This window comes from Ranitomeya variabilis, chromosome 5 (assembly GCF_051348905.1).
Source record: "Ranitomeya variabilis isolate aRanVar5 chromosome 5, aRanVar5.hap1, whole genome shotgun sequence".
NCBI classification, from domain to species: domain Eukaryota; kingdom Metazoa; phylum Chordata; class Amphibia; order Anura; family Dendrobatidae; genus Ranitomeya; species Ranitomeya variabilis.
Genome location: NC_135236.1, coordinates 85,759,220 through 86,001,095, shown reverse-complemented (window position 1 = coordinate 86,001,095; position 241,876 = coordinate 85,759,220). Strand labels below are relative to the sequence as shown.

The 241,876-nt window shown below is 44.1% G+C and overlaps 3 protein-coding genes across 5 annotated transcripts; 1 reads left to right on the top strand and 2 right to left on the bottom strand.

Moving 5' to 3' along the window:
* Positions 1–24,343: 24,343 nt before the first annotated feature.
* LOXL2 (lysyl oxidase like 2) lies at positions 24,344–91,000 on the top strand. 2 transcript variants are annotated; one of them, XM_077262821.1, is made up of 15 exons: positions 24,344–24,448; positions 59,270–59,344; positions 60,119–60,490; positions 63,127–63,302; positions 69,800–70,011; positions 70,998–71,220; positions 76,294–76,477; positions 76,566–76,717; positions 77,354–77,521; positions 78,095–78,260; positions 78,335–78,578; positions 82,785–82,900; positions 83,408–83,544; positions 89,574–89,685; positions 89,784–91,000. In XM_077262821.1, exons 3-15 carry the CDS (start codon positions 60,154–60,156, stop codon positions 89,861–89,863), a joined length of 2,307 nt encoding a protein of 768 aa, XP_077118936.1. In that variant the 5' UTR covers positions 24,344–24,448; positions 59,270–59,344; positions 60,119–60,153; the 3' UTR covers positions 89,864–91,000. The 2 variants fall into 2 exon arrangements, with proteins under 2 accessions (XP_077118936.1, XP_077118938.1); XM_077262823.1 differs by lacking the exons at positions 24,344–24,448; positions 59,270–59,344 and adding an exon at positions 59,698–59,818 and having other exon boundaries at positions 89,784–90,710.
* LOC143774867 (uncharacterized) lies at positions 90,962–184,060 on the bottom strand. Its single transcript, XM_077262638.1, has 9 exons — positions 183,141–184,060; positions 132,235–132,410; positions 128,529–128,673; positions 116,448–116,585; positions 112,064–113,348; positions 103,679–103,851; positions 97,227–97,297; positions 94,313–94,408; positions 90,962–91,668 (listed from the first exon to the last, which is right to left on the bottom strand). The coding sequence occupies exons 1-9, from the start codon at positions 184,058–184,060 to the stop codon at positions 91,544–91,546; spliced, it is 3,129 nt and encodes a 1,042-aa protein (XP_077118753.1). The 3' UTR covers positions 90,962–91,543.
* A 17,532-nt stretch (positions 184,061–201,592) lies between these two features.
* Positions 201,593–222,250, bottom strand: GOLGA7 (golgin A7). 2 transcript variants are annotated; one of them, XM_077262818.1, is made up of 6 exons: positions 221,947–222,250; positions 218,326–218,451; positions 212,812–212,964; positions 207,485–207,586; positions 203,775–203,824; positions 201,593–202,579 (listed from the first exon to the last, which is right to left on the bottom strand). In XM_077262818.1, the coding sequence occupies exons 2-5, from the start codon at positions 218,431–218,433 to the stop codon at positions 203,780–203,782; spliced, it is 408 nt and encodes a 135-aa protein (XP_077118933.1). In that variant the 5' UTR covers positions 218,434–218,451; positions 221,947–222,250; the 3' UTR covers positions 201,593–202,579; positions 203,775–203,779. The 2 variants fall into 2 exon arrangements, with proteins under 2 accessions (XP_077118933.1, XP_077118934.1); XM_077262819.1 differs by lacking the exon at positions 221,947–222,250 and adding an exon at positions 221,788–221,877.
* Positions 222,251–241,876: the final 19,626 nt, after the last annotated feature.

The following is a 241,876-nucleotide window of genomic DNA, read 5'->3' as shown; positions in this document are numbered from 1 at the left end:
GCGTCAGTGAGATCTTTACCACCAGCCCTTATGTAATTTTAGTAGAGGCAAACGGCATGGCGGGAGGCCAGAGGTTATACACCAGGGAAGGGGGTGCAATGGGACCGAATAACAGTGAATTCAGTGAGTAAGATGTCTCCCAATACTTCTGCCCATATAGTGAATGTCTGATATCTTCCACAAGATTTTTCGTGATTGTACACTGTCATGTTGCATTATGACGGCTGGACTGTCATGTGAATCCCTCCTTGTGTCTGATAGACTTCACATGTCCAAAGCCAGATGTCTATTATGTGCCCCTTTCTTTCTCCTTTAGCCCCCATCTTCCTAATGTCTGTCATTTGTCCTTGTCCCCTTGATGTCATGGCATCCCACTTGGCTTTTGTCTCAGCCACACCCTGTGTTTTCAGCTACAATGACGAGAGAGGATGAACGATGATAGAAAGGATTTCATTAATCCTAATTTTCCTGACCCCATCCGGCCTCATGGGCTAGATTACCTGTGTAAAAGCATGTGCCGGTGCTGGTGGCTGATCTTCACAAAGGCTCTGTTTGTGTTTATTTATGTGTCACAACAAGGACCACAAAAGCTTCTTGAGACCATTAGGCAGGAGGCATGAAGGCCATACAATACTAGGTGTCTTGATCTTTGACCCTTCATGTGAACTTCTGAGACACATTGACACCAGAAATCTCTCCTCTTCATGGATACTTGAGTATGTCATTCATTCACACACTGGGTCACAAAGACCAGAGAAAAGTTCATAATGCCACCTTGTCCCACCCAGTCTGCTTACTACTCATGGCTATAAGAAGCTCTTCTGATCCTTGGTAACCTTACACCTAGGTTATACATCCATGTTATGACTACATTATAGCTCTACCGTCATCTCTGAGCATGACCTTGTGCTCTAAGTGTCAAAGGCTCACACATCTTCCTTGTCTCGCTGCCGTTATGCTTGAGTTCACCTGTACTTAACCACTCCATGACGAGGAGGCTTAGGCCTTCAGGATGAAGCTTCTTGGAATGGAGTGTTCTGAGAGTCTAAAGTGGTTGTACTCTCTCATATCTCCACGAGACGGTTGGTTCATGTCAAGAAGCCTCGGAATGGTCCAAAGACTGGGACAAGAACTACTGCTACATGGGCAAAAATTGCCAAATGGATTATATCCACAATAAGGAGTCCTTTGTACCAATCCACAATAAGGGGAACGTATCGAGGCTTTTGTGCCAGTTGAAAAAGTTTCAAATCTTGTTTTGCTCAAAAATGTGCAAGATTTTTGCAATTTTATGCCGCTCTTGCCATTTTTGTAAAGTTGACGTGGTTACCTATACAGATGAGGCTTAAAGGGAACCTGTCACCCCTTTTTTTCAATATGAGCTAAAAATAGCGTTCAACAGGGCCTGAGCTGTGCTTTACAATAGTGCCTTTATTATCCCCTGATTCCCTACCTTTGCTGCCAAAATACCTTAGTAAACTCGCCGTTTTCGGCTGTCAATCACCCTGGTCCGGTCCGATGGGCGGGGCCTAATCGCTGTCTCTCCCCCGCTCTTCGACGTGCCAGACGTAACTCTATCTGTGAATAGCACAGATCGCGCTCATTTTTTGCGGTTGCGCAGTATGTATTGCCCAACTGTTGGCAATGTATACAATACATAATTGCGCATGCGCGGGTTTTCACTGTAACCTGTGTGCCCCAGAAAAGTTTACCGGCGTCCAGGACAACACAATTTGCATATCCATACTTCCGGGGCATAGAGGTTACAGTGAAAACCCGCGCATGCGCAATGATGTATTGTATACATTGCCAACAGTTGGGCAATACATACTGCGCACGCGCTAGAGGCTAATGCTGCAGGCACGAGATGACACTTTAATGCGCAGGCGCGAAATACAACGCCAATGCTGGGAAGAAATTTCTTAGTGAAAAGCCGGAGGTGGGGAGAATCGGAGATTAGCCCACGCCCATTGGACCGGACCGGGGTGATTGACAGCCAAAAACGGCGGGTTTACTAAGGTATTTTGGCAGCAAAGGCAGGGAATCGGGATAATAAAGGCACTGTTGTAAAGCACAGCTCAGGCCCTATTGAATGCTATTTTTAGCTCATGTTGAAAAAACGGGGTGACAGGTTCCCTTTAAGCATGGTTTTATTAACAACCTGATAGTGAATTGTTAGATGTACAGATACGGCAAGTTTATCATGCAACACTTTGATAAATTTGGTGAAATGCAGCTACAAGAAAAAAATGTTTAAAATTCACTAATGGTAATTTTCCCCCAATGTCTTTCACAATTGTCCTCATTTACAGTATATAAAAGTCAAAGGCCCTAATTCATCATTTGCAGTTGTTGGGTTTTTTTTTTTTTTGGTCTTGGAAGTTTGGCTTCGAACACACTTAGCCCAAAGTTTGGTTTGGGTGCAAGAACTGCACCTGATCCTGAACCCCATAGAAATCAATGGGGACCTGAACTTTGGCACTGGAAAATCTCTCAAAAATGTTTTTTTTTTTTTGTTTTGTTTTTGAGCTGTTTTGTGACTCCATAGCACAAAAAGTTACACGTTTAGCAAAATGGCACAAAAACTTGGACTGGCGCCCATAAAATCATTTGTGCGAACGGCATCAACTGGAAACCCCAAACTCCTGCCCACAACGGCAAATGTAAGTAAAAACAAGTAAACACCTAAAATAGGCTTAAAAAAGGTGCAAATTAAAAGAATTGAGCAAGTTGCCAATTTTTGGCCTTGTCTAAGCTTGCATAACCCTTTTCATTTTTTGCACTCCTGTACAGCCACTTTTCCAGCTCATTTCTTTCTAGAGTAGTAGTCCCAAATATTAGAGTGAAAGAGATAACTGGGGCCCCTGTAGACCGGCATTTGGGACAGCTAGCAGCCCATGCACCCCTGGACTAGTCCTTTAGTGTTTCTCATCTATCGTGATATAATGGGGAACCTTTTTCCTTGGGGAGAGTGTCATGCGTAAGGAGACCCATAGGCCAAGCATTGCTCGTTTTTTAATTTAAATATGCAAATATCCTTTATAGAGAAGAGAGCATGAACTCTCGTGCCCCTAGCAGTCCTAAAAGTCAGTATCCATCCTTTAAGGAGCCTTGCCGCATAAGGATATAAAGTAGAACAAGATACTCTGTTTGCAGACATGTTCCTGGGTCTTTACCCCTCAGCAGTGTAAAGCAAACACCCCAATACATATCTGCAAATATCTGTTTTGCCTTTTTAAATTTGCAGACACGTTTTGGAGTGTTTGGTTTTCACTGATGAGGGTAAAACAAAAGAAACGTGTCTGTAAATGGAGTGTCTCGTTTGGCTTTTTATCATAAGGCTATGTGCCCGCGACTCGGAAGTGGCAGCGCTTTGGACGCAGTGCATGTTCGCTGTGTCCAAAGGGCTGCCGTCTATTGGGCACAGGTAAATCCGAATGTGTTCACTGAACCTGTCGGATTCACCAAGTCCAATACAGACTATTGCTGAAATTTCTCAGCAGTTTCTCCGCAAGAGAAATTGACTTGCTGTGGTCTGGAGAGATGCTTCTCAGGTCCATCTCCGCAGGTGTCTCTGGACGCATAGTGGACATGGAATTTCTTGATAACCCATCCAACATGCTGTAACAGCTGGACGCTGCACAAGTATGTAGCATCCAACTCGCAGCGTTTACTGATCGTAGGCACATACCCTTAGGGTACTGTCACACAGTGGCACTTTTGTCGCTACGACGGTACGATCCGTGACGTTCCAGCGATATCCATACGATCTCGCAGTGTCTGACACGCAGCAGCGATCAGGGACCCTGCTGAGAATCGTACGTCGTAGCAGATCGTTTGGAACTTTCTTTCGTCGCTGGATCTCCCGCTGTCATCGCTGGATCGTTGTGTGTGACAGCGATCCAGCGATGCGTTCGCTTGTAACCAGGGTAAACATCGGGTTACTAAGCGCAGGGCCGCGCTTAGTAACCCGATGTTTACCGTGGTTACCAGCGTAAAAGTAAAAAAAAACAAACAGTACATACTTACATTCCGGTGTCTGTCCCCCGGCGTTCTGCTTCTCTGCAATGTGAGCGCCGGCCAGCCGGAAAGCGAGCACAGCGGTGACGTCTGACGTCACCACTGTGCTTTCCGGCTGGCGCAGACACAGTGGAGAGAAGCAGAACGCCGGGGGACAGACTCCGGAATGTAAGTATGTACTGTTTGTTTTTTTTTACTTTTAGGGAGGGTTATGTGGGGGCTCATGTACACTGCTCAAAAAAATAAAGGGAACAGAATATAACTCAAAGTAAACCAAACTTCTGTGAAATCAAACTGTCCACTTAGGAAGCAACACTGATTGACAATCAATTTCACATGCTGTTGTGCAAATGGAATAGACAACAGATGGAAATTATTGGCAATTATCAAGACACCCTCAATAAAGGAGTGGTTCTGCAGGTGGGGACCACATCTCAGTACCAATGCTTTCTGGCTGATGTTTTGGTCACTTTTGAATGTTGGTTGTGCTTTCACACTCGTGGTAACATGAGAGGACTCTACAACCCACACAAGTGGCTCAGGTAGTGCAGCTCATCCAGGATGGCACATCAATGCGAACTGTGGCAAGAAGGTTTGCTGTGTCTGTCAGCGTAGTGTCCAGAGGCTGGAGGCGCTACCAGGAGACAGGCCAGTACACTAGGAGACGTGGAGGGGGCCGTAGGAGGGCAACAACCCATAAGTAGGACTGATACCTCAGCCTTTGTGCAAGGAGTAGCACTGCCAGAGCCCTGCAAAATGACCTCCAGCAGGCCACAAATGTGCATGTGTCTTCACAGACGGTTAGAAACAGTCTCCATGAGGATGGTCTGAGGGCCCGACATCCACAGATGGGAGTTGTGCTCACAGCCCAACAACATGCAGGACGCTTGTAATTTGCCGCAAAACACTAGGATTGGCAAATTTGCCACTGGCGCCCTGTGCTCTTCACAGATGAAAGCAGGTTCTCACTGAGCACATGTGACAGACGTGACAGAGTCTGGAGACGCCGTGGAGAGCGATCTGCTGCCTGCAACATCCTTCAGCATGACCGGTTTGGCAGTGGGTCATTAATGGTGTGGGGAGGCATTTCTTTGGAGGGCCGCACAGCCCTCCATGTGCTCGCCAGAGGTAGCCTGACTGCCATTAGGTACCGAGATTAGTGATGAGCGAATATACTCGTTACTCGAGATTTCTCGATCATGCTCGGGTGTCCTCCGAGTATTTTTTAGTGCTCGGAGTTTTCGTTTTTCTTGCCGCAGCTGAATGATTTACATCTGATAGCCAGCATAAGTACATGTGGGGGTTGCCTGGTTGCTAGGGAATCCCCACATGTACTTAAGCTGGCTAACAGATGTAAATAATTCAGCTGCGGCAAGAAAAATGAAAACTCCGAGCACTAAAAAATACTCGGAGGACCCCCGAGCATGATCGAGAAATCTCGAGTAACGAGTATATTCGCTCATCACTAACCGAGATGAGATCCTCAGACCCCTTGTGAGACCATATGCTGGTGCGGTTGGCCCTGGGTTCTGCCTAATGCAGGACTATGCCAGACCTCATGTGGCTGGAGTGTGTCAGCAGTTCCTGCAAGATGAAGGCATTGAAGCTATGGACTGGCCAGCCCGTTCCCCAGACTTGAATCCGATTGAACACATCTGGGACATCATGTCTCGCACCATCCACCATCACGTTGTACCACAGACTGTCCAGGAGTTGGCAGATGCTTTAGTCCAGGTCTGGGAGGAGATCCCTCAGGAGACCATCTGCCACCTCATCAGCATCATGCCCGGGCGTTGTAGGGAGGTCATACAGGCACGTTGGAGGCCACACACACTAGTGAGCATCATTTCCCTGTCATGAGGCATTTCCACTGAAGTTGGATCAACCTGTAATTTGACTTTCCACTTTGATTTTGAGCATCATTCCAAATCCAGACCTCCGTGGGATATTAGTTGTGATTTACACTGATCATTTTTATGTTTTATTCTTCTCAATGCATTCCACTATATAATGAATAAAGATTTGCAACTGGAATATTTCATTCAGTGATATCTAGGATGTGGGATTTTAGTGTTCCCTTTATTTTTTTGAGCAGTGTATATTGGGTCAATATGTGGGGTCTCATTGTATATAGGGAGGGCTATGTGAAGGCTCATACTGTATATAGGGGGCTGTGTGGGGGTTTATTCTGTATATGGGGGTTTATTCTGTATATGGGGGTGTCGGCATTCTTAATTCTGCTCAATATCTAGTAATACAATTAATATAAAATAATTTATGTTGAGCAGAATTAATTTCAGCCTATTGATTTGACACTCCACAACAGTCATGGTCTCTCATGTAACCACTCAAGAAAATTTAATTGCCCACCCCTGCCTTAGAATAAAGTTTGCTGAATTTTAACAAACTTGTGAGTGCAGCAATTTATCTCCTAATCCATGTTCTGGATACATTAACATTATGGAGTCACTACAATCTTCTGCCGTGATGATGAAATCAGTAGAAAACATTTCAGACCGTGACCATCTCTCCAGGGGTAGAGCAGCCAAGTCCTTCCAGACATCCAGTACTTGGAGGGGACGGTGTTGGGGAAGCTCCCAGTTTGCATTCCAAACGGGATCCAACATTCGGAGAAAAACATTCGTTGTGATAATACGAAAGGGAAATGTACAAAACACTGAGAAACAAGAACACAAGTGACGTGTGTGACCTTTGTCGGGCTGCTGTGTTTTTCTGCACAATTCTCTAAACTAGGATAATATCTGAGGAAAGTGTCTTGGGGTTTTTTTGGGTCTGGTGGGATGATTTTGACTTCATTCACCTACAGTTATCAGATTCATAAACCCATTTAATTATACATACACAACATCCAACTAAAGGGCTGGAATTTCTCTGGGGTATCAGACGTCGAAAATGGAGAGGGGTTCATTAGTCTATATGATTGTCCTGTCTACAATGATGCGTTATTTGGGCGCACTTACAAGTGTAGATGATGAGATTTTTTGTCTGGGGTAGCGCATTCCAGAGCAGTGGTGCAGCATGAGAGAAGTCCCGGAAGGGAATGTGCTGTCTGGATTATGGGGGACATTTATTGCTATCACACAATGTCTTATATTAACCAATTTTCTACACTGGCTCCTGTTTTACACTCCAACAGATCCTAGGATCAGCCACCAACAATGTGATATCCAGTCTCCTGAGTGTAAGACAGTCCTGAGGATGGATTCTGTCTGGTCCTATCAGAACTTTCACTGAAAGTTCCAGGAGGGATGAATTTAAGGTCCAGGAGGGATGAAGCGGCAGTGATTGAAGCTTTTTGGGGGAGTTTTTCATTTCCTGATGCTCTTCATGAAGTGGTTTTAAGGAGTTATTGAAGCTTTTTGGAGGAGTTTTTTTCTTTTTTTGCAGCCTTCTGATAAGACTGTGCCAGGAGACCCATCAATGAAGTGACATGCACTCTATTTTTTTTCATCCACCAGGCGTTTTTCGTATATTGGAAAATAAAGATGCTAAAAAAATCTTCAAATTATGAACAACAAAGCGGATTAACATTGGAATGAATAGAAAATGTTTTTCAAGCTTTTTTTTATGAGATTTTGGAGGCTTTTTTTTTTTATAGAGTGGATCTGCTCAAACTAGAAAAAAAAACTGCACATAGCCACAGGCTTCCTTTTATTACGTGGAACCTTGTTTCTGGATCACAATTATATTTTTTTTTTGGGGGGGGGGGGGAAATAAAATAGCGATATCGGTCACATTGTGAGATGCCACCATGCTTGTCATTACCTGGAGACCATCATTACCAGATTTGTTGACGCTCAGATCACCACCTAGAGGTGATTCAGAGGTACTGCAGCCAAATATGCAGTCTTGGCTATACTGTTCAATTATGTCACATATTTAAAGGAAATCTTTCACCAGGTCTTTGATACCTCATTTGAGAGCAGCATAATGTAGGGGCCAAGACTCTGATTCCAGTATTGTATCTCTTAGTTTACTGGCTGCAGCAGTTGAGATACAGTCAGATTCTTAGATGTAGCAGAGCTCAGAAAGCTGCCCCCACCCACACCACATTTTATACTGACATTAAAGCTGCTTATCAGTGCTTGTTGCATGGCTGGACCAGGGCTCATGTGGGCACTAGTCTGGGCAGTCATAATCTCCTGCTGATAAAACAGTCATATTGAAACCACAGCACACAGCCGAAGGGCTTTTTCACAGTCCTGATATTTCCGGTACTGTTAAAACCAGTACAAGAGATATATACGTGTGTGCATGTGATTCATATGTGTGGCACCCGTGTGCCACATCAGTATCACATGTATCGATACCTGGGAATCAGCGGTACTGTTTGCGCTGTTCCCCAGCGCCGGGTGCTGAAGACAACTTACATCATTGCCCCCTGCTCGTGTTGCGATCAGCGCACGCAGAGGACAATGTTGGAGAGTTGTATTCAACTGATAACAGTGAGAGCAGGAGCTGCTGATGGGAGTATTCATCAGCAAGTGCAGGCGCTGTAAATAAATAGAAGAAAATGGCATGGGTTGTCCTGTATTTCTCATAACCAGCCAGGCAAAACTGAAAGCTGTGGGCTATAACCCTAAGCTGTCAACTTTAGCAAGGCCGGTTTTCAAGAATACATGGGTCTCCCACACAATTTTTTTAAATTATTTAAATAATTAAAAAAAAAACTACATGGGATCCCCCCATTTTTCACAACCAGTCAAGCTAAAACAGAAAAGAGGGCTGATATTCTCCCAACCTAAAAATGGCAGCCCACAGCCACCACAGAAAAGGCACAACTATTAGATGTGCCAATTCTGGCTCTTCCCACTTGCCCTGTGGCCAAGCAAGGGGGGTTCATATTTATGAGGTTGATGTCACCTTTGTATCGCCCGGTTACATCAAGCCCACAGCTTAGTAATGGAAAGGCGTCTATAAGATATCTATCCATCTACTGTATCCTCACCCATCCTTTGTAGATTGTGAGCCCTCGCGGGCGGGGTCCTCTCTCCTCATGTACCAGTTTTGACTTGTATTGTTTAAGATTATTGTACTTGTTTTTATTATGTATACCCCTCCTCACATGTAAAGCACCATGGAATAAATGGCGCTATAATAATAAATAATAATCCATTACTAATCTTATAGTTATATTGTAAATAAACACACAACCAGTAAAAAAATCCTTTATTTGAAATCAAAACAAAACACTTTTACATTTAAAAATAACAAACACAGTAATACTCACCTAACACCCATTCCATTGAAGCCCTCGTCTCCTGTAATAAAATAAAAACAACCATATCCCTCACCTATCCGTCGACCTGTCCCACGCTCCGTAGAAACACACTGACATTTGCGCAGACCCAGTCACTTGAATGGGTCTATGTGTGTCTGATGTATGTGAAAACTGTCACCACATATACTGGAGACACTGACGTGTGAAACCTGCTGACAGATTACCTTTAAAACTATATAAAATAGCGCCTATACCAAAAGTAGTAGGAAGTGTGGCCAATGTTAGAGCGATGTCAAACATATGGGTTTCCGACTGTAGAAAAACTACAGCTCTCAGCATCCCCTGCCAATGTCCGCTAAACGCTCGATCACCAGTAAGACCTTCAATAACCCATAATCGATACAAAAAGTGAAATCGGAGCTGAAATGTTCCTGAGAACACTTAATGGGTCTACCAGCAACCTGAATAATCGACAGTACATTCCGTTTTCCATGTTTTTATTGCAAATTAGCAGTTCCCAAAAAGAAAACTAATCTGCATATATTTTTTTTTTCCTAAGGACCATTGCCCTACACCAGATCTCCACAAGAAGAGCCAACACCCCCTGAAAGGATGATGTTCCTAAAGTGTCCACCTGATGGCGACAGCAGCTACAGGCAGGAGAGCTGCAGCAGTTCTCATAGAATGTGAGGATATTTCTCATTCCGTGTTCTTTGAACCGTTTCCAGATGTTCATCATTGCTGCTCCATAAATTATACACATCATAGGAAGAAATGGGCATTTTCCATACAGTGACTACATTCCTGTACAGTCATGCACTGATATGGATGAACGGCTATGTCACTGCCTGTAAACTTTGCCTTTCTGGTTCAGCTGTGTGTCATCAGTGGCCGCCGTGACTATCGCCAGGAAAGTGGCTGCTTCTGTGCCAGATTCTTCCTGCGAAGGCCAAACACGAGACATGTTCCTTTCTGCTGCGCATCTGTGGAAACTATTTAGGAAACTGAGAATAATCCCACAAGAAAGCCATTAGCCGAAAGTACATCACCACATGAAGTGGGGGTCCCCTATGACATGCTTTTTCCTATAGGGCCCCACCTGTCCTGTACATTTAGGAACTATATAGTCGCATCATTGCTTAGATAAAAAGGAATCCCCCAATCTTCGAAAAAAAAAGGGCCCGATGCTCCTGGGCTAGGAGAGGGTGAATAAGCAATAATCTCGGAGGCGGCCTCAATCCATAGTGTGAAGTTGTTTTTCAGACTTCTTTGCCCCTTTTTTAGAAGCACGCATCCCTTATAAGAATCCCTCACCTGATCTGTGTAAACCTACTTCTGGGTCAAATATGTCTACGAATTGTCCCGATTCTCCTGCTCTGTAACTTGACATACCCTCTTTCGCCTCTTCATCAGCATTTTGACAGCACCGTAGGTGCAAAAACTTTCTTTTTCCCATTTTTGAGGTTTCATTACACCTGCCATTGTCCAACAACAAACCTGCCTCTTTGTTATCTGTCAGAATCAGAGAGACAAAAACCTGCACTACATCAAATAATCCATCTCGGCTTCTCTGCTTCAAGAGACTGATTACACTTGTCAGCAGGCAGTAGACAGTAATTTTTACAGAAAAGAAACACCTATGATTCAAAATGTTTAACGAAACCCAGTTGTAAAAAAAAATGACTTTTAGCTGCAAATGCATGCATTTATACAAAAAAACTTTTAAGACAATTTCCGTGCTTGCAAAAATTTAGTTCCTCTGGAGAGAATAGTCACACTTCTCATCCAGTAGTAAAGGACATGTAGCCTCTTTCCAACCCATGCGTATACATGTAATACAGTGACCACCGGTGACATTATACACAGAAGCACTGTATATAGTGTCAGTGTACAGATAATACAGGAATCACAAGTGATATTATACACAGGAGCTCTGTATATAGTGGCAGTGTACAGGTAATACAGTGACTCACCATAGACATTATACACAGGAGCTCTGTATATAATTTATAGTGTACAGGTAATACAGGGAGAACTGGTGACATTATACACAGAAGCACTCTATATAGTGTCAGTGTACAGATAATACAGAGATCACCAGTGACATTATACACAGGAGCGCTGTATATAGTGTTAGTGTACAGGTAATACAGTAATCACCAGTGACATTATACACAGGAGCGCTGTATATAGTGGCAGTGTACAGGTAATAGTGACTCACCATAGACATTATACACAGGAGCTCCGTATATAATGTATAGTGTACAGGTAATACAGTGACCACAAAAGATATTATACACAGGAGCTCTGTATATAGTGTATTGTGTACATATAATACAAAGATCAGGGAACACCAGTGACATTATACAGAGGAGCTAGCTATGTATATAATATATAGTATACAGTGTCAGTGTACAGGTAATACAAGGATGACCAGTGACAATATACACAGAAGCTCTGTATATAGTGTACAGGTAATACAGTGATCACCAGTGACATTATACACAGGAGCTCTGTATATAGTGTATAGTGTACAGGTAATAACTACAACCAGTGAAATTATACACAGGAACCATGTATATACTGTCAGTGTACAGGTAATACAGAGATCAGTGATATACACAGGAGCTCTGTATATAGTGTCAGTGTACAGGTAATACAGGGATCTCCAGTGATATTCTACATAGGAGCTCTGTATATAATGTCAGTATACAGATAATACAGGGAACACCAGTGACATTATACACAGGAGCTCTGTATATAGTGTCAGGGTACAGGTAATAAAATGATCGCCAGTGACATACTGTATACAGGGGCTCTGTATATCGTGTAAGCGTTCAGGTAATACAGGGATCACCAGTGACATTATACACCGGAGCTATGTATATAGTGTACAGTGTACAGGGATTACCAGTGACATTATACACAGGAGCTCTGTATATAGTGCATAGTGTACAGGTAATACATTGATCACTGGTGACATTATACACAGGAGCTCTGTATATAATGTACAAGTAATACAGTGATCACCAGTGACATTATACACAGGAGCTCTGTATATAGTGTCAGTGTACAGGTAATACAGTGATGATCAGTGACATTATACACAGGAACTCTACAGCTAACATAGGGATCACCAGTGACATCATAATGTAAACCCTTAGGAGAAAGTAGCAAATTATTCTATATAAATCCCTTTGAGTATGCCCACACAGACTGAAGCACTGCAGATTTTCTGTACCAACAAAATCTGCACCAAATCGGAAAGGTTTAGTTGCAAAAATGTTGCAGATATGCTGAAGATTACTCTCTGTGCATTGCAGTTCTGCAGAATAAGGCCGGCGTCACACTGGCATATGTGTGTATGCGATATGCTAATGACACTCGGCTCCTGCTCGCAGCAGAGCAGGAGCCGAGTGTCATTCGTCTGTGCTCCGATTCTCTCGCACAGGGAGGATCGGAGCACAGCTGCGGAGGAGGCGGAGAAATGAATTTCTCCATCCTCCATTGCTGGGGTCCGCTTATAACGCACAGCACTCGGATGATATCCGAGTGGTGTGTGCTGTCTCACTCGCACCCATAGGCTTATATGGGTGCGAGTGAGCTGAGAGTTTTCCTCGGTCCGAGACAATCGCAGCATGCTGCGATTGTCTCGGACCGAGGAAAACGGACGACAAAAAGTCAGCTGGTGGGAGCTGCCCCATAGCTGAACATTGGTCCGAGTGCAATGCGATTTTTTATCGCATTGCACTCGGCCGTTTAAAACGCCAGTGTGACGCCGGCCTAACTTGACATGCGGCAGATTTATAATCCACACCGCATGTCTATTTACACTGTGTGGATAAGTACCAATACTATGCCTGCATAGGGGGTAAATGCTCCTTATGTAAGCATCTGAATCACTAATGTGGTTTCATGAAAGTTGTAGTATATTAGAAACTCTATTCTCGTCATTTTTCTCGTCTGTCACTTAGAGAACTTTTGTATTATTAAAGCCTCTGATAAATGACATAATCCAGGCGGTCAGACAGTCAGGAGACCCAATGGAGATGCTTGTGATGATGGCCTCTTTCTGACAGCAGCCCGGGTCTAGTAGTGCAGGGCGCAGGGATGTGATCAGTCATATATCTGGAGGGTGAAGCCCTGGACATGTGTGCTCACCTCCAGCTGCAGGGCTGAGTCACAGAGCAAGCAAAGTAGAACACACAGCAACCTCTCCCTGGAGGAATGTGTCCCTGTCACCCAGTCCTGCCGTGTCCAGGAGCTCAGGGGAGCTGTGGAGAGATGAGGGGAGGCAGCTGTTAGAGAACATGTCCCAAATCTGTTTATCTTCATCAATCCTGAGAGATCCATCACTTCCGGCTTTTCTTTGCCAAATTTCCAGAAACTCTCATCTATTCCCTGACATTCCTAATCTCTTTCCATGGTGAGCAGTGTATACAGACGTCAGTATAGTGGAGAGGCCCAGTCATCGGATCCCTCGTCTACCTCTGCAATGTTATACAATCTTATACAACATATGGATGATATAATGTTATCATCACAGACAGGCTAACTGCCTGGACTTCAGCTGCAGATTCCCTCCAGCTTCCATATGGATTGGACCACCAAAATACCAGAGGATGCCTCTGTAGGCCCCGGATCCATTACCGTATTGGGCTCCAATGTCAAGCTGAAGACAATCCCATTTGAAGGTGAATTTGGAGCCTGAACGCTTGTCACTGTGCAGATTTCAGCTTTCAGCAGCATCACTGAGACATTATTGGAGAATTAACTGTTTGGGACATAAACCAAGAAAAATCTGCATCAGCATTGAGAGTAGCTCTGTCTGAAATTAGCTTCCTTTTTTGTCTAATGCTCTATTTATTTGCTGGCCTTTTAATTACCATTTATTGAGGTCCAATTTCGGGCCTGGAGTATACATTATAGTGCACATAACCCTCATTTTAGGGTATAAATGATTCAATAAGGTGAGATAGGTATTGCCCGTTAGTCGGTCGATAAATTGATTGCTTACATGGGCAATGACCGGGAATGAGCGTTCTTATGAATGCTTATTGGTCAGTGTTAGGCTAGGGTCACATGAACGTATTTTCTGTCATCCGAGAAATTTGGTCTGATTGAAGAATGGTAGGGCTTTATTATGGTATCCTTGATGCCTACTTCAATCGCCCACGTTCATACCAGTCATGAGGAAGGATATCAGTCCAAACTTAGTTGCCTCTGCAGGCCCTACATAGCCTCAGTAGGTTCTCCTCGTAAGCTATGTCCACCATTTTCTGGAGATGGTTCCACTTCTAAGGCTGTGTTCCCACATTGAGATTTTTGGTGAATTTTTGATGTGGATTTTCTGCACCCATTAAGTAAAATAGGTTACTTGTGTTTTTATTACTATATGCAGTGTAAAACTCATCATGGGAAAGTAACCTAATGCTCTGAGGCCTGACTGAGGATCCCGCGGCACCAGATCAGAGGCTTTCCTGATATGACCTACAAGGGTGTGTACCTACATGGCTGACGCAGCGCCGTCCTTGGCAATCTGCCCTGCAAATGACTATGGGAATGTTAGCCGTAAATTCAAGCAACCAAACTGTTTTCCAAAATCGACCAGTTTCTACTTTGAAGCCCATTCCAACGACATGGACATCTGTTAGTGACGTTGATGGATTCTGTGACAATTGTCTTCAGTGCATGGTGATGCTAAACACACGTGTGTACAATTACTGGCATGTAGACGTGTGTGGCCATCATCTCCGGAGGGAAGATCTGCATCTCCATTAGAGATCCGCCACATGTCATTACCGATACAGTCACACTGTGGTCAGTGGTCTGGAGACAGTCCAGAGGCCTCATCCCTGATGTGTAAGCGTCACCCTCAGCTGCTTCCACCCCAACTATACAGTCACAGTCACCCCATGTAGACGAACCAACTCCATGATCTCGGCGTGGGAGCTTCATCCTTCTACAGGGCAACATTCTTAGAGTATCTTACAGGTGAAACCTTTGAAGAATCTCTAGTGCCTAACTGCTTGTACGTATCAAGACTTCACTGGGGAAAAATGTAGTTTGCAACCCAAGCCCTTCATCTAAATACTCTAGCCAAATCAGTATAGCTTGTAGCCACTGTTCTTCATTTGCCCACTTGGATAGGGAATAACCTACTGATCATTGGGTATCTAACCATTAGGAACTGCAGCAACATTGAGAATTGGGCTCCAGAAACCTCTGCAGAGCCTCATCTCAAATTGAGCGGAGGTGCGCATGCTTGGTCATCCATTGACTATGTGACTGCTGGAGAAAGCCGAGCACACAGCCATCTGTTTCAGGCATACACATCTCTGCTCTCTAGTGCCACCTTTTGGAATTAGCCTCATGACTCGGGATGTAAAGCCAAACCAGAATCTTCATTTTCTTTTAAGCTGTTTTGGGCAAAAACCTGAAAAAGCTGTATGCAGGCGGAGGTTCTGGTTTGGCCGGCGTCTTTCCTTTACTTGACACTGGCTAATAATTGGCCGAATGAGTGTCCATAAGAAAGCAGTCACCATACTAATCAGCTGACAAATGAGAGAAACGTTCATCGCTTATTGGACAATTTATGCCTCCCTTATTGGATAATTTAAGCCCCCAAATAATTGTCCTAGGCAGCACATCTCCCCAAGATAACGGGATGTGCTGCCCAAAATATGCAAACAGTATGGGAAGCAACCTATCTTATTATCCATTGTTCAACCCCTCTTAAAGTTTGCATGAGCCCATCTAAAAGGGAGTTTCAAAAGTCACTTAGAACCGCTGACCTCACTAAGTGGCTGCAGCGCTGTCAAAGTGACATCAACGCTGCACACCACGTATACTATGGGAAACAATGGAGCTTACAGGGAAAGATTTCACCTTCTCGGATTGCTTCTGTCGTGAGAGATTGCTCTCCATAAATCTTCTCATTAGCCAGTTATACCCTTTGTGAAGGGGTCTCAAGTTAATATAATCTTGTAAAACCCCTGGACGTCTCATACGTTGATTTTTTTTACATCCTGGTGCTGACAATCGCAATTTTAGATAATTCCACCCGTGGCCCTCTGGTCTTATTCCTTCCCTATCACGCGGATTGCAGACATGGAATACTGTACGTCTTACAGTAAATTACACGGTACTAGAAAGCACAGATGAGTGCCAGATACACTTATAAGACCGCAGAAATGGTGAGCGATAATTTATGTGGGGTCTATTAACGCCATACTGCGGACGCTTACATATACCGGAGTGGCAGAGCTGATTTTGTCATTGGGCACAACACATGGGAATATTACATTATACACAGGACTATATCAGCCTGTGACAAATCTAGCTCTGCTACATCCATACACATAGCAGCTAGTGCTCTAATACTGGATCTTCTCACTCCGGATTGTCCTTGGTATAATGTGAGATCACTTCTGTTCAGATTTTTTTTTTCAGCATCGCATTGAAATCTTGCAATTGTTTAAAGCAGGCAAATTCCCATCTCGAGTGGCTCACGTACGCAGCACATGTGGATTTTATAAGAGGCCAATTCCATGTAGGATGGATCAGTGCAGTATGAAGAGATGGCCGGAAAACACTGGCGCTTTTCCACTGCAGATGTTATTACTCCTGGCGCATCCACTTTGGATTAACCTGGTGTTAAGCGGCAAGAAATGAGAATTTCTCATCTACAATGATGACTATGGTTATGGATATATGGACAAACCTCCAGGAGATGTTGTCCATGTCATGATGGGGATGAGCTGCAATACCAGGCACAGCCAGGAGTGGCGCTGTTTCTAGGATAATAAGTAAACTCTTTGTTGTAAGTGTACAACTCTGCAGAATATGTCGGTGCTATATAAAATCCAACTCTCCCATGGATGAGAAGAGATATCTCCCAGATGCCAATATTATTACTCACCTTCCCCCAGTCCTGCACTTCTGATCACTCCCTGGCGCCCCACAGAAAATTGTCCTGATGTTTGCTGTCCTGGTGCAGGACGTTCTGTGCAGCAAAGCCAGGGAGCAATGTGGAATGTAAGCACAAAGAGCCTGGTCTGAAGTCTGTATAGATCGGGGGCTCTGTTTTGGGGTCTGGTCTAGTATATGTAAAGATGTGCAGTTTGTATATATTGGGGTTTCAGTTTGGAGTTTCTACAGAGGGGTATCTAGTCTGGGCACTTTATACAAGGGGACATATTCAGGGGGATCTGGTGTGGGGTCTTTATACAGACAGAGACATAACTTACATGGATTGTCCAGGAATTTATCAATGATGGCCTATCCTTAGGATGCAGTTCCCTGTGTTAACAGCAGTCCGAAATGCTCATTTGTGGGGCTGCACAGCACAGTTCCGTCAACAGAATAGTGTCTTCTGCCGAGTACTGTATATCCTCTGCGCACTGATAGTACCCAGCTGCGGACATTATACAGTTGAGGGAGCTGTGCATTATCATGTCACCACAGACCACCCACAAAGTATGATGCCCCCACACTGTTTTCCCATACAGTATGATACATCCAAAGTCCTCCACACAGTATGATGTCCCCACACAGTATGATGGCACCACAGTATTCCCCGACACAGTATGATACACCCAAAGTTCACACAGTATGATGTCCCCACACAGTATGATGGCACCACAGTGTTCCCCGACACAGTATGATACACCCAAAGTTCTCCACACAGTATGATGTCCCCACACAGTATGATGCACCAGTGTTCCCCCACACAGTATGATACTCCCAAAGTCCTCCATACGGTATGATGTCCCCAAATACTATGATGGCACCACAGTGTTCCCCGACCTAGTATGATACACCCAAAGTCCTCCACACAGTATGATGTCCCCACACAGTATGATGGCCCACAATGTTCTCTCACACAGTATAATACTCCCAAAGTCCTCCACACAGTATGATGTCCCCAAATACTATGATGGCCCACAGTGTTCCCCCACACAGTATGATACACCCAAAGTCCTCCACACAGTATGATGTCCCTACACAGAATGATGGCCCACAGTGTTCCCTCACAGTATGATACACCCAAAGTCCTCCACACAGTATGATGTCCCCAAATACTATGATGGCCCACTGTGTTCCCCCACACAGTATGACACACCCACAGTCCTCCACACATTATGATGTCCCCAAATACTATGATGGCCCACAGTGTTCTCCCACACAGTATGATACTCCCAAACTCCTCCACACAGTATGATGGCCCCACAGTGTTCCCCAGCACAGTATGATACTCCCAAAGTCCTCCACACAGTATTATGGCCCCACAGTGTTTCCCCACACAGTATGATACTCCCAAAGTCCTCCACACAGTATGATAGCCCCAGTGTTCCCACACACAGTATAATACCCCCGCACACAACATGATGCCCCCCTTTGTTTCTTCACATAGTACGATGCCCCCAAAGCACTCAACACAGTATGATGCCCCTACAGACCTCCACATAGTTTGATACCCCCACATAGTACGATGGCCCATGTCACATGAGGTGAAGGTCTTTGCAAGTCTCCAGGCTCAATGCTGGAGTAGGTTTCTGATGGCTCACTCCTCCACCATTATGCTCAACTGTATCTGTGTCCCGGGAAAACAGATACCGTTGAAGCCAGGACATACCCCTGACCTCCAAGACAACAGAACTTCTCCCGAAATTCGTGTCAGTTCCCTGGATATGGGATGATTGGGAGGTATGTATTTAGTGTACTTGGATAATTCTAACGGGAAGGACTCGTATCTTGTGAAAGCTTTGAGAATAATTAGGAACTTTCCCCTCTGGAGGATGATTGCTGCACGTTGATTCTCCCTAAGAATCTCTCAGTGATAAAGTGGGTTTCCAGGGAGATCAAAAATGTTCCAGTAGTAAAGGAGTGAAAAATCATCATGGACAAAGCAGCCAATAAAGCCCCTGACACCCCCCCTCCACTGGACAAAGAGCTGGGGTCACGAGGCGGTGACCCTTAGGGCCCCTTCACACTGTGCAATCAAAGTCTGAACGAGCGTTCGATTTGTGACGTTTATCCGTCCTCGTTCCGAGGTTGCAAAGTGTGACATGGCGTTACGATCTGCGACGCAGCCCAGCATCGTACGATGTGAAAGAAAGAGCAGAACTTTCTTTCGTCGTAAATGTCTCGCTGTGGCGGTCGAAATCGTAGTATGTGACGGCGGACATACGAGCTCGTAATGCGACTACGTGGGTTGGGCTTCCGCATACCTGTCTCCTGATTGGGCGTGACGTTTTAGCACGCCCATGCTGGTAATACGTCACGCTCGGAGTCGTAGGACTATGGCGGTGTGAAGGGTAGCGTACGATTGCGACGCGTGACGTTCACATCGCAACTACGTCAGAAAAAGCGTTAACATCGTAGAGTGTGACCGCTGGCTACGAGCTCGTACTGCGATGTCGAATATGACGCAAATGCGTCGTAATCGTAGCAGAATCGACCAGTGTGAAGGGGCCCTTATACTTTGGCTTGGTATGTTAAGGCCCCGTCTCACATAGCGAGATCGCTAGCGAGATCGCTGCTGAGTCACAAGTTTTGTGACGCAACAGCGACCTCCATAGCGATCTCGCTATGTGTGACACGTACCAGCGATCAGGCCCCTGCTGCGAGATCGCTGGTCGTGTCGGAATGGCCTGGACCTTTTTTTGGTCGTTGAGGCCCCGCTGACATCGCTGAATCGGTGTGTGTGACACCGATCCAGCGATGTCTTCACTGGTAACCAGGGTAAACATCGGGTTACTAAGCGCAGGGCCGCGCTTAGTAACCCGATGTTTACCCTGGTTACCAGCGTAAATGTAAAAAAAAAAAACAGTACATACTCGCCTTCTGATGTCCGTCAGGTCCCTCGCCGTCTGCTTCCTGCTCTCACTGACTCCCGGCCGTACAGTGAGAAGTGAGAGCACAGCAGTGACGTCACCGCTGCGCTCTGCTCTCAGTGTACGGCCGGATCTCAGTCAGAGCAGGAAGCAGACGGCAAGGGACCTGGACACCGAAAGGCGAGTATGTAGTGTTTGTTTTTTTTGGTAACCAGGGTAAACATCGGGTTACTAAGCGCGGCCCTGCGCTTAGTAACCCGATGTTTACCCTGGTTACCCGGGTGCTGCAGGGGGACTTCGGCATCGTTGAAGACAGTTTCAACGATGCCGAAGTCGTTCCCCTGATCGTTGGTCGCTGGGGAGAGCGGTCTGTGTGACAGCTCCCCAGCGACCACACAGCGACTTACCAACGATCACGGCCAGGTCATATCGCTGGTCGTGATCGTTGGTAAATCGCTATGTGAGACGGGGCCTTTAGGGAAGGTCTGTAATCCATACTATACTACACATGCTTTACATGTGAGAAGGGGTATACATAATAAAAACTAGTACAGTAATCTTAATAATGCAAGTCACAACTTAGTAAAGGAAGAGAGAGGACCCTGCCCGCGAGGGCTCACAATCTACAAGGATACAGTAGGCGAGGGTAGAGCTGGTCATGCAGCAGTTTGGTCGATCGGTGGTTACTGCAGGCTGTAGGCTTGTCGGAAGAGGTAGGTCTTCAGGTTCTTTTTGAAGGTTTCGATGGTAGGCGAGAGTCTGATGTGTTGAGGTAGAGAGTTCCAGAGTAGGGGGGATTCACGCTAGAAATCTTGTATGGGATTGTGGGAAGAGGAGATAAGAGGGGAGTCGAGAAGGAGATCTTGTGAGGATCGGAGGTTGCGTGTAGGAAAGTACCGGGAGACAAGGTCACAGATGTATGGAGGAGACAGGTTGTGGATGGCTTTGTATGTCATGGTTAGGGTTTTGAACAGGAGTCTCTGGGTAATGGGGAGCCAGTGAAGGGATTGACAGAGGGGAGAGGCTGGGGAATAGCGGGGGGACAGGTGGATTAGTCGGGCAGCAGAGTTTAGGATAGATTGTAGGGGTGCAAGAGTGTTAGAGGGGAGGCCACAGAGCAGGAGGTTGCAGTAGTCGAGGCGGGAGATGATGAGGGCATGGACTAGGGTTTTTGCAGATTGTTGGTTGAAGAATGTGCAGATTTGGGAAATATTTTTGAGTTGAAGACGGCAGGAAGTGGAAAGAGCTTGGATATGTGGTTTGACGGAGAGATCAGTGTCAAGGATCACCCCAAAGCAGCGAGATTGTGGGACTAGGGAGAGTGGGCAGCCATTGACATTGATGGATAGGTCGGGTGGAGGGGTAGAGTGAGATGTGGGAAAGATGATGAATTCTGTTTTGTCCGTGTTCAGTTTTAGAAAGCGAGCAGAAAAGAAAGATTAAATAGCAGACAGACATTGTGTGATATGTGGCCCCCAGACTGTAGGCTGTGCACCTGCTATGCTGCAGTTCACACTTACCTATAATTTGTGTACTAGATTAAAGTGATTTTCTAGTCTGTGGGCCATGCCTTCCTGCAAGACAAAGCTAGGGATCTGACCCCTGCAGGCCATAACATCAGAGCCTGCTATTAATTACTCCTCCTAGTTCTCCGACAACTCTCGCAGCTACTTCATGCATAGACAAGAACTTGTCCTTTCCATGTATGTTCTAATGGTAATTTAAAGGGCCACTGTCACCCCCTCCAGCCGTTATAAACTAAAAGAGCCACCTTGTGCAGCAGTAATGCTGCAGTCTAACAAGGTGGCTCTTTTAGTTTTTGATTAAGTTATTACCTCAATAAAGCGTTTTAAAAATTGGCCACAAAGACCAGATATTGTACCTGGAGGCGGTCCGCATCGTCCTCTATCAATCTTCCAACTGCCGTCACTCTTCTCTTCAGGGGCGATGGTTGCCGCCCCCTTCGCGTTGTTGCTTCTTAAATCTGGCGCCTGCGCTGTGCGTGCCTGCCTGGGGCAGGCGCAAATAACAATGCCGGAAGGCGGGGGAGCAGGGGGAGCGTCAGAGATGGGACAGCGTCCGAGATGGGGTAGCGCCTGAACAGCGCAGTGCGCATGCCCAGGAATGCCAGCCCCGCACTGGGCATAATGAATAACATTCCCCCACCTTCCGGCATTGTTATTTGCGCCTGCCCCAGGCAGGCACGCACAGCGCAGGCGCCGGATTTAAGAAGCAACAATGCGAAGGGGGCGGCAACCATCGCCCCTGAAGAGAAGAGTGACGGCAGTTGGAAGATTGATAGAGGACGATGCGGACCGCCTCCAGGTACAATATCTGGTATTTGTGGCCAATTTTTAAAACGCTTTATTGAGGTAATAACTTAATCAAAAACTAAAAGAGCCACCTTGTTAGACTGCAGCATTACTGCTGCACAAGGTGGCTCTTTTAGTTTATAACGGCTGGAGGGGGTGACAGTGGCCCTTTAAGGAAAAAGTGTGAGTGAGATGGGGGAAAGATGATGAATTCTGTTTTGTCCATATTAAGTTTTAGAAATATAGCGGAGAAGAAGAATGAAATAGTGGTCAGACATTGAGGGATTCTGGTTAGTAGGGAGGTGATATCTGGTCCAGAGAGGTAGATCTGTGTGTCATCAGAGGTGATATATATCATTTAAAGATTTATAATAAATGAGACCCATACAGAAGGTGAATCACAATAGTCTAAAAGTACAAATGGTTGTGTTGCCCATAGCAACCAATCACAGCTCAGATTTAATTTCCTAAACTGCTCTTATATCGGATCTGTCTGCCTTATTAGTGTAGACAGAGGTAGAGAAATCATATTTGCCAGACACCTGACAGAGATGCCAAGTCTCCTTAGAGGAGAAGTCCATGGGTTAGAGCCGGGGTGGGGAATGTTTTTTTCTGCCAACGGCCATTTGGATATTTATACCGTCCTTCGGGGGCCGTCACACGCTAACTCCGCCCACAAAGTACGCCGGACGCTGGCACTGGTGGTGGATGTAATCTGTCATTGCACATGAACAGTAGTGAACACTGTGTGCGTATTCTCACAGAGCAAGAAGAAAGTAAAGGGCCGGCAGCCGGCAAAACACAGCTGCAGCAATCACTGCGGTCCTGATAAAAGGTCATCAAGGGCGGTAAACAGCCAGAGGGCCTGAGGTTGTCCACCCCTGTGTTAGGGTCTTGGAAAAATAGATAAATGATGGATAGATAATAGATGATAGATAGATAGATAGATAGATAGATAGATAGATAGATAGATAGATAGATAGATAGATAGATAGATAGATATAAATATAGATCGATAGATAGATAGATAGATAATAGATGGATTTATATTAGATAGATAGATAGATAGATAGATAGATAGATAGATAGATAGATAGATAGACTAGATGTAATACTAAGAATAGGTGCACATGAACGTATTTTTTGGCATCCGAGAAAATCGGATCAACTATGCAAATGGCACTCTGATTATAGTGTGATCTGATATTCTCAGAAGATGCAGAGAAAAAAGCCTCCATCTTCTCCATCGTATCAGTGCGCAGAAATCGGACTGCACTCAGAAGTCATCCGAGTAGGTTCTGATGTTTCCCACGCACACAGTGACTTACATGGCGGCGTGAGCTCTGAATATCAGATCAATCTGGGGAATGCTGCAACTGTTTCCTAGGACAGTCATTGTGCGAGAAAAAAATTGCATATGTGCACAACCCCATAGAATAACATTGGTCCGGGTGCGATCTGATGTTTTGCCGGACCGCACTTGGACAGTAATTCCGCTCGTGTGCACCCGGCCTATGAGAGTCTGCGGTAGCAGAGCTGCGGTTGCTGTGTGGTGGAGCACAGTAGGATATTATTGGGGCAATCACTGATATTAGATCAGCATTAGCGCTGTAGCAGAGCGGAGGATGTCGTCTCAGTGTTACATGACACATCCAGCTCTGCTACATCTGGGTCCCTCAGGCACAGCGCAGCTTCAGGTTTCACACCAGACATTATTTTGTGTTTGTCCTCAGTTGGAACATTTCTTTGTCCACTTACATTAATAGCAGGACCCATGATTAACCCCTCAGAGGCCAGTGTGTGGGCTCCTGCACAGCTACTAAACTCAGATTACAGCTCCCAGCCATGAGCTCACTGGTTAGGATGGGAGTCTGCTGGGGGCTGGGACAGGAGGGGAGAGGGAGGGAGGCTTCTGCCAGTTCAAAAAGTGTGCTGGAAAGTTAGAGACTTCAGAGGAAACCTCCATAACACAACCAGGGACCCTCATCATCCCAGCACTGAGCAGAAGCAGGATCTGTGGGGGCTGCAGCTGACTTGTGAGTGCGCACTCAGCCTATGGGATGGAGGGAGAGAGTAGTGGCCCTACCAGAGCCCAGGACAGCCTGCCTCACTGCAAGGTCTATTACAGGAGAGGCTCTGCAGGGTTACATTGTTATCTATGGGGAGAGATGCTCTGCAGGGTTACATTGTTATCTATGGGGGAGGGAGGCTCTGCAGGGTTACATTGTTATCTATGGGGGAGAGAGGCTCTGCAGATGTTACATTGTTATCTATAGGGGAGAGAGAGGCTCTGCAGATGTTACATTGTTATCTATGGGGGACAGATGCTCTGCAGATGTTACATTGTTATCTATGGGGAGAGAGGCTCTGCAGATGTTACATTGTTATCTATGGGGGAGAGAGACTGCAGATGTTACATTGTTATCTATGGGGGACAGATGCTCTGCAGATGTTACATTGTTATCTATGGGGAGAGAGGCTCTGCAGATGTTACATTGTTATCTATGGGGGAGAGAGGCTCTGCAGATGTTACATTGTTATCTATGGGGGAGAGAGGCTCTGCAGATGTTACATTGTTATCTATAGGGGAGAGAGAGGCTCTGCAGATGTTACATTGTTATCTATGGGGGAGAGAGGCTCTGCAGATGTTACATTGTTATCTATGGGGGAGAGATACTCTGCAGGGTTACATTGTTATCTATGGGGGAGAGATGCTCTGCAGCTGTTACATTGTTATCTATGGGGGAGAGATGCTCTGCAGATGTTATATGGCATTGTGACATACATTGTTATATATGGGGGAGAGATGCTCTGCAGATGTTACATTGTTATCTATGGGGGAGAGATGCTCTGCATGTGTTACATTGTTATATATGGGGGAGAGATGCTCTGCAGATGTTACATTGTTATCTATGGGGGAGAGAGCCTCTGCAGATGTTACATTGTTATCTATAGGGGAGAGAGGCTCTGCAGATGTTACATTGTTATCTATGGGGAGAGATACTCTGCAGGGTTACATTGTTATCTATGGGGGAGAGATGCTCTGCAGCTGTTACATTGTTATCTATGGGGGAGAGATGCTCTGCAGATGTTATATGGCATTGTGACATACATTGTTATCTATGGGGGAGAGATGCTCTGCAGATGTTACATGGCATTGTGACATACATTGTTATATATGGGGGAGAGATGCTCTGCAGATCTTACATTGTTATCTATGGGGGAGAGAGGCTCTGCATATGTTACATTGTTATCTATGGGGGAGAGATGCTCTGCAGATGTTACATTGTTATCTATGGGGGAGAGATGCTCTGCAGATGTTACATTGTTATCTATGGGGGAGAGATGCTCTGCAAATGTTACATTGTTATCTATGGGGGAGAGATGCTCTGCAGATGTTATATGGCATTGTGAAATACATTGTTATATATGGGGGAGAGATGCTCTGCAGATGTTTTATGGACATGGTGAGATACACTGTTATACATGGGTGGAGAGATGCTCTGCAGATGTTGTATAGACGTTTGAAATACACTGTTATATATGGAGTAGAGATGCTCTGCAGATTTATATGGACATGTGAGATACACTGTTATTATATGAGTGAAGAGATGCTCTGCAGATATCACATTGACAGTGATAAACACTGTTATACATTATATGGGTGGAGAGATGCTCTGCAGATGTTATATGGACGTGTGAGATACATTGTTATTATATGGGTGGAGAGATGCTCTGCAGGTGTCATGGAGGCATGTACTCGGGGTCAGAGTGACATCCAGCTATGACAGATAAGTGATGCTCCTTGCACTATGTGTACGTGACTTGTCGGAAATGATGCTCTGCAGAAGTGATATAGTTTGTGATGAGTAAAGTCACTTGCACAAGGGCGATGATCTGCAGCTGTGGTGAATGACATGTAGACGTCGCTTTAGTAGGGTAATGCTCTGCAGCAGGTATATAGTTTATGGCGAGTAATGCTCTGCAGCAGGTATATCGTTTATGGTGAGTAATGCTCTGCAGCAGGTATATAGTTTATGGCGAGTACTGCTCTGCAGCAGGTATATAGTTTATGGCGAGTAATGCTCTGCAGCAGGTATATAGTTTATGGTGAGTAATGCTCTGCAGCAGGTATATAGCTTATGGCGAGTAATGCTCTGCAGCAGGTATATAGTTTATGGCGAGTAATGCTCTGCAGCAGGTATATAGTTTATGGCGAGTAATGCTCTGCAGCAGGTATATAGTTTATGGCGAGTAATGCTCTGCAGCAGGTATATAGTTTATGGTGAGTAATGCTCTGCAGCGGGTATATAGTTTATGATGAGTTATGCTCTGCAGCAGGTATATAGTTTATGGTGAGTAATGCTCTGCAGCAGGTATATAGTTTATGGTGAGTAATGCTCTGCAGCAGGTATACAGTTTATGGCGAGTAATGCTCTGCAGCAGGTATATAGTTTATGGTGAGTAATGCTCTGCAGCAGGTATATATAGTTTATGGCGAGTAATGCTCTGCAGCAGGTATATATAGTTTATGGCGAGTAATGCTCTGCAGCAGGTATACAGTTTATGGCGAGTAATGCTCTGCAGCAGGTATATAGATTATGGTGAGTAATGCTCTGCAGCAGGTATATATAGTTTATGGCGAGTATTGCTCTGCAGCAGGTATATAGATTATGGTGAGTAATGCTCTGCAGCAGGTATATATAGTTTATGGCGAGTAATGCTCTGCAGCAGGTATATAGTTTATGGCGAGTAATGCTCTGCAGCAGGTATATATAGTTTATGGCGAGTAATGCTCTGCAGCAGGTATACAGTTTATGGCGAGTAATGCTCTGCAGCAGGTATATAGATTATGGTGAGTAATGCTCTGCAGCAGGTATATATAGTTTATGGCAAGTAATGCTCTGCAGCAGGTATATAGTTTATGGCGAGTAATGCTCTGCAGCAGGTATATATAGTTTATGGCGAGTAATGCTCTGCAGCAGGTATATAGTTTATGGCGAGTAATGCTCTGCAGCAGGTATATAGTTTATGGTGAGTAATGCTCTGCAGCAGGTATATAGTTTATGGCGAGTAATGCTCTGCAGCAGGTATATAGTTTATGGTGAGTAATGCTCTGCAGCAGGTATATATAGTTTATGGTGAGTAATGCTCTGCAGCAGGTATATATAGTTTATGGCAAGTACTGCTCTGCAGCAGGTATATAGTTTATGGCGAGTAATGCTCTGCAGCAGGTATATAGTTTATGGCGAGTAATGCTCTGCAGCAGGTATATAGTTTATGGCGAGTAATGCTCTGCAGCAGGTATATAGATTATGGCGAGTAATGCTCTGCAGCAGGTATATAGTTTATGGCGAGTAATGCTCTGCAGCAGGTATATAGTTTATGCCGAGTAATGCTCTGCAGCAGGTATATAGTTTATGGTGAGTAATGCTCTGCAGCAGGTATATAGTTTATTTTGAGTAATGCTCTGCAGAGGGCGCATTGTTTGTGGGAAGCCAGCAGTATTGGTCACTTGTATAAGGTGATGCACAGGAGAACATGCGGCTTCTTATAAATGTGTATGAGGTGTTACTGGAGTAATGCTCTGCAGTGACCATGATTTGATGCTCTGCAGGGGTTACCCAGGTCATTGTCAGTGACGTCTGTGTGTCACTTGAACTGAGCAATAAGCTGCAGCGATTGCAGATCTTCTAGGCTGTGAAGTGTATATATGTATATCACATGTATGGAGTGACGCTCTGCAGCCGTTATACATGATATCATAAATGCAGTGTATGTGCCACTTCTTGTTTGGAGCGATGCTCTGCAGAAGTGATGCAGCTTATGGTGAGCATTGCCAACTTTAAGTGCTGTTTACCTAATGATCTTCCCACAACATTGATAGAGATGCTCTGCAGATGTTGCTCTGTCTTTTGATGAGTGATGCTCTGCAGAGGGCTCCCACAGATTTTCCTCTGAGGATGACGCTGATCATAACAATCCTCATAAGAAATGTTCTTCATAATCAAAGATTTCAATTCTTCAGATTCCCCTGAGGTCAGTCAGGGTCTCGGACTCGGTGTAAGGATAGTACATATCCTGCCTGTGTCACTCAAGGTACATGGCACCTTATGGTATATGGCACCTTATGGTATATGGCACCTTAAGGTATAGAGTACCTTATAGCATATGGCACCTTATGGTCTATAGCACCTTATAGCATATGGCACCTTATGGTATATGGCACCTTATGGTATATGGCACCTTATAGTATATAGCACCTTATGGTATATGGCACCTTATGGTATATGGCACCTTATGGTATATGGTACCTTATGGTATATAGCACCTTATAGTATATGGCACCTTATAGCATATGGCACCTTATAGCATATGGCACCTTATAGTATATGGTACCTTATGGTATATAGTACCTTATAGTATATGGCACCTTATAGCATATGGCACCTTATGGTATATGGCACCTTATGGTATATAGTACCTTATAGTATATGGCACCTTATAGTATATGGCACCTTATAGTATATGGTACCTTATGGTATATAGTACCTTATAGTATATGGCACCTTATGGTATATAGCACCTTATAGTATATGGCACCTTATAGCATATGGCACCTTATAGTATATGGCACCTTATAGTATATGGTACCTTATGGTATATAGTACCTTATAGTATATGGCACCTTATAGCATATGGTACCTTATTGTATATGGCACCTTATGGTCTATAGCACCTTATAGCATATGGCACCTTATGGTATATGGCACCTTATGGTATATGGCACCTTATAGCATATGGCACATTATGGTATATGGCACCTTATGGTATATGGCACCTTATAGTATATAGCACCTTATGGTATATGGCACCTTATGGTATATGGCACCTTATAGTATATAGCACCTTATGGTATATGGCACCTTATGGTATATGGCACCTTATAGTATATAGCACCTTATGGTATATAGCACCTTATGGTATATGGCACCTTATAATATATAGCACCTTATGGTATATGGCACCTTATGGTATATGGCACCTTATAGTATATAGCACCTTATGGTATATAGCACCTTATAGTATATGGCACCTTATGGTATATAGCACCTTATAGTATATGGCACCTTATAGTATATGGCACCTTATAGTCTATGGTACCTTATGGTATATAGTACCTTATAGTATATGGCACCTTATAGCATATGGCACCTTATTGTATATGGCACCTTATGGTCTATAGCACCTTATAGCATATGGCACCTTATGGTATATGGCACCTTATGGTATATGGCACCTTATAGTATATAGCACCTTATGGTATATGGCACCTTATGGTATATGGCACCTTATAGTATATAGCACCTTATGGTATATATCACCTTATAGTATATGGCACCGTATGGTATATAGCACCTTATAGTATATGGCACCTTATGGTATATAGCACCTTATAGTATATGGCACCTTATGGTATATGGCACCTTATAGTACATGGCACCTTAAGGTATATAGTACCTTATAGCATATGGCACCTTATGGTATATGGTACCTTATGGTATATGGTACCTTATGGTATATGGCACCTTATAGTATATGGCACCTTATGGTATATAGCACCTTATGGTATATAGTACCTTATAGTACATGGCACCTTAAGGTATAGAGTACCTTATAGCATATGGCACCTTATGGTATATGGCACCTTATGGTATATAGTACCTTATAGCATATGGCACCTTATAGTATATGGCACCTTATGATATATAGCACCTTATAGTATATGGCACCTTATGGTATATAGCACCTTATGGTATATAGTACCTTATAGTACATGGCACCTTAAGGTATATAGCACCGTATAGTATATGGCACCTTAAGGTATAGAGTACCTTATAGCATATGGTACCTTATGGTATATAGCACCTTATGGTATATAGCACCTTATAGTATATGGCACCTTAAGGTATAGAGTACCTTATAGCATATGGTACCTTATGGTATATAGCACCTTATGGTATATGGCACCTTATAGTATATGGCACCTTAAGGTATAGAGTACCTTATAGCATATGGTACCTTATGGTATATAGCACCTTATGGTATATAGCACCTTATAGTATATGGCACCTTAAGGTATAGAGTACCTTATAGCATATGGTACCTTATGGTATATAGCACCTTATGGTATATAGCACCTTATAGTATATGGCACCTTAAGGTATAGAGTACCTTATAGCATATGGCACCTTATGGTATATGGCACCTTATAGTATATGGCACCTTATGATATATGGCACCTTATAGCATATGGTACCTTATGGTCTATAGCACCTTATAGCATATGGCACCTTATGGTATATAGCACCTTATGGTATATGGCACCTTATGGTATATGGCACCTTATAGTATATAGCACCTTCTGGTATATGACACCTTATGGTATATAGCACCTTATAGTATATGGCACCTTATGGTATATGGCACCTTATGGTATATAGCACCTTATGGTATATAGTACCTTATAGTACATGGCACCTTAAGGTATAGAGTACCTTATAGCATATGGCACCTTATGGTATATGGCACCTTATGGTATATAGTACCTTATAGCATATGGCACCTTATAGTATATGGCACCTTATGGTATATAGCACCTTATAGTATATGGCACCTTATGGTATATAGCACCTTATGGTATATAGTACCTTATAGTACATGGCACCTTAAGGTATATAGCACCTTATAGTATATGGCACCTTATGGTATAGAGTACCTTATAGCATATGGCACCTTATGGTATATGGCACCTTATGGTATATGGCACCTTAAGGTATAGAGTACCTTATAGCATATGGCACCTTATGGTATATGGCACCTTATGGTATATGGCACCTTATAGCATATGGTACCTTATGGTATATAGTACCTTATAGTATATGGCACCTTATGATATATAGCACCTTATAGTATATGGTACCTTATGGTATATAGTACCTTATAGTATATGGCACCTTATTTATATGGCACCTTATAGCATATGGCACCTTATAGCATATGGCACCTTATAGTATATGGCACCTTATTGTATATGGCACCTTATAGCATATGGAACTTTATAGTATATAGCACCTTATAGTATATGGCACCTTATGGCATATGATACCTTATAGTATATGGCACCTTATTGTATATGATACCTTATAGTATATGGCACCTTATAGCATATGGAACCTATCATATATAGCACCTTATAGTATATGGCACCCTATGGTATATGGCACCTTATAGTATATGGTACCTTTTAGCATATGGCGCCTTATTGTATATGGTATCTTATAGCATTTGGTACTTTATAGCACATGGACCCTGTTAGTATATGGCATCTTATGGTATATGGCACCTTATAGCATATGGCACCTTATAGCATATGAAACCTTATAGTATACTAGATGGTGGCCCGATTCTAATGCATTGGGTATTCTAAAATATGTATGTATGTATGTACGTCGCGCTTAGCACAGCCACTTAGTATATAACACAACCACATAGTATATAGCACAGCCACATAGTATATAGCACAGCCACATAGTATATAGCAGCCACATAGTATATAGCAGCCACATAGTATATAGCACAGCCCACATAACACAGACAGCCACGTAGTATATAGCACAGCCACGCAGTATATAGCAGCCACGTAGTATATAGCAGCCACGTAGTATATAACACAGCCCATGTAATATATAGCACAGCCCACGTAATATATAGCACAGCCCACGCAGTATATAACAGAGGCCGCGTAGTAAATAACGCAGGCCACGCAGTATATAACACTGCCCACGTAGTATATAGCAGCCAGGCAGTATATAACACAGCCCACATAGTATATAGCACAGCCCACGTAGTATATAACGCAGCACATGTAGTATATAACATATAACACAAGCCACGCAGTATATGACACAGCCCACGCAGTATCTAACACAGCCCACGCAGTATCTAACACAGCCCACGTAGTATATAACACAGCCCACGCAGTATATAACACAGCCCACGCAGTATATAACACAGCCCACTCAGTATATAGCAGTGTGGGCACCATATCCCTGTTAAAAAAAAAATTAAAATAAAAAATAGTTATATACTCACCCTCCGTCGTCCACTGAAGTTGTCCCGATGCGCGCGATGCTGGCGGCAGCATCGCGCGCATCGGTGGATGGCAGAAGGTGAGAATTGCACAATTTTTTATTTTTTTTATTATTTTTAACATTATATCTTTTTACTATTGATGCTGCATAGGCAGCATCAGTAGTAAAAAGTTGGTCCGGGATGGGGCGACACACTGGCACTGACTGGAGGAGAGTAGGGAGTGTCCAATTCGCGGCCGGACTAAGTCTGTCGCTGATTGGTCGCGGCCTCCTGGTCGTGACCAATCAGCGACATGGGATTTCTGTTACAGACAGACAAACAGACAGACGGAAGTACCCCTGAGACGATTATATAGATAGCACCTTACAGTATATGGCACCTTATTGTATATGGTACCTTTTCGCATATGGCACATAATTGTATATGGTACTTTATAGCACATGAACCCTGTTAGTATATGGCACCTTATGGTATATGGTATTTTATAGTATATGACACCTTATGTTATATGGCAACTTATAGTATATGGTACCATATGGTATATAGTACCTTATAGCATATGGCACCTTATGGTATATGGCTCCTTATAGTATATGGTATTTTATAGTATATGACACCTTATGTTATATGGCAACTTATAGTATATGGTACCTTTTAGCATATGGCGCCTTATTGTATATGGTACCTTATAGCATATGGTACTTTATAGCACATGGACCCTGTTAGTATATGGCACCTTATGGTATATGGCATCTTATAGCATATGGCACCTTATGTTATATGGCAACTTATAGTATATGTTACCTTATAGCATATGGCACCTTTTGGTATATGGCACATTTTAGTGTACCGTACCTTTTGGTATATGACACCTCATTATACTGATCCATGGATAGCACTAAGTTGTTCAGCAGCATCACTGCACTCCTGGTTTACTTGTTCCCATTCATATGTCCCCCCACCCCAGCTACACACTGTGCTGCTGACTCTGCTGCTTTACCAATTAGGGGTCCTTCCTGCCTGTGATGGATATTCCTGCTGTCTGCTCCCCTCTGCATTAACCCCGGCAGTGCAGATTAATTAAATCTGACTGAGTCCTATGAAGATATTTTGTTAAATGAATAAAATGCTGCCTTTGTCTGTACATGGTGATTCAAGTATAAAGTCCAAAGTACTGGTCATATAAGATGGTGGTGGCCCACCAGAGGATTCTCCTGTTCTCCTGTGGGCCAGTCCAAGCCTGCTCTAGGCCATACCTATCCTGTATTAGTCAGTGCTCGAGAATGGTCTTTTTAGGGCAGACTTGTTGGAAGATGTTTTCTATACCATGGTTAGTGATATTTGAGAAACTCTGAAAGCTTCACAGAAATATTTTGTTTGTAATGTGACTGATTGCTTCATTGGAAACTACTCAGAAGATGTTCTTGGTTCTGTTCTTGAGGGTAAAGACTCATGATCTCATCTATGATTTCCTGGATAAAATCAGGGATATAAGGATTATGGAAATTAACATTTTAGCGTCGTTTGACGTCACTTCATTGTATACGTCAATTGAACATGACAAGGGTCTACAGGCTGCCAGGGTGGCGTTATCGGGCTCGAACATGGCCCCGGATTGTGCACAGCTGGTCCTCACACTGCTTGAGTTCATCCTCAGGAGAAATTATTTCCTCTTTGGGGATGATTACTACTTGCAATTAAGTTGTATCGCCATAGGGTCCAATGTGGCCCCCACATACACTAACATCTATATGGAGTCCCCCAAGGCTGTGTTCTAGGACCCCTACTCTTCTCAATCTATACACTTGGCCTGGGACAACTCATAAAGTCCCATGGATTCCAGTACCACCTATATGCTGATGACACTCAGATCTTCCTTTCTGGCCCAGACATCACCTCTCTTCTGTCCAGAATCCCTGAGTGTCTATCAGCCATATCTTCCTTCTTCTCCTCTCGCTTCCTCAAACTCAATGTGGACAAATCTGAACTCATCATCTTTCCTCCATCTCATAGATCTTCCTTAACTGACTTATCTATCGCAATTAACGACATCTGTTGTGAATTCTGTTCTCGAACTCCCTCCTGTGGTCATGAATGGTACTTCGGCGAGTTCTGTCCATGGACTCCCTCTGGTGGCTGTGAGTGGAGCTGCTGGTTCTGAGGTTCCCTCCTCAGCTGACCTCGTTTATTCCTAGGCTGGCTTCTCTATTTAACTCCACTTAGATCGTTACTTCATGCCAGCTGTCAATGTCCTAGTACTGGTTCAGATCTCTCTTGGATCTTTCTGATGACCTGTCTACTCCAGCAGAAGCTAAGTCCCTGCTAGTTTATTTGTTCATTATTTTCTAGTCCAGCTTGCTATCATTATATTGCCTTGCTAGCTGGAAGCTCTGGGATGCAGAGTGGCACCTCCGCACCGTGAGTCGGTGCGGGGGTCTTTTTGCACACTCTGCGTGGTTTTTTGTAGTTTTTGTGCTGACCGCAAAGATACCTTTTCTATCCTCAGTCTGTTTAGTGAAGTCTGGCCTCCTTTGCTGAAACCTGTTTCATTCCTGTGTTTGTGACTTTCATCTTAACTCACAGTCAATATTTGTGGGGGGCTGCCTTTTCCTTTGGGGAATTTCTCTGAGGCAAGGTCAGGCTTTATTTTCTATCTTTAGGGGTAGTTAGCTCTTAGGCTGTGAAGAGGCGTCTAGGCAGAGTTAGGTACGCTCCATGGCTATTTCTAGTGTGTGTGATAGGATTAGGGGTTGCGGTCAGCGGAGCTCCCACTTCCCAGAGCTTGTCCTGTGTTATAGTTTAACCATCAGGTCATTCCGGGTGCTCCTAACCACCAGGTCCCTAACAGACATCATGCTCTCCCCCATACCGGAAGTCCGCTGCCTCCGAGTAACCCTTGACTCTGCCCTATCCTTCAAACTGCACAATCAAGCTCTTTCCACCTCCTGTTGCCTCCAGCTCAAAAATATCTCCAGAATCCGTCCTTTCCTCAACCGTCAATCTACTAAAATGCTTGTGCATGCCCTCATCATCTCCCGCCTTGACTACTACAACATCCTTTTCGGTGGCCTCCCTGCTAACACCCTTGCACCTCTCCAGTCCATTCTTAACTCTGCTGCCCGACTAATTCATCTCTCTCCTCGCTACTCCTCCGCTTCCCCCTCTGCAAATCTCTTCACTGGCTCCCATTTCCCCAGCATATCCAGTTCAAATTACTAATACTGACCTAAAAAGCCATCCATAACCTGTCTCCTCCATATATCTCGGAACTAATCTCCCGATATCTTCCCTCATGTAATCTCCGGTCCTCCGGAGACCTCCTTCTCTCCTCCACACTTATTCGCTCCTCACCCAACCGCCTCCAAGATTTCTCCCGAATATCCCCCATCCTCTGGAATTCTTTGCCCCAACACGTCCGACTATCAACCACATTCGGATCCTTCAGACGGAACCTGAAAACCCACCTCTTCAGGAAAGCCTACAGCCTGCACTGACCCTGCTGCCTCCTCACCACTACCGGAGCTACCGCCTCACCAACACCGGAGCTCCTGCAACCCTCAACCTATTGTCTCCTTCCCCACAATCCTGTAGAATGTAAGCCCGGAAGAGCAGTTTCCTTGCCCTTCTGTATCAGTCTGTCATTGTTAGTTTGCTGTAAGTGATATCTGTAATTTGTATGTAACCCCTTCTCATGTACAGCACCATGGAATCAATGGTGCTATATAAATAAATAATAATAATATGGCGGTATTGCAGGACTTGTATCTGTATAGTTCCAACTTCTGCCACCATGTCCGAGCCTGGTGGCGCTACATAGACGACTTTTTTGTTACATGGGAAGGGGGATCAGATGATCTTCTTAAGTTTCAGACGGAACTTAATTGTGTATATCCTGAGTTGCAATTTACTTTAACCTACTCTATGGACCAATTTCAATTTTTAGATACCATGGTGTATAAAAATGGGGACATCTTGGGTACTGATCTGTTTGTGAAAGAAACTGATAGGAATAGTTTGCTCCATTTTGATAGCAATCGTCCACGTGAGATGATTAATTCCCTTCCATGGAGTCAAATGATCCGTGTACAAAGGATTGTGTCTTGTGAGGAGAAACTTAATTTGAGGCTATAGGAAACATGCAATTATCTCAAAAGGTTATTCTAGTGATAAAGTGGTGCAATATAAAAGCAGGGCAATGGAATTGACACGGGCAGAAATACAAAAGAAAAAAGTAAAGCTATTAACTAATGGATTCTGTTTGTTTCTACCTATGGTCCAGCTAGTAGACGGATTGGAGGTATCCTTAGAAAACATTGGACGCAGCTACATAAGGGTCTACCATCCATTCCTGAATTTGCTATACATCCATACTCTCATATAGATGTGGCTGTAACTTGAAGAATAGATTGGTTAAAGGGAATCTCACCTCATTTTTCGTGTATAAGCTTCAGCCATCGCCATCTGAGGCTTATCTACAGCATACAACATTAGGTTCTTTAATCAGCCAAACTGTTTTCAGCCGTGCTAACATACTTGCACAAGGGTTTTCAAGGGTATTCTAACCATCCATTAGCCTTCTTACACAGTTAGCAAACACAAAGTACCATAAGAACACTGGAGTGATGGTTGTTGGAAATGGGCCTCTATACACCTATGAAGATATTGCATTACAAACCAGACGTTTGCAGCTAGAATAGTCATTTACCACATTAACAATGTATAGTGTGTATTTCTGAATCATGTAATGTTAACTTCATTCGAAAAAAAACTGTGCTTTTCTTTCTAAAATAAGGAAATTTCGAAGTGACCCTAAACTTTTGAACGGTAGTGTATGTCCTGATTTCCTTTTTTCTTCATATATGTATACTTTAATTCCCCCCGTGCTCTTTGATGTATATTTAGCATTCAGTTGGTTTCTTCTTTTTAATTTCACAATTTTATTTTATCTATAGTGACCTTCCTGGGGGGACGACTGGAGGATATGGGGACTGAGATTCCTGAAGATTGATTTATCTATCCTTTTTACATGTGGCAGTGGAACTACATGTACCAGTGGGACTAGATGTTGTTAGAAGAAATTATTTGTATCGTCACTCCCCATACCCTCTGCTCCTCCCCTTATTATTGTTTAATTATTTTTATTAAAGATACCGATTTTTTTATTTTTGCATTTTGTCATCGGTGCAGTTTTGTAATATTGTACAGCAGGATGGTCTTGGAGCGTTGATCGATCATCTATGCATCTCGTTTAATAGAGGGTTAATAGTTTCTAACCGCGCTATACTTAAGGTGCCATGGATATGGCTGTGTATACTTTTCGGCTGTTTTCGGGATAACCTGTCGGGCGCGCGAGCACATTCTGCTCGGCATCTGTGGACTGATGGGGCGCGTGCGCTTGCCTCCGGTGCCCAATCTCGTGACATATGTCATGTGGCCGTGCCCGGGTGACGTTGAGCGGTGGCGCAGCGTCTGACGCTGCGGTATGCTCCGCTTATTTGTGTGAATAGGGACTGATTTCATTGGTCGGGGTCAGTACTGCCCTAGATGTATATGGGTCACATGGATGGATTGGTCTGTGGTCGCCGTGACCACGGTTAGCTTAACACCAATTGGATCAACAGCGTTGATGTACAAGTAATGTATAATACCAACTTTGTTTAATATATAGATTTTCCCTTGATTAGGTATGGGGATTATGCACTAAGGGTCTATCTTTATAAATCGCACACTATACAGTGCAGACCAAATGTTTGGACACACCTTCTCATTTAAAGATTTTTCTGTATTTTCATGAGTATGAAAATTGTACATTCACACTGAAGGCATCAAAACTATGAATTAACACATGTGGAATTATCTACTTAACAAAAAAGTGTGAAACAACTGAAAATATGTCTTATATTCTAGGTTCTTCAAAGTAGCCACCTTTTGCTTTGATGACTGCTTTGCACACTCTTGGCATTCTCTTGATGAGCTTCAAGAGGTAGTCACCGGAAATGATTTTCACTTCACAGGTGTGCCCTGTCAGGTTTAATAAGTGGGATTTCTTGCCTTATAAATGGGGTTGGGACCATCAGTTGTGTTGTGCAGAAGGCTGGTGGACACACAGCTGATAGTCCTACTGAATAGACTGTTAGAATTTGTATTATGGCAAGAAAAAAGCAGCTACGTAAAGAAAAACGAGTGGCCATCATTACTTTAAGAAATGAAGGTCAGTCAGTCCAAAAAATTGGGAAAACTTTGAAAGTGTCCCCAAGTGCAGTGGTAAGTCAACCACTCCCTCCAACTACATATCCTTTCTTCCCTTTGCATCAAAGACTTTGCCCTCTCCTGGATCTCATCATACCTTACTATTACTAACCACATATTTAGCATCTCCCACACTACTTCCTCATCCACCCTCTCTCTCAGGCTCTGTCCTGGCACCCATACTCTTCTCCATTTATACCTTTGGCCTGGCACAACTCATAAAGTCCCATGGCTTCTGTTACCATCTATACGCTGATGACACACAGATCTACCTCTCTGGCCAGATATCATCTCTCTAGTGTCCAGAATTCCACAGTGTCTATCAGCCATATCCTCCTTCCTCTACTCTAGCTTCCTAAATCTTAATGTGGACAAAAGTGAACCCTTCATCTTTCCTCCATCCCACCCAACTCCCTTACCCAGTCTATTACTATAAATTACATCACTCTTTCCCCTGCACTGGAAGTCCGTGGCCTCAGAGTAACCCGGGATTCTGCCCTGTCCTTCAAACCACACATCCAAACTCTTATCACCCTCATCCGCTTACAACTCAAAAATATTTCCAAAATCCATCCTTTCTTCAATCTTGAATCTAATGTTAGAGGCTGCCCTCATCATCTCCCGCCTCAACTACTGCAATATCCTCCTCTGTGGCCTCCCTGATAACAGTCTTGGACTTTCCAGTCCGTCCTTAACTCTGTTGCCCGATTATTCCACCTCTCTCCTCACGACTCCTCTGCTTCTCCCCATTGCAAATCCCTTCATTGGCTCCCAATTCCTCAACATATCCAGTTGAAACTACTAACACCGACCTACAAAACTGTCCATAATCTGTCTCCTCCATATTTCTTTGAACTAATCTTCCAATATCTTCCCATACGTACTCTCCGATCCTTCCAAGATCTTTTTCTCTCCTCCGCTCTCGCATATTCCTCATCCAATCAACTCCAAGACTTCTCCCGAGTATCCCCCATCAATTGGAATTCTGTGCCCCAACATATCCGATTATCTGCCACATTTGGAGCTTTCAGATGAAACTTGAAAACCCACCTCTTCAAGAAAGCCTACAGCCTGCAATGACCACGCTGCCATCTCACCACCACCGGAACTGCCGCAACCGCCCGACCTACTGACTCCTTCCCCATTACCCTGTAGATAGCAAGCCCATAAGGGCAGGGTCTTCTCCCCTCTGTACAAGTCTGCCATTGTTAGTTTTTTCATTGTAGATTATATTTGTTTTTAGTATGTAAACTATCCTCATGTAAAGCTCCATGGAATCAATAGTGGTCTAAAAATAAATAATAATAATAGTAATGTCCATATATGATCTCCACTATGCTTGTTGGTAATGGATGGATATTATCATCTTCTATCCATGTGATTGGCCATCCAAAGTTACTAATTCATACGAAGTTGAAGATGAGCATCTTGAAGACATCTGTGGATCTCCTTCCCTAGAGAAGACTCAGACCATAATACAGGCTCTGACAATCAAATATGGCTGACAAACCGCAATGCCAATCTACATTTCAAGAATTATTTGTCACAGAAATAGACATTTATCAACATATACGAAGCATGTCATTTTTTAGTTGATCAGTTTCCTAATCTTGAAGATTAAAGTGGTCTAAGCTTTCAGTACAGAGCTCCAAATCACCAGTGAAGGCACAGTAGGAAGAGATAATATCCTGGCTGCCTATAGCCACCACTAGGGGGAGCTGAGGAGCCTACTGCATACTGTACTAGCATTGAGCTTATGCTATAAACAGTATGCAGTATGCTCCCCCTAGTGGTGATAGCAGGTAATTACCATGTTGTTGTTTTTTTGTTTTTTTTTAATCTATGTCAATATTTGGAATTTGGAGCTTTGTTGAAAAAGAGGAGCTTCATCTACTATTAGGATATATTAAGAAATAAATCTGCATTACAAATTATATTTAAACATGGTATAAAGAGATGAACATACAAATTGAGAGTACTGGCCGTCTAAATGTCCATTGTAGGTTCCCTTACATGCAGTAGGGGCCTTTGTCGTCTGTGTTCAGTGCCGGACATGTTATTGTCTATGTCAGCGTGCTACTTGGGTTTGTTCCAGGTAAAGCACATGCTTCGAGGACACATAGGGAGGGATTGCTGCTCCCAGACACACTCCTCATCTGTTCTTAGAAGGAGAAATCATGCCGGAAATTTGCTCAATTTAATTAACTTTATACAATATGTACTGTACAGACTTGTTTGCCAACATTCTCATAAAAAAAAATGTACATCTCCAATTTCTTAATTTCTCTGGAGTAGAGCATAAAAGGATTCCTCAACTGAAAACATTATTTCTTTTTTGAAATATCCTCTTTTATTTTATGAAATTGTAATTTATGAAGGTATTGTTTAGTCTGGTGATTATAACCCATCTATTTCAAAGACATCTTCTGGTCATTATAGTCCATCTGGTTGATAGACCGCTATGGTCGGTTCAGTCCATCCAGTTGGGTGATGTCAATGGTTGGTATATGCTATATTAAAGCAATAGACAAAACTGAGCTGAGTGACAGCTGTGGTCTGTCCAGTCCATGGTTCAGTGACAGCTGTGGTCTGTCCAGTCCATGGTTCAGTGACAGCTGTGGTCTGTCCAGTCCATGGTTCAGTGACAGCTGTGGTCTATCCAGTCCATGGTTCAGTGACAGCTGTGGTCTGTCCAGTCCATGGGTCAGTGACAGCTATGGTCTATCCAGTCCATGGTTCAGTGACAGCTGTGGTCTGTCCAGTCCATGTTTCAGTGACAGCTTTGGTCTGTCCAGTCCATGTTTCAGTGACAGCTGTGGTCTGTCCAGTCCATGGTTCGGTGACAGCTGTGGTCTGTCCAGTCCATGGTTCAGTGACAGCTGTCGTCTGTCCAGTCCATGGTTCAGTGACAGCTGTGGTCTGTCCAGTCCATGATTCAGTGACAGCTGTGGTCTGTCCAGTCCATGTTTCAGTGACAGCTGTGGTCTGTCCAGTCCATATTTCATTGACAGCTGTGGTCTGTCCAGTCTCTGGTTCAGTGACAAGGTGTTTTCTGGATATGCAATGCTTCCATTGTACCTGTGTGGAGTTTGCGCCTTGCCTACTGATGCTCAGTGCATTCCTTAATAGGTCATTTAAAGGGTAACATCATCAACTAAAGCAAAGTATACAATAATCCTTTAGTCGATTGTCATGTCTGTCCTCCAATTCTTCCGGCATCCAGGACTACTGTGTAGTTCTACAAGACTGCGATACCTGTCACCATTAGTAGAGTGGTTTCCTATCACTTTTCCTTTTGTCTATGCTCCATTCCTCACCTTCTCCTTCATCTGTCATCTAAGCTTCACTTTCCTCCAGGTCTCTCCTCCCAGCAGCGCTCTCATTACTAAATGACTTTTCAGGATGATGTTGAATAACCTTCCGGGCTTCAGATCTCCTCCACTATAGATGCTCTTTGTCTTTGCTGTTCCCTATATTGACATTAGCTGCAGTAGTCAGTTTGCGGGGTCTGACTTGCTGTCTCAAGGTTAATGAATTTCACAAATCATGGATATGCAAATTGCCTCTGCTGAAAAAAAGAGGACTTAACTCTATAGCGCCACCTATTGGAAGTAGCGATCCTACAAGTCGCAATCAACCCTCTAACGAGTTGTGCAATATGACTTAGGATAAAAGCCAAATCAGTATCTCAATTCGCAGACACGGTGTTTCGGGCTGTTGGCCCTCGTCAGTGCGAAGCATGAGAACTGATTTGGCTAGGTGAGAGGCTCTGGAGTGGGGTCTAAGGGGTAACGTTTCTCCTTATGGACAGTGAGGAGAAACGTTACCCCTTAGACCCCACTCCAGAGCCTCTCACCTAGCCAAATCAGTTCTCATGCTTCGCACTGACGAGGGCCAACAGCCCGAAACACCGTGTCTGCAAATTGAGATACTGATTTGGCTTTTATCCTAAGTCATATTGCACGACTCGTTAAAGGGTTGATTGTGACTTGTAGGATCGCTACTTCCAATAGGTGGCGCTATAGAGTTAAGTCCTCTTTCTTTCAGCAGAGGCAATTTGCATATTTAAATTCCCAGAGGAGCATTGCACGGCGAATAAGCCTCCTTACCTTGACAAGCCAGCTGGTATGTCACTCTCCATAAGGAGAAACGTTACCCCTTAGACCACAAATCATGGATAAATTGTGTCACTGCAAAAGGTAGAATCACACTGTACTGCGAATGGAGATAATGCAACCCTCCTGCAGGCTGGACTTCTCCCTAAAGTCGATATTTCATAAAAATTAATTATTGCGATTTTCCAAATCAGTAAAACATGCTGCACTTTTGAAACAATTTTAGAAAATTACAGCAACACAACTCATTACCATTCCTTTGAGCCATGGGCGGGCATATCATTGGTACAAACAGGTAAAAAGTCAGCTCACTGTTCCATTGAATACTGGTAGTCATGCGATAGTAAGTTTGGTGCAAATCCAAATCAATCAAATCCATTATCATCAAATGGAAAGAACATGGAACCTCAACAAGCCTGCCAAGAGAGGACCGCCCAGCAACATTCTCAGCCCAGGCAAGGAGGCCAATAATCAGAGAGGCAGCAGAGAGACCAACGGTAACCCTGAAGGAGCTGCAGAGTTCCAAAGCAGAGACTGGAGTATCTGTCCATACGACCACAATAAGCTGTACACTCCATAGAGGTAGCCTTTATAGAATAGTGAGCAGAAAAAGCATTTACTTGCACACAAAAATTGTAAGGCTCGTTTTGAGTTTGCCAAAAGACGTTTGAGACTCCCCAAATGTTGTGGAGGAAGGTGCTGTGGTCAGATGAGACCAAAATGTAACTTTTAGGGCACCAAGGTAAACGCTATACCAAACCAACACAGCTCATTACCCCAAAAATACCATTCCCACAGTGAAACATGGTGGTGGCAGCATTATGCTGTGGGGATGTTTTTCGGAAGCAGGGACAGAGAAAATAGTTAGAGTCGAGGGGAAGGTGCAGAATAGAGGGATTTTCTTGAGCAAAATATGTTTCAATTCACCTTTCAACAAGACAATGACCAAAGCATACTGCTAAAACAACACTCGAATGGTTTAAGGGGAAACGTGTAAATGTTTTGGAGTGGCCTAGTCAAAGCCCAGACCTTAAACCAATTGAAAATCTGTGGTCAAGGATTGCTGTTCACCAGAGGAAACAATCTAACTTGAAGGAGCTAGAACAGTTTTACCTTGAGGAAGGGACAAAAATCCCAGTGGCAAGATGTGGAAAGCTCATAGAGACTTATCCAACAGGACTTGCAGCTGTAATTGCCAGAAAATGAGGCTCTACAAAGTACTGACTTTAGGGGGAGTGAATAGTTATGCACACTGAAGTTTTCAGTTATTTTGTGCTATTTGTTTGCTTCACAATAAAAAAACATTAACATACAGTACAGACCAAAAGTTTGGACACACCTCATTTAAAGATTTTTCTGTATTTTCATTACTATGAAAATTGTACATTCACACTGAAGACATCAAAACTATGAATTAACACGTGGAATTATATACTTAACAAAAAAGTGTGAAACAACTGAGACAATGAGACTGCTGCACAAGGTGGCTCTTTTTCAAACGCCTGGGGGGGGGTGACAGGTTCCCTTTAACCTGCGATTTCTGAGGCTGGTGACTTGGATAAACTTATCCTTAGAAGCAGAAGTGACTCTTGGTCTTCCTTCCCTGGGGCGGTGCTCATGTGTGCCAGTTTCTTTGTAGCGCTTGATGGATTTTGCAACTGCACTAGGGGACACTTTCAAAGTTTGCCCAATTTTTCGGACTGACTGACCTTCAATTCTTAAAGTACTGATGGCCACTCGTTTTTCTTTACTTAGCTGCTTTTTTCTTGCCATAATACAAATTCTAACAGTCTTTTCAGTAGGACTATCAGCTGTGTATCCACCAGACTTCTGCCCAACACAACTGATGGTCCCAACCTCATTTATAAGGCAAGAAATCCCACTTATTAAACCTGACAGGGCACACCTGTGAAGTGAAAACCATTCCCAGTGACTACCTCTTGAAGCTCATCAAGAGAATGCCAAGAGTGTGCAAAGCAGTCATCAAAGCAAAAGGTGGCTACTTTGAAGAACCTAGAAAGTTGTTTCATACTTTTTTGTTAAGTATATAATTCCACATGTGTTAATTCACAGTTTTGATGCCTTCAGTGTGAATGAACAATTTTCATAGTCATGAAAATACAGAAAAATCTTTAAATGAGAAGGTGTGTCCAAACTTTTGGTCTGTACTCTATATATTTAGACTTATAGCTATTGTGTGGCCATTAAGGATATAAAAACAACAGTGTGAAACTTGATTTCAGATTAATTAAATATTTATTAATGATACATGACATATAAAAGACAAATAACAAATGGATCTCTCAACAGGGAAAAGATTACGGGAGCCGGGAGGTAACGGTATAATGCAGAGAATTCATGACTAAAAAGCAGCAAGATGAAAAAAATGTATAAAATTGCCCACTGTATATGTAGAAAAATACTGATTCAATACATAATATATAATGAAAATTCAATATTGAAATATAATATCATTATGTATGGGGTATAGATCCAGAGTGGACACTGCCATCAAATGATAAGCAGGAACTATTACAGAACAGTGATAACAACATTCAGTATATTTAGTGTCAGAGTCCACAGTGGAAAAACACATTTCACAGATAAGGGCATTAGAAAGAAAACCAAATGTTCACAGTTGTAGGCAAGTTCTTTACATGAACTGATGCAAACCCTCAAAAAAAAACAAAAAACCTGAAGTTGTGAGGTGGCAAAATGTGAAAAATAGAGAGGAGAGATAGAGGGGGTGAATACTTTCACAAGCCACTGTATATGCCATTGGTTTGAATGGACTGTGTAATACTTCATTTTTCCTGTGGAGGTGCTGCAGGGAAATGAAACCAGGTTTCTAGGAAAGTTACAGCTAATTGCAGGGAGTCCCAACAGGGAGACACTGTGATCAACTTATGGTCCAACAAGTATGAATTACCCAAAGTGGAGAACCGTTTTAAGGTTGTCTGTCCTCCTTTGGAGCCGGTTGAACTAGCAGCATTTGTAGCAACTATCCTGCATCTGCACCTTCAATATGGCCTGAGGCTATCATTGAAGATTAGGTTCATGTAAAGTGTTTTCTTGTCCTATTTCTGGCCCCAGGGGCGTTGTTCCTGCCAATCATGTACATATTTCAGTGAAAAATGAACCATATGTTTGCAGGTTTCTATATACTATGATAGTAAAATGAGCATTCCCTAAACAAGACATATTCTAGACCAGAATCCAGCTACGCATCTTCAGGTTTTTACCTTTAGGATTTGCTATAGACAAATCTGATGTGCATTTTTTTAACCCTTGGCAGAGTTTAGAGGCTGTCATTCAAATTTTTGCCATTGCACATTTAGTCTCTCTAATCTGGATCTTTTTTGCGTAGAATTTGCGCAAAAAAATAAGCATGCAACAGATTTTAAAATAGGTAATTATTCCACATTTATTATTTCAGATAATGTCTGAGGAGAGGAGGATGGGGCAGGTAAAATTTCAGAACAGTTCTTTTGTTTTCAGAGGCAAAAGTCGCTGCCAGAAGCATCTGACAGAAGCTTTATCCTCTCCCCGTCCGAGCTGAGCGCTGATGTTTATGAGGAAGTCGGGAGAGATCGCTGTCTGCTGTACAAACCTATCTCATGTGTACGAAAAAAATTTAATGGGTTCGATGATGGGCTGGAGTCCAACACTCTTGACTCATCAAGAAGCATCGGGCAAGTGGCGTACACCTCTGTGTGCACCTTGCCACGTGTATGAGATATTTTGTATGTATACAGGAGGCTATGTGGGGCTCACACTGTATAAATGGAAGCTATGTGGGGCTCACATTTTATATCAGAGACTATGTGGGGGCACATACTGTAAATAGGAAGCTATGTGAGGGCTTATACTGTGTATAAGAGACTATGTGGGAGCTTATACTGTATGTAAGAGGCTATGTGGGGCACATACTGTATATCAGAGGCTATGTGGGGCACAAGCTGTATATAAGAGGCTTTGTGGGAGTTCGCGCTGTATATGGGAGGCTATGTGGGGCTCTTGCTGTATATACTGAGGCTATGTGCGGTACATGCTGTATATAAGTGGCTGTGTGGGGCACATGCTGTATATTAGAAGCTATGTGGGGCACAAGCTGTATATAAGAGGCTATGTGGGAGCTCATGCTATAGATGGGAGGCTACGTGGGGCTCAAGCTGTATATATGGAGTCTATGTGGGGCACATGATATATATTAGAGGCTATGTGGGGCACATGCTGTATGTAAGAACATGTCTAAAAACTCTCCAAAAAAGAGGCGGTTTCCGATAGAAAACCCGTCATTTTTAACTGCCTCAAAGAACTCTTGTGTGAACATACCCTAATACTATGTGAACATGGAGCATTTTGAGGAGTTTTTCAGAGCGGAAACTGAGATGAAACTCTTCAAACCCTCATCAGAAATGGAAAACTCCTCAAGCTCTTGGAGATTCTGTTCAATTTCAGCTTAAAAAAAATCATCAAAAAGACTCAGCGTGCATATGTTACGGTGCCCAGGGTGGTAGCTGTAGGCGAGTATCATGTGTCTGACACCCCGGCACGTTACAGAGTCACAGACAATTGTGGGCCCTGGCTGGGTGTTAATGTTGTGAGGGCCTTGTGTCCGTGCAGACCGCTGGAAGCCGTTGGTATTGGCTGGCCAGGTCCACAAATCCCACACATCAATAAAGGAGACTTCTCTTCAAACATGGGAACTTTACTGAACGATAACGGTTATGTACAATGGATAGCGAGTACACAGTCTTAAGCATATTTCCTTCACAGCAAGAATTGTTTTTACTGACATTGTTTCCTTCCACTGTAGTCTACTCCAGGGCCAGTATAGCACACTGTTTCACCCTACTACGCCACAGCCTAACTTGTCGCCACAGTCCTGATCAGTGAGTTTCTCTACACCTGCTCCACGTTCTATGACTATGGACGCCCTGGATCTACCACTCGGGACCCTCAGTAGTCCCACAGTCTCAGTCCGTTTTAGGTTCGTACCTTTGGCATTCATCAAGCTAAGGGTTTCTTGCGACACATCGTCCTGTCTAAGGACCCCTTTAAGGTAGAAGGCCACTCTTTCGCTTCAGTAAATTCCCGTCTCCTTCTATCTGAGGATCACCCTTTGGGAGCACTGCACATGGGTTGTTCTCCAACTTCTCACTGACCTGCTTTCTCTGGCACTAGCCCCACTGTGGGCTAGTCCCAAACATTAACTGTATCATAACTCTCCCTGTCTCTGCCAGCTACCTGTTGCTGGGCAGACTACAGCTTCATACTAACAAAGTAAGACCTCTCTACACCCTAAGCCTATTACACCTATAATGCTTATCCTATACTATCATATCCTATACTGTACATTGCTTACATTACTTAATACATTACATAGGCAGACATCTTACAATTCATATGACATACTATGTACAAAAGACGCAGGACATTATTCAGATGACACATCACATTATACATAGCACTGATGGGGAGCAGGGCAATATGTCCTCCTCCTCACACGTACACCCTAAGAAGACTGGCGGGGGCCCATCCTTTGGCTACGTGCTTAAGTACCTTTCCATGTCAGCTATTCCAGGCGGTGCTAAACATTGCTGGAAACATGAGGCAGGTGCTAGTGCGGAGGAGACACTTTAGGTAACGTCCCTGAGGCGAAATCCATTTAAAAAAAAAAAAATGAAAACCACAACAGAGAGCTCACGTGACACCGCCCCGAGGGTATGGATTGTACACGCTGGATGCAGTTGGGGCCTTCAGGGAACTTTCTATAAAAATATGATCTATTATCTCACAAATATCATACGTGGTGTAAACTGTGAGAACCAGGTGTAACCCCGATGATCGCTGTAACTCCAGATTGTAGACTCGTCTCCATCATTATTACCTGGTCTAGTGAGGAGAAGTAGTCAGTCCTCCGCCGCTGCAGTGGTCAGCTGCATAGAAATATATGGAGCTTTCACACTCGGATCTGGAGACCCCCGGCCAGTCTGTGCACTGTGGTCCGATTTATATGGCCGTCTGACTGCGCCCTGAAGAAACCTTCCACCCCCCCATAGGCTACAGTGAAGGCTGACGGCGTATACATTTATATGGCTCATGGCTTGGATACCTGTGATGAATATCTGGAGCGTTCGTGTGATGTCCGTTCTTTTTTGACCCTTCTCTATGAAATAACTGATGTTGCTGCCTCCCCTTAATGGAAATATTAACATCTACTAGCCATGGAAGCTAATGGAACTCTTTCTTTGGCCTCCGACCATTTAATGTATACCTCAGGAGCTTCCTTTGCTGCATGCTGCAAACATGCACAGCTAGGAAGGCCCTAGCACTTGAAAGGATTAACTACTTTTAGGGCCTGTTTTTGGTTGTTAAACGCATGGATTTGGGGCTAAAAATGATTTCCGCAATTAGGTTTCTTTAAAAATGTTGCACCATTTACCTTCTATAGCCTCTGTGTTGCCCTGTCTATTTCTGGCTGAAGAATGAGCAAATTGAGAATCAGTCAGTGAGCTCATTCAGATTGAATAACGGGAGAGTTTGTAGCTTTTATAGTTTTTTTTAACCTTCTCTCAGATGATTTAAGACTGCAGGCTACCTCAAAGTTGATGTGCAGCGTAAAAAAGAACCTTTCAAAGCAAAACGGTGCAAAATTTGTAATGGAACCCAATTGCAAAAATGATTTTTAGCCTTAAATACATGTATTTAAATAATAATAATTGTCCCCAAAAGTGGACAACCCCTTTAATGATATCATAATACCCTCCAACATCCATTCCACAAATATTTTCATGCTTTTTCATTAGTCACTTTTTAGTTTCGTTAATGTCTCCATAACTGTGACTTCTGCAGTGCCGCCACTGATCCAATAAAGACAGCAGTACCGCCACTGATCCAATAAAGACAGCAGTGCCGCCACTGATCCAATGAAGACAGCAGTGTCGCCAATGATCCAATAAAGACAGCAGTGTCGACACTGATCCAATAAAGACAGCAGTGCCGCCACTGATCCAATAAAGACAGCAGTGCCGCCACTGATCCAATAAAGACAGCAGTACCGCCACTGATCCAATAAAGACAGCAGTACTGCCACTGATCCAGTAAAGACAGCAGTGCCGCCACTGATCCAATAAAGACAGCAGTGTCGACACTGATCCAATAAAGACAGCAGGGTCGCCACTGATCCAATAAAGACAGCAGTGCCGCCACTGATCCAATAAAGACAGCAGTGTCACCACTGATCCAGTAAAGACAGCAGTACCGCCACTGATCCAATAAAGACAGCAGTGCCGTCACTGATCCAATAAAGACAGCAGTGTCACCACTGATCCAGTAAAGACAGCAGTACCGCCACTGATCCAATAAAGACAGCAGTGCCGCCACTGATCCAATAGACAGCAGTGCCGTCACTGATCCAATAAAGACAGCAATTACGCCACTGATCCAATAAAGACAGCAGTGCCGCCACTGATTCAATAAAGACAGCAGTGCCGCCACTGATCCAATAAAGACAGCAGTGCCGCCACTGATCCAATAAAGACAGTAGTGTTGCCACTGATCCAATAAAGACAGCAGTGCCGCCACTGATCGAATTACCATGCCCCAGCTGAAGAGTTCCCCAAACTATCAGCAATGCCAACTATCTTAACTAGCAGTCATAGTTTCCCCACAGTGCCCCTATAAATGCCAGCTGGTATCCTATTAAGTGCCTGATATAGTGGCATAGTGCCATAACATTGACATCACCAGTTTCCATAAGACAGAAGGACAAGCATTTATTATCTTCTTTCACGGCAGTTCTGTTCTGTTCATTACTGACAGGAGATATTTAGCGCCATTAGGATTTATTCAAGTAAAGGGTGTTATTAAATCTTGTGGTTTGGTCTGGTTAGTTCTAAAGATGATATATTTCTTGGAGTTCCCCTTTAATCTTCACCTTTCATCATCTTCCTCCCTGGACCCATCTCCGCTCCACAAAAATAACTGGGAGATGACATCACTGGAATATGAGGTTTTGTGTGAGAAGAAGGCCTCCGGGCCCGGTCAGACCCTTCTCTGGTAACTGGAGATGCATTTGTGGAACAGTAAACTTGCCGGGGAAGCAGAAATTTTTATACATAAAGTAGGGGGTAATAACGTACCAATACTGAGGAGCAGGGTATGCAGTGTATATGGGCGAGACCGGCACTGACTGTTGGTATCACAGCATGTCCTGCCAGTGATTATATTCCCTGTTGTGCCACTCGCTGTTCATAGATATGTCATTACTTATTGTGTCAGAGCAAATGGCAATGGCCATACTTCAGCAGTACGTCCGCCATGTTGGACCGGTGATAGATATGGGCTAGTGTTGTGTATATGTGGTTAGGTAGTAGCGTGTACATACCATACATAGGGCCAGTATTATCTGAGGGTTTGTGGGCACTTAGGTGTCCCGGGTGCACATGGATCCCTTATTCCTCTTTTTATTAGAACGGGATAAAACCGCTTACTCAGGACAAGCAGACACAGGCTCGGTGGGTTTACACAGGGGTTTGTCATCGTGATTGGGCCTGGGGCCGACATACAGGAATCTGTGATCAGAGCCTAACAAAGTCTTCACTCCCATATGGCCGGTCCCTACAGCGCTGCACGCTGCCTGTGACTGCTCACAACGAGGCAGACGCCTGACACTGAGCAGACGTGCAGTCCACAGATATTGTTATACGCTTTTCATTCTTTTCTAACCACATTGACTTCATTTATATATGCCTTGATGAATAATTCAAGTTTACCTGTTTCTTTCTTTATATGTGCTATTTTAAATGAACATTTTCTCACACGGACCAATAAAAAATGAAACATGCGCTAGTCTTTTCGAAACCAGACTCAACTATACATTCCAATGGGGCGCAAAAAAAAAAAGGATGGAATATGGACACCATCCATTTCGAACTGATCCATTGCAGTTATTAGTGTATCCGGCCTTGTGTAATTTTGCTGTATAAATACAGATACCATATGTCAAAAACGGACATAAGGATGTCTCGCAAGTGACGGTACGGGTCCACCTTTTGTGGATGAAAAGTGGGAGATTTCTCAACTTAGCCTGATCCATAGATATGATCGTGCTACATTTATATTAAAATCAGACTTCTCCATTTTTTTAGGGTGTCCACAAACATATCGACAGCCCCATAGATTATGATGGGTTTGTTTTCGACTCATGATCAACAAATACAGTGCATAAAACATGAGCATCTGAATAAGGACTTACTGGAAGGCAAGGCCTAGGAAATAACATGGGCATCACCAGAACAATTTGGCTTTAGTTAGAATGAAGAAAAGCTTATGGTTGGAGAAATACCAAAGAGAAAGGATATTTCTGACATTCCAGCGCCTTACTGACAAGAACACTTGTCTCCTTATCAGATGGCTGTCATTTTAGATTGTCAGACATTTCTCCTTCAAGTCTACATCAAAAGAACCTAGGGACCAAAACCTTGATGTAGTAGTCTGCTGTACAGAAGAGACTTTATTCATCCTCCTCACATCTGAAGATCTCCTCCACTGGAGACCACCCAACTAACCGTCCACTGTCCCCGTCTGATCTCCCCATGTATGATGATTGCTGGATCTTACCAAGACATTGTGGTCTAGAAAAACAGTGATGTCAGTCTTTCCATGGATAGTGGTGCAACAGGGAGAGTAGAGAACAAACATGCATCTTACCAAATAAATCATCCTAGAACTAATGAGAATACCATACACATCTGTACAATAGACTTCACTCATGTGATAAAGACATTTCCAGAGGAAGTGATCTATAGTTTTAGGCTAAGCCTCACTTAGAAGGTCAGGGGTATCTTCTAAAAGCTGAGCTCCAGTTACATACAAGTATGTAGCACATTTGTCATGTAACAGACCTGACATTGTCAAACAACTACAAAGATGAATAGAGAAGAAACATTGCAAATCATATGGGGTGTGAGGTTCAACAGTGTCTTGTGAATACGGATTGTAATGTTGGAAGGTATCATGTTCTGGTGGACACCACATGGCCTTCATCATATGGTTATGCATTATTTCCATTGGTCCTCCTTGTTATACTGTTATATTGCCAGAGTTCTAGCCATACTTCCTCTTACCTAGATCAAAGGATTATTTGATGCCATAGCCAAGTGTTTTAGTACCTGTTCCGGATAGCTTTACAGTTCATTTATGGTGCATGTCTGTAATACGATGTCTGGACTGGCCATGGGTCTCCTAACCCGAGCACAACAGCCTCGGCCCAAGAATGATGGTCGTGTGAAACCAGCCTAAGACAAAGTGACTTGTTGGCACCTCCATCGTTCATCCCCAAGGGTATTACCCCTCTCGTGGCGCCACCCATGCCATGGGTTCCAGGAGCCTGACCTTCAATAACCAGCTGGTCACAAGCGCATTTTGTTTTTATTTTAAAGGGGATTTGTCAGTAGGATCTACATTCCCAAGCCGTCAATATGGGCATGCAGGACATACAAAGTTGAATCAAATGATACCTTGATATCTGTGATCCCATAAATGGTTCCTGAGTAATCCACATTTTTCTTATATGCAAATAAGCTGAAAAGATCACCATGGCAGATTAATGTAAGTAAATAGTTGATTTCTTGGGAACCATTCATCAGATCGCTAATATCAAGGTATCATTTGATTCCGCTTTCTATGACCTGCATGTCCATATAGATGGATGCTCTTGCCTTCATGAAGTAAACCCATAAACGACACTACTAATGATGGGCAACCAACACTTTGGGAGCTGCAATCATATTGGTTGTCATCCAGTTGCAGTCCATCAGTGGTGACCGGTTTCCAAGGCATGAAACCCAGCGCTTACAGGCTCTTTGCTATACAGATTGTTAGCACTGCTCTGAAACTGGCCAGATCTTTGGATCCTATCAGCTTTAGTTCCTCCTCTTATGCCACCGCATGGGAGAGCACCAGTAGCCCAAGGTTGCTGCTTGTCTGAACTGTCAATCAATCAGGACCCCCGCTGCTCTACAAAACTTAGGAAGTGGGGAGGCTAGGAAGCTGTGCGCTCCTGAAGATTGATGATGATGAGAATAGCCCTTTAATAGAAATTCTAGGTTGACCAAAGGCCTGTTTATTGTTAATTGTAGGTTCCAATTACCATTCACTGGGTATGAATGACAGTCTGTTTTCTGAGAAGATGACTGCTCATATGTCTGGGGTCTCAGCCATGTTTGTTTTTCTGTCTACATTTAGATCTTATATATGTGAATGACATTCACAGACACAGCGTAAGCAGCCACGGATGGTTACATAGCCTTATTTGTATATGGTCAGGATAAGATTTCCGTGTATCATTAGATCTCCAGTTTTTTTAGACGTTTCCTTTTTACGTGACGACAAATTACATGGCAGTGTGGTTTTACAGCGAGCATGTGGGGGTGCTGCAAGGTGCTCTGTAAATATTTCCAAATGACAATAAAATCTAAGTACAGTATGTGCATAGTCAGTGCACGTCTCACAAGGCATGGAAAATGTGTAACATCCCGGCCCGTGTCCCCTTGTAAGAACGCTTTACTGTATGTGCAAGATACATAACTGGTGACGTGGAGGGCGAGCACCGGCTGTGGGTGTACGATCAGGATGGGTATAATGGGCAATTGCCCAAATAACACGCCCCGTAATCCTTATATTCTGATGACTCAGTGGTTAGTACTGTTACCTCACAGATATTCCAGGTACGCATCCAGCTCCACGGAAACATCTGTATGGACTTTGTATGGGTTTACATGAGTTTTCTCTACGTACTGTAGTTTCCCCAAAAATTTAGATTGTGAGCCCCAATGTGGGTGTTGATATTCTCTGTGCAGCGCCCTGGAATATGTTGGAGCAATAAATAAAATAAATGATTGAAGAAACTTCCTAAACAAGGGGTCAGACAATAGTAAACTGTAGGGCTGCGTAGAATTTAATGGGGGTCCAACCTTGGATTCAGTTTATATGGAATGTAAGAAAAATCCATTTCTATGAAATCTGAGGTATTTGAAGGCACAGTAGGGCCCCACAGACTTCTGAGCAGAAGCTGCCCACTGTCTTATCAGAAGATATACCGTAGTAAAAAGCCTCCACCAGTGGAGCCACAGAGAAGAAAATGGCAAAACCACCGGCGAAGCCGCTTCAGGAAAAAGTTGCTAGTGAAAATTCCAATGGCTGGAAAACCCCAGCATTTTTAGTGTTTTTTTTGCTGCTAAGCCTTATTGATCTCAATAGGGAAAAACTGAATGGAGAAAATCTTCTATGGGCGCTCTTGTAGGCCATTTTCCCATGTGCGGAAATGCTGTGTTTTTTTTTCTGCCTACTTCTCGCAGGTGCTTGCACCATAACATACGATGCTGTTTATTACATTTTGTTGTTTTGTTGTTGATGTGGAGAAAAACACAGATAAATGCCAGAAAAATTCTGTAATAAAATGTGTGTTTCTGATGTGTTTTCTGTCTATTTTACATACTTTTAAACGCTGCTCAGCTGCTACAAGAATTCACATACTACGTTTCTAAAAAAAAATTCAAAAAAGAAAAAAAAAATAGCATTTGCTATCGAAAAACATTTTTCCCCGAGTAAAAAAATGCTACGTGTGAACAAGTTCTAGTACAGTTCTGTATTTTAATGCAATGAGCTCCTCACAAAGGATTTAGGGTAAAGGTATGTGCACACATTGCATTTTTGTTGCTCTTTTTCTGCATAATTTTGTCACAAAACCTTGTACCAGCAAAATCTCATGCACACGTGGTTGCAAATTTGCAGCATGTCATTTTTTTCAGCGTTTTTACAGCATTTTTTCACCATAAAAAACAATGAGGAAGTGCAAATATGCAGCAAAAAAAGCAGCAAAAGCGCAGCAAACCCTGATTTTTGTAAGCAGCTTCTTTACTGCCAAGAGAGCAGGTTTTGCCTGCAAAAATAAAGCTGCAAAATTCCGACTTGTGAACATTCCGTAGTCTAAAAGTGATTTGAAACAAATATAGAGAAATAATTGAATTTAAAAATTTGAATTCACTTTTATTACCGGTATTTATATTATTATTTTATTTTTTTTTATTTACTGAAATATTATAGGCCATGTGAGTGGCAGCCAGCTATAGCATTACATAGTATAACAAGAAGGCTTATTGTTCTGCAGTAGAGGAAGTCAGAGGTGCGGAACAAGTGCCCTCCTGTCCCCCTCACCCATAAAACTTCAGCTGTCTAACATTTTATTTCTGACAAGGTGTGGAAAAAGTTACTTTATGCAATAAGGATTCCTGCAGAAGAAGCTGCTTATCTGAGCTCAGGTTTTATGTGTTGAGCAATGTTCCTGTAGTGATGGGCCTTGTGATGGCTGCTGGCTCTACCAGCTCAGCAAGTATCACGCACATCAGGGGTATCCCCCTGTTCCTTCTTCCAGTGATGTAATTTTCGGCATGACTTCATTATGGAAAAATTCAGACTCAGGAACCCCCCCTCCTACTCAGAGTAGTCTAGGAGAGTCAGACAGGGAGGGGGCAGCTTCTGTAAGGCTGCAGGGGGAAGGGGGTACAGGAAGACTTTGTTTTACAAGGGGATATGAACTTCCACCTACTCATAATAATCATGCTATCGAGGACATTCTGTACATTACCACGCTCATAGCACGGGGCCAGTCCCCATAGACGTCAGATGAAATTCAATGTTTCCTATGAAGCCAGATCACACTGGTCTTCTTTACACAACTCCTTTTATATTCTCTATATTCAGGTTTTTGGTGTCAGTCAAATGGGTCATAGTTCAGCTTTTTTTCTCCAAGTCAAGATACCCTCATCCTGTATTTATTATATCCCGGGTAAGGAAAAGTGGCCTGTGGCTTATCTTCAACCCCAACCCCTTGGCTACACCCTTCCTCCCTTCCTTTATTGCCTCTGTATATATAGTAGTCGGCTACTTTTTCCTTTAGGTTGTGGAGATACTAGAAGCATCACCAGTAGTGATGAGCGAGTGTACTCGTTGCTCGGGTTTTCCAGAGCACGCTCGGGTGGTCTCCGAGTATTTGTAACTGTTCGGAGATTAAGTTTTCATCGCCTCAGCAGCATGATTTGCGGCTACTAGACAGCTTGAACACATGGGAATTCCCTAGCAGCCAGGCAACCCCCACATGTACTCAGGCTGGGTAGTAGCTGTAAATCATTCAGCTGCGAGATGAAAACTAAATCTCCGAACACTAACAAATACTCGGAGATCACCCGAGCAACGAGTACACTCGCTCATCAGTAATCAACAGCTCTAAATTCTAAATGAAAATGGTTCTGGTGTCAGTAACAACCAACAGCTCTTGTTTTTTTTCACAATGGTGAGTATACTGTGGTTGCTATGGGCAACTAGGCCACGTTTCCTCTGAGACAGGTTTGAGGCCTAGTGTCTGACTGTCATAGACCTGGAGTCTCTCATCATACTCAGCATTTTTCTATCAGTTGCAACTTGCATATATAAGAACAATCTAAGCATATTTCACATTTACAGATGGGTGAACATTCCAATGGAATATTAGAGATAACACCACCCTGTTCATATACTCACCCCATACATCGCAAATGTAAAGGACAGGAAAGAGGGCCACTTAGCAGCACGTTTTCTACACCCTTAACCCTGCTCAGTCCCTTTTGTGCTGCCACGGTAGTGCCCCTATTGAGGGTTCTTAAGTGTTCCCACAGAGTATGATACCCCTTTTATGATCTCCGTGCAGTATGACACTCACACAATGCTCCTTAGCACTTTATGGTACCCAATCATGCCTCCAACACACATTGATGCTCCCTAATTGTCTCCAAGAGCACAGTATGATGCCCCCCATACACAGAATGATGACCCCCCCAAAGTCTTCCCTCCAACACAATGATGCTCCCACACACAATATGATGCCTCCTTCCCTACTAGTATGGAAACCCTCTACTCCAACAGCAATGTAGGAAAAGAAATAAACATCAATTTGCCTCATTCCCCCTATGAGCAGTGTGCTTTGGGTGCTATCTATGTCCTAGCGCAGGAAGCCCAATGTAGTGACGTCTTGTAGGGAGCTGCACAGCCTCCATATGCTGCCATACAGGCTCTGTAATTTATTGTATGTACAGAGATAGTTCCGTATGATCACGTAACCCCTAGCATGCTGTTGTATGAAATTGTAGGCATATGGAGGTACTGTAATGCCTCATGCACCTTTTTGGCAGCCTTATTATGGCTAAACAAAATAGAGATTTAACACAGCCATTTACATGAGACCTTTCTAATCTCATAGTGACAGTCATCTACTCAGGACACCCAGAGTGGAAAGCTGCTCATGGAATACCGTACTTTTCTGCCTCTGGCATACTCAGCTAGGCCATATATTACATGGTTGGCCTTCTTTTTAATTGACAAGTTGTAAGTAAAACCTTAACGACCTGTGCAGTCCAAGTCACTTGTGGGGCTTATAGATCAGGCTTAGGAGCTGAGCCCGCTCGATACCGGGCAGACGTTGGATGTGTCATCTGTCTGTAATAGCAACTGGAGTTACCTAAGTTCTTAAATGTGTGAAATAACAAACCAAGCAGATACTCGCCCTCCTGGGATCCATCACTGGATCCCTTCCGCTGCTCGGGTCTCTGCCTTTTAGCTTCAGCCATAACGTCACATTGCCATCTTGCATCACCGCTTCAGCAAATCACTGAAATCAGTGAAACGATCTGCTTGGATTTCGGTGTTTTGCGAACTGTCGATGTGGCATCACCGCTTCAGCCGAAACACCAAGATCCAAGCAGCTGCGGATAGTTGGTGCTGCAGCCGGAAGATGATGACTACCTGCTCTGTTTGTAATTTTAGGTATTTTAAGAGTGTTTGGGGTGCACTTTCTTTAAAGTGGGAAATCTCGTGAACCATTTAAAGCTGTGATCAATCACTGACTGCAGCACTGAAATGGCTTGTAGTTTGATGCAGGAGCTGGGACCCAGCTGTCAGACACAGCCGGACTTCCCATAGAGAAGGCAGAGATGGTTTATTACCATCTCTGCCTTCCCAATCTGTGTATACACAATGTTGAATGAGCGCTGTGTATACAGTATAGTAAGCGTTAACAATGCTTCCTTCTCTGGACTCAGTAATTATGTCACTGTCATTCTTAATTGCTATTACTAGCCTCACCCCTGTAAAAAAAAAAGGGATTCTGTTTATAAAAGTATATTTTATGGAGAGGGGAACGAAATTTAAAATGCATTTTAGTAGTCCTTTGTAGTCATAAAAATAAATAAAAAAAATGTGGGAAACAGATACATATTTCTTTTTTTTCCCCTTATATAGCCCGCTATTGGCAGCTTGTACTGAGCAGTGTGAGACCTCGTCAGCAGGCGGGATACTGAGGCGCTGTTAATCAGGGTAAGTGGGTGAAGATTGAATTTTAACTTTCAAAATAGATTTTACAGCTATTAGGTCATGGACTATGCAAGTAAGTACATCAGCCTCATCAGGTATAAGAGATCATTTTATGCCTCTTTGTATTGTAAAATCTGCTGACAAGTTAACTTTAATAGCATGTTGATCACAAAGGCAAGCACTTAAAAGGAAACTCTTCTATTAATCATTTTTCCATATTCTACTGTACCATGGTAAAAAGTACCTTTGTATTCGTCAATGAGCTGGAATCTCACAGCTTCATGCCAAGGGATAACAGAAGCCAAATTCTCTTAGTTAAAGATGTGCGTTGTCTGACACTTAACCAATCAGCTCAGAAAAGGTTGATACAATGAAGTTTCTGAAAAGCCCCTATATCCTGGGAATTTAGGAAATTATCTTCTTACTCATCACAAGAATGTGCACCAGGATGCCTTAAAGCGGAATTGCCCTTTAAAGGTAGACAAAAAGTGTTGGTTCTTTTTAATAAACTACCGCCATCTAGCGACAAACCTATAATAAGATATAGCACTATGATGTGAATATCTATAGAATAATTAACAATTGCATCTTTTGTTACATAGAGGAGCTCTACATATACTGTATAATTTGACTATAATAATATATTTCTCTACTTGTGTAATATATTTTGAAGCCCCTAAGTGCTGATATCAGGGGGCAGTTATATAGAGATGGTTGTGTGCACTTCATGGGTCTCATCTATGCTCTATATTATAGATGTCTTTTCATTCATTACAGGTTTGGTGTCAATACCGCCACTTTTCCTATAGACTATGTTGGTGGCCCCCGTATTCCTATGCTTCCTTGCTCTGACTGTACCCACATTGGGGCAGTATGAACACTGGCAGTACTATCCTGAATATTACCAACAACAGGCGCCTGAGCCACAACCCACCAAGCCACCTAAGGAACCACCAAAAATCCACGTGCGGCTGGCAGGAGAGAAACGCAAGCACAACGAGGGGAGAGTGGAAGTATTTTATAATGGAGAATGGGGCACTGTCTGCGATGACGATTTCTCTTTGTACGCCGCTCACATAGTCTGTCGAGACCTGGGCTACATGGAGGCCGTTTCATGGGCACCAAGTTCCAAGTATGGCAAAGGAGAAGGTAAGCACATTGTAGGAATTTTCCATTATACCTTTTAGAAATATTTCTTCATCTGCCAATCTGGTGCAGTGAGGGTAGTATGCTCTTATATAACTATGATAAGTCCTGTAACTAAATTATTACTGGCCAGTATTCATAAGAAACAACCACTTGGCAAACAATTGCTGTGTCTAAAATGTTACTTGAGACGTAACTTAAAGATCCCTGGCACCAACATACATAGTGTGTATCGTCCAACCATCCTGGATCCAGAGAGACAGTCCCAAATTAGGGGATCTGTCCCGCGAGGTTGAGGGTATGTCCTGACTTCAAATATATCGGTTGAATACAGTGGTGCAACAGGGGCCATCAGATCCCTACTGCATTGTTTGGTCTGGGTGGACAGAAGGACCTTCAAGTCACTGGATATTGTCAGGACACAAGAGTGGCAGCAGAGACCAGAGAAGCATAGAAGCTGCAGGACATACAGGAAAGTGGAATACTTGTGTGGGGGCATCATACTGTGTGGTGTAAACACGGGGGGCAGCATCAAAATTTCTATGAGGGCACATATAAAGTTTTAGGCAACACTGGGGTATTGATTTAAAAATTGCTGCATCACACTATATGTCCCTCTTTCTTATCTTTCAAAATTAGAAGGTATTAATGTGCCATTTTAGTAAAAGCATTTATTATGGTGTTTGGCCCCCTCAGACAGTGAGGGCTGGGTGCGATTTGTTCCTCTGTAGGGAGATGAACATATTGCCCGCGTTTTCCCCTTGAAGAACAAGTGTGTTATTGTAATGTGTAATGTGAATTGTGCTATATGTTAATGCCGTTAATGATGTGTGTTTTTCGACAGTAGGGAAAGTGAGAATTAATGGTTGGGACTAGCCCAGAGTGTGAGGGACTGAGATGAAGGGATAGAGATAGTTTCCTGTCAGAACGTCAGTAAGAGCCTAATGAGAGTAGAAAGCAGACATAAGGTCTAATGTGAGGAGTGCCTCATGACGTGGGTGTCCCTAATGTGAGAGGAGACCGATCTAAAAGATAGTGAGATCCTAGCAGAAAGTAAAAGAGAAGTTTCTGAAGGAACAGTGATCGACTGGAAATGGATTCTGGGTCAGCAGTACAGCCCAGAGTTTATAACTCATAAAGGTAATGGGCCTAGACGGGACAGAGTACGTAAGATGAAGAAAGTGCCCTGGGCGGGAGTTCCAGAGCGTCAGGGACAGAGAAGTTAAGTACCGGACATATTGGCAATATAGTTCCCTAGAGGGGAAAGAAGACATTGAACTGCGGGTAGAGAATAGGACTATTGCTAACTGGACTATAGTACTGAGCTGGGCTGGGGTGAAGTAGAAAGGAACATTGAAGATATAGGACAAGTGAGTAAAGAGGAAGGGATCCAAATTGTGTGTGAAAAAATGCTCCGTATTGTTAAGGAAACATTTATCAAGTTATGTATCCGCTATCTACTGCATGTAATACCCCCCAGTTATCACTGAGTAAAAAGTTTAATTTGACTGGTGGTCTCGCTCATTGAACTGTCAAACATCTGGACCTGGCCAACCAAAGTCATCGGAAACATGTGGACTGCAAGGGCATAGCGCCCCCATAGCACAGATCCACACACCCAGCCAGGATGCCCACCTTCATGTAACGTGCCAGGGCATAAGAGATAAGTACCTGTAATAATTATAGGGGATAACTCAGGAGACTCTTTGCGTGGAACAAGACAACTACAGGACACAGTTTTATAAGTGGTAAAAGTCTATATTATCCCACGGTGATTCAAACAGGTGCAGAGAGAAACTCAAGTCCACAACACTTGGAGTAAATATTAAATGCAGCTCAGCAGTCTATAGGAAACTTCAGAGGAAAATGCAATCACGCAGAAAGTCTATGAAGCACAATTATTCTTGAGGATACTTGACACGAATAAGTCCTTGCTTGGTCCAAAACACAGATAGATAAGCTTATAAGGCAGTTCAAATAATATCTTAGCTCAACCAGGGAGGCCTGGGTAATAGTCTCAGGTTCTTGCAGAGCAGAAACAGCTTACATGTCCAGCAAGTGCAGATGGAAGTAAACATGAGCAGCAGATGAAGGAGGATTACTGGAACTGGTGTATGCAGCAGGAACTCAGAGCAGAGTAGCAGGATCACCACACAGGTTCACAGGAGCAGGTATATAGCCAGGGAGTCACCAGAGGTCAGGAGCTGGATGCAAGGCAGAATACTCTAGCACAGACTGAAGGCTGGGATGGAGTTTTATAGCAGGAAGACACAGTGCACATGAGACCAAAGACGCCATCTTGGAAAAGGGCACTAATGCACAAAAGGTAATAAAAAATGTTCAGAGTCCTGACAGTACCTCAACAATGGCTACCTCCCTGTGCCATGTTACAACCCTACACCCCATACATCTACATGCCTGACTCTGATACTGCAAAAAGGACTAAACACTGGATCACCCATTGATCTATCGTCATCATCATTTCTAATAATTTCAATCGTTCTATCAGGGCTACATATTCTATGCAGTGCATGATAAATGTGGTACTAGGATATTTCCATAGAAGTCAATGGAAATGATATGTGACTATTGAAATGCTAGACCATGATGTGATGTGACCACGCTTACTGTCTCCACAGGACATATCTGGATGGACAACGTGCACTGCAGAGGAAGGGAGAGAAGCATTGCTGAGTGCAGCCACAATGGCTGGGGAGTGACGGACTGTAAGCACAGCGAGGACGTGGGAGTACAATGCAGCGACCGTAGGATTCCTGGATTCAAATATGACAATGCTTTGGTGGAGAGACTGGAGGTGAGGGATCAATTGCAATTTTTAACAATAGGAGTTAGAATCTTCACATCATCCTTATTGTTCGGCCTTATTCACATGTCACTGATTTTATTTCCTGCTCTCCAAAAACAGACCAGTTTTCATCAGTGTCTCTGATCTATCTTACACCCATTTCTTTATCAGTGTGTCCATTTTTTACCACATGTGGTTTTTTTCTGCATGTCCAAAAATAAAACCGATGGAGGTTTCCCAAATGTTTCCTAGCAACTTGTCAGTGAAAAAACATTTTGGCGGAATCATTCATTTGAGTTTGGTCCACAAGTGGGAACTGACATGTATGGGAAATCAATCACTGACAAAGAACAGTATACATATGATGGAAGCAGACCCGACAGTGGAGACGGCGGCCCAACATAGAGGCTTCTCTGCCTTTTCTACATTGGTCTTGTTACCTTGCATTAGACTTCCTGCTCTATAACTATCAATAGATAAAGAACAAGGAAAGTTGGCCTAATGCCGCCCATACACAATAGACAGATCTGCCATCTGAGCGATCGTTTAGGAGACAGCCGTTCCCCCCGTACAGATGTCCGCTCGACAGGTCAGCTAATCTCCTCACCGAACAAAAGGAAAGGATCATGTGATTGTATTCCAACGACCAGTCCTCTGACATAGTCTATCGGGGGTCAATCAGTAGGTCCCCATCTACATTAAATGCTTATCTGATTTCCGTCTAAGTCGTCAGATCGCGCACTTAAGAGTCCTCAAGTGCGCGATGGTAGCATGAGAACCATCAGCAGATGCATGCCCTCTCCTCTATGCATGCTCTTGATTTAGGCTGGTGTCCTTTGAGGATTTGTTGGACTCAAGGGACTGGTCGCACTGATGAGAAGACCCATGTGGACAGAGATGACTCTGACATTAATCACATACTCATGTAATATTTTCCATTAATCACCATCATGGTGTCCATCACACACCCAGTGTGTATCTCATACATTCCTTGGAAAATAATGCACATCGTTATTATACCTCCTTCCTATAAAAGGCAATTGATATACCAGCCCTACTATACATTATATTAACTCCTCATATACCAGGCCTTGCCGTCGATGGGTATCCGGGTTCAGCTATGGCCTACAGGGTGGGAGCGGACCCCCGCTGCACTGCGTGGGCTAGTGTTTGCCAACAACTATCACGCCTAGCGTTCAGTTCACAGCTCCTAGCTTACTGTATGCACAGCACTGTACTGTGCTTCATACACATCCTGCTGAGACAGTCTCATGCTCGGCCATTGTGATCCAGAAAGTATTCGAAAATTGCTTATTTATCAATTTACCAATATAATGGGGTGAAGAAAATGCTCACTGTAAGATCTGTCTGTATCCATTGACCCTACAGAGACATGAACGAGATCTAAAGGAAAAATGTTACTTAGAAAATTTCTATTCTAGCCATAAAGGAGCTCCAGGGTGATTCTTCAGCTTCACCCATACAAAAAGGAGAAAAAGAAGCCACTACATAATCCGCACACCACCAATATTATGTGTAAACAAGGAACAAACTTTATTGGTAACAATTTCTAAAAACAGTTAAAACCAGTACAAAAAAAAGAGAGAGAGAAAAAGAGAAAAAGCTTCACCCATGGGCGGCTGACATTGCCCAACTTATGTCCCCAATCAGTTTTGGCATGATGTGAGGGATTTGCTTTAGGTGCGCCCCTGCCAATGTCCCCTGGGCGCTGCTTACTCTCTGCCCAGGCTGAGCTGCCGCCTGTCTGGACCCGGTATTGCTGCCCACAGTGTTTGGTCTGGGTGTCGTGCGAAGAGTCTGGGTCACAAGTTCAGTTTCTCTTCTGCATGAAGAAGCTGTGTTTGCGGAGAGTGTGGTCACAGCTCAGCGAGGGTATATATAGCAGGCAATCTGCACACTGTGTGTACACAGCTCAACACTGGAGGAGTGTGCTGCGGTAGGTTTAGGCTCAGTTTTTCTACAAATCTCCAGTCATTTTTCCATCAGACATGGTGTCAGAGCAGATAAGTCCTGTTTGCCCGACTCTGGGTTGCTTTCCGTGTGAACCCATCTGTTGATGTTTCTGTGCATTTCTACAGAAAGTTCATCTTGTCTCCTTAGGACAGGTTCAGTGTTATGTCTCACCTGGTCAGGTGGATTCTCGAAGGCTTCGGTTTCGGATGAGATGTTGAGCAGCACAGACAGATGACACTGGTGCTGTGGGATGGACAGGCTGGATCAATGGAGGCAGTAATGGCTGGCTGGCAACTGGAGGAGTTAAGTAGCAGTCCACAGGGTGGCTGGAAATTCATTGAAGGGAGACTGATGAAGCAGAGTCGCAATAACTATACAGCTGTGAAGTCTTGTACATATAGCAGAGCCAAGAGCAGAGCTGATTAAAACTACTGATGTAGCAGAGCCCAGCAGCATAGCAGAGTTGTCTACTTTCCAACAGTGTACTAAGTAGCGGCGAGAAAGCTAACTACCTGAATACTCAGGCAGTGTGTTGCTGCCTGAGCCAGTCTATAAAGCCTGTGAAATGTGATGTAAGAGAGTCATGTTAGGTTATCATGGTATCTCAACGACATCTCCAGAAGATGGAGGGTCCGCCACTGGAACCAGAGATATTTAGACAGTTGTAAAACTCTGGTCAATCATGTCTGTAGGTTGCAGACGGGTACAGGAGTTGCCCGGTATTGCATATATTACCCTGCTTAGTAAAACAGACAAGGCTCCTGCATGCAGTGGAATTGGAGACATATATTTTAGAGGTGTAGGATGAAACTCATAGACCCCAGCATGGGTATCTGTATCATTGAGACAGCAAAGATAGCAGTTATCGGGCCCTGGCAAATAATCTATACTGACCACATTACCTTTGCCAGGCTTTATTTACCTACACATAGCTATCACTAATACATACAGTATATATACTGTACAGTGGGTACGGAAAGTATTCAGTATCACATGGTCATAAGTATTCAGACCCTTTGCTTAGACACTCACATTTTAGTCACATGCTGTCCATTTCCTTGTGATCCTCCTTGAGATGGTTCTACTCCTTCATTGGAGTCTAGCTGTGTTTAATTAAACTGATAGGACTTGATTTAGAATGGCACACACCTGTCTATATAAGATCTCACAGCCCACAGAGCATGTCAGACCAAATGAGAATCGTGAGGTCAAAGGAACTAGCCAAGGAGCTCAGATACAGAATTGTGGCAAGGCACAGATCTGGCCAAGGTTACAAAAGAATTTCTGCAGTACTCAAGGTTCCTAAGAGCACAGTGGCCTCCATAATCCTTAAATAGAAGAAGTGTGGGACCACCAGAAGTCTTCCTAGACCGGGCCGTCCAACCAAACTGAGAAATCGTGGGAGAAGAGCCTTGGTGAAAGAGGTAAAGAAGAACCCCAAGATCACTGTGGCTGAGCTCCAGAGATGCAGTAGGGAGACGGGAGAAAGTTCCACAAAGTCAACTATCACTGCAGCCCTCCACCAGTCAGGCCTTTATGGCAGAGTGGCCCGACAGAAGCCTCTCCTCAGTGCAAGACATATGAAAGCCCACAAAGAGTTTGCTAAAAACACATGTAGGACTCCCAGACTATGAGAAATTAGATTATGTGGTCTGAGGAGACGAAAATAGACCTTTTTGGTGATAATTCTAAGTGGTATGTGTGGAGAAAACCAGAAACTGCTCATCACCTGCCCAATACAATCCCAACAGTGAAACATGGTGGTGGCAGCGTCATGCTGTGGAGGTGTTTTTCAGCTGCAGGAACAGGACGACTGGTTGCCATTGAGGGAAACATGAATGCTGCCAAATACAGATATATCCTGGATGAAAACCTCTTCCAGAGTGCTCTGGACCTCAGACTAGGCCGAAGGTTCACCTTCCAACAAGGCAATGACCCTACGCACACAGCTAAAATAGCAAAGGAGTGGCTTCAGAACAACTCTTTGACCATTCTTGACTGGCCCAGCCAGAGCCCTGACCTAAACCCAATTGAGCATCTCTTGTGAGACCAGAAAATGGCTGTCCACCAACGTTCACCATCCAACCTGATGGAACTGGAGAGGATCTGCAAGGAAGAATGGCAGAGGATCCACAAATCCAGGTGTGAAAAACTTGTTGCATCTTTCCCAAGAAGACTCATGACTGTACTAGCTCAAAAGGTGCTTCTACTCAACACTGAGCAAAGGGTCTGAATACTTATGACCATGTGATATTTCAGTTTTTCTTTTTTAATAAAGTTGCAAACATTTCTACATTTCTGGGTTTTTTTTCAGTCAAGATGGGGTGCAGAGTGTACATTAATGAGAAAAAATTAACTTTTTTGACTTTACCAAATAACTGCAATGAAACAAAGAGGGAAAAATTTTAAGGGGTCTGAATACTTTCCGTACCCACTAGGGTTGAGCAAAACGGATCGTTCATTTTCAAAAGTCGCCGACTTTTGGGCAAGTCGGGTTTCGTGAAACCCGACCCGACCCCAGCGTGGGATCGGCCACATGGTCGGCGATCTTGGCGCCAAAGTCGCGTTTTGTATGACGCCTTCCCCGCCATTTTTTCAGCCAATGAAGGAGTGTGGGCAGCGTGATGACATAGGTTTCTGCGGCATCATAGAGCCATTTTACCGTTTGGGATGCAGTGATTTCCGCACTCAAACACAACATATGCTTTGCACGGAGGAGAGAGAGAGAGAGAGAATGAATTAAGTAAATGTAAAAAATATTTCCCATTGACTTGCATTGGGTTTCGTGTTCCGATCCGAAACCCGACTTTTGACTAGAATCGTCCGATTTCACGCGATCCGACTTTCGAGAAGGTCGGGTTTCACGAAACCCGACTCGATCCTAAAAGAGCAAAAGTCGCTCAACCCTAGTACCCACTATATATAGGCATTTAGACATTTCTTGATTTATGTCCAGTTATAAATAGTTCTTTTCATAATGGAAAGAGACGTCTATAAAATACAATATGTGTGTGTGTCTAAACGGGCCCTGTGGGGTTAAAACTACATCTGGCAGACACCCCCTATAGGAGCGGGCCTCCCCCTTCATTCTGCTGTGGTCACGTAGAGCAGAGCGCTGACTGTGACTCACTCTGGGGGTGTAGATGGCTATAACAGAGCACTGTTATCCCGGACACTTGGCTAGACTGCTGAGCTAACACTCCTTACAATGGCAATCCCAAAGTGGTTCATCTCATATTTATCTTACTATTAGTGAATACTAATCTAATAACTCATAAACCTAGAAATACATTTATGAAAGACTACACCGTACAGGCCACATTCAGTACCCCATCATACAGAATACTCTATCTAATGATCCCAGACTCAGGGGTATGTTATATATCTGCTCATTAAGGACACTGTATTTTGTATCAGTTTATTGTGGGGTCCTCCTATTTCTGGAGGACCGGGCATCTGTATCTTGCACAGACACCCTATTGATTAGGGTATCATGCTTAAAGGGTTATTCCCCTCTTCATAAATGGGTATATTGTTAGATAGTGCTTGCGAATACAAACAATTTTGTAATTTACTGCTTATTAAAATTTTCATCCGTGGTTGAGCTATTAACAGTTTTCTTTGGTTTACAGCTTATTGCCTTGGAAACCGACCACTGCTGCTAGACAATAGAACATGCGTAGTGCTTACAAGATCTCCAATAGTGAGCTTGTAAGCACTTCTTTGAAGCTTGCCAGGATTCCTAGAGCGACCTGTTATCTCCCAATCATCATTGTGCTTACAATCTAGACAATCTAGACAGCAGTGTTGGTCGGTCTCCTAGGAAACGAGCTGTTAATAAAAGTGGTAACATCTCAAGAACGACTGCAAAATTTTAATAAGCAGTAAATTGCAAAATCGTTTTTTTTACAAGCCTTACCTGACAATATGCATCTATGAAGATGGGGATAAACCTTTCATTAACCCTGTGGAGGCCCTGCAGAGAATATGATCACTTGCTGCCAGATTACAGGTGATTGCTGGGATCACACAGTGACGGGGTCATCTTATTTCCACAGAACCATTCCGAAAATTAAAAAAATAATAATTTTGTTGGGAAAATTGTGCAATTACTAAAAATGCATTTGCATTTTTTATATTCTGGTTCAGTTCCAGATCATGTGGAGAAATTTCACTTTATTTGAAGCGCTTTGTGCATCATATTTTCTTAGTAATTTCTCACTAATTAGTATTTTTCTGGTGTAAGGCGAGTCATTTATAAGCCCCAAGTAGGTTTATTAAAAAAAGGGACATACTCCAAAATGTAAGGACCTAATGAACAAAAGTTTGCATAGTGATTTTATATGTTATGTGCCTTAGATATCTGAAAATTTCTGAAATTTTTGTAAATTTTTGATGCGGCTGTTCCAGTTTTGGAGTGTCCATGCGTTTACATTGATACTCCCCCAATACACGTACTGCCTAGTTTGCATAAGGCTAATGAGAATCTAATTCCCAGGTCAGTTTCTTATTACGTATTTCTTTCATACTAGGAGCTACATATCCAGGTTGAAGATGTGCGTATCCGCGCAATCCTGGCCACATATCGAAAACGTATCCCTGTGACAGAGGGCTATGTAGAAGTCAAGGTAGATGGCACCTGGAAGCAGGTGTGTGATACCATGTGGACCCAGAAGAACAGCAGAGTGATATGTGGCATGTTCGGCTTCCCCGGAGAGAGAAAGTATAACCAGAAGGTGTACAAGTAAGTGGGCTATCCTCACAAAAAGTGTTATTTAGGAACGTAAATGTGAGGACGATTCTAGTCTATATGGGACGGAAAAACTGCAGAACTCTGCAGGGGGTTAGAGTAACTGAATGAGATTTCCATACGGAAATTGACCTTCTGATTCTCAAAGGCGAACTTTCTCCTTCCATTGTAGGGGAGTTCAATCCGCATTGAATCATGCCCCAAATACGCATGCTATTTTTGTTGTATTTCCCGGTGGATTTGCCTTATGTTCCTCATGGATAAACCCTTGGGTGTAACATATCCTGATCAGTGGAGGACACAGACAGAAGAGGCCCCTGTGCAAGAACAATATATGGGCCCTTTACAGTCCATTAGCTTACCATAATGCATAATTCCACCTGCTTTGGACCTGGATGTTGCCCCCTTACTAGAGATGAGCGAACCCGAACTGTTAAGTTCGGGATCACACTGGACACCTTGTGTCCGGTGCTGACCTCTGAACATGGACTTCTCCCAGGAGTCCATTTTAGTGTTTGGAGTTCCAGGAGAGCAGAGCGAGAGAGAGAGATCTCTAGCCGCTACTACAATCATTTTACAGCACCAAAGTTTTGGTCCCCATTGACCTTTATGAGGTCCAGGTTCAAGTTCAGGTAGAGCTCTAGTACCTAAACCGAACTTTGGACAAAAGTTTGGTCTAATCTGATGAAGCTGATGATCCACACGTCCGGCCATCCCTACCCCTTACCTCCTGTGTCCCTGTTCGGTAGCTCTGGTTAGACCAATGAATATGATATGTCCGTCTTGATACTGACCAAGAAAAGCCTACAAACACCCATTAGAAGGTAATAGATCTTCTTAACGCCATCTGTTGTTCACAACTGGATCTGCAGCATCCATCTCTGAAAACATGGTCGAGATTAGCGGTGTTCTGCCTCCTGTTTATTCTGAGCCTAATGTATTGGTTGTCCTTTCACTAACTAAACTACATCTTTCTCCAGAATGTTTGCGACTCGCAAGAAACACAGTTATTGGCAGTTCTCAGCTAACTGCACCGGAAATGAGGCGCACATCTCCACCTGCAGTGTGGGGGGATTCCTGACCGCTGATACCACCTCTAACCAGACGTGCTTGAATGGCGCTCCTGCTGTCGTTAGCTGTACCCCTGGAAGAGCCTTCGCCCCGAGTCCAATCAACGGCTTCCGCAAAGCATTTCGTCAAGAGGTACAACTGGGTTACGTCACAAATGATTGAAATAGATTGTGTCCATGGATTATAACCAAAACCTAAAAATGTTGTTATCTGTCCTGAAACTCTTAGTCTAGCTTCCTACAGAGTATTTGGTGACTTTTAGATGTTACAGATTTTCTGACACATTTCTGTACCTTTTGGCTAAATTTGATTACTTGTTGTTTTTTAGTTGCGTTCTTAATTCCTTTTTTTATGTGTGTTTTTATCACGTTTTTGAAACTACGTTTTTTTTTGTCTCTTTTTGGTGTGTCATGCTTTAAATAAAGCTGCTCTGTGTGTGACACTTCCTGGTATTTGGCTTTGACAAAACTTTATTTACACATTGCATAGACCAGTGATGGCGAACCTTTTAGCGACCGAGTGCCCAAACTGCAATCCAAAACTCACTTATTTATCGCAAAGTGCTAACACGGCAATTCAACCTGACTACTGAGGTTTTAGTTTAGAAAAACAACTTCTACATTAGCGTGCTATACAGTCTATAGCAAAGAGCTTGTAAGCGCTGCACTTTAAGCCTAAGATACTAGCCACCGATTGCAGTGAAGGTCTGTTCTTGAGAATGAAGGGGATTTTTATTCAAAAGTAAAATTGTCCCGCACAGTATGATGACCCTACTGTACCCCCTCCTCCATCAATTCCCCCAACAAAGAAAGGTGGCCCCATCACAGTATGATTCTCCAACTATACTCCCCACATAGCCCTCCATATAGTATAATGGGCACAAAAAGCCCTCCATACAGTATAATAGCTCCACATAGTCCTTCATACAGTGCACTGGGCCCCACATACAGTGGGGAAAACAAGTACTTAGCCACCAATTGTGCAAGTTCTCCCACTTAAAAAGATGAGAGAGGCCTTCAATCGACATCATAGGTAGACCACAACTATGAGATTCAAAATGAGAAACTAAATCCAGAAAATCACCTTGTCTGATTTGGCAAGATTTCTTTTGCAAATTATGGTGGAAAATAAGTATTTGGTCATTATCAAAAGTTCATGTCAATATTTTGTTATATATCTTTTGTTGGCAATGACAGATCAAACGTTTTCTGTAAGTCTTCACAAGGCTGGCACACACTGTTGGTGGTATGTTGGACCATTTCTCCATGCAGATCTCCTCTAGAGCAGTGATGTTTTGGGCCTGTCGCTGGGTAACACGGACTTTCAACTCAATCCTAAGGTTTTCTATGGGGTTGAGATCTGGAGACTGGCTAGGCCACTCCAGGACCTTCATGTGCTTCTTATGAAGCCACTCCTTCATTGTCCTGGCGGTGTACTTGGGATCATTCTCATGCTGAAAGACCCATCCACATTTCATCTTCAATGCCCTTGCTGATGGAAGGAGGTTTGCATTCAAAATCTCACGATACATGGCCCCATTCATTCTTTCATGTACACGGATAAGTCATCCTGGTCTCTTTGCAGAGAAGCAAAAGAAATGATGTTGCCATCCCCATGCTTTACAGTAGGTATGGTCTTCTTTGGATGCAACTTAGCATTCTGTCTCCTCCAAACACGACGAGTTTTGTTTCTACCAAACAGTTCTACTTTGGTTTCATCAGACCATATTACATTCTCTCAATACTCTTCTGGATAATTCAAATGCTCTCTAGCAAACTTCAGACGGGCTCGGACATGTACTGGCTTAAGCAGGGGGACACGTCTGGCACTGCAGGATCTGAGTCCCTGGCGACGTAGTGTGTTACTGATGGTAGCCTTTGTTACGGTGGTCCCAGCTGTATGCAGGTCATTCACTAGGTCCACCTGTGTGGTTCTGGGATTTTTGATCACCGTTCTTGTGATCATTTTGACCCCACGGGGTGAGATCTTGTGTGGAACCCCAGATCGAGGGAGATTATCAGTGGTCTTGTATGTCTTCCATTTTCTTATTATTGCTCCCACAGTTGATTTCATCACACAAAGCTGCTTGCCTATTGCAGATTCAGTCTTCCCAGCCTGGTGCAGGGCTACAATTTTGTTTCTGGTGTCCTTCGCCAGCTCTTTTGTCTTCACCATAGTGGAGTTTGGAGTGTGACTTTTGGAGATTGTGGACAAGTGTCTTTTATACTGATAACAAGTTCAAACAGGTGCCATTAATACAGGTAACGAGGGGAGGACAGAGGAGCCTCTTAAAGAAGAAGTTACAGGTCTGTGAGAGCCAGAAATCTTGCATGTTTTTAGATGACCAAATACTTATTTTCCAACATGATATGCAAAATAAATCTTTCTAAATCAGACAAGGTGATTTTCTGGATTTGTTTTCTCAATTTTGACTCTCTTAGTTGTCGTCTACCTATGATGTCAATTACAGGCCTCTCTCATCATTTTAAGTGGGAGAACTTGCACAATTGGTGGCTGACTAAGTACTTTTTTCCCCACTGTAGTCCTCTATACAGTATAATGGCCCCACATAGTGCTCCAAACAGTGAAAGGGGCCCCACATAGTGCTCCATACAGTATAATTGGTCCCACATAGTCCTCCATACAGTATAATTGCCCCCACATAGTGCTCCATACAGTACAACGGGCCCCACATAGTGCTCCATACTGTATAATAGCTTCACATAGTGCTCCATACTGTATAAGGGCCCCAGATAGTGCTCCATACTGTATAATGAGCCCACATAGTGCTTCATACAGTATAATGACCCCACACTGTACAGTGGCCCCACATAGTGCTTCATACAGTATAATGACTCCACATAGTGTTCCATACTGTATAACGACACCACATAATGCTCCATACAGTATAATGGCCCCATATAGAGCTCAATACTGTATAATGGTCCACATAGTGTTCCTTACAGTATAAAGGCCCCACATAGTGCTCCATACTGTATAATAGCGTCACATAGTGCACCATACTGTATAATGGCCCCACATAGTGCTCCATGCTGTATAATGAGCCCACATAGTGCTTCATACAGTATAATGACCCCACACTGTACAGTGGCCCCACATAGTGCTTCATACAGTATAATGACTCCACATAGTGTTCCATACTGTATAACGACACCACATAATGCTCCATACAGTATAATGGCCCCATATAGAGCTCAATACTGTATAATGGTCCACATAGTGTTCCTTACAGTATAAAGGCCCCACATAGTGCTCCATACTGTATAATAGCGTCACATAGTGCACCATACTGTATAATGGCCCCAGATAGTGCTCCATACTGTATAATGAGCCCACATAGTGCTTCATACAGTATAATGACCCCACACTGTACAGTGGCCCCACATAGTGCTTCATACAGTATAATGACTCCACATAGTGTTCCATACTGTATAACGACACCACATAATGCTCCATACAGTATAATGGCCCCATATAGAGCTCAATACTGTATAATAGCGTCACATAGTGCACCATACTGTATAATGGCCCCACATAGTGCTCCATACTGTATAATGACCCCACATAGTGCTCCATGCTGTATAATGACCCCACATAGTGCTCCATACAGTATAATAGCCTCACATAGTGCGCTACACTGTATAATAGCCTCACATAGTGCGACATACTGTGTATGGCCCCGCATAGTGCTCCATACTGTATAATGACCCCACATTGTGCTCCATACAGTATGATGCCACATAGTACTCCATACAGTATAATGGCCCCACATAGTGCTCCATACAGTATAATAATCCAACACTGTACAATGGCCCCATATAGTTCTTCATGCAGTATAATAACTCCACATAGTGCTCCATACTGTATAATGGCACCACATAGTGTTTCATTATGTATAATGACCCCACATTGTGCTCCATAGAGTATAATGGCACCACATAATGCTCCATACAGTATAATGGCCCCATATGGGGCTCAATACTATATAATGGCCTACATAGTGTTCCTTACAGTGTAATGGCCCCACATAGTGTTCTATGTTGTGTAAAGTGAACTGTGATATGCATTAATGATGTTGGTATTGTGTGCTGCCCAACAGTACTGAAAGATAAAGTTTGAGGCTAGCCCAGAGTGGGAGGGGGGAGTGAAGGGATGGAGACAGTTTATTGTCAGGATGTCGGATAGGGCCCAAAGTGCGTGAAAAGCAGTCCTAAGATCTGGTCAGTCAGCAGAGCCACGTGATTTGGGTGTCCCTAACGTGAGAGGAGACTGTGACAGAGAATAGCAAGATCTTAGTGGAGAGAAGTGACTGAAAGGCAGAATGAACGGCTGGAGACAGGTGCTGGGAAAGTACGCCTAGCAGTATGGACAAGAGTTTATAACTCATAAAGGTACCGAGCCAAGACAGAACTGAGAACATGAGATGAAGAGAGTGACCTGGGCGGGAGTTCCAAGGCATCAGTAGCACAGAAGCTAAGTACTGGCCATATTGGCAACCTCGTTCCCTTGAAGGGAAAGAAGATGCAGAACCATGGGTTGAGAATAGGACTCTCGCCTACTGGACTGTAGTACTGAACTGGGTTGGGGTGAAGTAAAGTGAAAAAGAGGAGAAAGAGAACAAGCGAGTAACAAAAAAGGGAATAGAGACTGTGTGTGGAAAATGCTCTGTATTTTGAAGGAAACGTTCATAAAGTTGTGTACCCGCTATCTACTGTATATAATCCCTCCCAAGTTATTATTTAGCAAAAAGTTTATTTTTGACTGGTGGTCTCACTCATTGAATTGTTTAACATCTGGTCCTGGCCTACCAAAGTCATCGGTAATATGCTGGCTACACGGGCGTTGCACCCCCATAGACAAAGTCCACACACCTAGCCAGCACCCCCACCTTCATGTAACGTGCCAGGATATAAGAAATGAGAACCTCGAGAACGGCTACCGCCCCGTGCCACGTTACACACGAGACATAAAAGATACCAGAAGGTAACAATTTTTCAGCTCCTTGGGAAGGTTGTAAAAGGGACTTAATCCAACACAACTTTGCTTAAGAGGGAAGCAGATGGTGTGTGCTGTGATATGACATTTTGCCTCTATGCTGTAAGCTTCTTGATGAGACGGTGCTTATCTTAGGGATTTATATTGCTTTTTTTCTCACTTTTGTGTCATTTTTACTCTGTTTTATAGCAGCCACTTGTACGTCTGAGAGGCGGAGCCAATACTGGCGAAGGAAGAGTGGAGGTTCTGAAGAACAATGAGTGGGGAACAATTTGTGACGATCGGTGGAACTTGGTGTCTGCTAGTGTGGTCTGTCGGGAACTTGGGTTTGGAAGTGCCAAAGAGGCCTTGGTGGGAGCACAGCTGGGGCAAGGTAATAAAAGAACGGAAGCAGAGATATATGAACTACTGGATGATGGAAGGATGCAAAGTCACTCATGCTACCGTATGTCTCTTCTTAGGAATGGGCCACATCCATATGAGTGAGATCCAGTGCACTGGTTTTGAAAAGTCAATTATAGACTGCAAATTTAACACCCACTCCATAGGGTGCAACCACGAGGAGGACGCTGCCGTGAGGTGCAACATACCGGCCATGGGATTTCAGAACCAGGTGAGATAAAGAAGAAATGTTGAAATCAACTGCTTCTATAGGATTTTACATTAGTGAGGGTCCCTTTGTAGAAAAGCCATCATTATTTTTTTTCAATTAGAGGGCAAGCTTAAGGAGTAGCCGTAGTTTTATTTTTTTTTTTCAATAAATCAACATTTCACGTGAAAATAGGAACTTTGTAATACATCTTATTGGATGGTGGATTGATCATTCTGAATTCAAGGGTAAAATCTGTCTTCAGTGACTACAGACTTTCCCATTACTGAGATAGGAGATGACAGTTGGTGCTTATAAAGTTCTATGGAGAAATGTAACTGTCGTTCAGGAGAACTTGCTGCGGAATGTCTGTGCGTTCCTCTAGCTCCTCCCTTCTCCATAGAACTTTACAAGCACCAAATGTCATCTCCTTTCTCAGTAATGTAAACATCTGTCAGATTTTACCCATGAATTGTTAGTAAAGATGAATCCAGGAGGAAGAAGAAGCAAATTTCTCTGAGATATATAGCAAAGTTGCTTATTTTCATCTGTATTATTGCTTCATGAAATAAAAATTCAAACAACGCTTACTGTATATTATTGCCAATCCATGTGTTTTAATGTTCGCTATAACACTAGAGTGTTTGTGCTTCTACACAGGTCCGGCTCAATGGCGGTCGTAACCCCTCAGAGGGACGGGTTGAGGTGCTGATGGACCGTAACGGCACCCTGCAATGGGGAACTGTGTGCAGTGACAACTGGGGTACCATGGAGGCCATGATTGTGTGCAGGCAGCTCGGATTGGGTTTCGCCAGCCACGCGTTTCAGGTAAGCACTGAACATGAACCCTACACGGTTTACTGATGCCACTGCTGTTTTTCTTCTAGTCTATTTTGGGTAATGGTACGCCATCACTTATGTAACTGGTTTGACTTGTAATTATTACAGCTAATTATGTAATTGACTTTTCATGCACTGTCACCCTCATGTTGGCTTCATGCCTCAAGGATATTCATGGTTCCTGATGAATTTCCAGGCTACTTTTTGTGCCAACTAATATTTTACTTTCCATTTTCCATGCCTTGCCTACTTACAGTGGGTAAACAAGCAATGCTGGTGCCCAGTCTCTGGCGACTTAGTGCCAGAATCCCATTCTGGTGACCCAGAAATGTCGCAGTCATCCATCAAGTCCTTTTCAGAGGTCCATCTTTTCTCTAGATATAGCAAGTAATATGGTGGTTTAATATAAGAACCCTAATATTTTAGTGGTTTCCTAACCAATATTACTAGTTTACTACTGAAGCCGGTGAAGACAGAGGTTGCACTAGTAGGTGGTGGGTTCTTCAGTAACAAAGGAAAAACCTTCTTAGATCCAATCTGACAAGATGCATATCTCTCCAGGAAACATGGTACTGGCAGGGAGATGTCACTGCAGATGACGTCATCATGAGCGGAGTAAAATGTTCAGGCACAGAGATGTCTCTGGCACATTGCAGACACGACGGACCCAACATCAACTGTCCCAAAGGTGGAGGACGTTTTGCAGCTGGAGTGTCTTGTGCCGAAAGTAGGTATTCAGTAACTGTACACACATGATGTAGCTGGAGGTCACCAATCTGACACTACTATTCCTTCCCGCAGCTGCCTCAGATCTGGTCTTAAATGCCCCACTAGTTGAGCAGACAACATACCTGGAGGACAGACCCATGTTCATGCTTCAATGTGCACATGAAGAGCGTTGCCTCTCCTCCACAGCCGACCGCACCAGCTACACCACAGGATACCGCCGCCTCTTACGATTTAGCTCTCAGATACATAACAATGGACAAGCAGATTTCAGACCCAAGACTGGCCGCCATGCATGGGTATGGCACGAATGCCACCGGTAAGTGACTGAGGAGGACAATATGGGTTTTCCCATCTTGTATAAATGTGTAGTTGATGCATATCCCACCAATGGGAAAGGCATCTAGCTCAACAACAGGGGCTCGAAATATGCCATTGTCAGTGGAGAGATGGTCGGAATTCCTATTCATTTTTATAGGAATTCGGACAACCTCTCCACTTACACAGATGTGGTAGGGCCCCAATATCAAGATAGGTGGGTTTACCTTTGATGCACTATACATTACGCCATATTCTGTGGATAATTAACATGAGGAAAAAAGATTTGCAGGATTCTGGTCCAACAACATGTTGGTTGTCCATGGCCGCTGGACTAGAGCCCTGCGAATCTTCTCCTACCTGCCAGCCTTATCTGGTGCCTCTTCGGATTAGTAGGCCCAGCGTGATGAAATTTGTGCATCGATCACCAACGATTACATCAGGCCAGGCCTATTAAACAGAAGAGGAGCCAGGGATGCAGACAGGTAAGTGGCGGTTCGTAGAGATCTGGTTTGACAGCTACTTCCTAAAAATCTTTTGCTCATCTGTAGTGGCTTTGACATAAATATAGAAGATGGGAATACCACTTTAAATGGTGACTTTCTTGATCAAAGTATTTAACTTTTTATTTTCCTTCAAAACCAATGTAGAAATACGACCATGCCAGTCATGGATGGAATTTCCAATGTGACCTTCCTACTTCCCATTCAGTCATTTTTACTTTCTTCTTAGGTTCTAAGTCCAGAAATGTTCCAGTAAACACTCAGACCGCTGAGCTGACCTATTACAAAAATAAACCTTATTTCCCTCTTAAAATAAACATATTTCGACCTGGAACTTTTCCCTTTCCCTTTTCCACTCTCATGAACCTGGTGCTTTTTCTTGCTGTTATTTACTATTGATCGGAATTAGATTAGTGGCTCTAAATGGAGAATTTCCAAACAGATGAAAGCCAAAGTCTTAAATATAGTACTAAGGTGCACTCAGGTCGGGCTGCGCCTCAGTACATCCCACCCCTAAATTATAAATGCCAAAAAGAGCCAAAGGCGAGGAATACGGCATCCGAAGAAAGAGCAGCTTGTGTTCCTGGCACCGGGTGGGGTGGCGACATAACTATGGTTTAGTGGAAGGTACAGCCATGGCCCAGGTGGAATGAGGTGGGAAGGAGGAATCTGTGTGTTGTGGCTCTGGGCCGTAAAGGCACGAGATCAATAGTCAGAGATTATTTCGAGGGCAGGCAGGAGATCGTACAGAACATGCTGTGCTAAAGGGGTTGAAAAATGCAGGTGTCAGTGCTGGGGGGCATAAAATAAACTCTCCTTACCTTGATTGACCCCATAATAGAGAGAGCAGTACATTAAATAGCTGCCAGACAAGAAGATATCATCTAGGTGATCACGTTCCTGGAAGTAATCAAGTCTGCTGCACGAAAAGAATCAAATATATCACGACGGAATAACAATTTTTTTTTTTTTTTTATAAAAGTAGTACAAGGGTACCAACAAAAAAAAACAAAAAAAACACATGACTGAGCCAAGGACGAGATTGTTTTCATGATCTGACGTCAGGATTTAAAAGGGAGGAGTTTTGGTGGCAGCTGCAAAATGAAAATGAGCCAATGAACGATCCGTTCATCGATGGTACGAAATACATCACAGACTTTTTTTTAGCTCAAGATGCAGCCAGTGCTAATCATTTGCCAAAAACATCCAATATGCCCTACGTTTGTTGGGAGAAAGTCTTTCGAAATGACTAATCGATCGTTTTGGTCGAAATTGGCCAACTTTGATCTGATGTTCATGGATTCCTTTACCAACTGAACCGAGACCATTAAAAAGATCCCTGCAGATTCCAATTTGTAGGCCAAAATATATGACATGCTAAGGCCTCATTCACAAGTCAGCATTTTTCAAGTAATGTATAAATAAGTAATTAAATGACAAAGCTTCTGCCATACTTTGCAATGATAAGAAAGCACTCGGGTTGTACAATGATGCTTGTGCTGTACGTGTTTTTCACGAACTTGTACTGGCACTTTTCATTCATGATACTGGAAAAAAATGGCCACATCATTAAGTGTTTTGCATGGACAACTGGTCCGTGAAAAAAAAAAAACATGTGAACAGACCCATAGACTATAATGGGTACATGTTGTTTCCATGAAGAACACGGATACTGACTGACTTAGGCTGTTTTACATGAGTCAAAGCGGCAGAGTAGGATCCTCAATAGAAAAACTCAAAAAGAGCTACTATGGCCAGTCCTAATGTATCTCCATAATGGTCACCACGGTTTACAAGAAAAAATCAATATAAGATTAACATTTCTCATATCACAGCCAAGCTCCATTTTATCTCTAGTGATCATATCAAGCATTCAGCATACTTTACCCCCCATTCTCTGTATATTCCCTGCCCTCGGGCGGCCTCTTACACATTATGTACGTGATAAGTATCTGTATAAGCTCCTCATACTGCTCCCAATCTTTTGCTATCACTGCTGTACATATTAAAGGGAACCTCTCAGGACATTTTAACATGTGAAAATAGTGATTTGGCTGGTTAGGTGCTTGTCCGCCAATAAAAGTGAGACCTTTTTTGTAGAGAACTGGTGTGCCAGTCATGAGAAATCTAATGTACAAGTTATATGCAAATCAGGCTGGGGGCGTGTCAGTACAATTAGAAGGCTTCTTCCAAACGTAATGACACGCCCCCAGAGAACTTCCTGCCTAATTTGTAAAGGAATTTTCAGGCTAGATTTCTCATGACTGGCATATCAGATCTTATAAAAAAAAAAAAAAAAAGGCATAATTTTTATTGGGGAACAAGTGCCTATACAGCCGCACCACTACTTCTGTATGTAAAAACATGCTGACCGATTCCCTTTAAGAAAGTTCTAATGTATACCTAGTGTGGGTTTTTTTCAGATCAGTCACAGCAGAGGTTTTATACAATCGTAGCTAAGGATGGGACGTGCCAGTTACAAAAATAGTTATCCCTCCTCCACCAACCATTCCTAGCTATTGGATACAGGTTCATCCCAGCACAAAACACAGATGCACAATATTCCTATTTTCTTAGGGTCTTTGATTTATTTTCAGAGCTCTACATGTAACCAATAGATGAGCTTGTTTGGCTACGAGGTTTAATCCTCAGCAGTCCCTCTTTTCCACCTGAGGTCTCGTACATTCATGTTCTTTCTCCTCCGCATGACCCTGTGTGGTCACGGGTTGTTCCGATCATTAGCAGTCACCAACAGTAGTTGAGAAGAGACTCCATTGGTGAGGCAGTAGACACGGCGTTCTGGCAGCATGCACATGGTGTTTTACGTTTCCCCCCTTTTCCTAATAATATTGTGGTAGGAATGTATCTGTAAGATGCTTATTAAGGGAAGTGAAGACCCCGATATATCTCGTTAAGACTTGGGTCACAATTGGACTTTGACATCTAGGAATAGCTAAACTGAAGGTAAGTGAGTAATAGCAAGTTACACAAGAGCTGGATATAGGCTACTTCAGATATTATACAAAGAAAAGCAAAATAGTAAACTGCACTTATCACAAATACAGAAATCTCCGCCGATACTCCTGAACATCCTAAGACGTCACCAAAGGCTTCTCATCTGCCCAACACCCCAAAATCTCTATCCTCTATAAACATGTGCTGATCTCCCAGTGCAGCTTTCATTAGTGCAATGGCGGCTTCTTTTCAGTTTTTCCATATGTAACATGTTAGGCCATATGGTCCCTTTCTTGCATTTTATGAGGTCCTGATGTGTTTATTACAGAGAGGCTCTTAGATGTCTTATAGGAGCAGGAAAGATGGAGGTAAAATGTAAATTAGTGTCAGCATTTTGCTTTTCTTTTTTCATCACAACAGGTCCAAGGTTTTTTTTATTATATATATATATATATATATATATATATATATATATATATATATATATATATATATATATTTTTTTTATTTCTTTTGCAACTTGTGCTTTCATCTTGTCCACAGAAAGCGGACAGATACAGATACGTTTTTGGAACACTGCAGATATTCTCACTTGTATTCCACAATTTCCCCCTCCAGACCTCCAGATCACAGAGCTAATATATATATATTTTTTAACCTGAATTTCTCTGGTCTACATAATAATTACCTGCTCTAGCATAATATAATAACAATGATAGATTCATGACTTTATGATTTTCTTCTTGCAGCCATTATCACAGCATGGAAGTTTTCACTCACTACGACCTACTGAGCTTGAATGGGACCAAGATTGCTGAGGGACACAAGGCCAGCTTCTGTCTGGAGGACTCAGAATGTGAAGCAGGTACACACTTCATTTATGTGGCCAATTTCTAAAAGGACCTTTTTTTTTTTTCCAACAAACCGTTCTAAGCAAAGAAAAGAAGAAAAACTTATGTTAGGATATAGGCACACAGTCTTTTCGCTGAGTTTTTGGAGTAGAAAATCAGATGTCGAGGTTCAGCTCAGTTTATGCTCCAAAAACTCAACAAAAAGACATGGTGTGCACACATCCTGTGTTTTTGGAGAGAAACACCACGTTTTTGTGGAAAATTTGGAGAGTTTGGGCAAAAAAGACTGTGGCACCTTGCACACTACCACGTCTCTCATCAAGACCAGTGTGAAAAACGCTGATCTTGAGGAGTTGGGGCCCCAATGTCAACATACCCCTTGGAAAAAAAGTCTTCTGGCTAGGATTCTTCTCTTCTTCTGTGTGGAGCAGACCTCAGCTAGGTCTTTGTGTCTCCCAGAGATCACATCTCCACTCTCTCTTGTCACTCAAGCTCATCTCTTCCCTCCCTTGTCTTTTCAGATACGCAAAAGCAATATGTGTGCGCTAATTTTGGAGAACAAGGCATCAGCGTTGGCTGCTGGGACGTCTACAGACATGACATTGACTGTCAGTGGATAGATATCACAGACGTGGCTCCTGGAGACTACTTCTTCCAGGTAAGTTCCACACTACAACTCCTTCAAGGCGTCATATTTTAGAAACTAATACTCTCCATTTGTAGTCCCATATGGATGTATCATTTTTGTTGGCATTGACATTAGCGCAAAGGGAAAATGCAGCCCAAAGGGAAAACGTATAAAGCAGGTGGAGAGGAGCAGACTGATTTATAGTTTTGAGGGAATTGATACAGGCTCCAATCTATCATTGAGACTCAATTCATCATTTGCAATTTATTGAAGTCACTTTTTTTGCCTTGTGCCATTCAATGATGTTTTTTGTACCAAATTGTGCAAAATGGTTCATAAATGTGGAGCAAAAATTTTTTTTTTTAAAAAAAGCTCATTTTTGTTTTTAAAAGTCTAAGTTGTCTTAAAAATATACCAAAGTTGTGCCAGAAACTTCAGTCCAGGCAGGGACTAGAGTAAGAATGCAAAATTTGATTAAAGTTGCTATTTGTGTATTTGAATAAGCAAAATTAAAAAGATTTGCACCATTTCTAAGTCTTATCATAAATCTTAGAATATCTTAGAATGAGGCGCATATACTAAAGCTACTAAGATCAAATTATATTAAAAAAAAACTAGACAAAAATGATGAATCGGTGCCTTTAGCATAACGTGAAGCGATGTAATCCTCTGCTCATTCTGGGCCTGGGAGGCCAATGGGTGCTCCTAGTCACTGATTTTTGATTGGCAACATCCCAAAGCCTACCCATAGAAACTTTTAGGATAGATGGTTCACTTGTATGTCTCAGCCAGGCATGTAAATCTACACTCAGCATTAACATTGTCAAATTCGCACTGTCCTTGTCCGTCAGTCTGTCGGGTGTCCAGACCAAGGCAGCCGTCCCTTCTGTGCCCAGCAGCCTCGGCTTACGTCAGGACATTTGGCGAGCCCTACTGACTAGGTCTCTCGCGACGCCATGGGGCACAAAAGGCGCTCAAGAGATGGACTGCAGAAGTGAAAACAACCCTGATCTGCTTACCACAGAGGAAGGGACTGGATGCTGCACCGGGGCAGTGCAAATGTTTTAATACAACTGGTGCCAACTCAGCATTACAATGTAACACAATCATTACACGATAATACCACAACAGCGTGCTAACATATCCCACCCTGTAATGCCGCCGTCACCCATATGTTCCCGAATCCCGATTCAGCAATATCTTATAACTACTTCCTGCATTTCATCCTTGAAACGTGGACAGAAAATGTGACGAGGAGAAGAGTGTTTATCAGTTGGAATTTAGCTACTTCACCAACAAGGAAAAAAAATAGAATCTTGGAAAGTGACCAAGAGACGCAGCTGGATGTCATACTGTAGTCAGGAAAAGTATTACTCATGTTGAAGATGTCTTGGAACTTTCCTTACAGTTTTTTTCTTCTTTTCATGATTTAGTAATTTATTAAGAATCAGCTGAGAGGGACGTTCAATAGACTGTGAGCTCTTCAGCCAATAAACTTTTATATTATATAGAGTCATTACAGAGTGATCTATTTGAAGTGTTTATTTCTGTTAATGTTGATGATTATGGCTTACAGCCAGTAGCGTAGCTACCGGGGGGACAGAGGGTGCGGGTGCGCAGCGCGCCGATAGTTACATTAGGCGGCAGAGCAGGGAGAATCGATCTCCCTGCTCTGCCGCCCGGCCACTTTGGGGCCCCTGAGCAGGTGGGGGGGGGCCCAGTGCCAGCAGTGGGCCCCCGGCCTGTCATCGCAAGGTCAGCTGTAGCGGCATTTAGCTGACTGCAATGATGAGGGAAGGAGCACTGCGCTTTGACGTCAGCGACGCTGACAGCGGGCGCAATGATGTCACTTCCCGGCGTCTGCCGTCAGGAGATGAGCGGGTGCTCAGAGCAGCGCAGGAACCAGGAAGAAGAGAGGTGACTATTATTTTTTATGGGGAGTTGCCTAATACTACAGGGTCTGCCTATAGGGTTGCTGCCTTATACTACAGGGTCTGCCTATGGGGGTGCTGCCTTATAGTACAGGATCTGCCTATGGGGGTGCTGCTTTATACTACAGTCTGCCTATGGGTTTTGCCTTGTGCTATAGTCTGCCTATGGGGGATGCATTAGACAGTATAGAGTCTGCCTATGGGGGGGGTGCATTATACAATATAGAGTAGGCCTATGGGGAGTGCATTATACTATACTGAGGACTATCTGGTGCATTATACTATATTGACGACGATCTGGTGCATTATACTATATGGAGGCTATCTAGCGGGGCATCATACAGTGTGGGGATTACAGTAAAGGGGCCATCATACAGTGTTGGAGCCATCAAACAATTTGCAGGCTACCAAGGGGTCAGTATAATGTGTGGGTGGTACTATACAGTGAGGAGGCATTATACTGTGTATAAGAGAGCATTATACTGTGTATAGAGGAGCTGTACAGGGGGGAGACTCGGGACATTATTAAATGTAAAGTAGGCACTTATTGTTATAGGGGAACTCAGGTTACTGTGACTATTAAAGGGGTACACAGGGCAATATTACTTTCTAAGGGGCAAAATATCGGCACTGTTTTCTAGGGTACTTGCACCCGGCATTACTATATTATAGAGGGTTACTTTAGAATTTAGAAGGCACAGAGAACCACACAATAGGTGCAGTAATAGGGACACATACGGCAGCAGCGTCTCAGTATTGGGGTATCAGCAGGATGAGGAGTTTGTTTTGTGCAGGTTGGGAATAGATGGTGATGGGGCTGGAATGTGAAAAGTGAAACGTGTCTTTGTTGTATTCTCTGCAGCCGTTGTGGCTGGAAGAAGTTGTCATGTCGGTCTGGGCCAGATGGGAAAGACGGGAAAAACCGGATTACTTACCGGTAATGCTCTTTTATAGAGCCCACAACAGCACCCACAGAGAGTGGATCCGCCCCTAGGAACAGGAAACCTACAGAGAGATAAAAGGGGCGGCCCCCTCCTTGCTCGTCAGTTGTATTACAGAGAAAAAGGAGGAACCTCCACCAGGTTTTAGTTAATATGCTCCATAAAATTATATACATATCTACAATCTTACATTCACGTACAGTTTACCATATATAATTGACCTTCCACCACGGAACTACCACGTGCCACTATAATAAGGAAGGGATGTGAGTGGGTGCGGTCGTGGGCTCTATAAAAGAGCATTACTGGTAAGTAATCCATTTTTTTCTCTTTGCCACAACAGCACCCACTGAGAGATTTAGAGACAATCACCTGGGTGGGACCACCGTGTGAAGAACTGATACTCCAAAAGCTAAATCAGATGAAGATGACAGGTCTAGTCTATAGTGCCTATAAAAAGGTAGAAGGCAATGACCAGGTTGCGGCCTTACATATGAGATCTATTGGAACGTCCGCCCTTTCGGCCCAGGAAGCAGATATGGCCCTTGCGGAGTGTGCTCCCACATTATCTGGTGGATCTCTTCCTCTGGCTTTATAGGCAAACATTATGTCATCTCTAATCCAGAGAGACAACGTATTTTTCGTGACCTTGGTCCCCTTCTTATTTCCCTGAAATTACACAAAGAGCCCTGCTCTGCCTCCAGGCCTTAGTCCTATCCAAGTAGGCCAGAACAGCTCTCTTTACATCCAGGGTATGAAGTCTATCTTCCTCTGTTGTCAAAGGACTTTCATGAAATTTAGGCAGGAAGATTTCTTGTGACCTATGAAATTTAGTATCCACTTTGGGTCTATTTTTAAGACTATCCTGTCAGGAAATATTGTCAAAAAAAGAGGATCAATTGATAAGGTTTGAAGATCACTCACTCTCCTAGCGGAAACTAAAGCCACTAATAATATAGTTTTTAAAGTGACAAGTTTTATTGAGGCTAAAGGTAGAGGCTCAAAACGGGCTCTCTGTTAACGCATCCAAAACTAAATTTAAATCCCATGGAGGGACCTGAGGTACATGGACAGGGTCTGAACGCTGGCAAGCAGATATAAATGAGATACCCATCTATTACCTGCAACATCATGATTATAAAGGGCCCCTATAGCTGAAATTTGAACTTTTAAGGTGTTTACCGAGAGGCCCAATTCATGTCCTTTTTGTAGGAACTCTAATATGGGATATATAGGAACTTCAGTAGCTATATCTGAAGTATGAAACTGTAAAAGTTTCTTCCACACTTTAGTGTAGATCTTTGTTGTGGATGGCTTCCTACTTTTTAAGAGGGTATTAATTAACCCTTCAGAGAAACCTCTAAGTTTTAATAATTGCCTCTCAAATTCCATGCCGTCAGGTTCAGGCCTTTGACTTGAGGGTGGAAAAAGGGGCCTTGAGTGAGATCTCTGGTTTCTGGAAGAATGCAAGTGTCGGACACTGACATTGCTTTTAGCCACGAAAACCATGGCCTCTTGGGCCAAAACGGAGCTATTAAAAGTACCCTTGCCCCTTCCTCTCTTATCTTCCTGAATACTATTGGAAGAAGATTCCACGGAGGAAAGACTAGGCCAGATGGAATGCCCATGGTATCTGCAGGGCATCGAATATGTCTGGATTGTCCTGCCTGTACAACGATGCAAATGTTTTGAGTTGCCGGTTTTGTCTTGTTGCAAATAAGTCTATTTGAGGCACTCTCCATCTGGCAGTTATCATCCTGAAGATCCGTCTGTTGAGTGCCCACTCCCACTGATGCAGGGTGTGGCGGCTGAGAAAATCTGCTCGTGTGTTGTCTATGCCCCTGACATGTACTGCTGACAGAGATAAGAGATGTTTCTCAGCTACAATCATAATATCTGCTGTTATGGCCATGAGGGTGTTTGACCGCGTACCTCCTTGATGGTTTATGTAAGCTACTGAGGTTGTGTTGTCTGACTATCCTTGTAGGACAGCCTTGTAGCTGCGGAAGAAAGTTAAACATGGCATGATATATCGCCTTCAACTCCTTCACATTAGAAGAGACATTAGCCTCTACTCTAGACCACCGACCTTGGACTACTTCGTCCGTAAAGTGTGCGCCCCAGCCAAATGGACTAGCATCTGTGGTTACTATGTTTGAGGGAACCACCACCCAAGGAACCCCGTCTGAGATATTCTTTGGATTTAACCACCATCTAAGGGATTGGATTACATCTGATGGCAGAAATATAGAACGATAAGCCATAATCATCAACATTAACAGAAGCCGTGGTGTCAAGAGGCCTGTTGTCGTCTTTCTGGGCAGTACAATCCATATACAGATCATGAATGACAGCAAGTTCCTTTCCATGGCCCAAATAAAAGGGTACATTCAAACATTTTATTTTTGGCCCAAGTACACACTAGACCTCCCGTGGACAAGGGGATGCCCCTGTACATGTGGAAAATTGCATATGAACCTTATGTCCATGCAGGAAAACAAAACTGAAGCATGCTAAACTGCTAATGTGACCTGACTCATGGACCAGACTGGTGCACGTACCAAGTAGGAAGCTCCTATATCTGTCCGCCATTCAGATGAGCGCACACAGCCAGTCATGGCCGCAATTTGTGTATGCGACTTGTCCGCAAAGTTCAGCATTTGTCTAAACTTAGCCTAAAAGTGGAAATTGTCCCAGTAAAAGCAAAAGGTCTCATCAGTTTCCCTTCACTATAAGGCTTTGTAATTGACTGTACCAGACCTGCACAGAAATGTTGGACTAAAGGAGGGTTTATGCTAAAGGCTCGCCCTTGGGCTTGTGCACACACTGCAGATTTATTGCATTTTTTTTTTCTTTGATCACAATATCTGAAGGGTTTCGGGTTACCAGCAAAGTGGAGGCTGAAGGCTCCTGCATACGATACTTATTTTTGACTTGAGCATGTCAATTCTTTCAGCATCTTTGTTGCAGATTTCACACATAATGGGTGGGGGAAATTATTTTTTCAACAAAAACTCATGGGGGTGGGGTGGGGGGGGGAATAAACGAAAAAGAAAACCTTCATCCTCCAATCATCTGCCTAAATAAAATTCCAAGTCAATCAGATTGGGAACGCAGCGCCATATAGTGCTCTACAGCGGTCATGTGCCATTTACAAAGACCTGAATGTTGCCTATTTTTATTGCAGGTAATAATTAATCCGAATCAGGAAGTTGCAGAATCCGACTACACCAACAACGTGATGAAGTGTCGATGTAGATATGATGGCCAGCGTGTCTGGATGTACAACTGTCATATAGGTAGGTGCCCGTATCGGTCGCCGGCTGGCAGCCATGCCCTGGTGTGCCTCCATACATTACATGGACACATTTACGGACCGGTCTGTCTTTTCTTTCAGGTGGCTCTTACAGCACAGAGACAGAAGAGAAGTTTGACCAATTTAGTGGGCTCATAAACAATCAGCTGTCGGCCCGGTAGGAATGACACAGATGCAGTCATGTCTTCTACATCCAGGAGAGAAGAGGAATACATGCTCATGCCTTCCAGATGGGCCTTTTGGGGGGGTGGGAGGTCTGCAGCTTGTGGCACCTGCAAAGTGTGAGGCACGTGGCAAATTTTGGCTAATTTTACATTCCCTGGTACAAACAGAGGTAACCCAGATCGATCACCGGTGTGAACCAACTTTTCCTGACGTCACTCCGATCCCCTGTGTGTCACTATACAGATATACGATGTATACATGTCACATAGTCATAGGATCTCCAGGCCAGTACGCTGGGTGCAGGACTACCACAATTCTTCCAGAAAGACATTACAGGAAATTCCACTTGATCTAGGGCCTGAGAATGTGACAGACAAGTACTGTAGCAGCAGATTTACCGTCTGCTGGATTTATCTTCTTTGCTGCAAGGCCAGCAAAGTCTCTGCACTGCAGTGTGGTACTAGTCAGCAGCCATGACGGCGTGAAACATGGACCATCAGGATCTCTCTCGCTCTCCTTACTGGGACCATTACATCCACACTTCATGGGCTCCCACTTGGTACTTACGGTGCTATAAACTCTACCAATGGGTCTCCCAGCACTTTGCCGATTTCCAGATCATGGTTACAAGTCCTTCATTGCCAGACCTGTGCCTATGTTGTAGCAGTGACCTGTAGAGCTAGACGTCAGTGTCTGTACTGTACTCACATGGGCCAGAAAATGACCAACCTTCTCCCTCTCAACACTACCAGCTGCCATCATTTAAAAAAAGAGCACAGTGTCCACTCAAATATATACTATCCTTTCTGTGTATGTCTAGGAATAAATAATAACTTATTATTTACTCTTGCTTTTCATCACTTAATAACCCATCAGCATGCTTCAATCACTGAGTCGCTATAGCAGGAATCAGGATGCCATGTTGCTTTCCCCGGCACTGATGAAGGGGGAAATAAACTTGGTTGTGAATATGTGTATTATTTCCAACAGACGAGGATGGACATTTATAAAACAACAACAAAACCCGATAACCAGGAGGAGTTATTACCGTCACACGCTGTAGGTTACCAGACAATATGGCCGCGACATGGTTTTGCATTGCAACTGGTTTTATTAAACATTTAAAACAAGTGAACATTGAGGTATTGCTGCTTTAAGGCATCTGGAATGGAAGACTAGACCCCCCCCCCAACACCCCCACCCCCCCCCCCCCCCCCCCCCCCGGCTGCCGGCTTCTGACACAGATTTATGGGATAATGGACTCATCTGCTTAATCAAAAACAAACAACAACTTGTCTTTAAACATCTGGTTGGGCTAGAACAAAAACAAACAAACATGTTGCCCCCTAGGTATCAAAAAGCAGTGGGGCAATTTAGTGGCTAGACCCCCTAGAGCATCCATGCCATTCTGGGAGGTATTCTGTCCCAAGTAGAAAAAAAACTGAGGTCGAAGCAAAATAATATTAGCACCTTAAAAAGTAAGAACCCCAAAATCTGTTCTCTGGAACTAACCTCACCCAAATACCAAAAAAAAAAAAAAAAACCCCAAAAACACCCACAACATTCTCTGTGCAGCTGGAGAAGAGACGCCCCTCTCTGCAGAAATCACCCACCACAAGGCGACCTAGATGAGCCAGCAGTGCACATGTGGCTAGCACATGCAGGTCCTCAGCCGGCTAGGTTTGGCCTTCCTCTAGCACAAATTCTGCCGACATTTTTGGCATTGCCAGCGCTTGGTACACCATTCTTCTTGCCACAGTTGTGTCAGTTCTTGGTCTTTCCTTACGAGGCTGCATGAACGCTGCAAGAGAGGAACACCATGGATACACATAAGAGGAGGCACTCTGTAATAAGACATTTCCATAAATGTAGACCAGTCACCAGAATTCAAAACACAAGCCACATACTTCATAAAATAAATCGTAGACCTGATGAGGCAGAGGCACTTACTTTGAAAATCCATGTCAGATTGGCTGACAGTAAAGAGGTTGTCTTGTCAAAAACTGATAAAATTGCAAAGTTCTTGTAAAAACAAGCACCTTTCTTATTATTGTTAATTTATAAAATTGTTTACTGCATGTTGCCTAGGTTACCGACCACAGTGGTGTCCAGTCTTATAAAGAACTTGTAAGCGCTGCGCTTCTTGCCTAATACAGCTTGTAAGCGCTGCTCTGAAGCTTCCGCAGGTACGGTGCGCTCCGGGAGACAAGATGAGACAACCCCTTTTGGATTGGCATCTTAGGAGTCCAGCTATTGAGCGAGAGTCCAATGTATTAAGCCTTCGCCTAACTGGCTTGTACTGAGCAGTGGAAGATCTCAGCAGGGAGGAGGGACACTGAGGAACTGTAATTTAGGCTGGGTAGGTAGACCGTTTGTAAACTTTCATAAAAGGATTAAGCCACAGAGATGAGAATCAAAGAAAGTAAGTGCACCAACCTCATCAGCTGTAAACCATTTACTAATGCATACAGTTTGCATTGTGAAGTCTGGCGACAGATCCACTTGTAGGGTGCGTGCACATGTTCAGGATTCATAGCAGAAAGATCTGCTGCAAATACTGATGTGTTGGCAGGAAAACCACTGCGTAAAATACACACAGTTTGCAGCTGAGGGCTGACCCATAAGAGTTTCCCCAGCAAAGATAATGCGGAGCAGGACGACTTTTTCGTCTTCTCCACCAGGAGCTTCATTCTTACATATAAGAGTTTGTTGATCTTTTAGAGAAGAATCTTGGCGATCCTCAGCTCTGTTTAAGGAGACTAAACATATAGCAATTTTTTTTTTTAATTTAATGCAATTAGTATGGGATTTTCTGAAAAAGGCAATAGGCAGACAGCAGAAAGTCATGTATCAGACACGGATTTAATTCATGCGTGTGATGACGTTACTATAAAAACTTCCAGTGATTCAGCATCTGAAAGATGTGGAATCAGTGTGACTTCAAGGGCATTTCCACCAGTGCCACCACGTCCCAGTCCTCTTATCAGATCTAGAGAGGAGTTTTCACCCAGCTTTTCTAAGATGTTAAAAAGAAAAAAAAAGTGAATGGATTGGCCATGACTTGTTAATTTATCCACAGAATGAATGGGAATCTGCCTGGGACAGAGCTCACCTACAACAAGAGCGGAGCACATACTGAATCATTTAGTCAGAAGCATTTAGGAGCTGTGCATGCCGGCCAGAAGTAGTCTGGGCAGGAAGGAATTAATTACTACATCCAACACATCATCACTAATTCTTATTGCACTTTACTTAACCCATTCTTCACGGGATTTCAGGGAGCGATGGTCGCTGAATATGAATTTGCCATATTCGTGGCATATTGCTACACTATTCGCGCCTAATTCATGTTTGATGATCGATTCGGAACATATTCGGTCATTTCTACTCCCATAGACTCTAATGTAGTTCGGCGAATATTGCAAAAATATTCGCCACCGATCGTAATCGGAACTGAACTTTGAAAAATTCGCTCAACTGTACTGATAACTACATGGTTCTCCTCAGGAAGATGGGGATTCACGATGATGGGCAATAGCCCAAACCTATACAGGCTTCTCTAAGCAAAAGTTGTCTGAAGAAACCAAGTCATGAAGCCCAGCCAGAAAAAAAAAAATTCAATAGGAAGAGCCGTATTAAAAAAAAAAAAAAGTTATTCAGAAATATAACTCAGGCAGGGATTACATGGCAATGTTAGGACTGGCCGACAGCTCGTGACCGCTGCATAGAAATACATGGTCATGGTTGGGATTGGAGAACCTACGGCAAAGTCCGAGCTTTGCGTTGTGATCCTCGTCCATCTGACTGCTCCCTAAGGAAACGTTTCAGCTGTCATCCACATACTAAACTTCAGTAAAAGTAGATGTTTTTTGACATGCGAAGTACCATGAGCATTTCCCAAAAGGCATAAAATCTTGAAGCGCCACATCACTCGCAGAGGAGGTACTATTTCAGGCATCTGCAGAACATTGACATGTGGTGCTGTTCACGGTAACGTTTTCATGCATTCATCGTAGATAAGAAAAGCGGCAAACGGCCAAAACCTAAGTAGTAACATATGCGACTATAACACTGATGCCCCAAACTGTGTCCATGCTGGGAATTATTAGCTTACTGTACCGATTAAAGGTGGAGGAGGATTACTCCGGTCTCTTCTGGTTACACACTTTGTAATACAATCACACACCAAGTCCAGGAAGCAAAAATCAGGCCCCAAATAATTATACAGGTATTCCAGAAAACAAATCATAACAACAAGTAAACTTTATACTCTATTATAAAGCAAAGGGGACTTGTTACCAGGTCGGAAGTGGCCAGTTTTTGCTCCCCTGAGTATATAGGCCTTGATTCTTCAATTTGGTGTTAAAAATTTTTGCGACTTTTCAAAAGTTTTTGTGAGTGACGAGAGGTTGTGGAAACATTTTAGGATATACTCTTTTCCTCACCTACTCTTTCATAAGCCCGGTACTTGGACTGGCGGCTGCCTTGAGACAGAGGGCGGAATTTCATAGCTGGGTGCTTCTGGCAGGAGGCGGCAAAGGCTGGAACAGAAGGCAAATGTTACATGTAGAATTGCATGCAGGAGCAAGATTAACACTAAAAAAGCAAAAAAAAAAAAAAAAAATATGATAAAATAGCTCCTAAGCAAGGCCATAATTACCATTTTCGTGATATATTACTAAAATGATATTTGAAGAATAAACATAGCTTAGGGGACTACTTACTGATCGCTAGGGAACCCTGGTAAGGTCTGGGTCACATTAGCGTATAACATGGTATGCAATATGCTAATAGCCCTCGGTTCCATCTCTGCTCTGTGCTCCGATCCTCTCAGTGGAGAGAATGGCAGCACAGCTGTGGAGGAGACGGAGAAAGTACCGTAATTTCTCCATCTCCTCTGCTGCCGGTGTCCGCGGGAATCGCACTGCACTCAGGTGACATCCGAGTACAATGTGATGGTTCACATGCACCCATAGACTTGTATGGACCAATGCGAACCAATTCTCGCAGCATGCTGCGATTGTTTTCACGTGCCGAATCTGCATGAGAAAATATTCACAGATGTGCACTGCCCCATAGATTAAGAGCCGAGTGTAATCCACTTTATCGTATTGCACTAGTCCCATTTATTCACTTGTGAGTGAGCCCGGATTCAGACCCGATCCTGCACGGAGCAGCGGTGCATATGTCCAACCTCCACTCCATCTATTGACTATGGAACTGCTGGAAATAACAGTGCCGCAATGGGTTTTCTCCAGTGGACACAGGCAGACTAGACTGGGGATATATCTTTTCATTCTTGGAATATGCGTTTAATGGCTGAACAATTTATGGTACCAAAAACTCTTCTATTGTAAAAAAGTCTTTCAGACAACGCTTCCTGGGAAAGAGAATGAAAATTAACTCTCCCAGAAAGAAGAGGACTCCATTGACACATAAGTGGGGTGTCTAGAAGAAACCCTAAACAATATAAGCCATAAATGCTTCTGAAAATATGCAACACCAATCCGAGTCCAAACAACCATTCAAGATGGTGCAAGAATGGCTGCCCTTTATGGTAGCTGGGCATCCTGCTGGGCGCTGTATGGGTGCAGGAATACACATGGCCTTGATTTACTTAAGAAATCAACTAGATGTAATTTACAACATTGATGAAAACTTTTCATACTTGATAGCTGAATCTAATGGGATTGCAATGTAACCACCCAAACACGAAGACCACAATTTGGACATCCGTCTGTATGACCCCAGCTCAGGATCGTGGATCTGGTGCTTACACCAGCATATGGATAAGCCCGCAGGTGGCCAGCTTTTCTCTGTCCTATTATTTCACATCAAGTGCAGGAATAGAAACTGGTTATTAAGTCTACTATTAAAGAAAAAAACACCACAAACATTAAAACTTAACTGCTGTGCCATCTGTTCCTACATATCAGTCATACAGACAGGCAGTTACTGGGGTTTCCCATAAATACCAAGAACGGACAACAGAAGAAACATGGCCGAGTATATACTCCTAGCCCTCACCCCATTCCCTATAATGGAGAACATATGTACGGTACACACTTCCCAAATTAGGGAACAATGTACATAATAAACCCATTACAGACTTGATCTGAAGTGCGCCCATATTACGAGACTGAGGTCAAGCTCTACCCACGGCACCAGATTTACATCTCAGGAGCCTGTAGGTGCAGACTGTCTGGCAGCTTAGACTCTGCCCAACAAGAATCCACACCTTTAGGTTACGTCTAGATGTCGAGGAAACGCCATGGATTTGTGGGGTGGATTGCACCCAGCGAATCCATACCAGTTACCAGTAGAAGATATAGGAACCAGGTTTTGAAGACTTCATCTAGAAAAGAGACCGCACTTTCTGCAGCCTTCCTCATCTCACCCATTGTGGCCTCTGTTCAGCACTGTAAGGTGGCCAGATGTACGTTAACAAGCAGCCAGCCATCTTTTCCTGACACCCCTATACAAAAATGATCGCTTTTTTGCTACAATGGCGCTAACGTTAGCAATAGAGGTCTATGCACAGCAAACGCATCCATTCGCTGTGCGTTAGACCTAACATACCCGAAAACGCATTTGAGGGTGCATCACAAAGTAACGCATCATCGCTGACGCATGCCGATTTTGACATGTGTTAGGATAATGTAAGTCTAAGGGGGGGGGGGGTTTAACAGATCCGGTACATTGCGTTAGTGCCGCTAAGTAACGGATTGCCCTAACGCAATGTGAACCTAGCCTTAGGCCTCATTCACATGTTGGATTTTATCATACGCGGGGAGGAGGGAAATCGGACTGATTATTCTGATGAGAGTTTGATCAGAGTGTGATACGAACATCAGATTATTTTCGTTCAGTGAGAAACAAAAAAAAAATAAAAAAAAAATTCTGCATTCTGACAGTCCGTGAAAATCGGACCGCTCTGAGATGTCAGAGTGTGCTAAGATTTTTTTCACGGACCCACTGACTTGTGTCTGACCACTTGATCTAAGAGGAAAGGAAAAAAAAAAAAAAAAAAAAAAAAAAAGGGAAAAATAAGTTCCATCTGTGAAAAACACATAGCACTTGTATGCAAAAATTGGACATCTGAATGAGGCTTTAGTGTGGGCTTCTCACAGGCAGTTTCATCTCCCACCATATAATTTCAGCTTATCATACACACTGCTATTGACATCCACGACTGACCACCTATCGCTAAGCAGTGGCCCGTCTATGGATAAAATTTGCAGAACAGAAAAACCCCAACATTGTGAGTGACACAATATCCATAAGAGTGCCAGGTAATGCGCCTCTGGGCACTGCTGGGCTCCCTCATTCCTCAGCATTCACGTCAAAATGACAACTCACCTTCCTCAGGGCTAGAAAATATTCCCAGGGCATGAGCGTCATCAACAAACTCCAAGCAGAAGCCTTTGTCTCTGCAAAGCAGGAAAAAAAAAAAAATATATAACACTGGCTGCTTTCCATAAAAGCCCTCATTTAATGGCATTAACAAGGATTGATGATAGGAACAAATTGTGCAATAAGATTCCTAGAAATTATCTGACGGCCATTAAACTGCTTACTGCATAAAATCACAGTTTCATAAATCTCGAAAAAAAAAAAGAAATAAACTTGCAGCCTTTCTATAAAATGCAAAAGCTAGTCCTAAATATCCCGGGTTCAGTAGTACAGATCATTATTGCTGGCAATATCCCGCCATTCCAGCAGGCCATACTTCTGTCCCAGCCTTACTCCTTAGTGTTGCATTCTCTCTCCGCTCTACCGCTGCACTTGTTTTTGAAGAATGCATGAACGTTTCGCTGAACCATCGCTCATGTGGCCAGTCACAGACAATTCTGCATCGACTCTAAGGGCTTGTTCACACTTTGCTTTTTTTGCTGCGGATTTTTCAACTGCGGATTTGGAAAAACCGCAGTGCAAAACCGCTGCGGTTTTCACTGCAGATTTTCCTGTGGTTTCTTCTGCGGATTCCTCTGCGGTTTTTCAACAGCACTTTCCTATTGGTGCATGTTGAAAACCGCAGCGGAATCCCCAGAAAGAAGTGACATGCTCCTTTTTTTCCGCAGCAATTCCGCGCGTTTTTTTCCAGGATTTTCTGCAATGTGGGCACAGCGGTTTTTGTTTTCCATAGGGTAACATTGTACTGTACCCTGCATGGAAAACTGCTGCGGATCCGCAGCGTCAAAAACGCTGCGGATCCGCAGCAAAAAACGCAAAGTGTGAACATAGCCTTAACAGGCAATTGAGTGAACTGCTCTAGCTAGATAAAAGGGCTTTACCCTTACTAATTGTGACACTTTTGTAGAAAGTTCTCTGTAACTCACACATTAGATTAGACTAACCTAATGGCTTCCCTAATCGGTGTAGCTAGGGTACCCCCTGTGACCGAGGCCTTTACTAGATCCCTGAAAAGGAAACATGGACCAACTTTTCCTCCACTGAATTGTCACTGCTAAGTATTCTACTAGAGCTGGACTAACATCTAGCATGTGTAGTTTTTTAAGATCATAAAAAAGGATGGATGAATAATCTGGCATCTATGAAACTTTGCGACCACTTTCGGTCTGGTCTTAAAAACAACCCCATCTTCAAAATTCTGTGGAAACAGATGGTTAACTGATGGCTGAAAACCTTGGCTGACAATCTATCCAATGGTTCACAAGGGGGTTCAGTTAAACCTACTAGAACTAAGTTCAAATCCCAGAAAGGCATCATCGGACTCGGGATTGGTCTGGACCCATCAAAAGCGCCAATCTAGTTATAGTTAAATTATAGTTGTACAATGCCCCTAGGGCCAAAATCTGGACTTTAAAGAGTGCTCGTAGATATACTCAAATATTCAAAAAAGTTTAGGATCACCCAGAAAATTGTGGTTTCCATGAAAACTCATACTTTTATCAAATGAGTTGCCAAATGAATTAAAAATCTAGTCCAGATATTGACAAGGTTGAAATTTTTTATTTTATTTCACATCATGTTATCCTTCAAGGTTTGCTTTCGTTACAGAATGCTCCCTTTGCAGCAATTACAGCGTTGCAGACCTTTGGCATTCTAGCAGTTAATTTGCTGAGGTTATCTGGAGAAATTTCACCCCATGCTTCCAGAAGCCTCTCCCACAAGTTGGTTGGCTTGATGGACACTTTTTGCGTACCATACAGTCAATATATAGCTTCTCTAATCAGCCAAACTGTTTTCAGCTGTGCTAACCAACTTGCACAAGGGTTGTCAAGGGTATTCTAACCATCCATTAGCCTTCTTACACAGTTAGCAAACACAAAGTACCATAAGAACACTGGAGTGATGGTTGTTGGAAATGGGCCTCTATACACCTAAGAAGATATTGCATTACAAACCAGACGTTTGCAGCTAGAATAGTCATTTACCACATTAACAATGTATAGAGTATATTTCTGATTCATTTAATGTTAGCTTCATTGGAAAAAACTGTGCTTTTCTTTCAAAAATAAGGAAATTTCTAAGTGACCCTAAACTTTAGAACGGTAGTGCAATTCCTCTAGAAAGGCCCAGTTTCAAACCTAATATTCTTTATTTATATAGCACCATTAATTCCATGGTGCTGTACATGAGAAAGGGGTTACGTACAGTTATAGATATCGTTTACAGTGAACAAATTTACGACAAACTGGTACAGAGGGGAGAAGACCCTGTCCTTGCTGACTTACATTTTATGGCATGAATTGGTATTTCACTACTCTAGCAATAAATACATACATCCCTCTTCAGTAGTCACTAGTTTTCTGCTTTACAGCAAAGTAGATAAATTCAGGATAAAGTCTCTGAGTCAATAGCGCCCTTTCAAATCCCAGGCCGTCAAATGAAGGCCTGTTTTGTCGATGGAAAACTGGACCCGGACTGAGCAGATCTGGGATTTCTGGCAGGATCCATGGATCGGATAAGGACATTATTCTTATCCATGAAAGCCAGGGTCTCGAGCCAGAACAGGGCTATTAGAATTACTCTAGCCTGTTCCTCCCTGACCTTCCTCAGAACTATTGGAATAATCTTTAACGGAGGAAAAGCATAGGACCGGTCAAAGTCCCAGGGAATCTGAAAAGCATCTACTGAGTGGCCTTTTCTTGCCTACCAGCAAGTCCTGATGGGAGTTGTCTGGAATGTAATTGAGCCCACTGGAGTGCATGAAGACAAAGTCCCTAGCTGCTGTTACTAAGGCCAATACCTTGCCTATCTTTTCTTCTGGTAGGAAACAGGTCTGATTCACAGAGGCCAAAATAAAACCTAAAAAGATTGAACTCTCAATGGCTCCAGTTTAGGACTTTTTTTAGGTTTAGAAGACAACCTAACTTTTCCAGGACAGCCCTGACTCTTACAAGCAGACAGTTGCAGTGTTCTTTCGACCTGCCCACTACCAGGAAATTGTCAAAGTATGGAACTATTAGTGTATCTTGTTCCCGAAGATGCGCAGTCACTTCCACTATGATTTTCATAAAAACCCACGAAGCAATGGGCAGCCCGAACAGTAGTGCTCTGAACTGGTAAGGCCACTCAGACATTCCTGATCTTTCGCATAGATTGGAACATGGTAATAAGCATCCTTAAGTTCTAGCACACACATGTAGCAAGCTGGAAATAGCATCTTTATAGCAGATTTTATAGACTCCACCTTGAAGGGAAATTTGTTTAACCCCTTCAGATTCACTATAGTTCTGAAGGTGTCATCTGGTTTCTTGATCAAAAAGAGGGAATAAAATCCCCTGCCTTGTTCTTCCTCTAGCACGTCTGTGAGGACCTGCTTCTGCACTAAGCTCAGAACCTTCGCTTTCAGGGATAACTGCTCCTCGCAAGAACTTCTGAACGATGGTACTCTGAAGGTTTGCAGAGGACCACTCCTGAATTTCAGTCTCAAGCCTGCTTCTAGGTTCCAGTACCCAAGGATCAGGCACTGGATGAAGTTTTCTCTCAAGCAGGCAGGAAGAGGGAAACTCCTACCTGGGGAAAACGCGTCACTTGGGACGATTTTCTTGGCCCTGATGTGTGGGCTTCCAAACATGAAACCTTTATTATTCGCACTTTTACCCTTCCACTTCCCCCGAAAGGACCTCCTATATTCTGGGATAGACATGGCAGGAAATACTTTCATTTTATCCTCCGCCTTGTCTAAGATATAATCCAGAGTTTATCCAAAGAGAAATTCCGCATCGCATGGGATTGAACACAGCTTGGTTTTGGACTGAACGTCTCGCGGCCAGCTTTTAAAGCCATAGTGTTCTATGGGCAGCATTGGAGAGGCTTGCTGACATGGTCGCCAGTCTCATCAACGGGAGATTAGCCAGACACTTTTCTCTGGAGACATTATCTTTAAATTTGACCCCTTAGTTGCTGCAACAAGATCATAGTTTTGGCCATACAAATGGCATTTGCGCTGGCTTTACTGCACCCGCCGAAGACTCACAGTTCAGCTTCAAATATCCATCACCTTCCTACCCAGGGGGTCCTTTAGTAAGCCCATATCCTCAAAGGGAGTACATTTTCTGGACAATTTGGCTACATCTATTTTAGGGATTTTATTCCATATGGCAGATTCCTCTTCATCAAAGGGGTATCTTCTTTTAGAGTATGAGGGTAATGGACTTTTCTGTTTTTTTCCCCATTCCCTATTAAGGAGAATCTGAATCTTCTCATTAATGGGAAACGTGTGTCTTCTGCTCTAATCTGATGAACATGATATCTTGAAATCGATCTGGGGGTTTTAGTATCTAAGACACCCATGGTTGCGCTCTCACTGCTTTAACTAACTTATCCATGTCTTCTATGGGAACACGCCTACCCACCCCATCACTATCAGAGGATGACGAAGAATCATCTGATCCACTTTTGTCTTCGGATCTTATAGCTTCATCTGAAATCAGTCAGAAGTCGCCCGGACCTTTTCTTCCTTCTATCACTTTCCTTCTGAAAAGCGTCTTAATGGAATCCTTAATATCTGCCCTGATTAAAGATTTTAAATCCATGGTGAAGTTGGGGGATTCTTCATAGATGGTTTCCTGTATTCAATCTGGACAGACTTTTCTGGTGTGAACCAGGTAACTTATTCCTTCATAGCGCGTACTCCTTATTTTGGAGTTTGGAGCTACACTTTAGGCCTTTCCTAGTAATTAAGCACACACAAAAAAATACCCATTTAACATTGTGAACTTTTACGCAGATCTCTCACCATTCTGACGTTCAGTCTAAGGTACTGGAATAGGAGGCTGGATCAAATAACATGATTTTTCTCCCCTGGGGCAGTGGATTCACAACCTGCTCTGTTCTTCTGGCTGATCTTACTGCCGCTTCTGTCATTTGTGGATGCTGCGTCCACTCGGACGCAGTCGTTGCGGTTGATCCTCCATATTACCAACCGAATACGAGTCGGAGCAAACCTGCTGTCTGGCGGTCAGACCTCAGTAGAAATGAGAGACCAGCCACACCAACTCCTCCAGCACCACCTCCTCCGGACCCTCCTGGAAGGGGTTTCTTCATATTTCTGGGTCAGACCTCTCCAGAATGCTCGACCTCAGGGCGCCCAATCATGGGCAGACCCTATTTTTTGTGGCCGCTTACATATATTCAGGCGCAATCTTCATCGGGGAGCTCAGCTTTGAAATCCACTAGTCAGCGAGCGGCGCACCTTGCACACGCACACACCAGGGTGACCTGAGTCTCAGGCGTGCTTGACATCAGGGCACAACAATCAAGAACGCCCAGCATATGCAGTCTGGAACGACTAGGCGGCCGGCAGACATTGGAAAAAGAGGTCTCCGCCTACACGCGTCCACACACCTGCACCAATCTCTTGGACCGGCGGTACAGCTTCCAGGACTCGCCGATGCTACAGGAAAGCATTCCCCCAGTAACCAGCCAAACCTGGATAAGTCTCTTCTCTTTGTTTCTAGTACCATTCTTATGTCCCACCTAAGGTCCCCCTTGGACAGGGAACCCAACTGATGTGGGGGTACAGATACCACCCTTTTATTTAGTAGGTTTCCAGTCCTTTTTGGGCAGATCCCCTCTCTCAGGAGATCCTTTCATGGGGGAATGGGAAAGTGCTTGTTCTAGTAAATGCTTCCATTACCCATGAAACAAATGGGAATCATCTTTTCTTAGCACTTTAAGTGGTGCCATTGTCCCTGGACATATATTAATTTAAGCTGGTGTGAATCCATTCGCAAGACGCAGTCCATCAGCCATGTCAGTGACCTGTGGCAACTGACTGAGCCCCAAGACCCAACTCCTACCTCCCAGCTCCTCTTGATTAGCCGGCCCCTGGTGCTACGTTATCGTTGCAGTGTGACCAACATGTGACATCGTGTCAGGCCAGCTAATCATAAGAGGAGCCGGGATGCCGTCAGATAAGAGGGGGTTCTCTGGACTCCCAGTCAGCGGACACAGATTATTGATGTGGCCAATGGATCGGGTCCTGCAAATGGACTTGCTACAACTCTAATGTTAGATTAACAAGTGGATTTTACTACTCCTTGTCAAAGGGGTGTTCCCCCACACAGTCTAATACGGTCATGGTCAAAAGTGCGTAGAAGCGCTGTAATAGCGCGAAACGACCGTCGTCAGCACCTGCTACTGCACACTCCTGTCCTCACTCTCCCGGCCATGACATTTTAATCATTATTGAATAAAGAATGGAATTTTAAGGATCGGTGAGTGCTATCCATCTTTTTCTCTACTATGAAGTTCATTACCATACTTTTACTGTACTGGTTGCTAAAGAAAGCTATCCATGTCATTATCAAGAAAAATAAAATCCTGATCAACAACATTACCTGTATTCCTTAAAGTGCTCCATGAGATCCTCAGCACTGAGCTCAGGGGAGAAACTATATACTTCAATAATGTGTCCATATTTCCCACGATCCACTTGAACTTCGGAAAATTCTGAAAAATCTCCCTGAAGAGGTTGTATATAGACGTCCTTCTCACAAACGTTAGCATGTATCTAGTGGAAGCAAAGGCAAAAAAACAAACAAACAAACAAAACAAAGATTAAGAGGCATACATATGAATATCCTCCTGAACTTCTTCATAGTCAGCACTGGGTGGCACCATCTAACCTACATTGTCGCGGTATTATAAAGCGTGTGCGCTTTACAAAATCCTATGTTACTGGAGCGATTTATTTTTAGTGCTGAGGGGCTCAGAGAGGAGCCCAAAACCACAATATTTCCCTCGGTCACCAATACCCTGGACATTTGTAGTCAGGGACTTGCTTGTCAGACTGGTTACAACAATTAAAACACATTCAGATGTTTGATAGCTATAGCGGACGCCGCATTCCCCAAGGAGCACCTAAATGTAACTTACTTGTAAAATTCTATTAAGGAAAATACATTTTTAAAACTTATTAGCAGAGTCCGCAACAGGCGGGAAGATGCACCACAGAGTTTACCCTTTTACCCGTGACTTAAAATCTGCAGTCAAAGTCTATGGCATTTCCAAAAAAAAAAAAAAAAAAAAGGAAAGTACCATAGATTGAAGATTTTTGAAAAAGCTATTCTCCAGTGTTTCCCCCCAAAATAAGCCCTAGCAGGGTTGATAGGATTTTTTGAGTATGCTTGAAATACCAAGGATTGTCTGTCTGCTGTCTCTAACATCATGTCCTCCCTCTACCTGAAACTGAACCTCTCCAAAACGGAACTTCTTGTGTTTCTCCCTTCTACTAACCTCTCTCTTCCCAACATCAAAATTACCCTGGAGGGTTCAACCATAACTCCCAAGCAGCATGTCCGCTGTCTTGGGGTCACATTCGACACCGAACTTTCCTTTACTCCCTATATCCGATCACTCACTCGCTCCTGTCACCTGCATCTTAAAAACATCTCCAGAATCCGACCTTTTCTCACCTTTGAAACTGCTAAGACGCTTACTGTCGCTCTTATTCATTCTCGTCTGGACTACTGCAACTCTCTTCTGATCGGTCTCCCTCTTACCAAACATCCAAGCTCTCGCCACCTCCTGTTGCCTCCAGCTCAAAAATATTTCCAGAATCCGTCCTTTCCTCAGCCCTCACACTACCAAAATGCTTGTGCATGCCCTAATCCTCTCCCACCTCGACTATTGCAACATCCTCCTCTGTGGCCTACCTTCTAACACTCTCGCACCCCTCCAGTCTGTCCTTAACTCTGCTGCCCGACTAATTAATCTCTCTCCTCGCTACACTCCTGCTTCCCCTCTTTGTAAATCCCTTCACTGGCTCCCAATTTCTCAGCGTATCCAGTTTAAACTACTAACACTGACCTACAAAGCCATCCATAACCTTTCTCCTCCATATATTTCCACACTAATCTCTCAATATCTTCCCTCACGTAATCTCCAGTCCTCCCAAGACCTCCTTCTCTCCTCCACGCTTATTCGCTCCTCACCCGATCAACTCCAAGACTTCACCCGAATATCCCCCATCCTCTGGAATTCTGTGCCCCAACACGTCCGGTTATCCACTACTTTTGGATCCTTCAAAAGAAACCTGAAAGCCCATCTCTTCAAAGAAGCTTACAGCCTGTAAAGACCACACGGCCACCTCAACACCATCGGAGCTACTGCAACCCCCGACCTACTGTCTCCTTCCCCATAATCCTGTAGAATGTAAGCCCGCAAGGGCAGGGTCCTCTTCCCTCTGTACCATTCTGTCATTGTGAGTTTTGTTTACTGTAAGTGATATTTGTATAATAATAATAATAAATTTCTCCTCTCCAATCCATCTTGAATGCGGCAGCCAGGGTCATATTTCTGCCTAACCGCTTCACCGATGCCTCCATCTTGTGCCAGTCATTACACTGGCTACCCATTCGCTACAGGGTCCAGTATAAACTCATCTCTCTCACTCACAAAGCCCTCCACAGTTCTGCACCGCCTTGTATCTCCTCTCTCATCTCTGTCTATCGCCCTACACGTGCCCTCCGCTCTACAAATGACCTAAGACTAACATCCCCCGTAATCCGAACCTCGCACCTCCGTCTCCAAGACTTCTCTCGTGCTGCGCCAACTCTCTGGAATGCACTTTCCCAGACGATCAGACTGATACCTAGCCCCGACCTATTCAAGAGCGCTTTAAAAACCCATCTCTTCAAACAAGCCTACCACATCAACTACTCAGTAAACTAACTTTGCCCTGTTCCCTCCTTCCAAATATTATTCTGAATCTGCACCCTACTATTCATCTGTCTCCACACCCTCCATGCACATAACTGCACTTGATACTTGACTATTGCACTTAAACACACGGGCTGATGACCGGATCATGCAGCTTTTTATGAAAATCCCTATTTATTATAATTGCCAGGCCTGAAATAACGAGCACTTTTCACCTATTGTGTCCCCCCATTTCCTTGTAGATTGTAAGCTTGTGAGCAGGGACCTCACTCCTAATGTCACTGTTTAAATTGTCTTAACTTGTACTGAATTTGTCTGTATATGGCCCCGCTTAATTGTAAAGTGCTGCGGAATATGTTGGCGCTATATAAATAAAAATTATTATAATTATTAATATACAGTGGGTACGGAAAGTATTCAGACCCCTTTAAATTTTTCACTCTTTCATTGCAGCCATTTGGCAAATTCAAAAAAGTTCATTTTTTTCTCATTAATGTACACTCTGCACCCCATCTTGACTGAAAAAAAAAAGAAATTTAGAAATTTTTGCAAATTTATTAAAAAAGAAAAACTGAAATATCACATGGTCATAATTATTCAGCCCCTTTGCTCAGTATTGAGTAGAAGCACCTTTTGAGCTAGTACAGCCATGAGTCTTCTTGGGAATGATGCAACAAGTTTTTCACACCTGGATTTGGGGATCCTCTGCCATTCTTCCTTGCAGATCATCTCCAGTTCCGTCAGGTTGGATGGTGAACATTGGTGGACAGCCATTTTCAGGTCTCTGCAGAGATGCTCAATTTGTATAGATTGTGAGCCCTCGCAGGCAGGGTCCTCTCTCCGCCTGTACCAATCGTGACTTGTATTGTTTAACCCCTTAATCCCATATGACATACTATCCCGTCGAGGTGACCTGTGACTTAATTCCCAGTGACGGGATAGTGCGTCATATGACTATCGCAGCTGACATCCGGCAGTATGTGCCAGGAGCGGTTACAGACCCCCCCGGCACATTAACCCCCGAAACACTGCGATCAAACATGATCGCAGCGTTTCGGGGGCATAGGGAAGCATCGCGCATGGAGGGGGCTCCCTGCGTGCTTCCCTGAGACCCTCGGTACAAGGCGATGTGCTCACCTTGTACCGAGCGTCACCTCCCTGCAGTTCCCGGATCCAAAATGGCCGTGGGGCTACTTCCGGGTTCTGCAGGGAGGCGGCTTACCAGCGCCTGCTCAAAGCAGGCGCTGGTAAGCCTGCAGCCCTACTTGTCAGATCGCTGATCTGACACAGTGCTGTGCAAAGTGTCAGATCAGCGATCTGACCCTATAGTGTGATGCCCCCCGGGACAACGGTATAAAGTTAAAAAAAAACACATATATTTAGATATGAAAAAAAATAAATAAAAATGTTCCCATAAATTTATCTAAAAAATTACACATATTTAGTATTGCACCGTCCGTAACGACCCGACCTATAAAACTCTCACTAGTTAACCCCTTCAGTAACCGCCGTAAAAAAAAAAAAGAAAAAAAAAAAAGAGGCAAAAAACGCTTTATCATCATACCACCGAACAAAAAGTGGAATAACGCGCGATCAAAAAGACGACTATAAATAACCATGGTACCGCTGAAAACGTCATCTTGTCCTGCAAAAAACGAGCCGCCATACAGCATCATCAGCAAAAAATAAATAAAAGTTACAGTCCTCAGAATAAAGCGATGCAAAAATAATTTTTTTTTCTATAAAAGTTTTTTTTATCGTATAAATGCGCCAAAACATAAAATAAGATATAAATGAGGTATTGCTGTAATCGTTCTGACCCGAAGAATAAAACTGCTTTATCAATTATACCAGACGTGGAACGGTATAAACGCCCCCAACCCCCCCAAAAGAAATTTACAAATAGATGGTTTTTGGTCATTCTGCCTCACAAAAATTGGAATAAAAAGCGATCAAAAAATGTCACGTGCCCGAAAATGTTACCAATAAAAACAGCAACTCGTCCTGCAAAAAACAAGACCTCGCATGACTCTGTGGACCAAAATATGGAAAAATTATAGCTCTCAAAATGTGGAGACGCAAAAACTATTTTTTGCAATAAAAAGCGTCTTTTAGTGTGTGACGGCTGCCAAACATAAAAATCCGCTAGAAAACCCGCTATAAAAGTAAATCAAACCCCCCTTCATCACCCCCTTAGTTAGGGAAAAATAATAAAATGTAAAAAATGTATTTATTTCCATTTTCCCATTAGGGTTAGGGCTAAAGTTAGGGTTTGGATTACATTTACAGTTGGGATTAGGGGTGTGGTTAGGGTTATGGTTGGGATTAGGGGTGTGTCAGGGTTAGGGTTTCAGTTATAATTGGGGGGTTTCCACTGTTTAGGCACAACAGGGCTCTCCAAACGCGACATGGCGTCCGATCTCAATTCCAGCCTATTCTGCATTGAAAAAGTAAAACAGTGCTCCTTCCCTTCCGAGCTCTCCCGAGTGCCCAAACAGGGGTTTACCCCAACTTATGGGGTATCAGCGTACTCAGGACAAATTGGACAACAACTTTAGGGGTCCAATTTCTCTTGTTACCCTTGGGAAAGAAAAACTGGGGGGGGGGGGGGGGGGGCTAAAAAACATTTGTGTGGGAAAAAAATTATTTTTTATTTTCACGGCTCTGCGTTATAAACTGTAGTGAAACACTTGGGGGTTCAAAGTTCTCACAACACATCTAGATGAGTTCCTTGGGGGGTCTAGATTCCAATATGGGGTCACTTGTGGGGGGTTTCTACTGTTTAAGTACATTAGGGGCTCTGCAAACACAATGTGACGCCTGCAGACCAATCCATCCAAGTCTGCATTCCAAATGGCGCTCCTTCCCTTCGGAGCTCTGCCATGCGCCCAAATGGTGGTTCCCCCCACATATGGGGTATCAGTGTACTCAGAACAAATTGGACAACAACTTTTGGGGTCCAATTTCTCCTGTTACCCTTTGGAAAATACAAAGCTGGGGGCGAAAAGATCATTTTTGTGAAAAAATATGATTTTTTATTTTTACGACTCTGCATTATAAACTTCTGTGAAGCACTTGGTTGGTCAAAGTGCTCACCACACATCTAGATAAGTTCCTTAGGGGGTCTACTTTCCAAAATGGTGTCACTTGTGGGGGGTTTCAATGTTTAGGCACATCAGGGGCTCTCCAAACACAACATGGCATCCCATCTCAATTCCAATCAATTTTGCATTAAAAAGTCAAATGGCGCTCCTTCCCTTCCGAGCTCTGCCATGCGCCCAAACAGTGGTTTACCCCAACATATGGGGTATCGGCGTACTCATTACAAATTGTACAACAACTTTTAGGGTCCATTTTCTCCTGTTACCCTTGGTAAAATAAAACAAATTGGAGCTGAATTAAATTTTTTGTGAAAAAAAGTTAAAAATTTCATTTTTTTTTTTTAAACATTCCCAAAATTCCTGTGAAACACCTGAAGGGTTAATAAACTTCTTGAATGCGGTTTTGAGCACCTTGAAGGGTGCAGTTTTTAGAATGGTGTCACACTTGGTTATTTTCTATCATGTAGACCCCTCAAAATGACTTCAAATGTGATGTGGTCCCTAAAAAATGGTGTTGTAAAAATGAGAAATTGCTGGTCAACTTTTAACCCTTATAACTCCCTAACAAAAAAAAGTTGGTTCCAAAATTGTGCTGATGTAAAGTAGACATGTGGGAAATGTTACTTATTAAAGTATTTTGTGTGACATAATAATTAAAAGTTGGAAAATTGTGAAATTTTCAAAATTTTCGCCAAATTTCCGTTTTTTCTTCTTCTTCACAAAAACGCAGGTAATATCAAATAAATTTTACCACTACCATGAAGTACAATATGTCTCGAGAAAACAGTGTCAGAATCATCAGGATCCATTGAAGCGTTCCAGAGTTATAACCTCATAAAGGGACAGTGGTCAGAATTGTAAAAATTGGCCCAGTCATTAACGTGCAAACCACCCTCGGGGCTTAAGATTATTGTACTTGTTTTTACTATGTAGACCCCTCCTCACATGTAAAGCACCATGGAATAAATGCCGCCATGATAATAAAAATAATAAACTGGGTTTAGGTGAGGGCTCTGGCTTGGTCAGTCAGGAATGGTCACAGAGTTGTTCTGAAGCCACTCCTTTGTTATTTTAGCTGTGTGCTTAGGATCATTGTCTTATTGGAAGGTGAACCTTCGGCCAAGTCTGTGGTCCAGAGCTCTCTGGGAGAGGTTTTCATCCAGGATATCTCTGTATTTGGCCGCATTCATGTTTCCTTCAATGAAAACCAGTCGTCCTGTCCCTGCAGCTGAAAAACACCCCCATAGCATGATGCTGCCACCACCATGTTTCACTGTTGGGATTGTATTGGGCAGGTGATGAGCAGTGCCTGGTTTTCTCCACACATACCGCTTAGAATTAATCACCAAAAAGGTCTATATTTGTCTCATCAGACCAGACAATCTTATTTCTCATAGTCTGGGAGTCCTTCATGTGTTTTTTTTAGCAAACTCTGCGGCTTTCATATGTTTTGCACTGAGGAGAGGCTTCCATTGGGCCACTCTGCCATAACTGGTGGAGGGCTGCAGTGATAGTTGACCTTGTGGAACTTTCTCCATCTCCCTACTGCATCTGTGGAGCTCAGCCACAGTGATCTTAGGGTTCTTCTTTACCTCTCTCACCAAGGCTTTTCTCCCACGATTGCTCAGTTTGGCTGGACGGCCAGGTCTAGGAAGACTTCTGTGGTCCCAAACTTCTTCCATTTAAGGATTATGCAGTCCACGGTGTTCTTAGGAACCTTGAGTACTGCAGAAATTCTGTTGTAACCTTGGCCAGATGTGTGCCTTGCCACAATTCTGTCTCTGAGCTCCTTGGCCAGTTCCTTTGACCTCATGATTCTCATTTGGTCTGACATGCACTGTGAGCTGTGAGATCTTATATAGACAGGTGTGTGACTTTCCAAATCAAGTCCTATCAGTTTAATTAAACACACCTGGCCTCCAATGAAGGAGTAGAACCATCTCAAGGAGGATCACAAGGAAATGGACAGTGTGACTTAAATATGAGTGTCTGAGCAAAGGGACTGAATACTTATGTCCATGCGATATTTCAGTTTCTTTTTTATTAAAATTTGCATTTGAAAAAATGAACTTTTTTGAATTTACCAAATGACTGCAATGAAACAGTGAAAAATTTAAAGAGGTCTGAATACTTTCCGTACCCACTGTAAACCTTACTCCAAAAATACCTTTATTATGGCTGACATCCTGAACAAACAGTATTATCCATGAGGGGGTCAGGTCAGGGGACTTGCAGTTGGGCCGAGATATGTGATAGTAACAGAATGTAATATTCAGTCATGTGAATAAGGGCCAACATCTAAAAAGGCAGTGTCCTGCTTATTCATTTAAACACCGTACGTAGTTGGGAGTGCACGTTATCTAAGAAATCAGCCTCAAACTTTACCTTTAGTTATATACCCGATACCATGTCTAGAGGCTCCATGGGTGTCTGATCACTAGTGTGTGCTGCCTTAGGCTCTGTGCACAAGATGCGGATTTAGTGCGGATCCGCAGCGTTTTTTTTCCACGCAGAAACGCTGCAGATCCGCACTGTGATGTACAGTATAATGTTAGTCTATGGGGAAAAAAAGCTGTGCACATGGTGCAGAAAAATCAGTGCGGAATTGCTGCGGATTTCAAAGAAGTGCATGTCACTTCTTTTGTGCGGTTCTGCAGCAGTTCAGCACCCCTCCATAATAGAAATCCGCATTGGGACAAACTGCATTGGGACAATCCGCATTGGGACAAACTGCATTGGGACAATCCGCATTGGGACAAACTGCAGAAAATCCGCACAAATTCCGCATCAATTCGGCATAAAAACCGCGCACAATCCGCATAAAACAGCGGCAAATCCACACCTGCGGATTCTGCAAGGAGACGTGGATTTTGTGCAGAAAATTCTGCACCTCTTTTCTTACGTGTAGCGTTATACATTACATTAACCCTCAAAATAACAGGTAATGTTGTCATCACTCACCTCCACCATGAGCTGCTCCATCATCTTCTGTTCTTCATCATCTTGTACTGTCTGCTTGCTTTCCTGAACACGGTTCTCTGCGGACTCCTCTTCTATACAGTGGGGCGTTTCGGATTCCCAATTACTCCTGGACTGAAATTCATAAGATGACTCGACCAGGGGGGGCATCGCTCCATAGTCGGCCTCCTCTTGCGGCTCCATCCCGATATTGGCCTCCTCCTGTACCTCTACATTCATCTCTTTCTCATCCTTAACCATCTCTGTCATCTCTCCCCGCTCTTGAGGCAGTGCAGGTATTATTGCCTCCTCCTTAGGCTCCGCTGGCATCCACACTTTCTCCTGAGTCTCACCTGACAACTCTGCCTTCTTATGAGCCATTGTATGCCTCCCTTTATCTTCACGAGTCACTGCTCTCATTTCTGTCTCCTCCTGAACCATCATCACTATCTCTGCCTGCTCCTGACTCACTAGTGGTATGAATGCCTCCTCCCGAGGCTCCACTGGCATCTCAGCCTCCTCGTTATCCACCTCCTTCCTCCAGTTTTCTTCATGTCCCTCTGCCCTCACCTCCTTATCCTCCTGTTCCACCACTTTCATCTCATGCAAATCCTTAGTTATTGAACTTAGCTGTGCCGCCTTCTCTTCCCTCTGTGATCTCTCAATTCCTCTCATCTCAGATACCACTTGGTCATCTACAGATCTCACCGACGACCCCCAAGCCTGTTCCTCGACCACATAATCTTGTCTCATATCCAAGTCACTTGGTCCTCCTGCAGAGACTGCTGCCACTACCTGACCAGGTCTTCTATCCTTACCTTCATTTTCATTAAGTTTCTGGCATATTACCAAGTGATCTTGTCTTGCACTAGCACTGTCCTCCATCTTTCCTGCAATCTTCTCCTGAACCCCTTGGCGCTCTGTCTCACACTGAACCTCCTCTTGTCCCTCCGGCATCTCTTGGCTGCTTGCACTCAACTCTGCCTCTGACACTTTTTTGCTCTGCAACAGCTCGCCATCTTCATTGTGCACACACTGCCCATTTTCTGGTGCTTTGATCTGCCCTTGGCCCTTTACATGACCCTTCCTATGCTCCCCTCTGCCTCTTGCCCCGTGCTTTCCTCCAGCTGCATAAGGGTCTCTGTCTGGTTTCTTATCCTTGCGCTTCCACCAGTTTTGCCTTCCCCGGCCAGACTCCCATTTTCTGCTGGGTGAGGCTGAACTCCAAAATCGGTCACGATTTTCATCCCGAGATCTGGTCCTGGATTCTCCATTCTCTTGAGATCGCCTGCAGGAATAGTATATACACACACACAACTTATATACATGGTGCCGTGCTAATTTTACCAATGTTTAACACACTTTACGTCCTCCATGGTGAACCCATGTGAGGGATTGTATTTTGCCTTCTGAACTGTTATTGGAACATTTTTGTACAGAAAGCTTTGATTACTTTTTATTGCATTTTTCAGGGGGAAATGTAATGCAGTTCTGGGAGCTATGAATTTTTTTATTTCTTTGTGAAGTTCATTTTAATTAATTTTATATTGTGATAGATGGGCATTTTTTTTTTTTTACTGACATGGCAACACAAAATGTGCTTATTTTCTTTTTGTGGATTGGAAAAAAAAAAAAAAAAAAAAAAATTAGGTTCCTAAGGGACCTAAACCTGCAATCGTTTGGCTGCTTATACTACAACCCCTGGCAAAAATTATGGAATCACCGGCCATGGAGGATGTTCATTCAGTGGTTTCATTTTGTAGAAAAAAAAGCAGATTACAGACATGGCACAAAACTAAAGTAATTTCAGATGGCAACTTTCTGGCTTTAAGAAACACTAAAAGAAATCAAGAACAAAAAAATGTGGTACTCAGTAATGGTTACTTTTTTAACCAAGCATAGGAGAAAAAAAATTATGGAATCATTCAATTCTGAGGAAAAAATTATGGAATCATGAAAAACAAACAAACAAAACACTCCAACGCATCACTAGTATTTACTTGCACCACCTCTCTGGCTTTTATAACAGCTTGCAGTCTCTGAGGCATGGACTTAATGAGTGTCACACAGGACTCTTCATCAATCTGGCTCCACCTTTCTCTGATTGCTGTGGCCAGATCAGCTTTGCAGGTTGGAGCCTTGTCATGGACCATTTTCTTCAACTTCCACCAAAGATTGTCAATTGGATTGAGATCCGGACTATTTGCAGGCCATGACATTGACCTCATGTGTCTTTTTTCTAGGAATGTTTGCACAGTTTTTGCTCTATGGCAGGATGCATTATCATCTTGAAAAATGATTTCATCATCCCCAAACATCCTTTCAATTGATGGGATAAAAAAAGTGTCCAAAATATCAACATAAACTTGAGCATTTATTGAAGATGTAATGACAGCCATCTCCCCAGTGCCTTTACCCGACATGCAACCCAAAATTATCAATGACTGTGGAAATTTGCATGTTCGCTTCAGGCAGCCATCTTTATAAAGCTCATTGGAACGGCACCAAAAAAAAGTTCCAGCATCATCACCTTGCCCAATGCAGATTCGCTATTCATCACTGAATATGATTTTCATCCAGTCATCCACAGTCCACGATTGCTTTTCCTTAGCTCATTGTAACCTTGTTTTTTTCTGTTTAGGTGTTAATGATGGCTTTCGTTTAGCTTTTCTGTTTGTAAATCCCATTTCCTTTAGGAGTTTTCTTACAGTTCGGTCACAGACGTTGACTCCAGTCTCCACCGATTCGTTCTTCATTTGTTTTGTTGTGCATTTTCTGTTTTGGAGACATATTGCTTTAATTTTCTGGTCTTGACGTGTTGATGTCTTCTTTGGTCTACCAGTATGTTTGCCTTTAACAACCTTCCCATGTTGTTTGAATTTGGTCCAGATTTTAGACACAGCTGACTGTGAACAACCAACATCTTTTGCAACATTGCGTGATGATTTACCCTCTTTTAAGAGTTTGATAATCGTCTCCTTTGTTTCAATTGACATCTCTAGTGTTGGAGCCATGATTCATGTCAGTCCACTTGGTGCAACAGCTCTCCAAGGTGTGATCACTCCTTTTTAGATGAAGACTAACGAGCAGATCTAATTTGATGCAGGTGTTATTTTTGGGTATGAAAATTTACAGGGCGATTCCATAATTTTTCCTCTATGCTTGGTTAAAAAAAGGTAACCATTACTGACTACCACATTTTTTGTTCTTGATTTCTTTTAGTGTTTCTTAAAACCAGAAAGTTGCCATTTGAAATGACTTTAGTTTTGTGCCATGTCTGTGATCTGCCTTTTTTCTACAAAATTAAACAACTGAATGAACATCCTCCAAGGCTGGTGATTGCATAAGTTTTGCCGCCAGGGGTTGTATATACTGCAATACTCCAGTACTGCAATATATAGTGAAATTCAGTGTCTCTTATGTAGCCCAGCCAGAGGAAGGAGGATCTTCAGGACACCCCTAGACTAAAATGGTGATGCACTGGCATCCTGCAATTGTGTCACAGATGGAGGAGGGGGATTGGACCTGAACATTAAATCTATTTTCATGTCACTGTCGAGATTCATAACTATCTAAACGGTTAAACAGCAACAATTAGATCTGTTAGAGAGGCAGGTTTCTAGGTCCGCTCCATACACCCAATGTAGGATATGCAAGCAAGTCCTTTGTTGTGTTAGAAGAAGAAAAACGTCACACGTGAGAAGGCCCTTTGACTATAATGGCAGTCTGTAGGATTCCAAATAAAAATGGACTTGTCAATGGCATCTTCGGCAGCCAGGAATATATTCAAGAAGAGTTTTAATTCCACTCACAGACAATAGATAAAACTGTGCACATCACACCCATTAAAACGTCAGCAGCATCTCAAGTTTTACCCAGATGAAGCAGAACTAGGCGAAACTTGAGTTGGGGGAAGATTTTTAAGGTTGTAATATATGCATTTTTATAAAGTGTTTACAGATTTGAGATTGTTCCCTGGGCAAAGACCATGGTGTCTATGAACAAAGAAAAAGTGCATGTGGTCAGAAACAGGAGGAACAAGGACCACCACCGATAATTTACGCTCAAGGAAAGAGGAGGCTCTCTAAGTTTTGAAACTCAATCAAGTGAAATGAAATCCTACCAACAATTATCATGGATACTGGTGGGATCTGATTACTTTTAGAAAGGGTATTCTCATTTTAGACTTCCATGGCATATCCACAATACTTCTACTAATGGCATATCCACTGTTAGGACCTGCACCTACAGGGCCTGAAGACAAGAGTACCCCATTGCTTGAAAATAAAATGTAATATTGACAACCATTCTTAAACACCAAGAGACAAGAATTGGCCCTGGAAAAAAAAAAAATGTAGGAAACGTTAGCAAATTTACGACTTCTCACCTGATACTGGCTTGACAGATGACAGTGCGGCGCTGCCACCCCTCGCCTACTGAAAAGCTAGCTAGTGTATTATAAGCCTCTGTGAGCTTGTGGATCAGAAAGCGAAGGCGGCTAGAGACCGGCGGGAACAACAGGACGCTGCAAGAAAAAACCCCCCACAATGGATAGACATTAATAATGCGGAATATTAACTGAAAATAATCAGGAAAACATATGCTGCTCACATCGAATCCACTAGAGACCATGGGGACTGCACTTGAAATCCTTATCAATACTTCCAGACAGATTTACCAGTATAATAATGACAGTGCAGCACATGATTGTGTCACCACTAATAAAGTGACTTGGCCTATATTGCTGAAGAATAAATATACAGCTAAGAAGCAAAATGCCTTTTCCACTCTTGCCAGTGGGCACTGGCTGGACTTTATTGGAGGACCAAGATGGTGGTGACCGGGAGTCTCTAAGGAAACCCCAGGATGCCAAGACACCCTGCGATTGGGTTGCTTAGGGGCTGATGTCTAACAAACCCATGGTTGCAATTGCAACTCATTGGCTCACACGATCACGGTGCAGGGGCCCAATGGGCACATTAAACGTGCGCCCTCCCCGGTTTGCATTAATTAAATGCCTCTGTCACATTGATAGCAGCATTACTTAGAGGTTAACAGCAGCACACAACAATTCATTCCACCTGATGCTGTTAGAGGGAGAAGACGCAGCCCATGCCGGCAACGACGCAGCCCCTGCTCCTGATCCGCCGTTAAAGAGAGGACCTGACATGTGATGCACCAGGACTTGTGACGGGAAGGGGATTAAAGTACAGCTTTATCATTAGGTCATTGCAGAATACAGCCTGTAGTAACTGAATGTTGTCACCAGGGGGAGACTGAACACTAGAAATATAGCTTGTGACGGGGAATGTACTCAGTGTACAGAATCCTGCAGATCGGAGTCTGCACTGTACAACATGAGGCATGAGCTCCATTATCACTGGCTTCATTATAGCAAAGACAACGTTTGCATCATTAAGCGCTTCCCATCTTTAAGACCCTATAATCCATCGTGCACCATGACTAATGCATTTTTATGGGATCTGAAGGTAAAGGCCATTTCCACAACTTAAGCGAAGGACTAAAAATCCTAAGAACAAACACACGAAATGCAATCAATTTCCAAAATGGCTTGCTGCTCTGCATATCTCCCCTATAAACCTGCCTTTCAGACACTTTTGTAGACTTGGTTGCCATGGCTAGGTGCTGTAGTTCTTTTAAGACAGGTGGCACATGCTCAGTAGATACCGGCTATCCTTCTATAGTGGGCATCCTCTTACGTGGCATGGGATGGACATGGGCGCTGTGCACCCACTCATGTGCGAGGAGGAACAGCTCTCCTCAAACTGGGCTTGAACATTTCTGTCCATATGGGTTATAATGGACATCATGTGCCTACAAATACAATATAAACACAAGTGGGCCTATATGTATACTGCCTGATGGGTTTGGCTTTATCTGGACCTTTGGGGCCAGTACTGTATCAGAGCAGAGCCTCAGTTATTCTATTTACAAGTCATATTCACGAGCCGTTATCTGCTGCTATAAGTATACATTTGAGTAAAATAAATAATGCATAAAAATCGACCAGCAATGAACACTCTGCAATGCATAGAAGAGGACAGTTGGGGCCGGTGGCATGTCTGACCCTGTGGTCTGTACTCCGATGCTGCTCGCAGGGGGAACGATGGCCACAGCAGCATCGGAGGAGCGTATGTGCACTCAGCCAGCATGCTGCGTTTTTTTCTGAGCGGAAACGCATTCCAGAAAAAAAACGCAGCATGTTCATTAATCTGCGGAATCGCGGGGATTCCGCACACATAGGAATGCATTGATCAGCTATGCCCACCATGTGGGAAGTAAGCGGATCATGTGCGAATGGTACCCAGGGTGGAGGAGAAGAGACACTCCTCCACAGACTGGGCACCATATCACTGTTAATAAAAAAAATAAAAAAAATAGGGATTTTTGTGTACTCACCGTAAAATCCTTTTCTCCGAGCCATTCATTTTGGGGACACAGACCGTGGGTGTATGCTGCTGCCACTAGGAGGCTGACACTAAGTGATACAAAGAAAGTTAGCTCCTCCCCTGCAGTATACACCCTCCTGCTGGCTCTCAGCTAACCAGTTCGGTGCAAAAGCAGTAGGAGATCAAGAACAACATATGAGCGTATAGCATGTCACATTACATATGAGAGTATAGCATGTCAAATTATAGAAAGAAGCACAAACTAATAATAGGGAGGGAGCTGTGTCCCCCAATGAATGGCTCGGAGAAAAGGATTTTACGGTGAGTACACAAAAATCCCTATTTCTCCTTCGCCTCATTGGGGGACACAGACCGTGGGACGTCCCAAAGCAGTCCCTGGGTGGGGACAACATCAGATCAGGCCGGTGTAACCACTACTTACAAGTGCGTCACCGCGGTCTGCAGAGTCTGCCTGCCCAGACTCACATCTGTGGAAGTGTGGGAATTATAGTGCTTCAAGAATGCATGCGGACTGGAGGAATTCGCAAGCTTGCAGCCGTGCTTGCCGACGTCTGGTGTCTACAGCCCTCAAACAGGGAGATAGGCTGACATCTAGCACGGAAGGACTCCTGGATGGTGAAAAGAATCCACCAGGCTAACATGGCTGATGAAATGGCTAAACCCTTCCTGTGACGTCAGTAAGCCGTCTTACCATCGAGAAGCCCAAGTAAAGTGTCCAACCTTCAGAAGGACGCCGTCCTCGATACGTACCCACTCGGAGCACTCACTTCTTCCAGATTATGGAGAACCCATTTCGTTTTGTGGACTGGAGCCGAAAGAGATGAGAGAAGGATGATGCCCCTGCGACAGAGGGAATACAATACCACCTTGGTAACGAGGGAAGGAAATGGCCTGAGGGCTACCTTGCCTTGATGGTAATAAGGAAAAAAGTCTGAAAGAACAGAGCGGCAAGCTCTGAAGACTCATCAGGATGACAGGAACGCAGAGAAAAAAGGGGAGCGACCTTCCCTGATAGTAAAGTCTGTCCGGGTCAAAAAAGGAGTCTACTGTAAGATCCCCAGGACAATTGTCCCACAGATCTAACGGTACGCCGTAGGGAAGAACTACAGGTGAAGACTCCCTGCTAGAAATTCCATATTCGCAGTTTTGTCGCAATAAGACGGAAAAAATACTAGTACGGCAAGCGAGAGAACCTGACATTGTCAGTGCGGGTCTCCCGGGATCACTGGGGCCCTTCCTGCTTCCAAAAAGATCTCAGAAGTAGTGGAAGAGGGGTTATGGAGATTGGTACCATGGAAGAACAGCGCATGCACTGCGATGGTCTTGGATCTCGAGGTCAAACCATGAACTGGAGTACATTGGTGTTCAATTTGGACGCCATCTGACCTATATCTGGAGTACTCCAGGGAAGGCAGATCTTATGGGAGACTTCGAGTGAAGTTCCCACTCACTTGAGGAGAAACCCCGACGGCTGAATATGTCTGCCGCCCAGTGTTCTACTCCAGGGATATGTACTGCTGAGATCACCGAGTGATAGATCTCGGCCCATCAGAAAGTGCGAGGTACCTCGGCCATGGCGCTTGACTGTGGGTACCTGCTAGATGGTTGACGTATGGCGCAGTCGTGGCATTATCCAATTGAAGACGGATGGTTGACCCGCCTGAAGGCAGTGGACCTGCTGTAGGATTAGCCGTACCGTTCGGATCCCCAGAGCAATGATCAGGAGAAGAAGACTGGCATTGGAATTCACTAATAACCATTGGACCAGGAGAAGGCTCTGGATGAGGAAGGAGCTCAGAGACTGCCCTTTGAAAGCCTGATTGACTTGCTGAAAACGAGCGGAGCGAAAGAAACTGCTTCCATTGTCGTCTTTTTCCCCAGAACCCTCCTAGCGAATTGAATGAACCGAGGGAATGAGTGACCAAATGCACGAGCTCCCTGTTGAAGGGCCACGACCTTCCTGTTGAAGGGCCACGACCTTGACTCGAGAGAGGATTACCATCCTTCTTGTGCAGGATCATCCTCAAAAATTATCTGGTGGGCTGGGAATGAGGAAAAAACTTGTCTAAGTTTAGTTGCTAGCCCAAGTGAGAGGGTATTGCAAGTGATATAGACGACTCAGCATAGTCCTGGAAGAGCGGCTAGAAAGTCGACCAAATAGGGCAGGACGACCATGCTTCTGGGGTGCCAAGAGGCACATGACAACCGCCATGACCCTTGCGACCACTCTGGTGCGGTAGCCAGGCTGAAGGGCAAGGTCGTGACTTGAAAGTGCTGTTTGCGAATGGAAGGCAAAGGGATTATTGTAGAGGGGAAAACCAGGAATGTGAGGGTAAAAATCCCGAATGTCGATGGATGCCAGAAACTGCACGTTTCTGTTGAAGTAATGGCTGAGCAACTCCATTTGAAAAAGGAGGACCTTGTCAAAGGTTGTTAGAAGTTTGAGGTCCAGAATCGGTCTTACTTTTCATTCCCTTTTTTGGAACCAAGATCCCTTAGATCTAGACTGTCCTGGACAACGCTTCCACTGCTGGTTGGGTCTGTAGAAAAGATATGATCCCTTGTTAGTCTCCCGCTCAGAAGATTTGATTGGCCAGCTGTACTGTCTTCGGGGAAAGGTTACTTGTGTGAATCGAAGTAGTTAAGGTCTCTGACCAGGAGACTATTGGTCCAGCAACCCATGTGGCGGCTAAGGAAGGGTAGAGCGCTGATCCCGAAGCCACAAGACGGAGCAAACCAGATTTGCTATCCGACCGTCTGTGGTATTTTAATTGATGATACATCGGGCAGGGACACTGGTAGGTATACCACAAGAAATTCTACCCGGTTAGTCTGCCAAGTGGCAGAATGCGGGGCTGCATCCAGCAGGTCAGGAAAATACAGTCACTTGCCATCGTCATACAGAGTAGAAAATTAGGAACCCTCGATCCACCATCCTCTTAACAGGGAGGAATCGTCCGCTTTCTTGCATCAGCCGCTAAATAGTGGTGATACAAAGGGGGGGTGCTCGGACGCCAGGGCAGGTTGTCTGGCGATAGGCCTGGATGCAGAAGAGGATACATGGAGGCGACACTGCATGTGCTCGTCTGTTGATGGTGTGGGGGGGGGGAAATCGGTGCCGTTTAAAGGACCCGTCGCCCTTAAAAATCAGACCAGGTATGGCATCCGACGTAGAGGCTTCTGTCCAGGGAACCGCTCGTCAATTTGTTGATGATATAAATAGGAGAGTTCCTCTTTTTCTGAAGCTCTGGCAATCCAGGGCAATATCTGATCCATATTCAGAGCGGTGTTCTCAACAAATCATAGGGGAGAGATTAGGAAATTAAACCTTCCGTTTTCTAGACGCCTGTACATTTTAGAATACTTGCGGCCCCTGCTAGCCGACGGCTCCCATTGTAGGAGAGGGACCGTGTATATCGGTCCTGCGAGCACTCCGAGCCACAGAGGGTTCACAGAGGGTTCACAGAGGGATTCAATCTCTTGGTCAGATAAACCATGGGTTGCGGTTAGTGACAAAGTCCACTGAGGGGGACTAGGTACTCTGAGATAAACTGGGATCAGCGGCGGAGGGCTCCAGAGCTCAGTTAGGGTGACCAGCTTCGCATTGAACATGTGCCCTTAAGACCAGTGAATACTGGTCATGCGCCTTTAAGACCAGGGAATACTGGTCTTGTGCCTTTAGGGGGGCATACTGTTTATGTGCCTTTAAATGGTCATGTGCCTTTAAGAACCAGGGCCTACTGGTCATGTGCCTCTAAGACCAGGGCCTACTGGTCATAAGCTTTTAAGACCAGGGCATACTGGTCAGGTGCCTTTACGACCAGGGCATACTGGTCAGGTGCCTTTACGACCAGGGCATACTGGTCAGGTGCCTTTACGACCAGGGCATACTGGTCACGTGCATAAGACCAGGGCATACTGGTCACATGCCTTTAAGACCAGGGCATGCTGGTCATATGTCTTTAGGACCGGGGCATTCTTCAAGGATTACGCCAGAGGTGAAGCCCCTTGAGGGGAACTAGGTACTCTGGGAAGAGCCGGGATCTGCGGCGGCGGAGGGCTCCTGAGCTCACTTGAACTAAGTACTCTGGGAAAGGTGACCGGCTTCTGGTGGGTCATTACTTAAAGAGCAGAGAATGCTGGTAAAGTGCCCCTTTTAAACTAGGCTGGTCATGTGTTTTAACAAAGCCAGGGAAAGCTGGACATGTACCTATAAGCCCAGCGACTACTGGGCATACGTCTTTAAGACCAGGGAATGCGGTCATGTGCCCTTAAGACCCGTGCCTTTAAGACCGGAGCTTGCTGGACAACCAGAGATTGCAGGTCTTAAGTATTAAAAAATAGGGAACGCTAGTCCCTTTATGCTGCCGGGGTGCGTGCGGGGGAGGGGTGCGGAGGGAGGATTCTCCTTACCGAGATTCTGAGTCCCCCGTCTGGAATAGCGCTGTCTTCAGCGCTGAATACCGCCGGTGCGATGCAGCAGCCACTTCCGGGTGAGCTCGTGTCCGGCAATGGCAGGAGGATGAAGATGGCCACCGAGAATAGACCTCTCGTCCTGAATGAGAGGCGCCTGAATAGGGGGGGCGGAGCCTGAAGTGCGGCCTAGCAGGAGTTCCAGGTTGAGGCCTACACAAACCCGAAGCCGGGGGCTAAATTTTGAAGCCAGCCGGCGCCGAACGAGGGAAAATGCGCAGAGCCCTCCAACCACTCGAGTCCCGGCACATACCCCAGTATGCAGCTCTGTTCAGCAGGTCAGAAGGTAGAAAAAAATCCTCTGCTGTTGCTGCTGTTTGGACGGTGCAGGAATAAGAGAAGTCCTCAATCCATCGTCCCTTTAGCAAGGAGGTGGAGAGGAACCGTCCGCCTCCCTGTACCATCCGCTCTTGATAGTGGTGGTGCAGTGGGGGCTGCTCGGACGCCACGCTGGAGAGCGCCTCTGTACAGCCGAGGGTAAAACCTGGTGGTCAGGGCTGATGTCCGGCAATAGGCCTGGCTGCAGAAGAGGATACTGGAGGAGACACTCCAGTGCTCGTCTGATAAGGGAGGGGGGAGATCGGTGCCCTTGAAGGGGCCCGTCGCCCCTAGATTCAGCTCAGGCAGTGGCTTCCCACGTCGCAGGAGAAGATACGGAGAGGTAAAACTCCCGTGCTCGCCTGTTGTTGGTTCGGGGGAGATCGGAACATGAAAGAATCCGTCGCCCCTTCGTCCGATGTAAAGGTAAAAGTAAAAAGAGTTCTTTGGGTCTGAATAGCAGACCCGTCCGTGTGCCTCCTTCGGACACTAAGCAAGAACTGGTTAGCTGGGGGCCAGCAGGAGGGTGTATACTGCAGGGGAGGAGCTAACTTTCTTTGTATCACTTAGTGTCAGCCTCCGAGTGGCAGCAGCATACACCCATGGTCTGTGTCCCCCAATGATGCGAAGGAGAAATAGGGATATACTCACCTTCCGATGGCCCCCGGAGTCCCCCGCCTCTCAGCGGTGCACGCGACGGCTTCCTTTCCCAAGGATGCTGTGTGCGAAGGACCTGCGATGACGTCGTGGTCACGTGACCGTGACGTCATCCCAGGTCCTTCGCACACAGCATCACTGGGAACGGAAGCCGCCGTGTGCACCGCTGAGGAGATCGGGGGCCGTCAGAAGGTGAGAATAACAATTTTTTTATTTTTTTTAAATTATTTTTAACACTATCTTTTACTATTGATGCTGCATTGGCAGCATCAATAGTAAAAAGTTTTCCAATCAGAGGCTACAGATCGCTTGGAAAATGCTAGCATTCTGCAAGCTAACTACGCTTGCAAAACCCTAGTGTTTAGCGGGAAAACGCATGCCAATTCCGCATGCAATATACAAGCAGCAGGAGTTGCGGAATTGCCACGGAAATTCTGCAACGTGTGCACTTAGCCTTATACTTACTTTCCCGGCGCTCCCTTGCAGCGTCGTTCCAATGCCAGCAGCTGCTTTATGCTCGTAAGCAGCGCATCGCAAGGATGTCATGCGCTGCTTGCATGCCAAAGAGCAGCTGCTGGAATATTCGCTGCTCTGAACACCGGGACTGTGTGTGCGGAAAGCAGTGAGTATTCATTGCTCTTTAGTAGCATGCAGTATCAGCCAGAGCCTTCCTGCAGCTGCCGGCGGTCATTTGTACTGCTAATAAGAGAAATGAATATTCACCGCATTCCACGCCAATAACAGTCCCGGTGTGTAGAGCAGTGAGTATTCCGGCAGCTGTCCTTCGGCTTGCAAGCAGTGCATGACGTCCCTGCGATGTGCTGCTTACAAGCATAAAGCAGCTGCTGGCATCGAAACAAGATGCTGTTTTCTGATGGGGCCACGCCTACTAGGATAAGGGTGGGGGCCATGCATACCAGGATGCCATTAAAGAGAAATAAATATTCATTGCCCCTCATGCCATGGGTGTAGAATGCAGTGAATATTCATTTCTCTTTAGCAGCGGGCACAGGTTTAGCCGCAGCAGCCGGCTCCTGCCTCCTGTGACCCGCTGCTCCACCAATGCCGCTCCCCCCACAGTCAGAGTCAGCACATCCGACTATAAGATGCACGCCCCATTTTGCGGGGAAAAAAAAAGCGTCTTATACTCCAAAAATTATGGTACTTTGCAATTTTAACCATTTATGAACATTAGACGATCTTTTAACCCCTTTCTGACAACGGGCATAAAAATACATCGATGTCGGAGTCTCTCCCTCACTCTGACAGTGGCATTTAACATGTGCTTCCAGCAAGCACGCCGGAAAACCCACCTATCGGCAGTTGTGTCACATGAAAGCAGGTCACCGGTGGATTGGCATGACAACCAGAGGTCTCCAGCAGACCTCTATGGTTGTCACTGCACGGTGGTCGGCACTCATAGCAAGTCAGCATTTCTGCTACATACAGGTAATCTGATCATCGCCTGTATGTAGCTGAGCTGATCGGGTTATGGCAGCTTCTAGTCTCCCATGGAGACTATTGAAGCATGCCAAAACTAAAAAACAAAAAGGCTTTTAAAAATAAATATGTTAGTTCAAATAACTCCCCTTTTGCCCCAAAATAAAAATGGAAAAAAGCAACTCAAGCACACACATATTTGGTATCACTGCTTTCAAAATCGCACGATGTAAAAAAATAGAAAACATTTTTTTTTAACCCGATCGCTAAACGGCGTAACGAGAAAAAAAAAAAAAAAACTCAAAACGCCAGAATTGGTGCATTTTTTTAAAATTTTTTTTTTATTTTAAACAAACTGGAATTTTTTTTTCACCACTTACCGTATATACTCGAGTATAAGCCGAGATTTTCAGCCCATTTTTTTGGGCTGAAAGTCCCCCTCTCGGCTTATACTCGAGTCATACCCAGGGGTTGGCAGGGGAGGGGAAGCGGGGGCTGTCTAATTATACTCACCTGCTCCTGGCGCGGTCCCTGGCTTCCCTGGCAGCTTCTTCCTGTACTGAGCGGTCACATGGTACCGCTCATTACAGTAATGAATATGCGGCTCCACCTCCCATAGGGGTGGAGCCGCATATTCATTACCGTAATGAGCGGTAACGGTGACCGCTCAGTACAGGAAGAAGCTGCTGCGCCGGTGAAGCCAGGTACCTGCACAGCGCCAGGAGCAGGTGAGTAAAATGGGGAGCGCTGCGCTGCGCAATATTCACCTGCTCCTCGTTCCGGCGCCGCTCCGTCTTCAGCGTCTTCTGCAGTGACGCTCAGGTCAGAGGGCACGGTGACGTGGTTAGTGCGGTTGTTGAGCACTATATTGGGCAAGTGTCTGTATGGGGCCATAACATTTGTGCAGCACTATATGGGGCAAGTGTCTGTATGGGGCCAAAACGTTTTTGTAGCACTATATGGGGCAAGTGTCTGTATGGGGCCAGAACGTTTGTGCAGCACTATACGGGGCAAGTGTCTATATGGGGCCATAACGTTTGTGCAGCACTATATGGGGCAAGTGTCTGTATGGAGCATCTTATGGGGCCATAAAGTTTGTGCAGCTCTATATGGGGCAAGTGTCTATATGGGGCAATTAAGTTTGTGCAGCACTATATGGGGCAAGTGTCTCTATGGAGCATCTTATGGGGCCATAACTTTTGTGCAGCACTATATGGGGCAAGTGTCTGTATGGGGCAATTAAGTTTGTGCAGCACTATATGGGGCAAGTGTCTGTATGGAGCATCTTGTGGGGCCATAATCAACGTTTGTGCAGCACTATATGGGGCAAGTGTCTGTATGGAGCATCTTATGGGGCCATAACATTTGTGCAGCACTATATGGGGCAAATGTGTCTATGGAGCATCTTATGGAGCCATAATCAACATTTGTGCAGCATTATATTGGGCAAATGTGTCTATGGAGCATCTTATGGGGCCATTATTAACCTTTATGCAGGATTATATGGGGCATATTTTAATATGGAGCCTCTTATGGGGCCATCATAAACTTTATGGAGCATTATATGGGGCTCCTGATTCAATATGGATATTCAAAAACACTTAACCTACTGATGTCTCAATTAATTTTACTTTTATTGGTATCCATTTTTACTTTTGACATTTACCGGTAGCTGCTGCATTTCCCACCCTAGGCTTATACTCGAATCATTAAGTTTCCCCAGTTTTTTGTGGCAAAATTAGGGGGGGTCGGCTTATACTCGAGTATATACGGTAGATAAAAAAAAAAAAAAAGAACCTATACATGTTTGGTGTCTATGAACAGTACAGTTGAGCAAATTTGCTCGGGTTCCTGCTTATTCGACAAGCTAAAGTGCTTACCAAATAAGAATAAGCTGCAGAGGGAACCCGGCTTCCTGGATCGCGTTGGCGGATCAGCTGCATGTGTCGTGGCTGTATGACAGACCTCAACAAACAGGATCTCCATGCATGTGTTGTGCCTGTCACATAGCCACGACACATGCAGCCGAACAGCAGATCAGCCGGCGCCATCCAGGAAGCCAGTTCCCTCTGCAGCTTATTTGGTAAACGCTATAGCTTGCCGAATAAGCAGGGACCCAAGCAAAAGCGACCCAAGCAAATTCGCTCAACTCTACTCGACATGACCTGAAGAATCATAATGACAGGTCAGTTTTAGCATTAAGTGAACATGGTAAAAGAAAAAAAAAGAAAAACTATGGGATTGCACTTTTTTTTTTGCAATTTCACCACACTTGGAATTTTTTTCCCCATTTCACAGTACATTATATGTTAAAACCAATGGTATCGTTCAAAAGTACAACTCATCCAGCAAAAAATAAGCCCTCACATGGCCATATTGAAGGAAAAAAAAAAAAAAAAAAAGTTATGGCTCTGGGAAGAATAGAAGCAGAAAACACAAAAACGAAGATACCTCCGGGGGTTACTTCGTGCTACTACAGACATGCCCAATCAGCACACCAGTGTTTTAGGGACTCAAGTAGATGGCCAAATGAGATCCTATACAGAGCAATGTAACAGCGCTGTGCTCGTTTTATTTATTTTATTTTTTCCTTGGACAGACTTTCCAAGGGGGGATGGGGAATTTGCAGCATGCCGGAGTTTGATCCAATATTCGGATTACACATGGCCGTGCAAGTCAATGAGTGCACGGAAAACAATGGACTGCACTCACTTGACATCTGAGTGCAGTGCTATTTCCGCACTCTGATTTCAGTATGTTATTTGCATAACTGTCCCAATTCTCTCGGATGCAAGGATCTATGGCAGTCTGTCCCTGCCCCAATACTGAGGCATCACCTGCAATGTTGCGCTCCTTCATCCCCCCTCCTGCACATGGTCTCAAAGCCAATCTGGGGAGACACTCCTATATAATCAGCAATATAATCCCCCTTTTGTCTTATGACGTTCCACCATCTGGTACCAAATGACCCGATTCTTGTGACGCCTAACAACTACTGACATTACTATACAGTGTGGGCAGCACGGTGGCTCAGTAGTTAGCATTGCAGTGCTGGGGTCCTGGGTTCAAATCCCAGTGATGATGGAGTCTGCGTTGCGGAATAAGATGGCGCTATACACGCAAAGCATATTAATAATAATAATACTCACGCCTTCTGGTTTCCCTGTTGGGAGACGTGGTCTAGTTCTGCACATACAAGTGTGTAAAATTCATGTTCCTCCCCAATAAGCTCCAGCTCGTCAATGAACGATGGATCCAGCACGACAGGGGTCAACATCACAAGATGAGACAAATCTGAGGAAAGACAGAAAACACGTGAATGTACAATCCTACAGAACCGCTCAGACTACGAGGTGGGCAGCGCTGAGGCGTTCTACAGGAGAAAGCCAGCAATGTGCATCATGGATTTTTTTTTTTTTCATGTGATGTGGAGGAGGCACAATGGCCCACCAGGGTCGAGGCGAATTCCCTGATGGCCAACCACCAATCTATAGAAGTATTTGTGCCCAGCACCCTTGGCTCACCATACACAGACACCTCATCATTCATGAAGCAGAGGAGAATTAATGAATGAGGATGTAATATTTGCATTTAACTGAACAGTGGCCCCCACTGCCAATAATACTGATGGGCCCTGTGCGCCTCAGTCCAACCCTAGGAGGGGGGATTATCATAGCAAAATAACCATGCATATGACATGAGTCCCATTAGTACGGGTCCAAAACCAACGGGTCCACACAGGGATTTCAGGTTCACATTTTGTCAACATGCAGCAAAACGTACGACAAAAAACACAAACAAACAAAAAAAAAAACACACAAAAATTATGGGTAAGGCTTTCGTCTAATACCAGGGTACATAACCTCTCCCTTCCCCTGTCATGCCTCATTCCTTATGCCCTTTATTAAAGAACAACATACCCTTTTCCTGTATTTACCGTACTTGTAGATTTAATAAAATTAGAGAAAAGACGCCTGAGGTAAAAAAAACCCAGACACCTGAGGTAAAAAAGACGCCTGAGGTAAAAAAAAAACCCAGACACCTGAGGGTGGCCTATCTGGGGTTGATATACCAGTTAATAAATAAATGTATTTACATATGGGAATGCCCCCCACCCCACCTTATGTGGGGCACGATGTATGAGATAATGACAAAAGAAAAAAATAAAGGAAAATAAGTGTAATGGGAACACGATTAAAAACATTTTTGTGACATTTTATGGTCCTGATTTTGACATATCGTTAAAGCAGGTATTGCACGACATTTTGCTTCCCTCCACACGTCAAAATCAAAGAATAAAATAAATAATCCAAACATGACAAATAAATGAGGACTCACGCATCATGAAGAAAAATGGCAAATTTTTTTTATGCAGTGCGAATAATCGTAAATTGTGCTCAGTCTAAAGTAGTGGAAAAATGGCCTGTTCTTGATCTAGTTAAGGGGTTTTGGCCTAATTTTACACATCTTACTTTTAGGAAAAAATTTGGCACCCAAAAAAAATAAAATAAAAAATAGTGAATACCTTTGTGCATCCTAATATACCAATATGTGAGTCAGGACTAGCCCACTCCATACAATGCAGATGCCAGCTGTGTTATACAGCCAGCATCTATCTCAAAGGCCTCATTCACAAGGTCAGTATTTTACCTCAGTATTTGTAAGCCAAAACCAGGAGTGGGTGATAAATACAGAAGTGGTGACGTGTTTCTATTATACTTTTCTTCTGATTGTTCCTCTCCTGGTTTTGGCTTACAAATACTGAGGTAAAATACTGACCAGATACTGTGTGTGTGAACATGGACTTACAGCAGGGACTGGAGACTGCTCTAATTACTGCCATCTAATCAATTAGGTCCGCTATCAATCACTGATGGCTGCATTTGAACAGTTGATTGTTGGTCCTCACGCATTTTGGCGCAATCATCATCCTCCCCAGTGACACAATCACAGGGTGTCCATGGGCTGCCATTGTAGTCCCCGATTTCTGCCATGATTAGTCTAAGAAGCCCAGCTGTAGGAGAACATCAAATTCCACTATATACTGCAATACGGTGGGATCACAACACTGAGTACAAGCGAAGAAACGATCTTAAGGTTTAGTCTTCTAGGGAGTTGCACTTATACAAAGTAATAAAAAAATTATAATATTTTAAAAATTATTTATTTTGAGTTGAGAAATGGTATAAACATATCTAGTATCATTAGGTTTGGAAAAAAGTACTAGGAAAAAAAAAAAGTTAGCAAAACAAAAAAAAAAAAAAATTTGTGTTTTTTTTTTTTTTTTTTTAAACTTTTTAAAATTGCTGAAGGAAACACAAAAACCCACATCAATATATAGGTTTGGTATTGAATGTCTAGGTCAATTTTACCACACAACGAAGGCCCTAAAAAAACTTTTCCAAAAGATTGCAGTTTTTAGGCCTCACGTAGAATTTTTTCACACTGAAAGCAGCTCTTAAGAGAAAAAAAAAACTCGCATGCAAAAAACGTACAATTCACATGTAGAGACTCCAATGAAGAGAAAATCCCAAACCTGGAACACATACGGCCCCCGGACAGTGAGGACACATTTACGGCCTGGGACCCGCGCGCCGACCCCGGACAGCGAGGGACCCGCGCACCGACCCCAGACAGACAGGGACCCGCGCACCGACCCCGGACAGACAGGGACCCGCGCACTGACCCCGGACAGACAGGGACCCGCGCACCGACCCCGGACAGACAGGGACCCGCGCACCGACCCCGGACAGACAGGGACCCGCGCACCGACCCCGGACAGACAGGGACCCGCGCACCGACCCCGGACAGACAGCGACCCGCGCACCGACCCCGGACAGACAGCGACCCGCGCACCGACCCCGGACAGACAGCGACCCGCGCACCGACCCCGGACAGACAGCGACCCGCGCACCGACCCCGGACAGACAGCGACCCGCGCACCGACCCCGGACAGACAGCGACCCGCGCACCGACCCCGGACAGACAGCGACCCGCGCACCGACCCCGGACAGACAGGGACACGCGCACCGACCCCGGACAGGGACACACGCACCGACCCCGGACAGACAGGGACCCGCGCATCGACCCCGGACAGACAGGGACACGCGCACCGACCCCGGACAGACAGGGACACGCGCACCGACCCCGGACAGACAGCGACCCGCGCATCGACCCCGGACAGACAGGGACCCGCGCATCGACCCCGGACAGACAGGGACACGCGCACCGACCCCGGACAGACAGGGACACGCGCACCGACCCCGGACAGACAGGGACACGCGCACCGACCCCGGACAGACAGGGACACGCGCACCGACCCCGGACAGACAGGGACACGCGCACCGACCCCGGACAGACAGGGACACGCGCACCGACCCCGGACAGACAGGGACACGCGCACCGACCCCGGACAGACAGGGACACGCGCACTGACCCCGGACACGGAGGGACCCCGGTACCACCATGGATTATGGAGCAGCAGGGCTGCACCACATGGAGTCATTCATTTTCTTTAGGTGAAGTTTCTTAAAACTGGAACTGATGCCCATAACAACCAATCAGATCGCAGCTTTCATCTTTCTAAAGCTTACTGAGAAAGAAGAGCTGGAATCTTTCAGGCTGCTAATCCAGGGTGACTGTTCCCGTCTGGATAAGTCTCCCCCATTACTTAGGACACTTCTATGGAGTGGCAGAAGAGCCAGAAAAGAGACACAATATAATAGGTCACCAAAAGCGCTACAGATGGAAGGAAACTACACTTCCCGGCATGCACTGGGCGGCGAGGATGGCTGGGGCCTTCAATTGAACAGCTACTTCTACGGCCGCTTCGTCCCCAGGCGGTACGTGTCTTACACCGGGGCCTGCGGGCTGTCTGTCTCTGGCGCTGGACTGTCTCTTTCCCTGGAGACCTTGTTACGGCACAGAAGGGTCTCCTGTAATTCAGCGTCTCTGACTTGTCCTTGAACTTGCACAGCGACCTCTGGTGGTGCCTCTTATTTTTATTGGCGTGGTCACAGCGCCACCTAGTGCTTGGTGAAACAAATATAAAAGGGAAAAAATACGTTTCTGAATTCTGAGGGGCTCAAGCAAGATTATTTTAAGCCCTTAACGACCAGAGGTATTTTTGTTTTTTGCATTTTCGTTTTTTGCTCCCCTTCTTCCCAGAGCCATAACGTTTTTTTTTTACATGATGGAGGCCGGGCTGAACTGCGGTGACCTCAGGACTGTGGGAAAATGCCAGTGATGATGTTGTAAGGTGGACGACCACCGGAGACTGACCACTGTCGCCAGAAGACGGAGTGTTGTTGTTTACCGGACCCCATTAGAAAGGACACCGCGCCAGCCGTTGACGGTGCTATTCACTTTATGAACTGAGGAACCAGTGACTTTCATCGGAATCGCGTGATCTGTACCGTTGTTCTTCTACTCACCATATCCTTTTGCCATTTATACTGTTAATCCCTTGTTTAACCCTTTACCTCCCTGCGTGGAGTATTCCCCTGTAAAATAAAACTGTTACCCGTTGCTCTGCCTCCTGCCCATCACTGCATCCCGCGTTCCTGCGATATTTACAATGTCTCCGGTGGTGAATGAGGCTCCGCTCTCAGCAGCTCATTCACCAGTGGTTTTCAGCCAGGACGGTCGCATCTTGGCACAGTCCGGGTTGAAAGCTATTTAGCCCCCAGATACGGATTACGACGTGGGACACAACGATGGACAGGTATGGGTATATTGTTTTTTTTATTTTAATTTTATTACAGGACATTGAGGGAATTAGGTGATGCAGTAAGTATGGTTTAATTTATTAAAGGAGTCTGTGTCATTTTTTTCAAATAAAGGATTTTATTATGGCTGTGTCTTTATTTAACATATAACTATAGGATTAGTAATGGATAGGTGTCTTATAGATGCTTCTCCATTTCTAAGCCATGGGTTTGATGTCTCCTGATATTAGAGGTGACATCAAAGTCAACCCCAGAAATATTAACCCCATTTGCCACCGCTACAGGGCAAGTGGGAAGAACAGGGCAAAGTACCAGAATTGGCGCATCTAATAGATGTGTCTTTTCTGGGCAGCTGCGAGCTGCTGTTTTTAGGCTGGGGGAGGGGGGTCAATATCCATGGCCCCTTACCAGCCTGAGAATACCAGCCCCCACCTGTGACCTTAAGCAAGGCTGGTTGTCAAAAATGAGGGGGGACCCAAACCGTGTTTTTAATTATTTATATAATTTAAAAAACAGCATGGGGACCCCAACCTTGCAGAAGCTGACAGCTTAGGGTTGCAGCCCCCAGCTGTGAGTTTTGCCTGGTTGGTTCAAGAAGATAAGGAGGAACCCGCGTCGGGCTTTTCATTCATTTATTTTGTTAGATCGCAGGCAGAGGCTGAGGAATACCCCGATCATCCGCTCCTGCTGTCACTATTATTAGCAGCAGCAGGTGTCGGATGATGGGAGTAAAAGTCCCCACCTGCTGTCATCGCTCGGACTTTATTATAACTTTCATCATTCTCCTATGATCGCTGGCAGAGCAGGAGAGAATGATAAGAGCCGGCTTCAGCACCTGCCACCGGGGAACAGCGCTTACAGTAGCGCTTCTTCCCCGGCGGCCATCCATGTGGTACTGAAGTGGCACACGGTTGCCACCTGTGTGCCGCAAGTATTACACCGACATGGATATCTCTGGTACTGTTTTTTTCCGGTCCCGGACATGTGAAAGAGGCCTTAGGCTGTGTGCACACAATGAAGATTTGGCGAGTTTTTGATGTTGCAGATTTTCTGCACGATTTCTGCACCTATTAAAGGGAACCTGCCACTTGAAAAAAACGCTATTAACCTGCAGATATGGGGTTAATCTCCAGGTTAATAATGTTTTGATCCTGCCTAGCACCCTCACTGAGAGCCCCACTGCCAGGGGAATATGAACTTTTCTACATCTAATGGAAGTTTATGAAACTCAACGTAAACGCAAGAGACATTGACATGTGGATCGGAAACCTGCACCGCAGGTGAGTTTATGCTGAGTAAAAAAGAAGCACAGCGGCCAAGTGATCTCTATAAATCCCATCCACTTTGCTGGAGCTGTAAGATGCTGCGATACTGACCCAGCAAAGATACCCAGTATCAAAACCTCACCGTGGGCACACAGCCCACATTTACATACAGAGATGTCGCCCCGGGGCCCTGAATCGGAGAAGCCCACTCTGAGCTACTTCCGCTATTGACTGTATCGGCGTGCTTAGCATACAGTTAAACTTTGCAGTAGAGAATGACCCCTCTCCATTCTGTAGTTCGCACATCGCTTTAGGTCTGTGGCCTGCAGAATGGCTGGTCCTGGACTGAGCAACATGATGATGTCATCACACCAGAAATCTTCCCTGTTCCTACCCTGGCATGATAAAATCAACGTGTAGGTCCATCTGTGCTTAGGTGAGGGCCATTATATAGTGTAGGGGCTATTAATGGTTCCCTCATGCAGAGTGGAATGTCAGTGTATTACCTGTACACTGACACTATATACAGAGCTCCTGTGTATAATGTCACTGGTGATCACTGTATTAGGCTGGGTTCACATTTGCGGTTGTGTCCGCAGCGTTTGTACCGCATATATCCGCATGCGTTTTGTATTCCTATATTTAACATTAGGGACGCATGCGTTTTTGCTTTTTCGCGTTTTGCCGCGATTGACGACGCATGCGTCGTTTCGTCGTTTGCGGCTTGGCGCGGAAATGCAACGTGTAGTAATTTTTAGAGGCGTCAATTTGCCGCCTGGAAACGCATGCGGTCAATTGCGCATGGATTGCGATTACGAGACCACGAAATCAAAACGGGAGAAAAACAAGGACCATCGAGCCTGTCTAGGATTCAGCCGTTTGGCAGACTCGAGGTAAATCAGATTTTTATGATCGGTCAAGACCACAATACGGTGCTTGGCTCCCTCAAGCCAATGTCGCCATTCCTCAAACGCCCACTTCATAGCCAACAACTCCCGATTACCGACATCATAATTGCGTTCAGCAGGCGAAAACTTACGGGAAAAGAAGGCACACGGTTTCATCAAGGAACCAACAGAATTCCTCTGAGACAAAATGGCCCCTACCCCAATCTCAGAAGCGTCAACCTCAACCTGAAACGGAAGAGAAACATCCGGCTGACGCAACACCGGGGCAGAAGTAAATTGGCGTTTAAGCTCCTGAAAGGCAGAGACAGCCACAGAGGACCAATTTGTTACATCAGCGCCTTTCTTCGTCAAATCGGTCAGGGGTTTAACCACACTGGAGAAGTTAGCAATGAAACGGCGATAAAAATTAGCAAAGCCCAAAAATTTCTGAAGGCTCTTCACGGATGTGGGCTGAATCCAATCATGAATGGCCTGAACCTTAACCGGATCCATCTCTATAGATGAAGGAGAAAAAATGAAGCCCAAAAAAGAAACCTTCTGCACTCCAAAGAGACACTTAGACCCCTTCACAAACAAAGCATTATCACGAAGGATCTGAAATACCATCCTGACCTGTTTCACATGAGACTCCCAATCATCGGAAAAAATCAAGATATCATCCAAATATACAACCATGAATTTATCAAGATAATTCCGGAAGATATCATGCATGAAGGACTGAAAAACAGATGGAGCATTAGAGAGTCCGAATGGCATCACAAGGTATTCAAAATGGCCTTCGGGCGTATTAAACGCAGTTTTCCATTCATCACCCTGCTTAATACGAACAAGATTATATGCCCCCCGAAGGTCAATCTTAGTAAACCAACTAGCCCCCTTAATCCTGGCAAACAAATCAGAAAGCAAAGGTAAAGGGTATTGAAACTTGACCGTGATCTTATTCAAGAGGCGATAATCAATACAGGGTCTCAAGGAGCCATCCTTCTTAGCAACAAAAAAAAATCACCGCTCCCAACGGTGAAGAAGATGGACGAATATGTCCCTTCTCCAAAGACTCCTTAACATAACTCCGCATGGCGGTATGTTCAGGCACAGACAGGTTGAAAAGTTGGCCCTTGGGAAACTTACAGCCTGGAATCAAGTCAATAGCACAATCACAGTCCCTATGCGGTGGAAGGGAACTGGACTTGGGCTCATCAAATACATCCTGAAAATCAGACAAAAACTCCGGAACCTCAGAAGAGGTGGAAGAGGAGAATGACATCAAAGGAACGTCTTTATGAACCCCCTTACACCCCCAACTAGTCACAGACATAGACTTCCAATCCAACACAGGATTATGTATCTGCAACCATGGAAAACCCAGCACAATAGCATCATGCAAAATATGCAACACCAGAAAACGACAATCTTCCTGATGGGCTGGCGCCATGCACATGGTCACCTGTGTCCAAAACTGGGGTTTATTTTTAGCCAAAGGTGTAGCATCAATGCCCCTTAAAGGAATAGGGTTCTGCAAAGACTGCAAGGGGAAATCACAACGCCTGGTAAATTCAAAGTCCATTAAGTTCAAAGCGGCGCCTGAATCCACAAACGCCATGACAGAAAATGACGACAATGAACAGATCAAGGTCACAGACAACAGAAATTTAGGTTGTACAGTACTGATGGTAACTGAACTAGCGATTCTCTTTGTACGCTTAGGGCAAACCGAAATGACATGAGAAGCATCGCCACAATAAAAACACAACCTATTCTGATGTCTGAATCCTTGTTGTTCCGTTCTAGACAGAGTCCTATCACACTGCATAGGCTCAGGCATCTGCTCTGAGGACAATGCCACAGCGCGCACAGTTCTGCGCTCCCGCAAGCGCCGATCAATCTGAATGGCCAGAGACATAGAATCATTCAGACCAACAGGCGTGGGAAACCCCACCATAACATCTTTAACAGATTCAGAAAGACCCTTTCTGAAAATTGCAGCCAAAGCATCATCATTCCATTTAGTCAAGATCATTTTCTAAATTTCTGACAATACAATTCTGCCGCTTCTTGACCCTGAGACAGGGCCAACAAGGTCTTCTCAGCTTGATGCACAGAATTTGGTTCATCATATAATAACCCTAGAGCCTGAAAAAAGGCGTCTACATTAAACAAGGCCGGATTCCCAGATTCCAGTGAAAATGCCCAATCCTGAAGGTCGCCACGCAACAGGGAGATGACAATTTTAACCTGCTGAATGGAATCACCAGAGGAACGAGGTTTCAGAGCAAAAAACAGTTTACAGTTGTTTTTAAAACTCAAAAATTTGGACCTGTCCCCAAAAAACAAATCAGGAGTAGGAATCCTAGGCTCTAAAAGCGGAGTCTGAACAATATAATCAGAAATGCCCTGTACCCTAGCAGCAAGCTGGTCTACACGAGAAACTAATCCCTGAACATCCATGCTAGCGCAAGTCTCCTCAGTCACCCAGAAGTAAAGAGGGAAGGAAAGAAAAAACAGGCTACAGAAAAAAAATGGCTCAACACCTTTCTTCCCTTCTTCTGAGATGCATTTAACTCATTGTTGGCCAGTTGTACTGTTCTGATCCGGTGACCTTGGAGCTGCATGAGAGACTTTCTCAGGAGTAGGTGGAAATCTGTACTGACCGCAAACCCTAAACTGACACCGCAACTAGAAGTAGCCGTGGGGTGTACCTAACATGTCCTAGACACCTCGACACAGCCGGAGGACTAAATACCCCTATAGGTGGAAATGGGAATTCTATCTTGCCTCAGAGCAGAACCCCAAAGGATAGGCAGCCCCCCACAAATATTGACTGTGAGTAAAAGAGGAAAGACACACGCAGGCAGAAAAACAGAATTTAGTAAAAGAGGCACTTCTAGCTAAATAGAAAAGGATAGGACAGAATTCTAAGCGGTCAGTATTAAAATCCTAAAAATATCCACAGCAGAAAATACAAATATACTACATCTAACTAAAGACATAGCAAGTATATCTGCAACTCCTGAGAATCCAGCATGACTGAAAAATCCAAACAAAGTCTAAGCTGGACAAAAACACAATGAATTGCACTGAATTGCAAAGCACACGCATGTGTGCACAGAGACAAAAAAACAGACACTTAGCTGAATTGGCAGCAGAGCCTGAGGAACCAGAGAGAGATGCAATCCCTCCAAGAACAATGGACAACTGGCCAGGAGTAATGGATCCTGCACACCTAAATACCTAGTAAAGCTGCAATCAGCAGAAACACCTGCCCAGGATTACAACCCCAAGACAACTGCACTACCACTAACAACCACCGGAGGGAGCCCAAGAGCAGAATTCACAACAGTAAGTATCACGTGCATTAGGTTGTATTGTATTGCCATAATCTGTATTTTTATATTCCACAGGATTTTGCGTCTGGTTAATATTTGGTATTAATTTTCTTTTTCCTTTTTTCACAGCACATACAGCACTACTGTTGGCCCAGGTCCTTCATCCGACAGCCACGGATCCGTCCCAGCCATCCAGCAGCGCAGCAGCAAGTGGGCCGTCCACACTAACTGGAGACCAGGGAGCTGGTCCATCAGGTCTTCCCCTTTCGCAGTCCTCTTCCACTGCCACTTTTTGGGGGGGCTCCTCCCGGCAGCGGCAGAGGGCTTCGGACAGGTCACTCATGCCCAAGTTTTTGCACTTGAGCTCGGTTTCACACCAAGCAATCAAGGCTTTGGGTGACCGAATGGATGTGTCACATAGCCTCTTGAATGCATGTATCCAGGAGGTCAGCAAAAGCCTTGACCAAGTGAAAGCTGACCTCCAGAGGCCAGAACATCATTTTTTTAACCAAATTGAGCAGGGCATGTCGGAACACCTTACTCCTGATCTCCAGCTGAGTGTCATGCAAGCCTGCAATGCTGCTTATGTGCAGGCTATGCAGCAGAGTCGGTATTTCCAGCAGACAGTGTCGGCATATCCACCTGTGCCTTCACTGTCACGATTGACCTCAATGCCGACCTCTGCTGCATACCACTGCACGGCCACCTCAATTCCTTCCACAGCCGGACACCACTACAGCACCACCACCATGCCGAGTGCAGTTGGACATCCCACCGCCACCACCATGACAACCGCTGCTCCTGCTTGGACCTCCTCCACTGACACTACGATGCAGCAGGACCCTGGCATGGCCTTCCATACCGCCACCACCACGATGCAGCAGGACCCTGGCATGGCCTTCCGTACCGCCACCACCACGATGCAGCAGGACCCTGGCATGGCCTTCTGTACCGCCACCACCACGATGCAGCAGGACCCTGGCATGGCCTTCCGCTCTACGAGCGCTGTGGACTCTGGCATGGCTGCACGTTCTACGAGCACTATGGACTCTGGCATGGCCTTCCACTCTACGAGCGCTATGGACTCTGGCATGGCTGCACACTCTACGAGCACTATGGACTGTGGCATGGCTGCACGCTCTACGAGCACTATGGACTCTGGCATGGCTGCACGCTCTACGAGCACTATGGACTCCGGCATGGCTGCACACTCTACTAGCACTATGGACTCTGGCATGTATGCACGCTCTACGAGCACTATGGACTCTGGCATGGCTGCACGATCTACGAGCACTATGGACTCTGGCATGGCTGCACGATCTACGAGCACTATGGACTCTGACACAGTGCAGCCGGACCCTGACAGGTCACCCACCACCACGCCACGCCATATGAGCCCACCAAGACCTCCCACAACCAGGCAAACCAAAAAAAAAACTACAAAAAAAAAGAGGACTCTTAGCATTCCTCCCCCTTCACCTCCCAATGTGTCTGTAATGTTAGGTTTGTCTCACCCTTCCAGTGCGTCTCAAGCCTCTCATGTGTTAAGCCCCATCCCCGATCTTCCAGACCCTTCTAGTTTCATTGCCCCTTCTCCTGCCACCTCTGCGTTGTCCACGGTTAGCCAGGCCTCAGTGCTTCACACACCCCGTTTACATCACTCTACCCCAAGCCGGCGCAGTTAAATAAAGTTGGTTGTAAAAAAATAAATACAATTTGATTTGCCCAAATTAGGTTTGGTTTATTGTATCTATCGCTGCCGGCAACACACACCGTGCGCCAAATAAGAAACTTCGCCACACACTTACTTTTTGGGCCACATCATATCTCCAGTAGTTATAAAAAAAAGACTGCAGCTTTGTGTGTCTTTAGTATACAGATATGAGGTGGGCCCAAAAATATTAGATGTATTATCTCCATAATGTCTTCTTTCTGCTTAGTCTGTGACTAGTGTGGCAGTCTGAAGAGAAAATGGTGGAAATACAGTGCAGAACTCTACTGAACAGGTCAGGTGTCAAAAAACTCATTAGTTATGACACCTGACCTGGTGAGTAGAGAACTGCCTTGTATAACCTCCATTTTCTCTTCTTTGTACATAATCTATTACAAACAAATTGAAGGGACGATGGTGGTCACACACAGCATATCTATGCTCACCTGCACAGGTGTCAGAAGTAGTGAATTCATGAAGCTGTTATATGTGCATCATGAATTCATTATTTCTGACACCTGACTTGATGAGTATAGATCTCTTTAGTGTGACAGTCATTGTCTCTTCAGTCTGTGTCCGATGGATAAAACAGAACAGAATCAGGGCGCAATGACGTCAACAAGCTTACCACTAAAGCAACATGGCTGCCATAACACTAGCAGTATGTGGCCAGTGTTTTATATCAGTATTTGTAAGCCAAAACAAGGAGTGGAACAATTAGAGGTAAATTAGGATATTAACATTATAACTATCACCTCTGCCTCTATCACCCACTCCTGGTTTTGGATTACAAATACTGATATTAAATACAGACCAAATACTGCTAGTTTTACGACAGCCTTGGTTTGCAGAGGAAATACATAGGAGACACGGTCAACACAACCAAAAATAAAGTTTATTAATGAGAAATATTATTATCATTGTAGAAAATTACTGGTACAGATCGAATTACAACAGGACATTTACACAACATTGTCCTGCCATGACACACGTCCAATATCTGAATAAAAAAAGGCAGCAAATTGGTCCCGCATGTGACCAACTGCTGCAGTTGACCGCAGCGGGTGATGCTGGAAATCGGGCAGTGGGTGTGCAACTGGTTCATCCAGTTCAATGTTGGGTTGCTCCTTAGCCATTATATAATTGTGCAGAACCACACAGGCTTTGACCACCTCGTCGACTGTTTCCACTTTTAGATTCATGGCTGATGCAAGAATGCGCCATTTAGCGACCAGAATGCCAAAGGTACACTCTACTGTTCTTCGGGCCCTGGTCAGTCTGTAGTTAAATGCATAATTCCAAAAGTTTATTAAATTTATATCAGAGGAAAAAAGGTACTTGGCGAATTGACGTTTCGGCTAACCCGTAGCCTTGTTCACAAAATCGCTTATTAGAACTGTATTGTGCACAAAGAAAGGACCCTTTACGTTTGGTGAGTCAAATAGAACGATGAAGAAGCATAACCTAGCAAGAGTGCTAGCGAAAATAAGCCCATGCACAAAAACCGTATCAGCGGCTGGACCAAGACTTGTGGCTGTCCTGAGGGTGCAGTCAATACTGGATGTCAGCCTGTATCCGTTCTGTATGTTTTGCAGTGCCCCAGACGTAATCAGAGGGTATCGTGCTGTGTCACTATTAAATGTAGGGGACCACAGAAAGCTGCCTCACCGCCGTGACACAGGACTGTGTCGGCTTCCTCCACTACGCCACCAACGCCTGCCCCTCACCTGCACACAGGACCAGGACGTGTATTAATCCTGTATCTACAGGCAGCATTTCCCAATATACAGAGGAGACACCTTTACCACCAGTAGCCAGAATTTCTGTGGTCCCCTACATTTAATAGTGACACAGCGCGATACCCTCTGATTACGTCTGGGGCACTGCAAAACATACAGAACGGATACAGGCTGACATCCAGTATTGACTGCACCCTCAGGACAGCCACAAGTCTTGGTCCAGCCGCTGATACGGTTTTTGTGCATGGGCTTATTTTCGCTAGCACTCTTGCTAGGTTATGCTTCTTCATCGTTCTATTTGACTCACCAAACGTAAAGGGTCCTTTCTTTGTGCACAATACAGTTCTAATAGGCGATTTTGTGAACAAGGCTACGGGTTAGCCGAAACGTCAATTCGCCAAGTACCTTTTTTCCTCTGATATAAATTTAATAAACTTTTGGAATTATGCATTTGAAAACCATACGAGTGCAGTGATTTTTTGGAACTTGATGACGTGTGGGATTCAACATCCCGTTCACTTGCACCGTAAACTTCATTGATTGAGTGCTAGCTTTCCACTACTTTCTACAGTCTGTAGTTAAAGATCCTTCTAGTGTGGTTCAAGTCCCGACTGCAATAGGGCTTCAGTAGGTTTTCACACATCTGAAAGGCCTCATCCCCAACCATAACAAATGGCATCGGTGGACCTTGAGTGTTGGGGAGAGGTTGTGGAGGTGGAAAATTGAAATTTTTGCCATACACACGGCGGCCCATGTCCGAGTTCTTGAAAGCCTGGGAATCGTTGCCACGGCCAAAAGCTCCAATGTCCACGGCGATGAAGCGACAGTTCGCATCGGCTATTGTCATGAGCACAACAGAAAAATATTTTTTGTAGTTGAAATACTCCGATCCTGTTCTGCCAGGTTTGATAATGCGGATGTGCTTTCCATCCACCGCTCCTAAACAGTTGGGGAAATCACACACACTCCAGAATTTTTCCGCAATTTCAAGCCACATGTCCAAGGTGGGTAGGGGTATAAACTCATCCCGGAGTACATTCCACAAAGCCCGGCAGGTGTCTGCAACTATTCCGGACAGGGTGGATATTCCAAGCCGGTATTGGAAGTGGAGGGATGATAAACTCTCTCCGGTTGCCAGAAATCTGTAAGAAAAAGAAACCCCCAAAAAATTACAAACTATTCTATTTATGGTGTGGTTACGCTAAAGAAAGAAAGGAAAATACCCAAAACATACATGTCAGAAAACACAAAATTTGGACTGTCATTGTTTCAGATTTGGAACGTACCTTAATGTAACCAACAGACGTTCCTCCGGTGGAATCGCTCTACAGAGCTGGGTGTCCTGTCTCCGTATGGCTCCTTGGACACGAGCAAGCAAATCCCGGAACGAGTCTTGCGACATCCTTGTATATTCATGGAATTTCTCCGGGTTGGCATTAAGCTCGGCGTACAGCGTGTGATAGGCTCCACGGCTCTCACGTAGTTCGATAATGGGGTGTCTCCAAAAACTCCTACGTTGTCTCCTCCATCTTTCGCGATTTCTGTCTTGCTCCCAAGCAAACGCACAGGCAAGAAACAGCTTGATGCTTAAATCCAGGTTGAAATAAAAGCTCTGCAAAGATCCATTATGACACAGCATACAGGAGCAAAATCTGAACATTTCAGCTGTTCAAGGGTCTATATATAGAGATTCCATAATACACACCATCTGTAGTCCCATTGGCGGTGTCTGGTTGTCTAGATTTTTCTCTTGTGAAATTTTACATCGTGCGCACCAAAAACACAAACGCAGGAAAAAACGCATATAAACGCGTACAAACGCGGCGTTTTTTTAACCGCATGCGATACCGCATGCGTCTAAAAATGCCGCGTTTGTACGCGTTTATATGCGTTTTTTCCACCACTTGCGGATGCCTTTTAAACGCTGCGGATTTAAACGCAAATGTGAAACTAGCCTTACCTGCACACTGACACTATATACAGAGCTCCTGTGCATAATGTCACTGGTGATCACTGTATTAGGCTACTTTCACAATCAGTTTTTAGCCGTCAGGCACAATCCTGCGAATTTTGCAAAAAATGGATCTGACAAAAATTGTGAAAAACTGATGCAACGGATCGTTTCTTGTTTTTTTTTTCTGGATCCGTTTTTTTTTTTTTTTTTTTAAATCAGGGGATAAAATTTGAACTTCCTGCTCTGGGAGAGAGGGAGAGAGATTTGTATGGAAAAATGCATGATAAAACAGAATCGGCCATGGGATTCATCATTTCACCTCACGTTTCATCTGTTTCTCGCTGGAACCATCGCTGTGCGTTTTTTCGCCTGACACTAAAAACGTTCCTTTGTACATTTTCTCCGACCACCGGAAAACTAATTTTCAACGGATCCGGCAAAAATCATGAGGACATCCGACGTAATCTAGCGCTAATACAAGTCTATGAGAAAAAAACGGATCCGGCAGCAGCTTTTGCCGGCTCTGGTTTTTTTTTTAATTCACCAGATTGTGCCTGACGGCAAAAGCCTGATGTGTGAAAGTAGCTTAACCTGTACAGTGACACTATATACAGAGCTCCTGTGTATAATGTCACTGGTGATCCCTGTGTTACCTATACACTGACACTATACACAGAGCTCCTGTGTATAATGTCACCAGTGATCGCTGTATTACCTGTACACTGACATTATATAGAGTGCTTCTGTGTATAATGTCACTGGTGATCACTGTATTACCTGTACAGTGACACTATATACAGAGCTCCTGTGTATAATGTCACTGGTGATCACTGTATTATCTGTACACTGACACTATATAGAGTGCTTCTGTGTATAATGTCACTGGTGATCACTGTATTACCTGTACATTATACACTTTATACAGAGCTCCTGTGTATAATGTCACCAGTGATCACTGTATTACCTGTACACTGACACTATAATCAGAGTTCCTGTGTATAATGTCACTGGTGATCACTGTATTACCTGTACAGTGACACTATATACAGAGCTCCTGTGTATAATGTCACCAGTGATCGCTGTATTACCTGTACACTGACACTATATACAGAGCTCCTGTGTATAATGTCACTGGTGATCCCTGTGTTACCTATACACTGACACTTTATACAGAGCTCCTGTGTATAATGTCACCAGTGATCGCTGTATTACCTTTACACTGACACTATAATCAGAGTTCCTGTGTATAATGTCACTAGTGTTTACTGTATTATCTGTACACTGACACTATATAGAGTGCTTCTGTGTATAATGTCACTGGTGATCACTGTATTACCTGTACATTATACACTTTATACAGAGCTCCCGTGTATAATGTCACCAGTGATCGCTGTATTACCTGTACACTGACACTATAATCAGAGTTCCTGTGTATAATGTCACTGGTGATCACTGTATTACCTGTACAGTGACACTATATACAGAGCTCCTGTGTATAATGTCACTGATGATCCCTGTATTACCTATACACTGACACTATATGCAGAGCTCCTGTGTATAATGTCACTGGTGATCATTGTATTACCTATATACTATATACAGAGCTCCTGTGTATAATGTCACTGCTGATCACTATATTACCTATACACTGACACTATATACAGAGCTTCTGTGTATAATGTCACTGGTGAGTCACTGTATTAGGCCGGGGTCACACTTGTGTGTGCAATGCGAGAAATTCGCACGAGTCTCTCGCATCAATACCCGACACTGCCGCTGGCACTCGTGACCGGAGCATTCAGCTGTATTTCTATGCAGCCGCACGCTCCGGTCCTGAGTGCCTGTGGCAGTGCCAGCTATTGATGCGAGAGACTCGTGTGAGTTTCTCGCATTGCACACGCAAGTGTGACCCTGGCCTTACCCGTAGACTGACACTATACAGTGTATACAGAGCTCCTGTGTATAATGGCACTTATGGTAATATTAGTATTTTTTTGTTATCAATATTGTAATATTTGGGCTTTTTGTAGTGCAAATATGTAACCAGGTCATGGTGTGGCGGTATTTGTTCCTTGTATGTGGTATTCTGTCACTATGTGGAGGTAATATGTGGTCTGGTCATGGTGTGGCGGTATTTGTTTCTTGTATGTGGTATTATTCAGTCACTATGTGGCGGTACTATGTGGTCTGGTCATGGTGTGACAGTATTTGTCCCCTGTAAGTGGTATTATTGGTCACTTTAAAAAATTCACACATTCCCTTATACCTTATATAAAAATATACCTAAAAATATTATTGGGTATTTTAACACATTTTTAATAGGTTAGAGTAGAGTAGAGCCAAAAGAGTCTACCTTGTCGTGTTGGTGGCTTAAAAAAATCTTTTGGCCAACACAAAAACTGATGTGATATGTATGTGATATTGTGTTCGATGGGAACTGCTAATGTGTGATTGGTGAGGACGTGGTGCAGGAGTGATGTTTTTCCAAGAGTGGTCGTTGAGAGTGTGGGAGGTTTGAGGGGTGGAGACAGAGCTGGGGTAGAGCCTTGGCTGAGTCTCGAGGGGGCCCGAAAAGTTTGCAAGTATGGGGCCCTGAAATTCCTGATGGCAGCACTGCTTCTCCCAACAGCAGTTTTAAGATCTCTCCACAGGTTTTCAATGGGATGTAGATCCAAGCTCATTGCTGGCCACTTCAACACTCTCCGGCACTCTGTTTTCATCCATTTCTGAGTGCTTCTTGAAGTATGTTTGGTGTCATTTTCACGCTGGAAGACCCATGACCTAGGATGCAAACCCAGCTTTTTGACACTGGGCACTACATTGAGACTCAAAATCCTTTGGTAATCTTCAGATTTCATGATGCCTTGCACACAGTCAAGGCACTCAGTGCAAAAGGCAGCAAAACAACTCCAAAACATCTTTGAACCTCCACCATATTTCACTGTAGGAACTGTGTACTTTTTTTGTAGGCCCCATTCCGTTTTCTGTAAACAGTAGAATGACGTGTTTTACCAAAAAGCTCTGTCTTAGTCTCATCTGTCCACACGATGCTTTCCCAGAATAATTTTGGCTTACTCAAGTACATTTTAGCAAACTGCAGTCTAGATTTTTATGTCTCTGTGTGAGCAGTGGGGTCCTCCTGGGTCTCCTGTCATAGCGTTTCATTTCATTCAAATGTGGATTGATAGATCGCGCTGATATTGATGCACCCTGAGCCTGCAGGACAGCTTGGATTTCTTTTGAACTTGATTGGGGCTGCTTAGCCACCATCCAGAATATCCTGCGTTACAATCCTTGCATCAAGTTTTGTCTGCCGTTCATGTCCAGGGAGATTAGCTAAAGTGCCATGGGTTCTAAACTTCTTGATTATGTTTTGCACTGTGCACAAAGGAACATCGAGATCTCTAGAGATGGACTTGTAACCTTGAAATTGTTGATATTATTCAATTTTGGTTCTCAAGTCCTCATAGTTCTCTTCTCCTCTTTCTGTTCTCTAGGCTTAGTGTGGCACACACAGATACACAATGCAAAGATTGAGTTAACTTATCCCCTTTTCATGAGTTTTAGGTGTGATTTTTGTATTGATTACACCTGTAACTTGCCACAGGGGGAGTTTGAATGAGCGTCACATGCTTGAAACAAAGTTGTTTACCCTCAATTTTGGAAAGGTGCCAACAATTTTATTCATCCTATTTTTAGGGTTTTGAGTGACATTATGCCCAATTTGGCTTATTTTTTTCCTTTTTTTTGTTTCTAGTTTGTACCTGTTATCCTGAACCCTCCTTGTCTAAACCAGCCGTCCTGTGTGAACCAGTACCTGTGATCCTGATGGCTTCCAGTCATGTGCAGTGCATTTCTGAAGTCGGGAAGCATACACCTGGCTTCAGTGACACATTGGCACTGTTAAAATGAGCGGTGCGCATGCGCTAGATTTGCATGTGCTGGCGATGAGGCCAGCTCGTGCTAATTATGTTATCATGCCCACAGTAGAAAAAGGGCTGACTAGTCTGGAGAAACTAACACCCCATCGACTAGTCAAAGCCCTCATTAGCATAGGAAAAGGGAATTTTATAAATGCTTTTTTAAAGCATTTATTTAACTGAATTACATTGTACAGGGATGGTTAGGCAGGGAGTTTAATCATACATAGGTGAATGCTGCTGGGTTGGAGGGCATGGGGAACCTGATAGAGTCTCTTTAAAATTAATTAGGGAAATACAAGACGTAAAAACGATCATATCATCCATATTTGAGACTATAAGAATATCGTTCAAGAGATCAAATATCGGTATAATCAAAAATCTAACAGGTTCATAGAAGCATAAATAGGTACATGCAAGTATATATGACAAATTATTCTACATCTATCTGCCATATATATGCACAAATATACCAAAATAAAGTAGTATATAATTACCCAAACACCATAGGGATGTCCACACTCCGATGCACGTTTCACTTGTTGCTCTCTAGAGGGGAGCAACAAGCAAAATAGTAGGCCCCTAACCAGGTAACACTAATTACAGCTATGGTGGTGCACCCTAATTGTGGGCACGTCAGCAGATGACCCTACTGTTACTGAAAACAAATCTCTATACAAAGACCAACACTCAAATTACTGCCATATGGTGACCATATAGTGGTAGATATTTGAGGGATGCTATTTGCCTCATCTGCCTAGAACACTAAGGTTTGTTTCTTGGTGTTCTAGGGAGATGAGGGAAATGGCATCCCTCACGCTCCAATAGACGACACCTGAGGAAGGCTGGGTACAGCCGACACGTGTTGTGTTTTTAATACATTTTTATTATTGTGAATTCTGGTGAATGATCCATTTTCGAGTTTGGGAGAACCAGTTACCTGGATTTTCTCTGTCTGATTACGTGCTGTTGAAACTCTCCCTGGGAGACTTTTACTCAGCAACCAGGTTGACTGTACCCCTCCGAAATTGTTTATGGAGTTGTGCTCTATCTGCACAACCTCAGCTGGTGAGACGTTTTTCTTTTAATGGTCTCGTTACTACTCACCTAGTACGCACACAAAAGTGCTATTCTCCCTCATGATTTTCTATACAGTATATATTTCTCAATTTTATCATATTGGATCCAGTGTTTTTTACAGTAGGCAGTGAGGGTTTAGTTCCTGAGACCCCCAATGATTACGCAAAACACCGCTCTGAAATGCACAACTTCTGCACAAGTGTGTACACGTACTGATGTACTAGTTCAATAGGAACACTATGTGTTCGACCCATGTACAGTCTCTTACACCTGGACCTCCACCAATTCACCAATCAGCACTTTGCAGTTCCTATAATATATAGAAAAAAATTACCCTTTAGAAAAAATGTTACCCTTTAAAGAATGTTTTAAGACTGTGCACAGTATTGAATAACATGAGCATTGTTTTAAGACTGTCTTAAGTGTGCTTCCATGCCACCACTAAAGAGGATTCGCCAGCGTGGGTCAGTTCTGTGTGTTTTTTTTAACTCAAATATTTTTTATTAAGTATAAAGTTTCCAATAAAACATTTGATATTAATACATTTATTTTCCCATTTTCCCCAACATTAACTCCCCCTTACCCACCCCTACCCCCTTCTTCCCATTTAGACAGCTCACACTCTTCTCTTAACATGTCTTGTAACCGTATATACACTCACCGGCCACTTTATTAGGTACACCTGTCCAACTTCTTGTTAACACTTAATTTCTAATCAGCCAATCACATGGCGGCAACTCAGTGCATTTAGGCATGTAGACATGGTCAAGACAATCTCCTGCAGTTCAAACCGAGCATCAGTATGGGGAAGAAAGGTGATTTGAGTGCCTTTGAACGTGGCATGGTTGTTGGTGCCAGAAGGGCTGGTCTGAGTATTTCAGAAACTGCTGATCTACTGGGATTTTCACGCACAACCATCTCTAGGGTTTACAGAGAATGGTCCGAAAAAGAAAAAAAATCCAGTGAGCAGCAGTTCTGTGGGTGGAAATGCCTTGTTGATGCCAGAGGTCAGAGGAGAATGGGCAGACTGGTTCGAGCTGATAGAAAGGCAACAGTGACTCAAATCGCCACCCGTTACAACCAAGGTAGGCCTAAGAGCATCTCTGAACGCACAGTGCGTCGAACTTTGAGGCAGATGGGCTACAGCAGCAGAAGACCACACCGGGTACCACTCCTTTCAGCTAAGAACAGGAAACTGAGGCTACAATTTGTACAAGCTCATCGAAATTGGACAGTAGAAGATTGGAAAAACGTTGCTTGGTCTGATGAGTCTCGATTTCTGCTGCGACATTCGGATGGTAGGGTCAGAATTTGGCGTAAACAACATGAAAGCATGGATCCATCCTGCCTTGTATGGAGCATCTTTGGGATGTGCAGCCGACAAATCTGCGGCAACTGTGTGATGCCATCATGTCAATATGGACCAAAATCTCTGAGGAATGCTTCCAGCACCTTGTTGAATCTATGCCACGAAGAATTGAGGCAGTTCTGAAGGCAAAAGGGGGTCCAACCCGTTACTAGCATGGTGTACCTAATAAAGTGGCCGGTGAGTGTACATTATCAACATGTAGTGCCTTCCATTATGAACATATAGACCATTATTATATAGGCGAAACCACCTCAGGCCTATCTTCCCTTAACCACCTCCTACCCCAGTTCCAGCCAAGGCGTCCACAATTTATCATACAAGACCATCTTCCCTCTTTTCTGATATACTCCCTTTTCCAGGGCAGTGACCTGCCCCACATAGTTAATATATTCTCCCCTCGAGGGAGGCTCCTCTTTAATCCAATTTCTGGCTATGACCTTCCGAGCCATGTATAGTAGTCTGGCGATTGCTATTTTCAGCTTGTTATCTACAACAATCTCTTCTACATATCCCAACACGCACACCACTGGTTCCTTTGGAATTACACATCTGTACGCCCCTTCTATCCGGCTTAGAACCACCAGCCAAAAAGCAGTCAATCTCGGACACGTCCATAACATATGAAACATTCCAGCACTATCATTCCTACATCTAGGGCACTCCGAGTAAAGTCTCAACCCAGCTTTGTATAGGACATCTGGGAATCTATACACTCTGTGTATAGTATAAAGCTGGGAAAGTCTATATGGCTCATTTAGTGATAATTTTGGTATCCATTCTAGTACAGACTCCCACGTTTCATCCACTAAGCGACCCAACTCTCTTTCCCATTTAGCCCTCGTGCCAATCGGATATCCCAATGAGTGAGTATGGAGCAAATCCTTGTACAAAGAGGAGATAACGCCCTTCGTTGTCCCCACTCCACAGATGTAGTCCAATACTAAGTCACTTTGTATTTTGAGACAATCCCCCTTATTCTGAGCCACAAACGCATGTCGTACTTGTGCATATTGGTACCCCCCCCCCCCCCCCCGGATATCCTAAGACCATACTCCGACTGCAGCTGGGAAAAGGGGGGTTCTGTGTGTCGCCCAAGGTTTGCGTCTTACCTTGTTACATTGCCCACCTCTTACATTATTGATTAAAAAATTGTACCAGAATTTAAATAAGTGCCAAAGATCATTTTGACTGGAGGGGTTGTCCCAAAACAAGTTATCACCTATTCACAGGATAAGTGATAGTTTGTTCAATGGTGGGGGTCTGATCTCTGGGTTCCACACCAATCGCAGCACAGGGAACTGTAGTCCTCATTAGATTGGAGTGGCAGTGCGCATACTCGACTGCTGCTCCATTCATTCCCTATGGGGCTGCCGTAAAAAGACAACAGCACCTCTAACTCGGCAATCCCATAGGGAGTGAATGGAGCAGCTTTCTGGAGTCCAACCTGCCGCTCCACTTTGTAATGGGGATAAAGGTTTCCTGTAGGGGATAAAAATTCTCTGGACTGATGATCAGTGCAGGTCCCAGCGGTTGGGCACTCACCAATCAACAAGTTTACAAACTGAAGCAAATTCAGAGAAGAGATATAAGGATGATGAGCGGACTGCAAACTATGTGCTATGAGGAATGGTGGTTAAAGAATCTGGGAATGTTTAGCTTGCAAAAAAGAAGGCTAAGGAGGAGACTTAATAGCTGTGTACAAATATCTGAAGGGATGTCACAGTGTAGAGGGATCATCATTATTCTCATTTGCACATGGAAACATGAGAAGCAATGGAAGGAAACTGAAAGGGAGAAGATACAGATTAGATATTAGAAAAACTTTTTGATAGTGAAGGTGATCATTGAGTGGAACAGGCTGTCCCGAGAGGTGGCGAGTTCTCCTTCAATGGAAGTCTTCAAGGCTGGACAGACATCTGTCTGAGATGGTTTAGTGAGTCCTGCATTGAGCAGGCGGTAGGACACGATGATCCTTGAGGTCCTTTCCAACTCTAACATTCTAGAATTCTATAAAGTTAACAACTATCCTGCTAAAAGGGAATTACTTGTTTTAACTGGAAAACCCCTTTAATTACACACTATTTCTCTCTATTCTCCATTTTCCTGCCTCCTGTATGCAGTCTTATGCATTGTGAATGTATTGCAGCCTTTCAACCTTCAGTCATGATTCATTGCAATGTGATTTTAGGTAAAATGTATGAGATAAATCTCTAGAACAGTGGTATTAAACTTTGCCAACGACCCCAATTTTCATGGAACAAGTCAGACCGTAAAATAAGAGGCTGCCTCCAAATGGAAAACTTGCTCGCTGTGTGGGCCAGACAGTGGTGGCCTATGCTGTATGACTGTGCAAGCCATTGAAAGGATTGGTGTCTTGGCCCAGGTCAGAGGGAAATGACCGTCACATCAAACTGTGTAAAAGGATCTCAATGAATATGGAAGTGGATAGCGAGAGAGCCGTCAGGGAATAATGTCTCCTTTATGTGCAGTGCGGACACATAGGAGCACTGTCCTCCCTATGTTCCCACACACCCATCAGTATACAACTTGAATTACCCGCGTTCAGTCAAGCAAATCTGTCAGTGAAAGGGAACTCTCAGGACCCCCCAATAATGGCCATTGTAATAAAACCCTGCACTCAGGGAGGAGGTACGTCTGGAGGGCAGCTTGTAAATGAGACCACTGGGATGTCCTGACCGGGACACAACAGCTATTGTCTCCATCTCACAAGAAAATCTGTATTCAAATACACGACTGAAAATGCAATCCCTGCGGCCATGACCACACAGGGCAATAGTACCCGATCTATAGAGATCTCCAGTGGCCCTGACACAATTATCTGCCCATTATTTACCAAAGATAGCAGTATTATAAATTATATCTAACATCCATGGATTTCATGACCATGGATGTAGACAGGCTGGGAATGGAGACCTTTGTGCAGCTCTACTCCCCATACGAGTGTTCATGCCATCCACATGGCGGCATAGGTGGCATCTCACTAGGCAATGTCCAGTTGGAGGCAGCCCAGCTACTGTGCCCACCACCAGTCACTAGAACAAAATGGCAGTAGTGCCAAGACAGTGCTGGATCATTTTGCCTGTGAATGGCTCCAGATTTTGACACACTGTCATTTACATATACCCCATATTTTAGAAAATCTCTCATATTACTTTTTTTCCCTCTCAATCTAGAGTCAACAAAAAGACTTGTACGTATCCTCATTATTACACATCTAGATTAGTAGGAATTGGCTATATTTGCTGGGGGTCTATAATTATTTTGAAAGACCACCATTCAGCTGGCAGAAGAGAGAAGTGTGACATTTGGCCCCCATCCAGCGTTTATCTGTCAGTGTACTTTGTTTTCCGCTGTATGGAATAGTGCAATCTGCTGAATGATTCCTTATAGAGACTGTGCCTTAAAAAAAATTATAGTTGTAATATTCTCGATAAACACGGAATAAAACACACGTCTATACAGTGTGGTAGATCGGCTCACTCAGCTGCTTAACAAGGTAGTCATTGCAATGAGTTTCATTTCAATTTTCAACTGGTTTATTAAAGCAGGCTTCATAAACTAGTGCAAACAAAATAAATAGACATATTCAGTCTTCTTGACATAAACAAAAAGAATAGCACTTATTATAGTCCTTGTAGCTGCAGGAATCTACCCGCACAGGTATACAGGGTTCAGCTCTGTTTACCAAGAGCCCAACTCAGCTGTTCACTAAAACCAATATGCAAATTGCCTCTTCTGAGAAAAAGAGGACTTAACTCTATAGCGCCACCTGTTGGAAGTAGCGATCCTACAAGTCACAATCAACCCTTTAACGAGTCATGCAATATGACTTAGGATAAAAGCCAAATCAGTATCTCAATTCGCAGACACGGTGTTTCGGGCTGTTGGCCCTCGTCAGTGCGAAGCATGAGAACTGATTTGGCTAGGTGAGAGGCTCTGGACTGGGGTCTAAGGGGTAATGTTTCTCCTTATGGAGAGTGACATACCATCTCTGGCTTGTCAAGGTAAGGAGGCTTATTTGCCGTACAATGCAACTCTGGGAATTTAAATATGCAAATTGCCTCTTCTGAGAAAAAGAGGACTTAACTCTATAGCGCCACCTGTTGGAAGTAGCCAGAGGAGCATTGTACGGCAAATAAGCCTCCTTACCTTGACAAGCCAGAGATGGTATGTCACTCTCCATAAGGAGAAACGTTACCCCTTAGACCCCAGTCCAGAGCCTCTCACCTAGCCAAATCAGTTCTCATGCTTCGCACTGACGAGGGCCAACAGCCCGAAACACCGTGTCTGCAAATTGAGATACTGATTTGGCTTTTATCCTAAGTCATATTGCACGACTTGTTAAAGGGTTGATTGTGACTTGTAGGATCGCTACTTCCAACAGGTGGCGCTATAGAGTTAAGTCCTCTTTTTCTCAGAAGAGGCAATTTGCATATTTAAATTCCCAGAGGAGCATTGTACGGCAAATAAGCCTCCTTACCTTGACAAGCCAGAGATGGTATGTCACTCCCCATAAGGAGAAACGTTACCCCTTAGACACTAAAACCAAGAATTTAACATGGCCGGTTAACTCGTCTCAGCACTTAGTATGTAGTATGCTGGAGCATTTTTCCAGGTTCATATAACTGAGGCGAACATCGTAGCTGACATATATCTCCCCTCCAGTACTTTACCCGTGACCTTCTCACAACATTCATGGCCAAAAGTGTTGGCGCCTTTGAAATTGTTCCAGGAAATACAATTTTTCTCCCAGAAAAATATTGCAATGACACACATTTTGTTATACCCATGTTTATTTCCTTTGTGTTTGTATTGAAACAACACAAAGAAAACAGAGAAAAAAGGCAAATTGGATATAACTTCCCACAAAACCACACAAATGGTCAGGACAAAATTTCCAAAACAACTTTGTCTCAAGCATGTGTTGCTTGTTCAAACTCACCTGTGGTAATTAACGGGTGTGGGCAATATTAAAATCACACCTAAAACCATATAAAAAGAGAAGTTGACTCATTCTTTGACATTGTGTGTCTGTGTGTGCCACACTAAGCATGGAGAACAGAAAGAGGAGAAGAAAACTGTCTGAGGACTTGAGAACCATAGTTGTTGAAAAATATGAACAATCTCAAGGTTAGAAGACCATCTCCAGAGATCTTGATGTTCCGTTGTCCACAGTGCGCAACACAACAAGAAGTTTACAACCCATGGCACTTTAACTAATCTACCTGGATGTGGATGGCAGAAAAAAAAATATGAAAGGTTGCAACGCAGGATAGTCCAGATGGTGCATTAGCAGCCCCAATCAAGTTCCAAAGAAATTCAAGCTGTCCTGCAGGCTCAGCGTGCATCAGTGTCAACGCGAACTATCCATCGACATTTGAGTGAAATGAAACGCTATGGTAGGAGACCCAGGAGGACCCCACTGCTGACACAGAGACATAAAAAGGCTACCCTGCAGTTTGCTAAAATGTACGTGAGTAAGCCAAAATCCTTCTGGGAAAGCATCTTATGGACCCATGAGGTGAAGATAGAGCTATTTGGTAAAGCAAATCATTCTACTGTTTACCGAAAGTAGAATGAGACCTACAAGCAAAAGAACATAGCACCTACAGTCAAATATAGTGGAGGTTCAAAGATGTTTTAGGGTTGTTTTATTACGTCTGGCACTGTGTGTCTTCACTGTGTGTAAGGCATCATGATATCTGAAGATTCACAAAGAATTTTTGGTTGCAATGTGTCAGAAAGTTGGGTTTGCATCCTAGGTAATGGGTTTGCATCCAGCAGGACAATGACCTTCAACATACTTCAAGAAGCACCCAGAAACAAAAGCTCTGTCTGGAGAGTTATGAAGTGGCCAGCAATGAGTCCGGATCTAAAAAATCCCATTGAACACTTGTGGAGAGATCTTAAAGTTGCTGTTGGGAGAAGGCACCATCCAAATTTGATTGACATCGAGCAGTTTGCAAAAGTAGAGTGGTCCAAAATTCCAGTTGAGAGGCTCCTGCCTGCAGAAGGTTTTTTTTTTCTTATGAATATACAGATATTCATTATGCAAACTAAGGGGCAGGTCAGTGAGGGATCAGTGACCTGTCAGCAGTCTGCATTATGAATAGCTAAGCAGAGGACCACAGGAAGGTCCCCCACAGGCCGCCCCGGAGCACGAGCATATCATTAACTAAAAGCTGAAAATAAAGATCAAACAACAACCACAAGATGGATTTCATCAACCAACTTATCATTTTAATCAGTATAATGGCACCGACCTGACACTGTGTGTAGGTTACTGTGCACAATCATGCTGACAGGTTCCCTTTAAGCAAGTTGAAGATGAAATAATCTCTAAAAGGCTTAAAGATAATGATGACACATTTACTTTGTATTTTAGGCAAAAAAGGAAAATGGCCAATGCAAAAGTTTGGGCACCCTGTATGGTTAGCACCTAGTAGTACCACTTTTGAAAATATCACAGCTTGTAAATGCTTTTTGTAGCCAGACAAGAGTCTGCCAAATATTGTATGAATAATTTTCATCCATTCTTCCTTGGAAAATTCTTCCAGTTCTGTGAGATTTCTTGGTCATCTTGCATGCACGGATATTTTAAGGTCTAGCCACAGATTTTGAATGATGTTCAGATCAGGGGACTGTGAGGGTCATTGTAGAACCTTCAGCTTGCATCTTTTGAGATAGTCTATTGTGGATTTTGATGTGTGTTCAGGATCATTATCCATTTGTAGAAGCCATCATCTTTTCAACTTCAGCTTTTTTACAGATGGTCTTATGTTTACATCAAGAATTTGTTGAAATTTCATTGAATCCATTCTTCCATCTACACGTGAAATATTCCCAGTGCCATTGGCTGCAACACAACCGCAAAGCATGATTAATCCACCCCCATGCTTAATGGTTGTTGAAATGTTATTTTCCTTAAATTCTGTGCCCTTTTTTTTCCACAGAGTTCTATTTTAACCTCATCGATCCACAGGACTTGTTTTCAGGCTTGTTTAGATGTTCTTTTGCATACTTCTGAAGCTGCATTTTAAAGTGAGGGTGCAGGAGAGGTATTCTTCTGATTACTGTTCCATGAAGGCCATATTTGTGTTGGTGTTTCTGAACAGTAGAACAAAGTACCACAACTCCAGAGTCTGCTAAATCTTTCTGAAGGTCTTTTGCAGTCAATCGGGGGTTCTAATTTGGTTCTCTAGCAATCCTATAAGCAGCTCTCACTGAAATTTTGATTGGTCTTCCAGACCTTATATTGACCTCCACTGCTCCTATTATATGCCCTTTCCTAATTACATTAGGAACTGTGGAAAAGAGAACTTGAAAACGCTATCTTCTTATAGCCTTCTCCTGCTTTGTGGGCCTCCACCATTTTCAATTTCAGAGTGCTAGGCAGCTGCTTAGAAGAACCCATGGTTGCTGTTTTTGGCACAAGGTTAGAGGAGGCTGGAGTTTTATAAAGCTGGGAAATTTGCATCACCTAAGGATGATAGTGAACAAGCCATAACCTTAACAGGCAGGCTAATTAAGGTATGAAACCTTGGTCAAAGTTATTTGAGCATACAAATCTCCAAAGGGTGCATAAACTTTCGCATCATCCCATTTTCTTTTTTGTAATTTTTAAAAATTTGAAAGAATATATACTTGCTTGAAATACAATGGAAATGTGCCTTCTTTAACTTTAGGCCTTTTAGAGATCATTTCATCTTCAACTTGCTGAACTGCTCACAATAACAGTAATTTTGGCCAGGGGTGCCAAAACTTGAGAGAGAGAGAGAATATTTTAAGGCATTTTTTATTACTGCAAAGTCAAAAGTTTACATACACTAAGATTACTATGCCTTTAAACAATTCTGGCCTGCCCATACGATGATGTGTTTGGAAGCATCTGAATTAGGGCTCATACTCACCTGCGAGAAACTCGGATGAGTCTCGCACGTCAATACCCGGTGCTGCACCCGGCACTCAGGAGCGGAGCGTGCAGCTGCATGTATTCCTGTGCAGCCGCACACTCTGATCTGAGTGCTGCCAGCAGTGCTGGGTATTAGCATGCGAGACTCATCCAAGTTTCTCGCTGGTGAGTATGAGCCCTTAATTAGAGACACACCTATGGATGCATTTTAATGCACACCTGAAACACACTGCTTTTTTGTGTAGCATCATGAGAAAGTCTCATCAGCCAAGATATCAGGAAGAGAACTGTGGACTTTCAGAAGTCTGGCTCATGCTTGGGTACAATTTCAAGATACCTGAAGGTGCCTCATTCATCTGTACAAACAATTATACGCAAGTACAAACAAGAAGGAATGTCCAACCATCATGCCACTCAGGAAGGAGACAAGTTCTGTGTCCTTGAAATGAACGTGTTTTGGACCGACATGTGCATATCTACCCAAGGACAAAAGCAAAAGACCTTGTGAAGATGATGGCGGAAGCTGGTAAGATTGTGTCAATACCCCCAGTGAAATGAGTACTGTATCAACATGGGCTGAAAGGCCACTATGCCAGGAAGAAGCTATTACTCCAAAAGAAACATAAAAAAAGCCAGATTAATGTTTGCAAATGCACACAGGAACATAGATCTTAATTTTTGGAGACATGTCCTGTGGTCTGATGAAACTAAAATTGAACTTTTTGGACATAATGACCATCGTTAAAATTAGAGGAAAAAGGGAGAAGCTTGGAAGCCTAAGAACACCATCCCAACTGTGAAACATGGGGGTGGCAGCATCATGTTGTGGGGTTGTTTTGCTGCAGGAGGGACTGGGGTACTTCACAAAATAGATGGCATCATGAGAGAAGTAGATTACATGGCAATAGGTGGAAGGTAGGGAGTCTTATCGCAGGGATCCAAATTCTAAGAGGCTGCATGGAGTTGGAGGGTGCTAATTCCGCTGGTGAAAAACAGCACTGGATGCAGTAGAAAAAGGATTATAGATATTACACCATCCAGATAAAATTCGCACAAGTTTATTTAATCCATGATAAAAAAGAAAGAAAAAAAACGCATAAAACAGCCTGACGGGTTTCTGGTGCAGTGTGCACCCTTAGTCGTAAAATTTCAAAAAATAAATACAAAAAGACTTATATAGAGAGGAATGTCCAATTACAGTACCAATGCTGATTACATATCAAATACAACAGGAGAAAGCTACAGGTGAGGAAAAACCACAGAAGTGACGTGCTGTTAAATATGCAGAACAGATCGTTCTTAAAATTCATTCCATTAGGGAACTTGGTGTTGAGACGCAGGATCTAATACGCTTTCCTCATCATTAAAGTCCTTTTCCAGTCCCCTCCTCTGACTGGGGAATCAACTTTTCCAACCCCAAAAATGTAAATTGTGAAAGGTTGCCTTTGTGGCTGCAAAAAAAACATTTAGTCGCTCCAGAATAAGAGCTATTATTGCAAGTTATATTGGATATACAGTGCCTTGCGAAAGTATTCGGCTCCCTGGAACTTTTCAGCCTTTTCCCACATATGCTTCAAACATGAAGATACCACATGTAATTTTTTGGTGAAGAATCAACAACAAGTGGATCACAATTGTGAAGTTGAATGAAATTTATTGGTTATTTTAAATTTTTGTGGAAATTCAAAAACTGAAAAGTGGGGCGTGCAATATTATTCGGCCCCTTTAACTTAATACTTTGTTGCGCCACCATTTCCTGCGATTACAGCTGCAAGTCGCTTGGGGTATGTCTCTATCAATTTTTTACATCGAGAGACTGAAATTCTTGCCCATTCTTCCTTGGCAAACAGCTCGAGCTCAGTGAGGTTTGATGGAGATCATTTGTGAACAGCAGTTTTCAGCTCTTTCCACAGATTCAAGATTGGATTGAGGTCTGGAATTTGACTTGGCCATTCTAACACCTGGATATGTTTATTTGTGAACCATTCCATTGCAGATTTTGCTTTATGTTTGGGATCATTGTCTTGTTGGAAGACAAAGCTCTGTCCCAGTCTCAGGTCTTTTGCAGACTCAAACAGGTTTTCTTCAAGAATGGTCCTGTATTTGGCTCCATCCATCTTCCCATCAATTTTAACCACCTTCCCTGTCCCTGCTGAAGAAAAGCAGGCCCAAACCATGATGCTGCCACTACCATGTTTGACAGTGGGGATGGTGGTTCAGGGTGATGAGCTGTGTTGCCTTTACGCCAAACATATAATTTGGCATTGTTGCCAAAAAGTTTGACTTTGGTTTCATCTGACCAGAGCACCTTCTTCCACATGTTTGGTGTGTCTCCCAGGTGGCTTGTTGCAAACTTTAAACGACACTTTTAATGGATATCTTTGAGAAATGGCTTTCTTCTTGCCACTCTTCCATAAAGGTCAGATTTGTGCAGTGTACGTCTGATTGTTGTCCTATGGACAGACTGTCCCACCTCAGCTGTAGATCTCTGCAGTTCATCCAGAGTGATCATGGGCCTGTTGGCTGCATCTCTGATCAGTCTTCTCCTTGTTTGAGATGAAAGTTTAGAGGGCGGCCGGGTCTTGGTAGATTTGCAGTGGTATGATACTCTTTCCATTTCAATATGATCGCTTGCATAATGCTCCTTGGGATGTTTAAAGTTTTGGAAATCATTTCATATCCAAATACGGCTTTAAACTTCTCCACAACAATATCACGGACCTGCCTGTTGTGTTCCTTGGTCTTCATGATGCTCTCTGTGCTTCAAACAGAACCCTGAGACTATCACAGAGCAGGTGCATTTATACGGAGACTTGATTACACACAGGTGGATTATATTTATCATCATTAGGCATTTAGGACAACATTGGATCATTCAGAGATCCACAATGAACTTCTGGAGTGAGTTTGCTGCACTGAAAGTAAAGGGGACGAATAATATTGCACGCCCCACTTTTCAGTTTTTGAATTTCCCAAAAAATTTTAAATAACCAATAAATTTCGTTCAACTTCACAATTGTGTTCCACTTGTTGTTCATTCTTCACCAAAAAATTACATTTGGTATCTTTATATTTGAAGCATGATATGTGGGAAAAGGTTGAAAAGTTCCAGGGAGCCGAATACTTTCGCAAGGCACTGTATGTTCCGCAATTTGTTTTTTGAGCTTGCTAATTGTACAGTCAATATAGTTAATTTGACACTGCAGACACCTGATACAGTAAACTACATGATTAGTATCACAATTATTAAAAGATGTAATAGTGTGATTAATGGTAGATGAAATAGAAAAAAGCTTTGTTCCATTCAGGACATATTTGCATACTTTACATCTATTGCCCTCACATTTATGGAAGCCCTTAATAGACATCCAGGTGGAAGAAGAACTGTGATTTTTTAGAAGTTTGGAAGATAGCATATTGCCAAGGATGAGTCCCCTGTATCCCAGCCTAATAATTATACGTAAAGTGTCATCTTGGCTGGTGACAAGTAAATATTTACTAATAATCTTGCTAATTTGGGGGAACTGGGGACTGTAGGGAGTAGAGAAGGTTAATGTGGCAGGGACACTGTACGCACGAGACGTAGGTGCAGTAACACTCAGAGAAGGTCTAGGTTTAGTGGTAACAGAGTTAAAGGCTCATGTTATTCCTAGGTTACTGTAGCCTCTCTCAGACGGGTGTTTGCGGATTATGGTACTTTCATGGTTGAAAGATGCAGGGGTAGAACAGATTCATTTGGCCCGATTAATTTCTCCAAAAGGTATGGGTCTAATCGTATGGGGGGATGGGAGCTGGAATGATGTAACACCGTATTGCCAGATAGTTTTTTTGCGAAATAAAGAGGTATCTACCTTTTGTGTAATCATATTGCCGGACAATTTTATGTCAAGGAAAGAAATCTCCTTGGCAGGGCCACTAACCGTGAATCTGAGATTATGGCTATTGGAATTTATATAGACACAGAATTTTTCAATTAAAGATGGATCACCTTGCCAAACCAATAGCAGATCATCCACATATCTCCCAAACCATAATATATCATTGAAGAAAGGATTATTGGTGGAGAAAATGAATTCTTCTTCCCACCATGCCATGTAAAGAATGGTTAGAGATGGTAAGAATCTCAAGTCCATTAGCCTTTGTAGATAAAATTTTGAATTGAACATATAGAAATTATGGCAATACTGAAGCAACATCTCAACACATCAGCCAGGAAGTTAAATCTTGGACGGAAATGGGTATTCCAAATGGACAATGACCCGAAGCATACTGCCATAATGGTAGCAAGTGGCTTAAGGATAACAAAGCCAATGTTTTGGAGTGGCCATTACAAAGCCATGATGTCAATCCTATTGAAAATTTATGGGCAAAGCTGAAAAGGCAGGTGCGAGCAAGGCAACCTTCAACTCTGGATCAGTTACACCAGTTTTGTCAGGAGGAATGGTCCCAAATTCCAACGAACTATTGTGAGAAGCTTGTGGAAGAAGATCCCAAACATTTGACCCAAGTAATTCAGTTTAACCCCTTTCCGACATCGGGTGTACATGTTGGACTCCCTCCCTTTGATATGGGCTCCGGCGGTGAGCTCACATCTTTCCCGCCACATGTGCCAGGAACAGCCGCGGGTGGAATCGCGATCCACTCGCGGCTATTAACCCGTTAAACCATGAAGCCCATTTTTCTTCAGGTGCCTCCTTATTGTGCATCTTGAAACAGCAACATCACTAGTTTTAAGAGTCCTGTATTTCAGCTGATGTTATTTGTGTGTTTTTCTTTGCATTCCAAACAATATTCCTGGCATTTGTCACAGGTGAGGATGTTACCTTTAGTAGCCATTCAAACCCATTTGTGTCAACTGTGCATGTTATCAGGCCAAAATCATCAGGGTATGTGAACTTTTGATCAGGGTCATTTGGATGTTTTGGGTTGTCATTATGATTTAAAAAGAGAAAACACAGTAGTTTGACAGTAAATGGCTTCACCCAACCACTAACCATGAGTGGAGAAAAAGTTTTGGTGTTATCATTCATATTCTCTGAAAAAAGGCCAAGTGTGCAAAAATCCTACTAGGGTGTGTAAACCTTTGAGCACAACTGTGTTATGTCCCTTATCCTGGGCCCCATACTGGTAATATGGTAATAAGGAGAGAACAACGGAAAGGACACCATTGGAGGCATTTACTACAGGCCGCCTGTGCAAGCTGAAGATATGGATAAACTCTTTATGCATCAAATGGCCAAGTTCTCCCAAAAATATGACATAGTTGTCATGGGAGATTTCAACTATCCACTGGGGTCTAAGGGGTAACGTTTCTCCTTATGGAGAGTGACATACCAGCTGGCTTGTCAAGGTAAGGAGTGTTGTGAGCTCTGTTTTTGGGCTCCCTCTAGTGGTCACAAGCGGTACTGTGTAGTGTTGTCTTTCTGCAGGTTGGCAGCATCAGCTGGTTCGTTATCCTTGGTTGGTTTCTTATTTAGCTCACCTGGATACTCAGTTCCTTGCCTGCTCTCAATGTATTCAGTGCTCTTCAGATTCCTTGTGACTACCTTGCTCCCAGTCTCTCCAAGACAAGCTAAGTTTGTGTTTGATCATTTTTTGATTATCAGCATTTATTATGTTTTTAGTCCAGCTCACTAAAATGTGATTTCCTCACTTGCTGGTTGCTCTAGGGGACTGAGTTTCTCCCCCCACACCGTTAGTTGGTGCAGGGGTTCTTGAAATCTCAGTGTGGATATTTTGTAAGGGTTTTTTACTGACCGCACAGACCCCTTTACTATTTTCTGCTATCTAGTATTAGTAGGCCTCATTTGCTAAATCTGTTTTCACCCCTGTGTATGTGCCTTCCTCTTACCTCACCGTTATTATATGTTGGGGGCTTCTATATCTTTGGGAATTATTTCTCTGGAGGCAAGAGAGGTCTTTCTTTCTCTCTAGGGGTAGTTAGTTCCTCAGGCTGGCTCGAGACGTCTAGGATTTTTAGACACGTTCACCGGCTACTTCTAGTGTGTTTGAATAGGTTCAGATTTGCGGTCAGTCCAGTTTGCCACCTCCCTAGAGCTTGTCCTATGTATGTTACTTAGCTGGAGTAATTTGTGATCCTCAACCACTAAGGATCATAACAGTAGAGCAGGCCTCAAAAGTGTTTAATGCATTGCAGAAGTGGGATAAAAAGAAGACCTGAGTACATTTTTTTTTTTTTTCCTCCCGCTTTTCCTTTGCTGCAGTCTGTTTAGCTTCTTTCATCCCCTTGAACTCTGGGTGGTTTTGAGCTCAGCTGCAGACATGAATGTTCAGACTCTGACTTCTAGTGTGGATCATCTGACTGCACGGGTGCAAAGTATTCAGGATTTTGTTATTCATAGCCCTATGTCAGAACCAAAGATACCCATTCCGGAGTTGTTTTCTGGTGATAGATCTAGGTTTCTAAACTTTAAGAATAATTGTAAGTTATTTCTATCTCTGAGACCTCGTTCCTCTGGTGATTACGCTCAGCAAGTTAAAATTGTTATCTCCTTGTTGCGTGGCGACCCGCAAGATTGGGCTTTCTCTTTGGCGCCAGGAGATCCTGCATTGCTTAATGTAGATGCATTTTTTCTGGCTCTTGGATTGCTTTATGAGGAGCCTAATCTTGAGAATCAGGCAGAAAAAGCGTTGCTGGCTATCTCTCAAGGTCAGGATGAAGCAGAGGTGTATTGTCAAAAATTTCGGAAATGGTCGGTGCTTACTCAATGGAATGAGTGTGCCCTGGCTGCAAATTTCAGAGAAGGTCTTTCTGAGGCCGTTAAGAATGTTATGGTGGGGTTTCCCACCCCTACAAGTCTGAGTGATTCTATGGCTTTAGCCATTCAGGTTGATCGGCGTTTGCGGGAGCGCAAATCTGCTCATCCTTTGGCGGTGTTTTCTGAACAGAGACCTGAGTCTATGCAATGTGACCGAACTCTGACCAGAATTGAGCGACAAAGTCATAGACGTCAAAATGGGTTGTGCTTTTACTGTGGTGATTCTACTCATGTTATCTCAGCATGCTCTAAACGCTTAAAAAAAATCGCTAAACCTGTCACCATTGGTACTATGCAGCCTAAATTTATTTTGTCTGTTACTTTGATTTGTTCTTTGTCATCCTACCCGGTTATGGCTTTTGTGGATTCGGGTGCTGCCCTGAATCTGATGGATTTGTCGTTTGCCAGGTGCTGTGGTTTTGTCCTGGAGCCTTTGGAATTTCCTATTCCTCAGAGGGGAATTGATGCTACGCCATTGGCTGAGAATAAGCCTCAGTATTGGACGCAAATGACCATGTGCATGACTCCCGTACATCAGGAGGTGATTCGCTTTCTTGTTCTGCATAATTTGCACGATGTTGTCGTTTTGAGTCTGCCATGGCTGCAGGCTCATAATCCAGTTTTAGATTGGAAAGCTATGTCTGTGTCAAGTTGGGGTTGTCAGGGAATTCATGGCGATGCTCCGTTGGTGTCTATTGCTTCTTCCACTCCTTCTGAGGTCCCTGAGTTTTTGTCTGACTACCAGGATGTATTTGATGAACCCAGGTCCAGTGCCCTGCCTCCTCATAGGGATTGTGACTGTGCTATAAATTTAATTCCTGGTAGTAAATTCCCTAAGGGACGACTTTTTAATCTGTCTATACCAGAGCATGCCGCGATGCGGAGTTATATAAAGGAGTCTTTGGAGAAGGGACATATTCGCCCATCCTCTTCCCATCTTGGTGCAGGATTTTTTTTTGTGGCCAAGAAGGACGGTTCTTTGAGACCTTGTATAGATTATCGTCTTCTGAATAAAATCACAGTCAAATTTCAGTATCATTTACCACTATTGTCTGATTTGTTTGCTCGGATTAAGGGTGCCAGTTGGTTCACCAAGATAGATCTCCGTGGTGCGTATAACCTTGTGCGCATTAAGCAGGGAGATGAATGGAAAACAGCATTTAATACGCCTGAAGGCCATTTTGAGTACTTGGTGATGCCTTTTGGACTCTCTAATGCTCCTTCTGTGTTTCAGTCTTTCATGCATGACATCTTCCGAGAATATCTGGATAAATTTATGATTGTTTATCTGGATGACATTTTGGTCTTTTCTGATGATTGGGAGTCCCATGTGAAGCAGGTCAGGATGGTGTTTCAGGTCCTGCGTGCTAATGCTTTATTTGTGAAGGGCTCAAAATGCCTCTTCGGAGTACAGAAGGTCTCCTTTTTGGGTTTTATTTTTTCTCCTTCTACTGTGGAGATGGACCCAGTCAAGGTCCAGGCTATTCATGACTGGACTCAGCCCACGTCTGTTAAGAGTCTTCAGAAGTTCTTGGGTTTTGCTAATTTTTACCGTCGTTTCATCGCTAATTTTTCTAGCGTGGTTAAACCTTTGACGGATTTGACCAAGAAGGGTTCTGATGTGACTAATTGGTCTCCTGCGGCCGTGGAGGCCTTTCGGGAGCTGAAGCACCGGTTTTCTTCAGCTCCAGTCTTATGTCAGCCAGATGTCTCTCTCCCCTTCCAGGTCGAGGTTGATGCTTCTGAGATTGGAGCAGGGGCTGTTTTGTCGCAGAGAAGCTCTGATGGCTCTGTGATGAAGCCATGTGCTTTCTTTTCAAGAAAGTTTTCGCCTGCCGAGCGGAATTATGATGTTGGTAATCGGGAGTTGTTGGCTATGAAGTGGGCATTTGAGGAGTGGCGACATTGGCTCGAAGGAGCTAAACATCGTGTGGTGGTCTTGACTGATCACAAAAATCTGATTTACCTTGAATCTGCCAAGCGCCTGAATCCTAGACAGGCTCGTTGGTCGTTGTTTTTCTCCCGTTTCAACTTCGTGGTCTCATATCTGCCTGGTTCGAAGAACGTGAAAGCTGATGCACTTTCTAGGAGTTTTGTGCCTGACTCTCCGGGAGTTTCTGAGCCGGCTGGTATTCTCAGAGAGGGAGTGATTTTGTCTGCCATTTCCCCAGATTTGCGACGAGTGCTGCGGAGATTTCAGGCGGATAGACCTGACCGTTGTCCACCAGAGAGACTGTTTGTCCCGGATAGATGGACCAGCAGAGTTATTTCCGAGGTTCATTCTTCGGTGTTGGCGGGTCATCCTGGGATTTTTGGTACCAGAGATTTGGTGGCTAGGTCCTTCTGGTGGCCTTCCTTGTCGCGGGATGTACGTTCCTTTGTGCAGTCTTGTGGGATTTGTGCTCGGGCTAAGCCTTGCTGTTCTCGTGCCAGCGGTTTGCTTTTGCCTTTGCCTATTCCGAAAAGGCCTTGGACGCACATTTCCATGGATTTTATTTCGGATCTTCCGGTATCTCAGAAAATGTCTGTCATCTGGGTGGTGTGTGATCGTTTTTCCAAGATGGTCCATTTGGTGCCCTTGCCTAAGTTGCCTTCTTCCTCCGATTTGGTTCCTCTATTTTTTCAGAATGTGGTTCGCTTGCACGGCATTCCTGAAAATATTGTGTCTGATAGAGGATCCCAGTTTGTGTCCAGGTTTTGGCGGACTTTTTGTGCTAAGATGGGCATTGATTTGTCTTTTTCGTCGGCCTTCCATCCTCAGACTAATGGCCAAACCGAGCGAACTAATCAGACGTTGGAAACTTATTTGAGATGTTTTGTTTCTGCTGATCAGGATGATTGGGTGACTTTTTTGCCATTGGCCGAGTTTGCCCTTAATAATCGGGCTAGTTCTGCTACTTTGGTTTCGCCTTTTTTCTGCAATTCTGGTTTCCATCCTCATTTTTCCTCGGGTCAGGTTGAGCCTTCTGACTGTCCTGGGGTGGATTCTGTGGTGGATAGGTTGCAGCAGATTTGGAACCATGTGGTGGACAATTTGAGCTTGTCACAAGAGAAGGCTCAGCACTTTGCCAACCGCCGCCTCGGTGTGGGTTCCCGACTTCGTGTTGGGGATTTGGTGTGGCTGTCTTCTCGGTATGTTCCTATGAAGGTTTCCTCTCCTAAATTCAAGCCTCGCTTCATCGGTCCTTATAAGATCTTGGAAATCCTTAACCTGGTGTCTTTTCGTTTGGATCTCCCAGCATCGTTTGCCATTCATAATGTGTTCCATAGGTCTTTGTTGCGGAGGTATGTGGTACCTGTGGTTCCTTCTGTTGAGCCTCCTGCTCCGGTGCTGGTTGAGGGCGAATTGGAGTACGTGGTGGAGAAGATTTTGGATTCTCGTATCTCTAGACGGAGGCTTCAGTATTTGGTGAAGTGGAAGGGCTATGGTCAGGAGGATAATTCCTGGGTTGTCGCCTCTGATGTTCATGCGGCCGATTTGGTTCGTGCCTTCCACGCGGCTCGTCCTGATCGCCCTGGGGGTCTTGATGAGGGTTCGGTGACCCCTCCTCAAGGGGGGGGGTACTGTTGTGAGCTCTGTTTTTGGGCTCCCTCTAGTGGTCACAAGCGGTACTGTGTAGTGTTGTCTTTCTGCAGGTTGGCAGCATCAGCTGGTTCGTTATCCTTGGTTGGTTTCATATTTAGCTCACCTGGATACTCAGTTCCTTGCCTGCTCTCAATGTATTCAGTGCTCTTCAGATTCCTTGTGACTACCATGCTCCCAGTCTCTCCAAGACAAGCTAAGTTTTTGTTTGATCATTTTTTGATTATCAGCATTTATTATGTTTTTAGTCCAGCTCGCTAAAATGTGATTTCCTCGCTTGCTGGTTGCTCTAGGGGACTGAGTTTCTCCCCCCACACCGTTAGTTGGTGCGGGGGGTTCTTGAAATCTCAGTGTGGATATTTTGTAAGGGTTTTTTACTGACCGCACAGACCCCTTTACTAATTTCTGCTATCTAGTATTAGTAGGCCTCATTTGCTAAATCTGTTTTCACCCCTGTGTATGTGCCTTCCTCTTACCTCACCGTTATTATATGTTGGGGGCTTCTATATCTTTGGGAATTATTTCTCTGGAGGCAAGAGAGGTCTTTCTTTCTCTCTAGGGGTAGTTAGTTCCTCAGGCTGGCTCGAGACGTCTAGGATTTTTAGACACGTTCACCGGCTACTTCTAGTGTGTTTGGATAGGTTCAGATTTGCGGTCAGTCCAGTTTGCCACCTCCCTAGAGCTTGTCCTATGTATGTTACTTAGCTGGAGTAATTTGTGATCCTCAACCACTAAGGATCATAACAAAGGAGGCTTATTTGCCGTACAATGCTCCTCTGGGAAATTAAATATGCAAATTGCCTCTTCTGAGAAAAAGAGGACTTAACTCTATAGCGCCACCTGTTGGAAGTAGCGATCCTACAAGTCACAATCAACCCTCTAACGAGTCGTGCAATATGACTTAGGATAAAAGGCAAATCAGTATCTCAATTCGCAGACACGGTGTTTCGGGCTGTTGGCCCTCGTCAGTGCGAAGCATGAGAACTGATTTGGCTAGGTAAGAGGCTCTGGACTGGGGTCTAAGGGGTAACGTTTCTCCTTATGGAGAGTGACATACTAGCTGGCTTCTCAAGGTAAGGAGGCTTATTTGCCGTACAATGCTCCTCTGGGAAATTAAATATGCAAATTGCCTCTTCTGAGAAAAAGAGGACTTAACTCTATAGCGCCACCTGTTGGAGGTAGCGATCCTACAAGTCACAATCAACCCTCTAACGAGTTGTGCAATATGACTTAGGATAAAAGGCAAATCAGTATCTCAATTCGCAGACACGGTGTTTCGGGCTGTTGGCCCTCGTCAGTGCGAAGCATGAGAACTGATTTGGCTAGGTGAGAGGCTCTGGACTGGGGTCTAAGGGGTAACGTTTCTCCTTATGGAGAGTGACATATCAGCTGGCTTGTTAAGGTAAGGAGGCTTATTTGCCGTACAATGCTCCTCTGGGAAATTAAATATGCAAATTGCCTCTTCTGAGAAAAAGAGGACTTAACTCTATAGCGCCACCTGTTGGAAGTAGCGATCCTACAAGTCACAATCAACCCTCTAACGAGTCGTGCAATATGACTTAGGATAAAAGCCAAATCAGTATCTCAATTCGCAGACACGGTGTTTCGGGCTGTTGGCCTTCGTCAGTGCGAAGCATGAGAACTGATTTGGCTAGGTGAGAGGCTCTGGACTGGGGTCTCAGAAGAGGCAATTTGCATATTTAATTTCCCAGAGGAGCATTGTACGGCAAATAAGCCTCCTTACCTTGACAAGCCAGCTGGTATGTCACTCTCCATAAGGAGAAACGTTACCCCTTAGACCCCAGTCCAGAGCCTCTCACCTAGCCAAATCAGTTCTCATGCTTCATCAGTTTCAACGATGCCGAAGTCGTTCCCCTGATCGTTGGTCGCTGGAGAGAGCTGTCTGTGTGACAGCTCCTCAGCGACCACACAACGACTTACCAATGATCACGGCCAGGTCGTATCGCTGGTCGTGATCGTTGGTAAGTCGTTTAGTGTAACGGTACCTTAAGAGGTAGCGACCATGCTATTTTAGAATTTTGGATAACTAGAGGAGGAAGACCTGTGAAGACTCAGACGTCAAGGTTATATTTCAGAAAGGCAGATTTTAAGGGACTCAAAAAGAGAATCGGAGGGATCCAATGGCTGGATATCCTTAAGGAAAAAAATGTCCAGGAAGGATGGGAAATCTTGAAAAATTTGATTCTCAAAGCACAATCGTTAACAATTCCGAAAAGAGGGAAGAATAGGAAGCATTTAAGGAAACCAGGATGGATGAACACAGAACTTAAGCACATGCTAAAAGGGAAGAAATAAATATTTATCAAATGGAAAGAGGGAGGCATATCTAAAGAAGAATATAATGTTGTCTGCAGAACCTACAGGGCACAAATCAGATTATCTAACGCTGACAATGAATTAAGGCTTGTAAGAAACATCAAAAGCAATAAAAAAGGATTTTAGGGATATGTCAAAAGTAAAACAAAAGTCAAAGATGCTATAGGATTTTTACAGGGTGAAAATGATGAAATGGTAAGAAAGGATGTTGAGAAGGCAGAACTTTTAAATTCCTATTTTGCATCTGTTTTCTCTCAGAAAGAAAATCTAACATCAACTGATTTTCACTGTCCTATTAAGGGAATAGAGAAATCCAGGATATCTATAAACAGAAAGATAATGAGGAAACACTTAGCTAACATAAATGAATTCAAGTCTCCGGGTCCAGATGAATTACACCCCAGAGTACTGAAGGAAATAGCAGAAGAAATTTTTGAACCACTCTCCATAATCTTTGAAAATTTTTGGAGAACGGGAGAAGTCCAAGAAGACTGGAGAAGAGCAAATGTTGTTCCTATCTTCAAAAAGGGGAAGAGGGTGGACCCAGGGAATTATAGGCCAGTGAGTCTGACGTCTATACCAGGAAAGATCTTTGAACAAATTATTAAACAACATGTATATAAGTACCTGGATAAGAATAAAGTGATTAAACAGAGTCAGCATGGGTTTGTAACTAATAAGTCATGTCAGACTAACTTAATTTCCTTCTATGACAGAATCACTGACTCGGTGGATGAGGGAAATGCTGTAGATATATTTCTTGACTTCAGCAAAGCATTTGACAAAGTATCTCACACAATCCTTATTGAAAAAATGACTAAGTATGGAATGGACATGGCAACTGTTAGGTGGATTCTAACTGGCTTAGTGATCAGACCCAAAGAGTGGTCGTAAATGGCTGCACATCCAGTTGGAAGAATGTCTCAAGTGGGGTACCACAGGGCTCTGTCCTGTGGCCTTTATTGTTCAACATCTTTAGTAATGATTTAGATGATGGAATTGAGGGTAAACTGATTAAATTTGCTGATGACACAAAGCTAGGAGGGATAGCTAATACTAGAGGAGAAAGAGGATTCAAAAATATATAAATAAACTGGAGCAGTGGGCAGCAACTAACAGAATGATTTTTAACAGGGAAAAATGCAAAGTACTACATAAGGGCAATAAAAATGAATAAAGCATATACAGAATGGGAGGAATAGGGCTAAGCAACAGCACATGTGAAAAAGACTTGGGTATACTAATAGATCACAGACTGAACATGAGTCAGCAGTGTGATGCAGCAGCAAAAAGGGCAAATACAATTCTGGGATGTATTAACAGAAGCATACAGTCTAGATCACGTGACATCATTATCCCTCTCTACTCCTCTTTGGTCAGACCTCATCTGGAATACTGTGTCCAGTTTCAGGTACCACATTTTAAAATAGACATCAACAAACTGGAGCAAGTTCAGAGAAGAGCGACCAGAATGTTGACTGGTCCGTAAACCATGTCCTATGAGGAACGTTTACAGGATTTGGGAATGTTTAGCTTGCAAAAAAGAAGACTGAGAGGAGACTTAATAGCTGTCTACAAATATCTCAAGGGCTGTCACATTGTAGAAGGATCATCTTAATTCTCATTTGCACAAGGAAAGACTAAAAGCAATGGGATGAAACTGAATGGAAGGAGACACAGATTAGATATTAGAAAAAAACTTTTTGACAGGGTGATCAATGAGTGGAACAGGCTGCCACGAGAGGTGGTGAGTTCTCCTTCAATGGAAGTCTTCAAACAGAGGTTGGACAGACATCTGTCTTGGATGATTTAGTGAATCCTGCTTGGAGCAGAGGTTTGGACCAGATGACCCAGGAGGTCCCTTCCAACTCTAACATTCTATGATTCTATGTCTTTTATCCCGGTATATGTTCTTTATACTGGAATATATCCCTTATCCTGATAATACAGTATGTCCTTTATCCTGGGCACCCGCACAAGCCTGGTCGCGACCTCTGTGACCACTATTGCTACGCCGATGTTTTTATATGCATATATACTGTATATATGCAGTGCCTTGAAAAGGAATTCATACCCTGTGAAGTTTTCCGCATTCTTTCACATTACACCCACATTAGGCTAGTTTCGCATTTGCGTTAGAATCCGCTGCGTTTAATCCGCAACCGCAAATGAAGGAAAAACCGCTTTGTAGCGTATACAAACGCAGCGGTTTTTAGAAGCATACGTTAACGCATGCGTTTAAAAACGCGGAGTTTTCAAGCTTTTCCATGCGTTTTGCATGCGTTTGCATTTTTTGTACGCATGGTGAAAAATTTAACAGGAGAAAAATCTAGATAACCAGACACCGCCAATGGGACTACAGTGGGCGTGTATTATGGGATATCTATATATAGACCCTTGGACTGCTGAAATCTTAACAGTTTGCTACTGTATCCTGTGTCATGATGGATCTTCTCATGGAGAGATTTTATTTCAACCTGGATTTAAGCATCAAGCTGTTTCTTGCCTGTGCGTTTGCTTGGGAGCAACAAAGAAATAGAGAACAACAGAGAAGGACACAGCGTAGGCGTTTTTGGAGACACCCCATTATTGAACTCCGGGAGAGCCGTGGAGCATACCACACGCTATATGGCGAGCTTAATGCCAACCCGGACAAATTCCCCAAATATACCAGGATGTCTCAAGACTCTTTCCGGGAATTGCTTGGTCGTGTCCAAGGAGCCATCCGGAGACAGGACACCCAGCTCCGTAGAGCGTTTCCAGCAGAGGAACGTCTCCTAATTAAATTAAGGTACATAATAATTCTAATCAAATGCCAGTCATAATTATTGTTGGTCTGCCATGTATTTGTATTTTCCTTTAGGTCTTTAGCTAAACACCACCATAAATAGAATTGATTGTAAATTTATTTTTTTATTCTTATTTCCGATTTCTGGCAACCGGAGAGCGCTTATCATCCCTCCACTTTCAGTACCAGCTTGGAATTTCCACCCTGTCTGGAATAGTTGCGGACACCTGCCGGGCTTTGTGGAATGTTCTCCGGGATACCCCTACCCACGGAGGACATGTGGATTGAAATTGCTGAAAAATTCTGGAGTGTGTGTGTTTTCCCCAACTGTTTGGGAGCGGTGGATGGAAAGCACATACGCATTATCAAACCCGGCAGAACTGGATTGGAGTACTTCAACTACAAAAAATATTTTCAGTTGTGCTCATGGCAATAGCAGATGCGGACTGTCGCTTCATCGCCGTGGACATTGGAGCTTTTGGCCGTGGGAATGACTCACAGACTTTCAAGAACTCGGATATGGGCCAACGTGTGTATGGAAGAAATTTTAATTTTCCACTGCCACTACCTCTCCCCAACACTCAAGGCCCACCGATGCCATTTGTTATAGTTGGGGATGAGGCCTTTCAGAAGTGTGAAAACCTACTGAAGCCATATTCCAGTCGGGACTTGAACCACATTAAAAGGATTTATAACTACAGACTGACCAGGGCCCGAAGAACAGTGGAGTGCACCTTTAAAGTAGTGGGGTCTGAGAGTTCGGGGATGGGGCTTGACACATGAGAGGCCTGAGACACACTGGAAGGGTGAGACAAACCTGACATTACAGACACATTGGGAGGTGATGGGGGAGGAATACAGATAGTACGCTGTTTTTTATTTTTTTACCTTTTTTGGATCTACATGGTTTGGGGAGCCTCGGTGGGCTCATTTGTTGCGGCCTGGTCGTGGTGGGTGACCTGTCAGGGTCCAGCTGCTGCATTGTGCTCGTAGAGCGTACAGCCATGCCAGAGTCCATTGTGCTCGTAGAGCGTACAGCCATGCCAGAGTCCATTGTGCTCGTAGAGCATACAGCCATGCCAGAGTCCATTGTGCTCATAGAGCGAAAGGCCATGCCAGGGTCCATTGTGCTCATAGAGCGAAAGGCCATGCCAGGGTCTTGCTGCATCGTGGTGGTCCAGTCGGTCACCCATAGTCTTGAGTCCATCATGAAAGACCTAGCTCAAGTGCAAAAAACTCGGGCATGAGTGACCTGTCCGAGGCCCTCTGCCGCTGCCGGGAAGAGTCCCAAAAAAAGGGGCAGAGGCAGAGGACTGGGAAAGGGGAACACCTGATGGACCAACTTCCTGGTCTCCAGTTTGTGTGGCAGGCCCACTTGCTGCAGCGCTGCTGGATGGCTGGGACGGGTCCATGGCTGTCTGATGAAGGACCGCTCCAGAACCAGGGTCAAGAGTGCTGCTCCATGTGCTGTGATAAAAGAAGAAAAAAAAATTAATACCAAACATTTACAAAACGCCAACTTCTGTGGAATAGAAACATACAGATTATGGCAATACAACACAACCTAATACACCAAAAAAATACGTTCTCTGGGCAAGGACCGGTCTCAAAAATGCCAGAATACGGTGGTATTTATATTTTCGGATCCTTGCACCCAAACCACTAGGAAGCCGGCTCTCTTGACGAAGGTCCTTGTTGAAGCGATCCTTCATCGAACGCCAACGTGTTTTGACTTTGAGCACTGTTGAAAAAACAAAAAAGAATGGTTAGACAATGGACTTTTGGCCGTGATCACACAACTGTGTGTGATGAGAGAAACTCCTGAAAGTTTCTCTCATCACACACAGTTGTGTGATCCCGGCCAAGGTCACTACTGCAGCACACCGCATTGCAATACTTACAAAATGCATTTCGGACCCGAGTCGGGGCGTTGTCCCAGCCATCCCACATCGCTTTGGCCACCTCATTCCATAGCCGCCGAATCGTCACGTTGTCCGAGTGCTGCGGAATCCGGGTGTCCCACAACGGGACTCGCTCATGGACTAGGGAGATTAGGAGGTCCTCATCCCATTCTGGAACCTAAAAAATAAATTAAAAAAAATTAATGTTGAACCCGCAGCTCCTGCTCAGCCTCTGCCGCAGTGGAAGAAGTGCTCTAAAAAAAGGAAAACAAAATTGTCACATGTGTAGATGTGACAGTGAATACTTACCAATCTGAGGAGGTGAATACTCACTTCACTGACATGTTCGGCTTATGCAGGCCGAGGACGTTGCTCCTCCTCAGTAGAAGATGACATTCTGATGCATGCAGAAAGAAAAAAATGGCAGAAATTAGGACATATAGAGACAGAAAATAGAAAATAAAGGCATCGGCTTTGATATACTCACATTGTTCAGAGTCTTGTGTCCTACAAGGTGCTTTCCTGCGTCTGGTCTGCTTCCCAGTCTGCTGTATTGTGACCTGCAAATGCCCACTCCCTCCTTTTATCAGTTTGTATGTGGGGGGTGGCTAATCAGTGTCTAGACATGTTTTCCTGTGATGCAACGCATGTGCTTGCGAACGCATGCGTTCACATAGACTGTAATGCGTTTTTTTGCCGCATTCTTTCCGCTAACAACCGCATACGTTTCTAGGCGGCAAATTGACGCCTCTAAAATTACTACATGTAGCGTTTAGCGAGCCAAACCGCAGATGACGAAACGACGCATGCGTCGTCAAACGCGGCAAAACGCAACCGATCGCAGACACTTGCGTCCCTAATGTTAAATATAGGAATACACGACGCATGCGGATAATTGCGGAAGAAACGCTGCGTACACAACTGCAAATGTGAAACCAGCTTTACATACACAAACTTAAATGAATTTTATTGGGACTTATGTGATATACAGTTAGGTCCATATATATTTGGACAGAGACAACATTTTTCTAATTTTGGTTACAGACATTACCACAAGGAATTTTAAACAAAACAATTCAGATGCAGTTGAAGTTCAGACTTTCAGCTTTCATTTGAGGGTATCCACATTAAAATCGGATGAAGGGTTTAGGAGTTTCAACTCCTTAACATGTGCCACCCTGTTTTTAAAGGGACCAAAAGTAATTGGACAATTGACTCCAAGGCTATTTCATGGGCAGGTGTGGGCAATCCCTTCGTTATGTCATTCTCAATTAAGCAGATAAAGGGCCTGGAGTTGATTTGAGGTGTGGTGTTTGCATTTGGAAGGTTTTGCTGTGAAGTAAACATGCGGTCAAAGGAGCTCTCCTTGCAGGTGAATCAAGCCATCCTTAAGCTGCGAAAACAGAAAAAACCCATCCGAGAAATTGCTACAATATTAGGAGTGGCAAAATCTACAGTTTGGTACATCCTGAGAAAGAAAGAAAGCACTGGTGAACTCATCAATGCAAAAAGACCTGGGCGCCCACGGAAGACAACAGTGGTGGATGATCGCAGAATAATCTCCATCGTGAGGAGAAATCCATTCACAACAGCCAACCAAGTGAACAACACTCTCCAGGAGGTCGGCGTATCAATATCCAAATCTATCATAAAGAGAAGACTGCATGAAAGTAAATACAGAGGGTTCACTGCACGGTGCAAGCCACTCATAAGCATCAAGAATAAAAAGGCTAGACTGAACTTTGCTAAAAAAACATCTAAAAAAGCCAGCACAGTTCTGGAAGAACATTCTTTGGACAGATGAAACCAAGATCAACCTCTACCAGAATGATGGAAAGAGAAAAGCATGGCAAAGGCGTGGTACAGCTCATGACCCAAAGCATACCACATCATCTGTAAAGCACGGCGGAGGCAGTGTGATGGCTTGGGCATGCATGGCTGCCAGTGGCACTGGGTCACTAGTGTTTATTGATGATGTGACACAGGACAGAAGCAGCCAAATTAATTCTGAGGTATTCTGAGACATACTGTGTGCTCAGATCCAGCCAAATGCAGCCAAACTGATTGGTCGTCGTTTCATACTACAGATGGACAATGACCCAAAACATAAAGCCAAAGCAACCCAGGAGTTTATTAAATCAAAGAAGTGGAATATTCTTGAATGGCCAAGTCAGTCACCTGATCTCAACCCAATTGAGCATGCATTTCACTTGTTAAAGACTAAACTTCAGACAGAAAGGCCCACAAACAAACAGCAACTGAAAACCACCGCAGTGAAGGCCTGGCAGAGCATCAAAAAGGAGGAAACACAGCGTCTGGTGATGTCCATGAGTTCAAGACTTCAGGCAGTCATTGCCAACAGAGGGTTTTCAACCAAGTACTAGAAATGAACATTTTATTTAAAATTATTGAATCTGTCCAATTACTTTTGGTCCCTTTAAAAACAGGGTGGCACATGTTAAGGAGTTGAAACTCCTAAACTCTTCATCCAATTTTAATGTGGATACCCTCAAATGAAAGCTGAAAGTCTGAACTTCAACTGCATCTGAATTGATTTGTTTAAAATTCATTGTGGTAATGTTTATAACCAAAATTGGAAAAATGTTGTCTCTGTCCAAATATATATGGACCTAACTGTATATGTAACATGACTGCCATGGCGGAGCTGCTGCTCTCTAGCGCCTGGCACTTTACAGGAAAACTGTGTCTCAGGTGTGGGGTGCATCACACTCACTTGTAGGCTGTAGGCCTCCACTGTCTCCAGTCCTCCATCGTCTCCAGTCCTCCATCTTCAGGAGCCACAACACACAACTCAAGGGACACCAAATTCATTTCAACAAACAGAAGTTTACCGGACAGTTCAAGTTCTTCAGATTATAATATGTAGGATAGGGCACAACACTTCTTGTTACTTATTTCCTTAGCACAACACATATTTAGCCCTACCATCCATTTCTCCTGGACTATCCCAATGCCCATTGTTTCCCTCAGCCCCAGGGATTTCCTGTCCAGTTCAGCATTGCAAGTAGGATCTGTCACCTTCGCTTCTCACTTTTCCGTGTCCCTCTTCCCCTGTGTGCTAGAGGACATGATGTGCCCTTTAACCCCTATGTCGGGCCTTGAGCGCCTGTCATTGCTGGAATATCCACATGCGTTTCTAGTACGGCCTCCCACTGCCTCGAACGATATGTACATGATGGCCCCTGCAGCCAAATCAAATTGAACTTGACCTTGTTACTGTACTTCCCTATCTGAGTCACTACTAGGAAATGCCTGCTTTTAACTAGCACTTACCCCTTCCCACTGTCGGCTAGTCCCAAACATTAACTGTGTCTTATCCTATATCTTCAGCTAACTACAGTTAATATCCTATAACAGTATGTACTAAGCCTACTGTCCTTATCTTATAGCCTATCCTTATACTGTACAATATCAACATTATACTACACCATATCACTTTACACGCTAGATGCATAGAAATGCATGACACTATTCACATTACACACTATTGACGCAATTGGTGTCTTCAGGCATAGGAACACAGCAGCACAGTCCACCACTCTTACATATATACCAGAAAAATACCCTCCTAATAAAATATATAAACCTTTATTGATAAGCATTAAAAGTTCCCCATATGTAAAATATGGATATGTTTAGTATTGTTGTCCTGTATCAACACAAATTATGGTACCACTTAGTGCATGGTAAGTGTGCTCTGAATTTTAATAAATCACCAACAGTGTCACCAGGAAAGCACTCCCATACCATCACACCTCCTCCTCTATGCTTCTCGGTGGGCACCACACAAACCATCTGCTTACCTTTTCTGCATCTCACAAAGATATAGCGGTTGATACCAAAATTCTAAATTTTGACTCATCAGACCACAGTGCAGATTTCCATGCCCACTGATCCAATGTCCAGTCCTTGTGTTACTTGGCCCAAATAAGTCTCTTCTTGTTTGTGGTCCTCAGTAAGGCTATGTGCACACGTTGCGGATTGTATGTGTTTTTGCCTCGTTTTTTCGCTGCGAAAACGCATACACAACACAACCCATTGAATTCAATAGGATTCCGCAATGCTGTGCTAAAATGCGTATTTTTCCGCGGCGGAATCGCATCGTGGAAAAATACGCAGCATGCTCATTCTTTGTGCAGAATCGCAGCAATTCCGCACACATAGGAATGCATTGATCCACTTACTTTCCGCATGGGCCTATGCCCACCATGCACAAAGTAAACGGATCATGTGCAGATGGTACCCAGGGTGGAGGAGAGGAGACTCTCCTCCAGGCCCTTAAAGAAGAATCACTGGGAACAGGAGCTGCCGGGAGCATCGCGAGGATCGGCAAGGCTGCGGTGGCCGCCGAAAGGTGAGAATATCCCGATTTTTTTTTTCATTATTTTTAACATTATATCTTTTTACTATTGATGCTGCATAGGCAGCATCAATAGTAAAAAGTTGGTCACACTTGTCAAACACTATGTGTTGCGCGACTTTTTTGCGCAATACACTGACAAACGCAGCATGCTGCGATTTTCTACGGCCATACAAGACCGTATAATACGGATCAGTAAAATACGGCAGATAGGAGCAGGGCCATAGAGAATCATTGTACTGTATGCAATCCGTATTTTCTGCGCCTCTCATACGTCTGTAAAACACGCCAATGTGACGCCGGCCTAAAAGAGGGATACTTTGAGGAATCTAAGGTGCAACACATTCTCTGGTCTGTTTCACACACATTTGTTTCCTTTTTGCTTCCATATGTGTTCCTTTGTGGTTTTGCTACCTTCAGTCTGAAACTAAAATGTGCACATTCTTAAAAGAACAAGGAAACCCACTGCATGAACAGCAGTGTCCAAACTTTTGACTTATAATGTATAACTAACAGCTGTGCACACAAAGTGGTGTACAAGTTCAACAGTAACCATACGGGTTCGTTTGCCGCTCTGTGAGAGTGGTGTAAGGATACGAGACTTAGTACTGAGCCCATACACTGTTCTGTGCGCAAAGCTCATGGAGGAGCTGGCTTCTTCAGAGCAGTATTTTGACTGATCGGTGGAGATCTCAGGACACTGACTCCCACCAATCGTCTGCACTATATAGCCCCTATAATATATAACATTTTTCTCCAATTATATATGCATGTTAACACTTAGTAGTAAAAAACAGAAGGCAGCATGTTAACACTTATACACCGATCCAAACCACCCTCTACTCCAGTGTCTGGTTAATTCTCATCCTCCTGTTTCTTCACCACTTCCCAGGTTAGGTTGGGTTAAGATAAGCTTATGAAAAAATTGCCTTTGTTTCTGTATATGATGTGTGTCCTCTTTTCATATCTCTACGACACCCACAATTTTAAAAAATAATAAAAAGCCCAATTATTTTTTTAATGTAATATTTGCAATGGATCTGTTTAAAACAGATGCTAGGGCTTACCTCCAAACAACCATCCCCTGTAAAACGGGATTCGGGCGTATGCCCCGACAGGGCCATTGACTAATATGGTGCAGATGGAGTCAACGTGTGCTCTATTGTGTCTCATTTTCGGGCATATACGCCAACTGGAGGCAGACACTAAGATATAGCAGACTGTATCTGAGTATCTACTTCCAGTAGGCGTGTTCACCCAAAAATCATTCATGACAGAGCACACGTCTACTTTATCGGCACTGTTATAGTCAATGGCGGCGTCAGCGCTTATTCTCGAATCCCGTTTTTCTGGGGGTTCAGACATAAGCCTTGACAGAACCAACAAACAAGGAGAAAACCACATCAATTATGCTAACATAGATTTGTTCCATGAACCATAAAGCTAATTAGAGTGGGATGTAAAACTCTTTAGAGCCCGGAAAGACGAGACCAAAAAGGAGATGGGAGAGACGTTCACAGATTATATTGTGCACCGAATTCCTCCCTTCCTAATCCATCCAACAAAGAAAATTTTCCTGCACCATTATGGGTAATGCCCTACACTCAAGGGATACCACAATTACCGTATACAGCATTGGATCCATATGTCTCATCCAAAAACGAGAGGAGATTAACGCATGCTCATTTGACAGTCCTCATTCGCTTACTTTTCTCCGTGTGCCGTTTTGCATATTGGCAGCACATGGACTGAAAGTTATCTTGTCTGATACTTGCCTTACTGGCAGTCATTACCCATTGCCCAGCGAATCCATTTCAAAACACAGCCAATTGCATACAGAGCAATCTCAACCTGCTACCTAACGAGCAATGTCTGGTCCTCTCAAGATCTTCTTCCCACATACTTGCAGTTTCCAAAGTTTCTCTTGTGCTTCCCCCATTCTTTGGTACTTGTTATCCACTATATCAAACGCTATCCCACCATTCAAAATTTTCTTTTCAAAAGGTTTATTGGGTTTTATATTTTAACTGGGAAGGGTAGACAAGGAAGGGGAAGGGTGGGAAGGGGAGGGATATGAGAATAGGGAAAGAACCCCTATGAAAATAGGGGAGACAAGCAATCACATAAAGCTGTATGAATTTACAAGGTAGATGTAGCATAAAATAATACTTAAAAGAGTGTTGAGTAAAATATGTGTGTTGACAAGTGAAATGATGTGTGTAACTCTCTTATACTAGAAATTAAACTCGCTTTGAAGTTGCTGTAGGCTGTGTTTTTTAGGCTATATGTATTGCTGCAAATTAGTATTGGTAAGACAGCGTCTACATATAAACTTGGTTCTGTCAACTCTGACGCTGTACTGTAGCTTTAACAAGAACAATACCTAAAAAAAAGGGGTTGAGTAAGAAATGCAGCGACATATAAAATGCAGTAATAATATACACATTAGTACAGATTAGTATAGGTAGAATTGGGCAATTAGATCAACTCTGAAGCTGTCCAGTAAAAATAAATAATATGTGAAGGCCTGTAGATGCCGGGTCATCTCCAGATGACCCACGGACCATTGGTGGGGCAACGTCCGGTTCAAAATCAGTAAGACTAGCAAGTGGAGATTTAACAAATGACACAAGGACTATTAATTTGCTGGACTATTTGTAGGCTAAAAAGAGAGACCACGCGGTACAAGAGGCTAAGTGATATTCCGGTCCACGTAATAATATTTCCCTAGAGACTTTTAGTCAAGTAGAGTATATTGAGGATGAGAATGAGCGGTTATGGGGAACTGATGAGTGGAGTATGCCGATTTTTTTCAAAAAGACGATTCCTTCGCCCGGAGATGAGATGAGTGTTAATTTTGACACAAATTTGACTCGTATGGTGGAAGTCTAAGACCAGTAGTAGGGAATTCCTGCACGTAATAATTCTCTAGTAACGCAATGGAATAATTTCCTTTTTTGGATTGTAGCTTTAGGCAAGTCTTTGAACAGAGTTATTTTGTCGTATGGGATTGCGAGGGTTTTTGAATTCCTTGTCAGGTCTAGGAGGTCATTCCTTACCCACCCAGGGTAAAAGGATACTATAACGTCTCTTGCAACGTCTGGAGGGAGAGATGGTGGTCTTGGGATTCTGAATGTCCTCTCAACCAGTTTTGTCACTTTGGAATTGGGTAGCAGATTGGATATCATAGTGGAGATATAGTTCTTTAATTGGGAGGGTTGTACCGACTCTGGAATCCCTCTGATTTTTAAGTTGTTTTTCCTTTTAAAATCTTCATATTTGCTTAGATCTTCCCTAAATAAGAGGATGTCATTTTTTAGTTTCTCCAGGGAGTCCGAGAAAAAAAGTAAGTTGTTTGTATCCTTTGGAAATGGGGTTACGGAATTTGTGTTTGCTTTGTCAGTTGTTTTTAAAGGCAGTGAAGAAAAATTTGGGGCCTTAGTAGGAGTAGGTTTGGGGGATTCCACAATAGCTGACAGAGTGACTGTTAGCAATTTTTTGATGAAAGCCTCTGAGGCCATTGTTTCGGGGTCAGATGTCAAGTTGAAATCTGTGTCAGAATCCTCTCCTGCAATGTTCACTGATGATAGGAAGGCCTTACATATTTTAGTCATAAACCCGACAGATGGGGAATTTTTTGAAGCTGGGATGTTGTCTATTATGAGTGGGTTGTGGTGGTGTATCTCGGACTCTGTAGAGATTTGCCTCGAATTAAGGTTCTCTGTCGTTGGGTGCTGAGAGAAGGATCCCTGGGAATCGGGTCGTCGTAAGCCGTCAGCCTCCTCTGAATAAGAGTGTAAATAAGAGGAGTTGGGAGACTCTCCCCCATATAAAAACTCACTCCCCCCAAAAGAAGAGGAGTCTGACACTTCTGACGAGGTCTCCGAGTAGTCACCCCCCATCTGCCCCTCACAATCGGAAAGGACGTCAGGGTCAGAGTGTGAGGCCCGACATGGAATCTCCCACCCCGAATGGTCCACCATGATATTTCCGTTTTTTATAACAGGGATTATCTCCTTTTTTAATTCTTGAAAAGCATTTCTGATAGCCTCACTAAAATCCAAGTGTGGGACCGGCAGGTGTCCTATGAGGTCATTGGGGACCGTCTCATTAGGGCTGTGGGAACCATCGGGTGTGGGGGGTAATGTGCCGTTAACCCCCGTTGCGGAGCAAGTTTGAGGCTTTTTACATGGCTCTGCCTGCAAGAGACCCTATAGCTGCAATTGACTGCTTCACTTTATGATTATAGTTATCGCTGTCCTCTCCGGAAGTTTCCTTGTAATGACTATTGTGTGGTGTGTCCCTGTAGGACTTATCCCCCTGTATGTTTCCTGTGAATTTCAGGCTCCTATTAGGGGATTTAGGGGTGGCACACCTCTTTTGAAATATATGGGGCTGCAGCATACCGTTGCGGTGTTGGTGTGGTATAGCATTCACCGCATCATACATGAGCTGTGTAGCATAGCAATCCTCATTAGTCCCCTTCCTCGTGGGCTGAGTTTTTTGCTGGCCTTTTAACTGTGTAGTTGGCTTATTGCGGCTCTCCTCATCCCTGCCGCATTCATATGAGTCACCATACCCCTGCAGATTTTCACCGCCAGCAGCCGCCGCCATCTTCTCCCTCCCCTTGTGATCTCTCGTCTCCAGGGACGTTCCACAGCTGGCTCCCGCTTTCTTACCGGCGCCATGGATGTCATCCGGTCGGTCTTGCTGCCGCTGAGCGACGTCCCTCCTCAGCGTCGCTGTGAGCCGTGACCGCGGCTCAGCCGCCGACCGCAGCCTCGGCACAAACTCTGGAGCACTGTGCCTTAGCTGCGGCCGCGCGGGCGCCATCTTGCTTCCGCTCCGGTCCTGCTTAACAGCCGCTTCACGCCGACTTGTGTCCCCAGCGCTGCGGGCCTGATCCGGAGCTGTAGTGGCGGTGCCAGACTTGCGGGTCAGGGTCTTCTTGCGCTGCGGTACCTCCTGCATTCTCGGCTTGTGCTGGGTGTCGGGAGGTCCGGGTACAACAGCCGCAGGTCCGGTCTGGGTCCCCCCATGCTTTGTCAGGGCTGCAGTCTTCCCTGCTCCTCTCCAGCTTCCAGTAGGGTTTTTCATATTAAAAGCAGGTCGCTTTTTATCTTGGTTAGCTCCTGGCATGAGATAAATGCCCTAGGAGTCAAAAAGTCCACTTTTAGTATGCTTTAGGTAGCTTTTTAAGGGAAATTGGCAGGGGCTCCTAAGGAACTCGTCTGCTCCTTTTCCCTGGCAAACCACACCCCCACCATTCAAAATTTTAGAACCAACTTGACGGATCATTCAAGACACTTAGGCTACTTTCACACTAGCGTTAACTGCATTACGTCGCAAATCCGTTTTTTGCCGAAAAAACGGATGCGTCAAAAAAAGTGAAAAACGTATGCAACGCATACAGCATTTCGACGGATCCGTCGCAAATCCGCTAAACGTTTCCGTCGAAAATACTGGATGCGTTGCATACGTTGCATACGTTTTTACCATCCGTTGCATCCGTTTTTACGACGGATACGTTTTTAAAATGGGAGGCTCCCAAATTTGATTGGCTACTGGAAAATATGGAAAACTATATAGTTACTGTTTTTCCAGCCCATCTTTGAGGGTTTTAGTTTTGTGGCAGCGATGGAAGGTGTTCTTGTGAGGATTGCTAGTTTGGTTACCGACGTTATCTTTGAGACGAATCGCCTGGATATCATAGTGCGGGAGAAAGAGGCGGCAGCGGAAAGACGTAGGATTCTTCTGCAGCAACGGAGACGGAGGCGACTCTGGATACATCCGATTAATGAACTACGGATGATGATAAAGGGATCCAAACCCTAACCCTACCCCTAACCTCACACCTAACCGTTTAATGAACATTTTCTGACAGTCATAGTGCCACGTATTTCAGTGCCACGTACTATAAATACTATAACTACGTGGTTATACGTGGCACTGAAATATCGTGGCACTGAAATATCGTGGCACTTAAATACGTGGCACTTAAATACGTGGCACTTAAATACGTGGCACTTAAATACGTGGCACTTAAATACGTGGCACTTAAATACGTGGCACTTAAATACGTGGCACTTAAATACGTGGCACTTAAATACGTGGCACTTATATACGTGGCACTTATATACGTGGCACTTATATAAGTGCCACGTATATACGTGGCCATATATGTGGGGTTGAAGGCCCAGGCCAGATTTATATAGATTTGGGGGTGTCTGGCCAATTGGCAACAAAATCCAGCTTCTGAGCATGCTCAGTGTAAAAAAACGTATTGCAGCGCTGCATTGCGTCGTACGACGTGTCCCGACGCATCCGTCGCTCATAGGCTTCCATTGTAGCCAACGACGCATGCCGCAGGATGCGTCGCGACACGTTTTTTAGGCGGAGACAAAAAACGCTACAAGCAACGTTTTTTGCCGACGACGTATCGCCAAATTTCGACGCATCCGTCGTAAAACGTACACGACGTATGTCAATCCGTCGCAATACGTCGCCAATACAAGTCTATGGGGAAAAAACGCATCCAGCAAAAACTTTTGCTGGATGCGTTTTTTTCGAAAAAAAAGACGTTTTGCGACGTAATGCAGTTAACGCTAGTGTGAAAGTAGCCTTATCTGCTGTGTGCTGCTCCAGCCTAAGTGTGGAGACAGAGCTGTAGAGGCTTAACAGAAGTCTGTGATCCTGTACATAGAGTGGACTATGGGATCATACAGTTAGGTCCAGAAATATTTGGACAGTGACAGAATCTTCGTGATTTCAGCTCAGCATGCCACTATTTTTTTTATTGAAAATGAAACAATTGAGATGTAATTGAAGTGCAGACTTTTGGGTTTAATTAAAGGGGTTGAACAAAAGTATCCTGTGAAATGTGTAGGAATCTCAACCATTTTCCTATAAAGCCTCCTTATTTCAGAGGCTCAAAAGTAATTGGACAAATTAACTTTACCATAAATCAAATGTTCATTTTTAATACTTTGGAGAGAATCCTTTTCAGTCAATGACTGAAGTATGGAAGCCATGGACGTCACCAAACGCTGGCTTCCTCCTTTGTGATGGTTTGCCAGACTTTACTTCAGATGACTACTTCAGTTGTTGCTTGTTTGTGGGTCTTCCTGTCTTAAGCATGTGAATTGCTGCTGGATGGGGCTAGGATCTGGTGAGGGACTCGGATATTGCAGAATATTTCACTGCTTTGCCTTAATCTCCTGAGTTGCTATCGCAGTAAGTTTTGGGTCTTTGTCCATCTGTCCTGTGAAGCGCCGTCCAAACAACCTTGCTGCATTTGGTTGAATCTGAGCAGAAAGCATCGCCCTGTACACTGCAGAAGTCATCCGGCTGCTTCTGTCTTCAGCCACATCATCAATAAACACCAGTGACCCAGCGCAATTGGGAGCCATGCATGCCTGTGCCATCACACTGCCTCCACCATGTGTTAGAAGACGTGCTGTGCTTTGGATCGTGAGCCGTTCCAAGTCTTCTCCATACTTTCTTCTTCCCATCATTCTGGTACAGGTTGATCTGTGCACAGAATGCTTTTCCAGAACTGGGCGGCTCCTTTAGATGGCCTTTCCATTTTGAAAGCTGATTACCGTATTTTTCGGACTACAAGACGCACTTTTTCCCCCCAAAAAAAGGGGGGGAAATGGGGGGTGCATCTTATAGTTGGGATGCAGGCAGTGGTGTGGGGGCGGCAGAGGTGCGGCGGCGGCAGAGGTGCGGGGATGATGAGGCGCAGTGAGCGGTATGGTGTGAGTGGGGTCCCTTCCACAGGTGAGGTGATGGAGCGGCCTGGTAAGCAGCAGTGCCGGGTGAATCACGGCTTTCTCGGAGGAGGTGGCCATCTTCCTGAGGCCGCGCGTGCGCAGATGGAGTGCTCTGCTTCCTGGGGCTTCAGGAAAATGGCCGCGGGAGGCCGCGTGTGCGCAGATGGAGATCGCGGCGGCAATTTTCCTGAAGCCGAGATCTAAATCTGCGAACTCGGCTTCAGGAAAATGGCGGACGCGATCTCCATCTGCGCACGCGCGGCCTCCCGCGGCCATTTTCCTGAAGCCCCGGGAAGCAGAGCACTTCATCTTCGGACGCGCGGCCTCAGGAAGATGGCCACCGCCACCGATAAAGCCATGATTCACCTGGATCTGCTGCTTACCGGGCCCGCTGCGTCACCTCACCTTTGGAAGGGACCCTGCTCACGCCATACCACTCAATGCACCTCATCATCCCTGCACCTCTTCCGCCGCCACAGCACTGCTGCAACCCCCCCATGGACACCAGGCCGTGGCGTCGCCCACCTAAACAGGAAGGGACCCTGCTCAGGTGCACGCCATATCGCCCACAGCATCACCGCACCTCTGCCGACACCATGCCTCCTGTGACCCTGCTCTGCAACCGCCAGCCCTCATGTAAGATACTGTAAATTCGGACAATAAGACGAACCCCCATCTTATAAAAAAAATATTTTTTTCTGCAATTTTCACCCCAAATTTGTGGTGCATCTTATTGTCCGGTGCGTCTTATAGTCCGAAAAATACGGTAATGGTTTGCACCGTATGGTGAACCCTTTGTATTTGCGCTCATGAAGTCTTCTCTGTATAGTAGACTTAGATACTGAAATTCCAACTTCCTGGAGAATGTTCTTCACTTGAATGGATGTTATGAAGTGGTTTTTCTTTACCATGGAAATGATACTACTATCATCCACCACTGTTGGACGTACAAGCCTTTCCCAAGTTCCCAAGCTCACCAGTGTGCTCTTTTTTTGCAGAATGTACCAAACTGTTGATTTGGCCACTCCTAACATTTAGCTGATCGTTTTTTCTTTCCTGTTTTTCTTCCATTGAGAACTCTTTTGACTGCATGTTGTGGGTTCACAGCATCAGCTTCCAAATGCAAATGCCAAACCTGTAATCAGCTGCAAACCTTTTATCTGCCTAATTTATTGATGGAATAGAGAGAGTATAGCCCAGCTTTTGACAATTGTCCAATTACTTTTGGTCCTTTTAAAAAGAGGCAGCTACATATTAAAGAGTTGTAATTCTTAAAGTGTTACTGCAATTAGGATGTGAATACCCTCAATTTAAGGCTGAGAGTCTGCACTTTAAGCCCATATCAATTATATATCTGTATCTTGAATATGCTTTTGTAAACAGATTACATGCCAAAACTTGTTTCACTGTCCTAATATTTCTGGACCTATCTGTATACTTTCTATACAGTTCTATACAGCCTGTACACCACTCTGTGTGCACGCTCGGGTGGAGCTTAGCTCTTCTGCTTTTTGAGCAGTACACATGAGACAAGAGTATGGTGTGCTCGTTAGCGGTCTCAAAACAGCACTCGGTCACGTATTTTATCACTATTCATAGCTGTGTGCACATTTTATAAAGTGTGGAAAACCCATTTCTAGGGTTCTCACACCTAATGAAATCATGACATATTGTTGGTTGTCTGACCTGTGTGTTACCCACCAATTCAAACAATAAAAGGGCTGCAGCTGCAATTTAGCACTGCACTCCCTCAAAGTCTTCCCCACACAGCAGTGCTCCAAGTCATTGGCTGTGCATGGAACTGCATTACTGTGGGTTCTGCTGCAGATCCTCGCAGAGAAGGTGGCTCTGGTGTGCAGGTAAAACTACAAAAAAAGGGTCTGCGGCTGTGTTGCTGTCACTAAAGGATCCGTAGGTGATCCACAGGGCAAAACTCCAGCAATCACAAAGTGATGACATATCCCAGTGGGTATATCCTAGTGATATGTGGTCCATCAGGTTTACGATATTTATGACAGCACAGATATCACTGTGATTTTTGCTTTCCTAAATACCAGTAAACCACAAAAAAATACAGATAAATAACTTTAAAAAGCTATAGAACATAAATCCACAATACATAGAAAAATACCAGCCCTTGGAATACCTACCGCCTGATCCACAGGTATAAACAGGCTATATAAAAAAAAGCACAAAAAATGCATTTATTAATGAGGCCACTAAGGCATTTGCTACATTGGGGAGAAAATCTTCCTCATAAATTATACTTGAGATATTAAACTGGAATGTAAAAATGAAGTGACTGGGGATTACCATGGTGGAAAGGCAAGCGGTTTTATTCTCTATGTATGCCTATAATGTGTTCGTGTTTCTGCAACCCATGGGTCCACATTAATTTTAATTGGTTCCAAATTCCTGTTAGACAATTAAATTTCAAGGGCAAAAAGAGTCCTGAGCTTGTGCAGGAAATTAAAACTTCTGTCCCGGCTGCCCAGATTTCCTGGTTCAGCAACTCTGGCACAAGCGTCCAATTCACTGCCAAGAAGGACAGCGATACGACTCCTGCTTCCAGCGACACAGAATAAACATGTAGGATAAAATCCTGGCCTAAAAGTAATAATAAAAACACAGCTACTGATGTAGAAAATGGTGGAACTTGTAGGGTAGACCGCCATACATGAATGTAGACGCACATGAAGCCGACGGCAGTCCTGAGTATTCAGTGATCGGCTATATTATGAAAACGACTAACTAACGAGAATAACACAGATGACCTTGTGAGTAAAGCAGTAGATAAGGAGTGGATAGTTGGAAAGTGGACAGTCTGTTCTTGCAGTTTATTTGTTGGAAGCAGTTAAAAATGAGCAAGCATAAGAATTGTATTGATAAGATGAACACACTAAACCAGGGGTAGGGAACCTTTTTTCTGTCAGGGGCCATTTGCCCATTTATAGCATCAGTCGGGGGCTGTACAAAATTATCAACCTGAAAATGGTCCTGCTATATTGGGTCAAACATTTAAGTAAAGAGGTTTTTCCATCCTATATTGGGTCAAACATTTAAGTAAAGAGGTTTTTCCATCCTATCCCATTATGTAGTAGATGTAATAATATTAATATTACTAAATACCTCCAATTAGAAATGTAGTATAGTTTTTCTGATTCGCTATGTTACTTTCCTCATGTGTAGGCCATTGCAGGACCTTAGGTATCCATTTCTTACTACCACTGATATAGTAACAGCTAGTTGCTAATGGTCATAACCATGGATACTTAAGGTCCTGCAATGCCTGCTTTGAGGCAGTGAGGGGAATCATATGCAAAGGTCGATATGTATCCCCCAGGATGCGCATAGAAGCGTATTGAGGCCGCTGGAGTGCATTGCAGTCACAGGCATAGCTGTGATTGCAGTGCAAACTAAAAGTAAGTTTGGACTTGTTCTAGCTATATGCCCAAGGCAGATTTAAGAAAACCCGGCATGGGCTTTTATTTTTGGAGCGAACTATAGGATGGTAGTGGGGCAGTTCGCACCCTCCAGAACGGGTTTTACAGGTGGCCCATGGCCACAGATTCCATTTAAAAAAACCTACAGCAAGGGTTGGGTGTGTCAGTTTTGGTTTGCAAACTGAAGAGCAAGCATCCAGGTGGTGTGAAGTAACATGGAGCCAAGTGAAGCAAAAACTGCCTGGAACCCCTCAGCGTGACACGGCGGTACAGTCGCCCACGGCAACTGGTCTCGGATACGGACTGTCTTGACACCCCGGCTGCGATTCAGAGGATACAATTTGCTTTAAATTTTTAAGTTTTGGACATTAAAGACACTTTGCTTTGAACTTTCCTGTGATCCCTGCCTATCTGTCACACTGCACCAACCCCGCTGCACTACACTGCACATGAGGAAAGTGACATAGCGAATTAGAAACACTGCTACATTTCTAGTTAGAGGTATTTGCTAATATTATTATTACATCTAGTACATATTGAGATAGGATCTTGGAGATAGAAATAACCCTTTAACTTCTCCCTAATCTGATGACTGGAGCTGCTTCTCTTTGGTACGGCTGTGAGATTAGGTGTATTAATGATGTTGCTACTCACAACTGATTTTTTAGGTTTGCATCGGTCTGGAGCACAGGTCAACTTTTTGTAATACGTTTTGTAAAAAACTCTGAGCAGTAACTTGTTCTCAGTACAGATGTATAATCACACTACAGGTCTACTTGCAGTGGGAAATTAATCAATATTCACATTACAATTAAAGAACTCAAGCAGTGGGAGAACTGCAGTATAAACATCACACAGGAGACACAGAGACTGCTATATTACACATTACACAGGAGACACTGGGACTGCTATATATACACATCACATAGGAGACATCGGGGGAGGTGAATATACACCACATAGGAGATACCAGGACTGCTGTACATACATCACATAAGAGGCAGCGGGGAATGGTGCATACAGCACAAAAGGAGACAGCAGGGATGGTTCATACATCACATAGGAGACAGCAGGGATGGTGCAAACATCACATAGGAGACAGTGGGAATGGTGCATACATCACATAGCAGACAGCGAGGATAGTGCATACATGACATAGGAGACAGCAGGGATGGTGCATACATTACATAGGGGACAGCGGGGATGGTGCATACATTACATAGGAGACAGCGGGGATGGTGCATACATCACAAAAGGAAATATCGGGGATGATGCATACATCACAAAAGGAGACAGCAGGGATGATGCATACATCACAAAAGGAGACAGCAGGGATGATGCATACATCACATAGGAAACAGCAGGGATGGTGCATACATCACATAGGAGACAGCGGGGATGGTGCATACATTACATAGGAGACAGCGGGGATGGAGCATACATGACATAGGAGACAGCAGGGATGGAGCATACATGACATAGAAGACAGTGGCACTAATGCACACATTACATGGGAGACAGTTGCACTAGTGCATAAAGCACGGCGGCTGGAGAAAATGACATCGGGGCCCGCAGGTTCCCCAACCCTGCTCTAAAGGATAGACGACTAGGTCAGATCATCACCAAAACAGCGGGTCTTTTGAGGAGCTTCCAATAAGACAGGGGTTAGTGCCTACCAAAAGTGGTCCAAGGATATAGAACTGAAAAACTAGCAACCAGGTAATGGGTGCCTGATGCAAATTGATGCATGTATGAGACGCATGCGAACACTGGTCCGATCCCAGAAAAGAGCTACTGGAATTAATGAAATGGTTAATACTGGCTATCATAAAAACACTGACCATCACAGCTTACTGTATATGGGGCTGCAGGCAGTCAGAGTGCTCAAATGAAGCTGTCAACCACTAAAAGTGCCTACAATGGGCATGTGAGCATAAGAACTGGACCATGGAGCAATGAGAGGTGGTGGCCTGGTCAGATGAATCGCATTTTCATCCACATCATGTGTATGGCTAGGTGTGTTTCCTGAGGAAGAAATGGCATCAGGAACACTGGTTAACGGAAGCCATGAGATACTTTGGGATAACCTTGTGTTCTGGCATTTGTGGATGTTACCTTTACAGAACCAAACCACACTCCTTAAAGGCAGTGGCCTCTTTCATTAGATAAAAAAGCTCCTGCCAGATCATAAAAACTGTTCAGTAATATAAGAGATGAAAGTGATGACTTGTCTCCCATTTCTCTAGATCTTAGTCTGATCGATCATCAGTGGAAAAAACACTAAGGGCTCATTTAGATACTAGATGGTAGCCCGATTCTAACGCATCGGGTATTCTAGAATATGTATGTAGTTTAATTATGAAGATTTTAGAATAATGCAATTTATACACAGGATTCGGCCGGCCGCGACCAATTAGCGAAGCGTGGTTCAAATCTCGTGCCAATTCGCGGCCGGACTGCACCTGTCGCTGATTGTTCGTGGCCGGCCACGTAGTATATAGCACAGCCACGTAGTATATTGCTCAGCCACGTAGTACATAGCACAGCCCACGGAGTATATAGCACAGCCCATGGAGTATATAGCACAGCCATGTAGTATATAACACAGCCCACAGAGTATATAGCACAGCCCATGGAGTATATAGCACAGCCATGTAGTATATAACACAGCCCACAGAGTATATAGCACAGCCACATAGTATATAGCACAGCCCACGGAGTGTATAACAGCCCACATAGCATATAACACAGCCACTTAGTTTATAACAGCCCACGTAGCATATAACACAGCTCACGTAGTATATAACAGCCCACGCACGCAGTATATAACACAGTCCACGCAGTGTATAACACAGCCCACGTAGTATATAACACAGCCCACGTAGTGTATAACACAGCCCACGTAGTGTATAACACAGCCCACGTAGTGATTAACACAGGCCACGTAGTATATAACAGCCCACGTAGTGTATAACACAGCCCACGTACTATATAGCACAGGCCACGTAGTATATAGCACAGCCCACGTAGTACATTGCACAGCCCACGTAGTATATTGCACAGCCCACGTAGTATATTGCACAGTCCACGTAGTACATTGCCCAGCCCACGTAGTACATTGCACAGCCCACGTAGTACATTGCACAGCCCACGTAGTACATTGCACAGCCCACGCAGTATATTGCACAGCCCACGTAGTACATTGCACAGCCCACATAGTACATTGCCCAGCCCACGTAGTACATTGCACAGCCCACGTAGTACATTGCACAGCCCATAGTATATTGCACAGCCCACGTAGTACATTGCACAGCCCACGTAGTATATTGCACAACCCACGTAGTATATTGCACAGCCCACGCAGTATATTGCACAGCCCACGCAGTACATTGCACAGCCCACGTAGTACATTGCACAGCCCACGTAGAATATTGCACAGCCCACGTAGTACACTGCACAGCCCACGTATAATATTGCACAGCCCACGTAGTATTATTGCACAGCCCACATAGTATATTGCACAGCCACATAGTATATAACACAGCCCACGCAGTATATTTCACAGCCCACGTAGTATATAGCAATGTGGGCATCATATCCCTGTAAAAAAAAAAAAATTAAAATAAAAAATAGTTATATACTCACCTTCCGTTGGCCCCCGGATCCAGGCGAAGCGTTTACCGATGCTTCTCGCGCGCTCCGGTCCCAAGAGTGCATTGCGGTCTCGCGAGACCGCAATGCATAGAGCGATCACCGGAGCGTCGCGAGGAGCGGGAAAGGCCGGTTCTGGATCCGAGGGGCCGACGGCCGGTGAGTATATAACTATTTTTTATTTTTTTATTATTTTTAACATTAGATCTTTTTACTATTGATGCTGCATAGGCAGCATCAATAGTAAAACGTTGGTCACACAGGGTTAATAGCAGCGTTAACGGAGTGCGTTACACCGCGGCATAACGCGGTCCGCTAACGCTGCCATTAACCCTGTGTGAGCGGTGACTCGAGGGAGCAGGCACTGACTGCAGGGAGTAAGGAGCGGCCATTTTGCCGCCGGACTGTGCCCGTCGCTGATTGGTCGTGGCTGTTTTGCCGCGACCAATCAGCGACTTGGGATTTCCGTTACAGTCAGACAGAAGGAGACAGAAAGACGGAAGTGACCCTTAGACAATTACGGTATATAGTAGATTCGTGTTTCCTCACATCAGCAGAAACGTGTCAGTCAGCATCAGTTTTTACCATCAGTTTCTTCAGTTTTACTAGGGAAAAAAAAAAGTTTCTCCAGCTTCTCATCTCAAACAGTCTGTGAGAAATGGACAGCTAACAAATGGAATCTGAGTGCTGTCCAATTTTTCCATGGATCCAAAAACATGCATTGGCCACTTTGTTCTGACACTTGGCTCAATATCAGACTAGTCACCGCTCTTTTTTCTCCCGAGGAGAAAATAAAAATCGGTCATGTGAACTACCCCATAAAATATATCATAGGTGGAAGTGCTATCCATGAAAAACACAGAGCACTAATGCGAAAAAAAATGAATGACTGAATAAGCCCCAAGTCTGATCCATGGAGCTGCATTTACATATTTGGCAGGCACTTTAATTGCCTACAGATCAGTGGAGGTCAGGGTCCCGAGACCGCCACCAATCACTCAATGGACCCCTAGTTCGGTGTGCAATTCAGGAAACTCGAGGGCACAGCTCCTGTCTGAGCGCACATACAGAGCCTATTGGATTCGTAATCCCCTCCATGTACACGTTCAGGCAGGAGCTGTGCGCTTAGGTTTCTTGAGCTGCGCACCATCCAGGTTCTCACCAAAATGTAAACAATTAAAGAGGACCTGTCACTGAGTCAAAAGTTGCCAAGTTGTGCTATTATTTTATACCCACTGCGCCCCTCGGTAATCCACTTTTTTCTTTTTAAATATCCTACAGCGATACTTTTTTTATGCTTTTTTTTTTAAGGGGGCGGAGCTCAAAGGATTCTCTGTGTGTGTGTCTATAGGTAATTACCCTGTGAGCCACACCCCCTTAGTAAAGGCCAGAAAAATGATAATTACTTACCAGTAATTTGATTTTCCAGATCCATGACAGCACCATTAGATGAGAGATGGCCTCCGCCCCTAGGAACAGGAAACCTGCAGCAGAGATAAAAGAAGGGGGCGGCACCTCTCTTTTCAGTTTATTTTCAGAGTATGCAAGGTAACCACCTTATTAGTTCAGTTATGTATATATTATATTCACTTTCCACAAAGTCATATTCACTCAAAAAAAAAATTTTTTTTTGTGCATCACACAACCATCACCAAGGTAGGGCGGGAATTAATGCGGTGCTGTCATGGATCTGGAAAATCAAATTACCGGTAAGTAGTTATCATTTTTTCCCTTCCCCATGACAGTACCATTACATGAGAGGAAGAAATAGAAAAGACTCCTAGGGTGGGACAACAGCAGATAACACCTTTCTCCCAAAGGCAAGATTTGAAAGTCCTAGATCTAGCCTATAATGATGGAAGAAAGTGGAAGGTGAAGACCATACTGCTGCATTGCAGATCTGTTCTACAGATGCATTCGCCCTTTCCGCCCAGGATGTGGCGATGGCTCTTGGAAAGTGGGCGGTTACACCCAGTGGAGGAGCTTGCCCTGAAGAAGAATAAGAAAGTGAAATAGCCATATGAAGCCACCGTGCGATAGTTGATTTTGAGGCCTTTTTTCCAGTTTGCCCCCTGGAAGGAGACAAAAAGCTGGCGACTGCCGCCATGGTTCTGATACTTCTAGATATTGAAGTAGGCAACGTCTGACATCTAGGCAATTGAAGGTTTCTTCTCCCTAGGATTTCGGATTGGCACAAAAAGATGTCAGAATTATCTCCTGGTCCCTGTGAAATTTTGAATTGACCTTTGGATGGAAGGCTGGGTCAGTTTTTATAATTACTCTGTCATCCAGAAACGTAATGTATGGGGGGTTTACTGAGATAGCTTGCAGCTCACTAATACGTCGAGCAGACGTAAGAGCAACCAGGAGAACTGTCTTTAGGGTCAGGGCCTTTATCGAAAATGGAAGTAAGAGGCTCAAAGGGAGGAGAAGCTAGGGCATATAATACTAAATTTAGATCCCAGGGAGCTACCTTCGGATGGGATTTAAAAGGTCTGGCCACAAAGGAAGCTCGAATTAACCTATAAACCCAGGGGTGATCAGCCAGTTTTTGATCAAAAAACACACCTAGGGCAGAAACTTGCACTTTTAGGGTGCTAGTAGATAATCCTCTTTCTAGCCCTTGCTGGAGAAACTGCAGAACCTCAGTTATTGGGACTTCTTGGATTGTATTAGACAGCAGTCGACCTGAAAATTCTAGGAATTTTTCCCATACTTTCTGGCATTTGTCCGTTGTGATTTTCTTTCTGCTAGCGAGCAGAGTGGTAACTAACGGATCTGAGAATCCTTTTGCTAGTAGGAGTCCCCTCTCAAGTTCCAGGCAGTGAGATGTAATCTGTGTACCTGAGGATGTATTACTGGATCCTAGTGTAGGAGATTTGGGATATCTGGAAGGATCCAAGGGTCCGGGATGGACATGCGTCTGAGCCAGGTGAACCATGCCCTCTTTGGCCAGAAGGGTGCGACGAGAATTATTTGTGTCCCGTCCTCCCGTATTTCCCTCAGGACTATCGGGATTAGCGGGACTGGGGGAAATGCGTAAGCAGGTTGAAACTTCCATTGGTGCAACAGCTCATTCACTCCTTCTGGGTTTTCTCTTGGATTTAAGGAGTAGAACTTGTTTACTTTCCGATTTTGTTTTGTGGCAAACAGATCCACTTGTGGAGTACTCCAGATGGCACAGATTTCTCCAAATATTTCCTGATTTAAGGACCACTCTCCCTGGTGTAACACGTGATGGCTTAAGAAATCCGCTACATGGTTGTCTGCCCCTTTCCAGTGTGTGCTTGACAAGGACAAAAGATTGTTTTCTGCCCATATGAACAGCCTCTTGGCTTTTTCCATCAGAGACCCTGACCTTGTTCCCCCTTGTCGATTTATGTATGACACGGTTGTGCTGTTGTCGGATACTACTACTAAATGTTTTCCTTTGATGCTCTCTTCTGCTTGGAGAATTGCCTGTCTTACCTCCGCTAACTTTTTCAGGTTGGAGGATGCTGCTCTCATTGAGGGACCCCACTGGCCCTGTAGAATTCGGTCTGCTAGATGTGCTCCCCAGCCTAACGGACCTGCATCCATGGTCAGTACCAATGGGTTTTGGACTGACCAAGGTATGCCATTTTTTATATTTCCGGCCTTCAGCCACCACCTTAGAGAGTCCCGCACTTTTGGCGATAAGATAACTTTTCGATTTAAATTATAAGGGTCCTTTGCCTGCTCGGACAGGATTTGCCACTGCAATTCTGTCATATGTATTTGCGCTCATTGGACCGCTGGGATTGTTTCCGTTAGCATACCCAGAAGGGACATTGCTTCTCTTCCTGAGATGAACTGGCCAGCTTGTGTCTGTTTTATCTTTTGTTGTATGGCCCGGATTTTCCTGTCTGGAAGAACACAGTCTCGTCTGACCAAATTTAACTGAATCCAGAGGAATTCCTCTATCTGAAGTGGAACTATCCTTGATTTTTTAAAATTTATGATCCAGCCCAGCCTGGTCAGCACCTCTTGTACTCTTGTGACTGCTATTACGCAGTCTCCCTTGCTGTCTGCTACAATGAGAAAGTAGTCTAAATAGGGTACCAGTAGTATGTTTTCTTTCCTCACGAAGGATGCTATTTCGGAGACTATCTTCATGAAGATTCGAGGGGCCACTGATACTCCGAAAGGAAGACATCGGTATTGTAAATGAGTGGGAACTTGTGCCATCTCTACTCCCAACCTTAGGTACTGCTGATGTTCTCCACAAATTGGTACACGGTAGTATCTGTTAGATCAACTACTGCCATGTAGCAGCCTGGATAAAGTAACCGTACTGCTGATTTTAGAGTTTCCATTTTGAATTTCTCTACTTGGACATAACGATTCAGTGCTTTTAAGTTGAAGATTGTCCTCATTGAACCATACGGTTTTGGCGTGAGGAACAAGGTGCTGTAGAAACCTTTTCTGATCTCTTGGTCTGGTACCTTTATGGCCTGATTTTTCTTGGCCACATGAATCATTATCATCCGCTGAGGAGGGGGGGTGATGAAATGTAGCCGTAGGCCCTCGGATAACAGGTTGGTTATCCACCGGGAGGTTGGTAACGCTTCCCACCGATGTACAAAGAAACAGTCTTCCCCCCCACCCGAACTTTGGCGTCGTTGTTTGGAATCTGGTTTATGGGGAGGCTTACCGAAGAGGAATCCTTTATCTTTCCTTTCTCTCCAGGGTTTGCCTCGCATGGACTTGTCGTCTGAGCGGCCTAGTCCTCCTCTCCCTGACCCTCGAAAGGACAATCGAGAGTCACTCCAACGACGTCTAGAGAAGGGGGGTGGTGGAAATCTTTTTTTCTTATCTGCCGCTTTCTCCAAAATTTCATCTAACGCTTTCCCAAAGAGATACCGTCCTTCACAAGGGACCGCACAGAGCTTTACTTTCGATTGAAAGTCTGCGGCCCAATTTTTTAACCACAGTGCTCTTCGACCCGAGTTGGACAGGGTGCATGCATGGGCAGCACATCTGAGAGTTAACAGCAGCATCTGCTAGGAACCCTGACGCTTTTTGCAGGGAAGGTATTGCTTCCAGTAGTCTCTCTCTTGGACATTTGTCCTTTATCTGTTCACTTAACTCCTCTAACCACTTGACCATAGCGCGAGCTCTACAAGTGGTGGCCACCCCAGGCTTCAATGACCATGCTGATGCCTCCCAAGCTGATCTTAGGAAGGCATCAGCTTTTTTGTAGAGGGGGTCTTTTAAGGCACCCATGTCCTCAAATGGAAGCGCTATTCCCTTGGAGGTACTAGCAATAGCAGCATCTAGTCTAGGAGCTTTTTCCCATTTTTCACAGATTTCTTCGTCAAATGGGTATTTACGTTTCAGGGTCTGCGGAACTGGCATCTTTTTGTTCGGCTTTTTCCATTCCCTATTAATCAGATTGATGAAGTTATCATGAAAGGGAAAGACCCTCCGTTTTTTTCTCCTCCAGGTTACTAAACATGGAATCCTGGATTGATCGCTGCTCTTTGGGCGTTTCAACCCCCATAGTAGATCTGACAAGTTTAAGTAATTTTCTGATGTCCTCGGATAGAACATAAGGATGACCATATTCCTCATCTGAAGATTCTAAATCTGAGTCCTCAGAGGGAGCTAATTCCCCCGGTTCGTCTTCAGACTCTATGTATGTCAGAGATTAGGGCAGGTGTAGGAAGGGTTGTTTCATTTGCTCCTTTACCGTGGTTTTTACCTCATCACTAATAATGGCTTTTATACTTTGGAGTAAAGATGGTGACTCCTCGGCCACAGTTTTGACGATACATGATTGACAAATCTGTTATTCATATATTCTAGGGAGGGCTTTCCTACATAGTGCACATGCTTTGTTTTTCTGTTTGGACGTGGCTTTCTTCCCCTAAATAACATGACACAGAAAACACCATTACCAACGTGTTTTCCCTTACAAAGGTACTCACCCACCAGAGACTTAGGGTACCTCGGTAGCTTGTGGGTTCTCCCACTGGCATAGGGGATTCCATTGTGGGGTCCGCCATATCCTCTGAGAGGCTGTTGCCGCTGCATCAATGCGCATTGCCCCTTGAAATATTATCAGGTGAGAGCGGTGTGCGCGCCTCTGAATCAGCTTCCTCCTGGAAGTGTTCAGCACACCGCTCTCCCTCGGCGTGTGACGTCACTTCTGGTATGACCCGGAGGGCGTTCCATCCACTCGGTGCCAGAGTCGCGATGGACACGCCTACCCTGCACAAGCCTCTGACCAGGACCGGCCGCGGGGACTCCAGCGGTGGGATAAGGCGCGACCCACGGCAGCTCCCTGGACACCGGGATGACGAGCACGAGTGCCTGCTAGATCTGAAAATATTCCTCAAAGTTTAGTTACTGTTTAAAGGATCTGTTGGACACCTTGTGGCATTCATGTCTGGTTAGGTCAGAGCCATTTGTGAGGCATCTATATAATAATAATAATAGGCATGTGATGTGTGTAGATGATTCATTACACTTGCTACTAAAAAGCACCAAAATACAGGGACTCCATGTGCCCTTGTAAAGGCTCCACAAAGAGGTAGTTTTGATCAAAGTGAAATGGAGATTAATTTTAGGTATTATTACACATGAAATGCTGCACACACACAAAAAAAAAATAGTGCAACCAAACTGTCCCTATAAATTAACGTTTATTTATAATAAATCCAATACATAAAAGCACATGGTTTGTTACAGTGACTTAATGTATACAAGATGAGAGGATTACATGGCATGAGCAAAGAGTTTAGATTCAATACAGTTTGCCACACACAGTGCTCGGCTACCCAACGCTGTGCCAAGGAACGTGGGGTGGTCGCTGAGCTGAAGTACTGTGCCGATCAGCAACGTCTGTCCCAGCTGGAAAATACACCGGCAATACGTTTCTTCACAAATGCCGGTGGTCTTGTTCCGATGCCCACACATGAGAAAACTATGACTATAGTATGCCAAAACTCAGGAAAAAAAAGCTATTTAATACCACCACTGTCTTAATTGAAAAAATATACCTTCACAAACCTTTTTGCTGCTAAACATATTATAAATACCAAGTGGTAATAGTTCAAAATATTAAGAGGAACACAAAGGGGGTACAAAAAGGAAATGACAATGGTAATAATACAGGGTAAGAAAATAATATAAATGACACAACATGCCGCCTTTGTAGGAGAAAGATTCCATCCCATATAGTGATGGAAGGGTGACAACCTGGCACGGGCACGCTCCATCTACACACACCATCTTTACTGTATACAACTTCACTCAAAAGCAAAAAAATAAATAAATGACTGCAAAGAAAATGCTATTAGATGAAAGGTGGCAAATGAAAATTGGCACTATCCCCCCTCCACCCATAAGAATCTCCTTTCAATCCCAGGGGATGTTGTCCATTTTGCTGAGCCATGTTCAACCTTCTCTCATCAGATTTTGGAGACGAATACCAGATGCTCCAAGAGTGCAAGCTGGCTGGGTTACAGATTGGCACAGCAAGGGGTACTGGGTCCATACAGTATGGAGAAGTCAGTAACAATGTGCTGCCGACACGGGAATGGCAACTGAAGGAATGTCGGGGAGGACGGTCAGGCAGCGGAGAGTATCTACAGCATGGATGATAAACCACCTGCATAGGAGACAGACATAATAGAGAAGTCAATGCATGAGACTACGAGTAGTTACAGGGTTTTGTAAAGTGCCCAGCATTGTGCAAAGCAGTCCCAACCATGCCTTTCTCCTTCCCACTGACAATTAGCCAAGTTCTTAAAGTTCCCGAGGTGCCATCTGGGCTCCGAACACGTCTGCTTTAGCACATACTAATATAATGATCCTAACGAGGATTCTGGAGTATGTGATCTCTGTGTTGTGACTCGGAAACTGAATTACCACTGCCTACATGATCAGTGCCCGCACACATCCTCACTGATTACAGTGACAGATTGTGTAGGCACACGGCCAAGGGTAGTCCCAGGTATGAATTCAATAAAAGTCAGAAAAACGTGACAATTTTGTTCGGACCAGATGCCGGGTGGATGTGTGCGGTGGTCTCCCGACTATCCCCAGGCAGAGGATATTGTCAATTGAAATGTAAAAGCCCAATCACTTTAGTTTCAGGTGGAGACAAGATGCTGACAGGGGAATCCAGAAGCAGCTTTCTTTCCTCTGCCCATCAAAAACACATGGACGCACAACTCTTCCGGGAGTCATTCAATACTAGAATTTGGGTGAAAAAGTGTTTGCCCCCTTTCAAAGCGCAACGGTAGCATCAAAGCAACTCTGCTGAAGAGAGGTGGAGAGCTAGGATTCCACATGTAACTATGGAAGATTGGGGGGAGGCGCTGGAGTCTCCAATTCATGAGTCTCCTGCTATTGATAACAAAATGATACAGCTGTACTTCTTACACCAATCTTATTTATCCCCTAAAAGGCTTCAGAAAATGGGTAGGAAGTGCCACAGTCATCAATGCGGAATGTCTGGCGCGGACTTTTGGCAAATAACATGGGAATGTCCTTGCATCTCTTTTTTCTGGGTAGAGATAGTGACAGCGAGCTGCTAATCAATACTGGGGTCATGTTTGGACTAGGAGGCACGAGATACCTAGTCCTCTAGTGATAATTTCCTGCTAATAAAACACTGATTGTATTGTTACAGCAAAACACAGTGCGGTAAGTGACATCCCTGGAATCAGGCTCTTTGCCTCTACATTATGCTGCTCTCAGATTACATAGCAAAAAACGTGAAGACAGATTACCTTCAAGAATGGAGAATGTCAGATATTCTAACATAATAGATCTTTTTGAAGGAATGCTATAAAACATACCGGTCCTATCTGCCAGTCAGGCTTCTGTCCTCATAGATCGTAATCTCAATCTGTGAAGTAGGTCAAGGAAAACAAAGCAAGTCAATTTTGTGTTGGTTTCCATTTATCTGGCTTGTTTTACCTCCGGCGTGGATAAGAAACGCTGAAGGGAACAGGAGTGATCCCATTCATCCGGCATAGCAGTTGTTGAGCTGGATCGGAGCGTGTGCAGGATAAGAATGACTACATGCAGTGTTCTCCAATCCGGCTGTGAACGCTGGACAACTTTCCATCAGGCAAATAGAAACTGTCCAAACACAGGTGTGATAAGGAAACAAGGGCTAAGCCCTCATTCAGACCAGCCTTGTGTACCAGTATTTTATCTAGGGCACAAAAGACCTGATGATATCCTTAAGGTACCTTCACACTAAGCGACGCTGCGATATCGACAACGATGCCGATCGCTGCAGCGTCGCTGTGTGGTCGCTGGAGAGCTGTCACACAGACCGCTCTCCAGCGACCAACGATGCCGAAGTCCCCGGGTAACCAGGGTAAACATCGGGTTACTAAGCGCAGGGCCGCGCTTAGTAACCCAATGTTTACCCTGGTTACCAGTGTAAATGTAAAAAAAAAACAACAGTACATACTTACATTCCGGTGTCCGTAAAGTCCCCCGGCGTCTGCTTCCCGCACTGACTGAGTGCCGGCCGTAAGGCACAGCACAGCGGTGACGTCACCGCTGTGGTCTGCTTTTACTTTACGGCCGGCACTCACAGTCAGTGCGGGAAGCGGACGGCGGGGGACGTGTGACAGACAGCAGAAGGTGAGTATGTACTGTTTGTTTTTTTTACTTTTACAATGGTAACCAGGGTAAATATCGGGTTACTAAGCGCGGCCCTGCGCTTAGTAACCCGATATTTACCCTGGTTACCTTTGTAAAACATTGCTGGCATCGTTGCTTTTGGTGTCAAACACGACGATACACGCTGATCTGACGACCAAATAAAGTTCTGAACTTTCAGCAACGACCAGCGATATCACAGCAGGATCCAGATCGCTGCTGCGTGTCAAACACAACGATATCGCTATCCAGGACGCTGCAACGTCACGGATCGCTATCGTTGCAAAGTCGCTTAGTGTGAAGGTACCTTTAATAGGGACACACTGACATCACAGATAAAATTCTCCCACAAGCGGCATCAGGCTACAAGTCACAGAGGGGCGACTTTCTAGCGGATCCGGCCTGTCCATATATTACTACCTCTAGGCTCATAATAAATAAAAGCAGGTTCTCTGTAGTTTGGAAATCCAGGCTCTTCAAATCAGCTGCTTTGTTTTCAAGATGCTGTCATCTTCACGAGACCCCTTGGCATCACAGCCAGTTACTCTTTTATTGTTCCAGGAGCCATAACTTTTTTTTATATACTTTTTGGGGACATAGTGGTGTGGGGGCTTTGTTTTCTCGGGATGAGATGTATTCGTCAGTGGACTCATTTCAATGGTACATTATAACTTATTAAAGTTTTATTGACTCTTTATGGGAGGGAATATAAACAACAATTCTGACTTTTTTGGATTTTTTTTTACATTATTTGCAGTGGGGCTTAAATAAAGTGTTAATTTTACTCTATTTTTCACTATGAATATGTCTATGCCAAATTTCTATAGTTGTATTTAATTTATTATGTTTTTGTGTTTTGTAAGCATTAAGCGTCATAATTTTCTCTCTGGAGAGGGCTTATTCTTTGCGTGATAAGCTGTGGTTTTTATTGGGACCATTTCTGAATACATAGGACTTTTTGATCATTTTTTATTTCCGTTGGGGTGTTTTTTGCGTTCACCGTGTAGGATAAATAATTATTTTGTTTACAAATGCAGTGTAGTTTTTGTGGGAGTTTACTTTTTTTTTTTTTTTACAAATAGACAAATTATTTTCATCAAAACTGGGACTTTGTTTTTATTGCTAATTTTTTTTAAATTTTACTTAAAGGGAACCTATCACCCCGTTTTTTAAAGATTAGATAAAAATAGTGTGAAATAGGGGCAGAGCTGGGCTTTACATTAGTGCCTTTTTGTTGCCTTTATTCCCCCGTTAGGCTGCCGAAATACCTGTGTGAAGTGGCCGTTTTGTCCTGTCACTCAAGTTGGTCAGGTCGGATGGGCGTGGTGACAGCGCTGTTTCTCCCCCAGAAACCTGCTCATCATTACGTTGGTGGCGTAGTGGTGTGCGCATGTCCAAAGCGAAGATCCACTGCCCAGGAGATTCAAAACAGCGCGGGCTTCGCTATTCGCCGTTTACCGGTGGGCGCGGCCATCTTTCCTGTGGCCGCGCGTGCGCAGATGGAGCGCTCTGCTGCCCGGGCTTCAGGAAAATGGCCGCCGCGATCTCCATCTGCGCACGCGCGGAATCCCGTGGCCATTTTCCTGAAGCCCGGGCAGCAGAGCGCTCCATCTGCGCACGCGCGGCCACAGGAAAGATGGCCGCGCCCACCGGTAAACGGCGAATAGCGAAGCCCGCGCTGTTTTGAATCTCCTGGGCAGTGGATCTTCGCTTTGGACATGCGCACACCACTACGCCACCAACGTAATGATGAGCAGGTTTCTGGGGGAGAAACAGCGCTGTAACCACGCCCATCCGACCTGACCAACTTGAGTGACAGGACAAAACGGCCACTTCACACAGGTATTTCGGCAGCCTAACGGGGGAATAAAGGCAACAAAAAGGCACTAATGTAAAGCCCAGCTCTGCCCCTATTTCACACTATTTTTATCTAATCTTTAAAAAACGGGGTGATAGGTTCCCTTTAAAACTTTTTTTTTTTTTTTTTTTTTAACATTACTTACTAATCCCACAAGAGGATTGCAATCCTATATTCACATTGATAATGTACTGCACCACTTATGTATTACCTAGGCTATGACTGACAGGAAGCCTATTAGACCCCTCAACAGGATCAATAGAACCCCTCAATGATTCTATAGGTCAGTATGATTATGGCGACACCAAACTTGGTGTTTTTTCTTTTTGGATTTTTATTTCACTTTAATGAAAACACTTTGAAATTTGTAAAAAAAAAATAAATGAATAAAAGTTACATTTTGGTTTGTGTTGTCATTTATTATTTTCTGAGCTCCGCTCGCTGCTGTTAGATGCAGATGAAAGCTCCGTAACACATCCAGCGTCTGTCGGGGATAATGCAGGCTCAGCTCCTGAGGCCGCGTCATACAAGGGGACCCGACAATGGATGCACCAGTATGTCCAATGCCTCTAAGGGGGTTTAAAGACATTGTCCTCTTTAATAAAACTGTTTTTCATACGCTGATATAGTTCTAAAAACAAACTAAGTATTACTTACTCTCCCTGGGGCCAGAGCTGTGTCTCTGCCCCAGAACAGTCTCTTGTCATGCCGCAGTGGAGAAGTCACATTAACAGTGCTGCAGCCAATCACATCACTCACGCTGTCTACATGGGCAGAGCTGCCGAGCTCACGGTTTGGCAGCAGGGGTGTCGTCGGCGAGGTTATCGCTGCACCCAAACAACAAAGACTTCTCAGAGACAACGCTGGACCCAGGGGAGGTTAAGTAATAGTTTTTTTTTGTTTTTTTTTATAATAGTATCAGCCTATGGAAAGAAATTTTCTAAAAGAGGACAAACCCTTTAAGGCTACGACTTGGTGTTGGTCCACAAAGAATTAGAAGGGATCATAGAATAAACATTGTATAAAGGATACCACACGGAGGCCCCTTTCTATGGGGTCAGTAATGAGCAGGCCCTGGGGGGCATAAATCTTCTCATTTTGTTCTTGAATATACTTGGCAATCTTCTTCAGAACCTAGAAATATAGACAGAAAAATGGAGAAGGTGCACATTAATGTATCACAACCAGAGTAGGAAATGATTCATATTATGTAACTGAAGAAAATGGGGGCGCTTTTCCAACCTCCTGATACTACAGCCGTCATGCAAGTGTCAATGTAACGATTTTCAGTTTTTGATTTGGATAAAAAGACCTCGTAAATCATCCCTCCCACCTAAAACTGAGGCACAGCAGCAGGGCTGTGGAGTTGGAGTCAGTATAAAGTTACATAGTTACATAGTTATTAAGGTTGAAGGAAGACTGTAAGTCCATCTAGTTCAACCCATAGCCTAACCTAACATGCCCTAACATGTTGATCCAGGGGAAGGCAAAAAAAACCCATGTGGTAAGAGTAAGCTCCATCATGGGGAAAAAAATTCCTTCCCGACCCCACATACGGCAATCAGACTAGTTCCCTGGATCAACGCCTTATCAAGGAATCTAATATATATACCCTGTAATATTATACTTTTCCAGAAAGGCATCCAGTCCCCTCTTAAATTTAAGTAATGACTCACTCATTACAACATCATACGGCAGAGAGTTCCATAGTCTCACTGCTCTTACAGTAAAGAATCCGCGTCTGTTATTATGCTTAAACCTTTTTTCCTCCAGACGTAGAGGATGCCCCCTTGTCCCTGTCACCGGTCTATGATTAAAAAGATCATCAGAAAGGTCTTTGTACTGTCCCCTCATATATTTATACATTAACATAAGATCACCCCTTAGTCTTCGTTTTTCCAAACTAAATAGCCCCAAGTGTAATAACCTATCTTGGTATTGCAGACCCCCCAGTCCTCTAATAGCCTTGGTCGCTCTTCTCTGCACCCACTCCAGTTCAGCTACGTCTTTCTTATACACCGGAGACCAGAACTGTGCACAGTATTCTAAGTGTGGTCGAACTAGTGACTTGTATAAAGGTAAAATTATGTTCTCCTCATGAGCATCTATGCCTCTTTTAATGCATCCCATTATTTTATTTGCCTTTGTAGCAGCTGCCTGACACTGGCCACTGAATATTAGTTTGTCATCCACCCTTACACCCAGGTCTTTTTCATTGACGGTTTTGCCCAGAGTTTTAGAATTAAGCACATAGTTATACATCTTATTACTTCTACCCAAGTGCATGACCTTACATTTATCCCCATTAAAGCTCATTTGCCATTTATCAGCCCAAGCTTCTAGTTTACATAAATCAGCCTGTAATATAAAATTGTCCTCCCCTGTATTGATTACCCTGCAGAGTTTAGTGTCATCTGCAAATATTGAAATTCTACTCTGAATGCCCCCTACAAGGTCATTAATAAATATGTTAAAAAGAAGAGGGCCCAATACTGACCCCTGTGGTACCCCACTACTAACCGTGACCCAGTCCGAGTGTGCTCCATTAATAACCACCCTTTGTTTCCTATCCCTGAGCCAACTCTCAACCCACTTGCACATATTTTCCCCTATCCCCATTATTCTCATTTTATGTATCAACCTTTTGTGTGGCACCGTATCAAAAGCTTTTGAAAAGTCCATATACACTACATCCACTGGGTTCCCTTGGTCCAGTCCGGAACTTACCTCTTCATAGAAGCTGATCAAATTAGTCTGACATGAACGGTCCCTAGTAAACCCATGCTGATACTGGGTCATGAGGTTATTCCTCTTCAGATACTCCAGTATAGCATCCCTTAGAATGCCCTCCAGGATTTTACCCACAGTAGAGGTTAAGCTTACTGGCCTATAATTTCCGAGTTCAGTTTTTGTCCCCTTTTTGAATATTGGCACCACATTTGCTATACGCCAGTCCTGTGGTACAGACCCTGTTATTAAGGACTCTTTAAAGATTAAAAATAATGGTCTATCAATGACTGTACTTAATTCCTGCAGTACTCGGGGGTGTATCCCATCCGGGCCCGGAGATTTGTCAATTTTTGTGATTTTTAGACGCCGCTGTACTTCCTGCTGGGTTAAGCAGGTAACATTAAATTGGGGATTATTATCACTAGTCATATTGGCTGCCATAGGATTTTCTTTTGTAAATACTGATGAAAAAAAGTCATTTAGCATATTGGCTTTTTCCTCATCCTCATCCACCATTTCACCCAGACTATTTTTAAGGGGGCCAACACTATCATTTTTTAGTTTCTTACTATTTATGTAGTTAAAGAATATTTTGGGGTTATTTTTGCTCTCTCTAGCAATGAGTCTCTCTGTCTCAATCTTTGCTGCCTTGATTTGCTTTTTACATAATTTATTTAAATTTTTGTATTTATTTAATGCCTCCTCACTACCTACTTCCTTTAATTCTCTAAATGCTTTCTTTTTGTCACTTATTGCGCCCCTTACAGCTTTATTTAGCCATATTGGTTTCCTCCTATTTCTAGTATGTTTATTCCCATACGGTATATACTGTGCACAGGTCCTATCCAGGATGCTAATAAACGTCTCCCATTTTCTTTGTGTACTTTTGTGTCTCAGGATATCATCCCAGTTAATTGCACCAAGATCCTCTCTCATCCGTTGGAAATTTGCCCTCCGGAAGTTTAGTGTCCTTGTCACCCCTCTACTACACATCTTATTAAAGGAGACATGAAAACTTATTATTTTGTGATCACTATTCCCCAAGTGACCCCCAACCCTTATATTTGATATGCGGTCTGGCCTGTTGGTTAATATTAGGTCTAGCAGTGCCCCCCTTCTTGTTGGGTCCTGAACCAGTTGTGAAAGGTAATTGTCTCTCATAGTTGTCAAAAACCGATTACCTTTGCTGGAACTGCAGGTTTCTGTTCCCCAATCTATTTCAGGGTAGTTGAAGTCCCCCATAATAATGACTTCTCCTTGAGTCGCAGCTTCATCTATTTGCTTTACAAGGATATTCTCCATTGCTTCCATTATTTTTGGAGATTTATAACAAACCCCTATCAGTAATTTATTATTTTTTCCCCCTCCCCTTATCTCCACCCACAGGGACTCTACATTTTCATTAGATTCACCTATATTATCACGCAGGATGGGTTTTAAGGTGGATTTTACAAACAGACACACCCCACCCCCTCGCTTATCTGTACGGTCATTTCTGAACAGACTATAGCCCTGCAAGTTAACAGCCCAGTCATGGCTCTCATCCAGCCACGTCTCAGATATCCCCACCATGTCATAATTATGCTCCAACAACATTAGTTCTAATTCATCCATTTTGTTGGCGAGGCTTCTGGCATTAGTATACATGCACTTGATGTTCCTCTCTGTACCTCTATTCTTTCTTAAATTATTAGCTGTTCTAACCCCACCCCCCATGCCACCGCCACCCCCAACTTCCTTATTTGTGCCCAGGTCTCTATCTGCACTATCTTCCCCTCCTATAAAATGAATACCCTCCCCCCCAATCCCTAGTTTAAACACTCCTCCAACCTTCTAACCATTTTCTCCCCCAGCACAGCTGCACCTTCCCCATTGAGGTGCAGCCCATCCCTAGCGTAGAGCCTGTAGCCCAGTGAGAAGTCGGCCCAGTTCTGCAGGAACCCAAACCCCTCCTTCCTACACCAATTCTTGAGCCACTTATTAACCTCCCTAATCTCCCGTTGCCTCTCTGGCGTGGCACGTGGTACAAAGTGGACCGACTCCTAAAATCTATAATAAATTGGGTACAGTAGTACAGTGCTGATGTGCTGTACATGTTTTCATAAGACTTTAGGAAAGTTATAAAATGTCCTATAAATGTCTGTTCTGTTCCTGATCTAAGGATCTGGGCTTTTAGCGGACATGAATCTGTGCTGCACTTTATGTCCATGCCCAGTAGTGACCAGTGCTGTGGGGTCAGGGAAACTGAGGGGTCAGAGGTTTGGCTTACTGACGCCATAGCCCTGCACAGCAGTGTTCTGCCTATGGCGAAAACATCTAACAAGAGCAACTGGATACCACATTTACTCCTGAACACCACACACCATTTTCTTTTTTTTTTTCTTTGTTTCTCATCATTTATAAACCACAAAGTTTCTTTTTCTCTATTTTTTTGTAGTTTAATTCTGATCACATTCATGTTTATGGCTTTTTAAAAAAAAATTTCAACAATAAACTTAAAAGAAAAAAAGGCTTGTGCCATCTTATTATGAGAGCCATTTTTTATTTTCGCTGAATATTACGGGTTCAGTTCCTGAGCCCGCTCCATACACTCTTTGGGTACAAGCTGTAGATACTTAAATATCAATGCCCGATTGGCGGGATCTGACCTTCGCTAAAATAAAGTGGCTGAGGTGCGAGGAATGTGCCATGCCCCTTTTGTCTTGATTTTTCACAGGAGTGGCCACTGATTATACAGCGTAACCCCCCAGGAAAAGCCGAGTGGGAATGTGAGAACAGCACTTTCCTTACTTGCCCCTTACTATTTTGCGCTAGTGATCGGCAGGGGTCATGGTGGTCGAATTAGACATTGGTGGCATTACATACCACCTGTAAATGGTATCTTCATGCTCCAGATCACAATTACTCACAAAAAATCTGGGGAATGGAAGAAGCACATCACATCACATCAAGAGAGAAGACACTAAATTCTAAACCACCTAGAAGTTTTACTTCAGTGCTTTTTTACTGTGCAATCGTCAGAATCATTGAGGAACGTTAACTCTCTGGCATCCCCAGGGTTAAGCTTCAGGACGGACGAGGCGGATAAATACATGAAAGCCCTTCTTCAGAACACATTTGTGTGCTTATACTATATAGCGCTCACAGAGGTGAATTCATCCAGATCAATTGCTTTCTCTGCCACTTAGGAAGAGCTGTCCAGAGACCCAATATTTACGGCCAGGTTGGGGGGTGAAAGACACAGACGGCGCTTAATAACCTCTTTGATGGTGGGCACATACATGGGTGTAGGTGGGAGCACTGTCTTTTTATCCTCCATGGCAGGGAGAGGGTTTACCGGAGTCTGGCCAGCCCCGACAGAATAAATAAATCCAGGATCTGTCTGTACGTGGCAAAGCATTTCATCTGCAAGTTGCTGAAAGGTCTCAATTCATTCTCAAGAAAAAAAAAACCCTCATCTAAACACAGCCGGTCGGGAATAAAAATGCTTCATTTTGTATCCGCACTCAACTTTATTCTTGAGGAGGAAAATAAACTCCTCTAAGAGCCCGGAGGGTGCAAAGATGGAAGCCGGCAGCAGTTTCCTTGGGTGAAGATGGCAGAAGCCACACTACGACCTGTATGCCTACCTTCTCATAGTGCGTCTCCATACATAGGAAGATGGTATAGGCAGTGAGGCAGGCCAGGCAGCCCTCCAGGTAGGACTGGCCTCCCAGCTTCTCCGCCTCTGCGTACAGGCTGTTCAGTTTCCGTATGGTCTCCTCAAACTGCTGTCGGTCAACCTGAAGAAGATACAAGAGAAGGATGAGGAGCCGGATGAGCATTATTTCCATTTTAAAGCAAAGTGATCACATATACGCACATACAAATATCTCAAGAAAACGTCAGCAATCAACATACAAAGTGAAGATGCTTTTAGTTAATCAATGACTTATAGCAGCAACATTTAGGGGCCAGGTGGAGCTGAAATGTTGCTGTTTTAAAGGGAACCTATGACCAGGTTTGTTCCATGTGAGATAAGACCACCACCTTGCATTCTAATATGCTGTATATCTGCCCCCAATCCGGCCTGCAACAAAAGAAAAACACATGTGGGGCGGTCGGGTACGTCGCTGGTCTTGGTCTGGCGCCTCCCTTCTTCTTTCGATGGAGTCCTCCTGAGCTTCGTGAGAATGATGCGTCCTACATCATCCACAAAGTGTTCTTCCAGCATCACGGTCTTGCGCAGGCGTACTTCTCTGCCTTGACTAGGGCAGGATAAAGTACTGCAGTGTCCATGTGCTGGGAAAGGTCACTGCACATGTGTCAGTGGTTTTTTTTCCTTACTATTCAGAAAGCGAGATTTCCAAAATAAATGAAAAAAAAAACAAACAAAATGCTCTCTAATCTTATCAGGTGACCTTAATGTGACCTTCTCTACACTTCTGAATGCCCGTGTCCAACGTTTCAGTAATTTTTGCACAACTTGCTGTTCTCCAAAAAGAAGCTTAATGGCAAAATTCACAATAGGTATTGGATCCATGAATCGGCTAATAAATTTCGGGGTTCAGTGAGAATTGGTATTAACTAGCTCTCCACATTAGGCTGTTCACATTTTGACATCATGAGACCAAGATGACACCCAACAATGGAGTGGCCTGCACTTTCTCCAGACCTGAATCCCATAGAAAACCTATGGGATCAGCTGAGTCTCCGCGTAGAGGCTCGTAACTCTGTACCCCAGAACCTCAATGACCTGATGGCCGGCCTTCAAGAAGAGTGGGATGCCATGTCATGCCTCCGCAGACAATAACTCCACTTGTGAACCGCAGGAGACATCGTTGTCTGGCTGTAATTGAGGCTCACATGACAAGTTATCGAGACACTGACATTTTGTGTTGGGAGGGGATGGGGTATACCTACCACTGTTGGCTTTTGTTTCAATAAATTGTTTGAGATGAGAAAAATCACCATTGCTGCTTCTTAAATGTCCAACTTTCATGGTAAAATATTACTGTAGCGGGAACTTTCCAAAATTTCACCTGAAAGCCAAATATCCCTAAGTTTTTGTGAGTGGTGTATATATACTGTATATACAGAATACCACAGCTTGATGCACCACATAGTGGCCACTTTCTAGTGCAAGTCAGCTTTCATTGAAATTAATAGTCCTCCGTTTAGGGGTAACAAGTATGTCTGAGTGTTGTGTCTGCTCATCAATTCCCCATAATAATTTCTGAGTTTCCGTTGTCTCCCCCTCCTCTATCTATAGAGGTAGCTGGTGACCACTGCGCACACATGAAAGCTGCCCTCGCGCTCACTGTGTGATACGGCACTAACCAGAGGGGACAGACCTGAACAAGTCAAGGGCTCGGCCATTTTATTTTCATCTCAAACCAGAGCCAACAAAATCAAATCGGGCCCTGGTCCTGTGCAGGAAAATATTAATCTTATGCATGTAATATTGAGAAGCCCTGGAGACTAGGTGGCGCAAGGTGCTGGAATGTGGAAAAAACAGCGGGAGACCGGTGGGACGGATAATCCCCAGATCAGCACTGTGTACAGAGGCTCCCATAGCCCACGGACTAACACATCTGCATCAGGCTCATGTGCTGTGTGTCCCACTGCTGGGACACTTACTAGGACTACAAGGTCAAAGCAACACTAAATTACAGCACCATTCTGGCATTTTATTTCACTGCCGCACTGGTGTCATTATCTCATGTCCCCTGGCCTAGTAATATACTTAGCAACCGCCATCTTCTGCTATTCCCAGTGGACCGCAGCTCCTGACTGTCCAGAAGTCACAACAAACGGTCACCGGCTCTCAATGCAAGTCTAGGAGATCCTCCTCCAGGCCCTCATAGACTAAAGGTACCTTCACACGAAACGACATCGCTAGCGATCCGTGACGTTGCAGCGTCCTGGCTATCGATATCGTTTCGTTTGACACGCAGCAGCGATCAGGATCCTGCTGTGATGTCGCTGGTCGCTGAATAAAGTCCAGAACTTTATTTGGTCGTCCGATCGCTGTGTATCGTTGTGTTTGAAAGCAAAAGCAACGATACCAGCGATGTTTTACACTGGTAACCAGGGTAAACATCGGGTTACCAAGCGCAGGGCCGCGCTTAGTAACCCGATGTTTACCCTGGTTACCAGCGTAAAAGTAAAAAAAACAAACACTACATGCTCACCTGCTGGTCCTCCAGCGTCTGCTTCCTGACACTGACTGAGCTCCGGCCCTAAAGTGAAAGTGAAAGCACAGCGGTGACGTCACCGCTGTGCTGTTAGGGCCGGAGCTCAGTCAGTGTCAGGAAGCAGACGGCAGGGGACGCGCAGGTGAGCATGTAGTGTTTGTTTTTTTTACTTTTACGCTGGTAACCAGGGTAAACATCGGGTTACTAAGCGCGGCCCTGCGCTTAGCAACCCGATGTTTACCCTGGTTACCCGGGGACCTCGGCATCGTTGGTCGCTGGAGAGCGGTCTGTGTGACAGCTCTCCAGCGATCAAACAGCAACGCTGCAGCGATCGGCATCGTTGTCGCTATCGCTGCAGCGTCGCTTCGTGTGAAGGTACCTTTACATAGAAAGTGAACTCTGGCTCACCCAGCAAACAGTTGTTCATTTCAGGTTTCCATTTGCTGGACTACGTTGGACCTGTGTGGGAATTGTTTTTTTTTTTTTAATAAAGTGGTGAACCAGAGAAAGGTTCAGGAAGTGTTTATCTAAAGGATTGTTTTTTGTGTGTTTTTATTTGTTTTTTTCCCCTGGGTTACAAATGAGGGTGTCTGATAGACACATCTCCCTTACTAACAACAGGTTTGATGTCAGATGTGTTTCTGGACGATTCACAGCTGACATCAAGCCCCATTACCCCGATTCCCACCACAACAGGAAGAGTGAATGTGAAGCGCCAAAATTGGAGTATCTCTTGTGATGCGCCAATTCTGGGGTGGCTGCGGACTGGTATTGCGGACTGGTATTTTTAGGCTGGGAAAGGTCCAATAACCAGGGACCATCCCAGCCTGATAATATCAGCTCACAGCCGTCTGCTTTACCTTTGCTGGTTACCAAAAATTGGGGGGAATCCCAAGTTGTTTTATTTATTTATAAGATTAATACTTGTATAGAAAGCTACACATGCAAGAACTAATTATCTATCTCACGGATATCTATTTATCTATATATAACACATAAAAATCTGTAATTTCTAATCTGCATTTTATTCTGGCAAGTGTCACACGTGTAAAGAGGCTTCTCTGCATCAGGACTCATGTGCTCTGTATACACGGTGGTACACACAGATGGCCAACAGAAAACCACACAAATAGTGACTACAGACCATGTTACGTGTATGTATTTTTAAGCGAATGTGTGAAAGGGAACCTTATCTGGTATACAAACTCATTGCAGACATTGTGCCCAAAGTCAACTTCTTCTAACTCAGCAACATTTCTGCTCGGCTCAAATGCTGATAATCTCTTTACAGCAATCCACGGCACAATGAATAGCAGCTCTGTGGAGAAAGGCAAGTCAGCATGATCCCTTGGTGTAGGTACAAGGCAGATACAACCCTGAAAAGCTCTCAAACTAAATGAGTGATCTCGCAACACGAGAAGACAAAAAAAAAAAAATATATATAAACTCTGTAGTTCTGGATCCGTTTCAGCCTCCGCTGGTCAGATGATACCTCACACAGTGGAGAAGTGGGCAGCAGCCAAGAAAACTCCGCATTCCCGTCAATATCACCCACTCAGGAGAAGACAGGCAGACGTGATGCCAGGAATGGATCTGACAATTTACACCAAAATCCTCATAAATCTCTAGTAGAGGAGGTGTAGAGGATCGGACATTGAGGCCATCCTAAATACGGTTTCAGCTGTAATGTGTTGTGGACAGAAAACCATTATCCGAGTCACTGGAAACTTACCTAGGGCGAACAGTAAGTGCAGAAACCGGGTAATAAAAGTTTAACAGGGTTGTCCACTGCTGCTCCATCTCTGGGATAGGTCATGAATATCAGCGTGAGGGTGATAGATCGTGGTGGCTTCCAAGCGGAATCCGCTTGAAGAATGGTCGGATCACTTTTTAGCTACCTCACGGCTTTGGAGGCCTGAAGCAGTTAAAAAGAGTGAAAAAAAGACGGAATATGCACACAGCAAGTCGTTTTTACATTGCAGTGCATATGTTTATTCTTTTTTGGTGCTTTTTTCAGGTGGAATTAGCCTAAAGAATATGTTGTGTGCACATAACCTTAGGAGATGGGTCCTATGGATCAACTTATCCAAGAAAAGGGGCTTAAGGTTTATATAAAGGAATTCACTTCCTTTCAGCGGCCTTACTGCAGATCTCTGCCGACACACTTATGGCTTTCTACGCATACAGGAAAAAAAAAATATATGAATGCTCCGAGGTTTGGTGGCCTTTAGTGTGCTACTAGTGATGAGCGAACATGCCTGGATAAGGTGTCATCAGAGCATGCTCGGGTGCAAACCGAGTGTCTTTGGCGTGCTCGAATAATACATTTGAGTCCCCGCGGCTGCATTTCTTGCGGCTCTTAAGACAGCCGCCATACATTGCCTGTTTGTTATGCAAATGCATGCCGCGGGGACTCAAACATATTTACGAGGACACTGAAGACACTCGGTTAGCACCCAAGCATGCTCGGATAACACCTTATCTGTGCACGTTCGCTCATTATTAGGTGCTACCACTACTTCATTTGGATAGTCATTACTGGACAGTGCTAATCCATCTCCACCAATGTCATCTTATAATATAGAGGAATAACAGGTGGAATCTCCCTTTAAATGTTTAATAAAGATGGATTCACAGACGCTGCACACTGAAATTATAATATCCACATCTGCTAGGTCTTGATCTGATGAGTAAATAGTGCACAAAAAATGACCATTCACATAAGATTGTATTCCAATCGGTTTCTGTACAAAAAACCCTGCTATTATTAGAAATATATATTACTGGCATAAATCGACAATTGCAAAAGAGTTTCACTTCTTACATTCTACGGCCTGGAAAATCCACAAAAATGATCCACAATACAGGAGTATTCCAACTAAAGGCAAGTCGGGTTTCCAAGTGTGTAATTCCCTGCGTATTCCTCGATATTACAGTCCATGGTTATGAGATCGTCTCCACACTTACCCGATTCTCCAGCTCAGAGGGGAACTTGGTCTGAAACTGGCACAAGGTGCCATTGGTGTAGTCTCTCTGGATAAAGACTTTACCGGCCACAGCTGCCTGCGGTCTCATGGCCACGAGCGGAACAATCTGGAGGTGGAAAAACGAAAAAAAAAAACACGTCAGTAATTCCTTCTTGCTGTTAATTATTACATAAGTCATTTTTACCATCAATGCAAAGTAAGCGGAGGGAATGGTAGAGACCAGAGATGCTTTGTGCGCTATATAGGAGCAGATTCTACAAACGTTCTTGGTGGACGCTCAGGCTCCATAATCGGTGCACTTTGGGCATGACCAGATGTGGCGGATATCTTGCGATGGAAAACAGTAGGACATCCCTATACCTCTATCCTCTCTACAAAAGCAAGCTTCGACTTATTTCAGCAGCTACACTAATAGATTTAATGAGGATATCCAATTTTTTTTTTCTTTAATATGGATATCAAATAGAGGCAAACTCACCCCCCTGACGTCAGTGCGAGCCCCCTGGAGGTCAACGCCAGCTCCAGAAATGTCTACAGCGTTAATATGTCAGTATGTAAGAAAGCACCACTGAAGCCTGTGATTGGCTACAATGGTCAGGTGACTAGGAGAGCCCATCATAAGAGAACATACAACGTCGGCCTCTTCTGGACACTTGACCAATGTAACCTATCACAGACTTCAGTGGTGCTGTTCACATCTGGACGGTACAGACATTGCTTCGATGCAAACCTCTGCAGCTGCCTTTGGGTGAAGGAAGGGGAGGATGCCTCAAATTGTTAACTTGAAAACATCCATACGTAAAAGAAAAGAAAATTCAGCATCCAACTACTCCTTTAGAGTTTCTATTCTAATGATTAAAAATTGAAAAGTACTTGTAAAAATAATCACGTTTGCAATTTACCTCCTGTTAAAAATCTTCTCTGTTCACAAGAACAAAGGGATTTTTAATTTCATTGTTTACTACTCATTGCCTGAGTTACCGTCCACCTCTGTAGCGTATCCACAGTCTCCTGTCTAGTAGGCAAGAAACATCACTTACAAACTCTTTCTCTTTGAAGCTGGCAGGATCGCTGGATACGGCCAGCTTTAGTGCCCCTGCCCTCCAGTGATGCTGCAGAGGTAAAGCTACCTCTGCCAGCAGCATTGGACAGCGCACAGTTCAGACCAGCGGTGTGACGAACGGTGGTGATGGTCCCAACTATCAAATATCAGAGGGAGACCGTGAGGCAAAGGAATGGTGCAGTTCCTTTAGAATGATGTTGAGAATAACCGTAATGACAACACATTTCATACATCTTTATTTCTACATGATATAAGACCGAAAACACACCCCATAAAATAGAAGGTGCATGCAGGTCATAGTGTCATAAACAATAGAAAACAGTATGGTCCTAAAGTATAAAATAAGAGTCAGCCGGTATACAAAAGCCATAGAAAGCCCTCGCATATAAGAGGGAAACAGCACAGGGATGAAAACACCAATCCACAGATCGGATCAGTAGATATGATGTCAGGAGTGAGAATTAGGGTACCGTTACACAAAACGATTTACCAACGATCACGACCAGCGATACGACCTGGCCGTGATCGTTGGTAAGTCGTTGTGTGGTCGCTGGGGAGCTGTCACACAGACAGCTCTCCAGCGACCAACGATGCCGAAGTCCCCGGGTAACCAGGGTAAACTTCGGGTTACTAAGCGCAGGGCCGCGCTTAGTAACCCGATGTTTACCCTGGTTACCATTGTAAAAGTAAAAAAAAACACTACATACTCACCTTCTGATGTCTGTCACGTCCCCCGCCGGCGGCTTCCCTGCACTGAATGTGTCAGCGCCGGCCGGCCGTAAAGCAGAGGCGGCCCTGCGCTTAGTAACCCGATGTTTACCCTGGTTACAAGCGAACGCATCGCTGGATCGGTGTCACACACACCGATCCAGCGATGACAGCAGGAGATCCAGCGACTAAATAAAGTTCCAAACGATCTGCTATGACGTACGATTCTCAGGGGAGGTCCCTGATCGCTGCTGCGTGTCAGACACAGCGATATCGTATGGATATCGCTGGAACGTCACGGATCGTACCGTCGTAGCGACAAAAGTGCCACTGTGAGACGGTACCCTTACTCTTTAAAGGGGCTGTCCAGTTAAAACCAGTTATCACCTCTCCACAAGATAGGTGATAACTTACTGATCAGCACTGATCAGAAGAATGGGGAATTTTTATCTCTGCTGCAAAATGGAGCAGCAGGTCGGTTGGACACCTGACTGACCGCCACTTCACTCATTTTCTATATGACTGCAGAAAAAACTGAGCACAGCACTCTGCAGCCCCCCCATAAGGAATAAATGCAGAATCACAAGAAAGAACACAGCCGCTCAATTCTTAGCTGCACAAGTCTGTTTGATTATTCAGCTCAGACTCCGATCTGAGTGGCATCAGTTTTTTTCAGACGTGGAGTGCAAGAAGTTTGTGTGGGTTTCCTCCGGGTTCTCTGTTTTTTCCCACACTACAAAGAAACAAATACTGACAGGGAATTTAGATTGTGAGCCTTAATGGGGATAGTGATATCTTTAAAGCTCTGTGGAATTAATGGCGCTATGTAAGGAACACATAATAACTAATAAAAGTTTCTCCACCTACTTTGTTCTATCAGTCGGTGAAAATTGGACTGCACTCGGGTGTCACAGACTTGTATGACCAATTATGTTAGGACACTCTAATCAAAATCAGACATGTCTCTAATTTATTTCTGCGGACTACTCAGTCCAAAGGGGAAAAAATTGGACATTCACACCTCCCCATAGGATACTGTGGGTACGAGCGCTAGTCTGAGAATATCAGTGGTGTGCACGAGCCCGAACGGGAATAAAGGTGGCCCATTCTGCCAAACGGTCGTGGTGGTCGCTCAGTCAGTCTCCCCTCCACTCAATAAGTCACCCCTTATCCTGTAACCTATCACTTGTTTTCACAGGACAATCCTTATAGGTTTATAGACATATAGACCAGACGGAATAAAAGGCAAATTTCCCATTCCAGACCCTCAAGAATATCTGGCATGGGAAGACCCTTTTTATAAACAACCAATATTAGGGGGATATATATATATATATATATATATATATATATATATATATATATATATATATACATACACACACACAAAGTAGTGGACCAGCGTCAGTGGTAGTGGTTCCCATGGCGACTAATCAGAGCTCAGCTCTTATTTTATAAACTGCTCTGGTGGAAATTAACGCTGCGCTGTGATTGGTTGCTATGAGCAACAAGAGGGGTTTTTTAGGCAAAACACAATTCTATCATAGTATCACTAGAGATCTCCATGGTGGGTGGAGGAGAGTGTGAGTGTGAGTGTGAGTGTGAGTGTGTGTGTGTGTGTGTGTGTGTGTGTGTGTGTGTACGTACACACACAGTATTGGTGGTGTTTACCCCCACACAGGAACTACTACTAACAGCCGTGCTGAGCCCAGTCCTTCTCGTAGTATACAGCCTGTCACCCCAGGACTCCTCACCGCTATATCTATAATATCACGACCTAATATCACGACATAAATGTCAGTAAACCCGCCCCCATCCCCCTGCACTCACCCACTTCCGTCTGCTCTGGCTTCAGCGGCGCTTAACGGCAGCCGTAAAGAGAGTGACAGAGGGGCGAGCCGGCAGCGACACGTGACGCGCTGATCACATGACATCACCACCAGGGCAGCAGCGCTCGGCTGTGAGGAGACCGAGTGCGTCTTCTGCTGCTGGCGGTGTGGACTGCGCTGTGCGTTATTGGTGCTGCTTTTTATGGGCTAGAAGGAAAGCAGCAGGCAAACAACTATGTGCAGCTGCCCCAGAAAAGTGGCTGAAGCTTTCCTCTGTATTTAGGCTGTGTGCCCACATGGAGTCTTCTTGCTGAGTAAAAACCCCCTCTTCAAAAATGCTCAACGGAAACTCCCCCAATCCTCCTCATAAACGCAAAACACCTCAAGAACTTGGAAAAAAATGTTTCGCCAATAAATGCACAATTTTTTTTAATGCAAAACAAACAAAAATGCGTGCACACATTTGGTTTTGCCGCGTTTGGAACGACCTGATATACTCGACTGTCTATATAACCCTGATACTGAAGAAAATAAAACTTTCTGTAAAAAAATGGTAAAATATTAAAATGTGAGCGTCCTCAGTGGTGCAAAAATGCTGTTTTTTTTCAACGTTTTGCTGCACAAAAAGTTAAAACACTTATGTAAGTGAAATTAGGATAACGGAAAACGTCATCTCGTTCCACAAACAGCAAGTGGGAAAAAAAACTCCTTAGAATATGGAGATGCATAGACATTTGTTTCCTAGAAAAATTATTCTTAGTGTGCAAAACTGACAAAATGTAAAAAATCAATGTCAATCTGTTATCGCTGTAGTCGTAGTGACTCAGAGACTAGAACTGTCTTCACTTTTACCACACGGAGAACAATGTAAAAAACAGACTAGATTCCTGAATTGCTGGTTTTTATTCATTCTGTCTCCCAATAATCGGAAGAGAAAGCAATGAAAAATTCTATGTATTCCAAAATGGTAATAATAAAACCTTCACCTCATCCTGGAAGCAAAAAGCCCTCGCATGACTCTCTTGGCAGGGAAATAGAAAAATTATACCTTTCAAAATATGGCGATGCAAAAACTTTTGGGGGGCAAAAAAGCATCTTTTAGTGTGTGACAGCAGCCAAACATCCCTATATAAATCTGGTATCGCTGCAATCGCACCGACCCGAAGAATAAGTCGTCTAATTACTTATACCACCCGAGGAACGGTGTAAAAAATAAAAACAGTTCTTCACCTGCTGTTAATTTGTTCATTCTGCCTCCCAAAGATGGCAGTAAGGCTTGGCTCACATTTATCCTGTGCTCTACGCTGAGGGTTTACACCAGGGTTTCCATGTAATTCTCTGAAATACGTGATTTAGACAGAACCTCCAGCAGAAGATTCTCTATAATGAGGCGGATGGAGGCTCATTACAGTGATGAATATGCGGCTCCACCCCTATGGGAGGTGGAGCCGCATATTCATCACTGTAATGAGCGGCACCACGTGACCACTCATACAGGACAAGCTGCGGCGCTGAGAGGAAGCATCGAGGGAGCTGGGTGAGTATTTTATTTCCAGCGGGCGGGCGCAGAGGGGGTGGGAGGGGGTTGGTTACCGGGAACTTTATTTCAACCGCAAAAAAAATATAAAAACAATGATTTTTCATTCCTTCTCTCCAGCGAACGCTGCTGGAGAGAAGAAATGAATGGTGGCTTCAGCACCACAAGCTGGGGGGACAGTGCTTACTGTAGCGCTGTCTCCTGCACGGCACACGGACTGCACACGGACAGCATCCGTGTGCGGTACGTGTTTTACACGGACCCATTGACTTTAATGGGTCCGTGTGATCCGTGCGCTCCCACAAACACTGACATGTCTCCGTGTTTTTCAAACGGACATACAGTCCGTGAAAACACGCTGACATGTGCAGAGACACATTGATTTTAATGTGTCTACGTGAGTCAGTGTCTCCGGTACGTGAGAAAACTGTCACCACACGTACCGGAGCCACTGACGTGTGAAACCGGCCTTAGATACATTCCTTGAGGGGTTCTAGTTTCCAAAAAGAGGTCTCTTGTGCGAGGTTGTCAATGTTTAAGCATATCAGGGGCTCTTCAAACATGACATCGCGTCCACTAATTATTCCAGCAAATTTTGCATTCAAAGTCAAATGTCCCCCACATGTAGGATTTCAGTGTACTCAGAAGAAATTGCACAACAAATTGTATGGTGCAAATTATCCTGATACCCTTGTGATAATGCAAAATTTGAGGCTAAAAAACATTTTTGTGGGAAAAAGGTGATTTTTGTTTTCTTCTCAATGTTGTAAACATCTGTGAAGCATCAGGGGGTTCAAGGTGCTCACCCCACATCTAGATATGTTCCCCGAGGGGTCTAATTTCCAAAACAATATCACTTGTTAGCAGTTTCCACTGTTTAGGCACATCGGCTGCTCTCCAAACGCAACATTTGTCCACTAATTATTCCAGCAAATTTTGCGTTGAAAAAGTCAAATGTTGCTCCTTCCCTTCCGAGCCATGCTTTTCGCCCAAACAGTAGTTTTTTCCCCACATATGAGGTATCATCATACTCAGGAGAAATTGCCCAACTAATTTTGTGATCCATTTTTTCCTGTTACCCTTGCAAAAATAAGAAAAATTGTAAAGTACAAAATTAAAGGTTAAATGTTGATTTTTTTGTTCCACATTCCAAAAATTCCTGTGAAGCACCTGAAAGGTTAATAAACTTCTTCAGTGTGGTTTTGAGCACCTTGGTTGTGCAGTTTATAGAATGATGTCACTTTTGGGTATTTTCTGTCATATAGTCCCCTCAAAGTCACTACAAAAATGTAATGTGGTCCTTAAAAAAATGGTTTTATAAATTTTGATGGAAAAATTAGAAATCGCTAATCAACTTTTAACCCTTATAACTTCCTAACAAAAAAAATATGTTTCAAAAATTATTCTAATGTAAAGTAGACGTGGGAAATGTTATCTATTAACTATTTTGTGTGACATAACTCTGATTCAAGGGCATAAAAATTAAAATGTAGAAAATGTCAAAATGTTCAGAAAATTTCCTTTTTTTTCACAAATAAACGCAAGACGTATTGAAGGAATGTAAAACTATCATGAAGTACAATATGTCATGAAATAAAAAACAGAATCAGTGGGATTCGTGTAAGCATTCCAGAGTTATTACCACATAAAGTAACACTGGTCAGAATGGTAAAATTTGGCCTGGTCATGAAGGTGCAAACAGGCTTGGGGGGTTGAAAGGGTTAATTCCTCTGAAGCACATTAAAGGGTGCATTTAAAAAAAATATATGTCTTATTTATTATTATTATTATTATTATTATTATTTATTGTTATAGCGCCATTTATTCCATGGCGCTTTACAAGTGAGGAGGGGTATACATAATAAAAACAAGTACAATAATCTTGAACAATACAAGTCATAACTGGTACAGTAGGAGAGAGGACCCTGCCCGTGAAGGCTCACAATCTACAAGGGATGGGTGAGAATACAGTAGGTGAGGGTAGAGCTGGTCATGCAGCGGTTTGGTCGATCGGTGGTTACTGCAGGTTGTAGGCTTGTCGGAAGAGGTGGGTCTTCAGATTCTTTTTGAAGGTTTCGATGGTGGGCGAGAGTCTGATGTGTTGTGGTAGAGGGTTCCAGAGTAGGGGTGATACGCGAGAGAAATCTTGTATACGATTGTGGGAAGAGGAAATAAGAGGAGAGTAGAGAAGGAGATCTTGTGAGGATCGGAGGTTGCGTGTAGGAAAGTACCGGGAGACGAGGTCACAGATGTATGGAGGAGACAGGTTGTGGATGGCTTTGTACGTCATGGTTAGGGTTTTGTACTGGAGTCTCTGGGTAATGGGGAGCCAGTGAAGGGATTGACAGAGGGGAGAGGCCGGAGAATAGCGGGGGGACAGGTGGATTAGTCGGGCAGCAGAGTTTAGAATAGATTGGAGGGGTGCGAGAGCGTTTGAGGGGAGGCCACAGAGCAGGAGGTTGCAGTAGTCGAGGCGAGAGATGATGAGGGCATGGACTAGGGTTTTTGCAGATTCTTGGTTGAGGAATGAACGGATTCGTGCAATATTTTTGAGTTGAAGTCGGCAGGAAGTGGAAAGGGCGTGGATATGTGGTTTGAAGGAGAGATCAGCATCAAGGATAACCCCGAGGCAGCGAGCTTGTGGGACTGGGGAGAGTGGGCAGCCATTTACTGTAATGGATAGGTTCGTTGGGGGGGTCACATTATTTGCTGGCTTCATATATATACACCCCTCAAAGTGACTTAAAATATGAAGTGGTACTTAAAAAATACGTTTTGTAAATTTAATTGAAATAATGGAAAATTGTTGCTAAACATTTAACCCTTCTCAAGACCTAATAAAAACAATACATTTCAAAAATTATGCTGATGGAAAGTAGATTCGATATTTGTTATTTAATGGCAATTTTATGTGGTATGAGTATCTGTTTTAGGGCTCATACTCACTTGCGAGAAAAACGGACGAGTGCAATCCGATAAAAAATCGGATTGTACTCGGACCAATGTTATTCAATGGGTGACAACTCATTTGCGATTTTTTTCTCACCCGAAATTGGACTGAGAAAAAAAATTGCAGCATGATGCGTATTGCTGCGTATCTCAGATGAGACTCGCCAATGTAAGTCAATGGGTGTGAGAAAAAAAATCGCACAGCACTCGCACCATGCTAGGTCTGTCTGATTTTTACGCATCGGTGTCCTTTGAAAAGCTGGCAATTCATATCCAGTGTACAGTAAAATCACACTGACATGTTAAGACCAGAAAAGATAGATATACGGTATACCCATAGAATAGGTGTATATATATATATATATATATATATATATATATATATATATGTGTGTGTCAGTGACAATATATTTCATAGAGAGATAGATCCCAGAATAGCCGATAATTCATTTGTCGACTTCTGTAAAATCATTGCAGAGGCCGACAGGATAGGAGACATGGTTTACATCCAGTAAACCATTGCAGAACGGTTAGATTTATAGATGTCAGTGTCTAATACTGTCAGTAGTATGTGTATAAAATTTGGGACCTTTATGTATTTAATAAAATAATGTTTTCACAGAAAAAACTGGCTTAAACAAATTTCTACAAGGAGAGGAGGCTTACTCTGCTTGCGGTAAGCCTCCCCTCCTTGTAGAAATTTGTTTAAGATGCAGCGATTTTGACATCTCTTGCGAGAGAGGGGATCTTATCTTATTACTGTGACATACTATTGCACAAGCACTTAAAATGACTATGAATATGTTTCCACAGTCGGGCAGTTGCAATTAGTGGCCCCTCTATTTTTCTGTATATGTCTCATCTTGATGATTTTTTTGTGGTTATTTGGTCTATTTTTGGACTTTCAATAAAAAATACATTTATTCATTGTACCTGATTTCTCTTGCTTCTCCTTGTTTATATACTGATTTTTGAGTGGGTACTTACTCTTTGCATTTTTGATGGGTTACTCATAGCCCTATTTAGGACATAAATATGTCACTGAGGTATGTGTATCTACTCATTACCACAAGTGTATAGAATCCAGACCCTCACTATACCATCTGCCTTTACAGACTTTTGCGAATTGAATGTCTTGTCTTAAGAAGCTTACTGAATTCATGCAAAGGATTTAACTTAATTTGAGGACTCCCACCATTGTAACAAATTAGATTGTGAATTTGTTTTCCTACTAAATATTCCACTGTCACCTGTAAGTAATATTATTAAAAAGTTAAAGTGTTTCGTGGGCACATCAACTTGGCCACCAAGTGAATAACACGTAAAGTTACAGAGTGGGATTGATAAGACAGTAAAAGTCACCAATGCTCTGCTGACTCCAAAACTCAAACACCATTTACAAAAAACAAAAAAGATGTACTAGTCTAAAAGTATCAAAACGGAAAAATCTACTTTATTATTAAAATCATTACACAAAAGGTATAGGCAAAAATGTGAGGACACACAGTGTGCAAATTGCTGCTATACACCAGGGGCACACTACACCTCCCAGGAACCCCATAGATATAAAACACCGTTACTTTAAATTATTATAGCATAAATAGTATACCAATTAAAACACCTCAGAGGGGTTATAGGTAAGTATGGCAAAATTGCCACATACAATCAACATCAATAATATATGCAGAGGTCTCAGGACAATGCAGGTAAGTATAACGTACAATCAACCACCATAGTGAAGTGCAACTTGCCCAAATAGACGACCATCACATTACCTATAAATAGAAGTACCCATGGCTCAAAAGGGGATCAGGGATGTGTGTGTGCCTGCCCTGACGCGCGTTTCAGTCCTGCCTTCGACTTATATGGTTTGATGTGTCCATAACTCCAATCCCTCACACTGTGTATAATAAGGATACTTATTTATGAATTGAGATATTGGCACTATGTGTGGCTGTTGGTGGGGTTTATTGTATTTATTGACTCCATAACTGCAAAGTCCAAATCTCCTCTGGTACTAACATGAGTACAACAACTGCGCCCTGGGAGCTGGATGGCATAGGTTCACATACTGTACGTACAAACAGCTGCAAGTCTTACACGACCAAGTGTAAAGTCACCACCACTGGACTCTGGAAATGTTTCATGGAGTGACGGTCACACTTGTCTATGGGGCATCGGATGTACGAGTCTAGGTTTGGTGAATGCATTGTGGCATCTAAATGTCGGAAGAGGTGAGATAATACTAAGGGGTTGTTTTCAAAGGTCAGCCTAGGGCCCTTATCTTTGGTAAAGAGAAATCTTAATGCATCACTTACCAGGACATTTTGGACAATTATAGATTCCAACTTTGTGGGAACAGCTTGAGGAAGAATCTTTTCTGTTCCTCATGCACAAAACAAGGTAAATAAAGACACGGTTGGGGAAATTTGGTGTTTAAGAACATCACCGGCTGCACAGCGCCCTGATTACAACTCCATCCCAGATGCATAGCTAGGTGTTCAGCTCAGGAGGGGGCGAAACATCTGAGCGGGCCCTAACCATGTAACCCTGATTACTACTATGGGGATGCACCCTAATTGTGGATATAGGGGAATCTCAGAAGATGACCGCGCTGTTACTGGAAATAAACTCTATACTAAGACCAAAACTGATATTACAGCCAAATGGTGACTATATGGTGGTACATATGAGTCCTACAGAACATACAAGTGATTAAAGTACAGTTATAGATGGTTACTTACCGCTGATGTTTGTTCTGATGGAGTTGTTCAGTTTTCCCATCTTTTTCATCTGGCATAGACTGACATAACGACTTCTTCCAGTCACGCCCCATCTGCAGAAATTACAACAAAGACACATTTTACTTCTCACATTTTTTGCACTGACTCAATCTATTCCCGACCTGCAGAAACTACTCAACCCAATGCAGAGATGCTGCTGCCATATGTGTCTCTATTACTGCACCTACTGTTTGGCACAATAATTGTGCTCTTCTTACTGCCCCACATAGTAATGCCCATCACTGTGCCCATTACATAATAATAATGCCTCTTTTGTGCCCTCTAGTTGGTAAAGTGGTAAAGTTGCCATTGCCCTCTAGAAAATATTAATGCCCTGTGCAAATGCCCTAGAAAATAGTGTAAACATTTCGCCCCTACAAACTAATAATACTTCCTGCACACTTTTGACGGTAACAATAATGCTTCTTAAGTGCCCACTTAACATTTAATAATGTCCCCTGAGACCTTCCATGCTGTATAATGGCCCCCAAACTTTATGAATAATTCCCACAGATGTCCCTACAATGTATGAGGGGCCCGCCCACAATATGAGAGTGCCCCACCTTTTATGACGGCCCCCAACAGTAGTCCCCACAGTCTTTGATTGCCCCCTTCGTAGGCCCCAAACTGTATAATGGCCCACACTTTAGCTACCACACTATATAATGGCTCTTGCATTAGCCATCAAACTATATAATGGCCCCCGCATTAGCCCTTAAACTATATAATAGCCTCGCATTAGCCCCTTACCTATATAATGGCCCCTGCATTTGCCCCCAAACTATATAATGGCCCCTGTGTTAGCCCCCAAACTATATAATGGCCCTACATTAGCCCCCAAACTGTATAATTTCCCCCACATTGAAGCTCATACTTTATGAGGGGCCTCACACACACTGTTTCAGGTTCCCCCCACATGGCATGAGGGTCCCACATTGTTTATGATGCGCCCACAGTCACACCCCAAGTTTTAATAAAAATAAAAACATCATATACTCACCTAATGCAGGATCCTGATGATTCTGTAGACGAGGTTGGGGCAGACCAATGTGCTGATGTCGTAGTGCCGATGCGGCGCGCCCCCACACCGCCGCAGGGCCGAGGGGATACCCGGAGCCGGGCCTCTGGGTCTCAGTCTCGGGGTTGTCACGGTGGCTAGACCCGGTCCGTGGCCCTGTCCGTCAGTGGGGGACGTCCGGTGTAATAGGTGGTAGTAATGATAGCGGTGGAGCGGTGCAGTTGTGGGGTGTAAGTCGCGGTAAATAACGAGGACACCAGGTTGCAGTCTCTTTACCTCTTTACTGGAGATCTCTGAGTCCTCAGTCCAGAACACGGTTCACCAGGCTACGCAAGTCCGGCCGGTCCAATGGCACCTCCAGAGTTCTCCTCTCAGGTGGAAATCTGTGCCTTCCTTCTAGCGCTATGTGTTGTAGTCCTTCCCTGCTGTGCTTACGGAAAGTAACCCCACAACGGTTGTGTCTGTTTCTTAAGTTCCCTCACAACTCGATTTGATGTTCCTCTGTAATCCACCCCTTCCCTGTATTCAGGTTGGAATGGCACCCGTTTGTCAGGTAGGCCTGGAGTTCTTCCGGGACCCTAGAGTCGCCCCTCTCCCGCAATTGCCCCCCAAGACTTCATAGGTGATATGTGGTAGACAGCCCGCCTGAGACCGACTGTCCTGCCGCTGTTTGGAGTATGGCTTGAAGCTGTATTCTAATCCACTCCCTCGGCGTTCCGGCCACCGGTATTGCGCCTCAGCAGGGTGCTGCCTCTTTCAACAAAATCCCTGCTGGTATTCTCCTTCTGCTTGATCTCGTTTCTCACTCAGCACAATCTATCTCGCTTCTAGTCCTTTCTTGAGTCCCGCCGCTTCCAGGAGCCTGCGCGGACCCGTTACGTTCTTTCAATGCCAAGCCTCTGCCAGGATTCCACCCCTGGCAGAGACCCTACAGTCTCTCCCTTCACAACACCCCCTGCCACAGGGTGTTGCTCCGTTCAATCCCGTCAGCGTTCTCTCTAACTTCCTGCCTGACCCCCAGTTTACCCACTATGGTGGGGAGTGGCCTAATGAATAGCACCCTTAGCTCCCCCCGGAGGCCCAGCTGTGAAACATATTGGTGTCTGTGATACCTGATTGGAGGAACTCCTTCGGTGCCATCGAACGTACCATGGCTCCCCTTAGCGGCGAAGCCACAGTACTGCAACGACCAGAACTCTGGGGCGCTGCACTCCCCCCTGGTTAAACACAGTACTCCGGGACTGGGAAGAAAAACAACAATACAGATTAGTAAACAGACATACAATTTTGTTGAGTGCAAAACAATAAGTATACTTGAACAGGCTTCCCTTTATGGGAGGTGAGGACACTTTTAACGTTACAAACATGGTCAACATTATAAATTACAGGCTATGCATAACTCCCGTTACCCAACCGGGTATTCTACTTAGTGCAAATTCTAGAACAATAAATTAACATTGCCTTTAGGAAACATACACTCTTAGTTTACCAAAGGCCTTCCTATAATCACATTACAGGGTAAGGTAACTTCACATTCTCCTACTTTGAACCTGCAGGACCGCCTGTCCCTATGGCACCAGACCTACTGCCTCTCCTTTCTTTTACAGGACCGCCCCGTTCAGCCAGGGCCTACTGCCTTTCTCTACTATACATGGTATAGACATAACATTCCTTTCGTTTAAAGAACTCTGAGCCAGCTCTACTCGGCTCCTTTAAGGACTCACTCTCTAACCCCTACGGGTTCACTCTCTGTCCTTAGTAACAAAGTAACTTTCAATGGGGACGCGGGGTTTACCTTCTATCCTCACCTTCATTATTACTTCGCTTACTTTCAACTATGCAGACCTCTATCTCTACCCCTACGGGCTCTCTGCATCTTTTCTTTCTGCAAAACATTATTTAGACATTTCAACAAATTCAACACATATAACTTAGCATGTAAAACAGTTACATTTCTTTTCAAAGCATCATTATGGCATTACTGTTCTGCAACAGTATCTCTCTCAAGTTCAGTTTCTCACATCCCCTTTAAGAGGAGACCAAGTCTTTCTAAGGTAGCTCGTCTTCTCAGCCTACCGGCCCATGCAAAGGTTCCGGCATGGTATCTTCGCAAAGTGTCTTTAACTAGAACCGGTAGGAAAGGTATCTTCACAAAGTGTCTTTGGCTCAAACAAATAGGGCAAATATCTTCGCAAAGTGTCTTTGGCTAAAACCAGTAGGGTGCACCTTTAAGAAGGTGCAAACTATTTACAAGGGAAGTTCGAATCATGCACAGTCCATGATTTCTGCAGTTTGTATAACTTTTGTGCAACAACTTCAGAAAAGGAAAACAAACAAAGAGGATCCCGGGTTAACAGAGGGATCCATTAACCCTGGGCGGGTTTAGCAGCAACTCAAAAGAACAGTTAAAACAATAAAGTAGCAACTATGTACATTTTCATAACATTGAAAGCTATATCTTACTGAGGTTCTACGGGAGGTGACCTTCTTCCTGGCTTCACCAGACTCACAGATCGGCCCGGTGAGCCAGGACGCCGTTCTGGTCCCAGTAAGGATAGAATCCCTCTCCGGGAGGTCCTTCTCGTCGGTAGGCATACCCGCCTCTCCGGGGCGCGGTGAGGTCGAACTTCCCCTGGTTCCGCGGGGTCAGGTCCCGCTGCCTTTCCTCCAGGACTATCCTCTTCTGGTGTCCCAGCAGCAGCCTGGAGGGCGACACATCGTTGGACCCCCCGGGCAAACCAGCCCGTCTCACTGGTGTTCTTTCTCCACCTCGTATAGGTGACGGCGTCCCCCGGCTCCAGATTGCAATCAGACCGCCTGCCAGAAGGTTCCACCTCTTCTCGGTCCACCCGGACCTGGATCGGCTCCCCGATCTCCTGTATGACCCCTCTCCCTTGCTGGGGATGGAAGGCCACCACAACACCCCAGTGTGAGGGCGAAATCTCGGGGACACTAACCAAGTCCACTTGTTCTGCAGGCTGGGGCCGGCTCCGCCACTCTGCCATAAGGCGCCGTAAGTGCTCCGCATCCGGCATGATCTTTAGACCCGGTGCAGGTAGGGCGCTTTCAGCCGGGTCCGGGTAAGGAGCAATGGGAGACAGCTTAATCTCGGTGGGTTGGCCCACCCGGGTGAGCACGCGGGCATCGGCCCTCCGTCGGCGGGTCAGCTGGCGGGCCTCGGCCGCAGCCACACGTTCCTCCGATAACGGCGTCGGAGGTCGGCCCATCGGGGACTCGGTAAGGGTCAGACCTCCCAGCAGCGGTGCCTCGGAGCCTATCTCGGACGCCGCGGCCTCAGACTGAGCCGACTCAGCTCCGCGTGGTGCTTCGGGTGCCGCCATCTTTTTCTCCTCTCCCGCGTCTTCTTCCCGCGGTCTCTTCCGTGGGCGGCCCCGTCCCCATGGTCTCCACCCTCCGACCAAGATCAGGAGGCGTACCTCAGCTGTTGGCGGGCACGTCCTCAGGACACAGAAATACTTAGACTGGGCGGCCATTACTGTTCGCGCTCTCCAGCTCGTCTACGCCCACTCCACGCCCCTCTTCTCTTCCCGCGCCTTCCTCAGCGCTGCAATGGCGGCGGATTTTGGCGGCAAATGGCACAGCACACAGTCTTGCAATAAAGTACAGTCCAAGCACAGTAAATCACAGTCTCTAGGCACACATGACCTGATTCTTCAGGCTTAAGTAGATCCTGTTCGTGACGCCAAGTTGCGGCGCGCCCCCACACCGCCGCAGGGCCGAGGGGATACCCGGAGCCGGGCCTCTGGGTCTCAGTCTCGGGGTTGTCACGGTGGCTAGACCCGGTCCGTGGCCCTGTCCGTCAGTGGGGGACGTCCGGTGTAATAGGTGGTAGTAATGATAGCGGTGGAGCGGTGCAGTTGTGGGGTGTAAGTCGCGGTAAATAACGAGGACACCAGGTTGCAGTCTCTTTACCTCTTTACTGGAGATCTCTGAGTCCTCAGTCCAGAACACGGTTCACCAGGCTACGCAAGTCCGGCCGGTCCAATGGCACCTCCAGAGTTCTCCTCTCAGGTGGAAATCTGTGCCTTCCTTCTAGCGCTATGTGTTGTAGTCCTTCCCTGCTGTGCTTACGGAAAGTAACCCCACAACGGTTGTGTCTGTTTCTTAAGTTCCCTCACAACTCGATTTGATGTTCCTCTGTAATCCACCCCTTCCCTGTATTCAGGTTGGAATGGCACCCGTTTGTCAGGTAGGCCTGGAGTTCTTCCGGGACCCTAGAGTCGCCCCTCTCCCGCAATTGCCCCCCAAGACTTCATAGGTGATATGTGGTAGACAGCCCGCCTGAGACCGACTGTCCTGCCGCTGTTTGGAGTATGGCTTGAAGCTGTATTCTAATCCACTCCCTCGGCGTTCCGGCCACCGGTATTGCGCCTCAGCAGGGTGCTGCCTCTTTCAACAAAACCCCTGCTGGTATTCTCCTTCTGCTTGATCTCGTTTCTCACTCAGCACAATCTATCTCGCTTCTAGTCCTTTCTTGAGTCCCGTCGCTTCCAGGAGCCTGCGCGGACCCGTTACGTTCTTTCAATGCCAAGCCTCTGCCAGGATTCCACCCCTGGCAGAGACCCTACAGTCTCTCCCTTCACAACACCCCCTGCCACAGGGTGTTGCTCCGTTCAATCCCGTCAGCATTCTCTCTAACTTCCTGCCTGACCCCCAGTTTACCCACTATGGTGGGGAGTGGCCTAATGAATAGCACCCTTAGCTCCCCCCGGAGGCCCAGCTGTGAAACATATTGGTGTCTGTGATACCTGATTGGAGGAACTCCTTCGGTGCCATCGAACGTACCATGGCTCCCCTTAGCGGCGAAGCCACAGTACTGCAACGACCAGAACTCTGGGGCGCTGCACTGACACATACACGGAACGTAAGAGGCGCAGCGCAATGACGTCGCAGCTCCGTTACTCTGAAGTCCTGAGCGTGCAACGGTGTCTCTGCAACTGTATATCCAACGGAGAGCGGTAGTGCATGTTAATCATGTCTCCCTACACTACCACACAGCTTAACTATATGCAGTTGAGTGTTGCGGTAGCTCCGGGTGGGTCCCTCTGAGCGCTGGGCCTGGAGCAACCGCACCCTCAGTAGCTACGCTACTGTCCTATCCCACACCTTTGGGATGAACTAGAGTGGAGATTATGAGCTTGGCCTCTCCTCCAACATCAGTGTCTGACCTCACAACTGGTCGTCTGGATGAATAGTCACAAATTCCCACAGACACCTCCAAAATCTTGTAGGAAGAACTCTATTAATGACTATAGATGTAGAATGGGAGGTCATGCAAGCTCCTATAGGTGTAATGTGGAGGTGTCCCAAGACTTTCCTCCATATGTATAAACATATAGTATAGAAGAGTCTCCTTTATGTGTCAGAGGTGCTGATCTTGGCCTTGGAATTTGATGGTAATGAGCATTATAATGTGTTTGTCCCGGCACGTTATGATAACCTACGTCATACAATTCCTATAAATCATCCACATGTTTCCGTGTATAACAATGTCTAGCACGCTGTCACAGCTGCTCACTGGCTTGCATGCTTGTAATTTAATATAAAACAGGCCGTGTCTCATTAAATGCAGCACATTAGCCAAGAGTCGGGAGCCGGGAATTGATACCTCCTTGTGTCAGGCAGGAGAGCCGAGGATGAAGGTCATTGGAGACAATAGATTATGTATTTGCCAGATTTCCTGTGTGTTAGTGGGGAATAAGCAGCTGTTAGACGAGAAGGACTTGGTGTAGCAACAACAAGGGACATGCAGGAGCATATAGGTTTATATTTAGGAGTTCGGCAAGTTTCATTTTATTATTCCAAATGAGACTGTCACAACTTAATGATTATCTCATAAATTAACAATCTGTAATTTACACACAATTATGAAATATTTCCTTCTGACCATGGCAGCCTACTGTATTTGAAGCATACTTTCACAGAGTCTTCCGTTCTGAATTTTGAAGCTCCAAAAATCCATGTCGAAAAGCCTAACCACTGCACCCTGTGACACTGATGCATGAGACAGGTTACAGAGGGCTAAGGTGTGCGATACTGCAACATTTTTTGGCCATACCCATAACCATTTCCCCCTAGTCATTCATACTCTTAACATTTCTTTTTCCCCTCGGAGATGGAGATGTCAGAGGTTGCATGGTGGCAGTGAGGGACATTTAGCAGATTGACCAGATAACAGGGAGTAGACCCAAATCAAGGACTGTCCTACTGGATCCAAGACGGTTGGGACCTAGGGATTTATTTTTGATTCATTCATTCTTAGCTGCAGCAGCCATAACCTTTTTTTATTTTTACACAAGTTTCACCAAATGAGGTCTTGCTTTTTTCAAGACGAGCTGTAGTTTTTTTTTAAGTGCCATTTTGCCAAACACGTTTGTAAGGCCATTTTCACACAAATCTGCTTAAAAGCTGTTTTTTTTCTTCTGTTTTTTTTTTTTAGCAGTTTTTTTTTAACTGCCAAGAAAAGTGGATGTGTGTTAATAATAATAATAATTTAATAATAATAATAATTTTATTTATATAGCGCCAACATATTCCGCAGCGCTTTACAACTTATAGAGGGGACTTATACAGACAATAGACATTACAGCATAACAGAAATCACAGTTCAAAACAGATACCAGTAGGAATGAGGGCCCTGCTCGCAAGCTTACAATCTATGAGGAAAAGGGGAGACACGAGAGGTGGATGGTAACAATTGCTTTAGTTATTTGGACCAGCCATAGTGTAAGGCTCGGGTGTTCATGTAAAGCTGCATGAACCAGTTAACTGCCTAAGTATGTAACAGTACAGACACAGAGGCTATTAACTGCATAAAGTGTATGAGAACATGATGGAGGAACGTGATTATGTTGTTGTTTTTTTATTAATAGGCCACACAGGGATAATTAGGTTAATGCGTTGAGGCGGTAGGCCAATCTGAACAAATGAGTTTTTAGGGCACGCTTAAAACTGTGGGGATTGGGGATTAATTGTATTAACCTAGGTAGTGCATTCCAAAGAATCGGCGCCGCACGTGTAAAGTCTTGGAGACGGGAGTGGGAGGTTCTGATTATTGAGGATGCTAACCTGAGGTCATTAGCAGAGCGGAGGGCACGGGTAGGTTGGTAGACTGAGACCAGAGAGGAGATGTAGGGTGGTGCTGAGCCATGGAGTGCTTTGTGGATGAGGGTAGTAGTTTTGTACTGGATTCTGGATTGGATGGGTAGCCAGTGTAATGACTGGCACAAGGTAGAGGCATCGGTGTAACGGTTGGCGAGGAATATGATCCTGGCAGCAGCATTCAGGACAGATTGGAGCGGGGAGAGTCTGGTAAAAGGTAGGCCAATTAGTAGAGAGTTACAATAGTCCAGACGAGAATGAATAAGTGAGACAGTAAGAGTTTTTGCAGAGTCGAAAGTAAGAAAAGGGCGAATTCTGGAAATGTTCATGAAAACTCCACCCACTGTGCCTCTAAAGACACTGTAGTATTGTATATTTTTGGACATGCTTTTTCCTCTATAGTCTTCTATGAGGAGGCTGAAAAAAGCACATGTAAAAAACACAGTCACATCTTTAAGTACAGAATCAAAGCTTTTCTGTACTATACAATGCATCAAAAACAATGCTTCAAATCTGCATAAAAAAACATCAGATAAGGGTGAAAAGGCATTCAAAATGCAGGAAAAAATGTAATAATCAGAGACGATTGTAAGTAGATTGCATAGTGTGGTGTGGACAGCTCCAGAAAATGGGCACATAAAATACAACATATGCACTACATGTGAACACAGCCTCAGTGTTACATTTTTAGTAAACGTTTTATCGGTTTAATAGAGAAAAAAACAATCACCTTTTTTTTTCATGCCATTTACCTGTCACCATAAATAATCTGTTCACTGTATTGTCCAGGTTGCTACGATTGCAGGGATATGGATATTTTTATAGGAAGGAAAACAAATCTCTGATTTTCATTTTACCTCTACAATACAGTGTGACAAAGTCACTGGCAAAGTGCTGGAGGTGAGATACGTTTCACTGAGGCTATTAGTTTCAGTGATTTGAAACCCAAAAGTTTGCTCCAGCACACTATGTGTTGAGAGGGGTTAATTGACTATTTTAAGGGCTGTTTTTTGTGGACAACCATAGAGCGGGTAGGAGGTTGTCTACCTTATCTCCACCTCAAGGTGTGGTCTGGGGTTTAAATAGTCGACCTTCTGAGGTATTCACTGTTCAGTGTGTCTGGAGACGCTAACTCCAGAAAGGTGTTTGTGCTTGTGTCTTGCCAGCTCTGAGCAGGCGGAACGCCCACACCTACAAGGGCTGTGCTTTGTATTATGTTTTTGGGGTTTTTTAGGCCAGAAAGGCCATGTTTGTTTTCTTTCCCAACTCTGCACTGGGTTATGCAGTATCCTTCACAAACCAGTCTGAGGTTTAACCCCTTAACGACTGCCGATATGCTTTTTAACGGCGGCAATTAAGGGTGCCTACACCACAGCGCTGTTAATTAACGGCGCTGTGGAAAAAGTGAATAGCGCCCCCCAGAGTCGGATTTTCTCTGGCGTCTCGGGTACTGGGGGTAGCCGACACCCCAGAGAACATGATTCGTGGGTTTTTTACCGACCTCTGGGTTGCGATCGCCGGTAATTAACCGTTTACCAGCGGTCGCAAACCCCCCCAAAAAAACGCGATTTCCCATTTAATTTCCCTGTCCTCCGATGTGATCGCACAACAGAGGACAGAGAAATGGGTTCCCCGATCGCCCCCCGATACTCACCTGTCTCCCCCGGTGCTCCTCGTGGCTCCCGATGGGCCCCGCCATCTTGTTCCGGTCAAAAAATGGCGGGCGCATGTGCAGTGCGCCCGCCGGCCGGCACCCAGAAGATCTTTGGGGTATCGGCTGCAGGGGGCAGCCGAGACCCCAAAGAACATGATCAGGGTTGGTTTTTACCGACCCCTGTTTTGCGATTGCCGGTCATTAACTGTTTACCGGCGACCGCAAAAAAAAAAAAAAGCTATGTGTCATTCTCAGTCCTCTGATGTGATCGCACATCAGAGGACAGAGAAATAGGGGGATTCGGGGACCCTGTTATACTTACCAGTGTCCCTGGGTCCTCCTGTGTCCCCTCCTGCCCGTCGGCTTCTTCATCCGGTAAGAAAATGTCGGGCGCATGCGCAGTGCGCCCGCCATGATCTGCCGGCCGGCAGCTAGAGGAGTTGGGGCTAAATTTAGGGTTAGCGTTAGAGTTAGGGTTGGGGCTAAATTTAGGGTTAGGGTTGGGGCTAAATTTAGGGTTAGGGTTGGAGCTAAATTTAGGGTTAGGGTTGGGGCTAAATTTAGGGTTAGGGCTAGGGTTAGGGTTGGGGCTAAAGTTAGGGCTAGAGCTAGGGTTAGGGTTGGGGCTAAAGCTAGGGCTAGGGTTGCGGCTAAAGTTAGGGTTAGGTTTAGGTTAGGGTTGAGATTCGGATTAGGGGTGTGTTGGATTTAGGATTTTGATTAGGGTTATGGTTAGGGTTGAGATTAGGGTTGTTTTGGGGTTCGGGTTGTGATTATCGTTAGGGTTCTGATTAGGATTATGGATCGGGTTGGGATTAGGGTTAGAGGTGTGTTGGGGTTAGGGTTGGAGTTAGAATTGGGGGGTTTCCACTGTTTAGGTACATCAGGGGGTCTCCAAACACGACAACCAATTTTGCGCTCAAAAAGTCAAATGGTGCTCCCTCCCTTCTGAGCTCTGCCATGAGCCCAAACAGTGGTTTACTCCCACATATGGGGCATCAACGTACTCGGGAAAAATTGGACAACAACTTTTGGAGTCCAATTTCTCCTGTTACCTTTGTGAAAATAAAAACTTGGGGGCTAAAATATCTTTTTTGTAGGAAAAAAATATTTTTTATTTTCACGGCTCTGCGTTATAAACTGTAGTGAAACACTTGTTGGTTCAAAGTTCTCACAACACATCTAGATAAGTTCCATGGGGGGTCTAGTTTCCAAAATAGGGTTACTTGTGGGGGGTTTCTACTGTTTAGGTACATCAGGGGCTCTGCAAACGCAACATAACGCCCGCAGACCATTCTATCAAAGTCTGCATTCCAAAACGGCGCTCCTTCCCTTCCGAGCTCTGCCGTGCGCCCAAACAGTGGTCCCCCCCACACATGGGGTACCAGCATACTCAGGACAAATTGGACAACAACTTTTGGCGTCCAATTTCTCCTGTTACCTTTGTGAAAATAAAAACTTGGGGGCTAAAATATCTTTTTTGTAGGAAAAAAATATTTTTTATTTTCACGGCTCTGCGTTATAAACTGTAGTGAAACACTTGTTGGTTCAAAGTTCTCACAACACATCTAGATAAGTTCCATGGGGGGTCTAGTTTCCAAAATAGGGTTACTTGTGGGGGGTTTCTACTGTTTAGGTACATCAGGGGCTCTGCAAACGCAACATAACGCCCGCAGACCATTCTATCAAAGTCTGCATTCCAAAACGGCGCTCCTTCCCTTCCGAGCTCTGCCGTGCGCCCAAACAGTGGTCCCCCCCACACATGGGGTACCAGCATACTCAGGACAAATTGGACAACAACTTTTGGCGTCCAATTTCTCTTGTTACCCTTGTGAAAATAAAAACTTGGGGGTGAAAAGATAATTTTTGTGGAAAAAATATGATTTTTTTATTTTCGTGGCTCTACATTATAAACTTCTGTGAAGCAGTTGGGGGATCATAGTGCTCACCACACATCTAGATAAGCTCTTTGGGGGGTCTAGTTTCCAAAATGGGGTCACTTGTGGGGGATTTCTACTGTTTAGGTACATCAGGAGCTCTGCAAATGCAACATGACGCCCGCAGACCATCCCATCAAAGTCTGCATTCCAAGCGCGCTTCTTCCCTTCCGAGCCCCGATGGGTGCCCAAACAGTGCCCCCCCCCCACATATGGGGTATCAGCGTACTCAGGACAAACTGGTCAACAGATTTTGGGGCCCAATGTCTCCTGTTACCCTTGAGAAAATAAAAAATTGCGGGCTATAAAATAATTTTTGAGGAAAAAAATAAGGATTTTTTATTTTCACGGCTCTACTTTATAAATTTCTGTGAAGCACTTTGGGGTTTAAAGTGCTCACCACACCACACTCAGGAGAGATTGCACAACAACTTTTGTGGTCTAATTTCTCCTGTTACCCTTGTGAAAATAAGAATTTGTGGGCGAAAAGATCATTTTTGTGTAAACAAATGCGATTTTTTATTTTCACAGCTCTACGTTATAAACTTCTGTGAAGCACTTGGGGGCTCAAAGTGCTCACCACACATCTAGATAAGTTCCTTAAGGGGTCTAGTTTCCAAAATGGTGTCACTTGTGGAGCGTTTCCACTGTTTAGGCACATCAGGGGCTCTCTAAACGTGACATGGCATCCGATCTCAATTCCAGCCAATTCTGCATTGAAAAAGTAAAACGGCACTCCTTCTCTTCCAAGCTCTGCGGTGTGCCCAAACAGTGGTTTACCCCCACATATGGGGTATCGGCGTATTCAGGAGAAATTGCACAACAAAATTCATGGTTAAATTTCTGTTTTTACACTTGTGAAAATAAAAAAAATGGTCCTGAAGTAAAATGTTTGCAAAAAAAAGTTAAATGTTCATTTTTTCCTTCCACA

Coding starts and splice junctions, on each gene's coding strand:
- LOC143774867 (XM_077262638.1), bottom strand. CDS start 184,060: ATGGTGGACCATTCGGGGTGGGAGATTCCATGTCGGGCCTCACACTCT. Junction 128,674..132,234: donor GACAGCCCGCAGGCCCCGGT/GTAAGACACGTA, acceptor GTCTTTCCTCAG/ATTTGTCTCATCTTGTGATG. Junction 116,586..128,528: donor CAACAGGGAAACCAGAAGGC/GTGAGTATTATT, acceptor TTTTTCTTGCAG/CGTCCTGTTGTTCCCGCCGG.
- LOXL2 (XM_077262821.1), top strand. CDS start 60,154: ATGTTGGTGGCCCCCGTATTCCTATGCTTCCTTGCTCTGACTGTACCC. Junction 76,478..76,565: donor GGGAGCACAGCTGGGGCAAG/GTAATAAAAGAA, acceptor GTCTCTTCTTAG/GAATGGGCCACATCCATATG. Junction 78,261..78,334: donor TGGAGTGTCTTGTGCCGAAA/GTAGGTATTCAG, acceptor TCCTTCCCGCAG/CTGCCTCAGATCTGGTCTTA.
- GOLGA7 (XM_077262818.1), bottom strand. CDS start 218,433: ATGAGACCGCAGGCAGCTGTGGCCGGTAAAGTCTTTATCCAGAGAGAC. Junction 207,587..212,811: donor TGGAGACGCACTATGAGAAG/GTAGGCATACAG, acceptor CTATATTTCTAG/GTTCTGAAGAAGATTGCCAA. Junction 203,825..207,484: donor TAGAAAGGGGCCTCCGTGTG/GTATCCTTTATA, acceptor CCTACTTCACAG/ATTGAGATTACGATCTATGA.